The sequence below is a fragment of the Emydura macquarii genome, unplaced genomic scaffold, assembly GCF_026122565.2.
Source record: "Emydura macquarii macquarii isolate MOO-44397 ecotype Brisbane River unplaced genomic scaffold, CSIRO-AGI_Emac_v2 contig_2636, whole genome shotgun sequence".
NCBI classification, from domain to species: domain Eukaryota; kingdom Metazoa; phylum Chordata; order Testudines; family Chelidae; genus Emydura; species Emydura macquarii.
The window spans coordinates 19860977-20149334 of NW_027132773.1; the positions used below are offsets into that span (position 1 = coordinate 19860977).

The following is a 288358-nucleotide window of genomic DNA, read 5'->3' on the forward strand; positions in this document are numbered from 1 at the left end:
GTGGATGTTCTTATTCATATGACTGTCTCATGCCTTTCTGAATCTTGCTATGCTGTTGGCCTTAGTAACATCTCATGGCAGTGATTTCCACAGGCGAATTGTGTATTGAGTTTAAAAAATAGTGAGATGAGTAATTTCATCGTTGCCAAACACCGATAGCAAAGCAACAAAAATGTTACAACCTCAACATGTACATTGAATACAACATAATTTATATTAATTATTTGGCAATTTCTCTGTGCTGAAAGGGAGCTGAAACTTGTATAAAAGTAGCAGATGTCTTAGTCATACTCCCCGCACAAAGCAGAAAGGTTCAGCATTTGAGTGCCAGCCTCCCCACGTAGTCATGTTGGAGTCATCCATCCAGCACTTTTTGGTGCTTTGCATGTGTGTACATCCACCACCTCCAGGCAGTCTTGACAGTGCACAGCACAGCACCAGTGGAATTTACATTCGCATTTTGTCATCCTGCTGATCCGTGAAGTATCATAACCTCTTCCACAGCACATCACCTCGCAGCTGTCCATACCGCGGGAGGTTTGGTTACAAATCCGGCCAGCAGTCCCGAGGGAGCCTAGAATGGGAATGCATTAAAACTCAGTAGAAAAGATACAGGAGATTTTAAAGACCAGTAGAAAAGATGTGAGACTAAACAATCAAAACAACCATTAGTCTGGCATGTGATAACATTAAAGCAAGATGCGTCTCTCTTTGCAGAATGGGAAATGGAAAGACAGCCAGTTAATTTCATATTCCACCTCTGCTGTCGGAGAAGACCAGAGCCAGATGGATTCTTCACCACCAGATCACTTGGGATTCAATACAAGCAAAAGGAAGGGCAAATATAATGGAAAATTGCATTCAAATTACATACAGGGTGACTTTGGGTTTGCAAAACCACATTTTGGTGAGGGGAAGAGGAGGGAACTGAGTCAGTGGTTCTAGGTTGGGCCCATTTCAGTTAGTGTTACAGTGTCTTACTTCACCTGTCCCCTGCCTCCTTGCTGCTTTAATTCTACCACCAGTCACTCAAGCATATGTACTCACTCACAGCTGGATAGCCACCTGCAGCCAGGCACCTACGCTCAATGCTGTGAGAGTTAGGGTCCAGAAGGGCGTCACTGTCTGTAGCTGCTGGGTGAAGGGAAGAAAAGGAGCCCTACAAAAGCGTTGTGGGCCAGCAGTGAGCAGAGGACCCCCAAATGGTGGTGTCCACTACCCATCTAGGGAATAGATCAGGCTGTGAAGGCAGAAGCAGTTCTTGCCACTGGTCAGTGGGGTTGCTGCTAGGCAGAAACTCAGCATAGAAGCCCCCAGAGCCAGGGGAGCCAGCCAGCAGGACACACCTACTGATGGTGGCACCAGGGGGCCGGCCCCTCAAGGCCTGAAACATCTGTGGCTATGTCTACACTGCAATGTAAGCCAGGACTCAGGCTTGAGCCAAACCCCCCCACCTTCCATCTACACACAAATCTCTCAGACTTTGGCTCAGACCTAGGCTCCTACAGGGTTGAAAGGTTCTAGCCCGAGACAAGCCAGGACACAGGGTTTGAGCTCTATTGCTGTGCAGTGTAGACGCAGCCCCCTTCCCCGACTCAGGTCCTGGGAGTTTGCCAGAAATATCCTACAGTCCCAGGGACCAACTTCCATTGTCCTCTCTAACTCAAGAATCTCTAATGGATGCCAGGGAAAATGGAAGCAACCTTCCTTGGTGTAGTGCAGCGGCTCAGCGAGTCAGCATTAACCTGTCCGTTGTCTTCTGACTGCCGAGCTGCAACTGCACCAGCGAAGAGCCGCCTGTATTTGCAATGGAAGCTGACCAGAAGAGGCCTTCTGCAAAGCGCGTTGCTTCACGGTCACGGGAGCACAGCCTGATTTTGGTGAATCTCTGATGCAAGGCCAGAAAAGCTGTGGCCGTTAGTAAGACTACCAGGCATGAACACGCACAACAGCAAATAGCCAAGAAGCTGGCAGCTTTGCAAATTTGCCAGGCCGGTGACCGCTGCAGGGAGCAGATTCAGCGCCTCAAGAGGGAGTACCAGAAAACCAAGGACCAGAACTGCATCTCGGGCAACTGGCCGACCTCATGCCCATTTTATGAGGCATTTTACTAGGTGCTGGTATGGCACTGAGCACGGAGCCAAGAGTGGTGCATAATGACCGGGTGAATATTTGGGCTGCATACACTGTAGGTTTCCCACTGGTAGCTCGGAATCACGTTGCCCTTTGCCGGCCGGGCACCACAAGAACTGATATGTCCTCCAAAATGTGGAAGGCCTGAAATGACAGCAAAAGCTTTTGTAGCGTGGCCACTGACAGCCCCTCCCCAAACCCAAGTAGTTCTGCTATTTACAGAAGAGAAAAAACAGCTTTGACTTGTTAACTTGCCGTTTTCCCTATGATTAACCAGGCTGTGTCCAGGGAGCTTCTGTGGCGTGAAGCATCCTTCTGACGGTACACTGAAGTTCAGTTTGGAAAAGTAACATTTTATGTCCTTGAAAATCCACGAGTTATTTGGGACAATCACACTCTGTGTCTTGTCCTGTTCCAGGCCCCTCAACCTCAGTTGGCTGCAGTACCTCCATAGCTCACCCATGGTGTAGCAAAAGCCTGGGCCAGCGTACTTCCACGGACTGTTCCAAGAGGAATCATTTCTGTGATGAGCTTATGGATCTGGAGAGGGCCAATAAGCAGGTCCAGCACCAAACACAGAGGCACTTATGGCTAGAGGAAAGACGCGGCAAGAGGAAAGGCTCGAGCTGGCTGCACAGCTTGAGGGCAGGGTTTCAGCTCAAGAGCAGGCATTTTCCTTGCAGGTCCTGGAAGAGGGGCGATGGCTCAGGAAGGAGCTCAGCAGAAAGAGCTGTTCGAGTGGCTGATCTCACTAATGACTGCAAGAGTAGCGGCTCCTGCTGCATCACTTACGTCACGGTTTGAGTCGCCTGAGCGCTACCCTGTGCTGCAGTCCAGAAACAGCTTGGAAGACTCCATGTCTGAGTAGTCCATGCAATTGAGGCCCAGGAACTGTTGGGCAAGGAAGCTGTGCCCCATGGAGTCCTCCATATTGACCCCTGCTCCTGTGGATGCCTTCACTCCTTTTCCCCCTGCATCATGTGCTTGCCAAATGGGGAAAAAACGGGAAGGGAGAACGGAGGTCTATGAGACGTGCCATGGTAGGGGTCTCTGTCTTGCACATGGTGTCACTGTTTGCACTTGTTCATGCACTTTGTTTTTTTTATTTTAATTTTTTCTGTAAGTTTCTGTTGTTACTGGTGTGTTGGTGTGGTAATGGCAACCGGCAACGGGTGAATGTTGTACTTTTCTAATACATATTTATAAATAAAGTTTTTTTTATTTTATCAAGAAAATGTATCGCTATTACTGCATCACACCACACAAAATGTATTTGAAATAATAAAGGTAAACACACAATCAGGGACAATTAGGAATTAGTATGCAACCACGATTCCTCAGTATAGTTATCTACAGCAATCTGTACTTCAATCACTTCCTTATATCAATCCACACAATGAGTCAAGCCCTGCCACCACCACCACCACCCCCAATTCAATAAGTGGTTTATGTCATTGTTTGGCAATCAATCCTCTGCCCCTCCCCAAACACTGAAAGCCCACACAATCAATAAGCCCCAGCCCCCACAAGCACATTTGTACAGGTACTAGTCTTCCTTTTCCATTGGGCCATGCACATCCATACTTTGGGAGCACAAAGCATCCCTGACCTCTGTTGCCCAGGTGCATCCAGCCCCAGTAGTGGTACGCGCACTTTGTGGCTGGGTTTACTGATTCAGTGTTCTCTTGCTGTCATTGGTGCATTCAGGGGGAAATGGCTCACCTCTGGCTTCACAAAGGTTGCGAAGCGCACAGCAAGCCACAGGAATGTGGACAGCATTGCTATCACTGGAATCCAAACTGGTCTGTAGACATCTTCAATGGGATTTCAATCTGCCAAAAAAAACATTCAACAACCCTTCTACACTTGCTGAGAATGTAATTAAACTGTCTTTTGCCAGGGCCTCTGAAATCAGGGTACAGGTTCATAAGCCAAGGCGAAAGAGGGTACGCACAGGTTCCCGCAGAATAATGGTAGGGACAGTAACTCTGTTTATGACAACGTCATTTGGTGGGAACAGTGCCCCAGCCTGTCCATGAATGTAGACTCCCAAGCAGTGAAAAACCCTGGCATCATGAACTTTCCCAGTGCAACCCACGTTGACATTCATACATCACCCTCTGTGGTCCATGAGGGCCTGCACAGCAATGGAGTAGTACCCTTTGCGATTTCCGTACTCACGTGCTCCTTGAGGAGGCTAAACTATGGGCCCATTGATAGCCTGGTGCAGTTTAGAAACCCCATTCGCTCAAAGCCAGCAATTACTTCAGAAATCTATTTCATGCTCACCACCTTGGGGTAACCACACGCCTGATTGCCTTAGAAACCTCTGCCACCACTTTACCCACAGCTGACTTTCCAACACTAAAGAGGTTGGCAATGGACCTGCAGCGGTCTGGGGTGGCCAGCTTCCAGACAATTATAGCAACCCGCTTCTGGTTCAGCAAGGGTACCCTCATGAATATGTTTTTATGCTGGAGGACCGGGGCAAGCTGCTCACAAAGCTCCAGAAATGTAGTTTTCTTCATGAGAAAGTTCTGGACCCACTGCTGGTCATCCCAAGTCCACATGATGATATGACCTCCACAGTCTGTGCTTGTGGCCCTGCTCCAGAAGTGCTGGTCTACATAGGAGACATCAGCGGCTGTACCAAGTGTCATGAGCAACATCAGCCTGTTTGAGTCTGCCATGTCTGTGTCCTCCTTCTGCTCCATCAGGTGCCTTTGGTAGGCCAGAAAATGCCACTGAAATTTTCACTAGCATTGCATGGAAATTCTGCCCGTTTCCTGAAAGCCCGTTTCCTGAAAGCGCAAGCAAGAGAAGCTCTTTTGAAGGCACCTCCTGCACACTGCTGGGTCCAGTAGCTAGGAGCACAGAGACCAAAATGACAGCGTGGCAGGATGTGTTGGCAGTCTGTTCAAACTTCCTGTAACATGCAGGGTGAACAGTCAAGTTTTCCCACAGTGCACCAAGGTCAAAGGGCTAGAGTGGCTATATTTCAGGAGGGCACTAGGGAATCTGGGATATGGTTGATTTGAGTTGGGTCTGCGTGTTGCACTGTGGATGCCCGAGCCCTAGGTTCAAGCCCAGGATAGAAAATTCTTAACGTGGGGTTAACATTCAGTGTAGACTCTCAAGCCCTGCAGGATCAGCTGACTTGAGTCCCACTAACTGGGCTTACATTTCAGTGTAGACATAGTCTGCGAAGCTCAGTCTCCGTGCCAAATTGGAGGATTGGGCCAAAAGAACTCTGATGAGGTTCAGCAAGGACAAGTGCATAGTCCTGCACTTAGGACGGAAGAATCCCATGCACTGCTACAGACTGGGAACCGACAGGCTAGGCAGCTGTTCTGCAGAAACGGACCTGGGGGTTACGGTGGATAAGAAGCTGGATATGAATCAGCAGTGTGTCCTGGTTGCCAAGAAGGCTAATAGCATATTGGGCTGCATTAGCAGGAGCATTGCCAGCAGATCAAGGGAAGTGATTATTCCCCTCTGTTCAGCATTGGTGAGGCCACATTTGGAGTATTGTGTCCAGTTTTGGCCCTCCCCATCCCACTACAAAAAGGATGTGGACAAGTTGGAGAGAGTCCAGCGGAGGGCAACAAAAATGATTAGGAGGCTGGAGCACAAGACTTATGAGGAGAGGCTGAGGGAACTGGGCTTGTTTAGTCTGCAAAAGAGAAGAATGAGGGGGGATTTGATAGCAGCCTTTAATTACCTGAAAGGGGGTTCCAGGGAGGATGGAGCTAGTTCTCAATGATAGTAGATGACAGAAGAAGGAGCAATGGTCTCAAGTTGCAGTGAGGGAGGTTTAGGAGGGTGGTGAAGCACTAGAATGGGTTACCTAGGGAAGTGGTGGAATCTCCATCTTTAGATGTCTTTAAGCGGTGGCTTGACAAAGCCCTGGCTGGAATGTAGTAGCTGAGGTTAGTCCTGCTTTGAGCAGAGAGTTGGACTAGATGACCTCCTGAGGTCCCTTTCAACTCTAATCTTCTATGATTCTATGACCTGTAGAATGAGGCTAATACATGGCGGCCTGTGTAAAATGCTCTGAAATCATTGGAGAATAAATTCAATAGAAATACAAACGCTCCTTCATATCCCTCCTCAACCTGGGTTAAAGTGAACTTTTCTTTCCATGTACAGGCTTTTTAAGAAGAGTAGGAAGGCACCAAAGACATTTTACATTTCTGTGTAATATTATAATGCCTCTTGCATGACTCAAAGAGCCTCTGCCATTCCCTCCATGGTGAGAACAGGCTGGATTCACTTTTCTAGAGCTCTGGAGTTTTCCCACAGTGCACCCTGGTCGAAGGGCTAGAGTGGCTACATTTCAGCTGGATGTTGTAATACTCTCTATTCTCTTATTTTCCCAGGTTTAACCTGAAAAAAAATCATTTGTTGAACTGAATTGAAATGTTTAGTTGTGGGTCCATTTGTCATTAAACTGTATGTCTCTGAACTGCCAGCCTGCCTCCTGCTCCCATTCTCGCCTATGGGCTGGGCTCCTTGGCCAAGCTAGCTATCCCATGAAGCACCGTTGTCTTCCCCCTGGCCAAGCCACCACAGTGCATGATGGGAGTCCCAGGAGAAGGTGAGCTCAGCCATTTTTTACGTAGTTGTCAGCAGGACGTTTTCCTGTCTATGGAACAAAACTCTAAGTTAGTCTATCGTCCTAGAAAAAGTGCAGATGACCACTAATGTGTATTTTGGACATGCTCCCGTGTATGTGATGATCACATCGTCCTCAGTGGCTGAATATACACAATATTGTTTCTTGTGTAGTAGGGTTCATGCCACTTTCTTGGAGCCACAAGAGGATATAAGCTCTTACTCTACTGCCCTACCATGAATATTTCATAGGTTACCACATTAAATATGGAAGAAGGAGGACAGTATACAGACACATCAGCTGAGGACTGTCTTAACTATGTGGACTAATGATTTCTAGTGTTCTGCTCACTTTCTGTGAGAAGGGTTAGTATCAGAAAACTTGTTAACTTCATTGCTGAATAGACATGAACATAACCTGCAGACAAAGAAAACTACTGTGTAGGATTTCCTCTCTAATCTAAACTAATCTTAGGGTGTACTATAGGCCCCATCACCAAAGTGTCTATCTACTGATTAATACGCACTCCCAAGCATCTTGGATACTTGCTCTTTATGCCTTTTAACCTATTTTATTAAAACAAATTCAAACCATTGTAAAGAGTAAATTTTACGGCATTTTCTGTTATTCTTAGCCAAAAATATGGTAATGCATTCATTTGAAGCCCCAAAGGGGTTGTGATTAAACTAATAGGAAGAATCATTTGAAAACGTGCCCTGTTTTGTAATAAATTGGTTTATCATTGTTTAACATCACTGTGGGTCGTTTTTTTGTTTTTGTTTTTGTTTTTCATTTTGATGGCACTTCAAACATGAAACTATATTTTCCTTCCTAAACTTTAAGAATAACAGGAATGCTGAAGTTAACTCAGACATGCATTGTCAAGGATAGCCAATAAAATGCATAACTGATCATTAATTTTATCTTCACAAACAGTCATTAATATTCACTGTTCTATCTATCTAGGATTCTTACATGTTCCCCATAACCTTAATATCTGTGCACCTCGCAATCTTTAATGTATTTATCCTCACAACACCCCTATGAAGGATGAAAATCTTCTTATCCCCATTTTACAGATAAGCAAATGAGGCTTAGAGAGACTAAGTGACATGACCAAGGTCACACAGGACATCTATGGCAGAGCAGGGATTTGAACCCAAGTCTCAGGCTCCCACTCTAACTACTGGCCCATCTTCTTTTCACCACTCCTCTGAGTGAATGACACTTTACAACTTGCAAAACTGAAGCATTGGAAAGTAAAATATTTGGGCCTGTGTCAGTCTACATGAAAATACATCACAGTTCACAACACACAAAATCCATCCAAATGTGCAGCCACTGATATAGAGGCCAGTCCCTGCACTCTCTGCTCAAGCAAAAGAACTGTATGGCCAAGCCTGTGGCTAATATGATTAATGCCTGGTATTAAGAATTTGCTTTGAATTCCTCCTTGCCACTCCACATTCTCTTCACCTCGTTCCTGTTATACCCCCTCCTCTCTGTTCTCTTCCTTGCTTTGTGTACTGTTTTAACTTGCAGATAGGGGGTAAGTTTTGCCCATAGAATGCAGCATGGCTAGAACACTAATCTGTAACAACCATGATTTGGATTAAGTTTCCAGTTGTTTTGTGCTCTGTTTGCTGTATGTGATTTGTGTGAAACAAGCCGGATACTTGATAGCTTGCCCCAGGTCACAATAATGCAGCTGTCAGCCAGGTATCATTCTTTCAATGGACAACAATCAAAGCAACTGTTCGTCTTGATTTGTCTCTTGAACTTGACTGAAAAAAGGTTTTTGTTAGTTGTTTCCTTGATATGGAAGGAAGTCCCCGCTCAACTCTTACATAAGATTAAGGCCTATTCATTATGAATTGCTGTGATCAGATGCAGGCACTTTCTTGGAAGTGGACAACTATATTCCTCATCTTAGATATGCACTCATTTCCAACTTGACAGGTTTTGTCTGAGTTCCAGTTGCTTGGAGCGATGATACAGATAGCTAACGGAAGCTCTAACAGAATACCAGGGGTGAAATCCTGGCCCCACTGAAGTCAGTGAGAGTTTTGATATTGACTGCAGTGGGGTCAGGATTTTACCCCGTGACAGATAGTCTGAAACCAAAGTTATACTACAGTATGCACACTTTAGAGGGTCATTTGCTGTGCAGCTTGTTCAGAAGACCAGATTAGTCATGGAACAGGACTGAAGTAAAAGTGGGTTCAAAGTAATTCTTAAATCTGGCTAAATTCTGGGTTAAAGAAAAAATGTATTGGAAAATGTAAGCAAGATTCTTTTCAGGCCTGGCTGAGTTCTGAGGGTGAGCCAAGTTACCTTGGTCTCATTTACAAACATTCTTACCATCCCCCTTTTTTATACACAGTAGGTAACTCAAAAACTGTTGACCCTTGAAACATGCTGTGTAAACTGCCCTCCCTGAGGGCCATGGTCACCTTTGAAAAACAAAAAAACTATCAGACAGGAATAGAGTAATAAGTGACTCGAAACTGGCTGTTGTGCATCTGAATAAAAAACTTTATTGGGTCCAAATGTTCACATGCACAGTGCCTTTCTCTAAGGGCAACAGCCACTCCACCCACACAAAGGCTTAGTAATCCACACAGGTGAGTTGTAGGGGGGATGGGAGGTGAAATCCACTCTCCTGACCTAGGGTCACTGAGTAGGGCTCCTGTGCTGCCGGTCCACAACTCCTATTCCAGATTATTTCTAAGGTGTGGAATAGCAGGCACAGTGCATGATAGGCTAGGGTCAATGGATACGTGTAAATGAAGATCCCGTTGCCTCTCCCCTTCCCTAACATAAACCAGTGTGGAGATACCTCCCATAGTGCACAAGGGGTGTACAGACAAGCCTGCGAAGCTACTCTCCTGTGTTCCTTCTCTGCAACCCCTATGTGTTGCTTAAATGGTGCAGAGTGCTTTTGGTTTGCCCTCCACAACATGCGTGAATTTCAACCTCAGTGTGTGCTCCTTTCTACATATGCACCTACTTTATATAACAAGCATTGTCACCAAAATGCTCATGCTACTTTACAGATTTAGGGCCATTCATATTTAAGGATTCCTATGACTTAAGAGCACGTACCATTTAAAGCAGCCTTAAGATGCCCTAAGTCTGTAAAACAGCTTAGGAGTGAGTGGCTTCTAGCCTCTTTCTTAAAAACCAACCAAACACACACACACACACACACACACACACAGAACAAGCAAACAAAAAAGAACCAGGGAAATTAAATAGAAAAAAACCGAAAAAAACCTTTTGATGCAACTTCAATCATTTAAAACAGTCATAAAAACTAAGCTAATGCTCATAGTAGAACTGGACAGGAATAATTCCAGTGGAATGAGTTTCTGATGGAAATGCTGTTTCTGCAAAATAAAACTTTTCCATGGGTGTAGCCCATAGGGCTTGCCTGCTTGTTTGCTTATATATCTTTTCTTACAATAAGATAATAAGGTTCTTATCCAAGAACCAGGCTACATGGGAAAAGTTCAAATTTGCCCCCAAAAATTGATTTTTCATTGAGAAAATGTAAATGATGGTTCTCCAGCTTCCTGGAAGGCTCTTGTCGATTTCAATTGCTGCCTGAAGTTGATAAGAGACTTCCAAGCAGGCAGCGGAGGAGCTGCTGTTCGGGTAGGAGGAGGTGGCGAGGCTGACATCAGGGTGGCGGAGAAGTGGGGCGCTCAGCTTCCAGAAGCCCATCTGGAAGGCTATTGCAATTTCACTTGCTACTTGCCAGCAGGAAGATAAATAGATATGAGGCTTCCAGGAGCGCTGCCAGTGAGCCAAAAAATTCCTTTACAGTTCTTGCAAAATGGATTTTTTTCCAAATTTTTGAAATTTTGCCAAACTTCCATTTTGAGAGAACTGTAAAGGAATTTTTCTGGAATCCCTTTTCACAAAAAGAAGTGTGTATTTTTGACATTTTGTCCTGATTCAGCATGAAAATTTTTCAAAAACCTGACATTTGTCATGGGAAGAGATTTACAGTTTTTGGCCAGCTCTAGTCCTTACTGTACAGCAAGGTTAACTGGGCCACATTACAAATACATAGTCCTTCCTTTCCAAGTCTGTGCAACAAACTTCCCTACAAACTAAGAACCATCATGAATTTCACCAACTTCCACTCTAAGTGCCCAGGCCATTTTCTGACCTGCTTTCTCTAATATAAACACAAAAACAATTTGCACATTTTCAAAAATACAAAAACTAAACCCTACTAAAACAAAACACTGTAGTGCAGACACAATTCTCTTCCTCAGGAGAGGATGAGAAAGAGAATAAACCATACATGACAAATATTAGTTATATCACTTAATGCACTATTGACAGGTGCACAAATACTACAGTGATGAGGTCAATATAAAAACCTATATAGACTAGACTAGACTAGAATGAATATTTTCTACTTCTCGTTTCATGTTAAATGTATTCCACAAAATGCTACATATATAGAATATGCCTGAGCTCCAGTAAGACAGGAATATATGGTAACTTGTCAAAAGCTTCCCCAGAGCTCCCTGGTTTGCTGTTCAAGAGTTGCAGCTTTCATGCCTATACATAACACACAACTGTATCTTCAAAATATCCACAGCTTTTAATACTGCTACTTTACGATGCATGTATCTAGCCCTTTTGCCTTGTCTGCCCAGGTTATTTCTGGGGACAATGTAGAGAGAGGTCTGTTATTATTATTCTCCTATTCCCAAAACCTTTAAACTAAATTTAAACACTCATGTATAGTATGGGATTTTTAAAAAACCTCTCTTAATTAAGAAAGTTTGTTCCCGGTGATGTGATTTAGTAGTTTGCACTATTTTATTTTTAATCCCAATTTCATGTATGCAATTCGGCATATGACAAGAGTTTACAATAAAGGAATTTAACAACACCAATGAAAGGAGCCTCTGAATCTGTCTTTGATGCTAACATATTTGTATTTCTTATGTTCCCATCATCTTATCATCTAGACATTCATCTTGTAGATCAGGAGCACCTGGTAGATGTTTATTTATAACTCATAAGGGCTACAGAATTTGGCACAGAATAGTCTGTGCTCAGGAGAAACTCAGGACTGCAATAACAATTATAATGAGTGTTAACAGAGTGGTGAGAATGAAGAAGCTTACACAGATTTCATTTGCAATAAACATGCATCTGTACACAGTGTCTCCATCCCCCAATTTAATAATCACTAAAATCTGTCACATATTTTAAGAAGTGAGCACGGAAATCTCTTTGTAACAGTATACAATAGGTAGACTTGGCAGGATTAGGTTTTTAATTGGTAAATATTGATTTTACTATACACACAAAAAACAACAACAAATATTTCCATTGATAATTATTGAAACTTACAGCTAGGAAAAGTAAGAAAAGTGCTGCTTGAGAACTTATTAGTGTTTGATTTAAGGATATTTACTTTGTATATTTTGACATGTGATGTTGACAATTTGTGTTTTAACATTTATAAAGCAGATCAAGGGAAGTAACTATTCCCCTCTATTCAGCACTGGTGAGGCCACATTTGGAGCATTGTGTCCAGTTTTGGGACCCCCACTACAGAAAGGATGTGGACAAACTGGAGAGAGTCCAGAGTAGGGCAACAAAAATGATTAGGGAGCTGGAGCACATGACTTATAAGGAGAGGCTGAGGGAACTAGGCTTGTCTAGCCTGCAGAAGAGAAGAATGAGGGGGGATTTGATAACAGATTTTAACTACCTGACATCCAGGGAGGATGGAGCTAGGCTGTTCTCAGTGGTAATAGATGACAGAACTAGGAGCAATGGTCTCAAGTTGCAGTGGAGGAGGTCTAGGTTGGATATTAGAAAAAACTTTTTCACTAGGAGGGTGGTGAAGCACCGGAATGGGTTACCTAGAGAGGTGGTGGAATCTCCATCCTTAAAGGTTTTTAAGGCCTGGCTTGACAAAGCCCTGGCTGAGATGACTTAGTTGGGGTTGGCCCTGCTTTGAGCTGCAGGTTGGACTAGGTGACCTCCTGAGGTCCCTTCCAACCCTATCTTCTGTCCCTATCTTCTATGAATATCAACATCTACTGTCATTAAATAATTATTGTCCGACTTCCTTATCGTCTGACCCCCCCAACTGCGAAAATGTTAATCAATAAAAATGGTGAAAAATGCTTACAAATAAACATCAATATTATTCATCAAAATTATAAAAAAATAAAAATAAAAATCTAATTCTGCCAACCCTAACAATAGGAAGGTGAGCTTTTGCTGGCACACTGGTGCAGCATTACCAGAGAGAAAGCTGGAAGGATAGCTAGCATTTTATTAGCACTTTATGACCTAGTCTATGCTTGCAGCAGCGTGTAGAGAATGTGTAGCTACATGTTGCAGGGAAAGTCTCTGGCAGGGAGGAAGGAGTGGGGAAGGACTCCAGCAGCAGGAGTGCCGAAGACTTTCCCCGCTATCTCCCCACTGCCTGAACCTTTCCCCACTGCCGACGTCTCTCACTGCACTAGGGAACAGTTCCCATAGTGGGGAGACAGCAGGACACTACACTGCTTAGAATAGCAGTGTAGATGTAAGAGATGCTGTTTGGGCCAATAGAGAGCCACGTAGGGTATATATTGTAGGTTCAGGCACTCTGCCCTACTCTACTCGCCTAAGCATCGCCTCACTGTCTATACTGCAATTTATACCTGTGCGAGGTGGGCGTGCAGTGTCTGTACTCTACATGCCACTGCATGTGTAGACATAGGCTATCAGTGAACTCCTGCCCCCTATTGAAGTCAGTGGAAGTTTTGTCATAGACTTCAGTGAGCCCAGGATTTAACCATCGGTATTTTAAATGCTTGGATTGGGAGATCGATGTCAAATAGGCACTCAGTGACTGACAGCATGCTGGTAACCGGGGATACCTGCTTTTCACACACACCAGAATCAGTTACCCGCCACAGGTTATGTACTTAAAGTAATAATATATCAAGCCCAACACCAATAATTTATACCCTGCGGCTTTAACATCACATTCTTCTTTCAATCCAATCTTGGTCACAGAAGTCTCTAAAATGTGGTAAAATGCTAATTTGGGCTGGCAAAATAATTGTGTGAAGTATCCAAAGCAACCAGATAGGAGTATATGAACATAGAATCACAGAAGCACCAATGAGGATCAAAAGCATCTAATGCTCTTAGTCCAGCAGATTAAATATCCCTGCAATTCCATCAGGTGGACGAGAAGCAATTCCAGGTAGCATAGGCATCAACTTGTCATTCTGGACAGGTCACAAAATGTCTAAGGTCCAGTTTTCTGACCTAAATGAGGAGCGCTTACCACACATTCAAAAAGAGTGAGGTGTGGAGTAAAGATGGATTTAGCACCATTGACCCACCCAGTCCTAGAACCATTAGGGTGCTGGGCCATTCCCCCCATAAATATGAACAGCCTGAACACTGGTCTAATGTATAATGACTTTCAAAGGACCCCAGGGACAGATGTGGCAGCCTGAGATCCTCTGGCAATAGGAAGAACCTCCCCATGGTGTGACACTGGCAGACCAGGTGCTAGCTCATGCCAAAGTCCCTATACCTCAGTGGAACGAATGCTGACACATACATAGCTGGAATCAGTCCGACTCACTGGTGTGTTAGCACTGTTGAAATAGGTATTAGAACTATAAATATGTGTTTAGCCTTTATTGAATGCTTGTGAGTTGCTCCACTCATTAATCTCACTTATAACCTCTTGTATCTCATATTGCAAAGTAATATTTGAGCGGTTGTATTGTGAGCCTCTGTGGCTGTGTAAATCATCAGGGCAAATTGATTGTGTGTTCTGTACTTAGATTTTATCACCCCATCATCAAGCATAAATCCACAAGCCCTATAATAGCCCAACCATGGAGTCACAGACAGTTCCCTGGGGTATGCCAGTCTATCTCACCACATTGAGTGAGCATACCTTTGTGATAGATGGTTCCTTACATCAAGTATCACAGCAATATTCAGGTTACTCACAGTCCCAAAGGGCCAGTCACTTACGTCAGATCAATTGCACCTTAGATCTCACACCAAAGACAATGCTTGTAGCCAATCCTATAATACACTATACACAGATTTATTAATAGGAAAAGGAAATGAGAGTTACTTACAAGGTTAAAGCAGGTAAACATATATGCAAAAATGAGTTACATACTTAAGTTTCAAAAGGTAATAGAAACTTCTGTAATAAGCAAACTCTATATGATCATTAGGGGACTGCCCAGAGTCCAAACTGCACAGAGATACTGTTTGCTCTTGTAGGACGTTTAAAGCCCCCTCCTCCCTTGTGTTCTGAGCTGCAAGCTCAGCTGATGGGAGGAATCCACTTGCATGACTCATTTTGGAGGGGGAGGTGGGGGAGCATACAACAAATGTTTTTTATCCTCTTTATCATCTCATGGTAATGCATCTGCTATCATGGACCTTTCTTGTTGGTCAGTATATAACACCTTTTGTTGGAACTTAGCACTTCATGCTAATTAATGCCTCTCTCCTGTCAACTGATTGACACATCCACAGAGGCTCACCATAAAACCGCTCAAATGTGACCTTACAGTGTGGGATACACAGGTTATAGGTCATGCAGCAACTCCCAAGCATTCAATAAAGGCTAATCACTAAACACAAATTCTTATAGCTCAAATACCCATTTTAAAAGCACTAACACACGGGGTGAGCTGAACTGATTCCAGCCATGTCTGTGTCAGCATCCCACTGAGGCCTGGGGACCTTGGCATCAGCTGGCACTTGGTCTGCCAGCATCACACATGCCTCTCCCCTTGCCCAGTAACACCCTCTTCCATCAGCATCTCTACACCACCAGAATATTGTCCTCCACTGGGAGGATCCTCCAGTGGCCGGTTTAGGACTGCTTTTGTGCCAACAAACCAACTTAAAGCAGTCCTCTGTACCAGTGATCTGCATTCTACCACCACCCAAAGGAAAACAACCGACCTATCCTTCTTCAAAGTGTCAGTCACACCACTGGCAATTCACTTCAACTTTGAGGCGCTGGACATGATTTTATGATGTTTCCTGTAAGAACAGGTTTCACTCATGTTATCCGATTGCCCTTAAGACAGTTTTTCAAAGTTTAACCTAAAGGGTGTTTTCTCCAGGAAAATGTTTTCTCCAGTCCGCTACCGAAGACAGCGACTGCAGGTGAATGTCTTATACTAAAGAAGCTGTCAGTAAGTCGATGACTTCTACACAACTAGCTTTCATACGTTTAGACATGAAACGTGCTCCAATTTTCCACTGGCATGTTCACAACGCAATATACTTACAACAGCAATCAGTATACCACGCCTACCATGTATGGCAGAACAAAGTACGTTTGTAAAATGAAACTGGTGCTAACAGCTGCCTATTTGAAGCTAAGGGAGGTGGCTTGTTCACAGCATTTTTGGAGGGAAAGATGTATGTCCAGGGAGGGGCAGTGTGCAGTGATAACAAATGAAGTGTCATTTATGTAAACCTCCCTCCACTTCCCTTTACGTATTGAAATGGCTCCTGAGGTCTCATATTGCCAGGCCGCTCTTCCTGAGTCTTCACTCATTCTGGCCACTGGCAATTTATAAGAAGATGAAGAAAGGGTATGTGAAATAGGCAGTGGTGTACTGATGGGGGAGGGTGAGTGGGGGCCATGCTCCCGGGCGCCAGCCAGGCCCTTGAAGGAGAAGCCGCGCCCCCTGTCACAGATGACCAGGGCCCTGGCCGCGCCGAGTGTAGTATCAATAACTAGGACCTATCAGAATTTGAGACCGTTCCAGACCTAGGTCCCAAAGTCTGATAGGTCCTGGTTATTGGCACTACACCAGAGCCCAGGGCTCCTTCTGCAGCAGCAAGTGGACTCCCGACCCGGCCCTCTGCCCCCACGCTGGGCGCAATGAGGGAACCACGGGGACCAGAGCCCATCACGTCCCCCTCCCTGCTGGGCTCCCAGCCTCACCCGCCGCCTCCACAGTGGGGGGAGGAGAGGACAGTGGGAAATGGGCCTGCAGACCCACCTGCAGGGCACTGCTGCCACTGCCGCTGATGGGAGGAGAGTGGGGGAGAGCAGGAAATGGGCCCGCAAACAGTGAGGTACCGAGGAGGGCCTCCTGTGCCCCCCACCCCCTGTGCTTCATGAAGGGCCGGGGAGTGAGGCTGCCCTGTCTGAGCTGGCACCGGGCTGCGGGGCTGGAGCAGGAGAGGTGAGCGCCGCGCGGCAGGTAAGTGAGGGGATGGGGGGGTGACGATGGAGCCAAGCCTGCATTTGTGCCCCCCCCCCAAAGGCCTTACTCCCCCTCCGCAGGTACTGACCCCCCCTCTCTCTGGGGCAGCTGAGGGGCAGCGCCAGGACCCCTCCTGCCCTGTGTGTGTGGGGGCGGGCGCGTGACACTTGGGGGGGCACATGTAGGCTTGGCCCTTGGGCACTGGAGACCCACCATATGCCACTGGAAATAGGTCAGGAATTGTAAGAGATTGAGGGCGGGATTTTCAAAAAGCACTCAGTGTTGGCATAACTAGGCTACCATTGAAGTCAACGGTAAAAGTTCTTCTGGTTTTGACAGGAGCAGAGTTAAACAAATGCCAAGGACTTTGAAAATCCACCTTCCATCCTTTTAAAAAGTCCTCCGTTGTGGCATGAAGCATTAACATTAGCTGAAAAGAGGTCATTGTATTCCCCAATTACCAACCACTTGGCTGTTAGTGCTTTCCCCAAGCGATACTATCTCTGACAACACTGCCTCCTGTGTTCCTTCTAGGAAGGCTGGTACAGTACCAGTGAATTATGTTTTTTAATGTACCGAGTACTGTACACATGCACTAATGCCTTCCACTAGGTGGATTGTCAGATCTGCTCACGTGAGCTCAACCATAGCACCCACTATAGCATGCTTTAATGACTGACTCTTTACTTAGGGTAAAAGCCAGCTCAGAGAGGAAAAGCCTTCACAACAGTGACACATGAAGAGGCTGGTATATTTATGCAGAAGGTCCTTTAGTTCACTCCTTTAACCAAAAGTTAATGCAACAATTGAGAATCTGTAACCCACTGCACGCTGTGTGTTACATGTTCTTCTGTGTGCCCAACCACTGAAGATATTGGTCTGTTACAGATCTCAAGTGGTGAGCATGGCCCTTGAGCTCAACTCGTAATTTTAGCTCTGGAAGTCTCAAGTTCCATCCCCAAAGTTAGTCAAGAAGGCGGTCATCACACAACATTACAATTACAATGTCTAGATGTATCACTTTCAGGAAGGATAACAGAGAAATGATAGACTCCTTAGAGGTATTCTTCCAAGCACCAAACTGGCTGAATTCCCTGGAGGATGACAAGCTAGCTACGTTCCAGCCAGGACATCATGAAACTTTATGACAGTACATTTAGTTGGCACTGAGATGCTAGATAACAAAAGTTTCCCAACTCAAACTCCTATAATCCTCCCCAAATACAAAATTTCACAGGGCTGCTCCTGTAGAGGCTGCAACTACGTGAAGTGAATTTAAGCATGAAAAAAAAAAAGTCTGCTCAACTGCTTGTATCATCTTTGTCAAAGTCTGATCCACGTTTGTTTTGTTTGTCAGATTTTTTTTTTTGGTAGCATTAAGAAGCAGACAGAATCTCATAGAGTTGAACTACACCTATTCCCTTATTATATTGAAGATTTACTATTGGTTGCCAAAAAATGTACCATTTGTAACAAGTAACTTCTCAAACTCCTAGAACAGCAAGAAATTCTTCATTTAAAGTGTTATCTTGAGATGAATAAAAGCACTTGGCAGATTCTACATCCCCTGAGCGGACCTGACAAAGTCAGACAAGTGAAGATAATACACTGCGGAGAAAAATGCCCAATCTCCTGTGAGATAACAAGCCTGACATATCGCATTGCACTTCCTACAAGAGCCTGTAAAACAGCGTTTTCATTTACAAATGTTTGGGTAGAGGCCTCTTCTTTTAGGGCAAAACGTGTTACAGAATTTACAATAAAAGAAGCAGCATCCAAAGATAAAATTGTAACTGTAACTCTAGGCTATAAAGTCAGTCTCTGTACAATGCTACAACATACCCGTAACATGCATGCATCTGGATAAAGATATTAGACTTGATGCCATTATTTATTATGAGGGAGCATGATGGACATGTAGAGCACTTGCAAAGACCACTAAGTAATATCTGAAAGGCCCAGACCCAGTCCTCTGATCAGAAAGGCTACACATTTTACACATATTAGGTGAAATCCTGGCCCCATTGAACTTAATAGCAAAACTTCCGTTGACTTGATGTGCAATGTGCAGCTGTTTATACAGAATAAAACTTGGATTGTAAACATGCAGGGGTATCCAGAAGATGTGACCTGCACTTCACTGCTAAAATAATAGCTGCTTGTCACTGCTACCTATGGATAGCTCGCACAACCTGATTCCGACAACCTACTAATTACCTCAACTGGACATCATGATAAGGCAAATCTTTTGTGAATTACTCAACCTACCTTCCGTATCCAGGATTCTCCTTTTTTTATTGCCACATGTGTAACTACTAACATTGTTAACATGGTTACGGGTGCTTTACATCCTCCCAGAACAGTGAGTGCACCTAGACTGAAACCTTGGAAAACTAGGAAATACAGTGTTAAAATACACAGCAGCTTCATCCTGCAACCTTAACTCTGCCCCCTGCAGCTGGCAAGAGCCCTGGGGATAGACTGTATGTTTCAGCCAGGGCTGTCCTATTATAAGCAAAGATGAGGAATGTCTCATTTTAGGTAGTGTGTTTGTGCCCCATGGAATTGTATTCTCCCATTCATCTGCAGTTACTCCAAGTGCCCTTCACTGCGTCAAGGACAGCTGTATTGACTGCCCCGGGGATTACTTGCAGCAGGTTGCCATGGCTCACCCTGCGACATGAGGAGAGGTACATCTGTGTCTAAAGGGATCAGGGATCCCTTGTTTCTGAGCTGAGTTACGTGGGTTGTGCAAGCAGAGGCACACGATAGTCTATTCTTGCCGTGGGGATTTGTAGCGGTCTAGTACCATGCATGACAGCGCACGGCAGGGCAGAGGTAAGGGCAGGTGATGTTCTAGAGAGAGTCTGGAGGATGAAGGTCCAGGGATGGTAACATGTTGCAACCGCTGGAGTGGTTTGTGCAGTGGTTGAGTACAGGCCAGGTGTAGCCAGCTGATGTTTGCTAACACTGCCCCAAATGCAACTCTTGCCTTTGTGAGGATGTGGTCTGACAGCTTCTAGTGTTTTCCTGTGCTGTGTTTCCTCCCCACAGTGCGCCATCCCATCGGGAAGGCAGAATGGCACAATGGCTGTAAGGAAAGGCACACTCACAGAGGGCTGGGAGAATTAAGGTTGCAGGGTGGTGCTGGGGCATACATTAACTCTTTAGTCCCTGGCTTTAAGAAGTTTCCGTATGCGTGCCGTTGATATTCTGAAATGGTACAAGGCACTACCAGTCAAACTTAACTGTGTCAAAGAAGTTTTTGGGCAGTGAAATTCCCTTGGTGGTGGAGGGGGTGGTTGGTTTGTTTTTTGTGAAATGGTGGTAATGAGGAAGTCATGACTGTGGTCACGGGAGGCTTCCTGGGAACAATTCACTGCCACTCAGCTACCAGCTGTGCCCACCTCCCGGATCCTCCATGCCTCTCACCCTGGTTGTGACCCACCAGTTTTCAAGGCAATCTCCATATGCACGTGGATATTAGAACATTTTGATTATTAAAATCTGCTCTTTGCTGGGGGAGGGCAGCTGTGTCTGAAGAACCCTTTGACTGAACCGCCCCAGCTTGCAGAACTCCTGGCCCTCATGTATCCCCACCACTGTTAAGATTACTCCAGGAGTTTCATTTTAAATAGGGAAAAAAGGTCTACAAAACATTTCCTTTTGGGTAAGAGTATCATGTTAAACTCTTTACTGCAGTTTGTGCACTGCTGGATTTTTCTACAGCAGTTTGTTGGGAAAAACCATCATCTGAAGCTTGCTATGAGTGTGCTATGAGACTAAAATTTTTCTATCTTCCATTTCCTTTGGACCTCTTTTTCCAAGGAACTACAGCACTTGGAGAATTGAAATAGATAGGTGTGAACTCTTTATTGGTGTTGACTGGATGAATTGTTATAGGAAATTGAAATGTATTTCTTGTGTTTATTTTTCATGATAAATGTAAGTGACTGTTTTGACTGATGACAATATTTTGGCATCGCATTGGTCAATGATAATCTTAATCCAGTCCCTATAATAGGGCTGTCAATTGTGAATGTATTTCTTGATACTCAGCAACCTCTTTAAATATGCTGACAGTGGTGAGTCGCAGCTACTTGTTTTTGTTTGATCACATTTGGTCCCACTATTCAGGGAAAGGGTGAGGAGCATGCAGCACAAGTGATTACATAACCCTAATGCTGCTACTTACTAAAGTCTTTCACCTTCTCTCTATTACGTTAATGCTGTTTTCCTTGACAATACTGCTGAAGTAAAATCTGAGTCTGCAGTTTGGATTTTAGAGCACTTTGAAATATTGTCTCTTAAACCAGAAGCTTTGCTCTTCGGGCAAAACTTCCAGAAGGAGCCACTTACACATGCAGGCAGAGAGCAACTAATGAACACAAGACACATCCTGAAATACTAGCTAATAGCACCACAGAGATTGATCAGGCCACTGCAAGCACCAACTCCAGCAATAACAGGCAACATTGAGCTTCCTGCTACCGCCCTGTGGTCAGCTCAATAACACAACAATCTAACACTAAGATAAGGATATTGCACCTCTGACTGGTGGACGTAGTGTCTACACTAACCATTACAGTATTGAGAAAGCTGACAAGGGCAGGAGTCAAAACTCACAGCATTTGAGGCTGCCCAGGTTCACTGGCCATTGCATATCACCTTGAAAAAAACCACACACTCTGTCATCAGGCTGCAAATACTCCAGCCTGCAACAGAGCCAAATTCCTGTTGCACATTCGTATGTGGCTTTTTTTGGCTCATCAGTTTGGCTTCAGCCATGTTGTAGAGCCAACTTTTACCCTGCATGACTTTTTAAATGTTGCTTCTCCAAAGAGGCAGTGGGTGCCAGACATTAGTTGAGCTCAATCCCGTGAGGGTGATATCTGTTTTGGGAGGATCTGAGCCCTCCTTTAAGCCCCTGAGCTGCCCAAACTTTGCAATAACTGTAAAATTTTGATGTCATTTGAATTTTTTAGCATATGTGTGGATTGTATCTCAAGAATGCCTTGCTCAAGTGATCTCAGATATAGAACAATCCCTGCTCTCCATGATGCACAGCATTTTTGGAACAAACCACCTAAGCATGTGACTGTTAGAGCACTTAGGAAAATGGGCTGTTAAACAGTAAAGTTAGCCTCACCACTAACTACAGCAGTGCTACTGCCCGTCTACAATACCCAATATATTCAAAAGTTGGTCCTAGTGGGACAAGACATCAATCACTCATTGTGGCTCTGATTCTGCTGCCATTCAAACAAGTAGGCAAACAAGAGTTAAAGATGCAGCAGATATTTTTCTTGGGAAAATACTATTTTTGCCCTGAAGAAACAGCTATGTCTATTAGATCTGTAGCTCTCAGCTTTTTAACACCCACACAGCTACAATATAAATTGTTTCAAGTTCATTTTTCTGTACATCTTTTCTTCTAGTCTGGTCTTCCTACCCCTTCAAAGTCCCATTTCCTAGTGTGCTATCCAGAGTGGGCCAAACCATTAAAAAAGAAATATAGAAACCAACGGTGAGGTGTACCGGCACTTCAGACTTGCATTGGTATATTCTACACTTCCCCTTCCTGCCGCAGTGAGGAGCTTCCTTGTTGCGCCTTGGCTCACAACCAATGCCTGTCTCTTGTTCAGTGTGCAGTCTCTAACACACAGTGGAACTGGGACTTCTCCAAGTCCCCCTAAGCCTGGTGCTTGTCACAGTGGGTTTGGTAACCCAAGCCCTCCTGCAGATTAGAATGCACGGTTGACTAGGAGAAGGTGTGTAGTACCCGGAGACAGCACAGTTACCCAAATTGCTTAGGAACCACTGATATACACTGTGCTTCGGCGGGAAAAGATAATACATACAACCATAGACCCTGTTCCATTCTTGAGAAGATAATAGCATTAGTGACTCATGTTGCGTCATCCTATTGATTGAATCCTATTTAAGTCCATTTTAGAGGGAATGATTTGATTGTCTCATTGAAAGCCTAATTGGAAACTACTGTTCCCTTCGCCACAAACCCACTAAAATATGTACATTATAGGTTCTCCTAAGTCTGGTAAAGGCCAGGATTTTGCCAGTGGAGAAGCAATATTATCTCTCATTCTTGTACTGAGTTGTCCTTCTGACTTTAGGCAATAAAGAGCAATGGAAAGAGTGAGGGAAATATACGTAAATCCAATAATGATGGTAATTTTTTGCCTTCAAAGAATAAATATCAGAAATCAAACCATGTATGTGTGGTGATTCAAGCTTACCTACATCCCTGTCTCTGACGCAGTAGTCTGGGGAGCTTTCAAAGTATACCAGGTCATTCTTGGTCGGCTTCTTAAATCTCTTATTAGCCACGGTGAAACCAGTGCCATCTTGATTCATGACCACCTGAATAGCGCCATTGTATTTCTTCCACAGATAATCTCCTGTTTTCCTAAAGTCTGCCATGGCCAGCCAGCAGGTTCTCAGAGTACATGATCCACTCACGCCATGGCATTTACACTCCTGTTTCAAAAACCGCTTCACAGCCTGCCAGAAAAGCCAGTGAAATACAAACATGTAAAACAGGCTACATTTTAATGTATGGTTTTTTTACTCTCCTTCCATTGACCCTGCAGCCTCAGCTTTGTAATGGCTCCTGTAATCACGGTCTGTAGTGACACCCACTGGCAGCCGTGAGTCACCCTCACATGGTTAGGCCAGTCTGCTTAGTTTACTCAGCTATATCGACAACCTTCAGGATTGCTGTTTTCTCCTCTCCCTCTGCTTTCAGACTTCCTGAAGATCCAGGCGACACTACTGAGAAATCACTTCCCTTCTTACCAGACCTGATATCTGGGACAGAAATTAAGTTGTAGCAACAGAACACAAATATCTTGAAGCCAGTGGAAATGCCTATGCGTAACTGAAGGCAGAATCTGGCCCCTGGGAAATGCTACAGGGTTTACTGTGCTGTCATTCAGCTTGAGGTAACACCATACCAGACCTGTCCATCTCACTTTTTATGAGGTCACCCACTTGGAAGAGCTCCTTCGCTGCAGTTAAAATTGGTCAAAACATTGTGAAATCCACAATTTCAACTAACCTTTTCATCAAAATTTCAATGAAAAGACAGGTCAAAATCCGATATAAATACGTTTATAGTAATTTTGCCCTGTCTCTCATCCAGATCTAACCATGGTATCTGAGTGCCTACCCAGAGCTACGGAGAATTTCTTAAATGTGGCTTAGAAATTAACCTTGTTTCCTAATAATTTTATTTTACACAGACACTAAAAAGTGTGTCATGTCATTAGACTAGGGCATCAGCTGTGAGCTAGTCATTTTTAGCTATCCGGCATGTTAAAGAAAAATATGTGTATAATTCCCATTTTTACAAATGTTTTTAGAGAGGCTTATAAGAATGTTATTGCCTTGTACTTGAGACCTTCATTGTCACCATTCACTTAACGACTGGATAGCATTAAAGCAGTCTCAGCTTCGTGTCAGGCATTTAACATATTTTTATGGACATTACCGAACAAATAATGCATTAATTAATTAATTAAGTGATTCATTAATGAAGTGATAAGTCATAGCACATAGAACCTTTGATCTATGACAATTACATCTTTGAAGGTCTACTCTCAGGTTTCATTAAATGCATGTCCTTTAGAGGTTGTGTTGCTGGTGGGGGTGAGGGTGGGGAGGGAAAGGCCATATTAATGGAGTTGGAGTAGAGTGGAGTGGCCTTTTCCAACCAAGAGCTTTGTAAAGAAGCTACAATGTATTACATACCCAGAGTAATAGACCAGCATGTTTGGTTTTCTTCTGTGACTGGTAAACGATTTATTAGATTACTCTGGTTCAAAGTTTGGTTTGAACTTCAAACCAGTCACTGACATTCTCACAGCCCTTCCTTGACTAATGAACTTATTATTACAAAATAAGGCCCTGATTCATCAAGGAATTTAAGCACATGTCTAACTTCAAGCATTGAGTAGAAATTAATGAGACTGCTCGGTGCTTAAAGTTAGGCACGTGTTTAAGTACTTTACTAAACAGGGACCTCATATGTCAGAAGCCATCTATTAAGATATAGGAGAGTTTTTTTCTTAAGTGATGCTCAGATAATGATTTACAATATAGTCCTTCATTTGATGCATATGGGATGTTTTGATTTACTAAAATGTAAGGGGCTAGTTTTTAAAGGGACCACAACCTGGCCTCCTATTTCGCTGATAAAAAATAATTGTGGACACAATTCACACCATCTAGACCTGTAACTGCCAGATTTGTTGATACACTCTGGTATCTGAAGGACACCTAGTTCTAAATCTAAACTACTAACCTGTGGATACAAAATGGGAACCCCCTTTTAAAAATCAAGTTCTAAAGAGTAAAGGGATTTGCTTTATAACTCTGTGGTTTCGTGGCTAGTTTAAATTTAAAACATTTGCTGAAGTCTCTGCATTGATTTTATGTCCCAAACCTATTACTAGATGTGGTAGTACTTTTCCAGATTAATGTTATTGTTTGTTTAATTTTTTAACAGTTACAGAGATCCTGAAATGATGCTCCCAGCCAAGGAGCTGTTACCCATATAAAATCATGAGCTGTTTTATAAACAACAATCCTTTACAGTCAATCCCTTATGCCATGAGTAATTTCACTGGTTTCAATGGGACAACTACTAACTGTACATAAAGGTATGTATATGTGTGTAAACCTTCGCAAGATTGAAGCCTTAGCTGGGCATGTAAGTGGTGCTGTAGATCCTCTGCACAGAGTGAATTTTATCCCACATGCATTGTGGAGATGTGTTAACGAGTCTCAAAGGTTAACATCCCCAGAATGATATGTTTCCATTTTTTGCAGGTCAAGGACTTTTAGGTCATTTGGAGAAAAGAAGTTGCAATAAGTAGGACGTGTCACACCCACCTTCCTTCCAGCTCTGTTGTTGTGAAGGTTCATTAGTGCTCTGGCATCTTTTCCCTTCCTTTCTTTGGCGTCCACAAATGCTCTGGCAAATTTGACACCATAGTCAATGTTATCGCTGCAACCGCCCCAGTCAAAGTGGCCCTTGTTGTCCTTGGCAGATCCTTTCTTCTTAGGATCACAGGAGCATGATTTTAGTTCTCCTTGACTACATGCCCTTGTGATAGCAAAAACAACTCCAGCAGAGGAGATGGCATACACAAAGGCAGACTCCCGGCTACCTGAAACAAGAAGGCTAGCCTTAAAATCATTGAAATATTCAATTTGACTTGCTACTTCTCTTCCAGATGGTTTTAATGGCTAAGATCTATTTACACTGGAATTTACAGTGTACAAAAGAGAAACTGGGTTGAATTCACACCTGGTGTAATTTCTCTAGAGAATTACATCTGGCTTAAATTTGGCCCCCCTCTCTAGTAAAAGCTCATTAGCAGAAGTATTGGATTGGGATGTATTACAAGTTTGTTACTAGTATTTATTAATACACTTTCATAGATCAGTTATGTTGTACACATACTCTTCTAGGATAACTGGTTTTAGTGGATTTTGAAAATCTTTGGCTGTACTGCAAGAAAACAAGCTTGCTACCTAGATGCCAAACCTGTTCACCTTATTCATGCAAAGAAGAACCACTGAAGCCAATAGGATTAGTTGTGTGATTATAAGGAGTAGGGTTTGGCCCTATAATTGCACTTCCACATGCCAAGTACTCGTACAGTTCTGTCTATTTTCTGATAAGATACCTTATTACACTACAGACTATGCCCTCTCATAAGCTGAAAGGTACATATTTTAGCGCAATAGCTACATAAAATTCTTTTAATAATAAGTAGTAACTCATAATACACAGCTGTACTGTATTGACAGATATCAAATTATTTAGGGTCTTAATACACTTTTGCTTTCAAACAGTGCTGTATTTCATCATTAGTATGTGTACTTATTAATGGTTGCCACAATAACCACGTTAACAACTTGAAGAAAAACTGAGCTCTCCAGTTTGAAAACACAAAACAGTTAGGTGATATCAAGAAGCCTGAGATTTTTTAAAGTACACTGTATGTCAATAATAACTGGAAAACCAAAATACAGTTTAGTATTGAATTGCTTGCTCATTTCAGAATTCAAGTTTGCTCATTTCAGTTACAATTTTATAACAGTGGGCAGAAAATGACTACATTGCATTTGTTCTGCCAGTCTTATTATTAAAAATCAGGGAACCATATCTACATCATGTTAAATTACACTTACCTCAGCCGTTAAAAAAAGGACCATTCAGTCTACTTGAAATAAACTATATGATTATTTGCATTAAGTAGTAATCTGTGTTCTCCAGATTAAACCACAAATACCAAATGACTGTTTTGAAAAGTAACTGAAACAGCCAATGGACAACAAAGGATTACAAGTTGCACAAGTGAGACCATTTGCAAAAGAGACATTCAGAAAAGTAAGTTTGTGCTGAAAAGAGCAGTCTGCAGAGACTATGTTAAAGCTAGAATGGGAAGGTGAGAAATGCACCTTCATGTAGGCTAAGCCCACTAGGAATAAACAGGAATCTATCCTTTGAGGGCTTGTCTTCACTACAAACTTTTATCATGTTAAAGCATGTAAATTTGACTTCAAAGAGTCAACTTAGCTATCACAATGCTGACCATGACTTTGTAATAGGTGTAGACAAGAAAAATACTGCACTGTGTCATCTCCTCATGAATAAACCCTAGTGGGAACAAGATAACAGTCATGAGTCACTGACTTGACTTACTAATATTTAACATTTATCTTCCAGTAGCATCTTGAAGCCTCAACCAGATGTGGGCTGCACTGTGCGACAGTGCTGAACAAGACTTGGTCTTTTCTGCCGTGACCACAAAGTAATGAGAAAGATAATGTTTGCTAACTTGGCTTCTCACACTCGTGTGAAAAATAGCCTTTGTGAAAAATTTTGATTTGGAACTGTTGAAATGTTTCATTTCAACATTTTCAGTGCAAATGAAACATTTTAACATTCCCAAAATAGAAATATTTGTTTCGGGTTTTTTGCACTGACCAAAACCACTTGCTTTTGAGTTATTTCAACATTAAATTGCATTTTCCCATTGTGACACATTGCCCCCTGGGAGCTGTTGTTATTGTTCAGGAACCTGATGCATCCTGGCTAGGTTCAACAGAGTTTTTGACTCCTATGAAGCACCATGAAGCTTGGTCAGATGGGAATCTATGTTGCCAACATGAATTGAAATATTTCATTTTGATTTTCCTGATGGAAAAAAATTCAAAAAATTACAATTTTCCCATGAAAAATAAACCCTAGGACAACCTTTTTGGTGAGAAGGCCACAGATATCGTTTTTACAACCCTGAACGGTCACCAGTCTGCCAGCAGGAGCCCCCCCACCCACTGCTGCCAGACAGAAGGCGTTTAGGGAGGAGGATCTCCCACCTCCCTGGCTGCAGCAGGGAAACCGCACATGTCCTTTGGCCCTGTGCACTCCACCTGGGCCCCTAGGCAGTGGCTCCCTTCTGAAGCCAGTGGGAGGGGAGCAGTGAGCCACTTTGAAAGACCCCATGCGTTTGGCTATGGGTTGGGGAATCCCTGCCCCAGTGGGACCAAGGTTCAGCCATGATTCCCATGGAAAATTTCAATTTTGTAGAAACGTCATTTTCTGTTGGAAAACTTTTGCAATGGAAAATTCCTGACCCAGTCTAATATACTCAGACATCTCTTGTAACAAATAAAAGGCTCTGTATGCCACATTGACCCTATCTATACAACTTATATTAATTGTGTGACATGGCTGACCAGTTAGTGACATGGCTGACACTAAACATAATGTACAAGTGCGGCTTCTGAGGTATAAAAAACAAGGCTATCTGCCTGCTCCCCATACTGCACCACATACAGCCCTGAGACTGCCTGCCTCCCCAGCCCGGGCTCTATCTCCTCATCCCGCCCTGGGGGAGGGTGTGACGCTGTCTGGAATACAAGTGACCATTTATGATATTATTGATATCAGTGTTGCAAAATTACAATGAATCTTACAAAATATGTGACGTCAGGTACCATTGGAAAGGTCATTATTTGCTAAGTAGAATAATGTTGTCTATATGTATGTGTCGGTTTTGTGTTATGAGTTCTAAATATGTCTGGTATATTTGTATTTCAGACTTGTGCTGTATTTCTGGGTGACACCCCGGACAGGATGGCAGCAGCACTAGGCCTGCTTAATGGCCCAACAAGGGAACTCAAATATACAATGACTCCAGTGAAAGAACACAGGGGCTGAACCTTATGTCACCAGGACATGTAAGACCACGCCTATGGACAGGGGACTCTGAGGCTTTTCCATGCCATGTGCTGTGAGCTAGCCTTTGAAACAAGCCACATGGCAGATGCAGCTTCACCACCTTCATCTTGTCTTCATTCCCGCTACCTATCTCTGGATCAATTCATCTACAACTGACACAAAGGACTGAGTTCCTGGATGTACACCAGGGGAACTGTACACAAAACTCCACAATTTTGCTGGGAATCTGATATATATGGACTTTAAAGTTATTTGTATGTATCTGAGTGCTTTGGCCATTCAACATATCTTCTTCTTATTTGTTTCTTTCCTTTGATAATAAACCTTTAGTTTTAGTTACTACAGGATTGGCTGGCAGCGTGGTATTTTGGGTAAGATCCAAACTTATATTGATAACCCTTTGGGGGATCAGGAGAACATTTTTGGTAAAGGGAATAGAGTTTTAATAACTTCTCTCTTTACTGGACCTAGTGCTAATTGGGGTCAGAGACTGAAATGCAATAAAGGGAACTGTGTATATCTTTTGGGGGGCTTCTTGTTAACCAGTGTGGGGAATCAGAAGCACTGTTTGTGACTGGCTGGGGAATCTAACTGCAACGTTAGCTGGCAGTTTGGGAGAATCTGCTCTCTTTGCAGCCTTCCCTAACCTTGGCATTTTCAGGTCGGCTACCGTAGGCACCAATTGGTCACAGAGGGCGCCAACCCCTATGGGTTCCTGCTCTCAGGGCTGCCCCAGGCACCAACCTTGCCAAACTGGATGCAGCACTGGCTGGATCCACCTCATTCCTGCCCAGCAATGACCCCCACAGCTGGTACCTAAGCAGCAGTGACTGGGTGCTGCCAGTCTCAAGCTCCTCCTGTCCTGCTCATTGCTCCCATGCTGCCCTGTCCCCATGGCTGTCAGATGCTCCAGAGAGCTAGTGGTCCCTCTGATTAGGCACCTCCGCTGATGGCTCCTCCCATTACACCCACTAGGGAGGTGGGGAGCCTGTAAGGGAATGACTGACAAAAAATCAGGACTTTTAACATCCCAGAAGACTTGCAGATTTCCCAGGACAGCTACCTAAAATAAGGGACAATCCCAGGGAAACCAGGACAGGTGGTAATCATAAACATTACCTGTGTCCACAAGTAACATGGTTAATGCTGTATTGGCAACCATCGGGCCAACCATGTAGCTCCGTAACTGGAGACATGGTCTGGCACACAGTTGTCTTCCTGTTTGGATGGGACCTCCTGCCATAGTGTGCATCATAGAGTTTAAGGTCAGAAGGAACCCCCCAGAACATTTAGGTTGACCTCCTGTATATCTCAGGCCACCAACACCACTCAACACCTGCACACTAAACCCAACAACCAAAATTAAATCATAATATTACAGCCCACAGGCACTGGTGTACTGTACCGTGGATCTCCAGCACCCAGGGGCCAATACTTACATTTGTTTCCGCCCCCGCATCAGTGGCAGTGCCCCACAGGGGAGGAGGTCTGTGGGTCCGTTTCCTGCTCTCCCCCACTCCTTCTTCCCCACTGTGGGGTGGTGGGCACAGCGGGGAGAGAGAGCGGGAAATGAGCCTGCAGACTTCCCTTCCCACCCCCATGGGGCACTGCTGCCGATGGGGGGGGGGGACCACAAATATAAATATGAGGGGGCCACTTGGCAGCGGGGGGGGGGGGCATGATGGGCTCTGCAGTGGAGCCCCGCCTTTGGCTGCCTGGCCCCTGCACAGCTGGGGTCCTCGTGGGTCCATCCTTGTGCCCAACATGGGGGTGGAGGGGCTAGGAGGACAGGAGGTGGAGGGACTGGGTTGACGAGGCCACTAGGGATGTCAGTGGGGGGGGGGGCGGTGCCTCCTCCGAGGGCCTGGCTGGTGCCCCCCCCAGACCAGCACCCTGGAGCATGGGCCCCCCACCCCTCTCCTCAGTACGCTCTGCCCACAGCAGATTAGCCTGTTATATGCCACAGGCAGAGATCATGAGAGGGTGAGGTGCACCAGTGCCTGTGATGGCAGGGAACTGATTACGTGAGATGTACCTAGATAGTCTTGGCAAGTGATCTGCACTCACACATTGCAGAGGAAAACGATCCCACCTCAAAGTCTCTGCCAATCTGACCTAGGCAAAAATTCCTTCTCGACCCTACACGTGGCGATCAGTTAGATCCTGAGCATGAACCAGCCAGCCAAGCAGCTCAGAGAAAGAATGCTCATTGCCACCCCAGTGCTGCCACTGCCTGTGTCACTGGTTTGACCAGGCCTCCTTCCGAACGCTCTGCGTGGCAGCAGAACTCCCAGGGTGCATTGCTCCACTTGCTGCTGGTGACACTCAGTTGGCATCCTATCTCCTGCTGAGGCAGTTTTGGGTGGCTGCTTAGATTTTCCCAGAATGCACAGCTCCAAATGCATTTAGGCAACATGGGAGATCCTGACACAACAAACTCAGTTGACACCTGTCTGGCCAATGAAAAAAGGCTGGGGTTGGGAAGTTTGCCATGACTGGGTCAGCTGAGCGTGTCACAAACCCCCACTTGTACGTGTAGCTAAGATGGGTCGTTATGCACCATGATGGGTGGTGCAGTGGGGGCAGGGAGGGGGAGCACAGCTAAAGCAGCCATGTCTGTATTCTGAAGGTGTCTCCTTGTCAGCTCTAAACAAGCTGACCCATAGAGGTGGAGGCTAGTGGGGTAGTTGTTGGCGACACTATGTGCAGTGCTTCTGCAAATTTACTAGCAGGGATGGGTGGCAGAGGAACACTGGCTGCTTTTCTTGCTCATAGCAATACAGGGCCCAAATCACGCGGCCCAGTATTTTGAGCCCGGTATGAATTTCTTACTCAAGCAAAACTTCCTCTGAAGTCAATGGAATTTTGCCCAAAGGCTACAGGGTCAGACTCCAATGGCTGTGAAGAAATGATTGTGTTCCTGCTTGTCTCAGGGAATTTTTAAACAAATAAGACAGTGAGAAAACATTTTTTTAAAAGAAATATTAACTCAGTTGGAAAGCGATTCACTCCAATTTCCATTTACTCCCACAGCTCATCAACAGATGATATTCAGCACTTTCATATACACCTGCACGCGCATCCTAAGCATCTTAGCCATAAGGCAGTGAGTAGAACAGCAGAATTTGGCTCTAGCTGGCTTCTTTCGAGCTGTCAGGCTTGTGTTTTGAAGTTAAGCATTTTTACAAAGGAAATTCACAGCTAAATTGGAGTTACAAAAGGGAAGAAGCAAATTTCAGGCATTTGTTTTGCCAAAGTGTAGTGTTCTAGGATAGTGAATTAGACACACAAGAGACTGGTTTACAAGCAATCTACTCTTCCGGTGTTGGTGTATTTGTCTTGGAAGAAATATTTGTTGACTAACAACATTTTATAATAACAGGGTTACATAAATGTAATCTTACTTGTAAACCAACTGTCTGAACATACAGGGCAGGGTTCCTTAAATACAAGCACCTAGTGGTTGGTTTGGATTCTTTACCTGACACAGAACAATGCAGTAATTCCCCTCCCCCCGCCCCCCCCAATATTATATAACCATAACAAAGCTTAAAACAGAGCTAAGAATGAATTTAAAAGGGCAGACACCCCGTTGATGTACATGGTCCCAGCTGCATTAAAGTCAATGGAGTTGTGACCGTGTAGCAGCTGAGGAGCTGTGCTACAAGCAGTAAATGAATCCCCATGTCAGTTCCATTATTCGTGGGTTAGCTGTAAATTGACTTGATTATTCCCCCCCCCCCGCCCTCCCCCCAATTTATGATCGGAAGGTTTTTAAAGAGATTGTTTCAAAGAAATACATGGAGAAACATTTCACGGGGGTTATTCTCATGGTTCAAATACCCTCGGTTTTCGCCTCCCTTTGTAAGGCCCTTAACGGTTTGCGGGCTGTGGGAAATGTAGCTAACAGCGCCGAGCACCCGTCACCAAGGTTACTGGTAAAGCTTTTCTGATTCGCTGGTGGTGACACCAATGTCTCAAGGCCAGCTGAGCTCTAGATGGAGGCCAGGCGCGCTCAGCGCTTCCCAGCGCCTTCAGAAGGGACTCGCGGGCCAAAGCCGCGTTTACAATCACAGGAAATGAACTCCGGGCGCGGGTCATGGGGAGACGGTCGCTCGGTGGGGAAGCCCGGAGACGCCGCGCTGCGCTTTTGGCCGCCTCCCATCCCAGGGGCCGGATGCTGACCCGATAGCAACACACCAGCCTCTGCTCCGCCTCGGCCGGGGACCGGCAGAGCGCGCCTCGCCAGCGCTAAGGGTCGGGGGGCGCAGCCCCGCTGTAAGGCTGTGCCCCGCCACAGCTGGGCCGCCGGGTCTCCGCAGGGCGCTGCGTGTCAGGCTGCCGCCGGGCTCTCCTCCAAGGACCGCCCGCCCCGTGCAGACTCCCTGGCCCCGGGCTGGGCAGTCCGTCTCCCGGTCCGGGCGGAGCCGCCTAGCGCAGACACAGACCGGGCGTCTCCCCCTTTCTCTGCCCGCGCTGCTAGCCCAGCGGGCTGTAGCTAGACGGTGCGAGCCCGGCCCCCGACCCGCGAACGACTGTCGGCCAGGGGCCCTCCTCCTCCTCCTCCTCCTCCCGCCGGGCCCGGGGCCTGGCTCCCGCCTGCTCTGCCCCCTCCCGCGGCAGGGGTCCCGCCGGCGGCCGGGTACTCACTGCGCAGCAGGACCCTGCCGAAGAGGCTCCGGTCCCGGTGCAGGGTGTCGCAGCTCCAGCGGTGCTGGCGGAACTGGTGCTGGCACTCCGCCGTCCACTCCGCCACGCCCCGCCCGATGGAGCGCATCGCCTCCGGGTGCCGCTGGCACAGCTGCCGCTGGCGGCTCACCAAGCCCGGCACGTTGTCACACATCACCCGCGACGAGCCCAGCGCCCCCATGTACCTGCGGGGAGCAAAGGCGCACAGACAGCTGGGGAGCCGCGCCACGGGGGCCAGGCAGGCCGGGCGGGGACAGGCTCCCCTGGCGGGGGAGGGCAGGGACCGGGGGAGAATGTGCTGGGGGGGGGGGGCACTCACCGGAGATGGGGAGCTACTGGGGAGAGCAGGGACTGGGGAACTACTGGAGACGGCAGTGGCTGGGAACCGGGAGCTACTGGGCCAGGCACGGCCAGGGAATGGGGACCTACTGCGAAGCGCACTGGATGGGAAACTTGGATAAAGCACTGCCTGGGAACGGGGAGCTACTGGGCAAGGCAGGGGCTGAGGAGCGGGGCTGAGCTGTCAGGGAGAGCGCAGAGTAGGACGCCCCTAGGGACCCGTGTGCCCTGCCCTGCCCTGCTGCCTGGCGGCTTGGCCCGAGCCAGCCCCGCGCTCTGATTACAGCTGGTGCCGGCTCTGTGAGGATCCCGCTGCCTTCCTCTCTTCCTTGTTCTCATCGGACGAGCCAAGGCCGCGGAGCGACCGGCTCTGGCTGGCACTCGGTTCTCCTCATCCCCTCTGCAAGAGCCGGTTTAATTCAGACGCTGATTGCCAGCTGCCTTTGCTGTTTGGGTAGAGACCCTCTAAAAGCCTCGCTGCCGGCCGGGTACTCTCGTTCTTGAGCCTTTGGAAGAACCAGTCTCCGCTCTGGCTCCTTCAAGGAGTTCGAGTTTTGCCAGTTATTTTTAAATGACATCATCCCCCGTGTCCAGCTGTTCTCGATTAGTCCTGCCCTGCTTAGAAAGGTATCTGCTGTAAAACCCGAGCGGCCCGAGGTGTCTTGTGAAGCGATCAAACGGGGGCGAATGTCTTGTTCCTGCATGTTCGTTGTTTTGTATGATCAGCACATGGTTAAAGCTGGTATTTGGAATCGAGCTAGTTCTATAGCTTAAGTAACAGGTAAAAGCCCACGGTACAAAACGCCCTTGCAATAAATACTGTTTTATACACCTCTGGAAACAGAAATAGCCATTTAATTGAAAGATGGGCGGTCTGATAAATCAACCTTTGATCCAGTGTCAGCCCTTGTCAAGGTTAAATGCATCCCCGGGTCTCTCTGTGTGCAAGGGGGAAGTGTAACGCCGCGTCCTCGGGGAGCTTTTTCTGTTTTATTTAAGACCCCAGTTGCTGGGAAATCTCTGCTTATCTAGGCTCCCCCTTAATTAGCCCTGTGTTTTGCAGCTCGCTTAGAAGTAGCCCAGCCAGCTCAAATATCTTTTGAACTAGGGGGCTGGGGCCGTACAGGCTCGCCTCCCCCCTCATTTGGAGTTTTTAGTTCAGCAAGCAGAAACACTTTAGAAAAAAACTCCTGGAGGAGGGGGTGGAGGGAGTCAAGGGACTGAACGAAATTCTGCTCTAGAAGACTGTTCTGACAGTTCGGGTAACCGAATGAGCAAACAAAAGTGACACACACACACACACACACACACACCTAAAACAAGGGTATGCAACTTTGCCTTAGTACACACTACACCATGCCTCTGACTTTCATCGATTCATTTGGCCAGCGTGGGACCTGAGAGATTTTCTGACAGGTTCATTTTCAGCTGTCATCTGACATGCAAAATAAACAAATAAAAGAGCAAGGATATTTATAATCCAGGAGAATGAATCAAATATATCCTTGGAGCTGAAATGATGCAAAAACATCCCTGCATCCCATAAGAAATCTTCGTACATTTCCTTCGGCCGATTCTGATGTGGATTCTATACAGAGCTGATAACAGGAGCTCTGCAGGGCAGATTTTTAATCAACCTCCAACTGACTCTTTGCTGTTAATGTCCATACAAGTAGATCTGCTAAAGGCTTTGATCAGTGCTCAGATCAAAGAGTTTCCTCAGACATGTAGTAAAACAGACGTTTAATTGTTAAGGATGGGGACGGAGGAGTGGGAGGGAAAAGAGAAGTTGAGAGAAGACTGTAATTCGGATTGGGTTAGAATTGGAGTTTTTGTATTTGTATTTGAACAGCATTCTTCCTCTAGTTTACCATTAATTATCCCACCTTCCCCCAGAGCAAATAAAATCCTTGTAATTGCAGAACTTACCACCACGAAGAAGTGACTTCTGGGGTTACCCAGACCAAGATCAGTGGAACCGAAAACCAGATCCCAAGGCGATAGTTCATATTAGAAACACTTCACTCCACATCAGTTCTAATGCGAAGGGCGGAAGAAATCCCATGGAACAAAAACTACTGACACAACCAAATGCACCTTGAGAGCTTCCCTCTTCACTGTATCAAGCTTCACGGTTGCCAGTGATCAGATTTACTGCTACTCTCACACGAAGAGCTGTAATATATCTGTGCAGAACTTCGGAGCCTGCTCAATTTGTCCAGAATCACAGCCTCAAGGAGGGCAACAAGATCAATTCCACTCTCATCCCTCTCCCTTTGCCCTGGTGCAGCGCTTCTGCGGTCAGAGCAAAGCTGAGGGGCTGGTGTGGGTTGCTTACAGACTGGGTGGGTTCTGCCTTTCTTTTCTTTTTTTTTTTTAACTCTGATGGATGAAATGATGTCAAGAGACATTGGAGGAGGAGGTAACACCTCTGATTAGGGAAGGAAGCCCGATGAGCCAGTTGCCTTACAATAACCTTAAATCCAAACAGAGTTAGTTCAAACCCTCCATCACGGTTACCAAAGACTGCATGGGAGACATTACTATTGAGAATGCAGCGGTGAAATCTCCAAACAATGGAAAATACTTAGCATTTCGCAAGATTTGGTACTTTCCTATTTCGTTCGTGTGTGTGTGTGTGTGTGTATGGTATTATAGAGACAGACACAAGACATGAACTTTGCAGTTCAATTATAACGTTATATACAAGAAACAGAGAGAAAATATTTCCATATTTTTGTTTATTTTACTCATCTCAGCCCTAAGAAATTAGGAAGGGGAATGATCTAAATTCTTCACGTCCGAGGACACAAACCGGCCAAGGAGATTCTGTAAAGAATAGAGACCAGGTGAATTAAGCACACAATGCAAGCAAGCCCCTTTAGAAGTGTGAAAACTGAACACCGCTTTAGGTAAGACGCTGAGATTTTATCCTGGTAAATGTCACCCCGACTCCAAGCACAAGAGCTTCCTCCTCTCACCTGGCTTTTTCCCTTTCAGGAATGTTTGGAAAGCTGCACTCTTCAGAGAGCCACCGCTAGAAACACTCAGCTTGAGACTAGTCAGTGGATCAGGACAACCCCCACGACAAGGGGGTAAATTTCACAATTGTAACGAACATTGCACACCTTTAGTGTAGAAATTACTTTGCTTAGCGCCTTCCAGTGCCACGTGGAAATCAGACAACCGTCCTGCTGGGTTGTTTATTTCAAACGACGTTTCAAACTTTGCTCAGACTAACAGATCATCTCTCACTAAACTGTTGCCGCAGAGCAATTTCGGGGTGTTCAAATACCATAGATTGAAGATTAAATTAAGCCTCCCTTAGGGAGTGCGGGGGAGAGAGAGGAATAAACGCCCCGAAAGGTGACTGGATCGCAGATCTAGGACCTGATCCAATTGCTGTTGGTGTCAATGGGACTATTTCCATTGATTTCTGTGGAGGTTGGACCGGGTCCTTAGGCACTCGGCTTGGAGCAGGCTGTTATCGAGAAGCGAGTGAGACTGCAAAAAACCCAGCAAGCCCACTTCCCTCCAGGTTTGAAGGGGCTGCAGCACCTCGTCCAGGCTAGAAATTTCCTCCCTTAAAGCACCTTTCCCGGTGAGAACAGGCTGCGCTCGTTTAGATGCCGCCGATCTGAAATCAGAGTGAGTCGCTGACAGCCCGAGCTCACGCTCCTCCAAGAGCAACACAGGCAGCAGCCGTCTGCTTTCAGATTGGAAGGAAACCCAGGCGTGGGTGACCTCGGGACGGGCACCTCAGGCCTTGGTGCTAGCAGGGTTTTATAATCTGGCTCAGACAAAGGGGCAGGGAGCTACCAACGATCATTCCTAGCTAGCCAAACAAGTCTGTGTCTCCAGCGCGCTGGAGACGTGCGGAGCTCGAGCTCGACCAAGGCACTAGAGCTGGAGCCTACAGAGATCGGCTGTGATTTGCATGGACCAGATCATGGAGATGCTGCCCGCTATCTTCCAGGCACTCGGGAGGGATTTGAAGGCTTCCACGTGGCAGTTAATAAGCAGAAACCGCGTTTTCCATTCCCGGGTAGTACATAGAGGAAACGTCCAGCTACCAGCCCAGCCAGGGCAGAATCAATGAATCCGGCCCCTCGGTCCTCCGCAATTACAGAATGGTCAAGGGAGATGCAGCTCGCTGCATGGTGAGAGAGAAGAAATGACCTCGCCTGAAACACGTGGGCTGTGACATCTCTGAACCCCCTTCGGGAGGGACCAGGGACATGTTCTAAATTTACGAGTATAAAACCTGATGGAGAAAGGCAGGAGGTTGAACACATTAGACACAGGAGCCAGATTCAAGTTTCAGGGCTATCAATCAACACTTTTCCTGAATGCTACATTCATTTATTAAAAAATCAAATCAGTGAGGCTCTAGACATCTAATGGACAATATAATTTAAACTCAGCAAACATAGTGCTTTGGAATGCTGAATATAGGGGATGACGAATTTGCCACAGTGAATAAGACCTGGCTTGACAAAGCCCTGGCTGGGATGATTTATTTGGGGTTGGTCCTGCTTTGAGCAGTGGGATGAACTAGATGATCTTCTGAGGTCCTGCCGGCCCTAATCTTCTGTGATTCTATGCATATTTTTGATTATGTAGGAGCTATACGAGCACCTTTAAAAACATGGCCAGTAAAGAACTCTAGCACTGCAGGGTGATTTATGGAAAGGCCATCGCAAATTAACAAACAAACAACATCCTACTCAGAAGGCTGAATTCTTCAGATCCCAAATAAATTAGTGGGTCAGGTATAAGATTTAACATTTCAGAAGGAATTGTTCATTTTACATCTAATTTCCCTCCAACTTAAAGGAACATCCAGAAACCTGATCTAGTACAGCTTGGATTTCAAAATGACTGACACAAAGTAACATTAGGGAGAGCTGGGGAAGTCATTTTAGGACTGGGAGAGGGTGAAGGATGGGGTAAAGATGGGAGTGAGGGAAGGAGAAAAGGAGATGAGTGCGGTAATCCCTGACACAGTGAAGGAATAAGGAGGCACTAAGAAAAAATATCCAGGATGTAGAGAAGGCAAAGCTGGGCAAGAGCTTCAAGTGGAAGTGAGCGGATTGATCTTTGATGGGCAAGGCAGTGACCGTTCAGGGATCCGAAGACAGTAGCAACATGGTCAGATCTAATGAGCAAGGGTAAAAATATCAGCAGTATTTTGTCTGGAGAGAAGCAATATTAATCAAGCCAGAGATGAGGTGGTAACAGTAACAGTGGCAGGAGAAAAATCAGGCAACTGGTAGGACATTCCCCTCTTTCAAATCCCTCCTCCCCAGAAGGCCTATGCTGCAGCCCCAGTGAACAGCTAGGGAAGAGTGTGGCAGGGTCATCCTTTCTCTCCTCTGTGGAAGCTAGAATGGTCTAAAATAGCAATAATCTATAGTTTAAAGATGCTGCATAAGTATTTTGACAATCTACAAGAGTTTGTTAATTTAACTGACAAAAATAAATGGATAAGAAAGGAAGCACCGAGGACACGGATATTAAATGAAATGGAGGGTGGTACTGTCAAAAACTACTGCTGAAAATAGTGTTAAAATTAGCTATGTAAGTATCTTCAGCCTTTTCGAGTAAGTAGAGTCTTGTAAAATTTTAAATTTTTTAGGCTTAGGATCTTGAATTCCTATTTTTTGCTTAATTCTGGAAGCAGGATTCCTCTTATTGATGTTTCTTCTGCACACTCTAATGTACCTAGTATTTGATTGACAAAATCACTCTGTCAATTTAATTATTTCTGTATTACAATCCTTGCCTCTTTTTTTTTTGGTTTGTGGCAGATTGGATTTATGATATCGTAATTGTTCCTTCTATGGTGTGCACACAAAAATTTCACATCAGTTGAAAGGGTTTATTCCGCTCACATTGTACACTATACAGTTGAGGATTTCCTTTGTAGGATGGGACATTGAGACAAATCATTAGTCTTCAGTGTAATGCTCGATAACATTAGGACCAGATTTTGAAATACAAGTACCAGAAGTCAAGCACCTAAATTTATATTTAAACACTTAAATAAAAGTGGCTTGGTTTTCAGAAATGCTGAGTGCCACAGAACTAGACACAGCATCCTACTGTCTTTGCAATGCATAGTGCCCACCCAAGCACAGAAGGCTTTTGTGGGAATGGATCACAAGGGAAAGCTGCTTAACACCACACCTAACCCAAAGAGGGATGGTCTACCTAATTCAATCTCATTTTTTTTATTTAGATGTACAGAATTGCTAAAAAGGGTGCCTATCTGCATGCTCAAGGCACCCTTTCATAACTTAAAAATACATCCTACCTGTAGTAGAACAATTCAAGGTAACCTTCCCCAGCAATTGAAATATACTACGTTTGATTTTACTTAAAGTGGAAAAAAAAGCAAACTTGCTGTCTTGATCCCAATGCTCACTCATTTGATGTCTCCTCCTGCCAGCCCCTGATCTCATTTCAAAGTGGCCAAGGTGGTCAAGGACCCTTGTTTCTTTCTCTGAGCAGGAAAAGACAAACTTGATCTTTAAAAGTTTGTGAGAATAAGATTAAAACTTTCTAGATGTACAACCAAAGCAGTGGTTAAAAATGTCTTTAAAAAAAAAAAAAAGACGCGCCTTCTCTAGTGATGCTGGTGATTGATATCTAGGACTAGAAGGAATTCATGAGCTTAAAAAGATACCCTTCCTCTAGTCTAGCAAAGGTACATCAAAACAGACAGTAGGAGGAGACAAAGAAAGAATCCAAAGCACGTTTTCCTTCAGAGAAGTGGTGGGGTGAGCTGGTTTTGAACAGAAGAGATTCCCTTCTGCTATTAAATGTCAAAGCACCCACGAGCAAGGCAGGTGGCCAGAGGGGGAAGAATCATTACTACACCCCATTCAGTACAATCAGGGCCATGAGATGGCTTTAATCCAAATTGACTTTTGCAAAATAATGAGAAAACCCTGAGGCTGGAGATCTAAGGCCTTCACTTCACAGCTTCCCACTCGCTGGAAAAGCAATACCAATAAGGCCCGAGGCCACGTCTGGAACACTTTACCAGTGATACAGGAGGGGAAGAACCTCTACGTGGGAGAAAAAAACACCTATAGTTTCTCCGTACCCCTTTGCAGATGAAAGGAGTAAGGCGGCAGGAGCAGATATATGCTCCCTAAAAGTAGCTATCAGCAAAAAATGCAAGCGGGTGGAGTTTGGGAACTATAAAAGCAGGAGGAAAAGGAAAGCAAAACAGGCCACATCTTGTATCTGATCAAGACAGAAGAATCAATTACAAGAGCACGATGATCTGTATTTCTTATTTTTCCCTCTTATTCTTCTGCTTATTTGTTGGAAAAATAGTGGCAGAAATGGGAAAAACGGAGGATCTAATATAAATTTGATGCTTGTCACCTTGCAGCTGAGACTGTGTTTCCTTATGTAGCCTTGGTTAGAGACAGCTACTTTCCCCTCTCCCTTCTTAGCAGGTTGAACCATAAGTCAGGACAAAGAATTATTCCATAGGTTGGGGGGCAGAGTCCCAGCATACCACAAAACAAATTTGTTTTTCTAAAGGTTAACGTTTTTATACACTGTTGAACAGTAAAGTACCCCTGAGACAAAGCTGTCAGGAAGAGCACTACTCAATGACCCTGTTGTGGTAATATAGCTTTTTGTTTCCCCTTTGCTTACACATAGACATTGAACAAAAAAAGGGTAGCTTTAAAAACGCAGTGTCCTCTGGGTTAGGACAGAACTGGAGGTCAGGACTCCTGGTTCCTTTTCCAGACCTCCCAGAGTTGCCAGGGACTGGATTTTTAAAGGTATTTAAGTTGCCTAAAAATGCCAACAGGCATTTAAGAGGATTTTCCAAAACACTTAGGTGCATAAATCAACTTGGGTTAGGTGCCTAAGTGTTATTGAAAAATCACACTAGGCACCTAAATCTTCTTTTAAATCTGGCCAGAGTTGACCATGGTCAATTCACTCAGCCTACCTGTGCCTCAATTTACACTTCTGTATTATCTCCATTTTACCTTACAGGGGTAATCTGTGGCTTAACTAATTAATGTATGCAAAGCTTATTAGCACCCTATCTCCAGCAACCCCTTAGAAGCTCTTGTTAATAAACTTTTTACATTTTTACTACTGTTGCAAGATAGTGACTTTGGTTTAATACCTTAAAGAATAAGATCTCTCAGCAGGATTGTTTCTATCTGAAATCACCCACAGTGAAACTAAATGGTTCTGAATTTAAAGACAGCATGATTTAGAAGCTAGATTTCCAAATGGCCTCTTCACTCTGTTTTTTGCCCCACCTCCCTTCTTGCTTGTAGGTATGCTTGAAAAGATGTTTTAAAAACAATTACTAAAGCAGACATTAGATAAATTAGCAAAACTCTGCCTGAGAAGAGAGAATAAAGGACCTGAATTGCAGTTTAAGAAACAGGAACTTGAGAAGAGGAAATTAAATGCAACTTTATATGATGATATGGTGGAAGATAATAACCAACGATCAGTTTTAGTCTTGCCCTCAAAATTAAGCACATTCTCCACCCCCACACTACAACCCTTGTGACCCTGATAACTGAAGTTTCAGACAATTCATCCTGGTTGTCCCAGGATTCCTGTTTCCTGTAGTATATGTTGCTCTGCACAGCAATCTAGAGCAGTATAAGCAGCTGGATTGGGGGAGGAGAGGGGGGGGAGGAGAAGAAGGAGAGGAAGAAAAAAAATCGGTACTTTTACCTAAGCGGTGTTTCTATTAAAATGATCAACATTTCCATTATGAAATAATTTGAAAACCAAATGGAAACCCTGCCTGAGGATTTCACAGGGAGTAACTGCTCACAGATGTAATTTGCAGGATTGCATAACAATCACAAAACAATTTAATATTCCTTATGAATTAGTTAAGAAAGAGATTTTTATATGGAGAATAGTGGTCATTTTGGGGAAGCAGAAAGTGACTCATACCCTTTTTAAGTTTTGCTGGGTTGTTTATTGAGGCAAGATCAGGTGTATTAGTCAGAAACTGAAAACACAGTTAGCATCGTGCAAGCTAGTAAAAAGACAGTCTCCCCGTTAATTCATGAAAATAAAACTCAGGCTAATTCCAATAACAGCACTCTCATCAAAGCTAATTTATACAGAGGAAAATAAGAGGTAACTTTTGCAGAGTACAATTATTTATCTTGTAACTGATTATTTATCTGTGAAGTCTGCAATAGATTAAAATGCACCTAAAGTTTCAACCAGTACAGATTCAGTCTTTATGGTTGTCAACCCAATTTTCTAAGGTGTATCTATATCAGGTATCAGGGCAATATTATGTTTTCTAATTTGAATGAAAATGGAGCAGTTAAATGAAGACATCTGGAATTTATTTAAAGAATTACCTTTTTGTTGACTTAATCTATACAAAATCAGCTTAGTATAGCACTTATAACCCATAATTGGTTTCTGAAAAGAATTTTATAGTAACTTTTTATTACAAAACCCTATGATTTTTGCTTTAACTAAATATTGCTTCTTTTCATAATGTATTTTACATCATTCATGTTATTATATTCAAAGGGTTACAACAAAAATACTGAAAACTATTTTCAAGAAGAATTTTCTTTTTAAAATTCTTGTCCTGAATTTTAGCATATTATTGGTCTCAGATGGCAATGGAATATAAATGAGAGGAAATGGTATAAGTGGCTGCAACACTAAAATGTGGGTGAGGAGCTCTGAACTTTGTACCTGGGTCTACCATTGGCAGTTTGGGTTGTGTCACTTAACTTCTCTACGCCTCAGCTGTCCTTATGTAAAGTAAAAATTTAATTGCTGTTTGAAAAGTATTCTGACATCCTAAGGAACTGTGCTATGAACCTTGTAATATTTGCAGTGCGCTTGACTATAACAATTCACATGCACTTATTACTATTATCTTGAATGTTAGCAGCCGCTGCCACTATATGATGGAGAATAATAAAGAAATTCAGTTTCCATAAGTAGATTTTTATTCCCCACCCAGGCAAACATAACTATGTAGTGCTAAGGTAAACTTCATAAATGCAGATCAAAGTATTTTTTAAACAGGATGGAACAGAGAATTCACAAGCACATACACCAAAGAGGCTCTCACAACTGGGTGTATATGTGGCTGTCCTGTGTACTCTCTTGCAGGGTAGAATGTCTTGGCTACTGCTGTGGCCCCCCGAAGAGACATGGAAGGGGGGAGGGAGAGTGTAAGAAGGTCCTTGTGATTCCCTCCCTCCTCCTCCCTGGTGATTTCTCCCCACAGACCCAGTGTCCTCCCCCACCCCCACTCTCCAGGCCCACTGCCTCCTCTTCTCTCTCTCTCCAAGCAGGAACACGTCTGCAGCCCCAGAAGATACATGGAATGGGGGGCGGGAGGGGAGTGTAACGAGATCCTTATGATTTTCTCCCCTGCCACCCTACAAGTGATTTCTCCCAGACCCAGGAGATCCACTACCTTTCCTTGTACTCCAGCCAGTAGTTATGTTAACTCTCCACGCCAAGCAAACAGGAAGAAATTACTCACCATGCACAGTAATGATGGTTCTTCGAGATGTGTCCTCCGATGGGTGCTTCACTGTAGGTGTTTCTGCATCTCTGTGCTGCTGATCAGAGAATTTTGGTAGCAGTCCGTCCTGCCTGTGCATATGCTGCTCTCTGCCTGCCATGAGGCAAGCCAGCATGCGCGGGCAATCCCTCCTCTATCGCAGGGTCAGCTACTAGAACTCTGACGTAGTGGGGAGGAGGGTGGGACATGGAGCACCCCTAGGGAGACATCTCAAAGAACCATCGGTACTACAATAATTTCCTCTTTGAGTAGTGTCCCTATGGGTGCTCCACTGTAGATGACTCCCAAGCAGTGCCCACCACTGGAGGCTGGGACTTTGGAATTGAGTCTGATATAGTTGACAGTACAGTGGCACCGAATCTGTCTCCAGCTGAATTCCCCAGGACAGCACAGTGTTCTACAAAGGTGTGTGCAGATGCCCAGGTAGCCACTCTGCAGATTTCTGATATAGGGATACCCTTGGAGAAGGAGATGGACAAGGAGACTGACCTCACAGAATGTGTGCGTAATGAAGATGGGGGTGTTATGTTACGCAATTGGTAACGGAGTTTAATACAGCCTGAAACCCACTTGGAAAGTCTTTAAGCTGAAATCGCTGTACCTTTTGACAGATCTGCAAAGGAGAGGAAGAGTCTGGGAAGATTTCCTGAGGGCTCTCATCCTGTCCAAATAGAAGGCCAAGGCTTTCATGTCAAGCATATGGAGGATGGCTTCCCTATTACCTTGATGGGGTTTGGGATAAAAGGCTAGCAGCTGAATAAGCTTATTTATGTGAAATGCAGAAGTCACCTTGGGAGTGAACTTTGGATGTGGTCTAAGTGTGACCTTGTCAGGGAAGAACACCGTGATAGGGGAATGCGCCATCAGAGCCACTATTTTCCCAATCCTTCTTGCAGAGGTGATAGCGATGAGGAACGCTGTTTTCATGGAAAGGTGAGTTAATGAACAAGTGGCCATAGGTTCAAAGGGTGGCCTAGTCAGACTTTTTAATATTAGGGTCAGGTCCCTCTGAGTAGTAGGAAATCTGGGTTGTGGGAAGAGGTTCGCTATACCTTTGAGAAATCTCTTCATAGTCAGATGTGAAAAGATCTGAGTATCCTTCCACCTGCTCCTGGAAGGTTTCAAATGCTGCTAGATGTACTTTCAACCAACTGACAGAGTCCTGATTTCTCAAGAGTCAACAGATAATTTAGGATCACTGGTTGGCTGCATGTATTAGGGATGACACTTCTGGGCTGGCATCAGATCTGAAATCTCTTCCATTTCTGTAGATAAGTACATCAAATAGCTCCTTTTCTTCTGTGCAATGACACTTCTTGCACTTCTTCAGAGCAAGATGTCTCTATGTGCTGGAACCATGAAAGAACCTGGTTTTGAGTTGTAGAATCTGTAAATTGGAATGGCGAGTGCATCTCTTATTCTGCGATAGAAGGTAAGGATTGGAAGAGTTATCGGTGGACATACTGCCAGCTGTCATAGGTAAGCATATCATGTCTGTCTGGGCCAGGTGGGAGCAATCAGTAGGATGCTTGCTCTTTTTTCCCCCACTTTCAAAGGGTTTTCAGTATTAGAGGGAACATGGTGGAAGGCATAAAGAAGGCCCTTGTCCCATGAAAGAAGGAGAGCATCTCCCGTGGAATATCGTCAGATCCCCGCTCTGGAGCAGTACCATGGACATTTCTTGTTCTGATAAATAGCAAATAGGTCTATTATTGGCAACCCCCATTGTTGGAATAGGTTGCAGAGTACCACCAAATCTCTCTCTCATTCATGGTCATATGGGAATTTGTGGCTGAGACTGTCCACAGACGTATTATGTATTCCCAGTAAGTAGGCTGCTAATATTAGGATATTGTGAGGTCCATCAGTTCCATTGTTTTAGTGCTTCTACGCACAGAGCGCGAGACCTCAACCTTCCCTGATGGTTTATGTAATACATGCAGGCCACATAGTCTGTCATGACCCTTGTGTGCGTGTCTTTGACCAGTGGAAGGAGGTGAGTGCATGCGTTTCTGACTACTCTGAGTTCGAGCAAATGGATGTGAAGGCATGTCTCTGCTGGAGACCATTTTGCCCTGTATTGTGTGATCATTGAAATGTGCACCCCATCTTATAAGGGATGCACTGGTGATCAGGAATAGGGATGGGGGACAGTGAACAACCGGGATTCCATACAGACTTCTACTGGGTTCTTCCACTAATCCAAGGATTGCTTGATCCTGGTGGGCATCAATAGTATTTGCTTATGTTGTCTCCGTTTGGCCTGTAAACTGAACTGAACCATGCCTAGAGGCATATCATGCATATTCTGGCGTAAGCAATAACTGATGTGCCCATGGTCATGTGCCCCAGAAACTGGAGGCAATGTCTGGCTGAAATTTGGAGGCTGGATTGTACTCTTATCAAGGAGGTGACTGAGAAATCTGTGATGTGGGAAGAATGCCTTTGGCTGAAGGTCAGCTCCTATGAATTCTAGCCTCTGTACTGGTGTTGAAGTCAGATTTTCGTTGATCTGTAGACCCAGATTCTGAAACAGGTCCACTGTGGTCTGAGTGACTCGTTGGGCCTTTGTGAAGGGTCATTCCCTGAGAAGGCAGTCATCCAGTTAAGGATAAATCATGATGCCTTGAGAACATAAAATGGGCCACCACTACTGAGAGGACCTTGGAGAATACTCTGGGGGCCGATGAGAGGCCAAAAGGGAGTACTCTGAATTGGTAGTGGTCTTGGCCCAGCGTGAACCTGAGGTAACGTCTGAGTCTTGGTATGACTGAGATGTGAAAATATGCATCTTGAAGGTCAAGGGCCAAGAACCAGTCTGCTTTTTTTCATGATGGAATGATTGTTGATAATGTGACCATTTTGAACTTCTGAGCCTTGACTTATTGAGCACTCTGAGGTGCAGTATGGGTATCCAACCCCCTTTTTTATTCAGTATCAGGAAGTAATGAGAGTAGAAGCCTCTGTCTCTGAGATGTGTGGGCTATGGCTCCTACACTGAAGAGAGGGTTTATCTTCTGACATACCAGCCTCTCTCAGAATGGTCACTGAAGAGGGACGGGGAAGGGTGTTTGGGAGGGGGAAGGGAGGAGAAATGGATGGAGTAACCATCTTGGATGATCTCCAGCACCCATTTGTCAGAGATTATCTGTTCCCAGGTGCTGCAGAACAGGGCGAAACAGTCTCCAAAGGAATGGTTGGCATTTTCCAGCATTAAGTGAGAAGAGTGTCCTACAGGTGTCTCGACCAACCCGTCAAAACAGCCTCTTCGAAGAGGAGGGATAAGAGGAAATTTGCTGAGATCCCAACGTCTTCCACCTGGGAAATCTGGGTTTCTTTCTCTAGGATTCATATGATCTCTGTGCATATGAGATAGATATTGGGAGGAGTATTGGGATGAATATTGTGAGCAAGGCTTAAATGGTGGCTGCAGGCTGCACCTTCTTTTATACCCAGGTGTATAGATTCCAAGAGATCAAAGAGCAGCCCTCAAATCTTTTAACGTGTGGAGGGTGGCATCAGTCCTTTCAGCAAATAATTTCATCCCCTCAAAGAGGAGGTCCTCCACTTTCATTTGGACCTTCTTGGGGAAGCTGGAGAGATGAAGCCACAAAGCCCATCTCAACACAATGGGAGTTGTAACAGAATGGTTTGCTGTGTCAGCTGCATCCAGTGCAGACTGGAGAGATGTTTTTACCACCAGCTGGATGTTAACCTTTAAATTGACCTTGTGAGAATCAAGGAGCTGTTCAACAGAAGAACTAAGCTTCACATAGTTTTGATAGTCATACTTAGCCCACAAGCCTTCATAGTTCACTACTCTGCATTGGAAGGTGGCCGAGGAGTAGACCTTCCTGCTGAACAGGTCCAGGCGCTTCCAGTCCTGGTCATAAGGAGTGGACTTAGAGTATGTTGGCAGCCTTTATAGTTAATTGCATCCACAATGATTGAAATGGGAGGTGGGTATGAGAATAGGACTTCCGTATCCTTTTCTGGCACAATATTTCTTGTTCACCTTCTTACAAGTTGGTGGGATGGACATGGGAGTCTTCCATATCACTTTGGTGGGGTCCAGTAGGACCTCATTAATAGGGAGGACCACTCTGGAGGAGGAGGAATGTAAAATGTCCACCAGCTTGCAATGTGACTCAGACATCTCTTGTAAAGATATTAGGAGTGCCTCTACCACCCTCTGTGACCAAATCCTAGAACAGTTTAGTCAACTGCCAGAGATGGCGGAGGGGGCATCTCCGTCTCTTTTAGTAATGATGATGATGATGATAAGTGGGCTGGAGAAATGACTTCCTCTTCAACTTTGACTTCCAGTTCCTCCCTTGCCTGCTTGGGGAGTTCAGAAGCCTTTGAGGCAGCGGTTGAAGGCGGATACTTCCTTGGCTGTTGATAGACCCCACTAGGGGTGATGAAGGCTTGTTGCTTTTGGGCCTGCTGGAATTCCAGTATGGCCATTGTGGTGGTAAAGGCCCAGTGGTTGGTACTACAGTTGCCCAAAACAGGAGGCTATGGGGTAGAGCATCCATAGTGAAGCTGGGCTCTGTATGGTGGGTGACAAGAGCTATGGGAAGCTAGGTCCTTTTGCTCACTTTCTGATTTTGATGACAAAAAGGGTGGTGTGTGGCAGGAAATCATCAGTGAACCAAGGGCTCTGGGTGAACTTGCTACCGGAGCCCTGGTACTGAGCAGAGTGTGGTGCATTGGACACCAAAAGATTGGTTGAGCACTGGAAATCTGTCAATACGGAGGCTGTCTGTACCGGTGAGGCTGTCAGTGCTGAGAGGCTTGTACTGACAGCGCTAGAGATGTGGATCTGATAGCAGGATTCGTTGGTGTCTGGCATATCATTGGTGATACCGATATTGATGACCATACCAACAGAGCATTTCCTGGGGCAGATCTTCTATGTTTCTCACACTCCCACGGTACTGATGCTTTTTTGCCTGTGCCCAAAAGGTCTGTAGGCATGCCAACTTGCCCTGTTGGTTCGGTACCAGATTTACATGGCTTTGGTGCGGTCAGTACCGATGATACCAAGCCGAGTTTTTTGGCTTGATTGGGGCTCACTATGGGGACTCACCAACCTTTTCTTAGAGGCCTAACGTAAGTGGCTTGCAGGCATCTCTCTGAGCTCACCTCCTTCGGAAGTGGAGGGTTGTGATGAGGGCTCCCACCAGGATTCCAGAGGTTGAAAGGCTGACTCCATGAGTAGGAGTTTGAGCCTCAGTTCTCTGTCCTTCCTGGATCTGGGCTTCAGTTGCTGACACAAGCCACACTTCTGTGGAATGTGCAGACAGCAAACACACTGCGAATGTCTGTCAGTCACTGGGATAGATTCCTTGCAACTGAGGCTCTTTTGAAGCCGGAGGAACTGGGAATACACTTGTCCAGGGGGGTCCCTTCCCACAGGCAGTCGATGGAAGACAAAGTCCTTTTTTTCCTCCTTCTTAGGAGACAGCTGTAATAAAATGTAAAAGAAGCTAAGAAAGAAAAAAAAGGGCTTCAAAAGAAGCTCAAATGAGCAATTCTAAGAGAGTTAACAATCCACGAAGTGACAGCTCTAGCTCCGCCTCTAGCCAGGGGTGGGGTGGGGGAGGTTTGAGAAGAAACTGAGGGATTGCCCATGCACACTGGCTAGCCTCATGGCAGGCAGGGAGCAGCACATGCACAGGCAGGATGGATTGCTACCATAGTTCTCCAATCAGCAGCACAGGGATGCAGACACACCTACAGTGGAGTACCCATAGGAACACTATTTGAAGAAGAGCCATTTCAAAACTTCCTGGGGCTTTAAAAGGGGAGAGGGACAGACCTGTGTATCTGGCTGCAGGGTAGTGGAGTTCAAGATGGCGACCTGGGCAGCCACAGTGGGCATTGTGGGATACTTCATGGAGGCCACTTAGGGAGACCTAAGAAATAATTACTGCAAGAATCAACTGTGTAAATTAATACTCATTACACCAACCACTTATGAGGAAATAAAGGTTTTAGTACCACCATGGAGTATAGGTAGAGACACCGACTGGAGACACAAAAATGCACTTTGAGGAAAATACTACACAGAGCAGTTCTCTAACATACATACATACAGCGCTGTTGTACTAAAGGGCTAGGTCACGTAGAAACATGGAGCAAACTTCTGAACCCCTAGCATTTAAATCATTTTGAACACCAGTTCATCTGTATCTGCTGCTAACAAATAGTGTTGACTATGCTAGTATTGATGCATCTACTTGGGGAAAGGGGTCAGTTTGTGTCCTGGCTTGAATAGCACAGTTCAAGGGAAAAAAAATCCTTACTTACGATATTCTGGATGCTAGAACATTGTAACCATCATATTTATATTACATAGTTCTTGATAGCATGTTTTGATCTGTGTAAACATGGTAGCTTGATCTGGTATTAGTTATCTCAACCTTGCTCAACAGATTGTTGTGTTTATGACCTATACAACCTTTACAATATTGACCTACAAAAAGTTTTACTAAATCTAAAGTGAACCATTCACGTTAAATATTTAAATGATATTTAGTGTTTTGTAGCATTGGATATGAAAGTACTCACTGAGGTGGGATAGCAAAACCAAACTAATGCTTCATGATTAAATGTTTAAAAGATCCCTACAATATCGTGGTTAGTGGTAAGCAAATAAGAAATAAAAGGCATAGTAACCACAGGAAAGTATTTTTTGACGTGGAACTATATTGCATTATAAAATATAGACTGTCTTCAGGGAAGTCTACTGAAGTTGTCTTAAATATTTTCATAAAAAGTCCTGGGAAAAATAAATTTCACTACTGTTGCAAATACATACACAAATATATAGTATAGCAGATAAACTATTTGAAGATGTTACACATTCATAAATGGCAACTAAATGGGCAAAGAAACTATCAATAAGTACTAAGTAATAGGAATTATGGTTTTATTTCTTACAAATATGAAATATGAAAACAAAACTTGGAAAAAAAATTATACTTACAAGCCATACCCATTTTGTAAAGAACATTTTTAAATACAAATACATTTAATTGGCTGGACTGAATATGTAACATCTGTTTCTAAATTAAAGTATTTATAACATTACAAATTTAAACTCTTCAGAAATGAAGCTATGAAGAATTTGAATGTGGGTCTTCAAATATCTTTTCTTACTACAAATTAGTTTGTAGCTCCATATGTTGAACAGAATCATATTTGAGAACAAACGTTTTTTAGAAGTATGCATAAAATCAGGCTTTCCTTAAGGTTAATTTAGTGATAAGGAAGAGAAATCCAAAACCAAACAGGGTTACTGTGGCCCTTTTTATTAATTTGTTTTTCCAGGTAGGTGTTTTTTCCAGGGGTTTCACACGACTGGGGTCATTCTTCTGTCCATTTTGAAACTAAAGTTCATGTAAAAATATAATAAAAAAATTAGTGTATGAGAGCTTCTAAAGTATATTAAGACATTTCAGAAAGTACATAAATATAGGTATTTGCGTCATTTTACTTTTGTTAAAAGTTTGGGACTGATCTTGCTTCTGTTTAAGTCAATGGCAAAACTCAGACTGATTTCAATGGGAGAAGAAGTGGGTCTTTATCTTATCTGTTTCACAGAGAGTTACTTTAAAAATAGTAGAAGCATGAATACCAGCAGCTTTTTGTAAATAAACAAAATTCCTTAAAGGCGATTCAAAACTAACAATTGTTAGAAAACATCTTGAACCACTATAACAGCAAAACAACCCTATTATAAACACTAATGATGTCAAATATATGATCAGGACTTTTGCTGTTTAATCACAGGAGACAGGACTTGTAAAAATGTATTTAGTAAAAAAGAGGCTTTCAATGACTTCCCTATAATAGCAGAGTTATAGTGAGCATCTAGGTGAGATCCTATGATTGTAGGGTGCTATGCACCTTACACAATTGCGACCACAAATAATTACTAAAGACAGAAGACTCTCCTAAAGACAGAAGGTGAAATTTTGGCTCCACTTAAGTCAATGGGAGCTTTGCCCCCAGGATAATTAATTATTATAAAACTGGTTAATAGCCACTTATATACTTTCACAAAGTAATTATACATTGTAGTTGTTAACTGGGTATTTAATGAAATCTGGTAAAAAGTATTAGAGTTCAAATGGAATTTTTATATACTAATTATGTTTATTAGATTTAAAAACCAAATTTTAACTTAAATGTTTTAGAAATAACTGCTTTTCACACAAAATGTTATTTCATTTGAGCTATCTATGCCAATTCAACAATGGACTATAAAAATGCAAAGCACAAAAGTATGTTTCAATGTTAAAAGTTGTTAAAATGTTATTCACAATGATACTAAGTGGGCAGATTATATGCTGTAATGATTATATTTGTAATGAAACAGGAATAACTGTTTCTAAAATTAAAAGGGCCAAATGTTTTAAAAACATGGCCAAAGGTTCTAGTGCAAGAATGACTGAGCTTGATGCATGTGCAATGCCGTTTTTTACTTGTAAATGCAATTTACCCTTTAGGGTAAATCTACACTGTGATAAAAGACCCACAGCATGGCCATGGCTGGCCTGGATCAGATGACTTGGGCTTGTGGGTCTCAGGCTGCGGGGCTATAACATTGCAGTGTAGATGTTTGGTGTCTCAAAGTCTGGGCTTCAACTTCAATTTTATAGCCCTGCAGCCCAAGCCCAGTGAGTCCAAGTCAGCTGACCTGACCCAGGCTCTTAAGACTTGGTGTCATGGTTTTTTATTGCAGTGCAGACATACCCTTAGACACCAACTACAACTGGCCAGTTGGGTGTGCAATCACCCATTTGCACACACAATCAATTACTGCATACACAAAGGTAGGCATACAATTGCCAAACAGTTCTTTGTGGCAGCCTCACACCTCCTCTCATATATTTGGTTCTAAATGTTTTATAAAATGAACATTTCATTTAAATTTACCTAAAAACAAGAGACAGCATTAAGAGTATTATATTCATGGCCTGACTTCCACATGACTTCATTCAGCAAACAGATTCCTTTCTGACACTGACGCTCCATTTACTGAATCTCAACACTCATTCCTTTTACTAGCCTATTACTTAAAATGACCTTGTCTGACAAGAGCGTGTCATTATGTTGGTTTGAGAGTGAGTGATGTAGTGCTAACATCTAGCCTTGACCTCTCCCACCCTTTTCTTGTGTCACCTCTACAGACATATCTGGGTTGCCTCCTATTCCATCACATAAAACACTAACATCTTCCTCATGAGTCAGTATTTCCATACAATACCTTAATTAGGTGTTCACAAATGGCGTTTATACTGCAGTAGTTCTTAAGGAGCCTAAGTATATTCCCCCATTTTTAGTGTCCTTTCCTCTCCTTAAGATTTCACTCATCTCTGCTGTTCAGGACAAAGTGATAGCCTACAGAGCCTGTCAACTCTCTTTTGGAATTGTACAGATTCACTGCTGTATGATGTAAAGCAACAGCTCCTCCACCTCCCAAATGCCTCCTCATCTCTTGCAACTTTTTCCCTGGATGCAGGTGTTCAAACTACAGTTTTAAAGATCCTCTCTGTGACAATCTGATGTGCTGCCACTTAGCTGATGGGGCAGTATGTACAGAAATTGTTTAAAGTCATCTGCCTATGGCATTTTCTTTAACATATTCATTAAGACACACACCCACCTTTTGCATGAGGTCCTTTAGTTTGCTAACTTCTTCACTCAAATCTTCAGCACTGCAAACCAAGTCCTCACAAACTTTAGTGAAGCTCTGGGGTGGACCCCACTCCAGTACTATCTATTAGAAGTTTTACAGTATTATTTGAAATCCAGAAAAAACTTCTGATCTTTATATAAAATTCTATAACATGAACAATTTCTGTAAAATGCTTATTCTCTGTACAGTATGAAATCAATTGAGACTGGCATAGTACATAGTTCAACTTAGATCACTTACATAGTTTAATAGCTCATACCAGTTATTCAAAATGTCATCTTACTGCTGTGATACTGTATGATTGAATATGACCATTTGTATAATTGATAATGCACTGTTATACAATTGCAACAAATCTTGTACAAAGTATGTCATGTAACGTATCAATGGAAGAGTTATGATTTGGTAAGTATGATTATCCTGTTTATATGCATGTATCGTATTTGTATCTGAAGTTAGGAATAGTGGCTGTGCACTGGTATGTTACACATGTGTTGTATTCCTGGGTAAAACCCATCAGATAGCATTTACATTAGGGCCAGACAATTATGTGTTAATGGCCCATTAAGAACACTTTACTCTAACAATGGGCCACAGAAGAAACTCATCCCACCCACCTCATCCCTGCAGATGCCTCAGGACATGTTTACATGGACAGTGCTGCGGCAGCACAGCTGCATCAAAACAGCTGCACTGCTGCAGTGCATCCGGTGAAGACGCTCTATGCCAATGGGAGAGAACTCTCCCATCAGCATTTAAATAAAAAATCTCAAAAATAAGTTACCGCCATGAATGACGTAAGATATGTCAGTGGGAGAAGCTCTATGGCTGACCTCTGAGATATCTCCATGGCCTGATTCTCTAGACTGTGGATTTACAACTAAAAGGAGCATTTTGAACTATGGGCTGAGGACCATCTGATCTTTTGGAAGTTACCAGAGAGATTTTACAAACCAGTTTATTCCATCACTGCTACAAATCTGATATAAGGACTTTACAATTATTTGTATGTATATGATCTATTAACCATTAACTCTCTTCTTGCATTTTATTATTAATCCTTTATAGTTTAGTTTAGTTTAGTTACTAAATGATTGGCATCAATGTGATTATTGGGTAAGATCTGAGTTACATATTGACCTGGCTAAGTGGCTGATCTCTTGGGATTAGAAGAACCCTATATTGGGGTTCTCAATAACCGCTCATCATAAAATCCAGTGTCTGGGTGGTGAGTTAAGAGCTGGAAATGCTTATAATGACTGCATTTTGGACTCCTTGTTAATCAGTGTGGGAGACAGAAGTCTACCTTGGTTACTGGTTTGGTATAATCTGATGATAGAATAACCACCAGTTGGGGTGAGTCTGTCCTATTTCTCAGCAGTTTGGCCTGAATTTGGCATTCTTACCTGTCATCCACTGAGGCACAGTGACCCACATGGGTCAACTGGTAGGCAATATTGCTTGATCCCCTAAATATCCCAAAACATTATGTGAGCTCAAGATAACAAGACTACTTAGGCAAGAAGTATATATTTCTGTGCTTCTCTACTGGTGTAATCAAAGCAAGGAAAACAATGAAGGTAGTCTAACCTTACAAAATATTCTCTGATTATTTAACATTTTTATATTTTAAATACTGTTGTGATAAAATTAAACCACAGATTTTTTTTTTTTTTAAAACACAACTCACCACATTTCCAGTGATATGGTTTGAGAGTTACTGTTGCCCATACTATTGTGTTTCAGCCTTTAACTGCTCTGTGTGGAATGTCTCATTTAAATATTTAAACTATCAGCACAACAGAGAGGAACAGAATATTTTTCTTAAAAATTTGATTGACAAGATTTGTTTTTTAAATGTTGTAACCTAAAGTGGTATTTCAAGGTACTACTGGAAAGAATGCTATATAGTTTACATAAACTATGCTAACGCAGAAAGTTGTCTATGGACATCAATTAATATTCATTTTCACATTTATTAGTAGCTAAACTAATAATAATAGTTTAGTAATAAACAGTCCCAAATCCATTTTAATTTTCTTTTGTTGAATACCTTGTGAGAGTTTGTGGGTAACTGGCTAACTATATTTTGCACCACAGTTGTAAGGTGACCACACTGTCTATTCAGTTTCAGAAGAAAAGTGAGGAACTCATCACCACTATAAAAACAAAATAAGATAATTAGATATGCAATTTCTTAAAGAAACAAAATATGGTTATTATAAGTGCATAATCAACTTTCCATAGAGCTCTACATGTACTAAAGTTCAGTAAGCTTATCTATTTTCCCAATAAAAATAGTTATCTAGAACACCACAGCTATTAAAAAAAGTTTGAACGTCAGAACAGTTAAAAAAACCCTAAATCTTTTTAGCAATGCTCAGTTTAATTTCCATTAATCTTTAGTTTCCCTCTTTACTCCTGTCTTTTACACTTACCAGTAGGAAGACCCCTTATTTTCTACACAAAGAAAATATTAAGTGTTTCCGGTTATGCAAATGAATTATAACATTATGGTCTTTTGTGCAGTGATAATACCTGTAACCAACTGTCTTACAAGATCATGTACTGGAAATCTCAAGTTCATTTTATGTTGATGTATGACATATTCCTGGTCTGCAGCTTGTATGATGTGGAGAAGTTGAACTCTGATTTGTAAATGGAGCATGGGGATTCTGACTGTTCAAATACATATGAGAAGATGGTACTGAAGGGTGATTGCATTAAGGTCTCCAAGAGCACCAATTTGAATGCTCAGATCACTTTTTTCTTAGAACTCTCACTGCCTAACTGGGTCTTCATCTGAGTCTTCTTTGCTTCTTGCTTTCAGCATATAACAAAACCTCAAAAAGTCTCAGATGTGGATCAGAAAGCTTGGCTCATTTTAGGAACTATCTCCAAAGAAAGATCCGTAAGCATCCAACCCCTGAGACTGCAGAGTCTCAGCCTCCAGCAGAACGACCTCTACTCACTTCTGCCTCTTGGAGTGAATGCCACACAGGCCAAACACGAAGACATATGCTGATCCAATGCTGGCATTTCTTTATCACAGGAACCTCTGAGGATCTGAGCAAAACCTTTTTTATAAAAGATCTCTTAAATCTAATTTAACGACTAGCCTAACAAATTATATAAAGGGGCAAAACAATATAAAAGGCACATTCCAGGACCACTTCTGCTAATGAAAGGACAAGAAATTGCAAAAGGATTATAGGTTATTTATTTATTAACTAGCTTGCTAAAATTATATTAATATCCAAGGTTAGTGCACACCCATCCTCTACATGGTATATTACTTTAGAATGATTGTAGAGTAAGTCGGGATTCTGTGCTTTCCATGCTACATCTAATGAAATCAACACCATCTAAGGCAGTATATGAAACACAGTTCCTGTGTTGTTTTAGATATTAAAGGCTAAAAATGATGCTGGGATGGTATTTCAACTCTTACTATACTTGCATTTTCAATACCTTATTACCCATCTGTCCCAATCCTCCCACCGCCTGGGTTGCTGGAAGCTCAGTCCTAAGTCAAGGCACAGTACAATGTTCGTACATTTCACCATCAGATAGCATGGAAGCTATATGGAAGGCACTCTGGCCTGAGAAAAATACTGTAGTGGACCACTTCAAGCATGTGTGTTCCAAGATCCAGTGGAAACAGAAATTTAACTGAAGTCTTACTAAATGCAAAGTCTTCTGTTCATTTTGAAAATTATGTTTTTATGAATATTACATCTACAGTATATTTACATTCTGTTAGTTATCTGGTATTTCACAGAATAAATTTTTTTAGATGAATCATTTGACAATGGTTACACTACTACAATAAGTTCTCTGTACTAGTCAGAATGTGGTCAGTGGCATGTAATATTGTGTATTGTTGTAAAACTTCTGTAATGCTTAATATAAAAAGCTGGAGCTTCCAGCATCTCTGTTGTAAATATATTTAAAAAAGATGAGACTTTTATTTACTTTTTGAGGAAGGTGGAGGAAGGATGGGGGGAAATGGGGGTGGCAAAATAAAAAATATTAGCTTGTTTTATTTAGTAAATTGCTATAAAACTTTTAATCCTTCTGCAATGGCTTTTTACAGAAAAAAAACCAGTTAATTTTAAGTAAACTTTTATTTTGGATTAAAATATTTGGACTAAATAAAATGATTCTAACCAGAGGCAGCTTGAAAATTTCTTATGCATGTTGAGCACTTGTCAAGTAAATCTATTGTAGAGACTTCTTTCCACACAGAAGATAAACTTTATAGCTGGCTGGAATCAATGATGACATTCTTAGTGCTTTGCCAAAAATGAATACCAATTATTTTTGTTATTTTGTTGAGAATCTCTTTCCATAATGCCTGAAACAAAATATGCCTATGGCAAAAAATCAAGTAAAACCATTACAGTACCTGCTAAAATAATTCAAATACTGGGAATGATTATTACAGTGGATTTTAGCAACTAATAAAAAACCCCTTAAAATTTTGATTAAGTCATGGTGCATATAGAGATAGCTGTTGCACTGACACTTTCCCTTGCACCTCCAACAGGAGTTCAGATTGTCAGGAAAATACAAGTATCACATTTCTTTAGAATGCAAAAGAAAAAAGTTAAAACATGAGTCGCTAAACAGTGCAAGAGACCCTGTGGGAGTTTATAATCAATCAGTTCAACATTTTTACTATGTTAGTTTTTCTATGACTTAATGACTAATATTCCTTCTTTTAGAATGACTTTGAACAAATGGGAAGCAAAATCTTTATATAACAGCATATAAACATAGCCTGTGATTTTACCACAAGGTCAGATTCCTAGAATACATGTCTAACCTTTTTATTTAAAAAACGCAACACATCTAATAATTGAATTTTTATCATATTTTGTATACTTCACGACCTTGAGTTAATGCTTTGCTTCTTATAATTCATGAACACATGGAAAGCTACATTAAGCTTTATTATTTCTTATAACTCATGCAAACACAAAGCTACAATAAGATTGAGGAGTACAACAGTTGATCTAATAACATACATTTTGTACATTTCACATATTTAGCTTGTTATTTAATTAAAAATCTGTAGTGAGGAACTAGTTATCTATATTTTAAACTCCTTTTCTAGATAGCTACTGGACTATTCACTTTTTTATTTTCCACTAATTTCTTCATAATTTATATTTTAAGGATGATCTGGACAAATACATTTATTTAAAAAAAATATAATATCTCTTTGGCAGCACTATTTGCTTTTAGAATAAAATGCAGGAAGGGTAATTGGACTCAATTCTCTTAAAACCATGATACAAAAATTAACCTTTGAAGAAGATTGTATGCAGAATTGTAGTCTTGTCGGTCCCATGATATTAGAGAGACAAGGTGGGCCAGGTAATATCTTTTATTGAACCAACTTCTGTTGATGAGAGAGAGAAGCTTTTGAGCGCCTCTTCTTCTGTGTAGGCTGAAAAGCTTGTCCAATTGAATAAGAGTCAGTCTTCTGTGACATTTATATACAAAAATGTGACAAAAATATACATACTGTCTGTCTGTGTGGTCCATGCTGACACACATTAACAGTTCGTTAATGTGCTTTGTTAGCTGATAATGCTGCATTTGGCAGCTGAGAATCCCTCAACATTGAGCTGCAGTATTATCAGGACTAGCCTGAGGACTCCAATGTTGGGAGGCGGAATTGCATCAGGAATGTTAGCTGGCAAGTGACGGAGATTCAACCCTAGAAAGGACTTTGAATACGGTCCGCTGATTGAATCACCTATTTCCCTGTATGAATGAGGTACACACAAATGTGTGACGAGAACATATTACAATCAGATGCTCAAGAAAAAAAAAAGTGTTGTCTCCATACCATTATGCATCATCCCGGTTGATGAACCCAGTCAATTCTGAGGAACCATCTTCAAAGCTGCTTGTGCATCCACACTGCACAGCTGCCATCCAGTCTACATGCTGTGCCTCGATGCTGAATGTGCTAAACTGCTCCATCAGTATGGATCCTCTGATGATCCAGATATTGCTAACCACATAATTCAGTCACTGGATCCTTCTAGACAGGCATGATAGTCAAGATAATACTTCGTTCTGCCTAAGTGCAGAGGACTGGACTAGGTGACCTTTCAAGGTCCCTTCCAGTCCTACGATTCTATGATGGGAAGTGATGACTCAAATCTAGACGTCTCGCTCAAACCGGAAATGCTGGAATTTGGTTCCTTATCTCAGCGCAGCTCAGTGACCGCCACCCATCTGTCATGCCAAACCAAGCTGCCAGCCATCTGCTGAATGTGTCAAAGGTCCCAAAAGAGAAGCAGGTCAGACAAATCCATGATGAATGGTGGAAGTTCCATCGAAGAGATGCCACTCGGCAATATAGAGATCCGTTTACAGCTACCAAGCTAGACAAAATTCTGAGTGATATTATGAGTGGCACCGCTGATGGTTATGACAACAGATCACCAGAGTTCTTGAAGCACTTCAGGACTTGTGCTCACCAGAGACTGATGGCAGTTCTTCACGCAAGTGGTCAGTGAAGAGTAACTTCCAAAGACATGGCTATTTAGACATTAGCCCTGCACAGATTTCTCTGTGATGTTAATGCAGCATGAAGAATGGTCTGCAGCTAATGTCAGACACCAGTCTCTTATAAATGATCTAACCACACATGTACCTGGCTTTTATTTGTCACGCTGCTCATGGGCCATTCTGAACCAATTTGTATGGGCCACAGTCAATGCGCAGCCAACATTCACACCTGCAGCCAACGAGAAGATCCCATATGTAGCTGTCAAAGACAGACAATGTCACCCATCACTGATGACTGCCCTCTGACCAGATCTGATGGTGGTCTGAGGCTCTACACTAAGTTGAGGAGGCTGCTGTAAATTGGCTTTGAAAGATTCACATCCAATAAGAAAAATGCACTTTGATTAGTCCTGTTTCAAAAAGGACTAGATCAAAGCACATTAATGAACTGTTAATGAACATCAGCAGGGTTCACAGGGAAAAGATAGTCCTTGGCAGCCCAGTGCAGGGTAAATTCATACCCCAGCTTGCCTCCATCTTAAGGGCTCTCTCAGGGGAAAAATGACTTTTTCTCCATCTTGTTTTATTACTGCTCTGAGATGACATAGAATCTGAGAGATAATCAGAGAGCTGTTTTATTGATCTGACGCCAGCCAAGGTCACTGAACATTATCAGAGTCTTTGTCTCCCCTGAGACTTTGTGAAATAGTTTGGTCCCCAAGCTAGTCTGTCATTCAGGTAGGGAATTATGCAGACCACTTCCCTCCCTGAGAGCCATTACAATTACAACTATTGTTTTTGTGAGGGACCAGAAGTGCAAGTGTTCTTGACCTCTGGGGACGGATTTAGGAGGTGTTGTCCTTGTCCTTGACCAACTGCTGAATTAGAGCGAGGTTCTTCAGAGATGCTTCTGACCTGGCTCTCATCTCTGGCTGTGATACTTGTATTTTCCTGACAATCTGAACTCCTGTTGGAGGTGCAAGGGAAAGTGTCAGTGCAACAGCTATCTCTATAGACACCAGGACTTAATCAAAATTTTAAGGGTTTTTTTTATTAGTTGCTAAAATTCAACTGCTGATACAGTTGCAGGAAGTGTAGCATAGATATGCTGATGAAGGCTGTGAGGGTGGAATGTAGGACAACAATACTATATAGTAGGGTTATTTTCAGCTACTATTCTATCTATACATAGGTATTGATTAAATAAATATAGAAGAAAAATATATACAGAAGAATAAAATGGAACAGAGGACACAACATTTTTTTCTTCAGTCGTAGGTAGATTTTATTTCCCATTTTCCATTTTATTCCGGAGCTCACTAAGGCTGGAAGAAAACTGACATCTTAACAAAGATGCCAGCTACAGCAATTTCCAGTGAAGCAGGAGAACAACTGGGAAAGCCTGCCTGCACACAAGAGGAGGAAGAGAGAGTGCAAAAATACTGCACCCAGGTAAGTGAGGAGGATCTCACGCATTCAATCAAAGTGGTGGCAACATCATCACAGAAAGTAACAGCTACTTAGCCCCTCAAGTAACAGATCCCTATGACAGGCAACTACATGATTTTAATTATTGTAACACTGGTCCTACTCTGGACTCCTTCCTCAGTGTTTGCCACCATCTTTCATAACTTAAGGCTCCATACGGCTACTAGTACGTATAATGTGATACACTGTTTCAAATAATTACATCTTTATGCTGCAGTAGACACTAAACCATATTCAACAATATATTTATGTAACTGAAAGATGACATTTTACCTGAATTCTAATTTCATCACTTCAGGCAACTCTTCAAATTTTATTTCTTCCACTTGCAGCTCTTTAACAGCATCTAGGATTTTCTGTTGGTCTCTGGTATTTGTAATCCCAATCTAAATTTAAAAGTCATTTTAAATACATAATTGTATAATGGTTTAGAACATACAGTAGAATTAAAAAAGCTTAAAAGCTATTTTTTTAAATTTTGGAAGTAAACCAAATATAATTATTTATACATACAGCAGCATAGCATCTTTCATCCTGGAGAGTCCCAAACATTTTAAGACTTTAAAATGTACCAAAAAAGTATACTTAGGGTCACTTCAACTAACTCTACAATGTAGCCACAATTCTTAAGGTGAAATATGGCAACTGTTTAATAGTGCACAGCACTGCAATATAATTAGACCGGAAGTGAAGAATGCCTAATTGAAACTGTACAGAAAACGTAAATAGGCAGAATGTAATTACTTCAGATTGGCACTTGGCCAAAATGGGATATTTGTAAAACCTGCCACAGGATTTTCAATAATCACAAATAACTAGGGCCTCTGTTTTAGGTGTCATCTGAGGCACCTCTGGCAGTAAAACGCTTCACATTATTATACCGGTTCAGCATTAATTCAACAGGAAAAATGCCACCTAATGAATCATCAGCACCATTTCCTGTAGAACCTGGGTGTTCCTGAGAGGTCTAATCCAACTACTGACCTAGCCCAAATCAGCTTATCTCGTTAATTAAAAGTACATTAAAAATGACAAGAACCACAAGACCATTTAGAGTACAATCACAAACAGCGACTTACATGTTTACCATAGTCTTGCCCACCAAAGGAAAAAAAGTAAAATAATGAGAAACAAGCATAACCAAATTTGTAAGTGTCTACTATTCCTTTACAGACCACATGCTAGTCATTTGGAATTTTCAACTGCTCCATGTCGTACCTAAATTTATTATTTTCCAAATATTCAGAGGTAAAGAATTTTATAAAAGAATTCCAGGTGGCATAAAGTATCTATGTGCAGCTGGTAATAACTACCAATTTGTGAGAGACTATAAATTGAATATTAGAGAAATGTCTTTCTTTGAAGCCACCGCAATAAAATTCTCACTTTGGGCTTTCAAAGAGAAAGAATTTACCAGACAAATTTTCCCACAAATGATCAGAAACACAGAACAATATCAATAAAGCAAAAAATCGTAAATGAATTCCTGTTGCACTAAAGATGTTATAAAGTTGCATTTGGTAAAGAGTCTAACATTAAAGATCTGTCAATGGACAAGTCTGATCATCTTCCTCGGCACACAACAAAAAACCTGATGGAATTTGGCCAGAATTACTACCTGAACTTGCTTCCACAAGTGCATCTTAGATTTTTTCCCTTGCCTCTTACTTTAGAGACATGTCATCCTAATAATGAGACACAGCACTGATATGACGGACTATAGGTTCACAGCTAGTTTATTTAACCTAGTTTAACACAACCGTTTTTAAATGCATAAGGGGCAGTGCAGACATTTGCCTCTCCAGCTACATTACTGTGAATAGACGTAGATGCCAAACTTGCTCTGAAAATTCTAGAAACATTAATAAAAAAAATTAGGGAGATTGCTCGGACCAGTGGTAAGTGGCAAAATTGCACAGCCAATTAGAGAGAGGGGTCGGGGTAGTGCCTTGAATACTTGCAATGCATTTTAGAAGCACTTCTGTGAACGTTAGAGTATTAATGGAGGTACAACATGAAACAACATTTAGTAACATCAACAGCCATCATCAGGTCCGACCATGACACTGACTGTATCATCACTGCTTTGCAAGCACGGGGTGCAAGTTACTTGCTTGGCCTTGTGCAGGAATACCTTGCTCAGATTTCTCAAGTAGCAGGACTGACCATCAATCCTGCCACTTGAGAAATCAATGCTCAACCATCAATCCTTAAACATCCCATCAAAAGGCTTGTTTTGACCCCACTGAGTGCCGGGAGGGGGCAGGCACTGATGCAGACAAGGACTGGGGTCGAGGCCTTCTCCTGTAATCCCTGCTCCTCCTCTTGCTACAGTCCTGTCAAGCAGGTGGCGCATGGAAGCGAGCTGCTGGTTGTGGCATATAGTGCTTCCTCCAGGAAGACCTAAGGACTTGAGTGTGGCCCTTGAGTCCTTTAAGCTGTGCAGTTTGGAGTCCTTCCATCTACTTGGAAAAGTGTAACGTATCCTCACAAAAAGAAGGTCCTGCAGAGTCTGTTGAACTTCATGTGTTAAGCCTGAGGATTGACGCCAAAAGCTTCTATGTATTGTCACAGATGAGGCCATGGATCCGGCTGCAGAGTCTGCTGCATCTAAGGTTGCCTGTAGGGACCCCTTTGCTACTGATCTGCCCTCCTTCATGAAAGATGCAAAATTCTCACCTAGATTCCTGCAGTAGAACTCCTTAAATTTCAGCACTGAGTCCCAGGAATTGAAATCATACCTGCTCAGAAAAGCCTGCTGATCTGTGATCCTGAACTGGAGACCACCTTCGAAAAAGGTCTAATTTTTTGGAGTCCTTGGCCTTGGGTGTTGGCCCTGCCTTTCTGCTCGTTGGCTGCTGACACCACCAAAGAGCCCAGTAGTGGGTGTGTGTAGAGAAACTCATAACCCTTAGCTGGGACAAAGTATTTCTTTTCCATTTTTTTTGCCATTGGCTGAAGGGATGCTGGGGTCTGCCACAACAGCTTGATAGGGTCCATAATGGCATCATTCAGGGGCAACGCCACTCTTGCAGGGCCTGCTGCTGCCAGGATGTCCACAAGGACGTGGGAGGACTCTCTGATCTCTTCCACCTGGATCACCATGTTCTGAGCTACTCTTCTTAGGAGATCCTAACGTGCTTGTAATCCTCAGGGGGCGGGGGAGGAGTGTGTGCAGGCCAATATCTGTTCCCTTGACTGTGTCATCCAGGAAAGAGGAAGATGACACATTGACTGGTACAAGGCACTGTTCTTCCGTCTCAGCACCAGACAGGTCTTGCAGTGCCGGATCTTGATATATGGCTCCGGCTTCAGTACCAGAGCCTGGATCCTGCTCCATGGGTGGTGGGCTCCAAAACCACTGAATATGACCTCCTGGAGTGCAAACCTGGCTGCAATGGGAAAGCCCAAGGGTTCCAGAAAGGCGAATGGACTGGGAACTGCCACTGTCCCAGTGGCCACGCCGCAGGTGAAATGCCCTGGTCATAGCTCAGGACTTCATAGATCAGGTCCATAGCTGTATATTGCCAGTTCCTATGAGAGACGTACGAGTTCACCTCCGAGTCAGTCTCCAGGGGACCAGGGTGGAGCAGTGCCAATCGGTGCCGGCGAATGGTGCCAGGAGGGAGCGGTCTGAGGCTGAGCCATCATGGCCAGTTTTCCCTTTGAAACCTCATCATCGTAGAGGTCCTTCCCATCAGAGCTGCCGACTACTGCTCTCTTATGGCTGGGGACGGTACATCCTGCTAGTGTCCTTCTGTCCCATAAATTTTAGGTTGGGGATCTGGTGTCTGGCTGGTGAGTCTTGTCCACATGTTCAGGGTTTAGCTGATCACCATATTTGGGGTCAGGAAGGAATTTTCCCCCAAGGCAGATTGGCAGAGACCTTGGAGGTTTTTTGCCTTCCTCTGCAGCGTGGAGCATGGGTCACTTGCTGGTAGATTCTCTGTACCTGAAGTCTTTAAATCGTTATTTGAAGACTTCAGTAATTCAGTCATAGATTAGGGGGTCCATTACAGGAGTGGGTGGATGAAGTTCTGTGGCCTGCGTTGTGCAGGAGGTCACATTAGATGATCATAATGGTCCCTTCTGATCTTAAAGTCTATGACCTCTGTTGGTCTTTTTCTGCTTCTTCTTCAGCACTGGAGATGGAGATGAGTGCCGAGGTTCCCTTGTCGGAGACCCTTTCTGCAGAACTGGGGATGATGGATGGTGCACCAAGGCTCCCTAGATGCGGATGGAGTGTCTTTTCTCAGTGCTGGAGATGGAGAATGATGGCGAGTGTCCCAAAGAGTAGCTGGGGTGCTCCTTACTGAAGTACTTGGTGCTGAGTCAGGGTGACCCGGCTCTGAGGAAGGCTGGAGTGCTACTTTCATGAGGATAGATCTGTGTCTATTGTCTTTATCCTTTTTGGTGCGGGACTGAAGTCCCTACAGATCTTACATTACTCCTGCATGTGAACTTCCCCCAGGCACTTGAGGCAGCTGGAATGGGGACACTCACAAGCATAGGGTTGTGACTAGAAGGACAAGATAGTTCCAGTGCCCATCACAGGCAGGAAGGAGGAACTGAAGGGGTGGTGGGGACCTTTATACCTGTGCTATGACTGCACTACTCCAGGGGGCACAGGAGCCAACCTGAATGATATCACTGAGGAAAAAGCTTTCTGGTGGCAGTGCTCGGGGTCAGCACACATCTATATTGGAATGTACATGAGCAAATACTCAAAGAAGAACTCCAGTTACAATAAAAGGAAGCAACTTCCTTTTCTTCTTCAATTGCTGGTTCCTGTGTGTATTCCACTGTGGGTGACTGAAAAGCAGTACTCAAGAGAAGAGGAAGATATAAGGATGCAGGTGGTAAAGCTGCTTATAGAACCACTGTCATAAAGGATGCATCATTAGTGGAGTCCTAGACCAAGCCATAATGTCTCGTGAATGTGTGGACAGAGCCCTGTATATATCTAGCAAGAGTACCACTTGAAGAGATACTACCAATGCTACTTGTGCTCTCTTAGAGTGAGCCCCTCCCCATGCAGGGAACGAGGCTGTGTCAACTGAATGAGTAGCATATAGCTAGAGATCAACTTAAAAATTCTCTGAGAAGATAGTTTGTTCTCATACTCGTGCTATGGCTACAAACTATCTAGATGATTTCCTGATCTGTTTCATTCTCCGAAGATAGAGTGTCAATGCTCTTTGTACTTCCAGGGAATGAAGTCTGTGTTCCCTGGCAGAGGCATGAGGCTTCGTGAAGAAGACAAGTGAACTGATTGGTATATATAGTATTCTCAAACTCTTTTAGGAATGTATTTCAGGTGCAGTTGTGGTGGGACCCTTATCCTCATGCAATATTGTGTATGGCTGCTCAGCCATTAATGCTCCAAGTTCACCTACCTTTCTGGATGAGGTGATGGCAATGAGGAAGGAAACCTTCACTGATAGGTGAGACATGGAACACAGCTAGTGGTTCAAAGGACGGCTTAGTGAATGCCAGAAACTCTAAATTGGTTTCTTTATTGGCAAAAAGGTTCTGATCAGACCCTTCAAGAACCTGGCTGTTACTGGGTAGATAAAGATTGAGTAACAGGCCATTGGTGAGTGATTCATATTAACTGCTAGTAGATGAACCTGTAGCAAGTTAAAGGAAAGGTTTATTGTCTCGAGGGGTAAGATGACAGTCCAACATAGTGAGAATATCCACTGTCTCTGAAAATTTGTGATTTTGTTGGGCCCAGATAGAGAAATACCCCTATTTGGCTAGGTGCCTTTTTGTAGTGGAGTCTTTCCTGCAATTGTTAAAGATAACTTGTACAGCTTCAGAACAAGAACATTCTAGGCTCAAAATCCATCCACATACCAAGCACTGAGATGGAGAGCTTCGGGATTGGGATGCCTGACCCTGCTGTTTTTCTGGGTCAGTTGATCTGAAAAGGTTTGATGCTGAGTGATGGACAGGATGACATTTGTAAGTGATCTAGAAACCAGAATTATCTGGACCATTTGGGGGGCAATGAGAATCACCTGCACCTGGCTAATCAGACCTTTCGTAGAACCTGAGGGAGGAGCAGGATGGGAGGTAAGGCATTACTGAAATGATCTGTTCAAGGCAGGAGACCATCACTCTTGAGTACTGACCCTGAGCGCCCCAGGAGCCGTAAGTGTTGTACTTCATGTTTGCCTGAGAGGCGAGGAGGTCCCAGGTGGGTGCGCCCCACTCATGGAAAATGTTTCTATTTAATCAAGTAACACCCACTCATGATTGGTGACAAAATGCCTGCTGAGGCTGTCCACCAGTGAGTACTAGGTGTCCAGGAGGTAAACTACTCATAGGATGACATGGTTCTGTATACATCAATTCCATAAATTGGCCATTTCTATACAGAGGATGACAGAGCGTGCCCCTCCCTGCTTTTTTATATAGAAAACAATAGTTATATTGTCCAGCATTATCAGAATGTGCTGGGAGTGTATGAATGGTAGCAGTGCTTTGCAAGCTTGTCCTACTCTCAGTTCCAGAAGATGTGTGCGCATTCTGGCTTCCCAAGGTGTTCAAGTGCCTTGCGCTGTCTGATTGTCCATGTAGGCTCCACAGACTATCAGTGAGGAGTTTGTAAATTATTGTCTTGTCAGGTGTGGAGAATAGAAAGGGAACTCGTGTACACACGTCCAGGGTTCCTCCATGCTGTGTTTACTCAGAATACCTACTGACTGGAACCGACCTTATAAACAACAGTGGAGTCTTGCATGACCCAGGAGAGTAAGGCACATCTGGACTGATGTTTGAGGGTTGTGTGCATTCAGGTACATGAGCACCAATGGTGCAAAATTTGTTTGTAGGGAAGTAGGCCCTCACCCTGATTGAATCCAATGTCATTCCTTTAAATTCTAGGGTCTGTGTTGAGTCAAGGTAGACTTTTCCATGTTTACATAGATTCTCAGGAATGCTAGAAGGTGGAGCAGTGACAAAAGTTGATGTTAAAACTTCCAGGTGAGACCTGCTGATTAGAAGCCAGTCAGCCAAGAATGAGAAGATGGTGGAGCTGAGCTGAGCTGCTACTATTGAGAACGCTTTTGTGAAGACACTAAGATCTGTAGTGAATCCGAATGGAAGCACCCTGTATTGATAGTGGTGGAGACCCACCAAAGACCTGAGGAACTGACTGTGAGAGACGTGAATATCCACATGAAGCATGCACTTTTCATGCTGGGTTTGTATGAATGGTAGCAATGCTTTGCAAGCTTGTACTGCTCTCAGTTCCAGAAGATTTGTGTGATTTCTTTTTAGGGATGGTATAGTTGATGCTAATGTAATTATGCAGAATTTTAAATTTTCAAATAAAATCATTCAGTTGACGCAGTCGAGAATAGGCTACGAACCTCTTTTCTTCTTGAGGATTATAAAATACTTTGAATAGAACCCTTTTCCACGATGTTGAGGAGGTACCTGATGTATTGTTCCTTGTTGGAGAAGAGACTGTGCCTCCTGAAGGAGAATTACCTCATGAGAGCATTCCCTGAAAAGAGATGCAGAAGTAAAATTTGGGGGAGAAACTCAACCATATAGCTAGAATGGATGCTATATAGCACCCACTTGTCTATTATTGCTGCCCAGTTTGGGGAAAATTTTGCTAGGTGCCCCAAAAATGGGTCTCAGAATCAGGTGGAGATGGTACCTCTCTGACATCATGTCAAAAATCTCTCTTGGTAAGAGGATGAGGTTGGGTAGCTGTGGATGAAGTGGTAGACACTGGGTAAATTTACACTAGGTAAATTGGAGTCTGCATTGTCATTTGCGAGATGGCTGCTAATAAAATGGCTGAAGTAAGGGCCTTGGTTTGAAGTGCTGCTTATGCTATTTTCTGTTCAGAGCAGGTGTCTATATACCCAGGGAGCAGAGGGCTATCCTAGACTCTTTCAACAAGTGCAAAGACTCATTTGTGTTTTTGTTGGAAAGATTAGTTTCATCAAAAGAGAAGTTCTCAATAGTGTTTTGCACATCCCTAGGAAACCCAAAGAGTAACCACAATTCCCACTGCGTCACAATGGCTGTCACCACGGATCTCAATGCCATATCAACTGTATCAACTGTGGCTTGTAAAGAAGTTCTGAACGCTAGTTTGCCCCCTCAATAAGGGCTTGAATTGAATCCTGTCTTCTGAAGCAACTTGTCCTTAAAGTCAAGGAACTTGGAATAATTCAGTAGATTGTATTTGGCGAGAAGAGCTTGATAATTTGAGATCCTAAACTGAAGGCTGGTAAATGTTACGACCTTCTTCCCCATAAGGTCGAGACACTTGAACTCATCTTTAGGGGAAGCCCCTGGGTGGTGTTGTCTGGATCTTTTGGTGGCTGTATGGACCACCAAGCAGTTCAGGGCAGGGTGGGTGAACAAGAATTCTGCTCCCTTACGCAGGACAAAGAATCATTTCTTTGCCCTCATTGGGGTAGGGACACAGTTGGCCTGGCATGTGCCACACAGCCCTTGCCAATTCTAGTATGGCTTTGTTTATAAGGAGAGCAAGTCAACTGCATCCCATGTGCTGAGGGTCCTGGACCTCTTCTAAGGAAATATGGAGCTCTTCCCCTACTCTCCATAGACAGTTTCAGGAGTTATGATCATCCAGGAGAAACAGGATGATATCCCTGTTGGAACCTGCAAATGAATCTCATCTTACCCTTCTTGGGCTCAGGGGTTTCACAATGACCCCTTGGAGGAGAGGGGTGATAAGATTCCCTGATGAAATGGATGGATTCTAGGTAACATGTGGAAGGGTCTGTAAAAAGGGGGTATTCACATCTTGAGCGCCCTTTGCTACTGTGTGTGCTACTGCAGGCCTTTTCCATGCTCCTTGCACCCCCTGTAGGTTGTCAACCTCGCTTGGCAGGTCTTCAGTGGCTCGGCGCTCTGGCCTGGTCAGTCAAAATCAACCCCTTTTAGGGAAGCAAAGAATCCAACAAAATGGTCTGTCTGTCCTCACTAGGGTCTTCAGCTCTGATTCTAGGCCCTTTAAATTCAGCCTTTTGCTTGGGCTTCCAAATGAGCACTGTCCCCTTCTCAGGGCTTAGGTTAGGCTGGTCTCCCAAACACTGGGGTTTACACCACTTCACTGGTGGGGGAACCCGGGCCCACCTACTACTCCAGGTTCCAACCCAAGGAACATATAAACAGCATACACAATCACTCATTTCAATTCATTGCTGCTACTTCCCAGGGCCTCTTCCCACCTGGCCCCTTTACTTCACCCCTTACCTCAGGGTTAAAGTTCTCAGGTTTTCTCTCTCCCAGCTTAAGCAAATGCAGCCTAAACCAAACTCTGGTTGCCCCTCACGCTCTTTTGATCAGGGAAGCGCATCTTTCTTACCCTTCTGGTCACACCCAGGAACTGACCTGCTAAGGCCCTGCAGCTCCTTTTATTTGATCCTGCTGGGCTCTGATTGGCTGCTTCTGTGCCGCTTTTCTAGGCCTAGAGGACCAACCTTTGCTGCTCCGAGGTGTAACAGGATCGCAGGACTCCCAGCAGGGAGCCACAAAGGGCCTGGTACACCATATTACAAGGACCCAAGAGTCCGAATGAGGTCAGAATGAGGGGGTCAAAGACAGGTTATAGTAGCCCCCAAGGCACTGCATAGGTCCAAAGAAGTCCAAAGGAGGAAATTCCTGTCTGTGTGGCACAGGCTAGTTACTGGAATTTCTTAATCCTACCATTTGGGTTAAATTGTCTGGGTTGAGAGAGAGCTGTTACACTGATACATCCAACTCTCCTGAAGAGGAAAAGATTGGAGTTGGCTGTGGCTCTAAGAACCCCTCAATGTCAACTGGCAGAGGCTTCAACTGTTGTGAAACTAACTCTTTGCAGGCCTGACAAACTCACTACCTAGCACACTGTTTTCATGGTATTTATCCATAAATTATGTCATGTGAGGGCTCTAATAAAAGCTTATGTCATGAGCCTCAATCACTGTGTGATATATGTTCGGATGATATCTAATAAGTTGTTTATATGTACTGAAAATATGCTTTAAAGTCTGCCATCAATCACAGACAAAAAAAAGTTTCTTCCAGACAAGAGGTAAGATGTGCATCTCTTCGTCAAATGCAAATTAAGCACAATAAATCGACACAATGGAAGCTCTGTTTACAGATTGAATCAACAGTCAACGCAGGAATAAGCAAGTAAGGGGGTTCTATTGTTTCTGAGGACAGATAGTGAACTTTGAGGTACAAGCAGAAGGCAAGGAGACACCCCTTTGTCCTGCACCTGAGGAAGTAAATGGACAGCATGTTTACATTCACCCAAGCTCAACTGAAATGCCGCAAAAGACATTTGGGGTGAGATAAACTTCTTTAGACAGATGGTTAGCCTGCTAAAGTTAAGTTCAGTCTCCAGGAATTGTGTTACAATTTTGTTTTATACGTAACCTTTCTGTTTCCATTAGCCTTACTAATTATCTCTTAGTCTTTGATAATAAATTTATGATTGTTTTCACTATAAATCTTTCTCAGTGCTGTGATGTTACATCGGAGCTGATCCTGAATTGAATCACACAAGAGGTGTGTATGCTGTTTCTTTGGGGACAGCTAACTGTAATTTTGTGAGTGGGAAGTGGATAAGGGGCTGATGCTACAGGGGAACGCTTCAAAGGAGCTTGGGGATTGACGTATACATACTGTTAAACTGAAAGGAAAAGTAAAGTAAAGGCCGGCATAGCCCAGAGAAGGAGATTGTTGGGCGGCTAACTGACTGGTGATGCAATGGAGCTGACACCCAGTTAAACACAAGCAATCCTCCTTCTTACTGGAGGTAAGAGGGTAACAAGTTGACTCTCAGTCTTGGGCACCCCGTGTACAGTCACACTGGCTCCATTGGCAGTGGCAATGGAACTGTTAAGAGGACATTGCAGCTAGTGGATGCGATGGGGGACAGACTTTTTCTGTGGAGTTCTGAATTCCCACAGACATTTGAATCTCCTTGGTGAGGACTGATCCTGATAACAAAGGAGACTGTGGGTCCGGGAGGACAAAGATCTCCTCAGAAGTGGTATAATTCACTAGTACCTTCAGAGATTGCGATCTGTAACTTTGTGCCACTTACAGGACTGTGACGGTAACTACAGTGAATGAATCTCTGACCTCACATCTGTTGACGGTACCAGCAGTTCCAATCTTTCAGATCTCCATGTTTTGTTTTAGGTGACACCGCAGTCAGTGCTGATGCAGAGGCTGGTATCAAAGGAGTCTGTTGCACATGCCCTGGTGGCTTTAGGAGGATCTAAGTCCTTATGGCTTGGGTATGAATGCTCACCCAATTTGGATAAGGTTGGGGAAAGTCTAGGAGGGGATCTGCTTTTGTATTTATGAGAGTTCCCCTTTACTTTTATGAGGGAGCCCAGCAAAAGGGTCCTTTCCTTTACCCCCCTCCATCCTGGAGTCAGACATAGAATAGGGGCCATGCTCCTGGACAACTTCGGCCAATGCAATGGCCTGGGTCTGACTAGCACTTCACTGTCTGCTCCATAAGGTGTTTCCGAAGTCTAAGCTCTCACGCCTGCCAGGTTCAGCTGGGGAAGAAGTAGCAGGAGGAGGATACACATCTCCCCAAAGCAGTACAGGCAGCGCTGATGACCGTCACTGACCAAAAAAAAGTGGGGTCAAGAAATGCAGGTTTTGAAATCCAGAATCCTGGGCATAATCTAAGACCTGTGCTGAGGGACTGGGATTCTAATGCTAACTAACTAGAACTATCATAACACCAACTAACAACAAAATAAGAATAATCTAAAACGTTGAATATTTACAGGAAGAAGAGAAATGATAAGTTCTGGACACTGGAGGATTCCGACTCAGGCCATGCAGTGGTAAGAAGGAACTGGAGAGGTGGTCAGTCTGCCCTGTTCCTTATGCCCTCAATGTGGAGAACAAGGAGAGCAAGGGCCCAGGTGTAGATCAGTAGACACTACTTGCAAGAATTCTCTGGTCTCAAGCGCATGCATACCCACAGTAGACCAGCAAAGAACTAGACTAATATCGACTTTAAAATTTCAATTTCAAAAGGTGTAATTAACAATTCAAGATGGCTGACATTTGCAGAACCATGATTAAAGGGCACTGGACTATATTGATCTAGTTACTACATGGCTGTCCTCTAGCACAAATAAACACAATTCTATTTTATAATGTAGACTTCATCTTAACTGCCTTCACTTATCATTCATATTGGAATGTGAGCACTGCAAGTGCTTTGTTGAAGAACCACCTAAAACTACAAACTGGCACTGTGTTTTATGTTGTAACTGGGTCAGGAAACAACCATGTAGACACTGAGTACCCCAACTCAGTTGTAACTGAAAAGTAATGAGCCCTGGGAGTCAGGAGACCTTGGTTCCACTCGTGACTTTTCCACAGACTCTGACTTTGGACAAGTCACTTATTTTTCAAAACCTTAGTTTCCCCATTTTTATAATGGGATTTTAAGTTAGACTTCTTGCACCCCTCCTGAAGATGGCATGATCCCACAAGAATAACTGAGGGCACAATTTGGCTACACAATTTTCATAACTGGTGATAGTGCACAAATAGAAAAAAAATCTAGACTCCAACTTAGATCCCATGCTGCGTTTATAAATCTGGAGTAGCAGTTAACAACCACACTTTATAAACACAAATAAACTTATGTATTAAGATAATTGGCTTAAAAAATAAAGCATTAACACCATACATACACACTATTTTACTGTTGAAAAACAGCACTGACTTTCGGCTAGCCAAATAATCAAAGGAATAATCAATAAGATATCAAACTACTTAGATAAACATTCAGTCCTCATATGGCATCTCTAATTAATAAAATGTAACCTAAAATGAAGCAATGATAACAGCTCAATAACTGCATTAGAGTGGACTCAAATTCTAGGATTTGACTAGTAATATACACCACAGATTGATCTTTGAATATTATACAAAGGCAGTCTACATTCAGATGCCAAGATCTTAAAAGCAAATAAGAATTCAAGATTTCTGAGAGTTATTAATCCTCTTATTCTTCCCTCTAAAATTTGCATAAAGATATACAAACAAAATAAGGAATATATAAGAGAAGTGAAAATAAAACAGAAAGTTTTAAAATAGTAAACTAACCTGCATGAAGTCATCTTTTCTCATGGTCAAAAGCTGTCTTAAAGCTATATCTCTTTCCTGTATGAAACAAAAGTTTCACTTAGCAAATATGGAACTTTAGAAGAAAGAATGAAGGAAAATGTTAGAAATGTAGCTATACAGGTCAATTACCAAAGCAGCATTGTAAAGTTTCTCAAATGTATTCACAAAACACAAAATATCTAATGCACATAATTTAGCCCCAATTCCTAGGAAGTTTTAATCTCTAGTCTGCCAAAAAAATATAGTAATAGTCAGAGAAACACCCCTCATCTCAGCACTCTGACTGGCCAATAGGACCACAGGGGGCCCCCTCACCCTGCTTTGACTTGTCAATGGGGCCACGAGCTCCCTTCCCCCCAACCCCAACCCAGCTGTGCTTTCCTCCAGCTGCTGTGGCAGAAAGTCAGTGGCTGTGGGGAGGGATCTGCCTGGACAGCTCTTGCAGGACCAGTGCTTGAGTCATCTGGAAAAGGGGGTGCTGTCTGTCATAACCAGCGAGCAGCCTTTTGGCTTATTAAGTCTCACAAAGGAAGGCTGAGCAGGGCTATGGTTGCTCTCTATAAATACATTGGGGGTAAACACTAGGGAGGGTGAAGGGCTGTATAAACTAAAGGACAGTGTTGGCACAAGAACAAATGGGTGTAAACTGGCCATGAACAAATTCAGGCTAGACAGAGAGATATTTAACTATCAGAGGGGTTAGTTTCTGGAACAGCCTCCCAAGGGGAGTAGTGGAAGGCAAACAACAATTAGATTTAAGTGTGAGCTGGACAGTAAGAAGTCGGATTATATGATGGGGTTGCTTGTGATGCATGGAGGCAGGGCTCACTTCCAGTTTATGTTTTATATTCCTAAAGCTCATGCTTCAGTGTTTCAGCCAGCCACTAGCAAGTGTCAGGAAGCGATTTTCCCTGCCTCCCCCAATAGACAGGGTGATACACATGTGTATTTAATCTTCTTCCTCTGAAGCATCAGGGAGGTCACAGCTGCAGATGGGACATTGGATTGGGAGGATCATAGCTCTGAGGTGGCACTGAGCACTCTCTCTCTCTCTCTCAGGTGCTTGCTGGCTGGTTCTTATTGACATGCTTAGGATCTAACTGATTGCCCCATGTGGGGTTGGGAAGGAATTTTCCCCCAGGCCAGACTGGCAGTGACCTTGCAGTTTTTTACCTTACTCTGCAGCATGTGGTGCTACGCACTTGCCAGGATTATCTGGGTATCTCTCAATCAGTTCCCTGTCACTGCAGGGCCCTCTGGCACTAGTGCACTTCAGTCCCTCCTAGTCTCTGCCTGTGGCATGTAATAGTCTAGTCCAATGGTTCCCAATCTGGGGGATGGGATCCCCTGGGGGGGACGGGTGCACCAAAGATTACAAGGGATCCATGAGGCTTCAGTAATATTGAGATCATTTAGCCCCAAGCTCCATGCTGAGTGCAGCAGCCTCGAGCTCTGCGCCGGCCGGAGCAGAGGAGCAGCCGCCCTCAGCCCCTCACTGTCCAGGCACCTGGCTGGACAAAAGCAGCCCCGTGCCAGTGGGGGGCCTGGAGCAGCTCTGGCCAAGCCGCCAGAACCCGCCTCCATTACCCTCAGTCCATGAGGGATGGGAAGAGGTGGGGGAACATGGGACATGCAATGACAGCAGTGGCAGGGTAGGCTTAGCTTCCTACTCAGGAAAGAGAAATTTATTATTATGTAATTTAGTGTTATCATTATCATTGTGTGTGTTTATAGGGATTATATGTGTTTATGGCAGGGGGTGGGCACGTGTTTTACCTAGTGTTGAACAGTGGGGCTTTCACTCAAAAAGGTTGGGAACCATTGGTCTAGTCTACTCTGGGCTGTAAAGCTTTGGTCTAATTTTGGTGGTTGTGTTTAGTGTGCGGGTACTGGGTGGTGTTGGTGGCCTGTGATATATTGGAGAACAGACTTGATGATGTGGTGGTCCCTTTTGGTCTTAAACTCTATGACGGACAAATTTTACATGTAGCATTTCAGGTACAATTCTCTCATTTATTAGATTTATTTACATATAATAAACGTATTAAAATGTGACTTGACGAAGGCATACAATCTAACATTGAGAAATCTAGAGGTCATAATAGTATGAAGTACATGTAATAATTTACAAACTATTTTTCAAATATGCAAATTCACTACAGCAATCTTACCTTTAGTAACTCTGTTATGTGTTCTAGACCAAGACCATGTAAAAACACTTCCAGATCACCAAAGGCTGTATAGGAACTATATATGTATATATTATTGCATGAGTTACAAAAGGAAAAAAAATAGTGGCAAATTTATTTTTCATAAATCATTAAAGCGGATCTTTAAACTCTAATAGCCAAACATGTGTATGCATGTGTATGTGTCAGTAAAGTGATATATTTTTCCAGCCAAAGCACTTCATTGAACTTGTAATTAAAGCTGTAAATCTGTACTAATACTTTAAAGGAAAAAAATCTTTAGTGGATCATTGTAATTTTAAAAATCAAATGGCTGCAAGGCAGGAAATTCAAAGTTAAGGTTACTATTTCAAAAATACCCCAAATATTGGAAAATATGGAAATGCAGTTACAGTACACCAAACTACTTTAACTCTGCCCTCTAATCACCAGCCACCCTTTATGTAATATCAATATGTCCATGACAAGCATCACAGCTTGTTTATTTTCAGATTTATGATACGAAAGGTAACCATGCCTATCCTGGGCTCCTTTGACATAATTTTAAAAAACAAGAAGAAGAAGAAGAAAAAAAAATAAAAATAAAACAGCAGACCTCAAAGGCTGAAAAATTAACAGCAAATCAGAAATGAATACACCAAACACTACCTTCCAACAGGCAAAAAAGATAAGCCATTACTGCATTGCTCCTTCACCAAAATCCTAGGTTAAGGGAGGAGCCTTGCAGCATGCCCTGAAAATCAACAGATTCAAGCTTATTCCAGACCACATATGGAGTGAACTAAAAAATCTGAAAGCCCTTTCTGGAGAACACCCTTATGAAAACCTCACTCTTATATCCAGAGGACTCTAGCTCAGTTGCATCCTCTGACACAATAAATCCAAAATACTTTGCTAGTTCTGTTCAGGAATCCAGCTAGCCAGGATCATATTAAACCTTGTATACATTGGCATTTCTCCTATGGTTGTAGACATTTTAAACCACATCTACAGTGGTTCATGCAGCAGAGTAGAAGTAGCCTAATCCCAAGGATTTATATAGTGCATGATCTCTGCAAGGAGACCACTATGGAAAGTAAAGTTTAAAATGGCTGCAAAATTTCCAACACCCACCTAAGGAAAAATACTAAAAAATGGGATGGGAGTTAGATAGGTCTCAGATTGCTGTATGAGGTATAATGCCAACTTGTGCTTCTATAACTTCCACCCATTTTATCAATCCACTTTACTAATATCAATTATTTCTACTTCATAACCTCAATGATATAGGCACTTTCTTATTCCTATTTAACAGACATTAGAGGCTTGATTTTACGAGGTTCTGAGCAGCTGAAGTCAATCAGAACTTTAGGAGCTCAGTACCTCTAAAAATTAGGCTATAATTGACTTGCTTAAAAATCACACAGAAAGTCTGTAAAAGGGATAGGAAAAGAACCCAGGCCTTCAGGAATAGATTCAGGCCCTATCTACACAAGGTTTTTGCACCAGTGTAACTACACTGATACAAACCCTCAGTGTCAATGTGCTGCAATGGAGTGAGATGGACCTTTCATTAATGCAATTTAATAAATTACTGGGATAAATTGCACAGATGAAAGCCCTGCTTTGCACTAGTACAGCATAGCTACATTAAAGTTTTGCACTACTATAACCACACTGGTATAGTTACACAAGTGAAAATTTCCCTAGACAAGGTCTGATATGTTAACCACAAGATTTCTTGTGCTGCCTGTGCTTTGCCCAAAGATGTCTCTAAAAGGGATGAATTCTCCCAAGCAGCATAACTGCATCTCAACAGCATGGCTTTGTAATTTGGTATATGCAAGACCAAGGAGGCAGATTACTTTGCCTTTCTTCCTAAATTGCTGATCTTTCTATGATCTCCTCATGAGGAGTTGATTGAGAGGATTTTCCACTGAGTTATATTTTATTCATATATATTTGATTAAGAATAGTATATACATGTAATAGGACTAAGTGAAAAATCTTCTCAATCAACTCCTCAAATAGCGACTGCTATTACCGGGAAGTTGTGAAAAGAATACTCAGATCCCTGGAGGGAGACTTCATAAAAGCTCCCACCTTGACCATGGGAAGAACAGATGCATATAAGAGCCAGAAGTCCCTGGCATGTTCTCTAAAAGACCATCTTTTCTAAATATCTTATAGTGTATGTGGGTACTTCTGGTCAGAAGAAACCTCAATTTTAAAGTGTTATTTAAAATATAACTGAGTGGAAAATCCATTCTCAACAAAAGTCCTTAACCTTGTCAGAAATGATCTGACGGGGAAGGCAACAAAAGGGTCACATTCTCCACTGATGATACAGTTAAACTTTATGGTGTATATAGCGTGCCTGTGGCCCCTGTTAAAGACTTGGAAGCATGTGAACTACGTAATGCAACACTGAGTTTACAAACAGTCAGGCAGTTAGATATCAAGAAATACAAAAGTTAAGATGAGTTTCAGTGTTTCATAACGGGGTTTCAGTTTCTCATTTTAACAAATTATTATAGTAGGTGTGATTGTCAAAAAAGTTCCAAAGGTAGACACTATAAATTAATCTACATTACGTAATGCTAATCATGTGCACAGCCCGAAAGCATTCCTAAAACTAAAACAAACTAAAATAGCATTAGTTTTTTTTTTTCTTTTTTACCTAACTCTATGGTCTCTATCTGCATCTGGGACCGCTTTCAAGAGTTTGTGGATTGCCTCTTCTTTAAGCAGGTTCTGGAATCTCCCTTGCAAGGGATTTCCAGTCAAAGAAAGAAAACTAAAAAGCTGAAAAAGGCATGAAAACCATTTAGTTAATATTCAGTTTAGGAAAAGTTAAGTATAGTAATGCCCTATTGAATTAAATAAGCACAAGAATAAATAAATGCACAATTTAAATTTAAATTGTAAAAGAGGTGGGAAAATTATTTCACGGCCTACTACTACCTGCAGAGAATAATTCAGGTAAGTCATCGCATTCTTCCAAAAGGCAAACATCTATGATAGAGATAAGCCTGTAAAGCATAAACTCCAAGAATATAAATGTTGCTAAGCTAACCACATTCCAGTGGAACACTGAACAAGAACTACCAGGTATAGAGTAAAGCAACAATGTGTGAAGATAAATAAAAACATTCTGATGTGAAATGTAAAAGGCTGACAAAGGTCATATGTGAACTAAAATTAACTGAATATTTATTTTTGGTTTGAAGACTTAAAGTTCTTCACTCCCAAGTAAAATCTCTCAAAAACATAATATATGCACTTGTAACTTATTCCTATATCCTAGACATATGTAGACATATTAGAACACACACACAGATACAGGTATGATTGACATTCCAAACTAAAACAATGGATTCTGATCTTGGGTGTTCTTTATATCTAACTAATCAAAGAAAAATATATATTTTTTGGTCTGCTCATTCATTCTCTCATGGAAAAATCATCCAAACAATCTCCACTAGATAGCTGAGTCTATTCCTCTGGCCCCAGTGACAGCAGTGAAGTTGACATTTAGAGGACATATCACTCTCAGGTTTGTCCTCAGGAACAATGATCTATGTACTCTTCCTGAATTACCAACAAAACTATGATTTCAGAAAGAAAGGGCAAAGCTAATGTTAAACCAAAAAGCCTGACAAAGTCATCAGGGAAAAGCTTTCAAACACATAATTAGTAGTGCATTCCTTCAAAGGTGAGTTGCAGTGGAGAAAAAAATATTCAGGGTATGCCCATTTTATGTTTTTTGTATGTACAAAGAAGGCCTGAGATCCTAATAAGAAGTGATTCCCCCATTTTAAAAGAACTGCATTTCTGCTTTTTTATGGACACAAGAGAAGGAAACGAGCTCTTTGTTATTCATCAAGTTCACTGGCATGAATTGCCTTGGTGACTATAGTCCTAATGAAGGATGAGGAAGAGACTGAAGCCTGAAGAGCCACAGCAAAAATTTCATAATTTTCTCCGAGAGCCCACTGTGTGTGTAAGTCTACACATCCTTAATTATCTTTGGTGAGGCATGTTACTATTGTGCCAATCTTGTTAAGCTGCAGAAAGATCCCATATGTCCTTTGTAAAATGGTAAAGTTTAGAGATTTCCTTTCCAAGGTATTTCTCCTTTGCTGGCTCCTCACACTCAGACTGGATAATCCTTTTTAAGGATGGTTAGAAAAAGGGCTGCCTCCTTTGACTTGACCAATACATTCTTTCAACAGTTCCTGCTGAAGACCTGCTCCTCCACCTCTTTTTTCTTTTCCTTTCATGGGGGGTTGAAGCCAAAGAGCAATAGAGATTTATGTCAATCTCATCTCAAACTCTGGTAGGAAAAGGCAATCATGTGCACCTTCCTCCCATTTCTTTGGGTCAGACTGACAAGCCCATGCACTCCATCTCACAATTAGACCAAATTCCACTACAAGAATCTTTAAAGTCCACAGCAATGTTCATTTATTGTATCTTTATTGCATACTCTTTGTTCTCATTCCCCTTACCTTCGCACAAACACAAGCTCCTTCTGGAAATAAAATTTGTCAGCAATTATTCTCAACAGATTTTTTGCCATACTCTCCAGGGAGCCTGGCACAGAGCCTCCTTGCCAGTATGTGCCATGAAATGTAGCTTGTAGCTGGTTTCCAGTGGCTCATGTCTCCAGATCCCTAGGCGTTGGCTGCTGCACAGTTCTCCAAGCAGCCCAGACTGCTGCTGTGCACTACTGGCTCTCTTCTGCATTTCCTAGCTGTCATTAGACTGCAGCTCTGGCTCCCTGCCCCTCTGCTGCCTGGCTCCCGGGAACAGGGCAGGGAAGATCCTCTCTAATCCAATGAACTCCCTCTAGTGGGGAAAGCTAGAGAGAAAGAGGCTGAAAACAAATAGATGCCTAGGTTCAGAAAAACGGTGAACTTCACTGCAACAATGCTGATTTCTATAGTGTCTTGGAAAAATGGTAAATATCACATGATGAATGGTGTAGTTCACAACTCTCGAGAAAGATTGTTCCTGGATCTCTGCAGACCCAGATGAACATCACTGCACCATTTTGCATTCTGTTCTTGTTTTTAGGGTTATGTCCACCCTGAAGTGCTAGAAACATAATTTTATAAAAACTGAAAGCTGAGTTTCTAGTGCACAATTCCCCAGGTGCAGAATACACAGTGCCGTGCTGATAGCTCTATTTCTCCAAAGAGGAGGATAAGGGAGTTTTTTGTTACTAGCCTTTATTTTCTTTCTGCTTTTGTATTAACAAGCACCTTTTTTTCCACCATAAGAGGAATTGAATTCATATGTCTCTTGTGTGTCTCTCTGGTTTTCGTTCTCCTCTTATCAGATCTATTTCCTTACAGTTATAGATGATGCTTGGGATAGAAGAGTGGAGGGAGAAATCTGAGAAAAGTGCATGATGAGGTAAAAAACCTGTGAGGTGCTTTTGGTGGTCATCACCACAATGGGAGGTGATACTCTCTGTGCTTTCCCCCACAATCATAAATATCCATAAACTACTTCAGTGGATGTTGTGATGGGCCCTTAGAAACCTGCCTATTGTCAGGGTTTTAGAAGGGGAAATGTAATTAGCAATTATTTCTTGAAGGTTTTTGAGAGTGAATCGTGGGCTGCCCTTTTAGGAGAAGGAAGCAGCCAATATGTAATCTGGTCTTGCCATGCTAAATGCCCTGAAAACCATCTTCTTGCCTCCAGCATTTTAGGTGAAGCAAGGAAGACAAGCTCCACAGTAAGACTCAAGGAGAAACCTTTCATTCCAACTGCACCTCTTCAACAGTGGTTGCTATATACTTCCGCTGTAGCTACTTACTGTTAGGGTATGTCTTCACTGACGGTGGCAAATTTGCTACTGTCAGATCAATTTATCCAGATTGACTGAGCAGAAAGTGAAGAGTTGCTCAATTGATCTGGAAGTCGATTCAATAAAACCACCTCTGAAAAAAAAGAGTAACGCTGTGTCAACTGGTATGCATTTCCCATCGGGGCAGCATAGTGGAGACGGTGCACAGAGCGGACTTTAGGAAGTCAACGTAAGTTACGCAAGTATTTTATGTAGCTTGCATAACTCCCGTCGACTGCTGCCGAATTTGCTGGTAAGCATAGAACAGGCCTTGGTCTTTATTTAAAGAAATTACTAGGAAAAGGCTGACTGAAGCAGCAGTATCTCTGGAAGGGAGAGATCACAAGTGAAGAGATTAGTGTAAGCCCAGAAGAAAGGAAGGAAAATGGGGAAGGGAAGGAAATGGTTTAAAGAAAAAAGAAAAATTATATCTCACTGATGAGGGAAGTAGGACCAAAGCACCTGGAGGCAGTACTTTCTGGAGCTTTCGAAGAGTGAAACTAAGGACTCTTGACTGTTAACTTGGTGTATGTCTACACAGCCCGCAGCAGTGAGCCTCCCAGCCTGAGTCAACTGTGTAGGTAAGGGGGTGGACTTCAGAGCTCAACCTCCAGCCATAGTTGCAACTTGAAACTTGTACTACTCGGAGTCTACAGAGGCTTGCTGCTACAAGCTGTGTAGACACCCTCTGTTGCTGCTCGTAGGGCCACAGGAAAAGATTCAACCTCTTAAGACAGACTTCTTCCTTGAGTTCTAATGGTTGAAGCTGCTGCGATTTACTGTATTACCTAAAGCCTGCAGCTACTGCTTCATATTTAAGCAATTTAAAATGTTTTTCTACTTGAATTTCTGTAGATGTACCTAAAAGCTACACAAATGTACCTAAAAGCTACACAATGAAATCTATTCCAGTGTTACCTTGGTTGAATTTAACAAACTATTTCTCAAAAAGTGGAGCAGAAAAATTGTCAGTGAATACATTTTTATACAATATGTACTAAAATAACTAAGTAAGGAACTATGCTAAATTTATTTTGGAAATTTAAACACATAAGCAGAGAAATCCTTAAATTAAGTTCCCTTAGCAACATTAACTTTGCTACATAATGCGTGTATAGTAGCTTTCAAAGCATCATGTACACCTACAGTGTAACACTGAATAATATTAAGTATTGGTTAAATATATGCTCTAGTACATGTTTAAATGCCTACATTAACATTGGTCTGGGAAACTGTGCAACCAGTGAGAACATGACTGTTTAAGGAAAAAAAGAATTAGACCTTAGTGTAGAACAATACCTCTGAATGTTTACTGCTTTTTGCAATGTCTGCTGGTGTCTTTCCATCTTTGGTTTGCAGAGTTTTATCAGCTCCAAGTTCAAGCAACTTAAAGACTACATATTTATGTCCTTGGTGGGATGCCCATGTCAGCGCCTACATAAAACATTTTGTTTCACTTGGTAGAATAAGTTTAAAAAACAAGACAGAAACAGAGCTTATTCTCTTCAGTAAAAGAAAATAGGATAACCTGTGTGAAACGTAAACATGGAAGAAGAGTAACAACATCAGTTAATTATGATCATACTGCACTCATCTTATTTTGTTACATCAAGCTAATTATTGTTGTAAGATGATCAGACAGAATACAGTTCACTAAAAATGGACATGTAAAATAATTTGCCAAATGCTTTAAAAATTAATTCAAAGTTAAAAGTGCAGATCTAAATATGAATGACAAAAGTTATAAACACATATTCAAAATTAGGGCAGAATTAGTTCTCTCTCACTCTCTCATCTTTCATACATGGGAAAAAGATCCTTCCACTTTGCCACACCATTTGACTATAAGTATATTTAACAAACTGTCTTAGTTTGATCTAAATTCTACAATTTTGCTTTATTTAAACATTAATGGCAAATTACCGCCCACATGCCACACTTTGCAGATTGTTTTAAATACAAGAACGTAATTATGAACAAGGGCGCAATAGTTGCCTGTGTAATTCTGAAATTCCATTCTGAGCAATTCTCAAAGGACTGGGGCTGCCACAACTCCACATATAAAAGGGACTCAGACAGGGACTATGGCAGCAGATGACAGATAGATGAGCGATAAGGTTAAAAGAGGAAAGAAAAAAATAAAAGTCAAAGCCACTAGTGCAGGTGCCAAGCTGATGAACAATCTCTTCTGATTCAGAAGAACCTGTGAGTGGAGCCAGTTGGAATTAGTTCCAGAAAGATTTGGCAAGGTGGGGCACTAGAGAGAAGGGTATTTCTGAGGAACAAGTAATAAAACAAACTAATGTGAAAAGTAGACCCCTAATTCGGTATTACATACAGTACATACAAGTGGATTGCTTACTGTATAACCATTTTCATCCTGGGCATTTATTTGTGATCCACAAGCAACAAGGAGAGCAACAACCTGTCGGCGTCCTTCTCGAGCTGCATACATAAGTGGAGTCATTTGTTTCCTGGGGGAAAAGAGGATTTTGTGTTAAAATACTAAAAATGTTAACTACGCTATTGGCTATATGGCCTTGATTCAGCAAAGATTCAGCAGAACACTGAAGCATGTGCTTAAACTTTAAATGCAAGTTTAAATCCTATTAGAGTCAAAGGGCCTTAAGCAGATGCTTAACTTTAAGCACATATTAAAATGATTTACTGAATTGGGCCTATATATTCAATTAGCAGATTTAACACCTAACCTGTCAAGTATTTACTGTCCCGTAATTTGAAGTACAAATATCAGTAAGTAGAAAATCAGAGTTATATTCCTAGACAAAAAGATACTCAAGACACACTGTATGTACCAGCAATTTAGGATATAATACATTACAGAGATGTGATAGCAATCCCAAAAGTAACCATTATAAATCAAGGAAATTCAGAATTAAGGCTAAATTTATAGGAAATACAAACGTGCAAAGGAATGGAATGCTGTTAGAGCACCCAAAAAAATCTTAACTCTTTCCTTTTGTAACACCATGCAATAACCTTGTGATTAAAGCATTATTAGTGTTTGTGACAGATTAGATTAAAATCTGTTACAATTTTTTTTCCCTTTCATGGTGACACAACAAGGCAGATGGTAGCTACCCCAATGTGGTCTGGAGTCAAAGAGCAACAATGAGAAGCAGGTAAATGGTTGCAGTTTCAAACTGTAGCCTCAATTCCATAAAAAACAATAGGAAATGGCAGCCATTTTGAAAATACAAGTCTTCAAGATATTCGCTGAAAGAAATATTTTAAATTATGAAGAAAAACTGCAAAAAAAAAATGACAATTTAATTCACAAAGTAATTCTTCAAAGTAGCCTATGCAAAATATTTCAGTGAGATTTAACTATATGGGAAGTTTGAAAAGTCAGCATTATTCCAGTTTAGGTCAAAAATAAAATAATAAAAAATAAAAAATAATTTTAACTCAGACTAAATTAATGGATTTACTTTAAATTCTCAGAAAACTAGTTCTCTACTCAAAGAATAAGTGCTGTAATTTGGTGGAGAATACACTATTTTTTCATGTATAATAATCAAGAGCATAATCCCTGCTTTAAGTGCAAAACTAAACTCAATATTAACTCTGGAGCTGCAACTGATGCCTCCATAATTTGAATACAGAAATAAACCTGCAAAGCGATAGTGAAGTTTAAATTTCATAGAGGGACCACAGAAACACTGAGAATAGGAGATTTCTCTCCTATTGATAAACTCCTTTCTGGTAGCACTATCTCCCACAATTCTGAGACATCAGGGCTGCTCCCATCCACACCGTAGCTCAAAGAAGCAGTCTGAAGTTGTGGCGCTGCACATGCTGGCCACGCACCCATTTGCCACCAGATTTCAAATCTGTGTAGAACTTGTAGAAAGTTATTAGTAACTTCAATAGGAACACAATAGCTATGATAACTGGCATATGGCCTGTCTCATAACAATCCAATTAAAAGAAAATATCTAACCTTTTGACAAAATGCCATCCAGGGTGGGTAGAATTGTGGGAAATGCTTCTGACAGAAAGAAGATCATCAGTAAGAAATCCTCCATTCTGCAGCCCAGCACTGGCCACAATTCTGAGACATCTGGGAAGTTAGCAGTGGACAGCAGTTGGTAGAGTAAGGTAATGAATTCAGAAATAAGACAAAAGGAAAAAGAAAAAAAGAGGAACCCCCCTTTTTTGTTAGAATTCCTCAAAGGGCAACATCATTTTTGGGCCATTGCCCACAGCTGGCTGACAATCAAGTGGCTGCTCTCCAGATCTCTGATGTGTAAGCTCTTGTTTGTTCTGTCTACAAGACAGCTAGAGATCTCAGGGAGCATACTGTAATACCCACCAGGCCGGGGGTTTCTCACAACTTGCAGGCTTCAACAATACAGAACCTAATCAATCTAGCGATGGATGACTTGGGAACTCTGAGATCTTGACATTTAGGCTGGAAGGAAAGGCATCTGACCTCCTTATGGAGTGTTCTCTTGACATCTAAGGTGTTCCACTTCTATTCTGTTGGATGTTGCGGCTTCGGTCAAAGTGAAGGAAGAGCGACTTTTTGGGAAGTATGGAAGGGAAAATTTACTTTAGGAAGAAAAGACTCTGGAGTTCTCAGCACCACTGTGTCATCACGGAATATACGTTAAGGTTCTTTCATAGATACCATCACCGGCTATGATACCCATGTGTCCCGTATGTGCCTGGGGTAGACCACCTGAAAATGCAAGGTTAGGGCAGGCTGCAAAAGGAAAGCAGATTCACCCAGCACTGGTGGGTGACACTGAAGTCAGACATCCTAACCAGCCACAAACAATGCTTCTGATTCCCCACACCGGTTATCAAGAAGCTAAAACAAAAATATACACAGCCCCCTTTACTGCATTTCAGTCTCTGGCTCCCAATCAGCCACTAGGTCCAGTAAAGAGATAAGTTATTTAAAAGGTTCTCCTGACCCCAAAGGGTCAGCTACATTACCAAATCGTTATACGTTTGGATCTCACCCAAAATATCACACTGCCAGCCAACCCTTTAGTAACTAAAACTAAAGGTTTATTATAAAAGGAAAGAAACACACTATAAGAGAAATGTTAAATGATTAAAGCAATCACATACATACAAATGATTTGAAAGTCCATATATATATCAGGTTTCCAGTAGAATTGTGGAGTTTGCAAGTTTGTATAGTTCCTTTGGTGCACATCCAGTACCTGGATGGGAAGTTTCACAGCTTCAGGTGCAGATGAGTTGATCCAGAGATAGCTGAAGACTAAAGACAAAATGGATGTGGTGCTGCAGCTGAATTTTATGTCCCTTGGCCTTTGCCATGCTATTTGTGGAAATTTACAGAAATAAGATGGAGTCCAGGGTCACGTGAGGAAGTCCTGGCACAGCAAGGTGTAGTGTAAGTCAAAGGTGTAGCCCCTGGTTTATTTCCATGGGCTTAGTGTACCTTTGAGTTCCCTTAACGGGCCATTAAGCAGCTAGTCTAGGGTGTCGCCCAGAAACACAGCACAAGTTGAAATACAGATACATCAAACATATCCATATCTTCCTATACAAATATGACGCATACACATATACAACATCATCATGCTTAGCCAATTATAACCTTTCTAATGGTACCTGATATGGCATCTCATATGAATGATTGTAATTTTGAAATATTGATATTAAATCACATTATAAATGGTCCCAAGCCAGCCAGAATCACAACTCATTTAGCAGATGCGATAGAGACCAGAAAATAGGTTTTTATGGACCAGTAGAAGCCATCACTGAAGTCATGGGCTCAAAGGAATGATCTGTTGGAGTCTTCAAAACTAGTGGTAGATCCCATTTTGGGAAAATTAGCCTTATCAATAGATTGGCCAGCGTGATAGTTCTGAGGAATCTGGAGATCAAAGATCCTGCAGACCCCATGAAAAGGATGCTGTAGAGATCAGAAACTTAGCACTATGGTGCTGCATTGAAGGTCTACGACTTCCTGGAGAAAGTCCAAAATGGCTTGGATTCCTGGGGTCCACACCATGCTCTTGACACAAGACACTGAACCAGACAGAAAAGTATGCTTTTAGAGTTGAGGTGTTCCTGGATGCTAGCAAAGTCTGATAACTTTAGAAGATCATCTGGTTACTGAAACAGAGGCCTTAGCAATACTGGGTTTATCAACTGAAGCTGGTCTGAGACTTGGATGGAGGAACAGGCCTTCGGAGATGATTTTCAGTATCCACGGTCACTGTAGCAGGGGTTCCACAGTCAAGTCTATCAGGTTGGAAAACCAGGGTCTCCTTGGCCAGTATGGAGTTATCAATATGACTTTTGCCTGCTCCCTTTTTATTTTCTGAATAACTTTCACCAGGAGGGAAAAACGGTGGCCATATGTGAGAGGGCATCTGTTCCCAAGAATTTGGATCTGTCTCCCTGGTGAAGTATCTTGGCCTCTTCATATTCTTGCAGCTCACAAACAAATTGGGTGGAGGAAGACAGATTGCCCTTGAAATCAGACCAAAGACCTCCTGATTCAGGCACTATTCTAGATTGTTGAGCTAATGCCAGCTGAGCCAGTCTGCCTTCTGCTTCAATTCCCCTTTTATGTGGATCACACTGAAGGACAGGAGAGACTGCTCTGCCCGTTTCATTATTTCCATCGTTTCGGCATGTAGCCTTGGGCTCTTTGTATTTCGTTGGTTGTTTATATACACAACTGTATATAAACTGTACAGAATATGATTTCTCTCTAGGAAGATCTAACATTCACAGAGATAGCTATGACTATGACTAGAAGGTTTATGCCATGTGTCTTTTTTTCCAGGCTTCAGGTTCCCTGGATGGTTTGAAAACCCAAATGACTACCTCAGCCCTCCAGGCTGGCGTTGGTGGTAAGGATGAGAGGATCTGGAAGGCATATGGGCACGCCTTTGTGGACGTTCCAACAGACGGCCCCCACCACTCTAGGGAGCTGAATATCTGGATCGGGATTCACATTTGGTCTTTCATGTGTTCCGGGGAGCATTTCCACACTCTCAGGAGGAAGATTTGAAGGCGCCTGATTGTAGGTAAGAACCCATGGGAAGCAAGACTACAGGAAAAAAAGAGTTTACCAGAGTTGACAATTGTTTAAAGGAACACTGTTAAAAGCACAAGAGCAAACTATCCCAACGTGTAGGCAAGGTACGAAGTATGGTAAGGGACCATCCTGGCTTAACCGCAAGATCTTCAATGACCTGAAACTCAAAATATAGTCATACAAAAAGTAGAAACTACGTCAATTTATGAAGGATGAATATAAAAACAATATCACAAGGATACAGGGACAAAATTAGAAAGGCCAAGGCAAAAAACAAAATTAAACTAGCATAAAGAGTAACAAGAAATCATTTTACAAATACACAAGAAGCATGAAGAAGACCAAGGACAGGATAGACACATTACTCAATAAGGAGAGAAAGACAAGAACAGAAACTGCAACAATGGCCGAAGTGTTAAATGCCTTTTTTGGTTTCAGTTTTCACCAATGAAGTTAATAGTGACTGGACAACTCACAGTGAACCCTCATTGTAAATGGGGGTAGGATCCATGCTAAAATAGGAAAATAACAAGTTATGAATTACTTAGACAAGTCAGATGTCTTCAAGTTGGCAGGACTTGATGAAATACATTCTAGAAGACTTAAGGAACAGGCTGAGCATTAACAATTATCTTTGGGAACTTGTGGAGGACAGGAGATATACCTGAATACTGGAAAAGGGCAAATATAGTACTTATCTATACAAAGGGGAATAAGAACCACCTAGGAAATTATAGATTAATCATCTTAACTTCCATACCAAGAAAGATAATAGAGCAAATAATCAAACAAACATTGTGGATGGGGGACAGAAGGAAAGCTGATGGGATATAACTTGACTTTAAGAAGGCTTTTGATACTGTCTCACATGACCTTCTTATAAACAAAACTACAGATATATAGCTTAGATGAACTTACCGTAAAGGTGGGTGGACAATTGGTTTGAAAACCATACTCAGATAATAGTTATCAATGGTTCACAACTGAGCTGGAAGAGCATATTGAGTGGGATCCCACAGGGATCTGTCCTGGGTCAATTCTATTTGATATCCTCATAAATGATTTGGATAATAGCACAGAGTACATGTATATAGTTTGCGGATGATACCAAGCTGTAAAGTGTTTGCATGCACTTTGGAGGACAGCAATAGAATTCAAAATGATCTTGACAAACTGGAGAACGATTTGAAAAAAACTGAATGAAATTCCATAAGGATTAAGTACTACACGTGGGAGGCAATAATGAACTGCACAAATGGGAAAAAACTACCTGGGAAGGAGTACTGCATAAAAGGATCTTGGAATTATAGCGGATCACAAACTAAATACAAGTCGACAATGTACTACTGTTGCAAAAAAGCAAACATCATTCTGGAATGTATTAGCAAGAGCATTGTAAACAGGACATGAAAAGTAATTTTTCCACTCTACTCAGCATAAACTGGCCATCAGGAAGTTTAGACTTGAAATTAGATGCCATCAGAGGAATAAAGTTACGGAATAACCTTCCAAGGGGAGCAGTGGGGGCAAAAAACCTACCTGGCTTCAAAACTGAGCTTGACAAATTTATGGAGGGGATGATGTGATGGGGCAGCCTAGTTTGGCAATTGACTGATCTTTGACTAGTGGTGGTAGACATGTCAATGGCCTGTGAGGGGACATTTGATGTTGTGGGTTCTGAGTTATTACAGCAAATTCTTTTTCAGAGTCTGGCTGGTGAGTCTTGCTCAGATGCTCAGGGTTTAACTGATCACTATATTTGAGGTCGTGAAGGAATTTCCCCCCCAGGGCAGATTGGCAAAGACTCTGGGGTTTTTTCACCTTCCTCTGTAGCATGGCTCACTTGCTGGTAGATTCTCTGTACCTTAAAGTCTTCAAAGCATGATTTGAGTACTTTAATAAATTCAGTCACAGGCTAGAGGTTTATTACAGGAGTGGGTGGATGAAGTTCTGTGGCCTGCATTGTGCAGGAGATCAGACTAGATGATTATAATGGTCCCGTCTTACCTTAGAGTCTGAGTCTAACTGCAAGGATAGTTAAGCACTAGAACAAATTATCTAGAAAGGTTATGGAATCTCAGTCATTGGAGGTTTTTAAGAATAGGCTAGACAAACCCAGTCAAGGATGGTCTCTAAGATGATATTTATTCCTCCCTTAGTGGAGGGGAATAGACTAGATGACATACTGAGGTCCCTTCAAATTCTATATTTCTATGTGCGATCCTGTCCATGTAGTAACTATACAGAATACCAGAAGGCCAAGAGGCTGAGGGATTGGGGGTAAGACCAGATGACCTCCTGAGGTCTAATCTTCTATGATTCTATGATATTGCACTATGGTAGCAGTCCTGCAGATTTGGAGTAATGTGATAAGATCCTGGATCTTCTGGAACCTTTTGAGTGATGGATAGATTTTGTTATCAGGATGTCTGTCTCAACTCCCATATGGCTGAAGAAATCAGGGAGCTCTTTTTAATGTTGATGATGCCATGCACTTTCAGGAAGTCCAGAGCAAGAGCTGTGGCTTTGTGCACCTTGGCTTGGGAGAGATCTCTGATCAGAATGTCACTGAGGCAGAGGTATAGTTGGATACCCTGTGCATGGCTATCAAATTACCAGCCCTTTGCAAAGACCTTGGGGCCAAGGACAGTCCGAAGGGGAGAATTCAGTACAGATAATGCTTTTGGCTAGATGCGAAAATCTCAGAACTTTGTAGTGACATAGCCTTATGGGTACATGAAGATAGGCATTTGCCAGATCCACTGATATCAGGAAGTTTCCTTGAGACAAGAACAATGATGTCAAGATTAAGGTCTTCATCCGGAACTTCGTCTTTCTCAACCATTTGTTGAGCTTCTTGAGGTCCAAGATGGCTCTGACCCCTACCCCCAGTGCACTTCAAGACTACACAGAAGATGGAGTAACAGCTTAAGAATCGCTCTTCTGAGGGATTTCTAATACTCTTATTTCCAAAAAGAAGAGATCTCATTTTGGATCAGTTTGCATTTTGTGCTGTTGTTGGAAATAAGGATCAGATGTGGAGCCCTAAGCGTGAAGGAGAATCCTTGGCTCACTATCTCTCTCCCCACTTTTCCATTGCATATGACTACTCCATGAAGTATTACATGGTGCCTGGCCAATGAGCGTGATGCCATGGCTCTGGCTGAAAACCTCAATACATTCATTGTCAGCTACAAACATTGCTACCAGGGAGATTTTTTATTTTTTTTTTTAAATGAGTATGGGTGAAATCAGAGTGATCTCTGTCCCGTAGGGCCCTGAGATCCTCCAGCCAGGAGAGAGATGCTCTATCTAGCAAAGCATGTTACTGTGAGAGATGTCCTTAAGGTAGCTGAAGAGGCCACAAAGTCTTTCTAAGAGTGGCCTCCATTTTTCAATCTATCTGGTTCTGAGAGTAGAATTCCTTTCTCTGAGGCAATAACCATGTCCCTTGGTAGGGATGCAACAGCAGCATCAACCTTTGGGACCTCTGTGTGATGATTCTCAGGGCACCAAGGATTGAGAGAGTTACCTTGTTACCCCCTCCCACCAGCATGAGAGTTTCTTGCCTGTGCTAGATTAGGTGTCAGCTCCTTAACACCACTGGCCTTTCAGCCACTCAAGCATTCTCTTCTGGGCTATGCAAGCCCTACCTTCACTTTGCAGGTTAACAATCGGTTCATCCAAGTCCCTGAGACGCTCTGAAGCATTCCCCTGTGATATCTTGCCTGATACTGGTTATTCGGAGAAATTCCAGATCCTCCACTCCCGCACAAAGGAGCAGTGTACCCCAGTTTACTGGTTTTATCATAAATCATTGTTCCTCTATAACACAACACTTGTGAGCATGTATTAATAAAACACAGTAGACCGCCTTCACAAGTGGCGTAGCGCTGCATCGACGGGAACTGTGCAGTGCAGTGAAGACGGTGTGCAGAAGAGGAGCAGAGAAGTCGACAGGAGTTACGCAAGTTTTTTGCATAGCTTGCATAATTCCCGTCGACTGCCGCTGAATCCCAGAGGTCAATAACAACAGACAATTCCATGAGCAGCCGTTGCAGAGGCACTGCACAAGTTACCATGTCACAACTGCCTAAAATGGGACTAAGTGACCCCTGAGGCCTATCTCATCACCTTCAAATATGATCACTGCTGCCTAGTGAGAAAGAATCCTGAGTTGCCAGCTTAACTCCATTTCTAACAAAAGTGGCACATACCACGTATTAAGCCCTGTAGGAGGATGTGCCCACCACTTTCAAGGTCACCAAAGCTGCCAAGCTGGATTCCCTGAGCACATTACAGTAACAGTACCACCAGCAACTTAGGGGTGAGCTCTTTTCCTCTAGTGGGTGGCCACACATCTTTATCCAGCAATTTACCGACTGAGAGTCACGAACCACAGAACTGACAGACCTAAATAGACCTTTTTAAGATAGTCTGCCCAGGAAGGTGAAAACTTGGGTGCAATGGATCCAGCTCTCTTCTGTCAGGAGGAATACAGATGATTTAATGGAGGTTGAAGTGCTGGAGAGATCACCATGCTTGTAGATCAGGACAGCTGTAAAAAAGGAAATGTAGGGACGATAACTGAAGGGCCCTATGGAATTCATGGGGTGGGGAGAGCCAAAATGGACATTTGCCTTGACCAAGGGAGAGTCATCAGTTTCTTCTATTGTGTATTTTGCCTATGGGCAAGTGGAGCATATATAAATAATTCTAACCCATGGTGGAATGTGACTTTAAAGAGATATGGGCTTACTGAGGCCACATCTAAAAGGGACTGTCACTCAGCCTTTAGGGAGGAGCAGCCAATCTCTCCTGTTGGAACAAGGACATATACAAAGATTTTGTTCTTCCAGGGGTATCTCTGTGAATTGAGTAAAAAGGGAGGGAGCAGGGAAGACAGGACTCTGAATCATGATGGTCAGCTTACTACCTGATCAGTTGTTCTTGATGGACAGCAGACATAATTTTAGTCTCTCTCATCTGTTCCAGGAGTGCTCAGGAGGTCATGAGACGTGCTCAGAGCTATGGAAAATGAGATGCCACAGGCAGCAGTTCTCTAGCAACCACAAAGATTTTGCATTTGTTTTGATTTGAGGTGTACAAAGAGGCACCTATCCCAAACTCTAGATTCCCATACAATATATTCAAGATATAATCCATTAAAATGGATACAATTAATAGAAAACTTACATAAAAAGTAGATCCTCTCCACAGTCCCAGCCCTTCGGCACAGAACATAGTAAGAATCACCTGCTCCTCACACACCACAGCCCTCTCTAAATCCCATCTAAAAATGTGGTTTTGCAGTGCATTCTCTAAGCCAACAGATTCGGCTATTCTGGACAACGGTAGATAGTAAATTCCAAGCTGCAGTAGCCCTCACAGGAAATGCCATGACAGCAAAACTATAGTTCAAGAGCCTCCAGTGGTTGCAACTGTGCAGAACAGAGAAGTGGCTTCTTGAAATGCCAATAAGTAGAAAATCAAGAGGAAAAGTTCAGTATTGTTAAACCCCCTCTGAGCATTTAATTGTTTTACCTAGAGAAAAAATTCACAGCTAACCAAGCTAGCAACTACTCCCAAAAGCCAATACTCCAGAAGCCAAGTGACCGGAGAGTGAAGACCTGTTAAAAATAACTACTACAAATAGTTCATTCTCACAGAAAGAAGATTTAATACAATTTCAAATTTTGGCCGCAAGCTGTTTGGGGCAGGGACCATCTTTTTTGTTCTGTTTGTACAGTACCTAGCATAATGGGGTTCTGATTGGGGTCCTATGCACTACAGTAATGAAAAACAAACAAATCAATAAATAAGAAAGTCTGCTTAGTTCACATCTACATCCACTAGAGGGTGACTAATGCATCTGTGTACAGAAAACCAGATCTATTATCAAGAGATCATGCAGAAGACTCAATACAGACTTTTGTGAAAACAAAAGCCTGTAATTGTAAGATTCCAAAACCAAGATGCTTGTAGTTTCCCTTTCAGGCTGAACTATGATCTATTAATAGTTCAAAAATCTTAATTTTGTATTTTTAGAACTTATATATGAAGCACAATTACAGTCATTCAGATTATTTGTACGATTAGGATTTACTCTGAAGAATCCCATAGCTGTTCCATAGTTCTAAGTATTTGGCATAACCAACTCTGACTTAAAGGCGATACGGTTTCCCAAATACACTGAAAAAGAAAACCTGCTCTGTATAGTACAAACATGGTCTGCCCTGTCATATAAGCAATTTTTACTAAGAATGAAGCTAAATTGTGCCTAGTGCAACTACTGAAAATATTTAAAACATTGGAACTTGTATTTAAAAAAAAACAGTAAACCTTTACCACATTAATGAACTGTCTGCATCATCCTAACTTTAAAACAGTCAGCTTCAGAGCTCTTATGTCAGAACTATTATGCAGTATCTGAACTGGATGAAAAGTTGTTTTCTGTATGCTCTGAAAGCTAGAATTGTGGAAAGCTTCTTCCACTTTCAATTTCTATCCCGCTGTTTGAGAAAATAAAGAATCAATTTATACTTAAGTTTTATACTAAACAGACATTTTTTATTTTAACGACAAAACTCCTTTAACATATTTAACTATCACCAGATCATTCAGTTTAATCAGGACACACTACCAGAAACCATCTAAATATTTAAAACAGTTACCCAACTAAGAGGGATAAAATTTATTTTCAGATGTGGAGATTTGCCATTCTTGGCAAATGGACATTCCTGTCTTTGGCATGTTCAGTTTCGTATGTTCAGCTAGCATGAAATTTCTTTTAGTTCAAGAAAAAAAAAATCTGTAGAAAAGAACAGTGAGAGGGAAAAAAAGGTTACTTACTTTACAGTAACTGGAATTCTTCAAGATATGGGGTCTCAATGGGTACCCACTGTAGGGTGCACATGTGCTCCATGCGCCAGAGACCAGAAGATTCTCTATTAGCCGTTAGACTATGTCTGTGCCCTGCACCCTCTTGTGCTCTGAACTGAGCGCCTAAAGGGCATCACAGGACACAATCACTTATTCCTACTCTACCACAATTCATCTAGGAAGTATGTGAAACAGAGAGGAAGGAGAGAGGTTAATGGAATGCTCATAGGGAATCAATGGATTTTTAAGTTACCATATTGTAAATAACCCTTCTTTCTTTGAGTAGCAGTCCTTATGAATATTCACTATGGGTAACTCACAAGCAGGGGAGGAGCTATGCTGTATCATAGCCCACAAGACTGCTTTACCAAAGGATGCATTTGCAGCAGAAGCTTACACCAAGGAGTAATGTCTAGCAAAGATGTGTACCGAGCCCCTTGTTGCTGCTCTACAGGTTTCTATGAGTGGTACACCCTGCCATGAAGCCACATAGATGGCCCATTCAACCAGAACACAAGCTATCAGACGTTCAGGGGGAGGAGTTTCTATTTGTTCATAACGCAGAATGCAACCCAAAATTCACCTTAAAAGTCTTTGAGATGAGATTATTCCCCTTTCATCCATTCAGTAGTAGAAACAAATAATCTCAGAGATTTCCCCTAAAGGACTTTGTTCTTTGTTGGTAGAAAGCCAGTAAATGGAGCTTCTTGCCTGCTCTGGTGATGAGAGTTTTGGATGGAAAACAAGTAGATGTAATGGTTTGATTCAGATGGAATTCAGAGAGAACCTTTGGGATGAACTTGTCTCTTCCTGGGCTGTACAACACTAGGTGCTTGTACTTAGTTTAATTTGGCAGGGGAGGCAGCCTCTCCCTGCTTACTTGCACCACAAATCAGGAGCACAGTTTTCTATATACATGAATCCATAAATTCATAACCAATTTGTATACATATCAATTACCATTACATTACAAGTTTTCATAAAAGACCTTAACATATTTTTATAGCACAATAACATTGGATACAGCTGATTCAACTGCTCATTCTTTGGCATCCAAACATCTTCAGGGTGTCTGGACTCTGATTGTCACAGTGGATTCAGAAGTGCTGACAGTACCAGATTAAGGTCTCAATTAGGAGTTGCTGTCAATACTGAAGTAAAGGTTCTGACGCGATCCTTAAAAAAATCTCATGCTCATAAAGTGGGTGATGATACACAAACGCAAAAAGCCTGAGAAACAAGAAGGAAGAATTGGATGTCCTGGCACAGTCAATGAACTATGATGTGATTGGAACAACAGAGACTTGGTGGGGTAACTCACATGACTAGAGTACTGTCCTGGATGGGTGTAAACTGTTCAGGAAGGACAGGCAGGGGAAAAAAGGTGGAGGAGTTACACTGTATGTAAGAGAGCAATATGAATACTCAGAGCTCTAAAATGAAATTGAGAAAAGCCTGCTGAGAGTCTTTGGGTTAAGTTTGGAGGCAAGAGCAACAAGAGTGATGTCATGGTGGGCATCAGCTATAGACCACCAGACCAGGAGGATGAGGTAGATAAGGCTTTCTTCAGACAACTAACGGAAGTTTCCAGATCACAGGCACTGGTTCTCATGGAGGACTTCAATCACCATGACGTCTCTTGAAAGAACTATACACAGATAATCCATGAAGTTTTTGAAGAGTGTTGAGGACAACTTCCTGGTGCAAGTGCTGGAGGAACCAACTAGGGGCCATGGTCTTGACTTACTTCTCACAAACAGGGAAGAACTGGTAGGGGGAATAAAAGTAGATGGCAACTTGGGCAGCAGTGACCGATCCTGACGAAAGAAAGAAGAGCAGCAGAATATGGACCCTGGACTTCAGAAACCAGATTTTGACTCCCATAGGGATCCCCTGGGAGGCTAATATGAGGGGGAAAGGAGAGCGGGCTGTATTTTAAATAAACTTTATTGAGGGTACAGGAACAAATCATCCTGATGTGTAGAAAGAATAGCAAATATGGTAGGCGACCAGCTTGGCTTAAAAGAGAAATCTTCGGTAAGCTTAAACATAAAAAGGAAACTTAGAAGAAGTGGAAGCTTGGACAGATGACTAGGGAGGAGTATAAAAATATTGCTATATTGCTTGAGCATGCAGGAGTGAAATCAGGAAGGCAAAACACAGTTGGAGTTGCAGCTAGCAAGGGACGTGAAGGATAACATGAGGGTTTCTACAGTTATGTTAGCAATAAGAAGGTCAAAGAAAGTGTGGGCCCCTTACTGAATGGGAGAAGCAACTTAGTGACAAATGATGTGGAAAAAGCTGAAGTACCCAATGCTTTTTTTGCCTCTGTCTTCACAGACAAGGTCAACTCCCAGATTACTGCACTGGGCAGTACAGTATGGGGAGGAGGTGAGAAGTCCTCAGTGGTGAAAAAACAGGTTCAGGACTATTTAGAAAAGCTGGACATGCTCAAATCCATGGGGCCAGATGCAATGCATCCGAGGTGCTGAAGGAGTTAGCTAATGTGATTACAAAGCCATTGGCCATTATCTTTGAAAACTCATAGTGATATGGGGAGGTCCTGGACAATTGGAAAAAGGCAAATAAATATAGTGCCCATTTTTTAAAAAGGAAAAAAGGAAGATCCAGGGAGCTACAGAAAAGTCAGCCTCACGTCAGTCCCTAGAAAAATCATGGAGCAGGTCCTCAAGGAATCCATTTTGAAGCATTTGGAGGAGAGGAGGAAGGTGATCATGTTCAGTCAGTATGGATTCACCAAGAGCAAGTCATGCCTGACTGACTTGATTGCCTTCTATGATGAGATGACTAAACTCTGTGGATATGGGGAAGTGGCACATGTGATATACCTTGACTTCAGCAAAGCTGTTGATACGGTCTCTGACAGTATTCTTGCCAGCAAGTTGCAGAAGTATGGGTTGGATGAATGGACTATAAGGTGGATAGAAAGCTGGCTAGAGCATTGGCTCAACAGGTAGCGATCAATGGCTCAGTGTCTAGTTGGAAGCTGGTATCAAGCGAAGTTCTCCAGGGGTCGGTCCTGGGGCCAGTTTTATTCAACCTCTTCATTAGTGATCTGGATGATGGGGTGGACTGCACCCTCAGCAAGTTTGTGGATGACACTAAGATGGGGGGAGTGGTAGATACGCTGGAGGGTAGGGATAGGATACAGAGTGACCTAGACAAATTGGAAGATTGAGCCAAAAGAAATCTCATAAGGTTCAACAAGGGTAAGTGAAGAGTCCTGCTCTTCGGACGAGAGAATCCCATGCACTGCTACAGACGAGGGACCGACTGGATAGACAGCAGTTCTGCAGAAAAGGACCTGGGGGTTACTGTAGACAAGAAGCTGGATGACAGTCAACAGTGTGCCCTTGCTGCCAAGAAGGCTAACGTAATATTGGGCTGCAGTAATAGAAGCATTGCCAGCAGATTGAGGGAAGTGATTATTCCCTCTATTTGGCACTAGTAAGGTCAGATCTGGAGTAGTGTGTCCAGTTTTGGACCCCCTCACTACAGAAAGGATGTGGATAAATTGGAGAGAGTCCAGTGGAGGGCAATTAAAATGATTAGGGAGCTGGGCCACATGATTTATGATGAGAGGTTGAGGGAACTGGGCTTGTTTTGTCTGAAGAAGAGAGTGAGGGGGATTTGATAGTGGTCTTCAACTACCTGAAGGGGGGGGGGGGTTCCAGGGAGGACGGTGGAGCTAGGCTGTTCTCAGTGGAGGCAGATGTCAGAACAAGGAGGAATGGTCTCAAATTGCAGGGAGGGGAGGTTTAGGTTGGATATTAAGAAAACCTTTTTCACTAGGAGAGGGTGCAGGTTCTGTGGCCTGCATTGTGCAGATGGTCAGACTCGATAATCATGTTGGTCCCTTCTGACCTTTAAGTTTATGAGTCTATAAGGAGGGTGGCGAAGCACTGGAATGGGTTCCCAAGGAGGTAGTGGAATCTCCATCCGTAGAGGTTTTTAAGGCTCAGCTTGACAAAGCCCTGGCCAGGATGATTTAGTTGAGGTTGGTCCAGCGTTGAGCAGGGGGTTGGACTAGATGACCTCCTGAGGTCCCTTCTATCTCTAATCTTCTGTGATTCTATGATAGTGCAGTTTTCTATTGGAGGAGGAACACGCAGATGAGCTAATGGATACACTAGATGTCTTCAGGCACAGGAGATTCTCCAAGCTGCAGGGATCCCAGAGTCCTTTTGAGATAAGTGACAATGCTGCACCAAATGGAGAAATGCGTCCATTTGGCATTGTAACATTTTCTTGTAGAAACCTTTCTGCTGTTTTCATTCACAGTTTCCAAGACTAGAGAGACCATTGTGAACCTCTAGTCTGATCTCACGTATAACACAGGCCATAAAACTTCCTCCCTCCGCCCAAATTCTTAGAGCTTATCTTTTAGAAAACACTATCTAGATTTAAAAACTTCCAACAATGGAGCTTTTTAAATCAAGATTGGATGTTCCAGGCCCACTGTAATGCACAGGAACCTCCAGTGGAGTGAATGTCTACAGGAAATTAGGTATCCTTCAAGTCAACAGCTGCTAACCAATCACCTTTGTTTAGGGAGGGGATTATAGAGGCCAGGATAGTCATTCTCAATCTCCAATGGCATATGAAGTCATTCAATTATCTGTGATTCAGGACAGGTCTCTTGCCTCCCCTTCTTTGTGGGAACAAGGAAGTATCTTGAATAAAATCCTTCTTTGGTATTGAGGTGGTATGGGCTCTATAGCTCATAGCAGGAGAAGGAAGTCTACCTCCTGAGAGTCCTCTCATCAGTCATCCCTGAAGGATGGGAAAGGGGGTTTTGATGTAGAGATGGAAGGAATTCAACAGTGTAGCTGGTGGAGATGATCTCTTAGACCAACCTGTCTGCCAGGATACGTTGCCACACCAGGAAAAAATGGGCCTTGAGGCCACAGAAAGAGATGAGGGTGTCTGGCAACATGGAGACTGGTTGGTGGCTCTCAAAAGTCCCATCAAAATGATTTTTGGAGGAGGCTGAGAATGAGGGGGAAATTACAGCAGGGCATTCTGTTTGCCGGAGTGTACCCTCTGCGTTTCCTGGGAGGTTCATAGACTCTTTGATGGTAAAAGGGCTGATGAGCAGGACCTTGTCTATATGAAGGTGGTTGGAAGTACTTTCTCTGAGGTGCTGGGGTATATATCCCCAAGCAGTGGAGGACTGTCTGGTAATCTCTGAAGTTGTGCAACGACTCATCCATTTTTTCCACTCAGACTGTTGCCCTTGAAGGGAGGTCCTCCACAGTAGTTTGAATGTCCTTGGAAAACCCAGAGTAGTGAAGTCATGAAGCCCGCCTCATAAAAACTGAAGTCACCATGGAACGGAACACAGTGTCTGCTGCATCTAACAATGCCTGGCTATCAGTTTTCTTTTGTTGAGGATAGCCTGAAATTAAGGCCTGAGTTCCTGTGGAAGTTTGTTAGTGAACTCAGACAAGCCTCCCCCCAGCCCTACGGATACTGCTAAGGGGAAAAAAATTCCGGTAACCGTGCACGGAGGCACGCACACACATAGAATGGAATCGACATGAGCAAGCATTCGAAGAAGAACCATTCTTTCTTCAATTGATTTTGTGTGTCCATTCAACTGTAGATGACTCACAAGCAAATTAATCGGGAGGCAGGCTTGGAGTCTACAGGAACAGGGTTTGTAAAACAACACGTCCAAAGCTGGCACTATTCCTGGATCGATGGGAAATGGCATGATGAGCAGCAAATGTGTGAACTGATGACGAGGTTGCTACTTTGCGGAGTTCTCCAGGGGTCGGTCCTGGGGCCAGTTTTGTTCAACCTCTTCATTAGTGATCTGGATGATGGGGTGGACTGCACCCTCAGCAAGTTTGTGGATGACACTAAGATGGGGGGAGTGGTAGATACCCTGGAAGGTAGGGACAGGATACAGAAGGACCTAAACAAACTGGAGGATTGGGCCAAAAGAAATCTGATGAGGTTCAACAAGGACAAGTGCAGAGTCCTGCACTTAGGACGGAAGAATCCCATGCACAGCTACAGACTGGGGACCGACGAGCTAGGCAGCAGTTCTGCAGAAAAGGACCTGGGGGTAACAGGGATTAGTTTTGATTAAAAATAAAACAAATGTATTTAAGACATAGATTTTGAGTGTGTACAAGTATAAGGTATTAAAGTAAAAAATGGTTACAAAAAAAGATACATTTTTGCTACTAGAAAGCATTTTAACAAGCTAGACTAGTTCAAGATAAAATCTTTACTACAGGTTCCCAGCAACATTGCTGACCAAATTCTCAGATTATGATCTCCCCTAAAGTCAAAGGGCTGGTTCTTTTGTCTTCTGAGGAGAAAGAAATAGGGAAATACACCCTTGGGGCATTTTTGTCCCCTCACTTTTATAATCCAGTCACCTTATGAAGTGGATTCTTCTGAGGATTATTCTCAAAGCAAAGTTTATTCAAACAGTAAAGAAGGCAACATGGAGTCTCGTGCTGAAGATGGTTCCATGCTCTTTCTTCTACCCTGCGTATGCTGAAATGCAGATTTGTCTTGTCTCCTGCCATTTCCCCCTCTTGCTGTCTCAAGGACAATGTTTACTACTTATATATAAATTGAGGAAAAGGAATTCTTTTGTTTATTATAGCAGATGTTCAAACTCATACAGCCTTGACTAGGGAAAAATTGTTAAGCAAGTCTATCCTAAAGAGGGAATTCATGACTTTACATATAATGTTACCACATATATTTCACCATGTTATTACTGACCAGCAAATTATTAGTTTTCAAATGACACCAGACAAAGAATATTTTGTAAACAGATTATTATAGTACTGTGTAGTGAAGCATGTGAATACAAGGGTGCTCTCAGTCACTCATGAATTGTTGGCCAAGTAGAACAAGCAATATTTTATAAAAGTGTTAGAATGCTGTTTAAATCATGTGTCTGAGAAGGTTTTGGTGCAACTATTTATTTTTGTACACTGACCTGATCACAGCTCAGTGGGTTATGCTCCAAGGCATCTCCATCTCAACACATTATGTTAAATAACAGTATTCTTGGCCTTTCTGGCCAGAAGGGGACGAGACCATGTACACAGAGTCACAAACATAGAGCTGGAAGGGACCTTAAGAGGTCATCTAGTCCAGCCCATTGCATTGAGGCAAGAACATGTATGCCTAGACCATCTAGGTGTTTGCCTAACCCATTCTTTTGGGTTTCAATACAAGGTGCAGTTTAACTTAAAAATTAATCTACTTTGAGACGTTTTTCATCTGATATCACCAGGAATCCCCCATTTCCATAGCTTGACTACAATGGGAGATGCAGATGACTACCACCTGTGAAAAAAATCAGACCATCTACCCTTATCACTCTGTCCAGAATTATGATCAATGGGAGGCCTGTTGGTCGCCTGGTTCACTCAGTATGAGGCAAGAGACAGGTCCCATGAATATTCATTTTCAAAGTGTAAAATTGTTTCCCAGAGGAAGCCAGCAAAGCTTGTCTCACTAGTTACATTTAAAGACCTCCTCCTAGTCTCATTTGTTTGACTGATTTCTTAGGCTACCTCTTTTTGTTGATGCATTTCCACACTGCCTTTTTTTTTTTTTTTTGCCCTCCCTAGTTCAACATTATTTTGGGTTTGGGGAAACTGGTTATATATGGTATTTGAGTAGATGGATTTTCTCTCAGATTTTCAGTATTTAATCTTTATTGAATTGCACTGATATGCTCCACAATCAGTGCTTCAGAAATGGTATAAATAAAATGTCTGTCACTTTGTCCTGAGTTCATGTCTCTAGAATAAGAAGCCCTAAAAGGGTCATTAATTAAATATAATGTAAAAATCAGCTGACTTCAGTAGATCAAAGATCTTTACTGCAATACAATATTAAACTTTAATTGCCCTACGTCTCTGCTACAGTGATCGTTATGGTTAAATTTATGATCTGACGCAAAAAGTAACACTTTTCCCAGGCTATTTACCTTTACGGAAATGTGTGCTGTTTGCCAGTTGATTAAGTTAACGATCACACAATGATAATGTCAAGGCCTCTGAAATTATTATATGGTAGTGCAGACTTGCTGCTATCTTATCAGAAGCAATAAATATTTTCTGACAAAAATTGAAGTGTTACACAATGTCTTCTAAAACTTGCACATTAGCCAAGCAACCGGAAAACACCTTGTGAACCGAGCAACTTTCTAATGAAAGCGTCCACTACCACCACCACCCCACCACTGTTCTCCCCCAAAGAAACATCATATATTAGAACAAATTTTCAAACCAGAACACAAAGGAAAACATTTTTAGTCCTCCTCAAAATTGCTTCTAAAAATGCATATTTGTGTGCTTGCACACTAGCTAGTTTGATATCAAACTCAATTTGTGGATGCATAAGGGTACACACAAATTTATGTACACAACTATAGGCTGCAGTCATTTATTAGCACCTCAACCTTCAAGAGGATGGAATACATAATGTCTTAAGTTTACACCATTGGCTATTTTACTTTAGCACTTATTCTAGAGTTTTATATTTTCAAATGTCAAAATGAACTTTATTGTAATTAATAATTATTTGTACTGTAGTAGCAAGTAGGAACCCCAGTCACATATCAAGACCCCAATGTGCTAGGCATGACACAACATGGATCAAAGAGGGTCCCCTACCCAAAAAAAGTTTACTTTAAAATTGAAGGAGACTTTGGGTGTTAAACCACACGAATCAGTTGGTGTTTTATTCCTCTCTCAAATAGATACAGATGGACATCATCCAGGTAAAATTGTTCATTTTGGAGGTCATGTGGCTCATAACATTAACTCAATTCTGTATAGCCATTGGGTTCTTTATGCTTAAGTTAATGACACCCTCAAGTGAGAGTTAACAAAAACAAGTCTATTGAAGGAGCTAGTGAGTGAAGTAATGGTAGCAATTTTGCAAACTAGCTATCAGAAAACTAACTTTCAAGCTCAGCACACTGACTCATGGTTCTACATTATATTAATGAATTCAGTATATGATTAAGAAAACAATACATTGCTCAGGACAAAGTTAGCAAAAAGCAAAATATTTTGCAGTCTCACAAAAAGGACTACAAAGGATGAGTTTTAACATGCACACCAGAAACTTAAAATCTCCTGAGATTTAAAAACTTAAGATACAAGAAAATGCTAGATGAATTTTTCTAGATAATATTTTCCATATACATAAAATTTTTAGAGCCCTATTTTGACAAGAATTGCTATATAAAGCTACAGTAGTTTGTTCTTAATCTTTTCCTTAACATTTTTTTTCATCTCCTATTTGGTTCTCTCTTTTCAGATCTCTTAGATTAATTCTTCTATTTTAAATACTGGGTTTTTACTGGATTACTTTGTTTCTTTACAACATTCCTCCTTTCATCTTCCATCAAGGTTTTTATTCTCCATTTTAGACTTTTCAATAGTCTTTCCTCTTAAGAGAAAGAAGAAAGCCTACAAGGAGTGGAAGATGGCGGAGATCAGCAAGGAAAGCTACCTCTTGGAGGTCAGAACATGTAGAGATAAAGTGAGAAAGGCCAAAAGCCAAGTAGAGTTAAACCTTGCAAAGGAAATTAAAACCAATAGTAAAAGGTTCCATAGCCATATAAATAGGAAGAAAACAAAGAAAGAAGAAGTGGGACCGCTAAACACTGAGAATGAGGTTGAGGTTAAGGATAATCTAGGCATGGCCGAATATCTAAACAAATACTTTGCCTCCGTTTTTAATGAGGCTAATGATGAGCTTGGGGATAGTGGTAGAGTGGCAAATAGGAATGATGATATGGAGGTAGAAATTACCAAGGTAGAAGCCAAACTCGAACAGTTTAATGGGACTAAGTTGGGGGGCTGGATAATCTCCATCCAACAATATTAAAGGAACTAGCACATGAAATTGCAAGCCCATTAGCAAGGATTTTTAATGAATCTCTAAACTCCAGGGCTGTACCATATGACTGGCGAACTGCTAACATAGTTCCTATTTTTAAGAAAGGGGAAAAAAAAGTGATTTGGGTAACTACAGGCCTGTTAATTTGACCTCAGTAGTATGCAAGATCTTGGAAAAAAAACTGAAAGAGAAAGTAGTTAAGGACATCAAGGTTAACGGTAATTGGGATAAAATACAGCATGGCTTTACAAAAGGTAGATCATGCCAGACCAATCTGATCTCCTTTTTGGAGAAAAGATAACAGATTTTTTAGACAAAGGGAACGCAGTGCATCTAATTTACCTAGATTTCGGTAAGGCCTTTGATATGATTCCAGATGGGGAATTATTAGTTAAATTGAAAAAGATGGGGATTAATATGAAAACTGAAAGGTGTATAAGGAACTGGTTAAAGGAGATACTGAAAGGTGAACTGTCAGACTGGAGGGAGTTTACTAGTGGAGTTCCTCAGGGATTGGGCTTGGGACCAATCTTATTTAACCTTTTTATTACTGACCTTGGCACAAAAAGTGGGAGTATGCTAATAAAGTTTGAGGATGATACAAAGTTGGGAAGTATTGCCAATACAGAGAAGGATTGGGATATCATACAAGAAAATCTGGATGACCTTGTAAACTGAAGTAATAGAAATAGGATGAAATTTAATGGTGGAAAGTGCACGGCCATGCACTTAGGGACTAATAACAAGAATTTCTGCTATATGCTGCGGACGCATCAGTTGGAAGTGACAGAGGAGGAGAAGGACCTGGACATGTTGGTTGATCACAGGATGACTATGAGCCACAAAGGTGATGCAGCCATGAAAAAAGCTAATGCAGTCCTTGGATGCATCAGATGAGATATTTCCAGTTGAGATAGGGAGGTGTTAGTACCATTATAAAAGGCACTGGGGAGACCTCATCTGGAATACTGTGTGCAGTTCTGGTCTCCCATGTTTAAGAAAGATGAATTCAAACTTAAACAGGTGCAAAGAAGGTCTACTAGGATGATCCACGGAATGGAAAACCTGTTATATGAGAGAAGACTCAAAGAGCTTGGCTTGTTCAGCCTAACCAAAAGAAGGTTGAGGGGAGATATGATTGCCCTCTATAAATACATCAGAGGGATAAATACCAGGGAGGGAGTGAAATTATGTAAGTTCAGCGCCACTGTGAACACAAGAACTAATGATATCAACTGGCCATCAGGAAGTTTAGACTTGAAATTAGACAAAGGTTTCTAATCATCAGAGGAGTGAAGTTCTGGAATAGCCTTCCAAGGGGTGCAGTGGGGGCAAAAAAATCTAGCTGGCTTCAAAACTGAGCTTGATACATTTGTGGAGCAGTTGGTATGATGGGACAGCCTAATTTGGCAACTGACTGATCTTTGACTATTGGTGGTAGCTATGCCAATGGCCTGTGAAAGTATGTTAGATGGGGTGGGTTCTGAGTTATTACAGAGAATTCTTTCTTGGGTGTCTGGCTGGTGAGTCTTGCCCACATGCTCAGGGTTTAACTGATCACCATATATGGGGTCGGGAAGGAACTTTCCCCCAGGGCAGATTGGCAAAGGCTCTGGGGCTTTTTCGCCTTCCTTTTTAGCATGGGGCACGACTCACTTGCTGGTGGAGTCTCTGTACCTTAAAGTCTTTAAACCATTTTTTGAGGACTTTAATAACTCAGTCATAGGTCATAACTCACTATTACAGGAGTGGGTGGATGGGTGAAATTCTGTGGCCTGCATTGTACAGGAGGTCAGCCTAGATGATCATATTGGTCCCTTCTGACCTTAGTTTATGAGTCTCTTGCCTTCAGTATTTCTTCCCTCCTTCATTTGATATTAACTGGTATTTCATCACTCTAGTTCTCTCCTGCAACTAGGTTTCTGATCTCTTCATTACACCTCACTTCACTCCACTTCTATCATGTAATAACCAATCCATTTAACTCAAAGACACCCTACATACTTAAAGACACTCTCCCTCTCCAACCTTCAACAAATATGGAGCACCAAAACACTGTGATTCAAAGATTCTCTCACTTCACTCCCATTATCATGTGCCAAGGTCAGGTTAAAGAGCATGCCTCTGAAGTGGAGTTGGGAGATAGTTAAAGTGTGGTTCTATTCAGAATGTGACTTGAAAGTGATCAGAAAGGGATGTATAGAGTTCAGTATTTGTCACCTTTGATTCAGATGTAAACTGTTCAATTTAAAAGCAAGTTTTTAAACAGACTAGCAAACTCAAGATGGACGTGAAGATAAAAACTGGGTTCTTTCTGGCTCACACATCAACAATGAAGATTCTGCAAGCAGAGCTATCTTAACAAATTCGGTTGACCATGCACAAGCAAGAATAGACTTTTGTTTGCTCTTCTAGAATTGTACTGATTCTCTAATCCTAACGAACCAAACATTAGTAAAACTTATTTTAGTCAGTAAAATTAAAAGTTGTGATTCTGAATATACATGGAAATCAAATTAGTTAATTAGGCAGCATTTTTTTTTATTAAAAGCAGATTCAGGTACAAAAATGGAACCAAACAATACTTGGACAATTTAAGTATTATACCAATAAACTTCTGCTTGACTGAGGAAACTAAAAAAAGTTCCATTTTTACAGTCTCTTTTCCCAGTAAAAAGATCTTCTACACATGCCACAAGAACTGAAGACTTCAGTAAAAGCTTTCTGGTACCCATCTTTTGAAACAGCCAATTCTAAGACTTGAGATAGGTATAGTTAAATTTAAGTCTCTGAACCAATAATATTTCCTGACCAAAAGTAACTGATTTAGCATGATCTAACAAGCATGCCCTGACAAGCAAATAAACTATTATCTTTTTGCCCAGTGGGTATCTTAAGGCTTCTCCAACTGGAAAGGTTCTTGTGGCAAATCCTGAGGTGATAGTATCTACTTACTCACAGGATCTCCATTAAAATTTCTGCATCTGACTCCATTACTAGAAATATGGCATTTCTGATTCTGCTAAAGGCAAAGTTTCTGTAAGGGAAGAGTCACTTGTCAGATACATTTGCTATCCATATGTTTGTCCATGTCTCTCAACTTTTTCCTTACTACCCCATTTCTGCAGAGTGCACTCCCCAAACTTAGCTTGCCATATTACTACACATTCTACTTTGTACTCTTGTTCAAATCCTTTCACATAACACTCACAAACAACAAGCCAACCAAAACATTTTTATTTTAAGAAAGCTATCTTTACAATAAAAGCAAAAGGCAAATTAAAGCTGTATTCAACCATGATGTATCTTGGCTGAACCAAGAAGTAATTTTGTGACTGTGATTCGCCTTTCCTATGCCATTCGCATAAAGTAGTGACTCTTTCCTCCTAGGAGGCCAAGGATCTCAATGTGCTGACTGTGGAGGGCATTTTGGTGTCAGGATCCAAGAATCTGGAGTGGTACTGGAGACTAAAGAAAAGGTGACAAACTTTTCTATTTCTACACAAGAAGTGACTGTGTTCCGGGTAATTCTTGAAAGCAAATGGAATTTCAAATGTAACAATTATATTGTACTCAAAGATATAGAAAAGACATTGCGATCACGACTGGGACTATGACTAGAGCAGCTAATCTATGAGTCATGGGGAAGCATGACAGGATATCAAACACATGTACACAATTAAAGCTATGTTCCTTGACTCCACAGGCAAACCATGAAAAGAAAGTGGATTTAGTAAACTTAAAATGTCATCTATATAAATATATATAGCAAATATAAGCTTAACTTTGAATTTTCAAGTTTTCAACTTTGTTTTTTTGAGAAAAAAAATCTACCACCATGTCAAAGCCTTTTTTCCTTTTTGAAAAAGTTACAGACACAAGCTTAACTTTAGGTTAGTCAAGGGTTCGGTATAGTTTGGGGTTTTGGAGGGTGGAGCGCCTACAGATTTTTTTTTAAATGAATACCAACTATGCACAATACCAAACTAGGTAATATAGATGACATTTTTTTCCATGCAGCACTATTTCCAACCTCTAGTTGGGGTAAAGAATTTAACCATCAGCTTAAGAAAGAAGATGGGGGACAGTCCAGACAGCGATTGGTTGACAAACAGTGAGCTAGGAGAGGTAAGGGAACCATGTGAATCTTGGCCACATCAGAACTACTAGAATAACCCTGGCCTCGTCTTTCTTTATCTTGATCAATACCTTGGATATCAAGGGAGCTGGGAGGAATTCATACTGCAGGCCTGCATGCCAACAAAGGAGAAAGGCATCTTCCAGGGATGGCAACCCAATTCGCCTCTCAAAGAGAGCTGGGAGTCCTTCTTGTTCTTGACTTTAGCGAACAAGTCTATCTGTGGGATGCCCCAACATTGAAATACTTGGTGGAGCGTAATGTGATTTATCTCCCATTCGTTACCTAGTGAGAAGTACTGGACGCTGATGGCATCTGTTGTGATGTTTTGCAAGCGCAAAAGGTAAGCTGCTGAGATGTCGATCTGATTTTGAATACACCAATTCTGGAGCCTCACTACTTCAGTGCAGAGAGAAGGTGATCTTCCTCCCCTTGGTTCAACCTCCCATGGTTGAAACAAAACATGTGCAACATGTCTGTCATGATCTTCATGTATCTGCCCCCAACCAATGGAAGAAAACAGACAGGCATTTCTGACTGCTCTGAGTTCCAACATGTTGATGTGCAGAGTGGAACTGAGAGATGGCCACCTGCCTTGAGCAGCGTGAGTGTCTTTTCAGGCTCCCCATCCCAATAGGGATGTGTCTGTTGTTATTACTGATGATGGAGATGGTTGAGCAAAGGGGTCTCCTGAACAAACATGGTAAGGGTCCTTCCTCTTGTTGAAGGATTTTTTCCACGACCAAGAGTTTTGAGAGAAGTTTGTTCAAACTGTGTTTGACCGGCAAAGTACATCCCCACGAGGGTTTTGCAAAGCTTACATGCCCTACTGGTCGGAGAAATCAGAAACCCTCCTAACGGACTATGAAAAAAACTGGGCAGTCAGAGAAAGCGACCAAACTCTTGGAATCCCTAAATGCAGATTGTCTGCAGCGATGGATAGAGACTGTGGAAAATCTTGACTTCAATCACTCAAGTCAAAAGGCATAGGCCATATTGCGCCATCTCGGAGCAGCTCAACCAACCAAAGAGACCATTAAAAGTCACAGCAAACGTTGCTGCTTCGCAGTTCCTTAAAAATAGCAAGATGCCTACAGATAAAATCCATCACAGATATAAAAACAAAACTCCAGAAATTATTTTCTCAGTGCAGTGAGGAGTCTGAGTTTTCTGCCACATATACTTTTGAAGAAGTTAACCAAGCCTTGGCAGTGACAAAAAATCATAAGGCTGCGGGGGCATAGGGAATCCCTCCATAATTCCTTAAAAACAAGGGAGAGCAAGGAAAATTATGGCTTGCAGCACTTTTTACAAAAGTGCGCAATACTGGGGAAGTGCCAAAAGAACAGTGCAAAGTAGTAGTTAACGCACTTCTCAAGCCAGGTTAAACTTGCTGAAGATCCCGTCAATTATCGACCAATCTCCTTACTCTCCACCTCAATGAAAAATGATGGAAAAAATACTGCCCCATGGCACCTACCCTGACGAGGGCAACTGGACATCAGATACCCGAGGGACAGGGGGAAGGAAGTAGCCCAGGGAAGGGGCCCCCCCACAGTCCGGGGACTGGGGAGCTGGACTGAGTCAGCATGTTGCGGTTGGGACCCTGCTGACTCTGTGACGTACCCCGCTGACTCTGTGGTGTACCCCTCTGTCATGGCTAGGGACCTGGGCTGGCATGCAGTGGAGTCAGGTGGTCCTGTGTCCCCCTTCCCCTGCCCTGCCTGGGGCCTTTGGACTGTTTGCTGCCCCACCTGGGGTGCTAGACTGTTTGCTTCCCCGAGCGGGGGCTACCTCTGCCAAGTGAGTGGGTGTGGCCTCCTTCCAAGACTGTTCTTATGAGGTTCAGTAAGCACTCTTGACCCAGAGTGAAGAACAGAAAGCTTCTGTGCGAGGTCTGAATTACCATAAGAAAGTGTCTTGTAGGTGAAGGGTCGAGAACCAATCCCCGTGATCCAATGATGGAATTACTGCTACAAGAGTTATCATCTTAACCTTCTGAGTCTTTACAAATCTGTAGAATAATCTTAGATCTAGAATGGGTCTCCATCCACCACTTTTTTTTGGAACCAGGAAATACCTGGAAAAAACCCCTTCCTATGTGTTGTGTCGTAACTGGTTCAATAGTACCCAAGGCTCAGCAGGAAATCTATTTCCTGTCACAGCATGTGTTCATGAAAGGGGTCCCTGAAGAGAGACAGAGAAAGGGGACAGGATGGCATGAGGGAAGTAAAGTGGATGGAGTATCCTGTTGAAATGATCTTCAAAACCTACTTTCTGTAATATGTTCCCAAGCCCAGCAGAAGTGAGAAATGTGGTCTCCAAAGTGAGGGAGACATGCGGATTGTAACTCAGCACCTTGACCACACCGTCAAAATTGGTGTTTCAAAGTTGTGGGCTGAGAGACTGATTCCTAAGAAGTAGATAGCGATTCCAGAAGAGACTCTCTCTTACGCTAGGGTTTGTAAGGCCTCCAGGAGGCAGGAAACTGAGCAGAATGAGATATCTACATTGTCTGGCACTTAAAACTTTCTTTTTTGAGGAGGGGTATAACATTTACCAGAGAATGTAAGGTGGCCCTGGTGTCTTAAGGTATGCAGAGACTCGTCAGTCTTTTCCACAAACAGCTTTGTTCCATCAAAAGGAAAGTCCTCAATGATATTTTGGATTTCTCTTGGAAACCCCAAGAGCTGAAGACAGACCCTCCTCATGACTACTGTCATGGAGATAGAACAAGTGGATCCCACTGATACAGCCAGAGAGACTTGCTGTGATGTTCGGGCCAGCAGTTGACCCTCTGCAATGATCACCTGAAACTGTTCTCTGCTCTGGTGGAAGATGCTCAATAAAGAAATTAAACTTTGAATAGTAAATATGGATGTATTTTGCCATGAGGCCTTGGTAGCTGGCAATCCTAAATTGTAGAGTAGCTGATAAATATGACTTATGACCAAGAAGTCAAGCCACTTTAGGTCTGTGTCATACAGTGTCAATTTAGCGTGGTGCTGTCTTCACATTCATTTACAGCAAAGGTTCTCAAACTGGAGGGTGGGGGGGGCAGAATGTATTCTTGGGAAGCTTTAGAAGCGGAAAAAAAAATCTTACTGTGTATATTTTATCCATAACTATGAATAACCCTATGAATGAAGGGGGACAGGGCATCCACCTTAGATGCTGGCAGCTGTTCAATATGCCACCCTTATTTCTGCACTGCTGCTGGTGGTGGCGGCACTGCCTTCGAAGCTGGGCATCCAGTCAGCAACCGCTGCTCTCTGACTACCCAGCTCTGAAGGCAGAGCAGAGAGCGGAGGCTGCTGGCTAGGAGTCCAGCTCTGAAGGCAGCGCCACCACCAGAGCAGAAGTAAGGGTGGCATGGTAGGATAACCATACACTTAAATGGCTCTGGTTGACTCACTAAATATTGAAAACAATACGGCATTGAGAGCTGCATTTTCTTTTTGTATTGGTTATTTACTTGTGTGGCAGGAGAGGGCATAAACTACTACAGATACAAAGAATGGGGAGGGGGTGCAATCAAATAAGTTTGAGAATCACTGGCTTATAGCATTGATCAAAGGGCATTAGGGGAGGGATGCAAATATAAAAATTCCAAGTCCTTACAGGGAACAATTTTTTGTCCATCCTCTTACAGGTAGGTGGTATTGTTGCCAGGGTATGTCAAATTATTTTTGCAGTGTCTAGCAGAGACTCATTAATAGGTAGTGCGATATGGGCTGATGATGCTGTATGCAGGATGTCAAGCAGTTTATGTTATGGTTCCTTAACCTCTTCAAGCAGAAAATGTGCATGGAGTTCTCTATCCTCTTAATAAGGTCTTGGAACTGTTTTAAATTATCAGTCAGAGATGCTATAGGAGGCATAATAGCTTCATTTGGAGATGAGGAAGATATTAGTTGTTGGAGAGACCTCTTTGTCTACCTTGCTTCTTGTTCCTGAAAGATATCTTCCTATGGATCAGAGAAAGGCTTGTGGGGATTGCCTGTCCCCCTGGTGAGAAACACTAGGGGGCCCTGGAAAATTGCTGTCAGTAAGACTTCCAAGAGCCCCAGTATAGCCAATGAGGTGCATATGGCATAGGTGGAGGCATGCAACGGTGTCCATATCAGTGGGATGGAGCATGAGGAAGTCTCTCACAGGGTTGCTCTGACTCACTGGCGGTCTTAGGAAAGATGATCTCCTGATAATGGAAAGAAAAGCCTGGATGGAAATCTGAGAGACTGATGAGAAATCCTCATTGACTTCCTCAACATCATCATCACTTGGTATGGGTTGGGTACCTGCAGAGATAGGCAGAGAACCTACAGAGGCCTTAGAATCAAGCGAATGTCTGGAGATCATGAAGTGCTCAGCAATGAGAATGAGATGGTACTGAACAAAGGAGATTCAGTTGTGTCTGCTACTGCCAGATCCCGAGAAAATCGAAAGTCTTGCAGTACTGAAACAGCAGTCGATACCAAGCAGGCATCCTGGACAGAAGTAACTGAGGGAGAGGCAGTTGACGACACCGAAGGTTTTATGTACACCAATTAGTGACCAGCAGGTGTTGGTCTGGTCTTTTGCAATGCTGTTCCGACAGGTTAGCGATCCCCCAGAGTCAATAATAAGTCAGTTAGGGAATAAATTAATTTTATTATGAAAACAGGAGTAGTGTAGATTTTTAATTAGTTATACCCATCTAAACAAACAATTAACTATAAAGTATAGACTAATATAATAGGATATAAAAAACAATTAACCACAAAACATAAATTGATATAAGAAAGTATTAAAAAGACAACTAACTATAAAAACCCAAACTAATTTTAAAACAGACAGTGGCTCCCTGTCCGGGAATCAAACTCTGGTCTCCCACGTGGCAAGCAGGGACACTCACCACTATACTACACAGATGGTTAACTGCAAGACAGAAAGATTTTGTACAGACACACAGAGATTTCACACAGACAGTTAACTGCAAGACACAAACGGGCAGTTAACTGCTAGACACAGACTGATACGAAGGAATGTTAAACAGATAACGTAGCTGTAGAATACAGACTGATAGTTAACTCCTCACCATACAGGCTAGAACCCACAGCATGACTCGAATTCGGCCGGCAAAAAGACGATTCGCGCGGGGGGGGGGGGGAGGGGGAAGGAGACGACACGGGAGCGGGAGAGTCGGGACCAGTTGATCAGGCTGGTTGGTATCGATGAGGCTCTCAGTGGGGGCTTGGGAAAGACCCCCTTTTATGGGCTAAATGGGACATGAAGGGTTAACTGATTGGTCAAGGGATGGGCTATGGGCTTTGTGCCAGCACCGGATTGGCCGGGGGACACTTGCAATAAGTTTAGTTTCCTGGTTGCTGGTAAGTTTCGTTTCCCATGGTCAGTTAAGTTTAGTTTCCCATGGTCAGTTTCATTTCCCATATGATATGGGAGCCAAAGGCACAGCCGATTACCTAGTTATACCCTAATAAGATCAGGTCGTGGGTTGACTGTTAGCACCGAATGGGTGGGGGGTGGTCATGTGCAGGAATTGTGCTGCAACAAATGCCAAAGTGCTGGGTACATGGGCTGTTAAGAGTGTTTGTACTGATTTAGAAGAGCTGGTCTTCTCCCTGCCGCTCTGATCTCCAGATGGTACCGATCTTCCAGAGCTGGAACCCTTAGAGTCCTTGGGCTTTCTGGTGCTCAGAGTACCTAAGGAACCTACAGCCTCGTGGGTTCCGAGTCGGAGACCAGAAAGTGCCAAAGCAGTTGCCTGAACCAGAGACTGTCTCTTTGAGGTAGATTCTCTACACAGAGGGCTCGAAGCCTGCTTCCTAGAATCCTTTAGAGAGGATTCCAGAGATTTCCTCTTCGATGCTCTAAGGGAGTGCTGCACCAAGAAGGTCAAGGCAATTGACTTGCTCAGAGACTGTTGTACAGGGGGCTCGTCTGGTCAGGGTCATAAGCTGATCCAAGCGAACTCTCTATCATGAGACAAAGCTTAAGCACCCAGTTCTTTCTGGATCTTGATTTTAATGCCAGGCAGAAATTACACTTTTGGGAAACATGTGACTCTCCAAGGCAACGGATGGGCGCTCCTGTCACTCACCGGGATTGCCTCCTGACATGAAAGGCAGCACTCAAAACTGGGCATGCCCTCCCAGCGTTTAAGTTTCCCTGAGAGAAGGGAAAAATGCAGTACAATGGTCCTTATACTAAAAACTCTGCGTGTGCATGCATGCGTGCAAATATAAACTTTTAATTGTATAGAATTACTAGAACAACTAATACAAAGTTAACACTAAGTACGAACACTAAATAGTAGATAAGAGAAAAATACAGTTGAGGTAATCTCAACTTGGACACTGCTAAGGCAGACGAGAAGGAACTGAGGGCAGTTTGTCTGCGCATTTCTATAGAGTTATAGTGCAGAACATGAGGCTGCATGGGGTGCATGTGGGGCACTGCTACCTAAAATCTCTAATCTGAGGCACATGGGATGCACATGTACCTACAATGGAGCACCCATAGGGACACTATTTGAAGAACACACAATTGCACACCTGTGGAAAGTTTGGTTTAAGTGACTTGCCTAGCATCATATAGGAATTCTGTGGCAGACGCAGGGATAGAATTCTCCAAGGAAGCCTTCATATAACCTTAATATTGAAACTGTCCTGTTTCTGCATTCTCCTGCCTCATTCACCACATACCTTCCAACTTCTTCAACAAAATGAAGCAAGAGCCCTATAGACTACAAAATCCTGATTCGTGCACACAGCAGATCCATCTTGTGCACTGAATGAGGGTGGGATCCAGTGGAAAAAATACAATATGATCATGAAATTGAAGACAGTATCATTGTGCATACATACCAGGGACCCAAATTGCTATTTTAATTCTGGCATTTCCTAACATGAGTGCTTGACATTGCTAAAACTTTTAATGTTGTTCATATTATTTTATATAAAATTGTAGCTTTTATTTAGCTAATGTTACTGCATATGACAAAAAGTAATATAAAGAATTAGAAAAAATCCCCAACAAAGGAAAGAGAAGGCCAGGAAATAAGTTACTCTTTCAGTTAATTTTATTATTAAATGTGATACAAATGCAAAACCCATAGTATAACAAATTTGTAATTTTCTTTATCCTCAGTTTATATTACCTTGTAAAAAATTTAAAATAGCTGCATACATTCAAATAATCGATGAGATTTTTTTCATGAATCCCACTGGTCAATATTGTTACATGATAAAGCCAGCATGCCAGCTGCTCACGACAACCCAAATGGACAACAACACAGAAACAGAGTAATCGTGTATGTCAGACAGAGTAATAGTAACAGCACGAGTCAGACAACGAAGAAATGGCACATTATCAGCAATGCTTCTGTAGAAGCGTTTGTCCCAGGATATCAGAGAGGCAAGGTGGATGAGTTAGTATTTTTTATTGGACCAACTTCTGTTGGTGAAAGAGACACCAGACCTCTTCTTCAGGTCAGTTCTGTGTAGCTCAAAAGCTTATCTCCTTCACCAGCAGAAGTTGCTCTAATAAAAGATATTACCTTACCCGCTTTGTCTCTCTATTTTCATGAGAATCACACATCAATGAGGCACCAATAAAGAAAAATTATGTTGTCTCAAGGTGTTGGTGATGGCTCACACCTCTCACTTCTTTTATTGCTTCCCCAAGTCTAGAAAAAATCATGCAGGTAGAATGGAGAAAGAGCCTACTAGTTTCCTCACTTCAAGCCTGCTCCTATTAGGGCAAGGAGATTTCCAGAACCTGCACCCTCCCCATGACTGCTCCTTGAGTTTTATACAACATGTGATCTTTAATGAAATCTCCATTAACATTTTAAGATTACCAAATGAAATATTTTCTTACCTGCAAGCAACATTGGGATTGGCATTCCTTGACAGAAGTAGTTCCACACACTTCAAAATCTGCTCCTCTGAAGCACGTGCAGTACATGCAGCCATCAATACAGTATATTGATCTGTATTGAAAATTACAATTGGAGAATTGTGATGTCAACAAATAACGTACTCCATGTAACAATGCGAAGCAGTGGATTTTAATATTAACTACCTCTTTACAATAGTTCAGACTGGTTCTCAAGTTTGATAAAGTATCTGATCTTTGGGAACGACTAAAAGATTTGGGAATTTTCAGCTCAGTGAGGGTAAATGAAGCCACTAAGACAGATGAAATCACCCAAGAAGAGGAAGGAGAAGCCACTGAGGAAGACAATGAGGTAATAATTGAGAGTAGGAAACACCAAAGACCAAGTTTAAAAAAAAAAAAAAAAATTAGGCATATTAATTAAAACAAAGGGGAGAATGAGTATGGAGAAGCAGCTCTTAACCTGGGTCCATTCAATAATAACAGAGAGACCAATTTGAGTACAGGAGGGGGAGTTAAGTAAAGAATGAGGCAGTATGCGTGCATAGCGCACCTAAGGAGCTTGGAAGCAAAGGTGAAGGGGCAGATTGGATGGCAGTAGTGGGAGTAATAAACAGATTTTTTTTTTTTTTTTTTAAGTGTTACTGAAACGTTTTTAGTATATTGAACAATTTAAAAATAAGGGTTAATGCATCAAAATATGTTTTGTTCATTTATTTTAATAAATATTCTGCAGAATATTTTATAAAAGGATTGGTAAACACAAGACACCAACACAGCTGTTCTTAAATCTTTACTTAGAAACGGGAGAACATCATTTTAGTAAAATTTTACTATACTTTTAACTTTTCTTAAAAAATCCTATATGCACATTATCAATTCATCCAACTCTGGTTTATTAATTTACTTAGTGCCTCTTTCCTCAGTCCTTTTGATTTCTAAGAACCAAACACAAATGACATTTAGGTGAATTTAAGTATAAGGAAAGGAACAATTGTCTTCTATAAAAAGGTATTTGAAAAGATTTAATTTTGAAACAAAGTAACTACACAAAATGAAGTTTCCCACAAGTCATTTTTCAACTTCCATGAGCAGAAAGATAATGTAGTTGATTAATATATTTATTTTAGTAATGCATTTGATATGCCAGCTGACAAAAATCTTATTCAAAGTGTATATAAATTGGATACCAACACTGACACATGGAGTGAAAGCTGGCAAAAGGACTTTAAACAAAGGACAATGATAAACAAATCAATGTGGGGGGGTCGCAGCTATAGGTGTACTGTAGAGATTAGTGTTGGGTAGTTATTTAACAACATTAAAAAAATGTTTCTAGCTTATTAAACATGCTGATCTGATATACAAATATTCAAAAGGGAAGAGAAACCTGGACAGCAATTATGCTGAAAGAGACCTTGGATTGATGGTTGGTACAAAATTAGATAAGTTTCAGTGCAATGTGGCTACAAAAAAGGCCAAGACACTTTTGTGTATCAAACACAGCTATCATGGCAGATCAAAGAACAGATCAGTTTCAGGTGCCACCATACATGGAATACTACTTTTAGTTCTAGATACCTCATTACCAGAAAGTTAGACAAACAAAGATTTCAGAAGATTGCAAAAAGATTGAGGTAGGAGCAAGGGACTGACTTGTGAATATATGAAAGCATCTCAACTTACTAAAGACAAATTGACAGGAAAGATAATTATTCATGCAAAAAGCTTAAAATGTGGGATTCACACCTTTAGCACGTCAGAAATCATTTTCATAGCTCTGAATTTTTAATGTAAATAACTTATAAAGCAAAAGTGACATAAAGGGGAAATATTAGGGTTGTCAATTGTAGATAACACTTGAGATTAACTGAAAACGAATTTAACACCTTAATTTTTTAACACGTTAATCACATACCTTTCGGAGGGGAGAGAGACTTTGGAAGTGGTGGGACTGAAGCCCTGAGTCCCACACCCACAGGCTGAAGCTCCAAGCCCCATACCCTGAGAGGGGCTAAGGCTCTCTGCCCTGAGCAGGGCTGAAGGTAGGGGGCTCACAATTTTTTTTTAAAGCCCAAAAGGGTCATCAGCACAAGAAGTTAGAGAACAGGGATCTGGCAAGCTCAGCCTTCTGACACCAACCTCTCCTCCCCTGCCACATGCCGAGTCCCTGAGGGAAAATCCACTTTCCCTTGTAAACAAGGGTTTGCTCAGATGAAGTGAGTCAGGTAATAATAATTCTACATTTGTATATTCAACTTTCATGATAAAGAGATTGCATTACAGTACTTGTATGAGGTGAATTGAAATACTATCTTTTGTTTACAAATATTTGCATTGTAAAAAGATAATATAAAGTGAGTGCTTTATACTTTGTATTGTGTTGTAAAATAAATCACTATATTTGAAAATATAGAAAACATCCAAAAATATTTAAATAAATAGTATCCTATTATTGTTTAATAGTGCAATTAAAACTGATTAATTGCCATTAATTTTTTTAATCTCATGATTAAGTTTTTTAATCACTTGACAGCCCTAGAAATATGATTTCATACTAGGAATAGCCTACACATAGTCTATAGATGTAACGCAGGATACCCTGAATTTACACACCACCCCCCACAGACATAAATGACAGGTTTGCACTAAGATCAAGGGTAAAATAAGGTCTTTACGTAGTAATTAAACTTAGTTATAATAAGTGTATCCAGTACCTTTCTGTCATATTCAGCATTACTCAGTGGGAAAATGATCATTTGTATTACCATAGCATCTATGAGCCTTAGTCACAGAAAATATGGTTAACTTTAGGATCTTTGTCATTTGATTTTTTTCCTTTCCCATCCTCTTTTGTCTGACATCTAACTCCCTTCTTCCCCATGCATATCCATATTAACACATACATACCCCTTGGGCACCACTGTAATACCACTAAGATCGGCAATGAGAGCGCAAATTTTTGTATTTAGTACCGTCATTAGCCTTTATACTCAAATGAATAGAAGTTGTGGAAGCTAATTTTTTAGCTTTCTGCAAGCTCAGGAAGACAACACTGCATCAATTTATACTCAGTTCACCACTGGATGGTTACCTTTGCAATCGCTAGGGCTACAATCTATATGATGAGACTCCACGAAAGTCTCTCACTTAAAGTATCTGTTGAGTCAACATGAAGCAATGGAAGCAGCTACAACCATGGTTGAGAGCTATTTTTGTTCAAAATATCACCAGGTTCTATCATCACTGGGTGTCAGTCTATTACCATCCTATTTTTAAGTTCTCAACCATTTTGACCTCATAAGTTACATCTGTGTAGTGTACAGCTATGTATCTATGCCACGCCAGATATCTTAGGCCATTGTAATATCAGAGATAACTCAACTCATCACCACCCTTACTCTAAAAGCTAATTTTCATGCAGCAATTTCTTGATTGTATGAGGGAGACTACACAGATGTTGGTTTACCTGGTCCAGCTGCCACTTGTATAAATCTCCCACTACTACCCTCCGCCTCCAGCCCCCAAATCAACACAACCCGACATAGAAACACAACCAAAACACACAATAACCCCAAACATCGCTCTGATGCCTAAAATGTCTGTTGAATCAGTATGAAGCAATAGAAACAGCTACAAGCATGGCTAAGAGATCTTTTTGTTTAGAATATCACCAGGTTCAATCATCACTGGGATTCAGTCTGTTACCATTCAATTTTTAAATTCTCAGCCATTTTTGGCAGTTGTATACACAAGACTTTATGAATTTCAGCAATTAGTATTAAGTAAAATTTTAGGTGCTGAAGAACCTGAATGGGCCAGACAGCAAGTACAGCTGGTTGAAATTTTTTTTCATCAAAAAATATTTAGTCCCCCACCTGGCATTTTGACTAAAATTAAAATTTTTATTTCAAGGAAAAAGGTTCTCTTTTTTTATTAAGAATTTCAAAATTGTGTATTTTTTTGGGTAAGGAAAAGACTTTTAGTGTGAGAGCAAAAAAAAAAAAAAAAAGTGAAAGTGTTTTTTCCTCACAGATGAGATTTCATGAAAAAAAATTCATGACAATTTCAAAGAAAATTGAAGTTTTTTCCAATTTTTTGCAAAATATACCTACTTTTTGACCAACTCTATAGGCCACAAACATATCATGTAGATATCGTTTTGACAAAATTGATCTAAAACATGTAATTTGGCTAGGCAACAACTCAAGTGTTAAGGGGAAAAGAAATGTTATTGCATCTTCCATAGCTGTAGAGTTAATACCAAAGAAAGAGAAACTATTTAGAGCAATACAAGATGGCATAACCAGAAATACAGGAACTACTATACTGGATCAGACCAGTAATCCTTCTAAACCCAGTATTCTGTCCCTAAAGGTGACTACTAGCAGATATTTCAGAAGTATAAAAACTCTAAAGTGGAGAATTATAGACTAATCTGGCAAGAGAAGACATTTCTTCCTAAACCCCATCATTAAGCTGCTGGAAGATGCCCTAAGGTATGAGTAAGTTCCAGTCATTCCCAACACATCCCTTACACCGAGAGGGATGCAGGAGTTCGTGATATAGGGATACTTATACACTTGGTGTCACTTGGAAATTCCCCTATGTAACTTTAAGTCCTCTTTGTACTACCAGAGTGGCACAGAGGACTTGACGCAGAGCAGGATCTGGCCTCCAAACACAATCAAAATATATACCAAGCTAAGCAGCATTTTTGGCAAAGATCATTAGGTTATTGTATTCTTCAGCGTAAAAATGAGTATTTTAAAAAAAATTCTTGTGGTCAGGATAACACTAGTCTATTTACTGAAATGATGTAACTACATGATTGCTAGAGCAGCTTTTCAAATTGCACTTTATAATTATTTCCTTTTAAAGACCAAAGCATAGATTATCCTCTTTACAAAAAACCTCTTACAACCATCTGTTAGTGCACACGATTGCTATTATCTGCCCACTAATTCCAATTCAAGTGACATTTTACTGCAGTTCATTGAAATTCATCTGAGTTCAATTACTTAAAAGAGGAAGTTAGGTTTAAAACAAGATAAAATGCACATCTCAGAGGATATTTTTGAAAACTTTCTTCATCCCTGTAATAGCTGAAATACATTACTGCCAAAAAAAGTTAGTCTAAGTGTGCAACAGGTTGCTAATCTTCTACAATGTAGAAAGATCTTAATTCTGACACCCATCAAGGTAAGAAAACATGCTGTCCCCTAAGATTTCAAATTAACTAGTAAACAAAGCTACTGAAAAACAGATTAGAGCCGGTTTCTTAGAAAAAGCCAACACTGAGTACACAGTAGTTATCAATTTTTCTATATACTTGGGAAAATGTGTTAACATATATCCAGATAAATTTATCTTGAGTAATATGAAATTTGGATGATCAAGGTTTAAGTTATCTCCAAAATTAATTTAGAAAACAAATTTATATTCTGCACCACTAATTATTCAATTTTTTAGATGTTCCCTACAAGATATTTACCAGTACTGTACAATTTTTCTACAATATTTCTATTTACTCTGGTAATGGTAATACAGATCGAGACTTTAGCATTTTTTTAATTGTTGTTCTCCACTTATCTATCTTTCCTGCTCCATTTCGCTATTCCCCCAGTCTTTCTGGTGCTACTTCTTTCTAAAAGGCACTGAGGCACTAACCTACTTGATAAAGCTTTTGGAAACCTGACCTACCCAATAGTGCAGGTCTGCATTTAAGGCCTTTTGTAGTATGTGGCAAAGGCTCAAATTTACATAGCAGAGCTATATTGAAAAAACACTGCAGTGTTGAAGGGAAACTGTCATCTTAAATATTATACTTTTATCAAATTATCTGCTTTCATTGCAAGCAATAGCTATAATTACTATAACAAAGATATTATACCCTCTCTATTTTTTAATAAAGTACTTTGTGCATTTGACAGCACTGTATGTATAGTCAACTTTCCCTGCATAATCAAGTCAGTATCCCTTTTCACTTAGGTGGGTCTTTCAACGAGCAAGAAAGAAAGGGGAAAAAGACAGTAAAAATAGACAAATGAAATTACAAAACCACAAAAGTTGGCAGAGGAGCTTGAGCTCTCTCTTTGAAACTGACAAGATTTAAAAGAGGACTGTTCCCCTTTCATGGATTTAAAATTTGACAACTTTCAGTTTACTGGAATACTGTGCTGCATTTTTAGAAAAGTGAAAACATAATTAATGCAATATTTATTTACATTGTAGCTGATGATCACCACTCCTGTGGGACTTGGAAACAACAGAGAATAGACATTTTGGCCTATTTAGCCAGCTGGAAAGTGAGAGAAATTAAGTGATGTAAATAGTAGGATCATTATCTTTGGAAGGAAGAAGAGAGCATTTCTATCAAAAGTGAAGTTATAGAGCTCTCTGGGGAGGAGACCCTGCCTTCCAACATTTGTAAAGCATTTAACCCAACAGAGGCTGTATTGCCATAATATACATATTTAATAAAGGAATTCAATTATTTGATTACATAACAGTGTCCTGTAATTTAGGCAAAATATTTTCCCTTCACTCCATTTCTTATGGAGCGTAAGAAAAAGGCAGCAATTGAGGTCAGCACAATTTTAGCAAAACAATTAAACTTGTGTTTACAACAGAACTAATTGAGGGGAGCACAATACATTAAGACTTGTGTAAACAAAGACCTAAAAAAACCCAAATTTTCGTGAGTGATAACATGGTAGACTATTTTGAAATTTTTCTACAATCTTGATTACAGTCTCCACATCATGAAACCAAGTTTAGGGCCTAGTCTACTTGTGACCCTTTCTTTTTTTTCCTGAGTACTTAAGAGATGACAAATAGGATAAATCTAGGCAGAATCCAACTGTAACTGCTAATTTGATTCACAAGTATCTTACCCTTATCAAAACTTGCATTGGCACCTCTGTCCAGTAGGATATGCACTAAGTCCACATTAGCAACACTAGCAGCATACATCAGTGGGGTCCATCCAAACTGAAAACTAGATTCTACGTTCACACCTGTCAAGATGTTAAAAAAATTTACAAAGGTAAATATGTATTTTATAACTACAATACATACAGTAAGCATAAATATTTAACTGTTTTCTCTAACATACTTCTATCTATTCCTAGGGAGAGAAAATTCTTTGCTCCATATTTTATCTCCTTTGATCGATTAAAAGACTCCATCTCTCATTGGAACTCTGGAAACAAATTCAACAACTGAATAGCATGCAGCCTGATTCTTAACCCAACAAACAAAACCACCAAAACATTTCAAACATGATCCCAGAGATGCAGAAACAGGTTTTAGAAAGGCTAGCAACACACAGTTATTCATTATAGCAGCTGTTCCCAGATCTATCTTCTCCACTCAAACACTTCAGAGATGCCCACACACAGAAAAAAGTTTTTTGGTCTTGTTTCATAAATTAGACTGTGTGTGGGAGATCACCACCCAGGAAATAGGTAGTATCTAGCAGCAGTGAAAGGAGCAAGTAATTCCACCCTAGCTAGTTGCTAGGGTTTTCATACTTTAGCACTTTCCTATGCCAGCCCCTTCTGACTGCTTTTGATTTAGCATAAACTACCTTAGTGTTTAGTACTACCAAATTACCTTAATGTTGAACACTACCAAACTAAATGTCTCTAGAGGGAAAAGCAAGACTTAAGAAGAATTACAGTTGGATAACGTTTGTCCACTGTGCATGGGAAATCTTTAATCTAGAACCACATCTTGGTATTGTGGTTCTAAATTAATGATTTCCCATGCACAAGGGAAAATGGTACCCAACTTTAATTCTGCTTCTCTAAAACCATCATTTGTGCATGTTTCTTACTGGTCAGTCTTCGTGTCTTAGCAAGAGACTTGTGATACTTCTCTATTTAAGATTTTTGACCCTGGAGAGGAGCTAGCCAGAGCACAAACCAGGCTCTGTGTCTGGCTACTACATATCACTGACAAATAGAAACGCTACACCTTCTGAACTTTCCAGTCAGGTCTTGAGGCTGTCCAGGAGAAGCTCGAGATAAACACAAGATGATCAACATAAAATTTTAAAAGTGCCTCAGAAAAATATTTTAAAAATAAGGTGCAAGAGAAGAATTCCTCAAAAAGTAATTTTCATTCCCCAAGAAGAATTAGGAAGGAAGTGGGAATGCTCAAACCCCAGTGTTGCTGAAACTTTTGTGAATGGGGTGGTATAAGGACGAAAGGATGCAGCTGGTCATCCTTCCACCACGGCCGCCTCAAAAGTGGAAATAAATTAACTAATTAGGGAGGTGTTAAGATCAGTAATACTAGGGACTATCAAAACCATCGCATCTGTACCCTCACTCAACAATAGTGCCTGTTTTTTTAAGCAAGGGAGATGTTATCAGTTCAGTGTCTAGCCAAGGAAGGCCACATCCTCTTGTGTGGGAGTCCTTCCCTTTCTGGGAATAGTGAAGTGTTCAGGTGGCACACAAACAAGGGACTGCCTCTGGGGCACAAGACAGACCTGTAGCGGGGTACAGAAACGTATACCACTTTGAATAAGCCACCTCATCCTTACTGTACTGCCACTGCAAGGAAGCTTTGATTTGCCATTAAGATAGTCAGACTGGAGAGAGAAGAGCAAAACTCCTAGCAGTTATTTTGGGACAAAGCTACCTGTATCTAACAGCTGCATGAGGAAAAGACCATTTCCAGATTGGAGTGGAGGCTCCCAGAAAAAGAAAAAATATTGGGCAACTGCTGTAAGGAATTCCAAAACAGCCAAAGAAAGTGGAGCCAGTTCGGAAGGCTACAACAGACTCCACAGGAGCCCATTAGGAAAAGTAGAGAAATATGAGTGGGATGGGGATCTAATGTGAATGCTGAATTAGATCTGGATTATGATGAACGAAGATGCTCAAAGTGCACTACTAGAAGGATAAGAACAATGAATCTTGTAATCTTGAAGTCAAATTGTTTCATGCTCCAAGACAAGACAGAAAGGAAAGAGGATGAGGTACACGGGCAGCAGGAATGAAAAATGAGGATGGTTTCAAGATACTGTACACTAACAAAAACATATGTTTAGATCTTGGCAGCACTCAACGCAGAAGTGTAGATTGGCGAATCTGCCCAGCGAGGCGTCGCAGCCCTTCCTTGGGCCCAGGCTCTGAGGAAGGCCACAGCGTCTTGCTCCAAGGGGAAAGTTTGCTGGTTGCAAGAGTCTTTAGGGTAGGACGGGGCTGACAAGGAGTCCGTAGCCCCTGGCCCCCTAGATCCAGCAGGGCCAAGTGGGACTAACCCTCTGGACGGGGGCGGCTGGATTCTCAGTGGCCAAAAAGTCCTCTATAAGCCTCACCGCCCTGTTCAAAGTGGTGGGGTGGTGTATCATCACCCATGTCCTCACCCGGGTGGGTAGGATGTGCAAGAACTGCTCCAAGGTGACTTGTTCTGCCAGGTCGGCTGTGGAGTGTTGTTCTGGCTGGAACCAGTGCCAACACGCATCTTTGAGCTCCTGGGCCAAGGCCCGAGGATGGGCCCCAAGGGGGTATGCCTTCCACCGGAACCAGCGCCAGAAGGTTTCGGGGCTAATGTCCAAAGCATCCAGGATGGTGGCCTTCACGGCCTGATAGTCCTGCGTTTCGTCGTCCGCGAGGGCCCAACTGGAATCCCCCAGGCTGCCTGTTAGGTACAGGGCTAAGAGGGTGGCCCATTGGTCTGGGGCCCAACCCACGGGAGAAGCCACGCACTCAAAAGTTGTCAGGAAGGCCTCGGGATCATCCTCAGGCTCCAGCTTCATGAGATGAAGCGGTAGCAGGGCTGGGACCATGGGTCAGCCACGAGTCTCGTCCGGGCTGGCTGGGCCCGGCAGCAAGGTACCCAGTTACTGCCCCCCATTCGCAGATTAGCTGTTGCTATAACTGGGCCACCTGCTGCTGCTGTTGGTGGTCAGTCCACCACTTCATAAACTTGTCAAAATCCATTTTCTCCTTCAAACATGGACTCGAGTTCCTGGTGCATTGTCCTAGGGGGCAGCCCCACTTTCGTCAAGGGGTGAAGGTCGCCTGCATTCTCCACCACGTGTAGACTGGTGAATCCGCCCAGCAGTGGTGTCGTGGCCCTTCCTTGGGCCCAGGCTCCTAAGAAGGCCACAGCACCTTGCTCCAAGGGGAAAGTTAGCGGGTTGCAAGGGTCTGCAGCCCCCCGGTCCCCAGGCGGGGCGGGGCTGACGAGGAGTCTGTGAACACAACACTTGGTATCCTTTGCGGCTGCAGGCCCAGAGGAGACAAGCACTCCCAGGGTGGCTAGAGAAGGGAGGAAGGGGACGCAGGCCCACCAGACTTCACTGTGTCCCAAGCCCAGGGCCCTATCAGTGTCAAGGGGTTCTGCCACTGTGTCAGAGGGGCTCCAGTCGCAACACGCTAACACTGGTATAAGTGCAAGCTTAGCCAGACTGTAGTCAGCTGCCCCTGGGCTACTTCCTCCCATCGTGAACTTGGGTACCTGGATCCAGGGGTCTTCCTCAGATGCTCTGGGGTAGATGGCCAGAGGGAGTCCCACTAGTCCCTCATTGTTGGCCAGCAGCAGGTCCAGGAACTCCTCAGGGCCGTCAACAGATGGCAGTTCCTCCAGGTCACAGGATCCCACTGGGTCCTCCAGCACACTGGGCTCAGGCAGCTCCAGTGGGTCCCAGGTGATGGGCAGCTCTTCTAGGTCACAGCTGGCCTCGGGGGTTCCCTCCAGTAGCCCTTCCCAGAGGTCTCCGGTAGCCCTTCCCAGTCGCCAGGGCCCGGTAGCCTTGGCAGGCCCTTGAGGCTCTGGTCAGTGGAGAGCTTGCGCTGCACAGCTGCGGGGCCTGGGTCAGGCTCAGACCGCAACCTCTGGGAAGGAGCATCCTTCTCTGGCAGCAGCTTTCCCCTCATTGAGCTGCTAGGCTGGCCTTTTGTACTTTCCCTTCCTGTCTTGGCCCTCTGCTCCTGTGGTCTGTGGCCTGCGGTGTTCTGATCTGTCCAGCAGAGGCATCGCGGCCCTTCCTCAGGCCCAGGCTCCAAGGAAGGCCACAGCCCCTTGCTACAAGAAGGTATGTCTACATGGCAACTGGGAGATGTAATTCCCAGTACAAGTACACATACACGTTAGTTCTGCTTGAGTTAGTGCCTAAAAACAACAAGTGTGGCTGTGACATCATCAACGGCAGCTTGGGCATGTCATCTGAGTATGTACCTAGGATAGCCAGCTATATTTGTTCCAATTCTTTTGAGTTCTTTTAATAATAATCAAGCCGTGCACATTGCTTGGTTACATAGGCCAGCTCTCTTATCACTTTCCCGTTCCTTTCCATATCATTGTTCCACTCGTATCTTGTTTCAAATCGGAATAAGATCTTTAGAGCATGGACTGCATCTTCACATTTTTGTTCTGCTAGTATAATGGTATCCTGATAGGGCCTGTAAATGCAACAACTGTACACCCCACCTCTAACAACATTATATTCTGAGGCTCCATGAGCTAAATATTTTAGTTTACCTACCATTTTGGAAAGTTTCACTGTGAAACCTGCATATACAGTGGACTGTAAAATGGCCAGCAAGAAGGGTTCACTGTCTGAGGCCAGACTCACAATTCTTACAAGGCAAGTAGGACAAGTATTGTGGAGATTAGTACCAGCCTTTACTTATACATTTTAAATCCTTCTAATTTTCTACCTCTATCCCTCTTGCCTCACTCCCAGTATGAATCAGTGGCTAGAGCTACACAATTAAACTTACCCAAGAGATGCTCAACTTCCATTCTGTGTAAGACAGAAAGGTAGCAAGGCAAAAGTGTGATAAGGAAATGGACAATCGGGGATACAAGGAAGAGAAACATCCAGACAGGATGGGATGGCACTACTGAGAAAAAGGAAATGCAGGAAAAACAGCAATACCACACTGCTCTAACCACTAGACGAAATTTCCAAACGTGTTGCAGAGATGTGACTAGCAGTGAATTACAACTACAAATGAGTAAGGTAGAGTCTTTTAATTTTTTTAATTATACCTGGTGGAAAATGACATGAAGTCCCTCTCCCATCTCCAGTGATTTAAGTCCCTTTAGACGCCGATCTTAGTTTTAATGGGAACTACAGTATGCCACAATCTCCAGACAAATGCTGTCTCTGCTGAGTGGTGCAGGTCTGACCATGTTGCTGCTTTATATAGTCATATAACTGGGTCGTGTGGTTTATCTGTCCTATATCTTGCTATCACTATGATAAAAAGGATGTTTTAACAGCCAATGATGATGATTGTAATTTTTACAGCATTCAAAAGTGCACAAGGTAGCTTACAAAGAATCAAAATAATCCCTTCTCTAAAGGTCTTACAAGCTGAACAAACAAAACATGGGGTAAAAAAAGAATGGAGACAGGGTGCAAGAAGCAGAGTGAAGGGATGATTAGCACACAGCATATTGAGCCTATGAATTTTCTGCAATGTTTTCTCCTTTTAATACTTCTTTTTAGACCCATATCCTTCTCTTCTCCTCTAGTCCTCTCACATACCCCAACCCTGATTTAATATAGCTATTAAATCTTTATGTACTTAACTCCTGCTTATTAGCAAACTTTTACCATGTTATTCTCCACAAAGCGACCCACAAGTCGATCTTCTAACCACACAAGTTAGAGCTGAGTGTCTAGAATTACTGACTCCTAAAGCAGGAAAGGTGGGCCCTCCATAGCACCTCACAGCTGCTGCTGCTGCAGCATTTCCTGAAGAAAACCATGGACAACTTTAAGGGTCACTCCCTAGAAAATGCTGTAGGCGCTAACCCACATGGCCTCAGCAGCCCCTCACCCTAGACTGCTGTGTACTCTAGGGAACCTTCTTATGGAAAACAAAGAAATCCCACTTTTTATGTTATATGTACACAATTTCTCATCCATCTTGTTTGGATCTGTACTTAAGTTGTAAAAGTTGTCGACATCTTTAAAGTCTTTCCTTTGTCCTTTTAATGCAATTATTTTAGTGATTGTTTTGTCCAGATTGTGCCAGAGTTTATCTTTAACTAGCTGGATTATAGCAATATAAAGATAAAGATCTGTGATTCACCTTCAGAGGCAACACTAGACATAAAATACCTTATCTTCATGAACAATAAAGTACACTGCTTCTCTAGTAGCATATTGTTCAAATATTTCACAACAGCCAAGCTATATTTGTAGACAAAAAATGAAATCTCAAATTCAAAAGGTGAATGAGGTAATGCTTGCAGAACTAAAGGTCAAGTTCCACATAGAGACTCTTATCCCCAACAGATTCAAGATACTTGACACCTATGAAAATCAAGAGGATGTGAAGACAGATTTGTTTGGCCCGTTCCTAAAATAAACTTTAGCCCACAATCTGTTCACACACAGACTCAATTTGTCCTGTAAGAATTCAAGGATGCATGTCACGGGGGGATTTATGACCTATTTATCTGGGAGAGCAACACTGCTCAAAACAATCGTATCCCTGCATACTCTGTCAATGTGCAATGTCTCTTGAATATGACCAGATGTTAATTACTATTTCTGAAGTAATTTCTCTCTCAACAGCAAAGAAGAAACACCAAGATCTACCCCAAGTCTAACAAGAATTTCTGGATTCAGCAAGTACTGTTGAAGTACAGAAGAGTGTGTATTATCAGTTGAATTAACTGTTGGCCTTGTTGGCCACTGTGGAGTTGGCAGAGCACTCAATTTTTTCCATCTTTGTGGACATGACAGAAAATGGGGGCAAGAAGGCAAATAGAAAATAAAAGGACCACTCAAGTCTGTGGTCGATGGTCTCATGGAAAGAAACTGATTTGAAGTAAATTGCAATAAATGCCTAATTTTGAAGAAGTTCTCAAAAGATGTTATCTTTTTTTTTTTTTGTGGCAGTACCCAAGAAATCAGGTGGAGCTCTGAGAACTGTTGTGAGGGACCAAAGAAACAGGAAAGAATTCTATCTTTCAGTACCCTAACTTGTGTTTTCACTGTATTTATACATTTAATTCACCCTATCTACATGCATTTCTAAGGCAACTTTCTCTGTAGCATCTATGCAGCTTGGCTTGTTTAGCCTAACCAAAAGAAGGCTGAGCAGAGATGATTCCTCTCTATAAATACATCAGAGGGATAAATACCAAGAGGGAGAAGAATTATTTAAGTTCAGCACCAGTGTAGATACAAGAACAAATGGATATAAATTTGACATCAGAAAGTTTAGACTTGAAATTAGATGAAAGTTTCTAACCATCAGAGAAGTGAAGTTCTGGAACAGCCTTCCGAGTGGAGCAGTGGGGACAAAAAAATGTAACTGGCTTCAAGACTGAGCTTGGTAAATTTATGGAAGGGATGGTATGATGGGACAGCCTAATTTGATAATTAACTCATCTTTGATTGATGAGTCTTGCTCACATGCTCAAGGTTTAGCTGACCACCATATTTGGGGTCAGGAATGAATTTTTCCCCAGGGCAGACTGGCAGCAGCCCTGGGGTTTTGTGTCTTCCTCTGCAGCATGGGGGATGGGTCACTGCTGGTGGATCCTTTGTACCTTGAAGTCTTTAAACCATGATTTGAGGATTTCAATAACTCAGTCATAGGTTAGGGATCTATTACAGGGGTCGGTGAGGTACTGTGACCTACGTTGTGCAGGTCAGACTAGATATTCATAATGGTCCCTTCTAACCTTAAAGTCTATGAGTCTAACTGCATCAAAAAGAAAAGATGAAATTTACATAAAAGATAAAGACCTATTAGATGCTTGTTCCCTTATATACTCACTTCCCCTGCCAATGCAAAATTTTACTCTTACACTATGACAATGTCATAGCCACAGAGTTCCCTTCATCTCTATGATACAGCTCCACATCCAAAAATATTTGGGTGGATTATTTCCTTCTACTGAATACATGCTAATTCTCCATCACTTTACCAGATGGCTTCTGCAAAATTAACATTTGGATTATATGTAATTTCTCAGAGGACGCTTTAATTTATGAGAGGGACAGCAATGGCCACCAGAGCAACCCAGAATTTGGCTCAAAGCCGTCACTGCCTGACTTCTTTCCTCAGGCTACACCTTGGTAGTATACCACTAACAAGTTCTACTGAGCAAATCTGGGTGGATTTTCAAAGGGACAACAAAGTTATCTCTATGACACCAGAATCAACTCCTCACCAAATTGAGTTCCTGCTCCTACACTACAGCTCTTCAAAGAAACTGATGAACAAATGTAATATTGTCCAGACTACTTCCTCACTCCCCATTGGAACCCATTCTCGGAAACAACCAACCTATTTTTGCTAAAAAATTTTTAAAAAATAATACAGCCCGTGGCAGACAGCAACATTGAAAATTTCAGAATGAATGGTTAAAGTTTGGCTAAATTATAAACCACCAAAAACAGGATCTCATAATGTAAAGCCTGAGGCAACACCACTCACAATCAGCTCCACCTATGAACAAAGAAAGCCTTTAGGTCACAAACATTTCATTCAAAGTGATGGACATTTGCTTCACCCTTTTAAAACAACCAATTGTGCCGTAACAGTGCTTTACTTAAAAGAACTGCACTCCATACAACGCTCAAGAAATCGGTAGTTTTTATTTTCAGAAGAACAAGATACCCCACTCGTTTTAATATCTTAAAAAACCCTGAGTTTGCCAACAAACTACAATTTTCCAGAAATTAAACAAATTTTCTCAGAAGAGAAGCTCCTTGCTACTATACTCTAGTTTTTTGTGGAAGTACAACTTTCTGAAGATTAATCACTAGACAGTTCAATTTATCTGTGTAGCTCATGACTGACCATTCTAACTGCCCTAGATACTGCAGTAAAGGATCCAATCCCCCAATACCGGATTATTGGAAATGTCTTCCAAGGGTAGAAGCCATTTTAAAGTCAAATTAGTCTTTTTAAGCAACAACATTTGTAAGAGCGGAAAAACACCACACAAGTTAATTAAAGATTTAGACCTCTTAGAATCAGACAACCTAGTAATCTCAAACTACTGTTGTGAGGACAGCAGTATAGCCAAAGAGGCAGGCCCCAGGCACAATCATGCTGCTAAGTGAGTGTGTGCAATTTCCAACCATGATAGGTATAAAAAAACTGAAAAGCAAGAACCACTGAATTCTCACCCTCAATTTAACTCCCTCTCCCCACAAATTTACAATATTTTGTTTGCAAACCTAATATGCTCCTTTTAAAAAATATGAAGAGAACAAAATGTAAGGAGGTAGAGGATACTATACCGTATGCTTAGTGTATTCCACCTGAAAGAATCTTACCAATCAATCGAGAACCCTGAACACTGGAGCTATGGTATACAATGTTATTCCCAGCAAACGAATGACTTAGTGGCACTACTGGATGATGACCCACTGATAAGACGACAGTGATTCTATAACTACATTTTGAATAAATATTGAGTCTACACTGTATTACTAATGTTTGATGACATTTAAAAGGCTTAGCAATACAGTCCATTGAAATGAGAAATTAAAAGGCCTTCTAATTAAATTTCCTGAATCTGGCAAAATGTAAGTTAAGTTTACAATCCTCTTTTCTCACCTGAATTTAAAAGTTCTTCAATTTTGGATATATCTCCAGAAGTCAAAGCTTTCTTCAACGTTTCATCTTTGTCTTCTAACTGTAACATTTTACTAAATTGCTTAACAGACAAAAAACAAAATCAGAGCTAGGTTATTTCATAAATAACATTATGATCCATTTTTTCTACTCAACTTTCAACATGCTTTTGAAGGCACAGTAGGGTGGGGAAGTAGAAGACAAATCATTTTCTTTCCTCTATCTTGAGATGCTTAGGTTCTGCTATAACTTACTGATAAGAACAATGTAAGAGAAAGTTACAGCAGAGAAAGGAAAATCATTAAAGTACAGTTCTACATTGAAACACGTGCTTGTAAAAATGGCACTTTTTACTCAATAGATCTGCTCCTCTAGCACATTCCATCATACTGGCTTACATAATTTAAGAATGAGATTTTTTATTAACCAAAACAGCTCTTGGAGAAATAGATTATTTATTTTTGCTTACACAACAGAACTGGTAATTAAATTCCTATAACAAGGCTACCCATTGTTAAAGGGGGGTTTGAGTCCAAGTCCAACAGTACTGCTTAGTGGCAATATTCTACACTGTGTTGCCCGATGGCAAGAGTCAGTGGCCACCTTGCCTATCAGTGGGATTCAGTGGCTTTGGCGCCTAATAGCGAGAGGTAGTGTTGGCCTTGCCTAACAGCGGGATTCAGCAGCTGTGTCGCCCAGTGGCAAGAGTCAATGACCAATTTAGTCTAGCGGTGGGATTCAGCTGCTCTGGCACTCCAAAGCGAGTGTCAGTGGCCATCTAATCCTATCGGCGGGATTCAGCAGCTGAGTCACTCAGTGGTGAGTCAATGGCTGGGGGTAACCAAACCCTAGCCCTCCCGGCTCCACCTGGATCCAGTCCAGGAGCCAAAGAAACAATAATTCACACAGCACAGCCTACGCGACAGGCGTCCCTAAGCCTGCTCCATGGGCCACTTCCTACCTCGGCTTCAGACATTCTGCTGATGTCTCTGGTCCATTTTGCGGTCCCCCTTGGAGTTCACATCTGTGGCAGTTCAGCATCCACAGCCCTTGTGGCTGAAGGACCTGCAGTGGCTTGACCATAAGGCCTGATCCAGCCTTTAGGAGCCTCAAAGGCTTCTCTGCAGGAAACTGTAGCATCCAACTGCTTCCCGCTCAGCCCTGACTGAGCTGAGCTGCTCCTTTTTGAGCCCTCCCTCCACTGCATACCCAGCAGGGGCGAGGAGCGTCCAGAGCAACTCCTTAACCTTTGCCTCACCAGTATGGGTTTGGTCACACCCATTCAAGCCTAGTCTTCACATTATGCTCTCAGTTACACCCACATACACAACAGAATCCAGAAGCCAATGTTGTTGCATAGATATAACAAGCGTTTTGACCACAAATTATTACTGGAAGAGCTGGCAGAATGCCGGGATGGGCGAGAATCATGATTATTTCATGACTGATTGTTTGTTTCCATTCACAGCATGTGGGATGCTTCACCTAAACTCTGCATTTCCCAGTTTTTTAACATTCGTTATTCCTTATAAGAAAATTAGAAACGTTGTCCGACCTGATAATTAGTCTTGGAAGGATTAGATATTTATTGGTATATGTTGATTTCACTGTGCACACAAACCAGTGAAAAATATTTCCATCAATAATAATCAAAATGTACATATATGTAAAGAAAGAAAAACACTGCTTGAAAACTTAGGAGTTTGATTTTGACATGTCATGTTGATAAAACTACCCTTTTGAATCTCAAATGTACTGTCATTGAATAATTATTGTCCTGACCTGCCCATAATTCCCTACAACTGTGAAAATTTAAATAGATAAAAATAGAAAAATACTTAAAAAATTAACACTGATCTTATCCATCAAATTGTTAAAAAAATAAAATCAAATGCTGCCAAGCCTATGCATAATTCAGGCAGAAATACCTGCAATAAGCTCAATAAACTTTGGTAAACTAGAGCATATCTTCAGAAGGACATCCAATCTCAATTTAAAGATTTCAGAGGATGAAGAAGCTAGCACATCCTTATTAAACTTTTCAATGAATAGCTACCCTACTAGTCAAAAGATTGATCTAATTTCCAGATTCAAATTCTAGCCAAGTCTGTCTGGTAGCCTAAAGAACCTTCTTCTATTAGTGCTCTTCTTCCTTGTCAGTATTTATACATTGACAAGCACCCTATTAACTTTCACTTCAATCAAATAAATGGATCGCGTTTCTTAAGTCCCTCATGTTTCCAGGTATAAAATCTTTAAACACTTTTCTGAAACCACTCCAATATTCGATATCCTTACTAGAATGCAGTCCCAATATTCCAGTAGTGGTCCCACCATATACAGAGGCATAATCAGCTCCCTATTCCTACACTATATTCTCAATCCCAACATTTGAGTTTAGAAACATACACTCTTACATTATTATAGCACAGAAGTTGATTCAATACAAAAATTACATCACCCACCTTACCTCATTAAGAGCATAAGGCATTTGTTCAGCCACATCCTTAATTCTACCATATAAAGATTTTTTCTATGTAAATGAGGGTGACCTGATGATTTAAATCATGAAGTGGAAAGCCTCGATTTAAATCAGCGATTTTAATCAAGTTTTCCATTAGTACTGAAGTTATTTTCTAAAGAAAAAGTGCCTTCTTACTATAACTATTAAAATATGTTGATTTACAACTAAATAGAACTTAATATTTTCAGATTCTTATTATACACTTTAGTAGGTTAGAAAATATTGCTTATTTACTAGATAATTAACTTTTTCTGATTTCTGTCAAGCTGCATTAGGATGGTAACTACAATTTAACTAAACAAAATGTCATAAAAATGTATTATTAAAAAAAAGCCCTTAATTCAGTACATAACCTACCACACCATACTTATCAAGCTTGACCTCAAGAGTTAGATTTTTTCCCAATTCTTTCTTTACACTGCAAAGCAGCCTTTAACTCAAAGTTTTTGATAAGAGGCCCACAGATTTAGTATATTTATTTTTCATTCAAATGTTTTAAGAAATAAGGTTAGTCTTTATATTTTGTATTAAAATCAGACTTCAATTTAAACAGGTTCCTTTTTAAACAATAAAAAACCTTATAATTTAAACAACAAACTTTTAAAAATCTGTTAATTTTTTTTCAAAAAACATAGATTTTTATCCACCCTGATGTGAATTAAATATCAGCAATATTTTCCATTGTTCCTCAATCTTGCTATTATTAGTCATCAAATTTTCAGTTGGTATCACAAAGATCCTCAGAGACTCTTCAGAAAGGACTTCATTGCTGAGAAAGTAGTGGCTCTGCGAGTTTGTTCAGAAAAGGTGTTCCGTGCATAAGGAATGGTACAGAAGAAAGCACACAGGCACTTGTGGAATAAGGTGGCAAAGGGTGTGTTAAACCTGATACTGTTAATAGAGCAGGAGGGATGGAGTGGAGGGGTCCAACAAAAAAAGCTTCAGAGTTGGTCTGTATGATGGCATGTTCAACCCCCTAGTGTTGAAGCTTGTTACTTACATAACAGCATGAGAAGTGTTCAAGGAGCCAGTGACCATGAGAAAGCTTACTGCATGACATGCATTCACAATGTTTAATCAATGGCTCACTCCACCTCTCTCAGCTATAGGAGTAAGGGAACAAAAAAGCAACCCATTAAACTGGTCACTCATACTGAAAAGTCTAATCAACAAAAACTCTTATCAGATACTTCAAATATCCCACAGAGATTAGCAATTTTGTTTGTTCAAAATATTGACTGAATACTGAAAATGGTCCCAATTCAGGGTATCATTTACTCAGGTGCTTACCTCCACGCCCATTAAAAGTACTTAATCAGATGCCCCACCAAAGTTAATGGCACAAGGCCAAAGTTCAAATCTACTCTGAAAAGTAAGTCTGAATCTTGCAAAGCACAGGAGTCTTAAAAATATCCTTATATCAATTAGCTAGGAGCAGCCACCACCCCAAAACTATTAACATTCAGTCCCAAGCAGAGCTGATGGAATCGAGGACAGCCGGCTGGAATTTTTCTTGCCCACCATCCAGGGACACAAGCTTGTCAGTTCAGTGCTTTGTCACGGCTGCTCCTAAAATTGTTTTGCTACATGAACTAGTTACACTTTATTTAAATAAAAAGCAAAATTAGAGCTAAGAAACTAGAAGTTTTTTTTTCTCAACACCGAATCGTCTAAAACGGAAACCTGACTTTTTTTGGGGGGGTGAGGGGGATTATCTTAAAAACTTCCCATGCTCAAAAATTCAGCAGCAACCCGTCGCGTGGATTCAGTATTAGACCGAGACGGTGTTTAAGGCCCGGTCATACAGCGCGCGGCACTTCCGAAGCTACTAAACCAGCCAGACAAATAATCCTCAACGCAGAACCGCTCCCGGGGAGCCCAACCGCGCGAGCACGCGGGGCGGGCCGGGAAGCGTTCCCGCCCCGCCACCTGGGCCCGAGGGCCGGCCCCCGTCAGCACAGCCACGATATCCCGGCCCCAGCCCCTAGGCAGAGCGACAGGAGCCCGCGAGGCGGGGCTCGGCCCCCGCGGCCACCCCCACCTGCGGCGCATCCTGCGCGGAGCCGATGACCCAGCGGTCGTCTTCGCTGTCGCTGCTCTCGCCTCCCCCGGCCACCGCCAGCGAGCGGGAACCCCCCAGCATGATAGCAGCGGCGGCGGCGGCCGGCCGCTCCCGCACACCCGCCTCACGAGACGCGCACGCGGAGCCCCCAGCCTCCCACCGGCCGGCACAGTGACCGCAGCCCAGCCTCGTTTCCGCTCCCAGGCGCCCGCCGGCGCCGCGAAAGCGGGAAACCCTGGCACGTGGGAGGACACCGTTACGGGTCACGTGTCTGTGTTCCGCGCGAGGCCGGGCCTCGTCCCCGCTGGTCTGGGGTGGGACGTTGTCCACCTCGTCCCCGCAGCGGGGCAGGGGTTCGGAGGACGGAGGGACACCCCCGCAGGCAGAGCAGTGGGGCGAGGCGAAGGGCCTAGCCAGCAGGCGGGCCAGTGGGAGCGGGCAGCCCGCAGGCGGGGCTGGAAGTTTGCGGTTTGTGAGTCAGTCACTTCACAGCCGGGCCTTTGAGTTTGTTTTAAGGCAGGATAAATCCGCGTCTGCAGCTGCCAGCAGCAGGCCCCAACGAGAGGGCGAGCAGCCCCAGCTGGGCCCTTGAACAACATTCAGCATGAGCTGGTGTTTTCTGCTCGTGCCTCTGCCCCAGACGTGACACACACCGGACCCGTCCCTGATGGCAGCTGCTTACAGGACATGGGACCACACGGAGGAAAGAGGCAGCAACTCCGTGGTCTGGCGATTTCACCTGCTCTTAGAACAAGGGTCAAGCTTCAGCCTGGATGGAAAACTTCGAACTAACAGTGCAGTGGCATAGAAAGTGTCACTATTATGCTGATGATTTCCTTTAACCATCACTTAATTCACAAATAAATCTATTTTCAAAACAAATTAGGAATCCAATCCCACAGTCCTTACACAGGGAAAGCCACTATTTGATGTCAATGTGAGATTTAGCTGGGTAAGGAGTGAAGCATTTGACCCTAAATCTAGTGAATCTTTGCGCTATCTGTAGCCCAAAGACCAAATGCAACTGGTGAATCATAAAATGTGGTCCCGCCTGCAATCTAGTCGCTTGCTTTATCTACAGCGTGAAGATTAAATCAAATGTAATTTTTTATTGCTGGTGAATTCCAAAAGCCATCAATTTATTAATCTGTCAAGAAAAGTACATGTAATACATATAGTTGTTTGCATTACTTTGTTAATGTTAGGAACCTTTAGGAAATGGACAAATAATAAGGCAGTAAATATCATAATGCCATTATAGAAATCCTTGGAAGGCCCCTACCTTGAATATTGCATGCAATTCTGGTCATCTCATCTCAAAACAATATACTAGAATATACAGAGAAGGGTAACAAAATGATAAGGAATATGGAACAGCTTCCATATGAGGAGAGATTTAAATGACTGGGATGGTCCAACTTAGAAAAAAAGATGACTGTGGAGAGATATGATAGAAGTCTATAAAATCACAACTGGTGTGAAGGAAGTGTTACTTACCCCTTCACATAACACAAGTTCCAGGGGTCAACTGGTGAAATTAATAGGCAGCAGGTTTAAAACAAAAGGAAGTACTTTTTCACACAGCACATGGTCAAGCTGTGGAACTCATTGCCAGGGAATGTTATGAAGGTCAAAAGTATAACTGGGTTCAGTGAAGAATTAGATAAGTTCATGGAGGAGGTCCATCAGTGGCTATTAGTCAAGATGCTCAGGGATGCAATGCCATACTTATGTTCTTCTGTATGTTACAGGTAATACAGGTGGAGATGTCTTTAGTTATGATTGCCCAACCCTTGCCATTCTAAGAACCTTTTTAAAATTATTTATAACTTTGCCAAAATTTAACTGGGTTGAAATTTTCCTTGCCAGGTGTCTGATAATTTTTTTTTAGGGGAATGTTCAATGGAGTAGAAATGGTTCAGTCATTTCCAGTAATTAGTTTAGGAAAACTACCTTATTTTGTCCAAGTTAAAGAATTGTGTATAAGAACTTCTTAAAATGCTCTAAAGCTTCCATGCTTTGGAGCATGAACTTGAAATTTGACAGGGAGGGCACCCTGGTGTCAGAGATATGTGGTTCCCATGAGAAATCAGTCAAATTTGGCTGAGTTATGAGCCTTTGAAACATCCCAGGTAGCACATGCTCAATACGGACTTGTTAGAGTTTGACTGTCAAATTCTATCTGTAACAGTATGCTGGGCTGTCCCTAACATCTCTTGTATGCTAACCAGACTGCCCTATATCATCTCTACAGATGATGCTTCATCCTGGAGCTGTAGGAGATGAGCAGGATTTTCCTGCAATTGCTGTTCACGGAAAAGTATTACAGAGAGACTGAAAAGCAGACCATCATTATACCACACTCTTATCACTTCCAAATATGGGAAAGTAGATCTTTTTATTGGCTTTAAAGAGAATGCTTAATGCTTGCAAAGCTGAAGATGTAGGAGGCAACTATCCTATAGCAGGAGGATAGGAGATGATGAAGACTTCTGTACGATGCAGGAGAATGCGCTGCTCTTGAAAGAGGACATCACTTACTTTTTATTTCCACTCTCTTATTAATAATAATAATAAGAAGAAGAAGCCAAACTCTTTTTTCTGCTCTTTCACATCAGTGACAGACACTCATAGAGAAACAGACAAACAGTTGCACTCATACAAAAAAGATACATACAAACACACATTTCCTGTTTAATTTATTTGTGTCTCCTTTTCTGTCCTCTTCATTGAATACATTCCTTTGACTCATGATGAGGTCTCTGGAGAGAACATAGCTGTGATGCTTTGTTTTAGTAACAAGAAGGGGGAGTTGTGTTTATATCTTTTTTTCTACAAGATAAACAATGTAAAAGAAAGAAACATCAAATGTATCCAGAAGGTTCACTTAGTGTTTTGGTTAAAATCAGATCAAATTAATGCACATTTTAAAGTGTGAGAGACACTAACTTATGATTACATGGAAAGGACTGGAAAGGACTTTACATATTGGTTCTTTTTAAAAATTCAGAGCCAAAGAGGAGTAAAAATGGTCAGTAGTAATCCATTTTAGGAAGATTTTAATTGGATTGTGATAGATAACTAAAAATAATATTGCAGTCCAGAGTGGCAGAGAAAAAAGATTACAATCTCTTGGGATAATTGTAAATTATCTTCTTTATATATATATATATATATATATATATATATATAAATTTACAATTATCCCAAGAGATTGTAATATTTTTTTCTCTGCCATTGTAAATGAATTGTAAATTGTAATTGTAAATTATCTTCTTTATATATATTCTTGTATATATATATATATATAAATTTACAATTATCCCAAATTTACAATTATCCCAAGAGATCATAATCTTTATATATATATATATATATATATATATATATATATATAAATTATAACATTTATATGTAAATTTTATATACACATATACACACACTGTATATTGTATATCTATATCTAGATAGATATGTATGTGTGTGTGTGTATGTGAAGATAATTTAGTCATCCCAAGAGATCGTAATCTTTTTTCCTCTCCCACTCTATACTGCAATACTGTTTCTGCCATTTTAATGGGTTACAAATATTTGCACAAAACCAACCAGACAATACTTAAACCAAGAGAAAAAAATATTATATTCTTACCCCAAAAACATAGCCACATTTTTACAATTGGCCATTGATTATGTGTGCCCCAGGTTTTCCATGCCCAGTTTGAAACACCTAAGGATCTGATTTTCAGAAGTTCTGAGGATTCTCTGCTTTTACTGATTTCAGTTGGAGCTGTGGGCCCATGGCATCTCTGAAAATCAGATGCTTAGGGGACCACTGGTGCCCTGCATCTTATGTAGTTACATCAGAGCGAAGTGGATGTAAATTGCTAGCATTCTGATAGGATAGCAATTTACACCCACTTTGCACTAGTCAAAATGACCACATAAGATACAAGTCAATAGTAATTTGAGTCCTTTGAAGTCAATGGGAGTTATATGTGTATACTGGAGAGCGGCATTTGGCCCTTAGGAGTCTTAAAACTGGATGACGATATGATTGTGTTTCTACATAAATTTCTTTTTCAATACTCAGTCATGTAGAACCCTGTACAAACTATTAAAAGTTGATGAAAATTCTATTGATGGTGTGGTAAGGTAGGCATGTTTGCATACGTTATTCAATTAAACTTTAGTTTTAAATTAGCCTTCAAAAATATCAGTAAGATAGCCATCTTCCAATACATCATGACCTACCTCAAATACATGTTAAAGATGTATTTTCTCTACAAACAGAAATTAATATATTATATTTAGTGCTCTTAAGCACTGTTATACAGCTGATGTTGTCCATTCCAGAGATGGCTGTGTTTCAATGTGGTGTGCAAAGTGATTCCTATATAGCTCTTACGTATCACACAAAAGCGTTATAAGGCCTCATTTGTTAACATTTGTAAAGCACTTTGAGATCTTCAAATGAAAACTTATTGAGGTTTTAAGAATTTAAGGATTATTTAAGTTCAGTGCCAATGTGGACACAAGAACAAATGGATATAAACTGGCCATCAGGAACTTTAGATTTGAAATTAAACGAAAGTTTCTAATCATCAGAAGAGTGAAGTTCTGGAACAGCCTTCCAAGGAGAGCAGGGGGGCAAAAAACCTATCTGGCTTCAAGACTGAGCTTGATAAATTTATGGAGGGGATGGTATGATGGGACAGCCTAATTTGGCTATTAACTGATCATTAGCTATTAGCAGTAAATATGCCCAATGGCCTGTGGTAGGATGTTAGATGGGGTGGGTTTTGAGTTACTATAAAGAATTCTTTCCAGGGTGTCTGGCTGGTGAGTTTTGCCCATATGCTCAGGGTTTAGCTTATTGCCATATTTAGTCTGGAAGGAATTTTCCGCCAGGGCAGATTGGCAGAGGCCCTGGGGTATTTTTGTCTTACTCTGCAGCATGGAGCACAGGTCCCTTGCTAATGGATTCTCTGTACCTTGAAGTCTTTAAACCATGATTTGAGGACTTCAATAACTCAGTCATAGGTTAGGGGTCTGTTACAGGAATTGGCGGGTGAGGTTCTGTGGCCTGCATTCTGCAGGAGGTCAGACTTGATAATCATCCCTTCTGACCTTAAAGTCTATGACTAAAGTCTCTGTGAGAAAACCATTATTGAATTGTAATGAGCTACTAAAATGATTATTTCGTTGGAAACATGCATTAAAATGTTCACTAGATCTAATTAATCTCAACAGCCCTTCTGCATTTTTAATCAAAAAAAGGTTTATCCTGTGCATCACTCTATTTTTCCATATTCAACATTAAATATGGTTTCCTGTTATTGTATATATTATATAATTTCCATATGGTTCTGTTGTTTTAATTCTTCTGGGTCATTCTTTTTTATAATTATTGTACATTATATATGTATTATATTATTTAATATTTATTTTACTGCAGCATCCAGAGTGCCAGTCAGGATCAGGGTCCCATTGTGGTAAACATGATACAAAGACATATGATGATAATACAATCCACTGCCCAAGGAGTGGCACACCTTTACCCAAAAAGCCAAATGAATGAATTGTATCATCCCCCAAAGAGCTCACTCCTATACCAACAATTAATTTACCGCAACTCTAGAGTTGGAAATGTTTACTGTAAATTAAATTGTTGGTATAGTCACTGATATGAAAATGCATTCAAATTAATTGACATTTTTATCATGCAGTTATTCTTAAGCTGATGCCCATGGCTTACCATTGGTCCTTAGTGCACTTCCTGATGGAATATAGAATGAAACATTTTGTGACTTAAATAGTAGTGGATTAGAGTTTCAGGTGAGGAAGTGATCATGAGAGTTCTCTCTCATGCAAAATAAGCCACAGACTAAAAAACATTGGAAACCTATCATGTAAGTTGCAGTACTGCTTCCAGAAACTTGTTGGGAGTAAATAAAATAAAAAAAAGTGAAAATAGCTTTGACTGAGTATGTGCAGGCACTAAAACAATCCATTTTACAATATTTGTTCATCTTGTAATGTATCATTCAGATTAAAAACACAACAAAAAGGCACAAAACCATATAACAAGGAATACTGAAAATACTATATACTAAAAATCTTGAAAACTATGAAAATTAATATCAGCTTTTAGGGTTTTTTTTAAGAATTTACAATGCATTAAATTTGCAAGTTCTTTCCATATGCTTCAAAGGCATATTGAGGTTTCCAGGATTTTATAAATAGTAAATGGAATTTTTAAAGATTTCCTGATTCCTGAGCCCACTCACCCTTTCTTTGGAAGACACTATAAAGTGTATCTTTTTCTTCTATGTGATTGCATTAGTCTTTGTAAAAAAAAATTAAATAAATACAGGAAAGGCTAGAGGGCTAACCACATAACTAAGCATGCTACGCTCAGGAAGAAAACAGATACATTTCAACATATTTACTTCTGGAAAATATTTTGTTTTGTTTGATATTTTTTTTTAAATGATATTTACTAGCACGTTTATAAAGCACATGATGAACATTTCAGGTTTAACTCTGGAGTACTGAGTTATATTTTATTTCAGCCCCTTCTGTAGTATTGGGCCCACTCCTGTAGTCCTTTCTGACACAAAACTCCCATTTGCTGTAATATGAATTTTACCTCTGTAAAGATGGCAAGATTAATTCTGTTATTTACTTCTCCCTGTTATCAAAGTTAGGGCCCGGTCCTGATTTTATTAATGTATATGCTGCTGTTGACTGGTCAGAACAGTATCAGGTTTTGAGGTTGTGTGCCACACTTTTATGTGCTGGTTATACAGGATCAAATACTGAAGTCCTTAAGTCAAGGAAGACTCCCACAGAAGTCAATGGGTATTTGGTCAGGTAGGATTGTAGAATTTGACCTTCAGCTTAGGAGGTGATCAATAATTTCACACAATTGCACTGAGAACCTTTATCTCAAGAGATAATAAAATAAATTTCATTTCTGTACTTTCAATTAGATGTTCACCATTATCTTTCTTTAGTCAGAATGAACTATTACAATTTATCATACTCGTTATTCATAAAGAACCACTTGTGGTATTTTTTTTCACCCTGCCAACCATTTTTAAGAGACACTGAGAGGGGAATGGGAATGGATATTAAAGGATATTTGCCTGGCCCAATATTTGTATATTGGTACGCACATCTTGATAATATTCTCACTGCTGTTGTATGATTACAACCATATAACAGAAAGATCAGCCACTGGGAGAGATGCTTTTCAATAAATTGCAAAGTTTTTCACATGCAGGGAGACCTCTGTAAGTGGACTTCATTGAACATGTAACTCCCCGGAGGACAAACAGAACTGTCTTCTGGGATTAGAATAATAGTCTGTTGTTTATGTCTCTTAAGTAAATGTTCATCTACAGAAAACAACAACCTTCATTAGCCTAGACTAACCATCTCAATTGTTTCGCTTGTACAGATGTTGGGGAAGGGAATACCAAGAGAAAGAAAACCAAAAATCATTATATTTTACTGGGGTTAATTGTTTCTTTGTAACAAGAGCTGGCTAGTGGAGATCAGGACTAGCTATGGATGTAGAGGCATCTATAAAATACTGTACTTTACATATACCAGTGATCTTTTAAAAATGTTTAAACTAAAAACAGGGCTTCATTTTCTTACTATTGCTAAATTCAAGGAAATGAATAGTTTAAATATATTTGAAAGCTCTTTTACACTCTAAGCCTTTTAGGGCAGGGATTATCAATTTCTGCATGGTTGCTCAGTGCCTAGCATAACAAAACCCTGTCTGAGTTGTGGTTTCTACGTGGTAATAAAAAGTAATATCAGTAATTATAACAACTGTAAAAATCTTAGAATCTTCATTTCAATAGCCTTCCATAAGAAAATCTGTTATGAGAATGAGACAAGGAATGACCTGCAAACTCTTACTCATCTTCTATGATCTGGCTCATAGTTTGTATAAAAAACAAGGTGATTATTTATATTAAAATATCCCTTGGTTTGAGATAAATAAAAAATGGCTGGCATAATTTCCTAGTCATCAAACATAATCCATTATATTGTGAGTAATATGGCTTCTGGGTGTATTACATTTCCTTTCTGAGCTTCATTGGACACAGAGGGAATGATGCATATGTTCTTTTCTCTCCTTCCGACACAATCCATCCTTCCCCAGCCTGCCCACCCTTTCTTCTCTGGTAGATAACCAGTCCTACTGAGAGTCCTCTATGGCATCAAGAGGAAGTGGAAATGCTGTTGCAGAAGCATCTGAGTGCTATTTTCCATGGGGGAAGGTGTCTTTAGAGGAAAAATCGAGCCTTTAGGGTAACAGTGCTGTCTGACTGATATGAAAGTCAAGCTGACTTGAAAGTCAAATAATTTCTTGGAAACTACTGTACAGAGTATTGAGAAGGTGCAAAGATACTGCAAACATTTGAACAGCTAAGAAATGCATTGTTTTCTTTTTGGAGTACATTGTATCCCTATACCAAAGAAACTGAGAACTGGAAAAATAGAATGCATTTTCAGAAAATGAAAGATGCTCAAATGCCGTAACAACACTGCCTAAACAGCACTTTGTGTGTACTTGGGAAGAGTAAACAGACTGCAACATTCTCCAAACAGACCTAATTTTGTAAAGAATCAACATGACCTTTCTAGCAGGCTTTACGATTGCAAGAGAACTAGTTTGGTGAAGTCAGCCACTCAGCCCTAAATATTTATAGTACAAAAATACAGCCATTTTTAGAACCTGCATTAATTCCTGATAATCTTTGGGATCAGACATTGTTACAGACGTTTGTATTTTCATGTAATTCATGTTCATTTTGAGTCAATGTGTTGGCAGAGTTGGCAATGGGGTTTGTTGCAGGGATAGGTTCCTGGGTTAGTGTCCTTGTTGTATGGTGTATGGTTGCTGGTGAGTATTTGCTTCAGGTTAGGGTGCTGTCTGTAAGCAAGGATAGGTCTGCCTTCCACAACTTGAGCGAGTGAGGGATCATCTGCTAGGATAGGTAGTAGATCCTTAACAATGTGTTGGAGAGATTTTAGCTGGGGGCTGTAGGTGATGGCCAGTGGTGTTCTGTTGTTTTCTTTGTTGGGTCTGTCCTGTAGTAGGTGACTTCTGAGTACCCATCTGGCTCTGTCACTTTGTTTCTTCACCTCTCCAGGTGGGTATTGTAGTTTTAAGAATGTTTTATGGAGATCCTGTAGATGTTTGTCTATGCCCACACATCGACTCTAGTGACACAATCACAGGTCCTAACCACATCAGCCACACCATAAGGAGCTCATTCACCTGCACATCTACTAATGTAATATATGCCATCATGTGCCAGCAATGCTCCTCTGCCATGTACATTGGCCAAACCGGACTGTCACTACACAAAAGAATAAATGGACACAGATCAGACATAAAAAATGATAACATCCATAAACCAGTAGAAGAGCACTTCAATCTCCCAGGACACTCTGTAGCTGACTTGAAAGTTGCCATACTTCTACAAAAAAACTTCAAAAAGAGACTTCAGCAAGAAACTGATGAGCTGGAACTCATATGCAAACTTGACACAATCAAACTGGGTCTGAATAGGGACTTGGAATGTTTATCTCATTACAAGAAGCAATTGCCACTGTTCACACATTCTCACCTTCTAATCATTGGTTGTGAATAGGCCTCATCTACTCTAACTGAATGGACTTTGTTTACACCTACCCTCCCCATTGCTGGTTCTTACCCTTGGATGTATATATATACCTCCTATCTGTGATTTCCATTTCATGCATCTGATGAAGTGGGTTGCAGCCCACGAAAGCTTATGCCTGCAGAAATTTGTTAGTCTTTAAAGTGCTACAGGACTCTTGTTTTTGCATGTTAATTCTGCATGTTTTCCTGTATGTATTGTTTCTAGTTTTATTATGTAAATATCATTTCTGGGTTTTTTTAAGTGTTTCCTTGTTATTCAGACCCTGTTATTAGTGCATACAAATACATTAATCCTTTGTTTCACCTGCCTTGGTGACCTGCAAATAACCGTGCCTTGGCCCACTTAGCAAAGCACATTGTTGTAACATAGCTTTGAGGTTACAAAAGTTTGAGTTTCTGTGGTGCAAACAGGCTCCTGATCAACAACAGATAGAAAAAGGCATTTCATGCCAGAGCTGTCACCAGAAAGCTGAGGAATTGCAACAAAGCCAAAATGACCCCAAGACAAACAAACCAGTTTGTTGGATATACATGCCCAACTGAAGGTGTACTCACAACACCTCCTATTCTTACATTATTTTCCCAGGGCCATCAGAATTACTTTGATCTTATTTGAACTTAGATTATTTGCTCGCATTCATTCCCCCACATATTTTAGGCAGTGTGTGGCTCAGAGAACACAATATCCAGCTCTGATACCTAAAACCAAACAGGTAAATATTGAGGATGCCTATAACTGAGAACTGTTATGAGCATCTGAGACCTAAATGGCAAAATCTTTCTGTAACATGGTAGTTCCTAAGAGGGTCATTATAATTATACTTGCTTCCACCATCCACTCTTTGTAGTTTAGTAGCTTTTCATTGCTGAATGAAAACTTCTCAATCTCCCTTATATATCCATTATCATGGATTGCAGGTGGTCCAAATTCAGGCTGTTTTTGTAGTTTATTTCCTTATTTAAATGCAGACAACAGAATGTCTGCTGAGACTGCTACCAAACTTTTTGTTATTCAACATGTCTGGGGGGAGCACTTAATTCTGATTTTCAATATTAATTATATTAGGCTGCTGTGTGGCTAGCTCATTCAGTTCTAGGCATTTCAATAGAAGACAGATGTAGACAAATAGAATGGAATTCTGAGAAAAGCTACAAAACATTTCAAGGGCTAAAGGGAGTAATTTGTGAGGAATGATTAAAGAAACTAACTACGCATAACTTGGCTAAACAATGACTAAAGGGGGTGGTAGGTGTGTCAGATGTGTAAGTGATTGTTTAAAGATCCACATTTGGTATTCCATGACGTTCATGGATTTATAATTATAATCCATTAATATCTACATTCCAATTGGGTGATAGGTGCTTTGTAAATGTAGATGAAGAGATTATGTAGCATTTTAACCCATTCAGTAATTTTGGCACCATCCTTTCCAGAGTTATTAATTACTTCACAACTCAAGAAAATGCATTATTCTCCACCTCATTACACCAGTTTTATGTTGCTGTAACTCCAGTGAAGCCAATGGAAATACACCTGCATAAAACTGGTTTAATGAGTAGAGAATTAGACCTTAAATATAGCTACACCAAAAAAATCCAAACCTCTGTGAAGTAGCATAACATTCTATCAATCTATGAATATAAACATCTCTCACTAAATACAGAGTAATTTTATGTCTTCAGAACTCATTGGAAAAGAACAAGCAGCAATACACTTAAGAGCCTAATGTGAAGCACCTAAATCCATATTTCAGCATCTAAATAAGCAGCCTGATTCACAGAGGTGCTGAGTGTAGCAGCTTCCATTAACTTAAATGAGGCTATACGCTTGAGTCAGAGATGTAGAATCAAACCCTTAGTCTGAGCTTGTTCTCAAAACAGCTGAGAGACTTTGTCTTGTTATGTTATTAAAGTGGAGGAGCCTTGGCTGCTTCCCATTAGACTAGTTCTCATGCTTTGATCAAGTGGCGTAAGCCTCTGATTACTGGAATCAAACAATTTATCAAAAAGCTGTAGTAATTATTGTACTTTTGGGAAGTGCCAAGTGTTAAATCCTGTGAACATTTGGTTACAGCGTTTCCAGAAATATACAACAGGTGGTGCTAAAAGATTAAATTACTAATCTGCATTTCCAGAAAACCTGGAAAGAGACAGTTTAATTTTTTGCACAGATATATTACATAAATACTTCCAGAAGGAATAAGAGGCTATTGTGAACCCAAGCTCTAGTCTTAGAATTAATGAGACTAGTGCTGGTATAATGAAAACAGAATATTATGCATACTTATGTAACCCTTCTGCCAGGCAGAGCCAGCAGCAGCAAAGGGCCAGGTTCTATATCTAGGGGATCCTGTCAATGATACAACACCAGACCGGCTCAAGCCCCCGTCACCTGGGAAATCACACACTATCCCCTGGGCATCCCCCAAAGGCAATACTTCCCCTCTTGCAAGCACAGAGTCTGAGTGTAGAATGTAAACCTTTTAATAAAAGAAGGAAGTAACACAGCACTAGTTTTGGAACCAGTGCAAAAATGTAAAAAATGTCAGTCTTCCACAGGAACTCTCTATCACTATATCTTTTTTAAAATCCCACCTCAATATCTGAAAGTCATGGATCTGACACAGAAAGCTTTCCACCTCCAATGCTTTTTACAACTCCATTAATCTCTGGTTCTTTAAACTATTCTGCCATGCAGCATGTTCTTGGAGCTGCATGTCAAACAGGAGTAACTCCAATTCTGTGCTGGAAGTAACTCTCTTGATGTGGCCATGCACAAGACCTCAGTGGTACATCCTCAGTAAGTCAGTTGCTGAGCTGCCTCCCTGCCAATCTGAAATCAATAGTTTTTGGGAAGATTCATTTAAAAAAAAAAAAAAAAAGAGTCTTTAGGCCTGTTTGACTCATCTTTCTGTCCCTGATTAACATGTTTGCTAGGGTCTGTCATTGAGAGCCATCCATGGAGACAGATAGAATGTATCTATTTTAGTTTTTTACTCTTCATGGTGTGAAATTTTTTATTCTTCATGTGGTTCTTTTGATATTTCTGCCTACTCAAACATAAAGGGTGGTACTTATCACAAGTGAAACACAAGTTCACTGGATGCAGATAATATATTATCCTGGGTGTGTAGACATGGGCCAAGTCTACACTACAAACTTTGGTCAATGCAAGTTACATTGGCATAAAGCTGCTGCAGTTAGTATATCGCTTGTGCGTGTGCATACTTGGCTCCATCAGCACTGTGCATACTCACCAGGAGTGCTTATGTCGATACAGAGTGCAGCGCACCATGAACAGGTATCCCAGGGTGCAATCCACCACCAATTGCTTGTATTTGGAGAGAGACAAACCAGCACAGGAACATAGAGATGCAACACAAGGAGTGTCTTTATTGAACTAATACTAAAACCAGCCAAACCAGCCAGGACTGGCTGAGCTATCCTCTAATGGTCTAACTCTATTGCAATGGCAACAAACTAAGCTCTGTTGCTACAGCAACTTAGGCAAGACACAAAATACACAACATATTCCTTCCCCATTAATGAAAACGCCCATTTAACAGAACAATAATTAAACTAGGGAATGAGGGTAGACTTCCTCAGTTCCCAGCTAAACCCCAGGGATTATTCTGTCCCATAACATGTGTTTGCCCTAGCTAAAGATCCCGCCTTAGAGAAGGCCTTCTCTCTTTAGGTAAATTACGGCAGTCTTCTGGTATTCTTGCACTGGAAGATGTTATTGGTGCGGGTGTAACAATGGGCTCAGGACTCGTAGCTCAAACAGGTGAGGATGTTGTATCTGCTCAAACAGGGGAGGGGGCTGTATTTGCTCCAGAGGTGGATGAAGAAGGGGAGTCAGGAATGGGTGACTCTTGACTCGATATCTCACCTGTAATGGTGAGGTCAGGCAGTTCAACTGGAGATGTGTCCTTGGGACATGTATGACTTGGCAACAACTGATCGACATGCCACCGCCAGGTGAGATCATCTGCAGTCTGGACAGTGTAGGAAACAGGTCCTGTTTGGGCGATGACTGTAGCAGGGACCCACTTAGCTCCAGAAGCATAGTTCCAAGCTAGGACAGGTTGACCAGGACTAAAGGATGGGACTTTTGCTCTGTGTGCACTTCTGATGACTTGGTTTTCCTGTTGACTTTGACCAACTTGTCGTGCTTTGGCGGGTTTCAACAGATCAAAGTAAGTGTGCAGCTGTCATCTCATCATTAGAAAGGCCGAGGATGCTTTGGTTGTAGCATTAGGGTGTGTTTCTGTGGGATAGTGTAGACGATTCAGGTTCCGTGGGAGGCCACGGTGGCTTCCTACAAGGGGAATAGCTCACTCTTGGCGAGGGATTAGTCTTGTTAATTCGCCCTCAGGCCGGGCGAGTGAGCAAGAGTCTATTGCTCCAACCCCTAGCAGGGTGAGCAGGCAGATCGCTCAGGCCTCAGGCAAGGCGAGCGAGCAGGAGTCTATTGCTCCAACCCCTAGCAGGGTGAGCAGGCAGATCGCTCAGGCCTCAGGCAAGGCGAGCGAGCAGGAGTCTATTGCTCCAACCCCTAGGCAGGGTGAGCAGGCAGATCGCTCAGGCCTCAGGCAAGGCGAGCGAGCAGGAGTCTATTGCTCCAACCCCTAGGCAGGGTGAGCAGGCAGATCGCTCAGGCCTCAGGCAAGGTGAGCGAACCAGGAGTCTAGTGCCCCAACCCCTAGGCAGGGTGAGCAGAGGCAGATCGCTCAGCGGGGGTCAGGAGAGCAATTCTCCTGGGGGTGGCTAGGGACAAGGGGAAGGGGAGGGGGACGCAGGCCCGCCCGTCTCCACTGCGTCCCAGCCCAGGGCCCTAGCAGTGGCAGAAGCGGCTGCCACTGTGCCGGCGGGGCTCCCGCCGCAACACACCGGCTATACGGCGGTTTCAGCCACAGGCCGTGGCTGTCCCTGGGCCACTTCCTCCCCACTGACCCTAGTACCTGTTTCCTCCGTGTCCCTAGGATAGTCCACCTGGTCTAGCGCCGTCAGTCCTTCCTCATCAATGGGGGGTAAGTCCGGGAGCTCCTCTTCAGGGGGCAGCTCCTCCAAGTCGTTGGAGGTGGGGAATGGCTCGGCCTCGGGCAGCTCCTCCAAGTCCTGGCCCGCTGCAGGGGGGGGCTCGGCGGCCGGCAGCTCCTCCAAATCTGGCCCGGCCTCCGGGGGTGTTCGCCACTCGGGCTGCTCTGGGGTCTCGGTCCAGTCAGGTGGTCCCAGAGCACGGCCCCGGGCTCGGGGTCGGGGCAACTCGGCCCAGTCGTCCTGGCCGGGTTGCCTTGTCCAGCTCCTCGAGGGCCCTATCCAGTCCCCAGTCCCAGGTGGGGCCGGGGTTCGGCGGCGGCGGCGGCTAGGCTCTGGCCTAGGCCTCTGCTGGCGGGGCAGCACGTCTGCCTCCGGCAGCAGTCTGGGTCCTACTGAGCTCAGGGGCCAGGCTTTTATCCTTCCCCTTCCTGTTGGGGCCCCGCCCCGCAGCTGCCAATTGGCCTGGCCGCGTGGCCCTATCACGGCCCGGGTCTCCTGTTGCCGGGCAGACTCTGGGGCCGGGTGTGCGTTAGGCCAATCAGAGCTCTCGGGGCCTTCCCCAGGCTCTGGCTCCGTGGGAGGCCACGGTGGCTTCCTACAGATAGTAATAAGGTGTCCAGATGCTTTTGAATGGATGAATGTCCCCTTGCAGTTTTTAAAGCTTGTTTCAAGGTCTGCAAAAACCTTTCAGCTAATCCATTGGTGGATGGATGATATGGTGCTGAAGTGATGTGATGTATCCCATTTGCTTTCATAAAATTTTCAAACTCCTGAGAGATGAACTGCGGTCTGTTGTCACTCACAAGTTGTTCTGGCAGACCAAAATGACTAAAGAGGTCACGCAGTTTCTGGATAGTACTTTCAGCAGTAGTAGACAGTATTTCAGAGACTTCTGGCCATTTACAGTGAGTATGTACAACAACCAGGAACATGCTTCCTTCAAATGGGCCAGCATAATCAACATGAATACGCTGCCATGGGCTTTCAGGCCAGTCCCATGGGTGTAGGGGCGCCAACTGAGGCGTGTTTCTGACACTCTGACATGATGTACAAGCTCTTGCCTTCTCTTCAATGGCACTGTCCACTCCAGGCCACCAAAAATAGCTTTGTGCAATTTCTTTCATGCACACTATTCCACAGTGACCTGAATGTAGCTGATCTAACAACTGTGATCTGAGTAGTGGTGGAATAATGATGCACATCCCCCACAACAAGCAACCAGAATGGATTGATAACTCTATCCTCCTGGAAATGTAGGGAAGAAGGTTGGGTGAGACCTGAGAGTCCTGTAGAGACATTCCATGCATCACTTGGTCCATAACTTGGGACAGTACTGGGTCAACGCAAGTTGCCTTCTTTACTTGAGTAGCAGTGATGGGTGTGTTCTCTACCTGTTCAAAGTAGAAGATTTCTTTCTGGCCAATATCTTGATGTTTAACTGGTAAAGACAGCCTTGAGAGACCATCTGCATTGCAGTGCAGAGTGGGTTTCTGATATTTGATCTCATATGTGTGTGCGGAAAGCAACAATGCCCAGAGTTGCATACAGCTAACAGCCAATGGTGGCATGTCTATGCATGGTCCAAAAATTGATGTTAGAGGTTGATGAGAAGTGTGAACTTCCATCCAAACAGGTACTGGTGAACTTTCTGAATTCTGAAAATTCCCAATGCTTCATGTTCGATTTGGACATAGTTAGTTTCTGCTTTGCTTAAGGTGCATGAGGCAAAAGCAATGGGTCTCTCCTCTCCTGAGGCATAATGTGTTACACGACTGCTCCCATTCCATAAGGGGAGGCATCACAGGCCAACTGAAGAGGTAAGGATGGATCAAAATGCATCAGAACCTCTGAATTTAGCAATGCACATTTAGCCTTGTTAATTGCAACATCACAGGCTTCTGTCCAATTCCAGACCTTGTTCTGGCCAAGGAGTTCATGTAGTGGTTCTAGTAGTGTTGCTAACTGTGGAATAAACTTTCCATAACAGTTCAATAGCCTTAAAAAAGAGCGAAGTTGGCTTACGTTTTGGGGAGGTGGAGCTTCCACAATAGCCTTGACTTTTTGCAGAAGCCTTACAAAGGTCAGTAGCATCTATGATATGTCCCAAATATTCAACAGAAGGCTGGAAGAATTCACATTTGTCTTTGTGGAGTCGTAGGCCATACTCTTCCAGTCTTTGTAGGGTAACCTCTAAGTTCTTAAGGTGATCTTCCTTATTCCTGCCAGTGACCAGGATGTCATCAAGATAGCACTGGACTCCTGGCAAGCCACTCAAGATCTGATCCATAGCCCTCTGGAACAAAGCTGGAGCAGATGTTATTCCAAAGGGCAAGCGATAGTATCGGTACAGCCTTTTGTGTGTCACGATAGTCAACAGCTCTTGGGACTTCTCATCAATGTGCATCTGTAAATACGCCTGATTCAGATCAATCTTGCCGAACTTTTGGCCACCAGCCAAGCCAGCGAAGAGTTCTTCGATGCGAAGAAGAGGGTATTGCTCTGCACACAACACTGGGTTAACGGTGACTTTAAAATCCCCACAAATCCGAATGGAGCCATCTTTCTTCAATACTGGAATGATTGGGGTTGCCCATTGGCTGTGGGTAACTGGTACTAGGACTCCATTTTTGACCAGGCACTCCATGTCCGCTTCAACTTTTGGCCTGATGGCATATGACACAGTTCTAGCTTTCAGACATTTTGGTTGGCTGCCAGGCTTAATATTCAATTTCACAGTGATTCCCTTCATACTTCTCAGGTCCTCTCCAAAAACAGCAACATGTTTCTTTAATCCAGCTGTCAGACCGGTTTCTTCTTTAGCCATCCTGTGCACTTCTGCCCACTTCAGCTGGATCTTCCTAAGCCATGACCTTCCCATTAAGGCTGGGTAATTGCATTCCATCACAAACAGTGGCAATTTAGCAGTCTGTCCATTGAGCTCCACCTTAACATCAGTAGTGCCCAACCTGGGTAGTTTACCCAGTGTACAGCTTCAGAACAATTTTTGTCAGCTTAAGCAGGAGATGCTTTAGCTTCTCCTTATACACAGCGTCTGAGACCAGTGAAACTGCTGCGCCCTTGTCCAATTCCATGTGTATAGGTTTACCTTCCAACGGCAGGGTTACCCAGTATTCATGTGAGCCAACTGCCATGGACAAGACATTGAGGGGCACTTCTCCTTCTGACTGGGTGTCACTTCAATCATCCTGAGTTTGCTCTACCATGTGCAGATTTTCCTTTTTGGTCCACCAGACAGCAGGCTTCTTTTTCTCCAGTTTGCCTGTTCTGTTTGACTCTTCTTTCTTTTGTTTGCAGGCACACTCAATGTGTCCCTTTTTGCCACATTGTTGACACACTAGGTCTTTATACCCACATTCCGATGCATGGTGACCCAGCTTTCCACAGCGGTAACATTCCCGGCTTCCTACTGTCTTGTGGATAGGTTGTGACACCTTATGCACTCTGGTTGATGCATTGAACTGTTGGGCTTCCTTTGTGGCCAGCTCCATAGAGATTGCAATTTCAATGGCCTTCTGCCAGGTGAGTTGGGCCTCTGTCAATAGGAGCTTCTGTATTGCTTCATTGTGCAGACCACACACTAACCTATCACGTAAGGTGTCATTTTACACATCATTAAATTCACAGTGCTCAGCAATCTTCTTCAGAGCTGCTATAAATTGCACAATTGTTTCACCTTCTTCTTGATTCTTTTTGTGGAACCTAAATCTCTCTGCAATTACCAGTGGTTTTGGAGAAAAATGTGCCGCCAGGATTTTCACAATGTCACTGTAAGATTTTGTCTTTGGCTTCTCAGGGTGCACTAAGCTGCACAATAAAGCTCCTACAACATTTAAGAAAATGGGCACCTTCTTTGCGTCTGTAATTTCATTTGCAATAACAAAAAGCTGAAAATGCTCAGTATATGAGTTCCATTTCTCTAGAGTCTCATCAAAAGATCCCAGAGACCCCATAAGTGTAATCATTGCTGCCCCTCCCCCTTTTCTTGTCTTTTAGTGTCTTTTATTCATGTGTGTTGGGGTCATTCACACACAGTTCTGGTGATTTCCATTCAGTAGCACTGCTTTTGTTTCTTCCTTGTTGCCAGTCTGTCTGCTTCACTTTGGTCAGAACAAAGCAGAGCCTGTTTTAGTTTTAGTTTGAACCATCAGTGTAAACAGCCCAGCTCTCAAAAGCAGCAAAAAGGTTTTTTTTCTTACATTGACTTTTACGTTTTTACCAGTATAGCACAGGTCGATCCCATCCTCCATCGCCACTTTTGTTATGTTGAATCCTTTTAATTGTTTGTATTCAGAGAGAGCGAAACCAGCACAGGAACACAGAGAAATGCAACATAGAGTGTGTCTTTATTGAACTAACACTAAAACCAGCCAAACCAGCCAGGATTGGCTGAGCTATCCCCTAATAGTCTAACTCTATTGCTATGGAAACAAGCTAAGTTCTGTTGGTGTGGCAAGCTAGACAATTAGGCAAGACACAAAATACACAACAATTGCTTGTGTGTGTGCATACTTGGCTCCTTGCATCAGCACTGTGCATACTCACCAGGAGTGCTTATGTCGATGCAGAGTGCAGCGCACCATGAATAGGTATCCCAGTGTGCTATCCACCACTACCAGTGCATTGTCTCTTGGGAAGTTTTGGAACTGCATGGCTGGGCACAAATGAGTCATGCAGGGGTGACTGGGAGCCAACTTTCCAGCATACAACTGTCTCCATTCCATAATGTCATTTTTAATACCATAATTTTTGCACCTATTTTAAAAATCCCATGAACTTGCATGGCCCTCCTTGCTATCTGTGATCTCTGACAGAAGCAAAGGGCCTGCACAGTGCTGCACTATTGTCATAAGCACTGCAAGCACAGAACATATGATTCTCCAGTATTTGCAGAGCCATAAGAAGAACCGAATCAGATGGAAACATGACAATTCCTTGGAGGACAGATCTCTGTGGGACATGAATTGGTTCTCACTAAGGATGTTGGTGGCATTTGTGGAGCAGTTGTGGAGCACTGCTTCTGGGCCCAAGAAACAAGCCCTAACTGGTGGGATTGCATCGTAATGCAGGCTTGGGATGATGAGCACTAATGTCAGTGAAGTCTCCCCACTGATCCACCAATGCTTGCATAACAATAGAAAAGTAGTCCTTTCCGTTGATGTACTCTGTGGCTGGTCATGGAAGGTGCATGACACTTGCACAGAACATAGGACTGTTCAGAAATCAGCAAGTAGGGCCTTTCTTTCCCAGTCAGTGTATTATCGTTGGTGATGTTGAAATGCCAGTAGTGATCCTGGGGACCTAGCCTTCCCCTTGCTCCGAGGCTGTACATCGTCCACCTCGACTGCACCTAGGAAAGATTCAACTGCCTGCTCAGCAGGTACAGAACAACAGTGGAATGTGCTTTTCGTAGCCTGAAAGGATGCTGGCATTGTTTACTCATAAGATGGCATCTCAGTGAAAAAAAACCATCCCAATGGTTATAGCTGCCTTCTGTGTCCTGCATAATATCTGTGACACAATGGGGAGAAAGTTGCTATGAGGGTGGAGGTAGAGCCGCTGTCTGCTGAGTTTCAAAAACCAGACACAAGAACTATTAGAAGAGTTCAGCATGGAGCTATATGGTTCATGGAGGCTTTGAAAGAGCATTTTAAAGGTGAGCCACAGTAAAGCATTATGATGAACTGTGCTCTGCCTGGCCCTGCAGTTTTGGGGCCTGTTAGGAATTGGGTGGTGATTAGTGTACAGCTATGAATATAACACTGTCAATGCACCTATTAATTTTGCAGTGCTTGCTGTACGTTTATGGTTATTACACTGGGTCACTGATTCCTTGGTTTGTGTCATGGTGTATAGAACAAGTGGATGCTTTTAAAACTGCTAGGGAGGTGAAAGGCTGTTGAATGTGTAGATCCACAAGAATATGCAGCATCTGTTTGCTGTCAGAGATGCCCCAGTATATCTTGGTGTAACTCCCTCTCCTTTTCCTGCTGGGACTCCTGGACCTTTCTCCTATTTGTTCTTTCCTTCTCCTGGCTGTCTGCAATGTTCATCTTCCAGGCCCTTTGATCATGGTGTGATGCAGTTCTGGCTTGCAGGATCTCACTGAACCTGTCACTCACATTTCCTTCTTTCTCCTTATCTGGCTCAGATATTCTGTGGGTGTGGAGGGGGAACCCCTTAAGGATGTAATGGCTGCAGCTGCAGATAAAACAGAGGTACCATTGTCAATATAGTCAGAACACAAAGCAAAAATTAATGCCCTTCCCTTGCTCCCCTAAAATTTTAAATGAGACATGATTCTTGACACTTCTGCTTTGGAATTCTTGTGCATAGCACCACTCAGTGCCAGCCACGGTAAGTATGGGCCCTCCAGAGGTAGGGAAATGAGGAAGGAATTGCTTGGTTTCATGAAACTATGAGTGTTAGACAGTGGCATTGAATACTGGCACCGATTTCCACTGGCAGTGGCGATTTTAGCTGATATCTCACTCCTGAGGGTAACAAAGGCAGAGAAAGCACAGCTGCTGCTGGCATCCTAAAGCCACCTGTGTCCAGTTGCTGATATCTTCAGCCAGCACCATTGCAGTAAACAATGTCGTTGATTGGCGGGGGAAAGCATCCTACCAGGGAGGAAGAAATAAGGCTGCCATCCTTAGAAATCTTCAGGAGAGGATTGCTGAGTACCTTCTCCTCTCAGGAGGATTCAAGGGGCATTCCTGTGTTCATAAACAAACTGCTCAGAATGGCTCCACAATGCCTAACTCTATAGAGGAATGAAAAGCAGCTAACAACGCTACCTCTCTTTGTTGTGTTGCTATCTCTTCCATTACATTAATGAAAAGTCAATAGCTGTGTCCTGTTAAGTTGGGGTACCATCAGTACCTCATTGTAATGGGAAACACATTTACACACTTACCGGAGGTTCCTTCCTTTGCATCAAGCTCACTTGTGCTTGACTGCTAGGTCGTAATGGACAGCAGTGGAGTCTCAAACAAGTCCGGACTCATGGCAGAGCTGGACCCCTGGTTACATGCCCCCGGATCCTCCTCATTTTCCACTACCTCCTCTTCATCGTCACTGTTCATGCCAGGGGCCTGTGTCTCAGGCTTCTCAGTGGTATCCATGGTGGTCTGCACATTTGTCACCAAGTATGGCATGCAGCACTGTGTAAAAGCAGTAGGTGTATGGCTCAGCACACAATCAATTGCTGGCCTCCCTGGCCTTCTGTTACGCCAGTCACAGTTCTTTCACTTTCACACAGCACTGCTACTAGTCACTGTCGTATCACTTCTCCTGCCTCCCTCATGCAATCTGCTCACAGACGTCCATGTTTTTGCAGCTGGTCCATAAGTGTGCTTGCACATCCTCTTCTCTTCATGGGCCCAGGACATCCCGGTGTCTCCTGTCCACTACAAGCCAGAATGTATCTGCAGCATGTAGCTGGCATGATCAGCTGGACAGTTGCAAAAAACAGTGTAGTGCTGCTAGGTGTGCTCACAAAGCTGGACAAGCAGGAAAAGGCATTTCAAAAATTCACAAGGCTTTAAAGGGGAGGGAGTGGGTTTCTGGTCTGCGTTTCCCTTGAGCAATAGAATTCAAACTTGTGACCAGGATGGTCAGTATTGGGCATTATGGGACAGCTGCTGGAAGATTGTTAGGGTCAACATAAGTAATGCAGCATCTGTATTCATGCTGTGTCATTGACCATAGCTCAATGCTGCTTGGGGAGGTAGTATTACTGCATTGCTGTAACATGGCACTTACATCAGTGGGAGACAAATTTAAGTGTAGACTCATACAGAATTAGATCAATGCAAGACGGCTTATGTAAACCTAACTTGGTCGTGTAGACTAGGCTTTAGTATTCTTCTTAGTATTTAACTTGTGTTTTTCATAAGCAGATATAATGGAAGATATAAATGTTTCTTTCTGCTCTAGCTAAGCTGGATAAAATATTAGAACATGTAACATGAGGCACTAGCAAAGGCTAAGCACATGACAAGATGTGAATCTTGAACCTGATTGACTAGGAATTACAGACAATTCTATTACTTTGATTACCCTGTCTCCCCTGTTCCACATACTCATGTCTCATCTACTTGTTATAGCTTGTCTTTTAGACCGTAAGCTCTTTGAGGGCTGGGACTGTCATTTTCTCTAACAGAACCCTAGCATAACAGAACCCTGACATGATTGGTCTCTTGGTGCCATCACAATATAAATGTTAATAATAAACTGGCGGATTAGATGAGCTAAGAAGTCTTTTCCATCTCTGATTTCTCGAATATAGTATATGGATGGCTGCACATACTTATAGTTCCACCATTTTCTTAGACCACACCTTTGTGGTAGTTATGATGTACCAATTGTGGATCCTCAGAGATTGTCCCTTACTTTTCAATTAGAGTTGAAGGATTCAGAGTAGAGTTATATCACTGTCAGAATAAACCCCTTTTCCTGACTATTTTGGGCCCATGCAATTAGAAATTTAGGTATTACCATCAGATGAAATCATTGGCCTATCTAGTCTGGCAATCTATCTGCAACAGTACATGCTACAGTGAAAGGCATGAAGCCACACAAATAGGCAATTTCACAATAATCTGACAATGCAATAAATTTCTTCCTAACCTCAGGCATTTGGCTATTGCCTTGAGTCTTGAAACAAGGGCATGGAATAACCCTGATGAATTGTTAATGTAATATAAATGCATTTAATATTTTATTCTTTATGTAAATGTCTACTTCTATTTAGAATCCTGCTAAGCTCAATGTTGTCTTGGGGCAATGAGTTACACAGTTTATCTATGTGTAGTATAACAAAAGTGTTTCCTTTGATAAATTCAAAATGTTTTGGCTTTTTGTGTCAGTGACTGCTTTCTTATTCTTTGATTATGTGGAAGGGTAAATAGAAGCCCCTGATTTACTTTGTCTATCCCATAAATTATTTCACATATGTCTGTCATATCTCCTCTTCTATGACTCCTTCCTACACACAGTCCTAATCTGTACATTCATCATCCAAGAAGTTTAATGATCAGCGAGTTATTAGTTTCAGTGATATATTACATGCCATCTTTGGGTATATATCATGACAACAGCATGTTAAGTGTAGTGAGTATGTCACACCTGACAAGAGTTGCTGACACAGATTAGTGAATCACAAATTGGCCTCTGCGTCACACTTTCCTCACAGTGATGTCTTTCCAGCATCTAATAATTTTTGCTGCCGTTCTCTGGATTCTCCATTGCTACTGTATTGTTTCTAGGAAAGAGTGACCAAAACTGAACACTGTACACAAGGTAAAGGCATCCCAATTTTTAAGTGGCATTAAATGTTTCATTATTATAGCCTCTCAATAAGGCTAACATCTTGTTTGTTTCTGTGACCTCTGCTATACATTGAGCAGAGGTTTCATTGTGCTGTCCCACAGTAGGTCTTTTCCTTGAATGGTTCCAGTTAATGTAGAACCTTTCAAGGTGTATGAGTAGTTTGAATTGTTCCTTTAGAGCTGGCACAAGGAGAGGTAAATTAAACCTCCCTGTGCTAATTTTCCTTAGGTAGAATAGGTGTTTTTAACCACTGCCACAAGGTTTCTGTCAAGGCAGCATTGGTCTACACCATCAGAGACTATGTAAAGGATGCCCTGAATCAGTGGACTTCCTGGCCACGCCATCTTGCTGGCCGGACCATCCATTTGTTGGTTAAAACAAACCCCTGTAAACCCCCCTGGTTAAAATGAGGTTATGGTCACCTTGTTCCACCACATTCTTTTCCTGGAAGGTTTTCCACCATTGGGTTGCTGCTCCATGACGCATTCACCAACACAGACTCTGTGCTGAGTCTTGCTTAGTCTTTTCAAGTTTGCTTAGTCTTTAGAACTTAAAGACTAAGCTTAGTCCTGCTTAGTGGACCATGGCATATTCAAATATTCTGCATTTCTCAAAACACAGTTACTCAGATCCAAGTATAGGATATTGGACTTTTCTAAAAACTCTTTTTTTTTTTTAATTATATCTTTTTTTTTTTTTTTTTACGAAGATTGCTGAAGTACTCAGAAAAGCCAATGTGCATATTTGGACTCTTGTGTCATTTAAGGTAATACTCAACAATTCATATTCTATGGCCATTTCTTATAGCCACTTAGTTAACTAAACACTGAATATACGAATAAAAAAACCTCACAAAGGTAGCTTTTAGATCTCAGGATCTAATTTGAAAAAGTCTCTGTATATAAACTTTCAAAACTGCTTGACTCTTTCATTTTTTAATGCTCAGTAAGTTTAACAGTTACTCTTTATTCCTACTCTCCATTGTTTATTAAAACCTTCTTAGAAGCGTGAAATCTTTCCCCCACTGATATAATCCTGTTGTAGTTTGGAAACATTGGTTTCCACCTCCCCATGTATTTTGAATGGAAAAGAAATTGACTGGTTGTCAGGGCTGAGACTTAGGCTAGGACTAGTGGTTGGAGTTGAGAGTCAAGCCAAGGGTCAGGAACAAGGCAGGGAAGCTGAGTTCAGGAGTCAGGCAAGAAGGCAGGATCCAATATAGCAGCAAGGTAGAGCCCAGTTAGGCAGACAAGTTCCTGTACCTCTCTTCAGGTCTAAATAGGAACCCCTGACCAATCAGAGTTCACAGTTTCCCCCAGTCAGGCCCAGAGAAACCCTCCCTGATGTAGCTTCAGGTTTCTTGGCTTCTTCTACTCAGTTAGTAGAAAGCCATTGGATCGGAGCAGGAGTTGACTGAGGACCCACGGTTCAAAACCTATGTGGTCATGACAGTGGGCTTGCTGGCTGTTTTGGTTTAAGTAGAGTTTTTATAAGGCCTTCTCATGTGAAAACACTTTTATCAGTGCACCAATATCATGAGGGCACCAGCCCCTTTAGCTCTGGGAGTGGTGATATAGTTCTTTATTTCTACTGAGAGGTCACATAATATTTTTGTGGGCACTACAGAAAAAGCGATTATTGGTTTTCATTCAAAGTGATTGAATGGTAGATATTACTAATAAAAATAGGATATTTACTATTGCCTGACTCACATTTACACAATAACAAGTTTGAAGTAGGTACAACTCTTGATTTTAAAAATATTAACTATTTAAAATACAGCCACACCTATTTGGCTTAGCACAGTGTTCTGCAAGTTTACACGGTGACACGCATATTTCACCAGGTATAAGTTTTCCATTGTGTCTGAAGTGAAAGGTTTTTAATTAAGCTCAGCAATTCATAGTATTTTGCTGGCAGCTGCCATACTATTTAAAAAAAAAAAAAAGACACTGCTTCTCACATTGGCCGTGACAGAATCCACCACGAAAGTCACTAAATCCATTTGCTGCTCTTCTATAGCACTCAAAGAGAACATCACAGCTTTCTCAAGTGTGGCTAACACTAGGTCCTCAACCTGCTACTGTGAACCACAGTCTGTTCTCTGAAAAGGTGAACATGGGCTGAGTATGTTAGTAGAGCTGCATGCAGCACAGTGAACCCACATTCCCTCCACCCTGCCTCCCTTCTTCACTGGGAGCAGTCCGCCCGCAGCAATCCTAGGACCTGACAGCATGGCTACACTTCATTGTAAGCCCAGGCTCAGTCCCAGGCTCGAGCTCAGACCCCCTTCCATCTACACACGACTCTGCCTGACTCAGGCCCCAGGTCTTGGGGGAGGGCCGGCTCAGACCCAAATGCTATCATTTTGCAGTGTGGAAGCAGCATAGACCTGAGCTTCCCAAACTCAGGGAATAGCCAATGCCATCTCACAATCTCATCGGACAGTTTCCATTGTCCTTTCTATCCCAAGAATGACCAATCAGCTCCCAGGAAATGGAAGCAAAGCTCCTGGTTCAAATACAGCTACTCAGGGTCTAATACCTCTACTTTATTCCAACTGCTGATCTGCAAGCAGTTCTTCTGCATTTGTAATGGCCACAAACATGAAGGAGTCCTTGCTGCAGCTAGCTGGTCACAGAAGAACAGCCAGATTTTGGTTAATCTGTGGTGTGAGGCAAGCAAACAGACTTTAGGAAGAGTTCCAAGAATGATTATGCATACCAGGAAACAGCAAAGAAGCTGGCAGCATTGTGAATCCACTGGACCAGTGCAGGGAGCAGATTAAGCAGTTCAAGAATGACCACTGCAAAGCCAGGGATGGGAACTTGCCATCATTGTGCCCTTTTATGAGGCGTTTGACCGGCTGCTGAGTACTGCGCCGAGCACTGAGCCCCCAGCAATTCATGATATCCTGGCCAGCTGGATGCAACTGTATTCACACCCTACACATTGTCAGAATATCTTCGTACAAACTATGCCTTGTGAGGTATCACCTGAAAACTAATAACTCACTGGTCAATAATACCATGAAAAAATGCGTGTAGCAACATTATATGTAAAGTTATAAACAAACTGAAATAAATGCATTTCAGACCTTGCCAGACAAATCCGGGTAAACCAGTTTCTCAAGAACAAAGGACAAGCTGATGCCTCTAGCCAGGCATCCAAGTTGATGGGCAATCACCTGCAAGTGGCCATTCTTTGGCATGGAAAGAGAGCAGGAAAAAACAGATCTCCATTTTAGCAGACAACAGCATGGAACCTCTTTTATCAGAAGACTCCTCGTCTCCCTCCTCACAGTGGGAATGAACTTTATATAGGGGTAACTCTCAGGAAAATGCATTTCAAAGGAGGACTGGACTATAAAAGTCAGGAGCAAAAACTCTGCAAGGTTGGTCTCTCTCTCTCTCTCTCTCTCTCTGTCTTTCTCTCTCTTTCACCTAAGACGCCAAAAAAAAAAAAAAACCAAACAAACAAAAAACACAGCTTATGGCCTTTGGGAGCAGCTCCTGGCCTGAGAATTTGGTCAGCAGTATTACTGGAAACATGTGGTAAGGGATTTCACCTTCAATCAAGTCTAGTTTAAGTTTTAGAACTAGGAAGCCTTTTCTCTTTATTTCTCTTGTAACTATTTGACTGTAATGCCTTATACTTGGTACTCACTCAAAATCTCTCTCTGTAGTTAAATGAACTTGTTAAATAATCAATCAATCCAGTGTTGTGTTTAAACTGAATTCTGTGGGTAACTCCATTTGAAGTGCCAGACTGTTGGATATTGATCCCCTTAGAGGGACAACAGACCTAATAATCTGAACTGTCCAGGACAGGGACCGTGCAGAACACATTTTGGGGGAAAATTTGGGCCTGGGAATGTGTTGGAGGCATCCTGCAAGTGATAATTAAGGATGGTGGAAGCCTGAGTGTGTCTGGAGTGTTGCTGGCAGGCTGCAGCTATACACAGACACTCAAGGTGTGACCTGAATGCTGTTTGGCTGTTTTGAGGGGCCCAGACTTGAGAGCTACAGCAGCAAAGCATTGTGAGGTACCCAGGGTGCAGGGCAGGTGGTGACAACTCCTCACTGGTCTCGATTGCACCCTGAAACAGTGACCGTCTGCCTGCGGAATCTAGTGTCAGAATGGATGGAAGCCAGCAGGCACCAACTCAGACTACTGAAGTGACTGATGTTCAAACCAGTTCCTGAGGAGGCTTTGTCATCAGAGCAGCTGCAACATATCCTAGCTCCGTACTCAGAGGAGCTTTCTGATGCCACCTCAGTGAAGCAGCCGGTGGAGCAGAGACAAAAGAAGCAGATGTAGCCCTGGAGCCTGAGTGTTTGCTCCATGGTTGTTTTTGTTAATATAGGAATGGGAGGGATTTCTGATTTATAACCCAATGCAAAAATTATTACAGTGGGCAGCAGTGTGTATCCACTAATGGCATCACACACCCCACCACAGCCAGGTGGAATTAAAAATGGAGACTAGGAAGTGCACACAACAGTGAAACAAGCATTTGTCATTAAAATTACAATTAAAGATCTACTAGAAACTCAGACATTCTTGCAAAGATGTGCCAAGGTGTTTAAAATAAAAACCCTATATTGCCTTCTCTTTTAATATGCCATGCTGAACAAATCGGCTATGCCACAATGTGACAAGCTGCCTATAAACAGAAAACTGTCAGGCAGGGGATGTGGGTGAGGGAAGTAAGGTTAAATGTAATCCATAAGTGATGGAATCAATGTCCAAAGAATGGCCGGAGTTTTGTATGTAGTCCAGAAGCATGCTGGGAGGGGAGAAGGGGGGCGAGAATGGCTGCCTATTTCTTTGAGAATCCTCTGTAGGTTACCAGGGGAGGTGAGAGAAAAGTGCTGCTCTGTCACCATACATTTGAAAACACTGTCACACACAGCTGGCTTAGCACCAGTAAGTTGGAATAATATCTCCCTTTGTCATTCAAGAACCTATGGCATGATTACATACTCAAGAATGTGGAATGCCTGAAAGTATGGGAAAGATGCATGTAGTAAACCAGAGCACATCCCCACCCACAAGGGCAAGTGGGTCCATGATTTTAAAACAAAAAATTGAAAATTGTAACTCACCCTTGTTAATACGTTCTTTTACTGTGAGTAATTCAATTGTACACACAGAGCTTCTGGGAGCTGAAGTGTTCCTGTCAAGATATATGCTCAGTTTTCCAAAATACTGTTATTTGAGATTCCACAAGGTACTTTTGCCTGCAGATCCATTGAACCTGTGGAGAAGCATTGAAACAATAAAGCATGGTTTGATGTCTGCATTTAGGTCCTTCAGTCTCTCCTGGTCTTTCTGTGCAGTCCCACGGCAGCAGGTCCCTGGAATGCGGAGCTGTCCTGGATCAGTACAAGTGGAAGCATTTCCATGATGAATTTGTGGTGGACATTCAGGACAGTGTCAAAAGTAGGTGCAGTAGCAGAGGGAGGAGGATTCATAGCTAATGGAAAGGCATAGCTAGGCTGCGCAGTGAGGGGACAGAACTTCAACAGGCAAGGAGAGGCTTTCATAAACTCAGAGTTTGGTGTAGTTATTGTGGTCATATTTCACCAGCAATGCTTCGTAGTTGGCAATTCTGAAGTATAAAGTTGATGAGGAATAGGCTTCGCATCCAAACAGGTCACGCCTCTTCCAGTCCTTGTCATATGGCGTATTTTTGGGATGTTGTTGTCTGCTCCATTCGTGGACTGCATCCACCATCAAGGAATTTGGTGCAGGATGCGAGAATAGGAATTCTGTTCCCTTCACCAACACATAGTATTTTTTCACAGACCTCTTGCAAGTTGGTGGAATCATTGCTGGGTCTGCCAAATTGTTTTGAGAGATTCCATAATGGTGCTATTCATAGGCAAGGCGATCTTGGATAAAGTGGCCATCTGTAAGATGTTCAATAGTTCATGCTGTGTTTCCCGGCCTCCTCCAGGGATACATTCAGAGAACTGGTGACTCTCTGATTTAAGTCCTGAAATTTTTTAAAATTGTCACTTGTATTGAGACGGGATGGCATAATGGTGTCATCCAGGGAAGATGAGGAAAAATGCACTGTTTTATCCATCTCCTGGTCAGAGGTCCGTTCTTCCTCTTCAGCCAAGTCCTCAGTGGGTTCCAATGGTTCCGGTACTGAATGTGAAGGAGAGTGTAGTCTGCTTGTCCTGGGTGGGCGGCGGGGGGGGGTGGGGTGTTTGTGATGTTGCGGTGGGTATTGTGTCCATGGATTCCAATAAGCCCACTGTGGTGGAAAGGGCATCGGTGGCCACCATGGCTGCCTGTACCAGTGTCCTTGTGTGGGTCCAGTATGATAAGTCCAGGCCCACCGACAACAATTCTGGGCCCTGGGGCACAACAGTCAATGTTCCCCCTAGAAAGGGATGGCTGAGTCTAAGTGGGCTTCTGCCAGAAGATTTTGCTGATTTATTACATGCCATGCCAGTTCCTGGGTGGCTGAGGAGGCGGTATCTGCTATTCAGCTTCCCCGGTCCCTTGGACTCCCCACTGATGAACTCGGGAAGCTGAGTAGCAGATACCACTGCCTCAGTTGGCTTGGCTCACGGGAGGGGCAGAGAGCACAAGTGGCGGGGGCCTCAGGGGAAGGGGGGGTGGAGGAGAGGTGGATATATCTATCTATCCTATCCATATCTATCCTACCATCCACCCAGTCCCTTCTAAATTGCCAAATCCCTGGGTAATTGTCCCACTTCCCCCACCTGTCAGTGGGCCTGGATAAGTCCTGTATGATGATGGATCAGGTCAGGCGGGTACGTGAATTGGAGAAGACCGGTGAGAGGAATATATTTCCTCCTGAGGTTCATCCTCATCATCACTCGAAAATGGTGGAGCTGATTGAGGTGGACTGGTGATGGCACTCAATACCGTCTGTACGGGGACAACCTCGGTACCAAGGATGGGAGATTCAGGTGTCGAGGTGATGGTTAGATCCTTATGGTGCAGGAATTCCTCAGGCGCTGCTAATGTGAGCATTGAGGAATGGCTGGAGGTCGATATAGAGGATTGTGCAGTGGTTGCAGTACACATGCCATGGTAGAAGGTGGCAGCATGGTCTGCGGTGCTGCAGAGCTGTTGGGTGCCGAGCGCCTGGTCGGCTCAGTCAGTACTGAGGTATGGGGTTTTTGTTTCTCTTTAGTGCTGGTACCTGAGTTAGCCTTTTGGGGTTTCTTGGTGTCAAGGTACCCCTGGTACCAGAGGGTCCCACAATTTTGACTGTGGAAGGAGCCAGTGTGGTTGGTACCACCATGGTTTGCCAGTTTGGGCAACACTATTTCTTGGCTGAGTCCCATACCGGTGTAATTGTAGCCTGCTTTTTTGAAGTTTTCTTGGCAGACTGCTCCTTAGTCTGAGCCATGGAAGATGGGCTTCTGTTAGAGGCTATGGGTGGAGATCTCAGTCCAGGAGGAGTTCTTCCCCCTGGCTCAAATGCCAGTCAGAAAGATTTCTCCATAAAGGAGGAGTTTCAGTTGCAGGTCTTTTGCTTTTCTAGCCCATGTTTTTAGGTTGTGGTAATGTGAGCACTTTTGAGGTATGTGTGTCTCGCCTAGGCAGTGGACACACTGAATGCCTGTCTGAGACTGGTATTAAGAGTCTGCAGGTCAGGCAGCATTTAAAACCCAGGGAGGTGAGTGTTTTTTCCCACTGAAGGGGAAATAAAACTCTACTCTAAGAGCTCCAATGTAAACCTAAACTTCTATTATTGAGGGAAAAACTTTTTTTTTAAACAAAAGTTAATGGGGATGAACAGAATTAATTATACCTACTACTCACTAAGTCTAACTAATGAAAACTACACTAATTAAATTAGGCAAAGAGGTGCTGCTGGAGCTCTGACTCATGCCAAAGGTGGTAGAGAAGGAACTGAGGGGCGGTTGGTTGCACAGCGCCAGATAACCACTTAAAGCGGCACGAGATGGGGACTGCGCATGTGTGACCCAAGCAGGGCACTGCTACTACAAATCTTCAATTATGAGTGCAGGGGTGCATGAACACCTAAAGTGGAGCACCCCCCTGGGACATCACTCAAAGAAGAACTTTATCTTGCCGTTTGATGTTAAGTATATGGCATAAGTGGAAACTGTTTAACCTTTTCTCCTGATGAGCGTAAAGTCCATATTTCCCCACCATACATGAGTGTGCTGAGGATGCAGGCTTGGTATACGAGCATTTTGGTCTTGATAGTAAGCTTTGAATTGTTCCATGCTCTTTTAGTCAGTCTACTAACGGTGGTGGCAGCCTTTCCAATGCGAACATTTTTTAGTTCTTCATCCAGTGAGAGGTTGGTAGTCACTGTAGAACCTAAATAGCTGAACTTTTGGACTACTTCTGGCTGGTTTGCATTTAAGGTGATTAAAGGATCTTGGAGAACCCCCGTCCTAATACAACCGTTTTCTGAATGCTGATGGTGAGAGCAAGTGCCTGACAAGCACTTGAAAGATGGTCCATGATTTCTTTTGGTAGATCTTCATTGTGGGATATAAAGGCAGCATCATCAGCAAATAGAAGTTCCCTGATTAGCACCTTTTTTACTTTAATCTTTTGCCTTAAGTCGTGACCGATTGAAGAGTTTCAATTCTGATTTTGTGTGGCGATACGCTCCATCTTTCACATCCTTAAACGCACAGTTTAGAAGTACCAAGAAGATTCCAGAGAGTGCAGGGGCAAGAACACAGCCTTGCTTCACTCCGCTTTTCATCACAAAGCTCTCTGAAGTAGATCCATCAAACTGGACATTTGCTCTCATGTTTTCACAAAATGAATGTATATGACTTTACAAGGTTGATGGACATCCTATCTTTTCTAATATTGCAAATAGACCTGCTCTGCTGACTGTATCAAATACTTTGGTTAGGTCCACAAATGCAATGCATGATGGTCGGTTTTGCTCTCTGCACTTTTCTTGACGTTGACTCAGAAAAAATATGTCTACAGTTGATCTTCCAGCCCTAAATCCACACTGTGATTCAGGGTAGACATGATTTGCCAGCTGTTGTAGGCACACTAATTACTTTTGTGAAAGCTTTTCCTGCTACCCTTAGTAGCAAGACACCCCTGTAGCTGTTAGTTGCCCTTTTCACCTGTGTTTTTATACAGAGTGATGTTTGTATCACGCATCTCTTGTGGCACCTCACCCTCTTTCCAGCATTTAATTAGCAACTGATAGATATGGGAGTAGGCTTTCTTTCCCACCCTTAAGAATTTGTTGGGATGCCATCTTTTCCAGGACCCTTGCCATTTAAGCAATGCCATTGATTTTCTATTAGCTCTTCTATAGTGGGCTCCACATCTAGTCCTGAAATGACCTGTAGAGTTGGTAACTGATCCAGTGATTCACTGGTGATATTCCTTTCTTGCACATATAGCTCTGAATAATGTTCAGCCCAGCAAGATAACTGCTTACTTTCATCTATAATAATTTCACCATTTTGCGATTTAAGAGGAACAACCTTATTGACAGTGGGACTTAGGGCATTCTTCAGGCTATCATACATGACTCTGAGATTTCCTTTATCTGAAGCTGTCTGTATTTCTTCACAGAGCTTGGTCCAGTAATGATTTGCAAAGCGTCTACTTGCTCGCTGTACCTGTTTTTGCATGTCAAAGTCTCACTTTGGTGCTCTCTGTTGGCTTCTTACTGTGTTCCAGATAGGCTGTGTTCTTAAGTAGTGACTTCCCATGCATGCAGGAAGACTTCACAAACTCCTGACATTTCCTCTTGTTTTCGATGTTAGTAGCATTGATTTTGGGCTTGCTCCTAAGTTTTGCTGTGTATAGTTTCTTAGTTGTAATCTTCACTTTGCTAATGATCAAAGAGAGGTCGGGATTACAATCAGCACTGTGAAACGTGTAAGTATTTTGCACTGAGAGTAGGTCTTTCCTCCTGACAATAACAAGGTCTAATTGATGACAGTGGCCTGATCGTGGATGTCCCCCATGACACTTTGTGGTGATCTTTTCCTGCAAAATATTAATTTGATTTTGGGCACAGAATTCAAGAAGTTGTTAGCTGTTCTCATTCATCTTGCCAATGCCAAAATGTCCTATGCAATCTGGCCATGAGTTATCTGCACGGACTCTTGCACTGAAGTCACAGAGGAGGAAAAGTTGCTCAGTTGATGGTATTCTTTTGATGACTTGATACAAAGAGTAAAATGTATCCTTCTCCTTGGGGCTAGATTTGAGTGTTGGTGCATAACCACTAATGATGTTCACAAAGCTAATAAGTGTCTGAATTTTAAGTGAGATAATGTTCTCTGACTTCCCAGCAGGTGTTTCTAGGTGCTTTATCCACTTATTTCTCACAGTGAAACCGACACCATACAGACAATTTTCTTTGCTGCTTTTTTCCTTCCAAAAGAAGGTATAATTGGCCTCTTGGATAGAACCAGCAACTGCAAGTCTTTGTTTCCTGAAGTCCTGCAATGTCAACGGTGAGTTTGTACAGCTCGCGGTCTATCAGAGCAGATTTTCATATGCTGCTTATGTATTGTAGTTCATCGTCATCTGTCTATCCCGGGCACATAGTTCTAACATTCCAGTTCCAAGCCAGAAAGTTTTTAGTTTCTTATTTTATCCAGGTTCAAGATTTCTGCCATCTTCCATGTTGTGTCCATGCTGCCTGCATGGATGGAGTGTCGTCTCCATGTAATATAGCTGCAATAGCCTGGGCAATTAAAATGGAGGCACTGCTTTGCCCATGAGCTTCACGGCTTTGGACCAAAGGACGGACAGAAGTTGATACATTTGGAACCAGCTACGCTGCAGGAGCTGTCAGTGCAGAGGAGACCCTCCATCTGCCTGCCTTCAAGGCTCCACTCCTAGATTGGTTATCAGACATGGCTGAAAGGCCCAATCTGTCCTGTGTGGAAGTCATTGACTTTGCTCATCCTCCTTTTGATGGCATTTCCTCCGCCAGGTGTTCCACTACCCTCCTCAGGCACTTATCCACACAAAGCCATTGGCACTTTCTGAAGGTTCTGGGTTAATTTACCACCGGCCAGCACTCGGCGTTGACCAATACAAGCTTATGGTCATAGCAGTAGAAGGTTCTCAATTCTAACCTTACCTGACTTGAAGGTGAAAGATGAACCTACAGGAATACACCTTTGAAGTCAGGGTCTTTGCTGACCAACTACAGGCAACTATGAGTGGGGTGCAGTGGAGGGCAAGGGGAGTGATGTGGTAAAGGGAGAGTTATTTGTCAGACTTTCATGCTCGAAGGTGGGAAACTGAGGCAAAGGACACCGCCCACCATACTGTGGAATTGAGTTGGCTTATGATTGCATTGGTTCCCTTTCTCTTTTAATGAACATTCTCGCTTGTTACATATGGACTCAGGGCTTGTGAGTGGGGAAGTATTGTTTCTTAGAGGCACCCAGGGTGGTGGTAAATTTTCCTAGATTACAGGGGGGGGCTCACCCCAGTACTGTTTTGTAGTGTTAAGAGGAACCCCTAGATATTGAAGCCAGCCCTTGTTGCTGCCAAATGCACCTGATAGAATGGTTACACTAATACATGTTCAAAAAATACAGGTTTTTATTTTATTAAGAAATTTTGTTACCATCGCTGCATCATATTATGATGTATATTTCAAATAGTAAAAAGGTGAACACAAGGGACAACTGGGACTGTTTCTCAATACATTTATCTACATCAAGTCATACTGTAAATCCACTGTTGTTGTCCCACGCCTCCTTTCCCCGTTGCCTAAGTAGTCATGTCAATCACAAGTGAAATCCTTCTGCATTGCAATCCACCTAACAATCATTCAATCACCATTCTACATCTGCTGAGAGTGTAATTAAACCTTCTTTTACCAGATACTTTAAGACCCACATACGGTTTCAGAAATCAAGACAAAAAGTGGCAAGTGGGTACCTCCAGAAGAAGAGTGGGGACAGTAACTCCATTTACCACAATGTCATTTGGTGGGAATAATGTCTTAGCCTGTCCATGCACATAGACTCCCAATCAGCAGAAAACCCTGGCATCATGAACTTTTCCAGTGCAGCCCATGTTGGCATCCATAAATTAGCCTCCATAGTTCACAATGGCCTACATAATAATGGAGTAGTAACCTTTGCCATTTACCTACTCACATGATCCTTGAGGAGAGCAAATTATGGGCAGGAGTCCCATCAATGGTCCTGGCACAGTTTGGAAACACCATTCTCTGAAAATCAGCAGTTACTTCATGTATGTTGTTTAAACACCACCACCTTTGGGTAAAACAAGCAAACAAACAAAACCTCCCACATACCTGATAGCCTCAGAAACCTCCATCACCACTTCACCAGCAGTTGACTTTCCAACACCAAACTGATTAGCAATGGACTTATAGTGGTCTGGGGTAGCTTCCAGATAGTTATGGCAACCCGTTTCTGGACTGGTATGGCTGCCCTCACATGCATATTGTGACGCTGGAGGGTCAGGGCAAGCTGATCACAAAGGTATATTTCTGGAGCTTTCTTTATGCAAGAGTTCTGGACCCAGTGCTGGTCATCCTAGATCCTCATGGTGATGTGATTCCCACTCATAGACTTTAAGGTCAGAAGGGACCATTATGATCATCTAGTCCAGGGGTGGGGAACCTTTTTTCTGTCAAAGGCCTGATGGTGGCCCTGGCGGCGGGGGAGAATTCGGCGGTGGGGGGGAATTCGGCGGCGGTGAGGTTTGAGGGCGGCGGCGGGGTTCCGTGGGGGGCGGGGGGCAGTGCCCGCCGCCGAAGTCCTCCCGCCGCTGAAAAGGGGCAAACGGCGGCAGGGTTTCAGCGGTGGGCACTGCCCCCCCCCACGGAACCCCACTGCCGCCGTGAAACTGCGCCACCGCTGAATTCCCCACCGCTGCCGAATTCCCCGCCGCTGCCAGGGCCAGACCAAATGATTTCGCGGATCTTATACGGCCCGCCGCGGGCCGGACCAAATGATTTCGGCCTGCGGGCTGGACGTTCCCCACCACTGATCTAGTCTGACCTGCACAACTCAGGCCACAGAACCTCACGCACCCACTCCTATAGTAGACCCCTAATCTATGACTGAGTTACTAATTTCCTGGGATATGGCAGTTTGATTCAGATTTGCGTACTGCAGAGTGGATATTGGAGCCCCGAGTCCAGAAATTGTAATCCTAGCATCATCAGTGAGTGTTGACACTCAAGTCATAGGCTTACAAACCCAGGTTCCACAGATCTGAATCTCATTAATCCTGGGTTTACACTGCAGTGTAGACATACCCGTAGGTGTCTTTAGAGGGATCAGTTGCTCACGTCCTCTCTTGTTGTCATGGGCTGTGGGATCCCCTCTGTTCCTGGGACTTCAGGAGTGCCTGGTAGATGCTCCTATCCAGCAGCATTTTCATTGCGCCTCTGTGTTAGTATCTTTGTCACCCGTCCACAAAGTAGTTCTGGACCAGCACAGGAAACCTGGCTATTTTCAGAATTTTTTAGTGACTTCTTAGTATGTTTATTCCATAATATTTTCTTTAAGTAAAGGAATGTCTGCTTCACACAGCATCCCTTGAGCCTACTAAATTTAAGGACTTGTGTAGAATTGTTTCAGCATGGACTCCCAGCCTGAACTACAATCGATTTGCAAAAGAAAATAAATTAGGGATTCACAAGAAGCAGCATGTGAATTCATACAGTGGCACTCATATTGCATCACTGTTTGCAGTAATGTTTACAGACAGAAGATGCCAATCTCTACATTCACGTAGCGAAACCGGGCTTAGGAGAATCTTTAAAATCATTTGTGCATAGGAAAGCATTTAATTATTAAGGAGGTGGCTCTATACTCTGTTGCTCAGCTGTTTGAGACAACATGAATCTGCCTTTCGGTGAGTCAAAGGAGATGTCATTCTTGGATTTTTGCCCTTTTAGCCTCAATCATATAATTGTTCTAGGTTTATTAAAAGACAGCATAAGGAAGAAGTTAAATAAAGCTACCTCTGGGAACAGAAAACTTACGTGCCAGTCAGAGTTGGATTCTTGGGCTTTCAACTCTTCTTACCCTTTAAGTCGGACTTCAAAGGAGTTTTAAAAATTCTACTGAAGTCATTAAAGCCCCCAACTCCTTTTCTGCAACAGCCATCAGAAAACCAGTTTTATTTACTCAGGAACCACACCTCTCAAATCAGTATGTCTCCCTGTAGTATAACCACTCCTCACCTTATTGCTGCACCTTCTTCCCAATCCGATAGCTTACAATCTTACCTGTCCCACCCCAAACTTTATTTCCTTTCTGATCCTCCTTTCCCCCAATATCCCATCTAATAAGGTGCATAAATGTCAAGAAATTGGTATACTCACTTTTTGAATTATAGGCCAGTGCTTTCATTTTAAATTTTGATTTTGTGATCAATATTCACTTTTTCTACATTTTTAAAAATTTAGTTCACACAATCTAGATCTGATTGTGACTAAGGTCCTTTTATGCTGCTCCAGTGGTAAAGAGAGGCCGTGAAAACCAAGTGATCTGGTTTCTGAGGAGTACACAAAGCTGGATCCTAGGCCATGGAGAGCTGGTGTCAGGACTCTCTGCTGGCCTCTTACAGTCCCAGTATACAGGAGTTCGCACACATTTAATTAAACTGGCTTAATTAGACAGGTACAAAGTTGTGTGTAGACAAGCCCTATCTTAGACCATGGCCCTGAGTGTAAGGAGAGGTGCTAAAATAGCAGAAAGTCCCACCCCCACCTCAATTCCTACACCAAGTGGGGTTTGGGTGAACAGATAATCATGTGCTCTAGGTTAGTATCCAAACTCACTCTTTCCCAATTAATATTTTTTTATTGGCAGCTGAAATAACACAACATAAAACTAAGGTCTACGAATGGCTTGTTTTAATTTAGTTTAAACTGATTCCTAATCAGCGTGAGCTAAACAGCAATAAACCTCATTTAAATTGAAATAAGTGGGTCTGCACAGATATTTTACACTGATTTAGGTAAACCAGTGCAAAGTCACAGATAAATTTATCAGTGCAACTTTCTTGTGTAGACACATCCTCAACCTAAGTTTTCCCTTTCCAGGCTCCAGTGCCTGCTACTACACCCTTATATCCAGGGTAGGTTAGAAACACTCCTGCCACAGTAAGTCAACAAAAAATGAATCAGCATTCTATGTATAGTTCCAACACCTGCTAGCAAGACGGATCAATAGAAAATCCTGCCATTCTGTCAGGGATTCTACTGTCCTACTGGTACATAGGGGAATTTACCCATCAGTATCAAGGAGAATGATACTCAGCCCTGCACAAACTGATCAGTGAACGAAACACTAAGCAAGGTAATATTTATTGTTCAGCAACCTGGGCGGCCATGTTTTTAAGGGGCTCAAACATAATCTCCAATTTTTAGGCACAATTCTGCAGGTGTAATTAACTGCAAGGGCAAGAGGCAGCCTCTCAGTGTCTGACTTATCTATAGGCTCATTCCAGCAATTAGACATCTGAATAATACACATTGTAATTTATGCCAATCATTAATTGTAGGTGCAAAGGTGCAGGAAATTGGAGACCTTTGGAAACATTTTACTCAAAGTCTAGAATCAGCTCTTAGCATGCATGCTGCTAAACTGTAGTCACATTGCCAAATGGTTTTATGAGAATGTGATTGTGGTATATATACCACCTATGAAAAAGTTAATTTGTAAACCTCTCAGAAGGTGTGGAGTAACAGTGTTCCTAGTGGGAAATTTGTTCTGATGTTGTAAATTGGTATCCTGCTTAAAAGCATTTGTGGTTGGAGTTCTCTTAAAAAGGGAGAAAGGAACTGGATTTTGCTCTCCAGTTTTCATGCAGATTCAATTATTTTCTTATGCTTAAAAAAAAGCTAGGACTAAATTCTTGCTCTCAGACCCCAGTGCAACCCCACTGAGGTTGTATACTTTTAAATGAAATCATTACCTAGTCACTAATTCCTGTTTCTCTAATTAACCATCTACAACCCCTTTGGGCCACCATGTCCCACTAGAAACACCCATAGAGCAGTCCCTGTTTCCCCAGGCATCTGATTTGCAATAACAGCAGTACTTTAATGGCCTGTGCAAGAGGAGGTGTCTTATTTTGAGCTCCTCCATCATACATCCCTAGAAGGGCCTGTCACAATCTGGCTCTCTGCATTTCTGTTTTGCTGCTCAGAACAGAAGTTTGGACCTTCCAGGCTGCTTCAACCTTCCTTAAGCACCAAGTTCTGCGTGCACGCTCACACAGTCAGTAGAACATTGCTAACTGCTATTGAAGTACTAGATGATTTTTCCAGAACTGATAAAAGACAAAATATTATATTGATGTATTCAGACATCAGTGGTGGGCTGTGTGGAAGTTTGTGCACAGAGCTTGTGTGGCAAGGGCAGTAGCATAAAGATCAAGGACCTTAGTCAAAGGCCAAAATTCATGGTTGGAATAAGAAATTACAGCACCATCAGAGACTATACGTTTGTCCATGAACAGTCAATCTGGCATCTTCTACAAGAACTGAATTAATTTAAAACAATAAAATAAAAAACTATTTAATCCCTCTCCATTTTCAAAGTCTTGCTGATATTGACTTTATAGATGTTTGTCCAGTAAATATTTGTGAATACTTACATTGATAAATGAATATCATTGCAGCTTTATTTTTCATTTATAATACTTTTTTAATGACGCTTGCTGGGAAAGGAATAGATATTCGGAAGTTAGCTGTATCAGCCATGATGTTAGCCAGGATTAAGGAACAAAATAAAATTGCATATTAAGAGCTAATTTATCCACAAATAGAGAACGCTTTAAGGACATCAAAAAAGATAAAAGAAAATGAGTGTTTAAGTCATTTGATGATGTCTCTCTTTCGGCTTTTGAATATTAAAAAATAGAAATATAATTTACAGAACCATAACAAAGGCCTGTTTATTGTTATTGCTTTACTATTTTCAGCATCTTTTCAAGCACAACAGCATTAAAAGAGAACATTTTCCCAAGAATGTTTCTCAAGGAACAATGAGACTACAATTTGCTTCCGCTACGTCATCCGCACAGCTTTGAAACAGGCAAACCTCTAATCTGTCAACCAAGGTGGGCTTGTGGGGAGGAGGAGGAAGGGAAGGTCAACTCTACCATTACTTTAATTACATATAAGGTATAAGGTAACATCTGGCCTTGTGCAAAGCAATGAAGAAAGTACCACAGCAAGCTAAGGAACAGGAGTGGGATGTATCCCTGGCTTGCATTGACTATTGTTAGAGGCATATGTTCAATGCCTGGACGCATTTCCTAAACCACAGATCATAACCCTTGGGATCATGAGGCCTAACCCATTGATTCCCATCGATTTTAGTGGGCTTTGGATCAGACTCATGATGTGAGGCATTATGCTTGGCTTGTCCAGCCTTCTCTCTTAGAACTCTCTCATGAGTATTTGCCCTGCTGTTTGCGTGCTGTGTGGGATGGAAAGAGGGTCCCCATGCCTTCCTCTCTACACCAGTGCAGCCAAGGGCCATTTTTAGTTTTTAGCTTTTTTAAAGGGACATCATCAACTAAATTTAGGCCCTAGATTTAGTTGTTTGAAAAGCCAGCAATGTGAGACTCACAGAATCTAATACAAACAAAAGGATTTTCTTTATTTTAAACAATGACAGATCAGTGACCACAAGTGTTTTTTTGGCAGCCCCAACAGCATTGTCAGTGCGTGAGAACCTCAAATAAATAAACAATCACCGGAAACAAACAAGAAATTGACTAGTCTAGGTTTTTAGTCACTAAGACATCAGGGGGAGGTGGTGGGGAGCAATGTGGAGGAGCACACATTTTGGCCAAATGTGACTATAAAGTGCAGAACTAGTGAGGAGTATGCATGACAATGCTCTTTTCAGGCCTGAAGTGTGAATGCCATAGTCAAAGCTCTATGCAGTTTTAGAGGTATGTCAGTCCAGAATTATCCCCTATGAAATCCATGTTATGAAGTCAGGATTTGCATAATGAGCTAACCCTTATTTGTAACTATGGCATCTTTATGGTGAACTCACACAACAGGTTGTGAAGCATGGTATTAATATTAATTCATTATTTACAATAGTAATCCCATACAAAAGATGCCATTCTTGCTAGTCAATGATTATAGGGTGAAGTTAATGCTAGTATCCCCCAGAGGTCTGGCAGAGTATTTGCTGATCAGGGATTTTTGCCACAGACTTGAGTAGGGCCAGACTTTACCTAAGGTATTTCAGAATGACTGGATGGTTCCAAGGATTGATCAGAATTTTTCATCTCAAGATCATTCATGACCAGGGCTAGAGTTGACCAAAAATCCCTACCCTCTGATGACTGTTTGTTGGCTAATATAATACAAGTTGGTATTCTCATTCCACTTTTTGTGGACATGTCAATGAGAAAAACCACCAATATAGCTGGCATTAGTCAGCATCTGGCCTGGCAGCCTCGGGAGACATACAGACTGAACTACACTCCCATAGTTAAATGTAGTCCCCTCCATAACAGGGTAGGAGCATGTTGACAGAGCAGAGAAAGGAAACTTGAACAGCTGTTTCTTTTGTCATACTGGTCTGTGGACAATATGGAATTTGGTTGCTTGGAGCTGTCAGTCCATCACCTTCTGTATACTTGGTAAATGAACATATTTTTGTTTTTTGCCTTGGAAGTTTCTTAAGCAGCATAGCAGAATCTAGAATTTATCCTAGTGGCAACATTAGCCCTGTTTTCAGTGGTGACTTAGGATTTAGTTCAACAGTAAATGTTATAATCTAGTTGCAAAAGCTATTAGTTTACTTTTATGGTTAACACACTGGGTCATACTCAGTCCTAGTTTAAGCAGCACAACTCTATTGATTTCAGGGCTACAGGAGCTGGGAGGGGGAGGAGTAGGCTGGAAATGCCAGTTCTACTCCACCCTCAGTTTGGGAGACTCCTCAGCTGTCTTCTTAGGGCAGCTTTAAGTCACTTCTGTCCTGCTGAAAGGTACTTGCAAGCCCCATATCATACGGATGTGCTATTTTGGCTCTAAGTTGCATTTGTAGCTGGTCTGTTGCATTACATTAAATTCTATAGTGGCCAAGTGTGATAGCAGAAATAAAGGATTGTTATTACTGTTCATAAAGCATGCGTTAAGCACTTTACAGATAAGATTTCAGGATGGAGATAAGTAGCAGGCATAGGCAAATTCATAAGCAACAAAGGCCCTATTTTCATACAAAAATTTGAACTGTGAACTCGCAGCGTTGTAGCAGACGTCTACTGCCAGGGTAACAGGTCTACTCACATTAGCTGGCAGCAGCACAAGGCTGTTATCTCAGAAGGCCTAGCTCTCTCTCTCTCTTCTCCCCAGTCCCAGGAGGTCAGGCACTCTTGCCCCATGTGGTGCTCCCGAGCAAGGGAATAAGCCCACTGGGGCCATGTGCTAGGTCCAGGAGACTTAGTGGGGGAGTCTAGCCTGGCTTTTTCTCTCCCTACACATCAGCAGTTGGAGAAGCTCCTGCCCTATGTGGTGTCCCCAAAGTGATTGGGTGGGAGTTAGTCTAATCTATTCTCTCCCCTCACCCCACCACTACAATTGCTCCCAGCTGTTTGAGCACAGAGTATGCTGCTACTAATGCTTTGGTGGTAGTAAGGGCCTATCTTTGTGTTTAGTTCATGTTCAGACATAAGGAACACAAGTCACAGGAGGAAAATGGTGATTTTTAATAGTTTATATCTCAGCTAAGCCTGGATTGAATTTTTGGGACAAAAAAGGCATTTTGCTAGCCTGAGGGTTTTTTCCCCCCATCCAAAATTCCAAAAGGTCTGCTGCAAACAATAGATGTGTTAGAACTTTTCAAAAGAGCCTCAAGCATTTTTTTAAAATGGAAAATAGGTAACCAGAGTTTAGGGGTCACTTCCTACTCTCTCTATAACAAGGAAGAGAAAAAAGTGATATATAAACAGATTGTTTCTCCAACATCTTAATAGCTTACATTTGTGTAGCTTTTTGGCTCATCCCTCTCTTTCTACCCTGCAAATAGGTTCTCATTACATCCTGTCATGGTTTCCTTTCTGCACCATCCCTACAATCTATTCTTTTCTCTCCATCCCTATGAGGAAACCCCTGGTTTGTGCATTAGTCATCTACTGACTTGATTTCTGCAACCTTCCCGTCTTGTGTCCCAGTATATCACATTATCTCTTACAGTTTATATTCAGAACACTGTTGAAGAGATAGTTTTCTTCTCCCTCTGCTCTGATCGTAGGGTCCCCCTCCTACCCTCATCTCATATCCTTTTATTAACTGCCTCTTGTTTCAAAACAATTCAAGCTCTTTTTCCCTCATCCTCAGGCTTCTAGACAACTTCACTCTTGGTTACCTTGACTCTTATTTTTTTTCAATACTCCACTCCCCTATTTGAAACTTTGACCTATCAAGCAGAACTAAAACTTAGTGGGATTCCTGGAATGCTTATATAGACTGACCTTTCAGTCTCTTCTATAGGTGCAGAGGACATGAAATAGTATGCTGTTTTCCAAGCTAATTCTATAATGCCAGCATGCTACAGCGTGAGACTCATCCTGCTCCCACTGAAGTCAATGGGAATTTTGCCATTGACTCAATGGAAGCAGGATACAGCCTGTTGACACTGAAAAGCATGGTGGTGCAGTCCTTTGGGTACAGTTGCAATAAATGGAAAATAAAAGTGAAATGACAATAAGCATTTGATGCAGAGGACAAGACTGGAGAACCATGAGAATCAAAGTTCTCAAACAGCTTTCAATGTAGTTGAATCTACAGGATACTATACATATGTGGGGATTTCACCCAGGCAGCTATTGGATATCAAATAGAGTGAAATATGCATAACAAATGAGGCTCCTAAATTTAAAAAAGGAATATATTTATGATTTAAAAATTAAAGACTCCAACCAGAGGATAAACCATTCTTGATCTTTTGATCAACAATAGGATTGAAATGATTGAAAGTGTAAAGGGAATATGTAAATTTGATTCTATTAATAATGAGCTACTTGAATAACACCATCATAAGGATTGGGTTCACCAAATGTAGTAATATAAGGGCATTAGAATTCAAAAAAGTAAATTTTGGAGAATTAAGAACTCTAGACCCCCATCCTGCAAACAATTATTCATATAACTGAAAGTATGTAAGTGGTCCCATTAAAGTCAATGGGGCTATTCACGGCATAAAATTAAGTTCAGAGTGCACAAAGGTAAAGCTTTGCTGGTTAGGCCCCTAAGATTATAAGAGCTTTGGTTCAGGAATTTTATCTTTTAATATATTTGAGCAAAATGTAGTAAAGCCAACTAGAAATGCATAAAATTAGTGGATAAAACTGTTGGTGGCAGACTGGGACTTATTTCTAGAAATGGAAGTAAGGAAAGCGCATGTTAGTGAAATTCACAGATGCTGAATTGGAAGGTTGTGTAACCACCAGAGAAAACAGAAATAACCCAAAGGGACCTAGGGTGGGATCCACAAAGAGACCTAAGGGCTGCAATGCTGTACGTTTAGGCACCTAGGAGGAAACCTTCCTCCCCTCACCCTCAGGAACAACACTGATCCACAAAGCCATGTTAGGCACCTAGAATCCCTATACAATGAATGGGGAGAGAGGTGTCTAAGGCTATGTCTACACTGCAGCACTAATTCGAATTATCTTAATTCGAATTACAGAAAGCAATTTATAGAAGCGCTGCAGACTGTCTACACTACAGTGTTTGTGCTGGTTTCTTGCGTCCACATTGGTCAGCCTTAATTCGAATTAGAAAGCAGTGCAATGTGGGAAGCTATCCCACAGTGCAATTAACCATAGAGGCTGTTGTGACGAGTGTCATTATCCCAGGATGCAGCGCTGCTTCCCCCACCCTCTTCCCCCACTCCCAAACAAACAGGAAAAGGATTTTCATGCTGTTTTTTCACTCCACCGATCACCATTGTTGCAGGCACATGGAGCCAGCTGAACTATGCTCTCATTTTGACCATGACAAATACATCGCAGCTTATCCTGGATTACTTTAGAACTGTATGCTGTTTGCCTTTTATGCTCCCCCCTCCACCTCCTGTATACTGCTTGCCTTTGATTTTTCCTTTCACCAAACGAACCCCCTCACCTGTATGCTGTTTGCCTTTTATGCTCCCCCCACCACCTCCTGTATATTGTTTGCCTTTGATTTTGATTCTGCAGGTGTCTGTAGAATGTAAGATAAATAACAACGGAGTCAGTTAGTATATTAATACAGTGATACAAATGTTTCCATTTCACCGATGAAAAGCATGATATAATGTATCCACATGTAGCACTGTGAATAAACTCTTAAGAAAGTATCAATTTCCATGATTGTTTCAGTGGCCAATGTAGCAAAGAATTTCGTCTCACTGCCGGTATTTAAAATGCATTCACCACCTGGGGAAGCGGGTGGGTGGTGAAATCTTTCAAAGGGACAAACTTTAAAGGGCTAAACCTTCAAAGGGACAAATTGCAAAGGGACAAATTGCAAAGGGACAAATTGCAAAGGGACAAATTGCAAAGGGACAAATTGCAAAGGGACAAATTGCAAAGGGCTTGCTGGGCAGTTAAAACGCATTCACCACGTGAGGGGTGTGTGTGAAATTTTCAAACCCTTAAAGGGACAAACTGCAAAGAGCTTGTTGTGTGTGTGGGAAGGGAGGGGGTGAGCGCAGCTTGGATTTTAAACCCATTCACCGCAGGAAATGGGGATTTAAATCTTCCCGGGGTTGCTTTGGGGGAGGGTGCTAAAATGGGGCATCATGGGATACAGTCTGGAGGCCAATTAATTCGAATTAAGTCCCATTGCATTGACACTCACACTAATGCAAATTAACTGATGCGCTTCAGGCACTAATCCACCTGCAGAGGTGGTTTTATTAATTCGATTTTAAAGGTTCCTTAATTCGAATTAACAATATGCAAGTGTAGACGCAGGAGTAATTAATTTGAATTAAGGGACTTTAATTCAAATTAAGCCACCACTGTAGACCAGGCCTAAGAATGTGATCCACAAAAGACAGCATGCTAGGCAGGAAGCCGCCTAAGCTAGCCAATTGGAAATGTTGAGATGGATGTGTGCTAAGCTACCTCCCTCCCAGAGATAGTCACCTAAGTCCAGGCTGCAGGGAGGCATCTAGCTCTGTTCAACAATCCACAAACAAGAACTCACTACCTGGCCTAAGGTGTTTCTTGCAGGAAAGAGTTAAGCACCTGAAATTCTCCACACAAAACAACTGGAGGAGGAGTTGCTGATGGTGCAGCCCATCTTTAACTTCATCCCAGTGATTGAGCACTCAGCTGGGATGTGGGAAACCAAGGTTCATTTCCCCTTCTTCTTGCCTGAGTGTGGAGAAAAGAGGTTGGAGATACCTGTTCAAATGCTGGGTGGGTGCTTTAACTAGTGAGCGATAAGATATTCAGTTGTGGAGCTCCTTCAGTGTCTGCTGTTGAAGCTGTTCCACTTTGAATAAATCACTGGGTAGAGAGAGAATAACTAACCCAGTGGTTAGGGCACCCACCTGCTTTCTGCAGGAGTTTTGGGGATCACAGTGGAGCCAAAACTGGGACTTAGGCACCAAATTACCTTTATGGATGCCTACTCCTGGATCTACTTCTGCTCACACTAATGTTACCAACAAGTTTCTCACTTACTTCAACTGGAGCAGCATCAAGCCCCTTAGAGAAGGTTCAGAATATTGACAGTTTTAAAGTAACAAAATAAGATTCACTTTGAAAGCCTTGCAAGGTAGTATATTGAGGAAAGTTGTCTGAAATACAGATATTCACTGGAAGGGAGAAATCTGGAAGGCAGCAATGCAGAAATAAAAAAGACCTTGGGGTGATATTGGACAACAAATTAAAGTTTGCAATCTGATAAGAAAAAAAGAGACCTATGCACTTTTGGGTTACGTATGCAGAGGTATCAAGTCATGAAGCAGGGAAAGGATAGTTCCTGTGGCTCTGATGACATCGCACTTGGAATATTACTTTGATTCCTGGACACCTCAGAATCCAAGAGTTATGACAAACACAGAGAAGAATAATCAAAACAATTAGGAAACTAGACAGCATGTCTTATAGGAAAGACTTTAGGGTTAAATATGATAATAGCCCAAACAATGACTTAGGGGCATATCTCCACCAGTCTTTTTAGCCTCAAGATTCCCACTATTGCTACTACCAGTTCAGCTCCAATGGTGATCCAGCACTGGGAGTACTAATATAGACAATTTCATTAATACTTGCCCTCCTCACTGTGATGTACCTCACCCATCCTTGCATGTGTATATATACCTACCTAACTGAAGTTTCTACTTCATGCATCTGACAAAGTGGATTTCTGCCCATGAAATCTTATGCCCAAATAAATTTGTTATTCTTTAAGTTGCCATAGAACTCTTGTTGTTTTAATGTAGACAATGGTTCAGCAGCAATTGATATTTTAAGCCTGGTGTCATCTAGACATAATCTGAGCAGGATGAGATGACCTAGTGCTTAAAACACTGACAGCTGTCTGGAGTCCAGGCTATACTGGCACCCCCACTATTACTATCACTGTGTAGGATCAGTGGGAAATTTGAGACAAAAAACCCTAGCTTAGACACTCCATAAGAGGCGACATTAACCAGCTACATATACTGTGAGGAAATAACACCAAGATGAAGAGGAATTATTTATGGAAGTACAGCTGGAAATAACAAGGAATAATGATATAAAATTAAAAGAAAATATCAGTGAAAGCTTCCAAGGAGTGACAGCTATTTAAATGGTAGCATAAACTACAAGAGAAGAAAAAGTCACATTGCTGAAGACACTTAAAAACTAATCTGGATATAAAGCATTAGACAATATACTGAGGGGAGCAATCATGCATGCACTTGCAGAAGGACAGATTTCCCCTGGTCCATCTAATGTTTTAAATACAAAAATCAAAATAAACAAATGTAGTATCTAAACCGTAAAACCAGAGTATTAAACAAAACAAACCAGGATCAATCACATTGAATGTATAACTAAACAAAGTAACCATGTGTTCTTCTGCTGTGATGGTGTCCTTCCTAATGTTCCTAGTATCTTTGTTGGCACTTTGGCTATGCTTAGATTTTAACCAGTTTGGAGCAGGGAACAGGTCTGATTTGTTTGTAATGCACAATGCACATTTATAGTGCTCTATAAATAATAGTGTGTTGATGCAATGTTATGAAATGTAGGACATCCCACTTTGACTGAACCAGAATGATTGTTCTGGTGGACTGTCACAGAAAGGAAACAGCTTCACTTCCTAAATTCAGGAATGTAGACAATAATGCCCTGTAAGAAAAGAGAAGTATGCAGCAGATGCATTTTTTAAGTAAGTAGGACTGTTTATTTTAGTATCTTCAGCACCACTCATAGCTAGACCCAGTAACATAGCAACTCTGCCTCATTTTCCTCCTCTTCTTTGAGGGTTGCCCCCCTTCTAGTCCCCTCATTGATTCCTTGTTACAACCTCTGCCCAGGTCACTGGTAGCCCTTTTGGGGGGTATTCAGGAGGCCAGCGAGCCTTGAAGAGGGCCACACAGCCTCTGGCCCCTTTTGGATATGGCTCACTTTTTCAAGGCCTTGATAAGGCCCCATGCTGGGCTTGGTCGGGAATCCAGGCTGATCCACTCTCCTGGGTTCCAGGCTAGGAACCTGCCCAAGATAAGTTCATGATAGTCAGCCAAGATAGTCAGGAACACAAACCCATGTTCTGATCATCCCTAAGCCTCTGACTACCAGAAACTGGGACTGGATGACAAGGGATGGATCATGCAATAATTGCCCTGTTTGGTTCATTCCCTCTGAAGCATCTGGCATCAGTCACTGCTGGAAGACAGGATACTGGGCTAGAAGTACCATTGGTCTGACCCACTATGGCCATTCTTATGGTCTTTTGACAAAGTCATCAGCACCAAGCTCTTTGTGTTCCCCTAGCCCTACCTAGCATGCCTGTCCTTCAAGCTGTTCTTAAGTTACCTCTTTGGTCCCATCCTCCAGAGGCTCAAATTTCCTGGGCAACAGCTCACCAGCCTGCTACTGAAGGAGCCTGTTCACCACAACTTCTCAACTGGTCTAGCAGCCAGTCTCCCTACCCCTCTGCTCTGCATCTTTTTATCTCTGCGGCGGTTGTGAGTCCACTAATCAGCCCCAGCTGAGCAGGCAGGCAGTTTCCCAATCCTATTAACACATTAGTGGCCAAGACAGTCTGAGGTCTGTACATCCCATGACTGTATCCTTATACTAAGTATTCAAATTTGTACTTCTTTGGATTCATATCAAGCAGAAATTAATCAGGTGATTTCATAGTAAACAAATTTGCCAAAGGCCTGGAGGAAATACAAATATCAGATTTAAAAAGTCGCTTTTCCTATGATTCTGTTCCATTCCTATGTCAATGTTTGCTAACATTTTTAACAATAGCCTTCCAGGATTTAACAAGGGGTCTACTGAGCACTTTATAAAGGCTGAGGCAAGAGTCAACTTCCTCTGTAAGGGATCCCTATCAAGGGACACCGGATTTCCTCTAGATACCGGAGTACCTTTTCTTCTCATGAAACCAGCTTTCCGGGCCAAATCTTTTACTTTCAAGTGGGAGTCTCAGTTTCTCTCCATAAACCCTTCAAGAGGATTTTGCTGACTGAGACTGAAATTGACTTGATAGCGGGAGGCCAGGTGAAGCCCTGCCAGTTCTTTTAGGCCGGCTATGTGTTGTGCTTTGACAATAAATCGGAGTTCCCAGGACAGCCAGGGGTGGGGATGGGGTGTAGAAATACCTTGGGAGCAGAGCTCCGGAGTGGGCACAGTTACACAGTACCAGGCAAAGTCTGCAGCCCAGGGGGCAGGGAATAAGACCCCGGGACGGGCACCACCCAGAAAGCACTAAGGTGACCTAAAACGTGTGTGTGTGTGGGGGGGGGGGGGGCACTTTCCCCGAAAAAGGAATAATCAGTCTGGAGCCAAGGGGGGAGGGTCTGATCCCAACTTCCCCCAGCAAACTGCTGATCTCCGGCAGGAGACCGATCCCGACGGGCTCTGGAGCCGTCCCTGCCCCGAAGCACACGCGCAGGGCGAGCGAGCCAGAGAGGCGTCGCCTCCCAGCGCCGGAGACGCAGCGAGGCAGGAGCTGGGGGTGAGGGGGCTGGGGCGCAGGCCGGGGAACTGGCTGAGCGCGCACCTGGTGGCCCCGCAGCTGCGGATTCCTGTGGTGCCGGCTCCGCGGGGACTGCCCCCGAGGGGCGAGGCCCGGCGCGCGGGGGTGGGGGGGCGGAGGGCAGGTTCCGTGGGCACAGCAGAAGGCGGGGAGAGGGGCAGGAGAAGGAGGGAGGCCATGACATCAGCGCCGGCAGGGTGCATAAGGTGGGCGAGCCGCAGGAGCCGAGCGGAGCGGAGCGGGCGAGGGGAGAGTTTAGCAATTAGCTGCCGCCGCCGCCGCTGCTCCCTGCGCCTTGCTTCGCCCCCGCGGGCACCATGCAGCGGTCCCCCCTGGAGAAGGCCAACGTCTTCTCGAAACTTTTCTTCAGGTAAGAGCCAGGGGCGTGGGAAGGACCCTGCAGCGGGCGGCGAGGGGTGCCCCGAGGGAGGCAGGGTCGCGAGGCAGTGCACGCGGGCGCCGGGCTGCTTCCCGCCTGCGAGCCCGGGACCCTCGGCGCGAGGCTCGCCTGCCTTAGGCGACCGCGAGTCCCGAAACGTTTTGCAAAGACAGCCGCGCTCGCCTTGCGGATCCCCCCGGGGTCCGTCTTCTCTGGCACCTCCTGGCAGGGCTCTGGACGCCGGGGGGTGGAGGAAATCTCCCGGGTGTCAGTGTCATAAAGGATCGCCGCGAGGAGGTAAATTAATGTATAGTAGATTATCTGCTCAACCTTTGGTAAATTGCTCAACGGCGGAGTCTGGCTGTTGTGCGTTTCCCTGCAAGCGGTGAGAACTTTGCGGGAAATTTGCTTTGTAAGCACGTTCCCCCTCTCCCCCCCGCGGGAATTCTCTTGCAGGTTTAGAAGTGTCCCGTGGGGTGAAAGTCCCTGGTCCCTTCTCTGTTCTGTGCCTAAAAAGAGACTGACTCCCCCCTTTCGCCCACCATACACAGTAGGACAACTTGGAAATCACACCTTTGATCAATCTTTTACCTGGAGTTGTTACAAGTAACACCTGATACCATACTAGAGAGAAAGAGATTAGAAAGAAAAAAATCCTTCTCTATGTTTCTGCAACTTTTTGCACCTGAGAGCATACTGGCTACTCCCAGTTTTACCCAGCTAGTTAGTCTTTCTTGTTGTTTGTGTGGGTCCTACATGCAGCAATAAGGGGTAAGAAACTCAAGTCTATAAAATAGAAAAATGTGATTATAAATGGCATGGGGACTCTGGCAGGTGTGGTACCTCAGACAACTTTTAGCTCACTTTTTAAAAAATGACTAGATTTCAGGGTGACTATGCCTCTTTTAAAATGCTTTTTGGGAGATCAGTCCAGGGTCTCTTTTAGAAATCTTAGTTATTTCTAGGGCACCTCTCAGAGGAAGTATCTCAGAATCTCTGATACTCAAGCCTCGATAAATACAATACAGGAAAAGAAAATAATTTATTTCTGATGCCTGCTTTGGGCAAAATTTCCATGCACCAACCTAGGACTTAAACACATACTTAATGTGAAGCACGTGTTTAAGACCCAAGATACTTATCCAAAGCCCATTAAAGTCAAGGGGAATCTTTCTAATGACTCCAAAGGGCTTTGGATCAGACCTGTTGTGAAATTGAAATAGAGATAATAGATCAAGGTGCAACTAAAATAACACACTTATTACTCTGTAATTTAAAGAGATGTACTAAATATATACTCAAAATGTTTCCCTCTCCTGTCATCAACATTTAAACCATTTTATGATAATTGGTTTGATAGAAGAATCAACCCCATGAAAATAAACGTCCTATGCAATAAATTAAAAAAAAAAAAAAAAAGAAAATACAATACAATATGGACATAACTTCACAATGAATGAACCTGATAAAATAATAAATTTCTGTATACTACAAAGTTTTCTGATTATTTGCTGTCTACTACATTTACTTTACAAGTGTTTCCTATGAATGTATCATCTGTCTTCAGACTCAATACTTTTGGAATGTTTTATATGATAATCAATAGATTAAAAGTAGCTAGATGTGAAAACTACTGTGTGTTAAGAGTTACATCAAAACTTTTCTTTTGGAAGGGTGCCAGAATACATAGTTCTTGTTTATTAACTATTTGTCTGATTAAAACTAAAAACGGACATTTTAAAACGATGAAAGAATATTTGTTTATTTGAAAATACATGCCTTCACTGTTTGGTTACTCAAACAGAGTTTCTGTCTCATAGGGCCAGGATCAATTTAAAAAAAAAATAATATGCTACTCTAGTTGTAAAGCAAACTGCCATATAGCAACAAGTGAAATTATCTAGTTATAAGAAGTGAACAAAATGTAAAAAATATGATATGTGATGAACTTTACAAAACCAGAACAATATTATTGTATAACAATAGGTAGACATTTGTAAACTCAGTAAACTTGTTTTCCCTTAAAGTTGTGATAAACAAGTTGGATTTGGTTGAGTTTTTCTAAAATGATAGAATTTCATTTTGGCATGTAATTGTATTTGCATAACAAGAGCAGCCCCAGTTCAGGAAAGCATCCCCATTTAGGAAGCACTTAAGAATATGCTTAACTTTAAGCATGTGCTTTAAGTGCTATCCCTTGTATCAGGTGTGGTGCTCTGAAGTACTAATAATCTAGGTAGCATGTACAGAGCAGCTGAAATAAAATCAGAGTCAATAGTTCCTTTATTTATAACATGATGTGGAAGAAAAAATTACTTTTCCTAATAAGTTATTTATTTAACATCATCCCATAATCTCTCTTCATGTAGTTTAAGTAACCTTCACTTAAAACAGTACTGGGTTCTGCTTCTTTCATAGCTTTATATTTGTAAAGTGCCAATCTGAATGTAATGTAACAGACTCAAGGTCACTATAGGACAATTTGAAATAATTGTGGCAAAATTTGCAGATAAGATATTATCAACCAGGAGATTGTCAGTGATAAACATATCATTCATCATAGGGGTTCTCAGTTATCTGATGACAGCATATGAAACGTTAAATAATATATTACTTCTTACATACCTATGGTCAGATTCTTTGCTTTGATGCATGTGTCCTGCTTAAGTCAATGGGAGTTATGTGAGCATATGTGAGTGCAGAATTTGGATCTTAGTTTGTAGCTAATTCAGTGAAAACAGATACATTTCAATACTGTATTTGTACATTTTCTTTAAAAATGTTTCCAATCCCTGTCCAAATAAAAGTTCAGACAATAACAAGTTTGTATAAAGGAGCAGTGTCACATATGGAGTCTTAACAGAGGAATATCCTCTTTTTGTGTGAATATTCAAGATGATGTTTCAGGCTGGCAAAAAGAGAGTTTTGGTCACTATAGACGATAAAAGTTAATAACTTAAAATAGCTATTTTCCTGAAACATTTATAACTTTTAATAAATAAGCAGTTTTTAGTTTAGAACAGTGGTTCTCAGTTGGGGGTACATGTACCCCAGGGGGTACGCGGAGGTCTTCCAGGGGGTACATCAACTCATCTAGATATTTGCCTAGTTTTAAAACAGGCTGCATAAAAAGCACTCACAGTCATTACAAACTAAAATTTCATACATGCACTTCAGTGTATAGAGCAATATAAACAAGTCCAAGTACAATATTTATATTCTAATTGATTTATAATTATATGGTAAAAATGAGAAAGTAAGCAATTTTCCAGTAATAATGTGCTGTGACACTTTTGTAAGCAAGTAGTTTTTAAGTGAGGTGAAACTTGGCAGTACGCAAGACAAATCAGACTCCTGAAAGGGTACAGTAGTCTGAAAAGGTTGAGAGCCATTGGTTTAGAAAATTACATTTTTTCATACTGAAAATTGAACAGAAGTGGAGACCCACTCAATCAACCTGGAAATTGACGTTGCTAGTCCACCACTGCCAAGAAGAGTAATGCTGCATTGATGGGAGGGCATTTCCCGTCAGCGCAGCGAAGTGAAGACACCGCAGTAAGTAGAAGTTAGGAAGTCCATGGGAGATACGCATGCTACTCTGTGTAGCTTGTGTATCTTCCGTCGATTGCCGTCAAATTTCACAGCAAGTGTAGACATGGTCTAGGTCAAAACTGTATGTTTTTCTAAAAGATATGCTGTAGGAATTATTTTGTGGGAAGTTCTATGGCTGGTGTTATACAAGAGGTCAGACTAGATGATCATCAATGATCCCTTTTGACCTTGGAATCTATAAATCTTGACTCAAAAAATAGACCCTGCTCCAGGAAAGACTTAGGATACGTCTACACAACAAATTAAGGTGTAATTGTAGTGCAGGTAGGCATACCCATGCTAGCTTTAATTTAGTTAGTGTGGGCAGGCCCACTGATAGCAATTCCGGGCCCCAGGGCAGAACAGTTGATGGCCTCCCTACAAAGGGATGGCTGAGGTCAGAATGGGCTTCCTTTGGAAGTTTTTACTTATTTATTATGTACCATGCAGGTTCCCCGGTGGTTGAGGAGGTGGTATCTGCTACTCAGCTTTTGCCTTGGATTCCCCAGGGAGATTACTGATGAACCTGGGAAGCTGAGCAGCAGATACCACCTCCTCAGCCACCCGGATCCTGCATGATGCATACTAAATAAGCTTGGCTCAGGGGAGGGGCAGAGAGTATGAGCAGTGGGGGCCTTGGAGGAAGGGTTGTGTGTGTGTGGAGGAGAGGAGGATACCTATCACCCCATCTGCCTAGGCCCTTTTAAATTGCTGGGCCCCTGGGTAATTGCTCTCCTCAGCCGGCCTGAGTGTGGGTAATAATAGCAGTGAAGATGTGGCAGCATGGAACCTGGTGCAGGCTAACAACCCAAGTACACACCCAGGGCTTCTGCTGATGTGGCCAGCCTGCACTGAAGTCTGTGCTGTCACATCTCCACTACTATTGTTACCCATGCCAGTTAGATCAAAGCTAGTGTGGGTGTGCATCCCCACACCACAATTATAATTTCATTTTCAGTGTAGACATAGCCTTAGGCAACATTTAACTTTATGTACTGTGAGTAGTCCCATTGTCTTCACTAGGGCTACTTAGCATGTGAAGTTAAGCAAGTGTCCCCTTTGCACAGACAGCACCTTCTGTCCAAGGATCTCAAAGTACTTTACATCCATGAATTATTTGTCACCATATCCCTGTTTAATAAGTATCATTATTTTATAGTTGGGGTAAATGATACATAGAGATTAATGCCCATATTTTCAGAAGTGGCCACTAGTTTTGACAATGTTGGCATGTAGGATCTGACTTTCAAAGATGCTGAGCACTCACAAATCTGCTGGAAATCGGTGACAGCTGTGGGTCTCTGAGTATCTCTGAAAATCAGCCCTTGTGGTTTTGAGGATGGGCATTCAAAATTTGAGTCCACTTTTGAAAATTTGTGCCTAAGAAATGTCTCCAGTGTGGAAGAGGAAATCTGATGTATAATCTGGATTAGTACTGTAATCTCCATATTCCAAATCCTCTCATTTCAACCCCAGCACAATCTTCCCTCTGCTTACATGTTTAAAGTCCATCCCTGTGTAGGTCTTAACCATCTATCTCCAATTAACAATCAAAAGTACTAACTAATTGTATCACAAAAAATAATGGAATCTCTTTCTACATGGCCATTTCATCCATCCAAAACACAACTGCCCAAATCAACATGTCTGAGTTTTCTAAAAGCTGCCCAAAGGCTGTTGGCTTTGTGATAGGACAAAAGTTATAATGGATATATACATTTAACCAAAATAAATATTTGAAGTATTTAAGAACTCACCCATACAATTTTTTCCACACTTATTCTATTTTCATAGTAAGGAGGGCAATGCAGTTGAATCTTTGAAGCTTTTTTAAATTAATAGTAATTGACAGTGAAAGCCATCTTATTATTTGTATTATAGTCACCTCTAGAAGATTTAATAAAGAACAGAGACCTATTGTGCTAATCACTGTACAAACACATAGTAAGAGACAGTCTCAACCTTGAAGATCTTAGAATGTAAATAGAAAACACAGGCAAGGGGTGGGAGAAAGAAAGTATTATTATAATTCCCATTTTACAGATGGAAAACTGAGGCACAGAGCAATTTAAGTGATTTGCCCAATGTCACACAAGAAGTCTGTGGCACAGCAGGAAATGAATCCAGACCTCCTGAATCCCAGTCTGGTACTTCAACCACCAAATCGTGCTTCATGCGTGGGAAAGTTAATTCAGAATGTACCTATTACAACCAAGTTCCATACAAAAGATACATATAGGAATTCTCACCTTCTTGAATACACAAATGTTTCTGACATATTTTTCACTTCAATGGGAATAGTAACTTCTCTTGCATGAGAGAAGAACTTGAGAAGATGTCATCTTACCCATAAATGTTTATTTCTTCATTAACTCCTTCCCCCACCCCACTTAATTCCCAGTCAACTGTTCAATAAGTCAGTGATGTTGGAATAAACTATGGGTTTGGAAAGGGTTCTCTCTGATGAAAAGCTTTTATTCCACAGCTTTTAGAATAGCATGTGAAAACTACAGTTAACCTTGGTACGTGATGTGCCCATAAAGGTGTAGATGGACAATGAGTGCGTCAAACCCAGGAAAACTCATGGTTTTAGTGGCAAAATGTTCTTGCTGGGGGATATTTGAAAGAATGGATATTTTGAGGTCTCTGCCAAGACATGTAATGACCAGGCTATAATGAACAAACTCGTGACTACCAAAGTGATTGTATTTGTAAACTGAAATCATTTGCAAATGATTTCACACAATTCATGGTTGTGCTAAATTTACAAAGTTGTTGGTTAGACCTCTTAGCTGTCCCAGTCCTCTTTCTTAAGTGTTGAAAATGGAGCAGATATTTTAGTCTACCAGTAGAAAGACCATTACTGTAGATCTGACAAAGAATTCAGATTCCAGTCCCTATAGATAGAAGATTTGGGGCCAAATCTTGCTCACCTTAGTTACACCTTAGTTAGAGGACTCTTTCTGGAGTCATTGAGACTAATTCTGTGAATAAAGCAAGAAGGATTTAGCCCTTACTGATCTACACAACATTTCTAGTAATTTTATTGCTATTGTTCATCTTCTGACTTATGTATAGCTCAACAGATTTCTTTAAAGTTAGTTTTAAAATCAAAATATATCTTACTACTGAACTATTGCAAGTAATTTTAGAAAACAACACAGTGTCTTAAACATTTAAAAATATATTTAAAATCACATTGAAACAATCAGTTACTTACTTAAAAAAATATAAATGGACAGATATCTAGGAGTATAAGCCATATTTCCTAGTGAAAGGACAGAGTGAGGTGAGGTTAGTTCATCACTTGACTCAGTGAGGGGATTAATATCTAAAAACATAGGAGCCTTCTCTGGGGCCAGCTTTTCCATTACTATGCACTTTAGCACCTAAACATTATTGCTAGCCCTGTTTACAGCTATAGCTGACATTGCGTTCTTTTATGAATCTACTCTGTAACTGTAAGTTCAATGGATGTACCACTCTTGCTTATGACAAGCTTCACATTTGCCTGTCCAGGTCAAATAATGACTGACTTTAATGCATTTAATATATTTTAATCTTATATGGCGTATCATCTGTGTATCTTTGTTCCTAGAATGTGCCCTGTTTTCATTTTCACATATAAATTGGGCTTCATAGTTATAGTACCTCAAAAACCTGCAGTAGTATTGACCTTCTTACTAGCTGTAAAACGCACTATTCAGAGGAACAAAAATTCTGCTAAAAAGGCAGGGTACCAAAAGCCACTTCCAGATCACATTACTCAGTGACAAATCCTGGACAATAGTCAAAATAAATGTCATATTTTTTAAAATGGTCATAAAAAATGTAAATCTTATCCAAGATTTTCCATTGAGTAATTCTCATTAAGATTAGCTATTGGTACCCTGGGGTTTCAACAGAACATTGATTATTCTACAAACAGTGCTATTCACAGTTAGTGGCATTCACAGATATTGCAGCTAAATATTTTCCATGTCAAATAACACTTGACAGAAAACACAAATATTCATTAAGAAAGAAATTTAATTCTTTAATTTTGGTGACCTGCAAAGAAGGCACACAGATGAATAAGATTCACATTTACCTCCAACTTTTTGAAGCAATAATATAATGTTTAGAATATTTGTTCAATTTTTTCTTGTATTTTAATCATGTCTATTCAGAGATGTGACGAAATATACCTCAGCCATACAAAATTACTGCAACATGTTACATAAGCAATTTCTATCCTAATGTCTTATTTCATATAGAATATTTTAAAATTATAGTAAGTGGAGAATAACGTTAAAGATTTGATTCAGCCAAAGAAATACATGGGACATTGGTCCCTTTGTGGTGGAAAGTTCACAGAAAGGGGGATGAAACAAAACAAGACACCTGCAACGCCATGCACCTGGAGCACCTGAGACTGCCCAATGCATTTCCAGGAAGTGATGGTGCTGGCTGATGACAAATTGTTGCACTGTGGATGTGCTGAATCCATCAGTTCTTCTCCTATGGATATCTAGCCATACTTTAAAGCTATCCTTACCTGGCCACGCACTGCCTGCCATTCCCTGAGGTTTACATTTCACACCTGAAATGGTGCTGCCATCAGAGGTATCAAGTGAGTGTGAGAAATGCACTTCCCTCTACCAATTATGTTGATTCGAGTACAGAATTTTTCATATGGTTGGTAGGGGAGCTCCCAGGGTTGGGGAAACGATCCCAGGTCTCAACCATAGGTCTCTACACAAACACCGACCCTCCTTCCTAGTGAGACCAGAGTTAACCCTGGAATAATCACCACACTTAACAATGAAACACCACTTTTATCTAACTCTAGGAGAGCCAGTAGTACCCCTAGGTCAAGGATCTCTAGCAGGAGCTACAGATTCCCTTGCCCCCAATACAGCAGACATTTCCCCTTTCACTCCAGCCCCTCACCTAGCTAAACACATACAGACTCTCTGTCCCCTGCTCATGCAATCCCCTCCCTTCTTTGGGTCAATCCAACCGGTCCATGCACTTTGGTCTGTTGCGGGCATGTGGTGTGAGCTCAGAATGATGTATTGGTTAAGTAGTCTCATCTGTCCAGTGAGCTCCTGGCTGAGAGTTTACAGGATTCCCCTTTTGCCAGCTACCTACAAGGGATGATGGTGGAGCCAGGATCTCTTCTGCGCCAGTCAATAAAGCTGACCACATGTGGGGGTAGTGTTCAGAGCACTTGTTGAAACGGTGTCGGAGTAAACCAGAATTCCTCCAAGTCTGCCCCTTCAGGGCAGCTCCTGTGCGCACCTTGCAGCACAGGCCACAGCTGAATTGCCACGATATTTGGCTAGAGCAGAGTAGTTACTTGGCTATGCCTACTTCTGTATCTACATGTCTACATGAGTACTGGGAGAGGGCCAGCTATGTTTTGTCCATGCCAGAGATTCCTCTATGCTCGGGGAAAAACCCACATTGATGGTTAAACCAACCTGAGGCTATGAGAAGCAGCTTTAAGCAGTTCCAGGATTTGACCCTATTGAGAGGACAGTATCAGCTAATAGAGACATGGTAGTACTCTCCAGCAGGGCAGAGACGTTCATCCATTAGGTTTGAATTTTCCCATGTGGGATGAGGTTGAGCAAACTAAAAGAGCAAACAGTTACAATAAGAGATGTATTGTCAAGTGTTAAAGGGAGGGAATATTAAAGAAAAAGGATACTTAGAAAACAAATAAAAGAAAAGTTAAAACAATGTGGCATGTACATGGTATCCTTGTGTCTTTTATCCTTATGGTGTGTATTTCATTACCAGGCTGTCAATAGAAGAGGTGGAACTTGTTTTCCTACTTTTTTTCTTACCTACAGTTCACCCTTGAAGCTTGTCTCCTGCAGGGTTTCATGTATATGCGACCATAATAACATCCCTAGTTAGTCGCAAGACTCTGACAGCACTACAGGTTTCTCTGTGAAAGAGCTCATTAAATGCCAACCAGTATTCCGGTGGCATTTGCTAACATAATGCTTTAAGGCCAATCTGTTTCTCTTCCTCCTGGTTTTCTTTGTTTCAAACAGTATTTCTCATTGACAACAGAAATGAGAACCAGAAATTAGGAATTAATGTTGATATCTCACAAATTAAGGCCCGATTCACCAAGAAGCCCTGGTTCCATTGTGCTGCTTTGGCATTGCAAACCATCCATAAAGCTGGCTTAACTGGCTGGCTAAATTAGTTATATAGCAATTTGGCATCATCAGAGCAGTGAAGAAAAGTTAGAGTGTATTGGTGAATCTGGCCCCCAAAATTATTATTGTGGGTTATTTATGGATGTGCATGATGCTTTATAAAACAAATACAAGCATGATTCACTTCCTGACAGCAAAACCCAAGGAGTTTTTGAGAGCCCATCATTGCAAGCTGCCTCTTAACACTCTATGTGCAGTGACCTGAAGCTAGCTTCTGCAGCACACAAATTGGACAGAGCTGGCTGGGGAGGAGGCAGGGCCAGAGCACCCAGGAGATGCACTGAGACCATGTCTACACTATGGGGACTATACCAGCATATGGCATAACCCTGTAGTGTAGAGACAGTCTGAGGATTTTCCATCCCCAAGCAATGATAGCTAGATAAACAGAAGCTGCATCTACACTAGGGGTTAGGTCGGCATAGCTACAGTGCTCAGTGGTATGCATTTTTCACACTCCTGTGTGATGTATCTATGTTGACCTAAATTTTAAATGTGGACCAGGCCTGAGCCAGCATATCCCTTTTGCTGCTTCCACCAGCAGAGTCCTGTACAATCCTGGTTGCTGTTTAGAGAAGCACCCCCAATGGAATACCTGCATAGTAGTATTGCTTGCCTGCATATAGGGTAAACCCAACTTGGGTGCAACTGCTCCGATGGGTGGAAAGTCCACCTATGCCCACTGGGTTGAATCAAACTAGTCTTTAAGGAGGGTCCTAGGTGCTTACAAGCTAATTTGGGTATTTTAAGGATGAGGGAGAATTGTAGTTGATCATCAACTCAAGTCACATTTTCATGAGTAAGTAGACCTGGGTTATATCATGCTACTTTTCTATAACAGTCTGATCACTCCAACTACTTTCAATTTTGTTTCTTCAGTCTGTGGCAAACAGCACAGTTTGATTCTAATAAAAAATACAAATAAAACAGAATGTGTGAAAAGAAACAATGCGGTGGGGACTGTTTTCCCAATAAAGGTGGTGTATGAAACTGTAAATCATTTCCCCCCCTTGTCTCAAGATAGGTAGGGTTTGCTTATTACAGTTTTCAAACCCATTGTACAAGGGCTTAGCCAAAGGGTACTCATCAAAGTCAGTCAGAAGCATGGAGCTTTAATACGGTACTTTGGCATTAAGGGGTCTTTTAGGAGCTATCTCAGCTTACTCACATTAGCTACAATAGCTATTTAATGCTCCCTCACTTACATTAATTTATGATTGCAAGATTTTCTGAATGTACACCAGTTCCTTTTATGAAACAAATTTGTAAGTGTTTTTGTTTCCAAAGGACAAGGGATTAGCAGTGTTTGCATAAGCCATATACAATCTCAACAGCTACTATTCCTTTTCACCACTCTGCTCATTATCTAACTCATCATTTGCAGTGACCATCCAGGCTCTTCAGTTAACAAAATTATGGCTTATTTTAAATACAAAAGGTATTAAAATGAATTAGAAATGTATTTCTGAAGTTGTTGGCCCCTAATTCCAGTAGCAAAAAGTTCATGAACACATGCACTTTTTCCTATGATTCTTCAAAATAGAGTCTAACAGTTGGATTTACTGTGACATATGAATAGTGTCTGCCTTTTCATGTCAACTGCAGCTAAAGACTGAGCTGAGACCAAACAAGTTATCTGGAACTGTGCATTTCTGTGGTTGCAGCAATGAAAGACAACCCTTTTATTACTTGAAAGCACATTCTCCTTATGGTGCTTAAGCAAGATATAAATATACTTGGGAAATATTTAATTTCCCCAAGTGCTTTAAGTAGTGAATAACTAGGGTTATTGATTTATGTTTCATATGATTAATTACCTTTTAAAATGATAGATTAGATTATGTGTCTACACATGTACTTTCATACAGTCAAATGCATGCATGAAATATGAGCCTGCCTCTCATTTACACTAAAGCCCCTGTACACTGCTCTGTATTACATTTACACCCACTTTAGGATACCATTATGCTGCTGCCAGTGTAAAGGGGCCTTAGTGTAGCTGAGAATCTGGCCCATTTTGTTCATATAATGTACACGTACATACAGAGTTAAACCTACACTAAGAATCACCTCCAATAAGCAACTCTAAATGAGCACTTTAAAACGTCCCTTATGTTTCTCCTCAAGTTTTGTTTGACCCTTAGTTAACCAACTGCCTTTTCTAGGCAATACATTTTGCAGGTCTTTTGCTCTTGGATGGTGCTAGTTTGAATCTGTTTGTTTGATCACAACTTTTATCTGAATCCTAAATCATATATGTTTGTCTATGCAACACAGACATTTATACACACACAAAGTGATCATTCACAATCTGTTTTTTTCCACATTAGCTATGCAATTATTTTGGAGAAAATGTATCCTAGTTAATAATGACAGTCAAGCATATTTTGCATGTAACCTTGGGTATCTCTGAAATACACCATCACTTTCAGTAAATCTTAAATTCATTTGCTAATTGTGTTTTGTTTTACTTGTGTGTCTTCAGATGACCTTTATTAACAGACGATGGCATAAAATTATGAACAGGATTTCTTGGGAATACATTTCAAGCAGCATGTTCTATTTTATAAAACATGTAGAGAGTAGCAAGCATTTCAGAAATTGAGTAGATCAGACAATAAGGGTTTATAGAGAATTTCTGCTAGAGATCAGCAATTTAAGGGCTTCCTCCTGCTCTGTTTGAAGTCAATTGAAACATTGCAACTGACATCAATGGAGCAAGATGAGCTCTCAAATCAGTCTCAAGTGGATAGTGACCAAAAATTGTTACCCAAAGCTATTCCCTGAATGTCATTGCAACTTCCACTAATAATACAGCTCCATTAAGATTAAATCTGTCCATTGCACTAAAAAATGTACTCTTTAAATTCTGCATTACTTTCAATAATTTTCAATAATTCAATAATTAAATAATAATAATTCAATAATTCAATAATTATTCAATAATTTGAAGTTAAGGACGAAAAATATGCTGTGTACACCCATTATACTGAGGTCTTCAAAAGATCTTGTGTAACACACAGTGCATGATGCACTGCACAATTAATGCTGTAATTTAGAATTTCCTTCCTTACATTAGAGCTAGAAGTTACATTCATATAACATTGTTTTGTGCTTTAATATTCACGATAATGGAGACTATAAATTATGGGAAATATAACAAATCCTCTATTCAGTTAACTCCTATTGTCTATAATGAGAGTTTGTTTATAACAGGGCCTGTGGGATCATGTCCCAAACGGTCAAATGTAAGAACCCTGAAACTGTTTCTTAATGTTATCTTTATATATATACCAGTTGTTTTCAGTAGCTACATCATTCTTGGTAAATACAACATAGTTTCATAGTTTATTATATAATGTTATGTTGTATGGTAACATGCGTATGCAATGTTGGACTGTGCTTTAATAGCTAAACCAACTCCAGAATTAACTTGGAAACTAATTCTTCTTCTTTTTCCGCTTAGATGGACAAAACCGATTTTGAAGAAGGGTTACAGACAACGTCTGGAACTGTCAGACATATATCAAATCCCTTCTGCAGATTCTGCGGATAATCTTTCTGAAAAATTGGAAAGGTATGACAAAGTATGTATTTTGTTAGCATTATATCATTATCCAGGAGGCAGCAACTTGGTCTGGAAGAGTGAGAAAGCAACAGTGGAGGTATCCGCTTAGTTCACTTAATTAATCTATTGAAACTTGATACCACAAACACTGGAACAATAGAGTTTTCAGATGCCTTTAAGCTGTTATCAGATTTCAGACAGTAAATGGAATATGGCTTGGTTTTTTGAAGCCATGGAGTAGCTTTGAAAAAATGGGGCACTTTCTGTCAGTCATCAGGCTTACAACCTCAGTGTTCAACACCCTTACCCTTTTCCTCCCCACCGTATCCAATTCATCACCAAATCTGATTGTTTTTTGTTCTACACCATCTAAAAATATGCCATCCTTTCCTTTATGTCTCCAGGACTAAAATGCTGGTTTTTTCCTTAGTTCTCTTAGGCAGCCTCCTCTGCCCTGGCCTTCCTGATTACCACTTTGCCTTCCTTTACTCGCTACCACAGCTGAAAATCCACTGACTTCCTATATCATGTTCATTCATCTCATTCTTGCAGGGCCTTTCCATTACTCCACCCCAGCCTGTATTTCTGCTCTCATTTCTTCACTCTGATGGTGCCTCTCTCCTCATTGCTCTCTTTGTGTTCTTCTCCCTTCCTCATTTTTGTGCTCCCTTTCATGCTTTATCCTACCCCTGAAAATCCCTCCTCATTTCTAGCATAACAGGCAACCACCCTCTCTTTGTTAGAAATGTACTCTTCATGCCAAGCCTACCAGTGCTGACACACCGAGGTGGCTAATGCTATAGGCCTTCAATCCATAGAATCCCTATTGAGTCAAATGGGAGTTTTGTGCAGTGAGTGAAATTCATCCACATATAGAGGCCAGCGCAAAGCCTCATTCAAAATAAGGATTAAGCGGCTCTTAAGTAGTATATCAGCCTGGTGCTGGTCCCGGAATCAGTTGCACCGATAGGGTGTTGGCAGCGATGGGTCCTAAAGGAGAAGCTAAGTTAGGGCTTTAAGGCCCAGTTCCTCTAAGGGTAGGCTCCTAACTTCCATTGATCTGGGACTAAATTTACTAGCTCTTGCACATACTATTTTTTTAAGCTCCATGGTATCTTTCCCTGTCATCCAGGACAGATTGGATCTGCATTGTTAAATCTGTCCATTTAGCTTAAAAATAACGAAGTGCTGAGCATCTGCCTGCTGAAAATCAGATCTCCTTTAAGGTGTCTTGAGTTGGGCACCCAAATCACTAGTCACTATCCTCTGCCATTTGGTACAGCACTGAGCACCCTGGTGATGCTTAATAAATATTGACACAAGGTACAATTTCTACAGAAAGTGTCCTGTTCCTTAATCTTTCCATTTGAATAAACTTTATCTTTATTTCTTTAATTTGCCAAAAATTAAAAGTATTAATTTACAAAGTTATCAAATAGGTAATTTATGTAAGTCATAAACTGTCTCTTTGCTTCTGATGGAAGATATACTGTACAGTAGGAAGTTACAGTCGAAAAGTTTCTTCAGTGGTGACAAAAACTAATGCAGTCCATTTTTTAAAAGTCACATTTTAGAATAGCTTCTCTTTGTTTTCTTCTTGCTGGGGACTGGAGGAGCTCCAAAACTTTTATTTGCCTATTATTTTTGTATTGGTTTTAAGAAGTACAGCAGGTTTCTTTAAAACATACAATGTGACCTTTTCATGAATTAACTCCCTGCCAGGTGATGTATGGCTGGGTATATAAATCTGTCAAATATGTGGGTGAACTAAATTTGAACTTTTATTGAGCTATTAAGTCAATGAGGGTCAGATCTTTGGGGTCTCTGCAAGGCTTTGTTTCATTAGGCCCTTTAGCTAAATCTCCTTGGATATACTTGAGTGAATTGAACTATGTTAGAGCTGTAGACTCACATATTTGCTCACACAACTTAATGGTTTTGTTTTTCGGTTCCTTTTCAGAGAATGGGACAGGGAGTTGGCAACTTCAAAGAAAAAACCCAAACTTATTAACGCTCTTCGACGGTGCTTTTTCTGGAAATTCATGTTCTATGGAATATTATTGTATTTAGGGGTAAGATTTGTTCTTGTTTTTAGTAAATTCTGAATGTTGGTAGCAATCCTGGTGATTGCTAAATTACTGATGAATGATACTGAGAACTATATTTTCTTCTCTGTGACATTGCGTGTAAAGATTACAAGAGCATAGATGCTACAAATACTGAGGAGGCAGAGTATACAGAGCCAGTGGAATTTCACAATTGGCTCTTGGTGCCTTGAACCCCAAAAATGTGTCATCAGGACTCTAGTTTTAGCATCTGAGAAGTTCTTATACCACAGCTTCCAACCATGGTACAATCATGCAGACTCACAAATTCCATATGTTTGAAAACCCTACCTCTGGGGTTTCCAAACTTAACCTTCTGAAAATTGTTGTCCACCAACATTCAAGTTAGATGCTTATGTTATGTCCTAATTTTCCATAACTTAATAGTTTAAGCAAGATATTCAAAGTGCTGTGTGATGTGTGTGGTATCAGGTGCATTAACAACTGATAGAATAATTGTCCAAAGTGATCTAAAGTACTCAGGCATATTTTCAAGGGCAAATCTATGGGTCAGATTCTGATTTTAGTAATTCTGACGCAAAATCGACACGACTCCATTATAATCAATGGGTTAAATCTACTGGTCCAGCTGAGCTGTACTTTGCATAAGGCCTGAAATGGGGCAAAAGTGGCTTTAAATTACCTTTATGTTTCCTGTTCCACTCTGAAGCCACTCTGATCCCAGCTTAAAATAGAGCAGCCAGCTGCTCAAAGTCCAGCTGCTCAAAGACCCAAGGGGTCATTCTGGTCATGTCTCCATTCCTATTGGGCCATGGGTTGAAAGGGAAGAGAAGCATGGGAGCCTCACTGTGCTTCTGAGCTACCCAAAGGTTCCTCTGTGCTAGGAGAATCTGCAGGTAGCTGGACCTGCTGGCAAGTAGCTAAAGCAGGGCCCAACATCTGGTCCTTTGGTGTTTATTCCAGATTTTACTGGTGTTATTGAAATCACAATCTGGCCCTGAATTTCCAGAAGTTTAGTAACTGCATAATGACGTCTTAAAATAAATGAAAAATCCTGAAAAACTAATGCTTAGGCCATGAACTTTATGTACATTTTCAAACATTGACATGATTCTAGTCATCACTTGCCCTAGTTTTACATTGGTGTAGTTCCATTTCTATGGACTTCCACAGGATTCCTCCTGTTTACACTGCTACATGTAAGAGGGGAATCAAGTCCATAAAGTAGTAAAGTTCTTTAATGTCCTTTGGAATTAAGTACAGTAAAATATTCTTTATATGTAATAATTTATTGCATGCTACTAGTGATCTGCACGAGCATCTCCCATTTACATCAAATGGAATTTAATTCATATCAGCAGCATTTTATTTTAATTTCACTTTAGACTACAGATTTTTAACAACAGATTGTTCAAAACTGATTGTTAGTTTCTATGATGTATTGTGGCTAAGTTGAAGGTAATATGATCAAACAAATGCAACAGGTTTATTGCTGAAGTTGCAATAGTCTCATTACTCTGTTGAAAGAAAAAAAGAGTAACATTCTTCTTTCTATTACACTGGTGTAAATGTGGAGTGACTCTATTGGCATCATTGGAGTTTCTTTGTAATTCTGATGGTGAATCAGAGAGCAATATTTGACCCAAAGATGGGTATAATGGTGAGATGTCATAGATAATGACTTCTGAATACAGGAATGTGGCAGTGATACAAGCCCTTTACGTGATGTGCTATTTCCTTCTTAATTCTTGGAATGACAAGTCTGAATCATAGAAGATTAGGGCTGGCAGGGACCTCAGGAGGTCATCTAGTCCAACCCCCTGCTCAAAGCAGGACCAACCCCAATTAAATCATCCCAGCCAGGGCTTTGTCAAGCCGCATCTTAAAAATCTCTAAGGATGGAGATTCCATCACCTGCTTCAGTAACCCATTCCAGTCCTTCACCACCCTCCTAGAGAAAAAGTTTATCCAACCTAGACCTCCTCCACTGTAACTTGAGACCATTGCTCCTAGTTCTGCCATCTACTACCACTGAAAACAGCCTAGTTCCATCCTCCCCCTTTCAGTTAGTTAAAGGCTGCTATCAAATCCCTCCTCATTCTTCTCTTCTGCAGGCTAAACAAGCCTAGTTCCCTCAGCCTCTCCTGATAAGTCATGTGCTCCAGCCCCCTAATCGTTTTTGTTGCCCTCCGCTGGACTCTTTCCAATTTGTCCACATCCTTTCTGTAGTAGGGGCCCCAAAACTGGACACAGTACTCCAAATGAAGCCTCACCAATGCTGAATAAAAGGGGATAATCAATTCCTTCGATCTGCTGGCAATGCTCCTACTAATGCAGCCCAGTATGCCATTAGCCTTCTTGACAATAAGGACACATTGTTGACTCATATCCAGCTTCTTGTCCATGGTAACCCTCAGGTCCTTTTCTGCCAAACTACTGCCTAGCCAGTCGGTCCCCAGTCTGTAGCGGTGCATGGGATTCTTCCGTCCTAAGTGCAGGACTCTGCACTTGTCCTTGATGAACCTCATCATATTTCTTTTGGCCAGATCCTATAATCATTATAGGTCATTCTGTATCCTATCCCTGCTCCCCAGTGTATCTACCACTGCCACCAGCTTAGTATCATCTGCAAACTTGCTGAGGGTGCAATCTACCCCATCCACCAGATTGAAGATGTTGACCAAAACCAGCCACGGCACCGACCCCTGGGGCACTCCGCTTGTTACTGACTGCCAATTAGACATCGAGCCATTGATCACTACCCATTGAGCCCAATGATCTAGTCAACTTTCTATCTACCTCATAGTCCATTCATCCAACCCATACTTCAACTTGCTGATAAGAATACTGTGGGAAACTGTATCAAAAGTTTTGCTAAAGTCAAGGTATATCATGGCCACTGCTTTCCCCACATCCACAGAGTTAGTCATCTCATCATAGAAGGCAATCAGGTTGGTCAGACATGACTTGCCCTTGGTGAATCCATGGTTACTATTCCTGATCATCTTCCTCTCTTCCAAGTGCCTCAAAATGCATTCCTTGAGGACCTGCTCCATGACTAAGGTGAAGCTGACCGGTCTGTAGTTCCCCGGATCCTCCTTCTTCCCTTTTTTGAAGATGGACCCTATATTTGCATCCGACAAAGAGGGTTTCTGCCCCTGAAAGCTAATGCCCAAATAAATTTGTTAGTCTTTAAGGGCCACAGGTCTTTCACTATTTTGCTAAAAACAGACTAACACGGCTACCCCTCTGGAACTCATACTTCAGAAAGAAAGTTGTGCTGATGAAATGGAAGTGAAAAAGAGGAGAAACAAAAATAAGGGAGCCATAGTACCATAAGTTAATCATTTTTAAAAATGTGATGTTCAATGCCACTGAACTAAAAGAAGCAGAAGTGTGCGCGTGCGTGCACATACACAGGCCTGGTGTCATTCAGCAGGACAACTCATCTATGGGCTGATGTTGCTGACATTGCTCTTGGATTCAGTCCTTATCACAGTTTATTACTACTTTATCTCTAGATTTGATTGTTTTACTCTGCTCCACTTGGGGCTATTGAGAAGATTCAGTTAGTACAGATTGTGGCTGCTTATCTACTTGGAGAGTATACTGTATCTGTGCATTGGCCTCCACTTCACTCTGGTTGCTATTCAAGGGTGTGTGTGTGTGTGTGTGGTGGGGGGAGAGATATTCCCACAGAAAATTAATCAATCATCTTTGAGACTAGGTTGTTCAAAAACATTTCCTCTGTGTATAATCACTAAAAATCAAGGAAATCACCAACCAAGGCAAGCTTAACATCCACAAACCTCATTTCACATTTCCCACCCCAAAATCATAATACGCAAATGCACTCATGACATTTTATCAGCTTCTCAAGAGATATTGCCTGGGCTACTTCTATCCCTCCACTCCCTTAGAGGAGAAGAGGGAACTGATTTGGGGCTATGCAAAAATGAGGGGAGCAAGCCAGGTTCAAAAGAACATAAGAATAGCCGGACTGGGTCAGACCAATGGTCCATCTAGTCCATTATCTTGTTTTCCAACAGTGGCCAGTGCCAAATGAACAGAGCAGGGCAATTATCCAGTGCCAGCATCTGGCAGTCAGAGGCTTAGGAGACACCCAGAACATGGGATTGCATTCCTGACCATCTTGGCTAATGCCATTGATGGACCTATCCTCCATTAACTTATCTAATTCTTTTTTGAACCCAGTTATAGTCTTGGCCTTCACAACATCCCGTCAACAAGTTCCACAGCTTGATTATGCATTGTGTGAAGTACTTTCTTTCTTTCTTTTTTTTTTTAAACCTGCTGCCTACTAATTTCATCAGGAGACCCCCTAGTTCTTGTGTTATGTGAAGGGGTAAATAACATTTCCTTATTCACTTTTTCCACACCATTCATAATTTTATAGCCATCTATCATATTCCCCTTTATCATCTTTTTTCCAAGTTGAACAGTTCTAGTCTTTTTAATCTTTCCTCAGGTGGAAGTTGTTCTATACCTCTAATCATTTTTGTTGCCCTTCTCTGCACCTTTTCCAATCCTAATATAATTTTTTGAGATGGGGCAACAAGAACTGCACAGAGAATTCAAGATGTGGGTGTACCATGCATTTATATAGTGGCATTATGATATTTATTAGTTTATTATCTATCCCCTTCCTAATGATTCCTAACATTCTGTTAGCTTTTCAGGCAGCAAGGAAGAGTTCCTTGGTGTGGGAATGAAGATGGGGTGAGGAGTAATGGGCTGCCTTTAAATCCTGAATCTTTGAGAGGTTTTGGGTGGGTATTTATGGGAGCTAGTAAACCTTAATCTATCCCTCTTTGTGACATCATAATTCATCAATAGGGAAACAATTTTTGTCTCACTAGCATTGGACTGTAATATCATTGAATGGCAGGAGGAAGAATAGCTCTGACGACTGATTAGGAAAGAAAAAAGTTTTGTTTATACAAAATATCTTGTAATCAGCAATGATGGAAAAAGGAAATACAGAAAAACTGACCTTTTGGGCCCTCTGTAACATGTATACAGTTCAAGGTTGCTAGCGTGTAAGTCTGGCTCAGACTTACAAAAGCAAGAGAATTCACACCTACAACCAAACATTCAGTCAAAGTTTCTGGTTCTAACTTGTTTGGTATAAAGAAATGAACAACAAGAAAATAGCATAAACTGACACTGTTTGCTCCAGCATACTAGAGCTATGTATTCTGCACAACACTGTGATTAAAAAGTTAACGTGGTACAAAACCAGTGTAGAACATATTAAATGGATTAGAAACTAGCTATCTGATAGAGGCAAAAAACATACTTTTAAAGTGATTGCTGAAAAATGAACACTGACAATTGGAGCATTGGGGTAGGGCCAGATTTTGAGCATCTATTCAAAGTCTCATGAACACAATTTCCACTGGATTCTGAATGAAGACTTCAGGCTTTGTTTTAAAACAAAAATAAACCTGTAAAATTGTGTTGTATAGTATTGTGAAACTCTCCCAATCCAGGCTATTATAGTTGCATTCTCACTGTAAATATACAAAATTAGACAATGTCTCATATTTAATTCTTCTTCTAAATGACAGACCAAGTATAGTGCAGTCTCCACTGACATTAAGCTTCAGGAAAACAAATCTGATTAAACTAGTTATGTGTGTATTATTAGATATTTGGTGGAGGAGTGGCAGGGGGAGTCTCAGACTTCAGAACTGGAAAGAGCAGGTGCCTGCATTTGTGTGTGGGGTGGTGGGACTGTGTTTATGTAAAAGTTAATTTCCCCATGGAAATGTCTTCAATGGAAACAAAATTTGGAAGTAGATATCGACAGGACAGCACTAGGCTTTCAGAGCTAGCTTGCAGCTTGATCATACATATTCTCCACATTCTCGTTTGCTTAAGAAATCACTGTGTGAAATATAGCACATGGGAGGCAAATTCTGTGTCTCATGACAAGTACAAAACAAAGAGAAAGCTCTTGGTTTTCATGGGAAGCACTAAGAGGAAAACCCTATGTCAAAGCTGTTCATTTTCTTTTTTCATTCAAATCGGTGGGAGCTTTGCCTGAAGGCAGTGGTGCACGTGGGTGCATGCCTTCACGTCTCAAGTCTTGTTCACCACTAGAACTCTTATTCAGTCCCATACCCTTTTGTGGCCTTTCCCTGAATGTGGGTTTTAATCCTGCTTCCCTTTTGAATTTTTGCTATTTGTATTGCTCAAGTTGCAACCAGTACCACAGCTCTGCTTTCACTAGATCTAGTAATCTCTCTCTCTCTCCCTCACTTCATGCACTGTAGGTAATGATGTTATTGAAAGGTGGACACTTGCATTATGGCCTCCTAGGGTGCTATAATTCACTTTCATAAATTGTTGTGTTAGGTGTATTCAACTGTTTCTGGTTTGTTCAGTGTATCTGCTTCCCTGCTGCGCTAAACATGAAGTTTAATGCAAATTCCCTAAACATCCATATTCCTCCATTATTAGACTTCTTTTTAAAGAAGAAAAGAAATCACATCTTTTGCAAGCAATTTTACTAGGCAGTTAACCCCATAGTTGTGAGATATTTGCAATACTTCTGTACAATACTCTCTTTCAAACACACTTGAAACTGTGTATTGGTTAGTGTCCATTCAGGCAAATTAACTGTAACACAAATGCAGAAACAGTTTTAACTTCCCCGCTTCTTGATCTCAAAGTACTAGTTTGTGTTTTTAACCTATAAAGCACTTTGGTGCAATATAAATCAACTTAGCTAAACCTGGGTAATTGTTACTGCTGTCATTTACAGTATAATGCTCTAAATTTAGATAGCAGAATGAATATCTCTGAAATTCTCCTGTTGTGTCATTTTAGAACTGGTCACTTGCGTGTGCAGAGTATGTCACTGCTGAACTACTCTATGGACACATATGAAAATGGGGTTGGGTGCTACTCAAGAAGGTTGAGGTGTTTAATGCCTATTTTGCTTCAATCTTCACTGAAAAAGTTAATGGTTACCAGATAATCAACACAATTAACATTAACAACTAGGGGAAGGAACATAAGGCAAAATATGGAAAGAAAAGTCTAAAGAATATTTAGGTAAATTGGAAGTATTCAAGTCAGCAAGGCCTCATGAAATTCATCCTGGTGTACTTAAGGAACTAGTTGAAGCAATCTTGGAATCATTAGTAGTTATCTTTGAGAACTCATGAAACACAGGTGAGATCCCTGAGGAATGGAGACCAGCAAACATTATACTGATCTTTAAAAAGATGAACAAAGATGACCTAGGAAATTATATAGCAGTCAGATTAACTTCAACACCTGGAAAGATATGGAAACAAGTAAGCACCTAAAAGATAATAGGATTTTAAGGAATAGCCAGCATGGATTTGTAAAGAACCTAATTTCCTTCTTTGACTGGGTTACTGGCCTAATGTATAGAAGGGAAGCAATAGACATGCTATATCTTGATTTTAGTAAAGCTTTTGACACGGTCCCACACAACCTTCTCATAAACAAACGGGAAATGTGGTCTAGATTAAATTACTATGAGGTGGGTGCACAACTTGTTGAAAGACTGTACTTAAAGAGTAGTTATCAAGTTTCTGTCAAACTGGGGGGGAGTAGCTAGTCAGTGTCCAAGGGTTAGTTCTGGATTCAGTGCTATTCAATATTTTCATTAATGACTTGGATAATGGAGTGGAGAGTATGCTTATAAAATTTGCAGATGACACCAAGCAGGGAGGGGTTGCAAGCAGTTTGGAGGACATGATTAGAATTCAAAATGACCATGAAAAATTGGAGAATTGGTCTGAATTCAACACAAAGTACTTCATTTAGGATGGAAAAAAGCAAATGCTCAACTTCAAAATGGGGAATAACTGGCTCAGCAATAGTACTGCTGAAAAGGATCACAAATTGAATGAGTCAACAATGTGATGCAGTTGCAAAAAAGGCTAATATTCCGGGGTGTATTAGCCAGAGTGTTGTATGTAAGTCACAGGAGGTAATTGTCCTGTTTTATTCGACACTGGTGAGGCCTCAGCCATGTCTGATTCTGGATGCTTTAGGACAGGGGTTCTCAAACTTTTTCTTTTAGGACCCCTCTCTGAAAATATTTCAGGCTGTAACAACCCCCCAAAAAAAACCTCCCCGCCCATAATAACCTCGAGACCCCTTGAGGGGTTCCAACCCCCAGTTTGAGAACCCCCTGCATCTGTGGACAAATTGGAAAGAAAGAGCAAGAAAACTTATTAAAGGTTTAGAAAACCTGATTTATGAGGAAAGGTTAAAAAAAACAAGGCATGTTTATTCTTGAAAAAAGAAGACTGAGGTGGGACCTAATAACAGTCCTCAAATATTTTAAGGGTGGTTATAAAGAGGATTGTGATAATTTATTTTTCATGTCCACTGAAGATAGGACAAGAAAGAGTTGGCTTAATCTGCAGCAAAAGAGATTTAGGTCAAATATTAGGAAAATGTTCCTAACTATAGGGGCAGTTAAGTTCTGGAATAGCCTTCCAAGGAAGGCTGTAGAATGCCCATCATTAGAGGGTTTTAGGAACAGTTTAGACAAACACCGGTCAGAGATGGTCTAGGTTTACATGGTTCTGCCTTAACTTTAAGGAGGCTGGACTTGATGAAATATCCAAGTCACCTCCAACACTACATTTCTATGATTAATGTTTGCAAAATTTGGAGTGACTCAGCAGGTGAAATATTATTTTAAATAGTCCCATTGAAAAACAGAGCTCCCACACAGGTTCACATATCTCATACCAAGGTAGGCAGGAAATGCTAGTTAGTTTAAAGTTATATTAATGTTTATGTTAGCTGTTCATGTGTCAGAATGACAGGACAGAACAATATGAAAAATACCCAGATTTATCTTTCTGTACGTGTATTAAATATCAGTCTCTTACATACATGATATCTCTTGGAAAACAATATAAATTACTACACCCACATGAGATAGCAAATAATGTGGCACGTTGCCAGTCATTGTTCTTTGTATGTTCCTGTAAATCATCTTGCTTCAATTAGCTGAAAACATATTTGATATCTCTATATACACAACAAACATGGTAGCAGAGTATGGTATTCCCACTGATGCATAAATATAATAAATTGTAAATACCAGAGTGCATGCTGCTTAAGACAGATGTATAAAACTTATTTTGGAATCTCAGAGAATGTGAAACGAAGCACTGCCCATGCCCTTGAAAGGTGATTGTTTTTCATTTTTGTGAGCTGTATGAAGTTGTGATTTGCAGCTCATAGATACAGATGGCATTAACACAGCTGCCTAAGGTTGTGTTTGTGTTTTGGTAAACACTTCTCCTTCTGCCTACTAAGAACACTATAGTCTTTGTCAAATCAGGACCTAAGTTTACAGTATTTGTGTTGACACAGAATTATATTTAATCCAACAAAGGTAGGCCATAATACAGGTGGTCTATTCAGCATATAAGCTTTCATTCCTTGTGTTCAGTCAACTAACTTTTCTATTCTGATGAGATTGTAGCACATGCTGTAGGAGCCGTTGGTAATGGTAAATTACAAAAGTAACTTAAAGCATGAAGAGAGGAAAAGAAAAATCAAAGGGGAAAGTCCTGACATATTTATCACTGAAAACCCTGAATTAAAACTGAGTTCCAGTAGCTCACGTCTTCCTGCATGATGACTCTCCCTGGCACCCACTACCTAGGGGGACACCCTGTAGGAACATTTTACAGTGCATCATACATCTGGACTAAGAGTTTTGCAACTGTCTATTATTCGTTTAGTATCTGACACTTTCACTCTCTTTGTTCGGAGAGAACCAGAAACATGATGGGAAGAGGAAAGCAGACACACTCATGTGCACAGAGTTCTTAGCACTAACAATGAAACAAACAACTGAGCTATTCATATCTTACAACCCTTCTGTGGTTTACACAGAATGTAAAGGAGAAAGTTATACCAAGGAACTCTGGTGATCTTTGCATCTGTATTTTGAGTGGGGTGAGAGAGAGAGTGTGTGGAAAGGAAGAAGTTGTAATGATCAAAAACAAGAAACTGAGATGGGGCTGGACAGAGGAAATGGGAAAACAGACCTATTTTGATGGCACAGGATTTAGTGACAGCAGCAATGGGGGATAAAGAGAGATAAGGGCAAAAGTGATTTCAGGCCCGAGATAAATACTGTGATCTATGAATGTCTACATAGGTCATACCAGAATATTTGTATTCCATGCTCTTTCATTATTTCCTATCCTTTCCCTTATGTTTCATCCTATTTCTGAATCAAGCACTGTATGGTTACTGTATCTTTTTTATTTACATTGTGAAGAGAGCAAGCATCCTTGCTTATGATATAGTAGAAGAGAATGGTTAATGCAACTTGAAATTAAAAAAGTTGTCTATTCTGGAAAAAAAAAATTAACTAAAACTATTTTCTCTTGTCTTCTCCTGCAGGAAGTCACCAAAGCTGTGCAACCTCTTTTACTTGGAAGAATAATAGCCTCCTATGATCCTACCAACTCCCATGAGCGATCTATAGCTTACTACCTAGGCATAGGCTTGTGTCTTCTCTTCATAGTGAGGACCTTGCTTCTGCACCCTTCTATATTTGGCCTTCATCATATAGGAATGCAAATGAGAATAGCCATGTTTAGTTTAATTTATAAAAAGGTAGCTTTTTCACTTTCACTTGACTGAATAAGAAGGCAAAATCAATGTATTTAGTGTATGCTACTGGCACAAGAACATTTTCAGAAGAGGATTAGTTGAGGGGAAGATTTAGGCAACAAACTATAGGAGGGATAGAGTTTGAATAATAAAATGAACATAAAGCACAAGGAAAAACTACCCTACTGCACTTTAGTCTTAGGCATTATGTTTCCAGGGTCCCCAAACATACTCTCATACTTGACCTCCTAGCCAAAGTGAACCACTAATGCAGATTAGTTTGCTGAAGAACAAAATCTTCAACACGGTAGTTTTTGCTTTGTGAAGCTGCTCAATAAATCTCCTGAACAATGGAAATCTTGCTTTTCAACAAAGTAGCTGCTATTCTGTTGAAAATCTTCTCTGATGCAATACAAAAGCTCCTGGACTAGTAAAATCCATTCCCCACGTGTCAAGTGTAAATCAATCATCAATTTTGGAATCCAGGCACAGTAAGGGGGGCATATGTCAAAAGGTTATGTTATATTCCCCCCTAAACTATTCAAAAAGCTTTCTGCATACTTGTCAAAGAGCAGAAGTAACCAAGATAAATCTTGTTCTCCATTAGCTAACTGATGCACATAAAGATGTAATTATGTATTGAACAGCAGTAATAATTGGGTTTGGTTTTTGTTGTTGTTAAAGCAATTATATAACCCCAGACCAATTCCCACATTCTTACTATATACATCTTTTTGACCTTTTACAGTTTGTTGGTTTTTTACGTTAACAGGGGCTGAAAAATCATAAGACTGAGAATATGAACTTTAAAATACTGATTGTTAACTGATTATAACTTAGAAACCCATTAATAGATTTATAGGAAAATCAGATTTAGTGCTGAAAATTTGGGACAGGTAGGGTGTTGATTTTATATAAAAACAGAGGTTGAAATCCCACTTTAAGTGCAAAACAGAACCCCGCTTTAACTATGGAGTTGCTACTCCTCCTCATTGCAAATTTCACCATGTCTGTCAGGAAATTCTTGTGAAGATGTGCACTGTGAGGGATTTGGGACCATACCCAGAAACATTCAGCTTGTATGTGTAATTCACTCTTGCCTTACATGTAGATATATGCGACAAAGTAAAAGCTAGGTGGAAAAAAGTCAATATTTGCTAAGTAATCTAATGAATACATTGAAGTTTATTGGCATAACAATATGGATTTAATAAGTCTTTTTCTTTGTAACAAAGATAACAAATGAAACATTTGAATTGCTGTTTCATTGGTGGTTAATTACTAGTATTTGTATTTCTATTTATGCTGTTTTATTTGAGTAAGTTACAAGGCATTTCACCTACTGTTGTTTTTCATTCTGCAGACCTTAAAACTGTCAAGCAGAGTCCTAGATAAAATAAGCACTGGACAACTCATTAGTCTACTTTCCAACAATCTGAACAAATTTGATGAGGTATGTCACTGCTCATTTAAGCTCCTATATTTGTTCTATCACAGAAACAAAAGTGAGCGTCTGCAAAACGTCAAACAGTTCTATAAGCATTAGCATCACCATGGTTGCAGTCAAGCAATGGCAATAAACAGCCAGCTCTGGTGAGCTGTGCTCATCTTAAGAAAATCCCAACCTGCATTTCCACCTATGTTATGTGTGGGTATGTAGTCAGAAAGAGGCTGATTCAGACTTCCATCACATCTTCCCCCATCTCCTGCACCCAAGACAGTGGGGGGTAGCAGCACAAACCTGGAACGCCAAGAGTGCCAGCAGTAGCATGTGTATTGTACAGTACTGTATGTTGCTCAGTTGATGGAAGGGATTAGAAACTCCATGAATTTCAAGTCACAGAGTGTCTGTTTGGTCATCCTGTTGGGAGGATGGGCATGCCACTTCCACCTGCAGCTGGGATAAGGCTGGGATGTAAGAAGAGTAGAACTACTCATGTGATACTCAGCAGGCAATCGGCTGTTGTGGTTATGGGTGCAAGTCTAAACCCTTCATTACATAAAAACTATCTTGCACATCCTTCTCCAAACCCTTTGGCAGCATGGCTCCCTCAGGACCTATGTTGTCATAGGAATTCTAGTGTGGTACTGACTTGTACCTCCATCTTACATCTTGTATGGCAAATAGCTATCAGTTTCTAGGGCCAGGATGCTGCAGGCAGCAGCCATCTTCCCCTCAAATGCACTCTTTCTGCTCCCACCCCATGCCCTGCTCCCAAAACCACTAAGCTGCCAGCCCACAGAGGGAAATTCTATACTGCTTTTGCATCTCCCTCACTTCTGCTCTGCATGTACCAGCCATTATTGCCTAACACTTGTATGGTTTTTGTTCTCTCAAGGGGTGCATCAGCTGTGGTGTTATTTGGCCCACAGGACTGCAGGAGTTGGCCCTAAATCCATCCCAGGAAAAACAGATGAGGGAGATGACTGTATAGGTTGTTTTGAATTAGTTGCATATACAGCTTTAATCACTCTTTCACCAAAGTAACAGTTACCTTCCATAATTTAAATAATTCTTCAGAGGTTCTTTCATACATCTCTTCTCATCTGGTAGTGATTGAAAACCTGGAGGGGAGGGGGTAAAAGGATCAATTAAATCAATGGCAAAACTTCCTCAGACCTGTATGGGGCCTAGATTTCACTTTGTGTATATATATATAGCTTTGAGGAGAATTGTGTACTGAACTTTGTCCCTGGAAAAAATAAAGCTCGTGTGGAATGTATATATGCATTGCTATGTCCTCAGTGTAATTAACACCCACATTGCTATGGGCTCAGAACCACAAAATCTCCTCTATAAACTTGTTTTTCTACTGGAAATTCTTTCCCTATTCTTTGTGCAAATTGTTCAGAGTATCACCTCAATAGTTCCTCTCTCTCTTTCATGTTGTTTGAGTATTTTTGCTGTGGATTTTTTGCAGGGGCTGGCACTGGTTCATTTTGTATGGATTGCACCTTTACAAGTGGTGTTGGTGATGGGACTGCTGTGGGAGATGTTACAGGCCTCAGCATTTTGTGGACTTGGCTTTCTGATAATCGTGGTTCTTTTCCAAGCCTGGTTAGGACGAAGGATGATGAAGTACAGGTGACAAAATTTAAAAAATGTTCTAAACGGTTTTATGTTTTCACAAGGCATATTGGCTTATGAGATTTAGGGTCCTCACTTTAAAAGGTTACTCCATTAGAGGGTCTGTTATTCTGAGGACAGGATTACAAATGAGATGTCTGAAGTAAAGAAAACACAATTGAAACACTTAGAGAAAAGTAGAAAAAATGTAATTGGGCTAATAATGATGTGTTTCTTGAATAAACAAATACATGAATAATTAATTGGCAGCCTTAGAATTAGTTTGTAAAGATTATTTGAAATATGGGGAATATTCCTGACTGAAATCAATGGGTCTCCATGGTGAGTAAATAAGCACAAAATTTGGCCCGGTGTGTTTCTAAATCTTGGTATTTATATAAGGTTTTGGGTTGTTTGCTTTGCAACCATGTTTATAGCCATTGCCTTTGCAAAGCAACTTCTCAACTTTTTTTTTGCCTCTTCATAAAATAAATAAAACTGAAAGAAAAATGGAGAAAGTTAAAGGGGAATAATGGGAGGGAAAAAGAGGAGATTAAAAAGCAAATCGGAGCTTGGGAAAGTGGGGACACGCACCAGGCAAGAACAAAGAAAACAAGATACAAAAATGACTTCAGTAAAGCTCACTGAGCCAAATTCACCCCCAAAGTCAATGGAAATTACTCTTGAAGACAGTGGAGTTCATCCAGGGCTGAATTTAGTTCCTTTTTCTTAATGAACAATGTTTAAAAATAGAATCGAATTCTAAAGGTAAACATATACTACTGTGAATATACCCACGGCCAAACCCTACTTACCTTGCATTGGCATTCCCACTGATCTGTCACAAATGAGTAAAATGAGCCCAATTTGCCCCATAAAACAGCTGATAAGGCATGACTCTGCACTCCTTGTGAACACCTCATGCCTCTTAATCAGAATTTGGAGGGTGTGAAGAATGCAGGTTCAGGGTCTTGTTCATTAATGTTGAGTGTGTAAACATTAAAAATTAAGTGTTTAAAGTGTGGAAAGTAGTGAGAAATTTTATAAGATATTAAGACTCACTGTCAGTTATTTTAGTTTTCTTCATAATACATTAATTATTAGTCTTTTAATGCCCAATATTATTATTTACTGTTATTTAATGTCTTATTTTACAGAGACAGGAGGGCAGGAAAGATCAATGAGAGACTTGTGATCACCTCAGAAATAATTGAGAATATACAATCAGTTAAAGCTTACTGTTGGGAAGATGCAATGGAAAAAATGATTGAAAGTCTTCGAAAGTAAGTGTACTGATTTGTCATTCTCATTTCTAGAAGGCTAAAAAAAGAATTAAAATTCTCAGATGCCTATGCATAGCATCTGTGGTTACATTAATTAGTAAACAAGACCCATCAGTATTCATCCTTCATAAACTGTCCATCAGCTGTGGATGGGAGGAACATTCCCTCACTGTGGTTTTGTTTTTTCCTAGTTTTATCAAGTGCACTATGGGAGTTTTGTGGTTTTGTTTTTTGCTTTCTCCAAAGCATTTGGTACAAGCAACTGTTAATGACAGCGCATGAAAGGAGATAGTCTATTGGTCTGTTATTTCCATCTTATTATATAAAACCACTAGCCCCCTCAGATGGTGTTTTATATATTCTAAAAAGGATGCAGACAAAAACTCCCTTTCCGGGCTTGGAAACACCTGTTTTTCTTCATCTCTAAAACTTTGATGGTTATGGAAAAATAATCAGAAGACCTGATTATTTAGCCCTTTGTAACACTGACCTTTCAACAATGTTACCATTACCAGGTACAGGTAAAGATATTCCTAGCATCTGTATTTGTCTCTGGCTAACATATTCCTCACCCTACAAAAAATGTTCTGAAGCAAAAGCAACCATATGAATCCTCTGCAGCCATTTTGCACAAACTTTATTAAAGACATCTTCAAATCTTGTAATATGAGGTTGTTGGGCTCATGTCATGCTTAAGTGTTAGAAGTATGCCTATTTACATGGCCATACCGAACTTGTAAATGTGATAGCATGGGGAGGTCTTTGTGTAACTGCCCATTTTAACCACTAGAGGTGAAAGCATAAATCACTGCAGCCTGAGCCACAGAGCCAGGTTCCCTACAGGAGAGCTGTAACATATTCACAGCTTCTACAGATAAGACATAGTGGGGAGGAAGGGATATGACACAAGCTGGCCAGTGGGTTACACTTGCATCAAACCTATCCAAGTAGTGTATCTATTCCCACGGAAAGAGTAGGAATTAAACTCCAGATGTGTAATTGGGAAAATAAGGTAAAAGAAAAGAAGAAATGTAAGGACCCTATTTCATGTCAATAAAAGGAATGAAATAATAATATTACTCAAACATGTCCTTATTGTTCAGCTGCTTTATGTTGTGCCTTTTAAAAGGCAACCCATAGAAAGTGCAGTGTTTGTTCCCTTCAGTGCAGGGAAGTCCTTGAAAATCACAATAATCTATTTTGATTCAATATGAGCGGAGAAGGCTGAGTTTGGATCCATATCTGAATCAGGGTTGGCTGAGGTTCAGGTTCCATGAATCAAGGCTAGGTCTTAGATCTCAGAGCCAAAAACTCACGAGTTGTTCTTGCGAAGTTTGGGCCAAACCTTATGAGTAAGTATTAAAGAAATTAATAGAGACTTATATCCCTACAACTGAATGTTGCTCAAGTTTGTAGAAAGGATATTTTGTATTATATTCCACAGGTTCATTGACCCCTATTCAATTTCTAAAGAGCCCTGTTGGTTTAATACTCCTTATTAAGTTACGTAAGACTTTTCTTTAAGGGAAAATGGCAGAAATCTCATGAGATCATTTTATCTCACATACAGTTTCTTCCCTTTTTGGCCATCCCACAGGGCAGCAGGTGGGGCCTTGATCCTTCTCATTTACACACCAACCAGCAATACTAGCTACCCTGAAAGCAATCTAAGCACAGGCACACTCCTCTGGAATGGTCTGGCTCTGCACTGCCACCAACACAGGCTTGCCTTAAAGGCACAAATGAGTGCCTATTAATGATAAATCCCCTCAACAACAGGCATCTGAACAACACCTCTACATATCTCTTCCAGAAATGCCAGAGAAGAGGCACGGCCCTCTGTAACATGTCAAGATATCCAGACAGCTTAAAAAAATATCTGTGCTCTGGCAGAGCACCAGAGGAAATGAATTCCAAACATTCAGGTGCCCTCACAAAAAAGCCCTCAGAAACCTTTAGAGCAGTCCCCTCTCATTTAAAGCCAGGCAGTTTGAGCCTATTTTAACAGGATATGAAAACAAAAGTAGTCTCCCAGGCAAGCTTGTTCCAAACCATTTAGAATTTTTAAAGGTTAGTGAGCTTCTAGAGACACAGAATTCCTCTTACTAAACTTTATGGGAGCTCCAGTGATGAGAAACATCTCTGATGATGTATATTCACTGAATGATTAAACTCAGACATCTAAGGTTGAAATACTGGGATAAAGGGTGTTGGTGCACTAAATCTCAGCCTATTACCATCATTTTATGGCACTTCTATCAGAAAGCTTCTTGCAGTTTAGCACAAGAAGATAAGAAACTTTGTTCTCCAACATGGTTCACAGTGTTTTTTTTCTACATACCTGCAAAGCAGTGATTTTTGTGCTATACACTCCCTTCCCCCATTTCACCCCCAAATTCAGGTTTGCATGTTTTTCCTAAGGATTTAGTTTCCTGCTTTTTCACTTTCATCCCTTGTGCTTCTCTCCCCACTTTTTCTTCCTTTTTCTCCTCTATTCTTTGACTCTTTGTATTGTGTTCTTTGTATTGTTACTGTACTTGACAAACTTATGTTTGCTAAAAACCTTTGTAAAGGCAGTTCTCTAAAGCAGCATGTCAACTGAGCTAAATTTTCCATTTTTTATGGATTTCATGACTAAGGAAGATGTACAAAACCTAACCTATCTAGAAGAGAGTAACCTCAGCTCTCTGTTGCTGCTAAATCCACATGAAGATAATGGGCCCAATCCCAGCCCTCAATAAGAATTTTATCTCAGTAAGAACCAAGTGCCAAATCCCACTCTCCTGGAAGACTGGGAAAGTCCCTGGTTTTCCTCCAAATCATCCTTGGCAGCATTTGCCCCCTATAGAGCAGGTAGGGAGATGATGATACTTGCTGGCAGATGTCAGAAGAGTTAGAGAGGAAATCCTACCCTTCCCATAACATTAGTTCAGAGACTGAGTCCCTCTCTATTAGGTTCTGGATTCCCAGCCCATCAATCATGGTAACATGACACCTTTTGGTTTCCCACATATGCCTGATCCAAGGCCCCCTCTGGGCAAATTTGACAATAGAGTAAGATTCCATATGGGAGAGTTCTGACAATTATCTGTGTGGAGATACCCTTCTGGCTTTGTAGGGGGATGACACCGTGGTGGGAGATGCATTTTGGCCTCGCTCCATTCTTGCCCACCCATGTTGCCCAAATCTGCAGGCCCCTAATTTGCAGAGATTAAGATATAGAGTCACAAAAGGATTTAGGTACCTAACTGCCGTTTTAGGTGTCTAAATCCCAGAATCAGGCCCCACTGGGATTCACAAACCACCTCTCATATGCTGTCAAACCCTGTAGGCACCTAAACTCACTCACTGCCTAAATTTTTGCAGTAAAATTTCCCTAGGAACCTATGTTTCTGCCCTGAGCATGCACACTGCAGCCCCAGGTCAGGCATCTGGACACCTAAGCCCCAGAGTGATACACAAACTGGGGGAAGATAGGTACACCTTTGCCTAACTCACCTGTGGGGCCTGATCCAAGAAATGTGGTCAGAGCTCACCTACCAAAGCTCCTCCGTAACGTTTAGTACAGTGATTAGGGTACTCACCTTGGATGAGGGAGACCCTCCAGTTCAAGTTCCTTCCCTCCACCTCAAGGGAAGAAGGGATTTGAATGGGGGTTTCCCACCTCTCAGGTCAGTGCTCTAACCACTGGGCTATGGACTAATCTGATGTGGGCTTCCTCAGTCTCTCCTGTTGAAGCTGTTCACTATGGATAAATAACTTTAAAAGGTCATTGGAGCAGGGAACTGGCCCTGTGTTTCCCACCTCCCATGTGAGTGACTCTGTAACCTGGCCATTAGAGCATTCTTTCCTTCTCTCTCTCACTGGCCCAATGATTCTTTTGTTATTTAGCCACAGTGCATACTTCAACAGGAGAGAGAAAGGAGCCAAGCATCAGAATATCTCACAGCCCAGTGCACTCACCTGAGAAGTGACAGATCCCTGTTCAAATCCCATCTCCCCCTCAGGTGGAGGAGGGGACTTGAACTGGGGGTCTTCCACATCCCAGATGAGAACTCTAACCACTGAGCTGAAAGTTATGAGGGAGAGCCCTTTCCTGCTCTTCTCCCCTTCCCCCCGCCCCCCAGCTGCTTCTTACAAAAACAGCATAGGTGCCTAATGCCAGGAAAGGGCTGTGAGCTGAGAATCTCAAGTAGAGGGAGATGCCTCCCTGCAGCCCAGGTTTAGGTGTCTGTCTCCAAGAGATGAGTGGCGCTTAGCACACACTTCTCAGCTTGACATCTCCATTGACTAGTTTAGGCAGGGAGCTGCCTAATACTGGCTCTTGTGAATCCCATTCTAAGGCACCTGTCTCTCCCCATTTATTGTACAGGAAGTCTAGGCACCTAACCTCAGTTTTGTGGATCCCAGTGATTTTCTAGGCACCTAATAATTTAGGCATGGGAATGCTCAGCATTCGCATGCCTAAATTGCTTTGTGAATCTAACCCTAGCCGTATATGATTCTAGGAGCTTGAGGAAACAGGGAATGCTGCTGCTTGATCTAAATTTTGTCAGAGGGAAAGGAATTGAGACTACTTTTGTGAGTTTATCTACATTCCCAAAGCAGCAAGCGTGATCTGACTGAGTAAGGACTTCAGAGCTAGGCCAAGACAAAAGAGAACAGTTTGTATTGTTGGGTTCAATATCCAACTTTTTGTCTATGTTCACTTATGACTTTGACCTGGCTTGTGTTAAAAATACCATAAGCAAATATTTTGCTAACATTTTCAGAATTGCTTTATGCTTAAATATCCAACATCAACTTCTCATAAGGTATCAATTACTCCCAAAGAATAAATTTCCAGAAAAAAAATCTCCTGTCCAGTCTGCACTGCAGATCTCTTATCTGCAACAAGGCTTTCATTTGCCTGCATTGCACTCACTTCTCTTGTGAAACGTCCATTAACTTCTTAATCAGATGCTGGTTTCCTGAAATGTTTTCTGAATCCTACCGTCATGTTTTCAATAAAAACATTTACATTTTTCCTATGATGCTTTTACATCAAACTTGGTACACTCCAGCTGATTAATATCCAGGCTTATTTTTTCTTGAAATATTTGGGAGTATGCATACTTGGGTTGAGGTAGCCTGGAAAGAAATAGAAATGGTAAAAGTGCATTTGCAAGAACAGATTTTCTGAACAAATTTCTGATGAGCAGATATGGTTATGTGCAAGGTATATCATTGCCAAAGAGAATGTGTTTCTAGAAATCGTGAGCATCACTGGGAGTGAAGGCTTGAGTCCCTATCCATCTCCAAACAAAACCTGTATACTTGTAGATTCAAGGAATCACTCACCTCTCCCATAGTCTAGTTTTATTAACGAAAAGGCAATTCCAAAATAACATACATACCCCCTAGTCTTGGCTGGTTGCTCTAGGGTTTCTTCTCTCAGGACCTGTCTATTTCAGATGCTCATTCTACCACAAGATTACATCACCTCCTTTTTTTCAGGGTATAGTCTAATGAGACACACCTACCACTCAGCAGTAATTAATCTGCAGCTTTCTGTATGGTTCCAACCGTTACTAATAGGGCAGGCCAAAAGAAGAATCCTGATTCTGAGTTACAGAAAGAATATTTGAATTGTATTTGAATATGCCCACATTTCCAGAAAAAAGTTGATATGTCCTGTCCATTTTAAAATCTCTTCCGCTAGCTATTGGAATATTTTACATTAAGACAGAGTATAGACTTAGTGGGCAAAATTATGCCCTCAGAAATGCCAATAAGAGTTCTGAGAGTGTATCCATTTCCCTTCCCTCAAGTTTTCACACTACTAATAGGAACTGGGTCACTTCATCAGTAGTCTTAGAAAGTAATGACAAACGCAGATGCAAAATGAATATGGCTGAGCCTCTGTCACTAACATTTTCACCCACCTTTCCATCACTATTTGCCAAGATTTGTAAGATTTTGAACAATGAATCTTTGCACTTTTTTTTCGTGACAGAACTGAACTGAAACTGACCCGAAAAGCTGCATATGTGAGATATTTCAATAGTTCAGCCTTCTTCTTCTCAGGCTTTTTTGTGGTGTTTTTATCAGTGCTTCCCTATGCGCTGAAGGAGGGAATTATCCTTCGAAAAATATTTACCACCATCTCATTCTGCATTGTTCTTCGAATGTCAGTCACTAGGCAGTTCCCCTGGGCTGTGCAGACATGGTATGACTCTCTTGGAGCAATCAACAAAATACAGGTACTGTACATAAACCTATATCCTTCTAAGTACATAAACTAATCTTTTATAGTACATTATCTTGTCAGTCTGTCACCAAGAGCACACAGCACTGATGCAGACTTTCACCATGTAACATGAATTGCTTTTACGACACTTCATTAAATGTCATAAGTCTTAGCATTTTGCATATAGTTCCCCAATCAATATAAAAAAACCTGTCTGATTTAAGGCCACTTCAGAACTACACTGTTTAAAAGGGAAGCACATCTATGTTATTGCCTCTTACCTGTAGAATAAAACTTTCAACAGAATTTTAACATGACAACAAGGGGCAATCTGACAATTATTGCATATTTCAGTCACCCACTGATGTCAAGAGTAATTTTGGATGTGTGCAGTGAATTCAAAATGAGGTCTTATAGGATGATCATTGTAAAATGCTGTTTCAAATCTCTTGGAATTCTTATATTGTTTTGTGTCCAAATCTCAGCAGCTTTCTCAATTTTTTTGGTTAAAGTTATTTAATAATTTTTTTTTATTTTTAATGTGATAAGAATACATGAGAGAGTACTTATAGATGGACCTGAATCATAATATGGAATTAGAGCAATCCTAAACTGGCTTTTTTTGTTTGGAGTTTTTTGAGGGGAGAGAAGGTTGCAAGGGAAGAAGAGAGGATAAAAGAGGGTTGGGACAGAGGGATTCTGATCTGGATTTCATGCTGGTCTTATCTCTAATCTGCAAAGGGTCAGATCTAAACTGGTCTGTTTGAAATCCAGATCTATGACAGGAAGGACAAACCACACCCTGGACAAAGGCAAGAAGGGTTTAATGGTCTGTCTGGCTGACAGGGATGAAGCTGTCCCTGCCTAAATCAGCATATAGCTACTACCTAAAGAGGAATTTAGGTGTCCAAGACTCTAATCCTACAAATACTCACTCATGTGAGTAATTTTATGTATATGTGTTGTCCCATTAGGTACATGCTTAAATACCATGCTGGGTCAGGGCCCAAGATGGCAAATTTGGCCCTAGGACTTTAAAGACAACGTTGGAGTAGAAGAGCCTTTAGCTCTTCCCTTTAAAAAAGGAAAATGGAACTTAAATAGAAGAATTTTATTATAGGAACTGTAGAATTTTAATCATTCATCGGGAAAGCCAGGGAATGCAAAAGTTAATTTTCCTACAGCAGCGTTAGCTTGACCAAATTACACACATGTATTATTTTCTATTCCTTTTTTGCCTGTTAAGTGTATGCCATAAAATAATAGTGCAATGCTGCTGAAAAAAACTTAATTTTTGCCTTCTCTGACCACTACCATTTTAATTATACCTCTTTAAAGCTGCAGTAGTAAAGATTTGTTATATAGCTTTGCTTGTTGGTTGATACACCTTGCAAATTTGCAGCCATGAACTGTGCAGTCATGGGGTAAGTGAGAAAGAACAGATAACTAGTTTGTTTCATTGCTTACCAAGGTATAATATTTCTAACTATTCCATAAATACAGTCTTTGTTTAAAAAGGATTATGACTGGTTGCATGACATTGTCCAACATAAGCCCTTAAAACCAAGGATATACCAAGTTTTTGTAATCACTCTTAATCAGACCCTGATGCCTGTACAGGTTTCCACTGGTGGTGACAGAGTCTCCATCTTCACAAGCAACTTCCTTCCACTTCCAACAGATAAGGAAACACTCTACACACAACATATTCGTCTGCCTTACACTAGAACACAAAAATGCAATGATAATACTGAATAAACTGGCTAACGCTGCTGAGGTTGATATAAATGCATTGGTAGACTATGCTGAGTACTATGTGTTTGTGTGTGGTGGTGTAGTCTAATACCCTTGGCTGTAATCTATTGTCATTACATTTACAGGATTTCTTGCAAAAAGAAGAATATAAAACCCTGGAGTATAATTTAACAACAACTGGTGTTGAGCTGGAAAAAGTAACAGCCTTCTGGGATGAGGTTAGAATTTAAACCAAACAAAATAGGATTACTAGATATATTTTTTTAATTTCAGATTTTTCTCATTTATTACATAGAACAAAACAAAAAATGAACAACCATTTTTTTCTGGATCATCTGAGCCAATCCCAGGGCCCCTGCCCTAGTTTAGGATTGTCTGCTGACCAATTCCTTAGTTAGGGAAAACTTGCTTTCTCCATTGGCTGCCCACACCAATTAGAGAAGACTGCTTTCTGGGCTATGTGATGGGTGAGAAAGTATCTTACCTTGGGAAAGTGACATTTAAACATGTCAAGTTACCCTGATGTGGAAATTTTGGAGGAAACACTTTGTTAGCATTTTGGCAACATCTCACTGGTTATTTCTGTCGGACATCAGCATGGGATCAGAAGCAGGCTACAAAGCTGTAATGATGCTGGAAAAACAGCAAAGTTAAAGGTGCCTGCACTTATCACCCCAACTTTAGCAGAAAGATGAGTTTACTGTAAAGATACATTTAATATATTATTTAAAAAATATAATAATGAAACCATGTAGATATACAAAAATAGAGCAAGTGCATACTTTTCTTACCCGTATTTAAAAAAACACTGCTTTTCCATGTCTTTATATGTTTTTCTTCTATTTATTGCCTATCTAATGTTTTTGCAGGGAATTGGGGAGATATTTGTAAAAGCAAAGCAGGAGAACAGAAAAATTTCCAAGAATGATAATAATCTCCTCTTTAGTAACTTTCCACTTCATGGCACTCCTGTTCTTAGAGATATCAATTTTAAAATTCAGAAGGGACAGCTGTTAACTGTTTCTGGATCTACTGGGGCTGGCAAGGTATTCCAGTTTTTACCTCACTGATAAAATATAAAATATTATTGTTTGACAAAAGCGTTTTATAGTATGGTTAAATTGTTGTGTTAACTATAATATAGTATTAATTTATTGCAACATACCTGATTACTTTCTTCTCATGCCATGCTCTCTGCCTAAGCTAAGCCAAAGCCTCTAGTTTAAATGGAATGGCCAAAGGAATTCTACTGTGTTTTTACCTCTGGGGCAATACAAGAATGTTATCCTGAATGTTTTCCATACTACAGTATGTATAGTCTATATACAAGTAAATATAATCTCAAATATTGTGTCCCTAAGCCTCTAAGTGCCAGAAGCTGGGACTGGATGACAGGAGATGGATCACTCAATAATTGCCATGTTCTGCTCATTCTCTCCGAAGCATCTGACATTGGCCACAGTCGGGAGACAGGATACTGGGCTAGCCAGACCTTTGGTCTGGTCCAGTACAGCCATTTTTAAGTTCTAACAAGGAAATGGTAATTTACAAGATGACTGATCTTAGGAAGTAAGAGGTGTCTCATAGGAATAACACAACATTAATTTCCACGGTGAAGACAGTAGACAATTAATAGTTATGCCAACAATTTATGTGCCTCCAAAACTAATATCCTGAAGAGCCTAACTTACATAACCAAATCATTCAATGGTGCATTTGATTTTCAGATAAGACAGCTGATTAAATTGTTTATTACAAATAATCAGCTGGATTGTGATACCCTGATTGATATAGAGTAGTAATTTACTCCACCAGACATCCCACTGACTTCAGTGGCACTACTTGTAGAGAAAGGTATGACAACGTGGACTACTATTGGTTATGCATTTATCAGCTTTTTATGTATTTATTTACTTATTAGCAAATTGTTTATGATCCAATCCTGATTTTCTTTTATTATATTCACTGGGTAAATTCCTTGGTCCACTAAAGTCGATGGGAAAACTCCCATCAACTTCAATAGATTAGGAACTCAAGCATTATTCTTAAGTATTGATACCAATGAGAAGTGCACTGTAGACTGGGCATAATAAGATGAAAGTATGAAAACGTTCCTGCTTCAGATACAGTCAAAAACACCAGCAGTGACACAACGTTTTCATCAGAAACTAACAGAAGAACAATTTTGACATGTTGTTCCAGTTCCCGTTAGCCTGATGTGGTTATCCCCCTTGATCCAATGCATATAACCTTAAACTAAAAATTTAAATAAAATATGGATTCATAGACTCTGAGGCCAGAAGGTACCACTGTGATTATTTAGTCTGACCTCCTGCATAACATAGGCCATAGAGCTTTCCTGAAATAATTCCTATTTGAACTAAACTATGTATCTTTTAGAAAAAACATCCACTCTGGATTTAAAAATTGCCAGTGATGAAGAATCCTCCACAACCCTTCATAAATTGTTACAGTGGTTAATTACCCTCAATTATAGTCTTTATCTGGAGAATCCATTTCCTTGAATTAGTTATGATTATAATCTAATCTACAAGAATTTAGGAAAATGAAAGATTTTCCCCAAAATATTTAACTCTTATTGTCTTTCTTTTGGTTAAAGTTATTAATGGATCATCCAGGAATAACCAAAACCCACGAACCACAGAAACAGAATACAGCATGTTATTTTTGTCTGCAACTGGTATCTGCAAATAGCATTTTTCTGGACTTGGAAAACCACAGAAACATGACCTCAACTTTTTAGAATCATTGTCCCAGCAGACACTTTAGTTTGAGCAAATTAAAAGTTATATTAGAGACATAGGATTAAAGCAAAAAGATAGATGCTAGAAGTGTGAAACATACACTAAAAGGTTAATCCTATGAAACACTGGCATTTTGGAGAATTGAGCCTCTGGGACAGGAGAATGAAATACCACATAAGATCCTCTATGAATATTTTACTATCTGTCAAACTTCCTCAGAACTTCAGACTATAAAATTGTGACTAAGGAAGATTTATGGAGTTTTTGGCCACTGAGTCCCAGCTGTCCTGATTATTTATTAGTGATAAGAATACCTTTAATATGCCTCTGGTAACATATATTCCCTTGTATTTCTCAATTCTGTTCTTTGATCAGGTAGCCAACACTATGTGGCAAGGTTACTCCTAGCTACTGATTAACTTTGAAATTATAACATGTCGGTATTGAAATTGCAATCAATTATTTTATGAAGGGAAATACGAAATACTAGCCATACTTACGTCATGAATTCATGTGGCTGAGTTAACAGTTATAGAGGAATAATCAACTGAGTTGTTTCTGTGAATAATTAAACATGCACCAAGAAGTTACACTTTTCAAGGCTACACAGATAGAAAGGTTTCTGAGCCTGCATGGGACAACCACCACCAACAAAAAGCAACACATTTTGCATTGTGTCATGGGATAGAGGAAAAATATTAAACAAAATAACTGGTGATGTCAAAATTGAATAATAACCTCATCCTACTCTCTCTCTGTCTCTCACATACACACACATTCATTAAATCACTCCAGGCCTGAGTCTAAAATGTGCTTGTGCAACCATCACATGGCTCAAGTCAGACGAGGGACCCAAAAAACACAGGATATGAAGCTTAACTAAGCAAGAGATTATGCAGCTACCATAATTGTTCATGCAAACCATTATGTGTATGCACAAATGAAACTGTCTCACTGGTAAACAAAATATGAAAAAAATAGCTATTTCAAGTACACTGTTAGTTTTACTGCACTAGTCTAAATTGTTTTGATCTTTGCTTTTTAACCAGAATATCAAGTCTGCTATGCTCAGTTCTGTTTGTCAGCTGATCAGACTGCAGAATTCAAACTGCTGTACTAGAAGAGCTACAAGACATTATACACTACTGTCCTCATTTAGTGAGAATGAAATTCATCCCAGTTTAGAAGCCTTTACAGGGCCCTATACACCACTGAAGCCTCCACTAAATAAAGCTTTGGTGTTGGATAGGTGCTTATACAGACCCTCTGCACAAGAGGAATGAGTTATAATAGAGCACAAGCTATTTATGAAGATGACTCACGTATGAGGAGCATCTGTTATAGTTGTGTAGATCTGTTCTGATACATTAACTGTTAATTATTTTCAGACTTCTCTCTTGATGTTGATAATGGGAGAGTTGGAGCCTTCAGATGGTAAAATCAAGCACAGTGGAAGGATTTCCTTTTCCCCTCAAGTCTCGTGGATCATGCCTGGAACGATCAAAGAAAACATCATCTTTGGTGTGTCCTATGATGAATACAGATATAAGAGTGTCATCAAGGCCTGTCAGCTAGAAGAGGTCAGTCTTAAAATAAAAGTTCTCTTATGATCTGTGATAGGTCACATGACTCAAGCCAAGTGTGGAGCCCAACAATTCAGGGTATTAAGTTTAACTAAGCAAGATATCCTGCAGCCATGGTCAATTCAGAAAACTCAGCAAGGGCTTCTCATAGTCAGAGAGTGTCCTGTTGTTCAAGAAGAGGATGTACCTCGTAGGTTAGTGCATTGTTGATTCTTCTTTTTTACAGCTCTGGATAGGACAGCCAACTGTTCTACTTTCATGGCTTCACTCAAGGCAGTCTCTACACAGAGGTGAAAAGCTGTAGTAGCTGCACTATTTGGGAAACGAGCATTAATCCTCCTCCAGCCAATCAGTGGATGGGAGGTTCACATCATGTCACACAAGCGCACTTTCTCTCACTGCTGTCACAAGCACCATTGCCATGTCACAAGAATCACAATTAAGTTACTGTTTCTATTATGCCAAAGGCAGAGAGGGATCACTGGAGCAGAAACTCCTTCCAGGCATATAGAAAGGGGAAGACACCTTCATATAACCTCAGTCCACCCCACTCAAATGACTGCAGCTGAATGTGATCAATTTAGTCAATTATTGTGATCAATTTAGCCAATTAATCTCACAAATTGCTTGCAAACAGACTTTGAGCTTTTCAGGATTGTAAGTTATTTGTAATTGGTTCAGATAATTCATCAGGCAGACAAATTTAACCATGTGTGTTTGTTACTATCACTGTGTGATTGGGTTCTCTAGTCAAATGGTATTATTTTTATTCCACCTGAATTTGTGAAATTACAATGGCAAAAGAGAGATTATGATTAAAGTCACTGAGCTTTGGGTTCTGTAGGAGAGGGTGAAACCATCTTGGGAGTTAGGAGGAGCTAAACCATCAGGGTTGGAGAATTTTAACATATTTTAAATCTCACCCTTTTTGCCATTTGAGTCTGGCCTTACTTGAGACATCACTGCTAGAAAAGTTAGGCTACTATATAGTTTGATAGAGTGGGTTTAGACTTCAGTTTAGTTTTCTCTTGTTACATTCACACAAAGGGTTTGTGTGTAGGGCTGGTTGAAAGCTTTCTATCAAAAAAAAATTGACAAAATTGTGTTTTAGGCTATATTACTCTTTTTTCCTTCGGTTTTTTGTTTTTGCAAGAAGTGTCTGCTTTCCATGAAAAATTATTGTTTGTCTAAATGTTTCCCTAAAAACAAAAGATTGTGGCAAAAAGGGAATTGTAGTTTTCTTTTTTTTTTTCCTATTCTCCCCTTTGGGCCAGGATCCCCGGCTGGACTACATCTCCCATAGAGTTCTACGGTCAGAAACTCCAAATTGCATAGTTTCCCCTCACCAAAAAGGGAGACTCTGATACATTATGGGAGATGTACTTCAGCTGGGGGTATCAGCCCATAGAGGAGAACGAAGACACAAGGATCAAACTACAATTCCCATGAGGCACTAAAACTCTCATTTTCAGCAGAAAACTCAAAATTTCTTGTGCAAGATTTCAATGAAAACTAGAAGTTTTTTTTTCCCCAGGTGGAAGAAATTTCAGCTCTAGTTGTGTAAGTATTAATGAACTCAGTGCCAGTGCACAGTTTTCTGCTACCAGTTGACATTTATCACAGTTATTGCACAGACAAAACTAGTAATTGGGGTAGTTACGTGTGCACAAGCCCATGACAGCCTCTGTGCCAGGGTTATTGTGTTAGCATACACAATGACCAAGGGACCTAATGACCTGAAAAGAGAATTACAAATGGATTAATAACTATTAGAGCAAAGAAAGGAGAAAGAAGTCATCCTGAGCACCTGATTAGACTCCACGCAGATGTCAGGAGACAGCCCTAACATGGGCACCAATGGTATATCTTTGTCATCACAACCCAGTCCTTTGCTAATGGTAGATTTTGGTGATCTGCTCAGAAAATGGAGCCTCTTTGCACACTGTGACTCGGGAGAGCAGACGGTCATGGATTAGGGAGACCCTTTTGCGAACCAGGGATGTGGCACAGACTGTTGTTCGGTGACAGGATGATATAGGGAAGGGCAGCATATCTAGAGAAGAGTGTTCTTCATGGTTTTTCTTCCTCTCAAAAATGATGATGGTGGTAGTAATGTGACACTAACTCCTGATAACGAGGAGGAGGAAAATTGGGCTGTTCACAAAATATTTATTTCAACTATATCTTAGTTTATTTGCTATTCTATTCATGATTAGAGCTACAAATATTTCCATTCCTTGACTGGATGACAAACTTTATAAGCAGTCACAAGCACTTTTGGCAAGGAAAGCAAATCACATTACTCGGCCTGATCCCTTCAATTTTTTTTACTTCCTATTTACTTTATTGGGCACTGGATCAAGCTCTTAATGCATGAAACCTTCCATTCAGACTGAGAATTCTGTAACATTTATGTGAATGTGTTTTACATTAATGTTTGTAGAGAAGCAAACAGAAAGGAGAAAACATAACCCATTTGAATTTGAAAAAGATATTTGTGAATAGTTTCCCCAGCTAACATATGAAACTGTCTAAGCCAGTAGTGTAAGGCTATTATAAAACATTCACAGTAAGGTATGATGCTTCTTACCAAAGTTTCTATCTACTTTGTTTATTGAAAGCCAAACAATCATTTTCTAAAACTGTCTATTTCTTATGAATAGGTCTAATTACCAAAATATCCTTATAGAAAATGGAATTAACAACTTTTAAGTATGATTAGGGATAGTCAGAATTTCCAGAACAGCAGTTTATTGAATGAGAAAAAATGCTTCAGCATGATGAGAAATTGAGTATGGTAATGGGGGAGCCTCTAGAACTGTATGAAAGATCCCAGGAACTGTGTGAAAGGTCTAAAATCTCAGAGTTACTCAAAATTAGGAAGAGTGATGCAGCTACTTATGGGGTAATTTTGGACTGCGTAATCTGTTAGAAGCGAGTTTCCAGGGAGAGACACCACATGAGTTTCGTAAAACACCAAACAAACCCAGTGGAGCCCCTGTGACCAGACTTTGCAGATTCTCATATACATAACCTGCACAAAACAAGACCCAGCAAGGCTGGCTCAGATGAGTTCTCCCAGTGCTGTTTTTTAGAGATGGTCAAAAGTTTTCATTCAAAAATCTTTTTTCAGTGAAAAATTTTCATAGAAACAAAAATCTCCATGGTAAATGAATATTTTCCTCAAAAGTATTTGAGATTTAATTGAAAAAAAAATCCCAAACCATAAGAGCTATTTTTTCCTCAGTTAAAAATAGAAAATATTTAAGCCAAAAACCTGACAAATTTAGAGATTTTTTTGGCCAAAAATAAAAATGGTATGTTCATCAACATTTTAAAACATTTTAAAAAACAACTTTACTATTTTTTAACTCTTGTAAAGCTATTTTCTGGAAAAAGCGTCTCTGATGAAGTGCCTAGTTTTGCTATTTTTCCACACCAAAACTGATGTCACTTTCAATGGGAGTTATGGGCCAGATTTTAAAGCACTCAGCACCCAATGTTCCTCTTGACATTCATTGCCAGATTTTCAAAATAGCTCAGTAGCCAGTGGGATGAGTTTTTTTAAAAATCTTACTCTATTCACGCAAATTACTACGGGATCAAACTCCTATTTAACATGCAGTCCATAACTGACACAATGAAGTGGGCTCCCTGTGTGTTGCTGTCAGATTGTGATGTTTTTATGACACAGTGAAACACAGAAGTATATTTTGTAAAGATCTATTGCACTGAAGCTTGTCTGTGTTTATTCCACCCAGCTTCTAAGGTACATCCAGCCTTGTCATAAAACAGGGCTCTTGTCTTTAATCTATAACAACAGATATTTAAACTAGTTTAGCACAATCTTTCTTTAGGTCATACAGTGAAAGTTATTTTCTTTTAGTTCCATTCAAGCAAGAAAACAATAGTCTGATTTAAGATAAGAGGAGGTTACTGTACTTTATCTCTGTGCAAAGTACACTTAAAGATAAAGTAATTTGTTTATATGTTTAAGGCCTTAGTGTGGATGCCACTGATATTCAAAAAACAGCCTGAGTTTTGATTAGCAGTTTGACAGGAAGTTTATTAAGGCCTTCTGAAGAAGAGGTCATAGTTTCATTTCGTGCTAGGCCTTCTGCCATAGACTGCTGCATGAGTCCAGCCTTATAAGCTATAGTCAACCACACAGATCCAAGAATCAACCTGCTGCAGCAATTCCAAATTCTGTTTTCTAAGGGCAAGGCTTTCCATGCCCTGCAATAAGATAGGAAATTCCTAGAATGCTGGGAAAGTTAACAGTGCTGGTCCGCCTCACAGCTGGGTGCCAACGGCTGAATCTGATCCATATCATTTAGATCTTTAAGCCTCTGAAGCCAGTGATGTGAGCAGCATGCTAGCATAAGAAAAAGCATTATTAAATAGTTCCTGTCAGTAGTTCAAGGCACTGCCTTGAGGGTCAAAAAGAATGAACAGGTATCTTCATAATGATAGGAAGAAGCTTTGGTACTATATGGACTCTGAACAAACTAGCACTACACTGTGACCAGGAAGAAATCCAGCAAGAACCCTTCCCTCACACAATGTCCTATTATCATCATCATTCACCTCTTCAGTCTCTCTAGCTTCCACAGATAAAGTTTTTGAGGAAATGCAGTAAAGAAGATTAAACGTGATGAAAAACCAAATGTTAATTCCCTACCCACACCCTCAGTTAAAATCTTTTAGGGCTCAATTGTGTACTTACGGCAGAGCCCTGTGTTTGGTGGGAATGGTGTGGATTCTCACACTAAGCGGGGAGGAGCAACAGGAAGTTTCTGCCTCAAAGAAGCACAAAGCATCAGAGAGTTCCATGTGCTCTGTCATATCCTTTTAAGAATTATAACATACTCTACATGTCTGAGTGAAGGGGCTGTAATTGTGTCTGGCTTTTACATAGGCTACGCAAAAGGCGTTGGAGGTGGTGTAAAACACATCTCCTTACTGCACATCTGCAGAAGGGCCAGTCTGAAGGCTTGTCTACATGGCTAACTTGCCATGTAGACAAGTCCCAAATCTAGACCTCAGTTAGGATTAAATGAGATTTTACCCCAAATTTCATGTGCTCATTGACACAGTGCTCTTGGGGAGGAAAAAAGCTATTTCCTGTGTTTGATCCAGAGGACTGAAACAATACAAATTGTTCCAGCTCCAACAAGCAATGTAGATGTGGAATGACTCTTTTTTCCCCATCACATCCAGACCTCTAAAGGAAGCAGCGTGATGGAATGCACATTTAAGATCCACATCAGGTTGTTCCAGAAGGAAAGTGAAGTGACTGCAAAATACAGCCCCTTTTCTTCTTTTTTACCCCTCACCTAAACATGCACTAATTTATGTGTCAGATTATCCCATTTAAGTAAGTGGTTTTGTAATTGTAGAATTTGGCCCTTGAAACCTACTAATGCGTGGTGCTTAATGATGTCAGTGGGAACACAAGATGCTCAAGAACCTTGCTGGATTCAGCACTTTGTTTTAAAAACATGGGTTTGATTTTTCATATGATAACAGAAATTGCTTTTGTATTATTTTGTCTTATTTTAAAAACAGATTTAAAAAATACTGACCTTACTTATTAGGACAGATCAAAATTAAAGTAAAAAATCTCTGTGCATGAACATTTTAAGAAAAAGCCAGTACTACATTTACTTTTCATATCTCTTTTGACTGGGGTGTAATCTGTTTTAGAAGAATTTATCATTTACAACCATTTGAGGAATTACTGAAAATGTGTGAGGTAACTTTATCTCAAAAGTAATTAAGCATAGATGGAAAATGCAACCAAATAGTTCACATAGCTTTCCAATATTTTAGCCTGTCCAAGAATAAAATGTTCACTGTATAGGATAGCATGAAGTACTTGGTAGTACCTGTTGCACAAAAGTGTTTCATGATAGAACAAAACAGTATTCATGGTGTTTCTTAAAAATAATTTTTAAAAAGCATTTCTGCGGCTTTATTATTATTTGCTGTTTACATTCTGGAAGGCCCTAGATGCAGAGTATAGACCTATAATAAAAGGCAATCCCTACCCAAAAAAAACTTGGAATGCTTTCCATTAAAGTTATAGAAAAGCAAGTAAAGCAATGAGGTTTTGGGTTGGTTTTTTTTTTCATTTTTTTCCCCCCAATGAGCTCTCATAAGGCCATAAGAATTGAGAATCCTAGGAAAGGACGCTATCTATTCTAAAGAACTCTGACTGAATATACTGGCCTACTAATTTGGGAATGTATGTTTGTATAGCATCTAGCATAACAGGGTCCTGGTCCAAAAATGAGGGGCCGTGGGGCTGCAGGGGCAGGGTGAGAGAGCAGGCTCCTGCTGGGGCTGGAGAGGGGAGGCAGAGAACGTGCCCCTCCAAAAGGAGTCAAAGTTAAATTCCTGCACATGCCCCTGCATCCATTAGTGTGGTGCTCCCATGGCTAGAGGAGCTTAAGAAAACTCTGCACAGGAGCATTGCCTATCAGTATGCCTAAGATATTTGCCTTATTTTTGTATGCTTATGTCTTAAAGATTATTTGTAGTAGTTTTGGGTTTGTTTGATAAGATTAAGGTAGTTCAAAGTACCATCATTAACGGAATTAGAATGAAAGTATGTGGTTTTTATATTTAACAGTGGGATGTGTCAGGTGAGCTACACTTGTTCATGGGACCAGTTGCCAGGGTCTTGATTTCCACCTTACTGGTGCACTTGGGCTTTTTGAAGCCTATTAAAATATAAAAAAACAGACCTCAGTTCGGTTTTTAAATTGAGTGTTCCAAATGCTTTCTATGGCCTGATTTCCAAATGACCTTAAATAAAAAGTAGTGGCTTGGGGCAGTGGAAGTTTGAGTCAATCAAGAAAAAAGCTTTTCCAACTAGCATTGTCCCTCCTCAACAAGGGTCTGGTTTCTAGTGCAGGCTGGCCCTGGTGACTCCTCAGAGCACATCCCTCAGAGTGTGCTGAGGAATTTATGGACTTGATCACAGCTGACACAGCCTTACTACCATGACATGTCCTACACATTTACTGGTGCAAGGACTGGTGACACCTACGGCAGCACGATGCTCCAGAACTCCATGGTCAGTGCTAATTCAGAGGAGAAAATGCCACTTACTCAGGCGTGGCACAATTCAACTTTTATTCTTTTTTTAATCATTTCAATGGCTAATGTAGATTTTTAAGCTGTTTGTATTTTTATCTATTTAAATTTTCACAGCTGCAGGAAATTAAACATTGATTCAAAAAGCTAAAGCTTTGTAAGCATTAAAACACAAACTCTCAACATCACATCAAAATATACAAAGTTGATATCCTTAAATCAAACTCTAATAAGTTCTCAAGCAGCAATTTTCTTACTTTCCCTATCTGTACATTTTGATGATCCTCAATGGAAATATTTTTTCATTAGTTTGTGTGTGTACTGTGAAATTGACATTTACCCACATTTAGTGATAAAAATCTAATCCTTCCAAGCCTACATTTATCGACTCAGCAACATCATTAAAATAGGGCTAGATCCAGGGTGAGCAGATGGCAGGTGTGAAAAATCAGGATAAGGAGTGGGGGGTAAATAGGCACCAATATAAGACAAAGCTCCAAATATTGGGACTCTCCTTCTAAAATTGGGACACCTGGTCACTCTAGCTAGATCATGGCTTTAAGTTTCTGGACAAAGTATGGGGTAAATCCCAGCAGGAACTCCCAGAAAGAGGCAGGAGTGCTGAGGGAAAACAAGCAAGTATACTCTCTCCTGCACCAGCACATCTCAGATGAGGGAGGACATGCCGATTACTTCAGTATTGTTCCTTCCCCTTTGGGAGAATAGAATCAGGGGTAATGCTAGTGCAGAATAGTTCTTCTGTGAAACGAGTTTAATTGTAACTTGTAGCTTCCTACAGGGGCTCAAAAGGATGTTTTCCTTTAACTCATAAAATAATGATAAATGATTACCAGTTACTTTGAAATTTTAAATTATTTGTGATCGTTTCAGTGCTCAGAAGCTAACCAGCCATGAAGCTGGTGGCCAGACAAAGGTCACTAGTTCTAGTGAAGGCTCATTAGGGAACAGTTGGGCCTTATCTAGATTAGGATTTGGTGTAGACAAGGTGGTGTGCTTTTAACACGTGTTAAACTGGTAGAGTTAAAGCCTTAGGACCCTTGAGCTGAGGGTCTCAACCTTTGATCATTAGTTTTTACTTTGGTAAGAAAAATAAAATTAACCCGAGAAAGAGATGGAGTTCTCAGAGTCAAGACTGCAGGAATGGAACCTGTCATTTTCCTTGTTTAAAAAGCCAGCAATCAATATATCACTCTTTAAGAGTATAATAATTCCCCAATTCTGGAACCCATACTGTTCTTTCCACAGCTCTTTAATTTTATTTTTAAACTATCTGAAACAGAATAAAGGTATTCTTTTTTGCCATGATGTCAATCCATTCCGTCTCCACACAGGTGGAGAACATGTCACTCAAAGCCATAATTGAAAACGGTTACCTTCCTAGCACCTAAGAGGCTAACACCCTTAAAGTAAATATACTGCCAGGTTTGAGAGCTCTTAGCTGCCCACAAAGCTAATGTTTAACAATGCATACAAACAAAGGCTGTGTTTCATGTGAAATCAAATAATAAAAGGAAAGCCAAGCTCAAGGCCAGATACTACCTTGACTTGGGTTCATTCACAGGGGATGGAGGCTGAAAGGGTATCAGAGTCAGATTCCAAGACCAGAAGGGACCGTTATGATCATCTAGTCAGAACTCCTGGGTAAGGAGAATCTTCTCCATTCCTCGTGTGCAACCAGCATGTTTTGATCCTTGGAGCTTACGGGAATGCTAGGAGAGAGGGCTAGCAACTATGCCAAGTTGTGCACCATGTTCTTAAGTGTATGGGATCCACTGGCTAGGGTTAAGATTAGCCCACCAGCTGGCTACTAGTTCATATGCTGCAGTGAGTAGCGTGTACTATATAGGAGTGGAAGTTCAAATTTTAGAGAAGCAGCAAAATGCATCCCACCATATATTCTCCTAAATCTTAATGAAGTTTGCTATTGGGCAGAATTCTTGCAGCAGAGGACACATCTACCAGTGTCTCTGCTTTGCCTTCCAGAATTTGACTTTAATGCAAATAAATTACAAGTGGGTCATGTGCTGCATACTCTGAACAGTTAAATATATTTGTGGCAACATACCAGTGCACAAAACATTAAAATACATAAATAAATCAAATGGGTACCTGGAGTATTAGCTGAAGATTATTAAGTAGGAGTTGGGAGGTTAATATTACCTCTGTACTCTGCACAAGTGTGTCCAGTTCTGTTGTGCACACTTCAAAAAGGATGTTTGCAAACTGGAAAAGGTTCAGAAGAAGAATTATTCAATTTTTGGAAGCCATGCTTTACAATAGGGTGATCATATTTCCTGAAGGGAAAACGGGACACTACACAGAGCCCGAGCTGCTCACCTGAGTCTTGTCTCCCCCGCCCCCACTGTGAGAGGCTGGCACTGCCTGAGCCTTGCCCCCTCCCGCGCAGGGATGGCATTGCCACTTACCCCCTGCACATTCTTCCACTAATCAGCTGGCAAAAGCAAATGGGACAAATGCCAAGTTTTCCAAAAAATGTCAAGATGGCTGGGACAGGGCTTAAAAAAGAGACTGGCCCAGCCAAAACAGGAGGTATGGCCAACCTACCTTACAATGAGAGAGTTAGGAAGCTCTATCTATTTAGATTGTCCAAGAAAAGGTGAAGAAGTGACTTGATCATGGTCTACAAATATCTACCCAGGGAAGAGATTTCTGATAGTAGATAGCTCTTTTAATCTAGCAAACAAAAAAAGTCATAAGAAGATCCAGTAGCTGGAAACTCAAGCTAGACAAAATTGAGGCTAGAAATAAGGCACACATTTTTAACAGTGAGGATAATTAACAATTGGAATAATCCACCTATAGGTGTGGTGGATTCTCCTTCACTAGCAGAAATCAAGACTGGATATCTTTCTAAAAATAAATGTTCTAGCTCAAACAAGTTATAGGCTTGATATAGAATTTACTGGGTGAGATTTTATGACTCTTCTGACCTTAAAACCTATTAACTTTAGCTTCTTCCACTCTCTTCCCCCATTTTATTTTATTTCGGCCTTGTTATATACATTTGCAATTACAGCTTGTTGATTTTGCAGAAAGCACAAAACTGCACTTTTTCCTGGTCACCAACATATAAGCAGTCTTAAAATTAGATGGATCTTAATAAACCCCAACATTTGAGAGTGTTCAACTCCAGAATGAAATTCTGTTGTTCAGGCTCATGTCTACTTCTCAGCATTTATGCTATAAACCTAGTAACTAGTAATTTTGGTTGCTTCAAATTTTTGGGTGTCCAATGTGGAACATGTTAAAGGGGCCTGATTTTTAGAAAGTCCTGAGCATTTCCCCACTGACAATCAGGTCTTTTTAAGGTGTCTCATGCTGGGCAACCAAAATCAACAGTCACAAAGAAAAATTGGCCTCCTGTTCAGATTAAACAGCCTCTTGTGCTCCCTAACTCCTGATGCGATGGTTCATTAGATTTATGTAAAATCATTCACAGAAAGTTCACAATCCAAACCCAAGGGTTTTATTTCACATGAGTTCAAGACATTGAGCTGGAGTTTCAGGTCCACCAAAAACTCAAGCAAATGCTGGCAAAACTCACCTCATTCCTAATGAGCTTTTCCTTTGGCAGAGGATTTTTAAAGCAAAAAAATCCTGGGTATGTTCAATTTTACAGACAGTAAAGTCAGGCTAAGGGAATTAAGTTTGATTCAAGAAGTGACAGAGAAGATAGGACAGCATCCAAGATAGTCTGTTCAGAAACTCATACCTTATACAAAGAAGATGGGTGGGGAAGACTGTCTAGAATTTAAAAAGCACTTAACCAAATTATATCAGCAAGGAATACTACAAAGTGAAGCTCTCAGGTTTATTTTATTGCTAATCAAGTGTTTTACGATCAAACTTTCACAGGGTATCATAAACCTTGAGATAAACTTTATGAACTGGGTATATTCCTGTCTTTTGAGGTGTTCCTCCTCACCCACACTTCTTCCCTGTGTAGGAGAAGCTTTCTACTGCTTTGGTGCAAAGCTATCCTCAGCCCAGCGGATTTAACCCAGAGAGTTTGCCTGCAAAAGAGGATCCTGCACTGACTTTCTGGGACCTTTGGGTCATTAGCAGGAAGCTCAAATTAGAGTAGCCAATTTGTGCCAGGGGACCAGACTGGTGCAGAATGACCCAAGAGTGAAAGAGTGCAAAGGTGGCTTAAAAACACTGGAATAGATTGGGCCTATTTTATAGAACCCTCCTCCTTTTGGACCACTCTTTATTCTACCAACTCTGCTCACTCCCTGGACTAACCCTTATCTGTGCTTCTCAAGGAATCCAGGGAAACAGCTGGGGTAGTTTCTTTAATTGAGCCTTCTTAACAAAATCCAATAGTTCCAATAGATGTCATGGTTCTCTGGCTGGTCTCTACTGGAAGAACAGTAGCAGTACCCCTAGCAACAGTCACATGATTTCCAAATGGAATCAGTAGAAACTGGGGAAAATTTCAATTAAAATGTCTAGATATATAAATACACAAATACCTAATGGCATAGTGGTGTGATATAAAGGTTTCATCTGTAAGAGATAGGGATGAATGCATTGTTCATGCCTGGACACTGAAGCCCAAATTGAGCTATGCAGGTCATCCCAAATGAGTGCATATAAAACCTTTATACCATAGCACACTATCATTGATCCTCATACATTATAAATATGCTATTTTTGACAAGTTTAGAAAAGTTTTTTTTAAATGTTATTGGTGCTATTTTTCACATCTCTCTGCCTGTAAACGCAAGGGTCCGTATTATTCACAGGAGTTAGAGAGGGAAATAATACCTCTCTCTTTTATAGTGTGTTTCATCAGTAGATCTCAAAGCGCTTCACAGGAGGTGATCAGAATCATTATCCCCATTTTACAGATGTGGGGAGGAGGCATGGGGAGGTGAAGTGACTTGCCCAAAGGACCACCCAGCAGGACAATAGTAGAGCCAGGAAGAGTGCTCAGTCCAGTGCTCTATCCCCTAGGATGCACTGTCTCAAGTTCAGAACATTTTATAACCCAAAATAGTTTTTTCCCCATATATGTGTCTTGATTTTAAAGTCAGGTATTTCCAAATCTTCCATGTTAGGAAGGGAAAGCTATTAGTGAATTGAAAAACTGAGAGACCAGGCACCCAAATTGTAGGCCATGAGATGTGGGGCATTTAATCTGCCCTGACTCAGGACTGAACAGTATTGTTCATTCTACCCCTGAAGCCAGTGTTAATTTTCAAGGGAGGAAGAAGGAAATACTTTCCTGGCATGTTATTTTATTTATTTATTTCCATGCCCGTTGGAGATATCTCAGCAGTTTGGAATGTTAGAAATTGTCCAGAGGAAAATGATTAATGGTCACAAATGACAGGTAAGGTGATCAAAGGCACATTGTGAAGAGAGAGCTGATACTCCTGGCATGAAATTAATATCTAGAGGTGGGCTCAAGCCAGAACACTGGATCTAAACTGCCCTGGAATCTGGGGTGTTTGAAATCCAGGTCTGAATCTTGAGGAATGACCCAGGCTGTGGTGGTTTGGCTTGCAAATGTACGAACCGGAGATTGATTTTCCCAGGCTGATCCCATTGCTGAAGTAAAAAATCACATGCTGGCTGATTTAATCAGTCAGTATAATAGTTATCCAGACGAGTATGACAATGAAACAATCTTTCACCTTTTTTCCCCCTACCCCACATTTTCATCATGAGAAAAAAAGTCAAGCCAACTTTCTGAGTGGAGAAAAACTTTAAAACAACCAGCACCACCCCTCCCCCCAATCTGACTCATTCAGAATGCAGTAGGTATCAGCTTTCATATTTTAGAAATAATAATGGCATAAAACAGAAAGAAAATGCCACACAAGGGTTTCAGTCTTGTACTAAAGAAAAAGTATAGTCTTCTTGGTCCAGATTCTCTAGTGTGCTCCACTCACGATTCTGGCCATAAGTGGCCAGTGCAGAATTCCGCTTGCAGAGGACAACTTTCTAGGAGAATAAAGCTAATGGAGGTGGCATCAGCTACTGATGGGTGCAGGGTTCTCCTCAGTGTTAGGCTTCTCACTTGCTCTAACTCTTGAGATAGACTATATAGGATCAGGGAGACACAAACAGATCTCTAGTCCTTCTTTCACCCCTGCCCAGCATGGGAGGGCATTAAGCTCCTGTTTTATATTTGTTGATTTTGTGTTTTTACCACTGACTATTCATCAAGTCACTTAAATAAGAGCTGTAAAGTTGGATCCCAAACCCATTGCAAAGCCCTTGTCTTTGGGGATCTAGGGTATTGGAGCCTCTCTTAGTATGGGCTTTCATGAATTTTGGGGTGTTCAGACCCAAAGTTTGGTTCATGATCTTCTGAAATTATAACTGCAAACACACATTTGTCACTCTTCTCTAAACTAGGAAATGTACATTAGTGGTCAGAGGCTTAGAATTAGATTATATAAAAGGCCCATTCTTGACTTTTAGGGAACTAATGTTTAAGACTAATATTTGCTCTTGAGACTTGATAGGCTTTTGGTTGAGCTCTGAGGTAAACAAATGTATAAACTTTAATTCCTCAATTCTGAATATGGAAACAATGAAACAAGCAGACAAATCTGTGTGATCTTACAGTTATTTCCATCCAAACCCTGTATGTGCATTTCCTTTTGCTTAATCTGCAACTTGTGTCATTTGAATATGAAAAATACATATCTGATTTTTAAAATCTTTTCACAGGAGATTTCAAAGTTTCCTGAGAAAGACTATACAGTATTGGGGGAAGGTGGAATCACCCTGAGTGGAGGTCAACGGGCAAGAATCTCACTAGCAAGGTGAATATTTTATCATCTGAATGGCTGATGCTTCGCATTTGGGAAGCATAGTATGAAGAGTTTAATGAATTGTGGACCTAATTCTGCCACATAGATATATGTGCAGTGGGAGCTGCATTTTAACATCAGAGATCAGAGTTTTTCCCTAGGAAAATACAAGCATTCAAGATACAACTATACGTTCATTAATTTAGTTCTAATGGTCTGATGTCAGAAATATCCAGAGGTACAGCAAAAGATGAAACTGTCAGTTTAAAGTTCACAATATGAAATGTAGATTGGCTGAGCATCAGAAAAATGCTTGTCATGTGCAAATAGAAATACAAAATATTTTAATACCTTCCCCTGCTATAGCATCTGTCACCAGAAGGTCTCAAAGAGCTTTACATATCAAATAATTGAGAATCATAATGCCCTCAGAAGTGGTCAAATATTGTCTCCATTTTCCAGACAGAGAAACTGAGGCAGAGAATAGTTAAAGCCCAAATTTTCAAAAAAATGCTGACTAATTTTAGCTGCCTGGGTTGAGTGAATTTCATGATATGTCCAGGGCCTGTTGTTCAGAGCTGCTGAGCACCCAAAAGTCAATGAGAGCTGTGGGTGGCCAGAACTTCTGAATAATCAGGCCCTAAGTTTCTCAGTTTGGCCATTCAGAATTAGTGGATGCTTTTGAAAATTCTATAGCAGAAGATCAATGGATACAGGCAAGCTGATCACACAGCAGTAGACTCATAAATTCAGACATATGATTTAAGACATAAATTTACTTTCATAATTCTTTAAATCAATTAAGTTATTTCATCAGGAGGGCAACAAGTCAATCAAACAGTTTAAGGCCAGCTACTAAAAATACATGAGCGTTACAAAATAAATACCCAGCGAGTTGGACTGTTCTAGTGTCATGATATCACCATATGGCTATATCATTTGGGATTGATGATAAAATATCCTACTCCCAAGGAGGCCATGAGTGTGTCAGAAGTGGTGCACTTGCTTTCTAGGGGAGGAGGTACATGGTCTATTCAGTAAACTATGGTGGCTGGTTTAGGAAGTAAAATTTGCCTTTTTCTCCAAAGCAATTCTTCATTTATCTTCCATCTTCAGGCTAGGTATTGTACTGTGAACGGCTTTCAGCTGGGAGAGGGAGACAGGTTAAAAACTGTAAGACTTACAAAGTTATTTAGAATCAATGTTATAAAAACTATGTCACTGAAACCTAGTAGAGCAAAAACGGTACAATATAATACACAAAAGGTAGCAAACAGTTAAAGAAAAGCCTGAGCCAGAGAGGTTCAGCTCCAGATCCGGATCTAGACCCACCTTTCTCCAAAATGGTTGGATCTGAGGTTTTGGTCTGAGACCATTTGGCACATAAGAGTTCAGTAATATTTTAGGAACACCTGCTGAACAGTTTACCACCAAGCTGTGATTTTGTACAAAATTGTGGCTGGCTTTTGCAGGCATGCATAAGAGAGAGAGATGCCAGAAGCTTTCCTCTCCTTCACCCAGAGTACAACCACAATTGCATTCTCTGAATTCAGAGCAAAAGGACTGATCCCTGCAAGTGGCTCTGTGATGCAAACCACTTCAAAGGAGACAAAGCAAAGGCCTTACCTCCTCTCCACACAATCCAGCCGAGCGATTCTTCATAAGGAATTGCACAGTGGCTGAGCTTCCTAGGAGTTCAACATCTTTCATGCTGTCTCTAGGGCAGTGAAACTATGAATCACCCCCTACACAGGGCTGTCCTTTAAACATATACACTCAATTCAGAGACAATGCTCCCAATAAAATTGTTGGGGAAGAATTTTTTTTCTTTTTTAAGATACACGTGCTTTGTTTTTTTCTCCCTTTATTTAAGACTGAAATATATTAAACAACAATTAAGGATTAAGCTCAAAGAAATAAAAGATATTAAAGATAAAAAATGTATAAAAGAAACTAAATCACCAAAAGTAGGGACTGCGTCCTTGGGGGAAGGTGCAAAGGAATAACCAGGAGAAGGAGGCACAAGGTGGATGAGATAATATCTTTTATTGGCCAACTAATTATCTCACCCACCTTGTCTCGCTAATATCCTGGGACCAACATTGCATACAGGGGAGGGGAAAGGAAAGCAGACTTAATTCTTAATTGTTCTCCAGAATCTGAGCTTTTCTTAAAAAAAGTCTCTAGCAGGTGTAATTGTGAAGAAAAACACCTTCAAAATATGAAGCAATGTAATCAATGCAGTGATGTCTGCCTGGGTTTGCAGAGCCTGAAACAATAGCTCTGACATGTGAACTGCCCTATTCATTTCAATGGGTGCTAACTCAGATGCCAATGACGATTGTTAAGAATGTTGAAATTTAAAGTATATCAATGCTCAAAACACACGAGGCAGAAGTAGAATCATATTATGAAGACAGAGACCAGCATTTCCCAAATGTTGGGCATGCTACAGTGTGGGTGAAGTGAAAGATGTGTATATTCAGATGGGGAGGCAGTTAGAACTCTTGGCAGAGTTGCAAGGAGGGAGGAGATGTGGGTAATTCTATTCTTTGAAGAGTGCATGCCTCGTCTTTCAAAAGTTTGGGGAATGCTGAACTAAAGTATAAACCATTCAGATTTCCATAAAAACTATCAGACTGATTAAACACTTTCCCAGCCTCTGTGTAGAGCCAAGTTTATAAACTTCCAAAGGAACTCAAGTCAATGCCTGGAATGTCATATGAGTGAGTGAGTGAGTTTATCAATCTACTATTGTGGGATCAGCTTGCCAGTTGACATTGGTCTTCAGCTGTATAATTATATTTTTAAAATAAAAAAGTCACAAAGACAATATGGGCAACATTCAATACATGGCATGGAACTGAACACTACCATTACCCTAGGAAGTAAGTTACAAACTCACTCACCATTGAAAATGTCAAAACCAGTATGATTACTGCGCAGTCACTACAGCAAAATGGTGCAATGAGTGAATTCAATCATAATAGAACTGATACTAGAACATAATACATTGAACTGGTAGATATTAGTGAAAGCTAATTTCATTTCCATTTCTTCAATTTAGAGCAGTCTACAAAGATGCTGATCTGTATCTCCTGGATTCTCCTTTTGGCTATTTAGATATTTTAACAGAAAAAGAAATATTTGAAAGGTACTGTATGTTTTCAGTGGTTTGTTTCTGAGCGTTCTGTCAAGTAGCACAATCAAAGCACAAATCCAAGAAAGAAAACACTTCTCCTCTATTTGTCACAGAATTGTTAGTAATGTGCCCTAAATACAGAAGTATTCAAAATAATAAATAATTTTTAGGGATGGTTTTGGGTGCTGTATATACTCATTCAAATTGCCCATACAGTAATTAGAATGTACTGTAATGCCTATAGCTTATTCATCCCTGGTACACTGTTATATGTATGTATAATTACACATACCGTAATTTATAGTGAGTGTGTGCACGCAATAACAAGTGCTTGTGGTACCATTAGCTTTAAATAGTTATCAACTGCTTCATTGGTGTTGATGTTCATAGAAAACAGTATTTTGTTCTGTTTTTTTGTAAACATCAACAGGCTAGTCGCCCAAAAGGACCTACTGACCAGCTGAACAGGTGAGATTGAGAGCAGACTGGGCAAGCACATATGTAACTAAAGGACCAGCCATAGGTCTATTATACAATAACACCCTACCCTTCATGAAACTTCCCAGTCAGATCTGTGTGGAGTATGAAAGTTTGGCACTGCTATGTGTGGTGAACCTACAAGCAGTTTGGCTGCACCACCACTACATTAAGCCTTACTAGATGCCAGCATCTATTCTTCTGTTTGCCCCCCTTGCCACAGATGAACACTAATTATGTGTTCCACGCACTTCTCTGCCATAAGGAAGAAAATGGAGTAAGAGTGAAAGTGATATGTAAGCATGGAGAGATAATATTGAATGATTGCGCTGGGTTTAAAATGCACATAATTCTTTTGTATTTTGCAGCTGTGTTTGCAAGTTGATGGCAAATAAAACTAGAATCCTGGTGACTTCAAAGCTGGAGCATTTAAAGACAGCAGACAAAATATTAATTTTACATGAAGGGAGCTGCTATTTCTATGGAACATTTTCTGAACTTCAGAGTCAGCGCCCTGACTTCAGCTCAGAGCTGATGGGATTTAATGCTTTTGATCAGTTCAGTCCAGAGAGAAGAAACTCAATTCTGAATGAAGCTCTCCGACGGTTTTCCATTGATGGAGACGGAGTGGGTTCACGAAATGAATCCAAGAAGCAGTCTTTTAAACAAACTACCGATTTCAATGAAAAAAGAAAGAACTCCATCATTATTAATCCACTTAATGCTAACAGAAAGTTCTCGGTAGTACAGAAAACCCCAGCACAGGCCAATGGGATAGAAGGTCATAGTGAGCCAACAGAAAGGAGGTTGTCTCTGGTGCCCGATTCTGAACAGGGTGAGGTCATTCTGCCTCGCAGCAATATACTGACCACTGGGCCCATGTTCCAGAGACAGAGGAGACAGTCTGTGCTGAACTTAATGACACACACCTCAGTTAACCAGGGACAAAGCTTTTACAGGAGGAGTACAGCTGTACGTAAAATGTCTGTGGTCCCCCAGACTAGCCTGTCTCCGGAGATAGATATCTATGCCAGGCGTTTGTCTCATGACAGTGTCTTGGAAATAAGTGACGAGATTAATGAAGAAGATTTGAAGGTACGTGCTGATTTGTATTGCCCTAGTTTTTAGATAATATTGGACACTATATTTTTTCTATGCTCTCCACCTTCTCTGTAATGCATTATGTGGTATTGCTGTCTAGCGTGTCCTTTATTTTTCTATCTCAAATACCAGTTTGAAACAATTTAGTTAAAGAATTTTTATATAATCTGAAACAATGACTCTAGGAGGCCTCTTTTATTACAATGTCAGTGCATCAGAACAGCTCTTGGCTACTTTTCAGATTTTATAATAAATCATGTGCCATTTTTGAAAACCATCTATGCCCTTACAGTTACTGCCTTGTAAAACTAATTATGTAGTAATTAAATTTGAAACCAAATTTGAAGCTAAAGTTTGTAGGGATTTTAAACTAACCTGAGAATACACATTTGAAATATTAACTCATGGAATAAATTAAACCAGTTGGAATACTTACACACAGCGAATGTAGCTATTCAGTTTTGCAGCTAATCAGACTACAAGTTTACAATATGTGATTTATAAGAAAAGGACTGAATGAATTCCACATGGTGATGCAGACATTGATGAGAAGGTTAAACTGGATTAGTTATAATATATTGGAGTCTCTGGTAAGAACTACGTAGTTAAAACACATGAGATTTGCACTTAAAACAGGACTTTTTAATATATGAATTTCATTTCCAACTTTGGCACAGTTGCTCTTTAGACGACAACTGAAATTTTCTAGGTCGCTTTCTAAATACAATCATGTTGTACTTTTATTATTATTTTTTGTGTTACTGTAGTGCCTAGGCGCTCTAATCATGACCCAGGATCCTATCATGCAGTATGCTGGATAAAAGGAAGAAACACTTAGCACATTATTTTTTAAAAATTAGCATTTCTCACCTTCTCTTTTGCCTGGGTGATCTTAGCAGCACAGAGATTCATCAAAGTTTCTGTATAGTTGAATTTCTTTGAAAGCTCATGTGTAGGTTACATTTGAAGAAATTAAGTCATAATTAAGTTTGTTTTTAGCAATGGTGTGTTGATCTGAGGACTGTTATTGTCAGACCATGTCAACTGCTCAAGTCATTTTAAGTGGTGTCTTTATGCTATAGGAAACTCAACAATTATTCTGACTTGTGTGACTGACTGATTTTTGGTCTGATGACCAAATTAAAATTTTTTAATTGTTTTAGGCCAAATTAAATGTTTTGTTTCTTTTGATTTTTTTTACCTTTCTAAAAATGTCAGAATGGTATAAAATTATAAACGACAAGTCATTTCAAATGAAAATGTCAACATGTTTCATTCTGAAAATGTCAAAATGAAAAGTTTAGACTTTCTGGATTTTTTTCTTCTTTTTCAGCTGAAACAGTTCAGGTTGACCAAAACATTTCACAGATTCATGTAGCATTTGCTGAAAATGCCTTTTTCAGCAAGAAGTTTCACCTGAAAAATTTCACTCCACACTACAATCACCCCTCCTCGCCAGCAATTCTATTGCTTGAAATGAATCAGTGCAGGAGGGATTGTATTCATGTATCAATAGTTCTCATTGGTAGAGGTGATCATTCTAACCATGTTTTTATCAATCATCTTGGCAGGAATGTTTTACTGATGATGCAGAAAGCATGAGTGCAGTTACTACATGGAATACATATTACAGATACATTACCGTCCACAAAAGCTTGATTTTTGTGCTAACTTTGTGTTTAGTTATCTTTTTAATTGAGGTAAGACTATTCTGCTCTTAATATCACGTTACATTTGTTCAAATTGAGGGGTTTTTTTGGTTTCAAATGTAAAAGTATTTAGTGTAAACACTTTTGTGTATGCATTTTTGTTGGCTGCTGACTTAATAGCTGATGAGTGATGTTGGGATATTAATTATTTTGGTTTACTATTGTTTATCAAAGACAATGGTTTAGTGCAAGACTGTACAAGGATCCATAACCCCAAGAGCTACAGTCACACAAGGAATTTGGAACCTAAATCCGACATTTAGGCACCACCGAGGTCCTCCAAACCCCTGCTCAGCTGCTGCTACCTCTGTAGATTTCAAAATTTCCACCATTAAATTACTGTAGGCACCGAAGTTTCTACTAGTGAACATGCACACAGGTGCCTTAGTCTAGGCACCAGGTACCTAGCTCATGCCTAAGCCCCAGATGAATCCTCGTACTAGGCTTTCACCTGTCTATTAATGCCATGGTCCTGATTTGGTAGCCATGCTCAGAGCATTCCTAAAATCACACAAAATAGTTAGAGGAGGTAGTGTGTGAGTGTCTCCCTTATATCTTTTAGCTCAATGGTTAGAGTACTCATCTGCAATGTGGGAGACCCAAGTTCATCTGCCTGATGTGGAGCTAGGATTTGAACTCGGCTCAATGTCCAGTTGGCAGCCAGTAACAAGCGATCTTGGGGCTGATTTTGTTCACCATCTTCATTAATGATCTAGAGGATGGGGTAGATTGCACTCTCAGCAAGTTTGTAGATGACATAAACTGGGGGGAGTGGTAGATACGCTAGAGGGTAGGGATAGGATACAGAGTGACCTAGACAAATTGGAGGAGTTGAACAAAAGAAATCTGATGAGGTTAACAAGGACAAGTGCAGAGTTCTGCACTTAGGATGGAGGAATCCCATGCATTGATACGGACCAAGAACTGGCTGGCTAGGCAGCAGTTCTGCAGAAAAGAACCTGGGGGTTATACTGGACAAGAAGCTGGATATGAGTCAGCAGTATGCCCTTATTGCTAAGAAGGCTAACGGCATATTGGGCTGCATTAGTAGGAGCATTGCCAGTAGATCGAAGGAAGTGAGTCTTTCCCTCTATTCAGCATTGGTGAGGACACATCCGGAGTATTGTGTCCAGTTTTGCCCCCCACTACAGAAAGGATATGGACAAATTGTAGAGTCCAGCGGAGGGCAATGAAAATGATTAGGGGGCTGGAGCACATGACTTATGAGGAGAAGCTGAGTGAACTAGGCTTATTTAGTCTGCAGAAGAGAAGAGTGAGGGGGGGAGTTGATAGCAGCCTTCAACTACCTGGAGGGAGGTTCCAGGGAGGATGGAGCTAGGTTGTTCTCAGTGGTGGTACATGACAGAACTAGAAGCAATGGTCTCAAGTTGCAGTGGGGGAGATCTAGGTTGGATATTAGGAAAACCTTTTTCACTAGGAGGGTGGTGAAGCACTGGAATGGGTTACCTAGGGAGGTGGTGCAATCTCCATCTTTAGAGGTTTTTACGGTGCAGCTTCACAAATCCCGGGCTGAGATGATTTAGTTGGGGTTGGTTCTGCTTTACATCACCTTCTAACCCCTCACTCTCTTTCTGGACCATTCAAAATCTGGGCCCAGATTAGTTTTGCTTTCACTTTTACTACACTTGCTAATTTATTGAGGCCCAGATCCTCCAAGGTGTTCAGGCATGTAACTCCCATTGATTTCATTGGGAATTTAGCACCCAAATACTTCTGAGGATCTGGGCTAAAGCCAATTTGCATTGATGCAGGGGGTAGCAGCCTCAAAGCTGAGAGAAAGGCCCCAGACAGAGTGAGCATAGGAGCTTTGAATTGACTGGTAGTCTGGCAGTGAGGGGAGTATGCTGCTCAGTTAGTTGTTAGAAACCTAAAGAAAAAACCTATTCAATAACTTAAAAGCATTAAAAATCCTTATCTAACTGAAAGACCAAACCTAGGACATACTAGTATCCACTCAGTAAAATCCCTGTATAACTACGGAGCTCAAAGACCAGCAAGAGGTTAGCAGGGTGGGAGGTATTTATTCAATTATCACATAGAATGTGTTTAGACCCTGGTGGATGTGTGCAGCATGAGGACAAAATTTCCAACCAAAGTGGGAGTTACACCCTCAGCAACAGAGTGTGGATCTTTTGTCCCTGAATAATGGCTCTAGCATGAACAGTGGTTTATGATGGGTATGATCCTTTAGCAGTAGAGACTTTATGCGCCTGACCTGAGAGAGTAGCATCAAGAAAAAGCTGAGAATTGAGCTCCATGTGGAAGCCTTTAGCGCTAGAAGAGACACTGCTAGAGCATGTTATGGATGCTGCCTTTAATCTAGTAGAATGAGCTATTTTACATCTAGAGGTCCCAGGTTCAGTCCCTCTTAATAACCAAACCAGGGCATTATTACAAGGAAAATGTATAAGTACTTATCTTGTGGCCAAGTGTTGTGTGTGTGCACATTTGCGAGAAGCACATGGACCTTAATGCCTGAATACGGTATCTAGATGCCAGAGTTGCTGAACTGGTAGACTAGAAGAAGAGATGGATTTTCTCACACAAACAGCATATAAGGATTTTTTGTAAAGCACAATTGGCTCTCTGCATCCCTCAGATGAGAATTCTGGTCATGTACTAGGAGGAGCTAAGGTGGAGATGGGATTATTGCTGTGAGACATAGGAGGAAGGGGGAGATATTGATTAATAGATTATTGTAACAGCTCTTCAGTGACTTATCTAGCTGGTGCAGAGAAGGTGGCAGATCTCATGAGATGTGTAAAACAAATTTCTAACAACTATTGGGGTGCAGTCCGTGGTAAGGCATATCTTGATACCAGTGATGTGGGGAGAGAGGACCGAGAATCTACATTTAAATTACTAGGAATAAAGTTTAATTATAAGATCTATCCAGTAGTTTTCTCTGAAAAGCTTCAAGTATCATGTACCAGATAAACTTGACAGGGGGCTCTCCAGCATCTCAGTGGATAGATAAGAATTCAGTGTAAAGAGGAGGATCTATATTTATTAGACACTGAGGGCTGTCATGGGGGTGAGAGAGGGAAAGAGAGCCTATACAGAAGGGATGAGTTAACCACAGTGGAACTTGATTGCTGGCACAGAAAATTAACAGTGAGTTGAATAATTATTTAAAACTAGCAGCCAAATGATAGGAGACTTGTGCTGGAATACTCAGATCAGACAAAGATATTGGGTAGAGAGAATTACAAGACTAAAGTAACTCTGGTAACAAAGGATTGGACAGAAATTACAGCTGAATTGAACTGGAGAAGGGACAGATTGAGCTGAACAGTAACAGTGTCAGACAAAGGAGTTAAATAAAATTATTATAGTAGAATTCTATACTCTCATTTTAAGTCTTGACACACATTTCAAATCTACTAGGGAGCAGTCTCACTGTTTGAGTTGTTAACAAAATGTAATAATATTTAAAACATAAGAAACATCCAAACATACAATATGTGTCCCTTGTCACCAAGAATGATAAATCCCTATTAATCAGACAGAACCAACAAATATAAAAGATGTTTTGCTACTTGAATGCTGATAAAGTATCTGTATAAATATAATTCTTATGCGGAGGTGCACTGAAGGATTCCCTGTGGAAGGAGGAACAGAGGTGGCAAGGTGTTTGCTTCAAGGAAGTTTGAATGCCATCCATTTATAATGTTCTCTGTACAAATAATGGTGTAATAAACAATTACCATAGTCATGGAAAGAAGAAAAGGGAGTAAAAGAACATAATGTAACAGAAAAAAATAATTGTATGTTCACTGATTGCAGGTGGCTGCTTCTCTGGTGGTGTTGTGGTTTCTCAAAAAGTAAGTATTGACTATTTCATTATCGGTTTGGGGCATCTCTTTCTGCTCTTGCTTTTTTTGCAAAAAAAACCAAAAAAGTAACCCTCTTAATATCTGTTCATGAAGATCCTTAGGGCTAGTCAACAACATACCTTTAATAAAGTTACTCTTATAGTAATTAATTGAAGTACTTTTGGCCTCACCCATGGTGCTTATGACACAGATGAAGCATTTTGCTTGTTTAGTAATTCAATTTTGCTGAACTCTCAATTAAAAGATTTTCTTTTTTAGAAAAGGATGGATTTTCCACTAATTGAATAGGTTAGTTTTCTTAAATAATTCCTAGTAAGGTACCAGAAGGTTCAGAAGATATTGCCAATATAATATATTTTTCATAATAATATTGGGGGGGGGGGGGAGAATCAAAGGAGAGGGCTTCTAAACTCTTAGTGCCTTAGTTCTTGTCTATTTCCTTATCAACTCATCTACAGTGCATGTGTGTGAAATGGATTTTAGAAGATATTGTTGCTGTTCATAAGCACTCACGTATTTGAGAAGTGATAAAGAAGACATTTAGCACCAGCGTGTCTGAACGAAGAGATGAGAATTTAGGCTTAATAGCATGCGTAGTGACAAATTAGTTGTTTTATACATGTAGGTTGATGTTCAAGAAAGAAAAATCACCCGTATGGATTTAGGACAAATGGAGTTTGTGTACATACTACTTGTGTAATAATGTTAGTAAAAGGAAGTAAGATCATTTTTTTTTAAATTTTGCATTTCACAGGAATGTGCTTGTTGCACCAGCAGCAAATGAAACACAGCCAAGAAATGCCAGCTCTGATGTGTCCAACAGTGCACCAGTGATCATCACCGACGGTAGCATCTACTATGTCTTTTACATTTACGTGGGAGTGGCAGATACCCTGCTTGCCTTGGGAATCTTCAGAGGTTTACCCTTAGTGCATACTCTTATAACAGTTTCAAAAACACTTCATCAGAAGATGCTGCACGCAGTTCTTCAGGCACCTATGTCAACCTTCATCTCTTTGAAAGCAGGTAGTCAAGTTAGAAACTGACTGACAATTATTTGTGCATTTGATTTTAATTAAAGAATGCTTCTTTCTGTTTAAAGGGCACCATTGTTTTCTCTACTACCTCAGTTCAATTTTAAATGTTTGCTACCCCAAAAGTAAAGCGTGGATCTTTTAGAAAATTTTGACTGCATTTTAAGTACAACACATTTTAGACGTCTGCTTTGGTTTTGAAATATTTCCTTCAGGTTTTATAACAGTGTAAAAGAGACATAAAAACAGACAAGAGCTGAGTTTACTTTGGATAAAACTGTTGTATAAGATACAAAGACAACTCTACAGTAAGTCATTGAGGGTCAGATTGAGATACCCTTACTCACACTAAGGGTATGTCTGTGCCACCGGCAATGCAGGATCAATTTTGCAGATTCAATTGAGCAGCAGTGAAGACTCGCTCAATCAAACCCAGCAATCCATCCTAGCAAGAAGTGTAGCTCAGCGCTGCGTCAACGGGAGAGCATTTCTCGTCGGCGCAGCAGAGTGGAGACACCGCAGTAAGTAGATGTTAGCAAGTCAATGGGAGATACGCAAGTTACTGTACATAGCTTGCGTATCTCCCGTCGACTGCTGCTGAAATCCACGTCCAGTGTAGACCAAGCCTCTGTAATGCCTTACTCCATGCAGTTCCATTGAAGTGGAATAAGGTGGTACTCAGCATGATTAAAGGGATCAAAGTCTGTCCCTAAATTTGCTGGAGATTTCTTTACATAACTAATGCACTAAGTGCCACTGTCATCTGTATATTAAATTCCTGTCCCATACTCATTTACTAGACTATACCTCAGAGCAGATAGCAGGAGACACTAGTGAATAGAAATGCACCAAAATGAGTCTCCATTTCATATGTCTCCTTCTTATTACTACTTATCTTCTTATTTTCTGATATCATGTACAATAATTCTGCTTGGAAGTCAAGAAGTTGATATTTTGAAATCAAATACCTTGTTAATTCACAAATTATACAGAATCTAGCAAGATCTATTGCATCAGTGATGCAATCCTGATCCTTTCTCCATCTCCATCTAAGCATGCTTCTCCTATTGCACTAACCTGCTTTACATTTTCCTGGGACTTCACTAACTAAAATAAAAGCTGCAGGGCTAAATTCAGCCCTGGAGTAAGTGGATGTAACTCCATTAACAATAATGGAATTACATTTGCATTTGAACCAAGGCTGAGTTTAATGCAAAACTTTAAAAATGTCAGCTCAGTTAACATATTTCATATGCAGAAAAGCTATAGCTCTAGTTAAAGATGACTTCTGTAGAACGTATTCGTGTAACAATGAGCCGTTTGCTCAGTTGCTTTATTTCTGTTTTTTCCATCTGTAGGTGGAATACTTAACAGATTCTCTAAAGATACAGCCATATTGGATGACCTACTGCCACTTACAATATTTGACTTCATTCAGGTTTGTAAAATCAGAGTTCTAGATTTATTTGTTTATTTAGTCTTTCCCTGCAGTCACACAGCATGGATAAAATATCATATTAAATAAAAATAATTAAGGGAAAAAATAGAATTCAACAAACATTTAGCTTGTTGGTCAGATTTTTTCCCCTTTCTATTTAGCTGTTGGCTGTGAGCTGAGCAGGATTCAGAAAACAATTGGACATTTAGATGGATAAATATATCCAATGTTACGGTAGTAAATACTTTTTAAAAAAGGTTTGGAAAGGATGTAAATTCCTTATGCTTCAGGGCAAAAGCCATCCTCTAATTACTGTTGGTTAGGTGGAAACATTGCCTGTAGTGTGGTTGTTCCATAGCTGCATACTACAAGGTTACTTCCTCTGAAGCAACTGATACTATAAGGACTGTCAGAGACTGGATACTGGACTGAATAGACCATTGGGCAAGTCTTATGTTCAGTAAGAATATATGAAACTTCTTGATTTACACTATTTTGGCTAGTCAGAGGCAACACTGTATTAAAAACTGTATTCAAATAAGAGAAATATGTGACCAGACTTTGATGTAGCCCAGGAGTTGTGCATTATGGCTTAGGAGACTTGGTCAGGCCATTGAAACTCTGATGTATAATGTCAAGGCTTCGATTCTGATAAGGAGATATATTTACTGTCCGAAAGGTTCTGGTTAGTTTAATTCATGTACCTACTAGAGCTGGTTGGAAAATTTCCATCAGAATGATTTTCCAATGGAAAATGTCCTTTTCATAAAAATCAACAATTTTCCATGGGAAAATTTCAATTTTGGGAAAAAAATCAAAATTCTGTGGGCAGAAAGTGAAACTGACAAGAGATTTGCAGGCAGGCAGACAGACAGCCAGCAAGCAGAAAAAATCCATTTCTCCTGAAATAAACTTTTTCAGAATTTCTGTCCCATAAAAATGTGGTTTTTACTTTTCATCCCATAGTCAGATAAAAAATGTCTTGAAATCTTGAAGTTTTCCGTGGAATAAAATTATGTTTTCTGAGGTTGAACTATAGGTTAAAGAGAGGTTAAAATATAGTTTGTGAAGGAGAAACCCTGTTTATATTCTGGACAAGAAATACTTATTTAGAAGGGAAAAGAAGCACCTACACAGAGCACACAAAGGAGGTTCTCATAACTAAAGTGTCAGTTATGAAATGTAACTTATATCTCCTGCTGAAGCAGTCAGTCCAAGATCCCATTTCAAACCAGACCACAGTATTTAGAATTTCAAATAGCCAACTTGTGTATAACATAGCAGTGATTTGGCTTTAATATAATGTTATTCATTATAACGACTTTGTAAAAAGTCTTCAAAGCATGTACCTTTTTCAAATTATAGTTCTAGATCTGCACTATTAAGAATTGAACTTGTTATGAAAACACAAGTGCACTGATTGAGCCATATGTGATATGGCTTACTATCAATGTTCCACTTTGATATACAATTCAATTTTATGTTTTTTCCTTTATGCATCCATAGTTAGGATGTTTGAAAAGGAAGAAAGGATCCAGGTTCAGACTAAAAGAATGCTCCTCTCTCACAGGCAGCAAACGAGATATCCTGAGCAGAGTCATGAGTTCACACTATTTGTCCTTGGGCATTATTTTTCTCATTCTATGCTTACAAGTCCCTTTTAATTTTCTTCTTTGTTTTCCATTAACATTTTGCTCCAGTGACTATGATCCATGAAACTTTTTCCTCTAGGGACTCTGAGCCAGTTCCTCAAAGTAACTTCCAGTGGGAGTAAAGCACCTAAATACCTTTGAGGATCTGGGTTTGTCTCTCTTTCCTGTTTTAATTCTGCTCATGCAGGCAAGATCAGTTACAACAATGGCACAGCAACAATAAGGACAGAGTAACACAGACTGGTGACCTCTGCAGAATTCGAGAGAACAATAGGAACCTATATTAAATCAGAGGTATCATGATACTGTATGATTCCATGTGGAATCTTTGATTTGGGAGCTACATAATTTGACTGAATTTCAGAAGAATGGTTCATTCTTCTCTTAAGAATTGCCGTTACATTCTGCATTATGAAATAATGAGCAAAACAAATCTGCTCTTGCATTACCACAAACCAGTGCAATGCAGCCTGCAAAGTTATAATCCATACTGCATCAGCCCAAAGATTCATCTCTTAAAACAAATATAAAAACAGTGAAGAATCTCATTGTTTACCATTGCACTGTCACAATAGGGACTTTTCAATAAACCTTAATGCTACTATTAATTTGTTTAGATTCCAAGTGAGGATTTTTTAAATTCATAGACTATAAAGTCAGAAGGGACCATTATGATAATCTAGTCTGACCTCCTGCACAACGTAGGCCACAGAACTTCACCCACTCTCTCCTGTAATAGACCCCAACCTAAGACTGAGTTATTGAGGTCTTCAGATAATGATTTAAAGACTTCAGGGTACAGAGAATCCTCCAGCAAGTGACCCGTGGCCCATGCTACAGAGGAAAGTGGAAAACCCCCAGGACGTCTGCCAATCTGTCTGGGGGAATTTCCTTCCTGACCCCAAATATGGCAATCAGTTAAACCCTGAGCATGTGGGCAAGACTCACCAGCCAGATACCCTAATACTAATACTCAAAAAAAAAAAAAAAAAAAAAAAAAAAAAGTTCAGGATAGGAAATTTTTCCTTAAACAAAACTATGTTAAAAATGTAATGTTAATGTGAAAGACAACAACCTGAGATCATTGGAAACTGAAGTCCTCTCTTACAGTCACAGACAGCAAGAGCAGCAACTGTGCAAGTTTCTTTTTAGCCTGAAAGTTAATTCAGTTTCAATGGCCATTCAGTCTTCGCCTTCTGCTGAGCTTGAGGTTTCATGGCAGTATGAATACTTGTCTACTAGCAAATGCTTTGAGACTAATATTTCCAAACAGAACAGTTTTCAGTCACTTACTGACTGGGGCTGGATTCAGCCAGTGATTTAGAGGTGAAAGGTCTCTCTTTTGCAAAGCAACTCTTGCAGTACCTAGAGGCTACTAATTTACTTGATTCTCATCAGATCCAGCCTAAGTAGCAATGGTACATCACCTAGGATAAGTCCATGCTGATTTTGTTAGAGCTAACAGCAACCACTGATGATGAAGGACTGTGAAAATGGTAGAAGTCTCTGACAGGAAATGCTAGGTTAGCCATTGTCTGGCTTTGCTCTGAGAAGACGACTTTGGGGAGTTATTCTTCTGCCATGAGGCCTGTCAGACATGGCAAGTGCTTAACTCTTGTCCCACCTTCTGTTCAATGAATTTATGAGGCTGCTAGCAGTGATAGTGATGGGTTGCAGTGTCTCCAAAATGCTGATGATTCTCAGATCTTTATGCTTCTATCTTTTGTGTACAACTGCCACTTTTGATACAGGCTCAGAATTTAGAAGTCTCTGATATAGGTTGTAACAGAGTGCTCAGTTTTCTATATAAAATTAGAAGGAGAGTGCAACCATTTCTTCAGGATACATACCTGGCCTTACTTATCCATGCTCCTCTCACCTTGAAATTAGACAATTATAATGTACACCCCATAGGGTTACACCCTGAGACTTCCTGGAAGAGCTAGTGCAGAATGCAGCTGCATTAAGCAGAGTTGCATGATAAGGGCACATAACACCAACACTCCATGATCGGCACTGACTGCCATGTGGAGTTCAAGGTGTTGATTGTGCCTTATTAAACTAACTGGTTTGGGGCCTGAGAGGCTCTCTCTCTCTCTCTCTCTCTCTCTCTCTCCCCCCCCCCCCGCCATATTGCCACAATGTATACTGGCTAAGACATCCAATGTGGAACTCCTTTGGTATAAAAGGGAGAGAAGCTGCCAGCAGGGCACTTTCCATTAAGTCCTTCAACTATGGAACTTGCCTCCCAAGTCTACGTGTGTCTGGATTTGCCAGCTTCTGGATATGCCGCATAGCCCATCTGTTTCACATAGGGAGGGGTTGGAGGGATCGTTTTGAAGGTTAGGTGTTAGATTTTTGTGGAAAGACAGGGAGTTATGCTGAAGATGATGAAGTACTGGTGAGGGCAGTGTATTTAATCTTATATTAAATTAATGCAAGAGTGTCCAGAGAATTTTGAATGGCTGCTTGTTTTTATGGATTAATTATAAATCAAAATAAATAAATAAACAAATAAACAAATTGTCTGAGCATCCACCTAGTGCCTTGACTATTATGAGGTTTGTTCTCAGCTGCGGATCCCAGCTTGGGAAGCACTGTGTTTGGTTAAGAATGAAGTTGAATAGTATCTAGTCCTCAAGGGGTGATTCCATCACCAATCTCTAGCCTGTAATATGAAAAATTTACTGTATCAATACTATTTCTCTTTCATCCTACAGTTAATACTGATTGTGACGGGCGCTATAATAGTAGTCTCAATTTCACAGCCCTACATTTTCCTGGCATCAGTGCCTGTGATAGGAGCATTTATTATGTTAAGGGCATACTTTCTCCACACTTCCCAGCAGCTGAAACAACTGGAATCTGAAGGTATGTATAATGGTTCTTGGGGTACCAAGGGTTGTGAGTCACCTTGTTGCCGAGAGAGAGAGAGAGAGAAACTTTCTTGAGACAGCTAAGCGATAGCTCCCCATCACAACTAGCCTGACATCCACTCAAGTATACTCATCGGGGTTACACCAGCCCTGCATTTGTTCTGCAGGTAGATAACAGATGAACCCCAGCCTGAGATCCTCTATCACTGGCTATTCACAGAAATACCAGGTCTGCTGCCCTCAAAGGAACCAAACACACCAACTTGTTACATTCAACTCAGGACCAGCACTTTGATTTACACCATAGCTCTTCTATATGTTTATAGTGAAAACAAGAGTAAGTTTATTATTAAATAAGAGAGATTCAAAGTGTTAGCAAGAGAAGGTACTGGAAACAATTGGTTACATATGAAATAAAATCATAACACACATCCTAAAGTTTAGATTAAACTAAAATTACTTCCTTGTCTTGAGAATTCTAGCTTACCCCAAAGTTTTCCTCATTTTTCAGAGATGATTATTGAGATTTTTTTTCCCCAAGACACAAGCCATTCTCACAGCTTGTCCCCTCAGTAAAACAGCACAGAAACATCTGCCTTGCCTTCTAGAAATAGCCACAAAGTTCATTGTCCTTAGTCAAGATAATCCCCTGTGGCTTGGTTTATTTTTTGTTTCCTGTGTGCCTCTCCCCTGTTGATATCACATCTCTTCATTAATATTTGACTGTGTGTATAAATGGAGCATCTATTGTATTAGCTTACATCAGAAACAGGGAGAGATAAGCATTTCTCATCTGAGAGGAAATCTGTTTCTTCACCTCTGGTGGTGACACAGACTTTAAGAATACAGATTTCTGGTACAGACACATAACTCCTTAAATATCATCCACCCATACATCTCACAACAGTTATGAGGATCAGTATGATATAAGCTTTTATTACAGATCTTCCATGACAATCTTTGGTGAACTAGAATGTACATGCCAGACTCAGGAGATACCTGTAACCTCCTTGCACCCCCTCTGTGTCCCTTTGCTAGCTGGCATTAAGAGGTTCTTGAGTCACAGTACAAGCAGCAAAATTAGTAGACACCTAAACCCACAAAAAGTAAATGGAGAAGCAATTTACCCTTTCACCTTTTCTTTGTCTTCTCTGGTGCAAGATTTCATTGTCTGCAGAAACAAACATTCATCTCTGATCGCCAATGCTATTACTGAGCCAGCTAATAGGGAGTGCCCTGCTGCCTAAGAGCAATGAAGAAAACAGATTTAAAGTTGGGCATCGCCAGTGGAGCTGAAAACAAATAATGACTCGAAATACAATTTTAATAAGAATACATGTACTTGAAAATTTGAGACCAGGTTTTGTCGGTGCTCAGCAGTCCTCAGGGATATATGCTTTTTATGCGGAAACGCATTTAGAACACGTAATGACAAAGCTATTTTAGAAGCAAGCGTTTGCTGGATCATTTGTTCAGACAGTGTTGTGGCTTCAGAACAGACCTGCAGCACCTTAGCATCTCAGTCATGAATGCCAGACAGTGATGATTACTTTTGCTTTTGATTAGAGACAGGTCTGAATTGTGAAGTTCAGTGGGATCATTACTACTTTTGAGGTGTTGCAAAACCCACATTGAAAATACAGTGTCAGTACACTGCAATTTAGAGTGATGAAGCACTCTTATTTGCTAAAAGTCTTGCTTTGCATAGTTCTCAGATCATTAAGGAATTCATTTTTGTTGGTTTTCCTCCATGTGATATCGCACTATAGCAGGGGTTTCTACAAGTACTTATACTAACTGTGAATATCCTGTCCTATGAATATCTTGATGGTATTTGTGAAAGAAAAATAAGAACACACATATAATTTAAACAAGTGAAGATAGTTGTATTAATGAGTGGGGGTGGGCTTTTTGCTCATTTCTATTCTGAAAGGTATTTAAGAATGAGTACTTACAGTGTTTTTAATTTAAATATTTTACAGCCCGGAGTCCAATTTTTGCACATCTTGTTACAAGCTTAAAGGGACTATGGACACTAAGAGCTTTTGGGCGACAGCCATATTTTGAAACCTTATTTCACAAAACACTGAACATACACACGGCAAACTGGTTCCTCTACCTGTCCACACTGCGCTGGTTCCAGATGAGAATAGAAATTATTTTTGTCATCTTCTTCATTGCTGTGACATTCATCTCTATTGCGACTACAGGTACAATAACTTCACTGAGATTAAAATGAAAGCTTTGCTTCTGTTTAAGGGGCCAGATTTAGAAAATATTGCAGGATTGCAGTATAGAGTGAAGACAAAGCATTAAAATAGCCAATGTGTTGTTATTCCATCAAAATATTATCAGTTAAAGATAGAAATGAGATAATTAATATTATCTAAAATCTCAGGTGATACAGAATTGACTCAAAGAGTTCATTTGAAAGCAATAGTGAGGAAAAATGTGTTAAAGGGAACCAAAAATTTCCTACTGTGCACTGTAACTATTTAAAAAATTCTCTTATGTTAATGCAACTATGCACTGCCATACCAGGTTACAGTACAATAAAGCAATACATGTACACTTACATGGTGCTCTTTCTCCGTAGAGCTCAAAGCTCTTAGTATAGATAAGTTAACGTTTCTGTCCCATATGAGAAACAGAAAAATTCAGTGAACTGCATGAGGACACACAACAAGTCAGAAATAGATCCCAGGTCTTTTGTCTCTTTGTTGGTCTGGTGCTCTATCTACTGAGAGTACAGTTTAGCACCTGCCACCCAAACTCCCTGAAGTACTCACCAGACTTGACAAACTAATTATAAAATTATGCATGTTACATGCTCTCACCTTCTCACTCCTTGCTGAAATGCTGCCACTGTTGGGTAGACATTGGCTGCCTTTGTCCAGGATAGCATCTTTAGAGTTCAAGACGGAAAGTGAGCATCTAAATGAAGTCATAGAAAATTTTTTAGTTAAATATAATGTTCTGTAACAGAAAATCCCAAAGCCTGCCTGCTTCAGTTTCTCTTTGCATGTTAAAATTACTGAGCCCAGTGCAAAACTCAGCAGTTTTAATATATGTAATATGTTGTTAGTGTTACATGTATATTTCAGTTCTTGTTAATGTGCATTTGTCCCCCTCTCCCAAATTTTACAATGAACTTTGTGTTCAAGTCTGAAAAGTCAAAGCAAAGTGTACCGGAAAGCATGAGTTTTACCTGATTTTCAGGGAGAAAACCATAAAAGAAAACTCCACACTATTGCATTGCACAGCTCTAATTTTACTGAATGAGTATCAGCGTTTTCAAACAAGAGATATTCTTAGAAAGCTTTGCCACAATAGATTTTAGGGCTTTATCATGGGAGCCAAATGTGTGCATGGATTGGAGACAAGGGATAGACCCTCCTCCAGGTTGAAATTATTTTTTTAAAAACAGTTAATATGAAAAAAAAAAAAAAAAAGAGAGAGAGAAGGGTGTGTGTGTGTAAAAAAACTAATATATGCCTTTTACAGTAGGTATTTGCAGAGCCCTTCCTCAGAACCATAGCCTTATATTCTCTCTAGGAATTCTACTCAGTTCTCTCTTCTGCATTTGAAAGAGATAATTTAAAAATAAACCAGAAGTGAACTGAATAGTCTTAAATACTGAGTGTAGAAATGATTGAGTATTTAGCTGGATTTCTTATTTAGTTAATAACATCCATATTGCGCTAATTAACACATTTGTAAAACCCCAATAATTTCGAAGGCAAATGTTGCTTGATTTTTACTTGTTCAAATGCTTTCAAAATAGCATGAATAAATATTAGGAGAGGGAAAACCATCACCATCAGTAAGTCATTTTCAGTTATTTGAATATCATCATTTACAGAGAGGTTACTATTAAAGAGTCAAGATTTACCAGCAGTTGCCACACAGTAGTAACAGTATTAGAGATTCCACAGTTAGGGTCTTGTCTTATGGGAATGCGTCCTGTGAGATGCAAAGTTAGAAGGCATTACCTATTCCGAAAATAAGGGAATCTGATATTGCAGATACAGTAGAATATCAGAGTTATGAACACCAGAGTTACGAACTGACCGGTCAACTACACACCTTCTTTCAACAGGAAGTATGCAATCATGGAACCAGTAGAGACAAAAAAAAATTGTTTTTAAAAAGCAAATACCATACAGTATTGTATTAAATGTAAACTACTAGATAAATATAGGTAAAGCAGCATTTTTCTTCTGAATAGTAAAGTTGCAAAGCTGTATTAAATCAATATTGTAAACTTTTGAAAGTTGTAAACTTTTGAAACCATAACATTTTGTTCATGAACTATGAACATTTCAGAGTTATGAACAACCTCCATTCCTGATGTGTCCATAACTCTGAGGGTCTAATGTACCATTGCACAGTCATTCTTAGATGTTAATTTTAAAGGTCACCATAGTATGTGGACAATTTCACTGTGATGCTACCCTGGAAAAAGTGTTACATTCTTACTTAAATTAGCAGAATGTTATTCATGGTGTGGCTACATTTTTTCTCTAGGACAACACAAAATATGAAATGTTTGATGCTTAATCCCATTCCTATTGTGGTCAGTGGCAATACTTCCACTGACTTCACGTGAGACTAAGATAGGGCCTTCGTTATCTGTAGAATTATATTTCAGTATTTGTCAGATTTTAAAATTGAGAAAAATGAAACCAAGATTAGGAACATTAATTAAATATTCTTGCAGATACAGTATTTTAAATTTATCCATACTCTATCCAGAATGCCAAGTGCCAGAGTTATGAGCTGAGTTAGAATGAAGTCTCTCTATTGTGTATTTACTTGAAATTCTACTGCCAAATATTATATATTACATGTACAGTTTTCTAGCATTACAATTACCAATAGCTTGACAAACTCAGGAGACCCTTTTTTTTGCACTAGCCCAGCAGTATTCTGCAAAAAAGTCTACAGTAGACTGTTTTCAGATAGTTTGGCACAAACAATACTTTTCACCTATGGAGCTCAAAGCATTTTATGATCATCAACTCCAAGACAACAAATTTCATTAAAATGGCGTGAACCCCGTGCCACCAATTTGCACTGTCCATAACCACTAGAGTGCAGCTGGATTTCAGACAACACATTTGGATTTGGATGAAGTTTTCCAATTTTGTTTTTGAATAATTTTATTCACAAATTCAATAATTTTGTGCTCAACCAGCTGCATTAATGCATTCAGTAAAGACACAGTTCAGCTATCCAAATTTCATATGCCAAGATTTTTTTTTCCATTTTATCTGTTTTTCTCTTAGAAATTACACAAAATTGTATTCTCCTTCCTTTCACACCTTTAAAGGGACATTATCAACTAAAAAAAAGAGTCGTGGTCTGAAAATGTTTATCAACTTTACTTAAAACTAATATTTCAGAGGATTAACTGAAAAGTTACAGTGAAAAATCATGGGGAAGCAATTTTCTCTTTTTCCCCTCATTTGTCTGTTTTGTGTAAGCACTTTGTGTACAGTCAAGTTCACTATTACTCAGGTAAACAAACTCAATTTTAAAAAATATGGAAGTTTGATTGTGTGTCTAGATATAAATATGGGAAGGCAGACAAAATGGTAGTATGTGAAACTGCACTGAATTCATTTTCTGAAAATGACCAGATTTCAAAAGGACCATGTTCCTTTTTATTCTTCAGGTTTATAATTACTTTACTAAAGAGAAGGAGTCTATAAAAAAAATGAACAGGAGGTTGTTTGTTGAGGCAATGGACAAACCAGAGGAAGGTAGCTGTAGTATAATCATAAACTTATATCCAATTTGACATTTTAAGCCCTGTATTCAATAGCATGTCAGATTCAAAACAGAACCATGTAGGGATTATAATATTCATGACAGCCTGTGTGAATTTGCTAAGAGTCAGAAAAACTCTACTTATACTCAAGGCAGTCAAACAAACAACCCACAAAAAGTCACACCACCAACTTTCAGTAAATAGTAAGAAAAATTCATTCCTAATTTGGCCAACAGATAAAAACTCAACCTTCATTTTATGGACTACACAGTTTGAATTATTTTGGCAGTGGTAATGTTAAAATGGAACTCTAGTCATAAGCCTCTCCGTAATTAAGTCTTTTGACATCTAGGTTTGACAGACGAGGCATTTTATAGATTCATGGAGACTAGAAATTTGAGGGCATGTAATCAAGGTCACTTAGGGCATAAACCTTTTCCCAATTTAAGTCAGTGCTAAAATTCCCCATTAACGTCCATCAAAACAAGAGCAGATCCAGAGCAAGTCTAGTATCAATGCCAGGAGTGGCACCCAGAATCCTTTGCTTTAATCACTAAAATGTGCTTCCTATCTGAACAGCAGCAATAAAAGCGAAACACTTTTACTCGACATTCACATTTTTAAGCTATACATACCCATTTTCTCTGACAGTTATTGGCTTTTTATTTGCATGTAATCATGTTTATAGTTGGTGGTTTTTTTCCACCTATAGGTGACGGTGAAGGCACTGCTGGCATTGTTCTAACTTTAGCCATGAATATCATGGGCACCTTACAATGGGCGGTAAACTCAAGCATAGATGTGGACAGTCTGGTAAGTATAGAAAACACCTTACTATTATTATTATTACTACTTTTCAGAAGAATTGTCTTGTCTTATTGTTTACTGGTTTGTTTTTGAATGATTTTGCTGCAAGGCAGATACATCAAAAACCTCCATTCACAGTTCTGCCAGTAACAGTCACACTTTTTCACTACAGAGACTGATTTGTGTGGTGATTCTGTGATTAAATCCACTGGGATTACATTTGGGGACAGCAAATAATTTCATGCGAAACTTTAAAAAACAAAGCCCCGCAGATTTGAAGTAGTGATGAGAGAAGGCCAAAAAGGTTTGGATTTGTTTTTCAAAGACCGGGGGTTTATCCAGTGCTTAGTACTCAGTCTATTTTAGGGATTTATAATGCCACCCATCCGTGGAGCATTCGCGCTCCTTCCACATAAAATTAATAGCAATTGTGATGGCCCCAGTGAACTTCATGGAGTGTCTGGCACTTCTTCCTTTTGCCTGTAAAAACTTTGGATAGGGGTTTTATTTTTTATTTTGATTAGTTTACTTCTTTTTAAGGTCGATTTGTTTCAGAGTAATTTTTGTTTTTAATTTAATTATTTAGGCTTGGTTTTGGGGCTTTTTTGTGAGGAGTATAATGTCTGACATCATGTTGACTCACAACTATCTACACTTTTTGAGAGACAAGGTGCGTGAGGGAATATCTTTTATTGGACAAACTTCTGTTGGTGAAAGAGACAAGCTTTTGAGCTTATATAGAGCTCTTCTTCAGATCTGGGAATAGTATTCAGTGTCACAGCTCAATACAAGGTAGAGCAGACAGTTTGGCATAAAGGAATGAATACAAAAGTTGTAAGATACCGTTCAAGGTGAAGTGGGCAGTTAATATTTGGAGTAAACTTTTGAAGCTGAAAAAGTAGGCTGAAAACTCATGAAAGAATAAACTGACTATAAACTTAGAAGAGTGAAAAGGAAGTAGGAAAGTTATCCGACTGTTGGATTGATTCATTTAAATCTGTATTAATTGTATCTGCTTTGAACTATGTGCACTACATTATTTACTTTAAAACAACCCGTAAAGTAAAGTAAATTACTTTAACACTGCCACAAAGAGGCACGTAAACAACAATCACACAAATAGTATCTTATTAAAGAAAGCCCTCCAACAACATTACGTAGACCCACATTCTCCAACCCTTTGATCAGTTCATCCATTTCAGCAAGAGTCTGGGAAACAGGTGGGTCTTGAGTAGGTCTTCTAGTAGGTCACCAAATCTTGGCTCATTTGTCTTCAGTTGTTTTTAAAAAAGTATGGGAGTGGTTGGTGTTGGGGATAAAGATTTGCCAGTTTGTTATTTTTAACAAGTCATTTCAGCTACCCCCATTCTGAAGCTAGTTTTAACAACCAAAAAGCTAGGAATTAACCATATCCAACATCTAGTTCCTCTGCAACATTGATAATTTGTGGTCATCTAGAAAGATGTACCTGTACAAGTGTATATTTTTCCACATCCACCAATGACTATGATAATTCTGCTCTTCTGCTATGTCAGAACAGCACATCTCCTTGAAAGATATGTATTCTTTCTGCACAAGGACCTTGTGAAACCAGTTAAAGTAAGAATATTGTTGCCTTCAGAACTCTTAATAATATTGATACAACCTCTGTGGCAACAGCTTGTTTACCATAACAGTAAGGTGTGTAAAAAGGCAACACTTTGGGCTGGTGCTAAGCAAAAACATCCCCTTGTTTTATGTTAAGGCATGAATGTGACAGTGGCAATTGCTCAAAAAGATTTCTATTGTATCCATACCCTGTCCTATCTGTAAACATCTTTTTAACTCCAAGAGACACAGTGAAGCTCTTCTATACGGAAACAAAATCTGTACAAAAGGCGTCTTCACACACTACACCCTAATCAGTGTTGTTATTACAAACAGAAGATAGAGCTGATATTTCACAAAGGGAGCATTAGTGTCTATGCTGGCCTACAAAAAACGTTTGACATAGTAGCATGTTAGTAATAAAGAGAGAATGCTTCCTTACTATTTTTAACCACATATTGCTGTAAAAACATTGGCTGGTAATAGCAGCCAGGCAATAGCAAAAACAAATCCTCATGTTCTTTGCAGAAGTCTATGACCACTTCCCCATGCACATAAATAGTTCTTTTTTTCTTCTGAAACATTTGCTATCTCTGTGATATTCGTTCTTCTGTGGTGCATCTATTATCAAATCAGAGATGGAAAAGGGCCTGCTAGGCCATCTACGCCATGCCTCTTCTAGTGAAGGATTGCTCCCAACCCTATGATTTCTCATGCCTTTGTCCATAGCTTTAGATGTGCCAACTGAAAGGACTTCTACAGCTTCTCTGAAGGGATTATCCCTCAGGCTAATAGATCTCACTTTCAGGATTCTTCTCTGTCAAGCACTCTTTCTTTCTCTCTCTCCTAGCAGGCAAGGAAAAATAAGATTCAAGGGAATTTTACATTGTACTGCATATAATGATGTGTATTTATTGTTCTTAATTTTGTGTAGTATTTAGAGCTTCCAACCAGGTATCATGTCCCTGCTATTTTAGGGGTTATACAAATAGTTAGTAAAAAGTCTTGGCCCCAGAGAGCTCATAGTCTTGTTCCCAGAGCCTGCAAAGATGCACACATGCTTAACTTTGTGTTAACTTCATCCCACTGAAATCGGTGCACAAAGATTCTTTTCAGGATCAGGGTCTTGATTAATGGAAAGATGGAAAAAGTGGATGAAACAAACAGACGGATGGTGGAAGGGAGGTGGCAGAACGGGGGAAAAAGTCAGATGAGCATGTTTTAACATGAGTCAACAGTGCACACAACTGTGAAGAAGAATTAAGGAGGAACCACTGGAAAAATACATTCCCTACACTTAGACTTGGGGCAATTTTTAAAAGCAAAAGCAGTGTCAGTGTTAGAGTTGGGTCTGATTTTTCATTTTCTTTTTAAAAAATTGTTCTTAACTTCAGATTTTTTGAATTTTTCCTGTGGGAATGCATCAGTCAACACATGAACTAGATAGAGCAGGTCAAAATTTTAAGTTGTCCCATCCCCCCTTCCACTGAAAAACTGAATTTTCAGTAACCTGTAGAACTCGTTGCCAGGGGATGTTGTGAAGGCCAAAAGTAGAATTGAGTTAAAAAAATTAGATAAGTTCATGGAGGATAGGTCCATCAATGGCTATTAGCCAGGATCATCAGGAACACAACCCCATGCCCCAGGTGTCCCTACACCTCCAATTGCCAGAAGTTAGGACTGGACAAATAGGGGATGAATCATTCGAAATTGTCCTGTTCTGTTCACTCCTTCTGAATTATCTGGCATTGGCCACTGTCAGAAGACAGGATACTGGGCTAGATGGATCTATGGTCCAATATGGCCATTCTTATGAAACATTTTGTTGAAAATTTTGACCAGTTCTAAACTGGACCACTTACACTGAGATTTTGAGAGCTACGAAGGTAAAACTGATGCTGCACTGGAGGCAAAGAGAGAACAGTAACAAGGCAAAGAAGTTTGTTCTGTGAATCCCAAACCCTCCTTTCTATAACACTGGTGCAACCTAGGTTGGTCTCAACTATCAATCTTTTTTTCCAAATTGCCAGGCATAAGTGAAGAATCTGTGATACATCAGCCCCAACTTCAGTTTTCTTAACAAGATTCTTGAAGTAGTTCATAACATTAACAATCCCAGTGATGTTGCTAGTTTCTATATAGGAAACTATGGGAATTCCTCATAATTATTCAGATTATTTAGCACCCTTATTATGACAATATTAGTCTTAGCACAGAAGAAGCAGCATACCAATCTCTCTCTTTTCTAGAGCACAGATGTCTCAGACCAGGGTCCTCTCTATTGATAAAAATTTCTTTTCTTTTTCTTACCGGTGGCTCTTTTCAGTGCTTGCTGCTTGATCAGTTCTGTTGTGCTCCTTTGGCTAATTGTCAGTCCTCTCCTGTCCTTCTCTTCTTCAAGAGCAGAATATCTATTCTTGGGGAATAGATAATCTCTCCCATGATGTTTCGCTTCCATTCTTAATACATTTTCTCACTGCACATTTGCCCCACCCCCCTTTCTCCCATGTAATTCTCTCATCCACAGTCTTATGAGGCGACTACTGTTCAGATCCCTGTACCTTCTCTTCCAGAAAGGAATGGTTTGCTTTAGATAGAAATGTAGCTCTTACATAGGGCTGAACACATTGCATAGCTTTCATATTTGAAGAAATCCAAGATAATCTTTCTCTTTCCTCAATACACTGCTCCTTTAAATTCCTCTATTTATGGTGATTGCTCAGAGTCTAGACACTTTTGCCACTCATCCGAACTTTTTTTGGAATGCTCATGGAGCTTACCTGTTTGTTCTTCGCTGCTCAACAGCTTATTAAATATTAGACTGTCCACAGATAAGGTACAGCTGACAACACCACTATGGGTCTTTCCTCTTTAGTCAATTCATATTCTGAATAATAAGAACAAGAAGGTGTAATCAGTCAATAAAGCTCTATAATAAGGACATGGGTACTATTCATTAATACCCTAGTTTGTAGATAGCCACTGGAATCTATGGCATTACCATTGGCTAGAATTTTAACTGGTGTTCTCATCTGCTTCTCCACAATCTCATTTAATCTTTCAGCAACACTAACATCTAGGTTGGGCCAACCTGATGGTTTCCAAGTAGGTTTTTAATATTTCTCCTGGGGGTGTTTTCCCAGCTATTCCAATAAAAGATCGTAAGTTCCAGCTGACTGTGCTTGGCTTCAGCTGCTTATGCAATTCTTTTTACAGTATCTCAAGGCTTTATCTGCTTTACCATTTTTTATAACAGTTGGTCAACCTAATATCCTTCTATTGTTTCATTTATTAATATCAGTTAATTAGGTTTCTCTCCTGACTTTGGTCATTTCTGCCAATATCTTTTTACCGGGTTTTGGCTCTTTTTCTTATCCCACCAGCCATTCCCGTGATATTTTTAATTGAGCTGATTTTTGTTTTTTCCTCCACAAGGAATCAGAAAATGAGTGCTTCAGATAAGGCCTGGGCTAGTCCCGGAGGAATGATGTAATGCTTTACAACCTCCTCCTTCACTTGTTCGTATCTTGAAGTAGCAGTGCTTGAATTGGAAAGTGGCAATTTCTTCTATTAGGAAACTATAAATTGTCATTCAGTTACCGTTGCATGCTAAGATCACTTCCATAAGGAAATATTAAAACACTCCCAAGTGAGATATTTATAACCCACTTGCAAAGTGTCACATTGTGCCAGCCTGTATGTTAATGAAGGATTAAAGTAGAAAATTATGAATCATCTTCCTCACAGATTCCAAGGCCAGAAGGGACCACTGTGATCATCTGGTCTGACTTCCTGTAAAACACAGGCCACAAAACTTCCCCAAAATAACTCCTTTTAAACCATAGTTTCTCAACCTGTGGTATGCGTACCCCTGGGGGTACGTGAGACACAGGCAGGGGGTACCCAGGGAAAAACAGAGTGAAGGGAAGGTGGATGGCAGCTGCCGACTTCTGGGGAAGGCAGGCATCAGCCCCCCGCTTCCTGCTGGGTCCCAGTGCTCCAGCTTGAAGACGGGCAGCAGCCGCCTGCCCACATCCCTGGGCCCCAGCTGGCGCGGAAGCCTCCTTTGCCCCAGCTTGGATTGGGGCTGGCAGCCAGGCAGCAGCCGCCTGCAACTTGCCCAGGTGGCAGGCCCCTCCCTGGCTCAAGGCCCACTGCCCAGAAAACTTGTCAATTTCACTGCTCTAGCTGAGCAGTGAAATTGACAATTATGACAGCCCCAGATTTTACCAGTTACCCTCTTTTCCTCTCTCTCTCTCTCTCGCCCCCCTTCCCTGTCTCTCTCTCACCCCTTCTTCCTTTGAAATCTGTGGCAAAAAATTTGGCGCAGCCCTTTATAATCCCCAGCATTGGCATGATGTTCAAAGCCTCCTAGCTTTGACCAACATCATCTCTAGCCCAGGTACTTACTTGAGTTGTGCACCCCTGGTATAACGGTGGTAAACCTACCCATACGATCTGACAGTCATATCACGGCCTTATGTACTCAGCCCTTCTTCCAACACATGACTCACATTAGTCTGTAAGTATAAAATCCTGTGGAAAGTTGAGTGTTGGGATATTTATTAAAATTTTACTTAAAAAGTTGAGAAACACTTTTTTTAACTAGAGCATATCTTTTTTAAAAAAATATCCAATTTTGATTTTAAAATGGTCAGTGATGGCAAATCCACCACAAGCCTTGGGAAATTGTTCCATGGTTAATCAGCCTCACTTTTAAAAATGTATGCCTTATTTTCAGTCTGAGTTCCTTGAGTCTATTTAGCTTAACAAAGAGAAGGCTAAAGTCTGACATGATTACAGTCTATAAATATCTATATGGGGAACAAATATTTGATAATGGGCTCTTCATTCTAGCACAGAGAGGTATAACATGATTCAATGACTGGAAATGGAAGGTAGTGAAATTCAATCTATCATTATAAGGCATGTTTTCCTGTCCTTTAATCATTCTCATGGGTCTTCTCTGAACCTGCTCCAATTTATCAACATCATTCTTGATCTGCGAAAGGAAGAAATTATTAAGATTCTAGTGAAAGATAATGCTATAGAACCCAATGGATAATTACTATTGGCCTCTCTTTAGTTTTCCCTGAAGGAACTCCTTCAATCTGTAAATTGGCTTTCATCATAGGATGTGATCTTAATAAAGAATTCCCCATAGCATTGTGGGCAGAAGAATTAGGAACACTTGATTTTCAAGTATTGTCCAGAGACAATAAGAGAGAAAAATCACCAGAAAAGTGCAAAACAGTTTGTTTATTGATATCATCACACCCCTGCATCGGTATCACTCATGCTCTTCAGCTAACATGTAGTTCCCTGGAGCATGGCAAAGTCATCATTTATCTTTTCTGAGTTGGTGCAGAGCTCACTTTCACTTCACTAAATCTATGCTGTAAATATTAAACATAACCATTCGATTGAATGTTCATTTCTTGGTTGTATGTGGTTTTTTTGTGTTACAAACTCTGCTCTCAAAGTCTCAAAAGGGTTATTCGGCGTCTTAGGTTAATAGGAAACTCAGATACTCTTAATTGTTTCACTAGCCAAGAAGACCATGCACTGAGTTATCAGATCTCAAGGTCAGCAGTGTTGTCATAATTCACCTTAATCTTAAAAAAAAAAAAAAAAAAAAAAAAAAAAAAAATTTTTTTTCCCCATGAAAAGTCGGAGGAAATAGGTGAAGACACTGCTAAAATGATACTTTTCAAAAGAGTAATCTAGGCATTTAGGCATGGTTAAAGAAAAAATTGGTCCATCACCTTATTTTCTATATTATGAGGAGCTATCTGTTGAACCAAATTCTACTTAAAAGTCTAGATAAAACCTGCCAAGTGTCATGTATCTCATAGAACCATAGAAGATTAGGTTTAGAAGGGACCTCAGGAGGTCTTCTTGTCCAACCCCCTGCTCAAAGCAGGACTAACTTCAGCTAATCTCACATCAATCCTATTTGGCAGGCTGCATCATGACTTCCCACCTCTCAAGGAAAGGGAGAGAACTACTCCATCTCTCCCCTCCTCCCAATCTCCCAAAGCACCCTACAGACTAGGGAAATGTGCAGTATGGTACAAGGCACTAATCCCAGTTTTTCCATTGAATATTTCTGTGCATATCACAGCCTTTATTATCCAAGCCCTCATATGCCTTAGCAGGGGAAGGCAACTATAACTCACCTATTTCATAGATTAGGTAACAGAGAGGTTGCACAATGCAAAACTAGACATAGTACATAAGACTGGAGCAGGATGAATAATGGATTTTTTCAGTTTGTTGGAAAATTTTGAAAAATAAAAAAAATCCATTTCAGGTTTGACTGTAAATAAAGGTTTTTCAAAATTTTTGGTGAATCATAAAGTTAAAAAAAATTGTTTTGGGTCTAATGAAGTGTTTGATCTCAAAAAAATTAAAATATTTTATTTCAATTTTGGCCATTTTAAACATTTTTGGATTTGTTTGAAATAAAATTCAAGGAAATTTTGAAACTAAAATAAATCAAAATGTTCTGTTTCAAAAATGTCAAAACTAAATATTTTGATTTCTTCTGAGTCCTGCCCTCCCTCAATGTACAGTCTGGTGAAATCAACACAAATTTGCAGAATGTTTTGGTGTGGCCAAATCTGTATGTTTTGCCTAAAAGAGTTTTGGCTGGAAAATTCCACCCTGCACTACGAAAGACAGAGCCAAGTTTAATTCATTTTGCTTTTCAAGAGGGATGTCCCAAATTAAGGGCTTGTTTCTGCTGTCGCTGACCACTGCATCACACTCTACTCCCTGAACCAGGATTCCTGAAACACTGAAATCATTGTGTGATACAGTGGAAAACGTGTCATATCTCCCTTTCTGGGCTAGTCCACATAGAGGATAATACATGCTTTCCACCACCAATTAACTCCTATAACTGAAGTGGAAGAGGACTGTGCTGTGTATGTGAGAGTTGTGAATAGGTGTCCTCAGGAAAATCCATGTGAGTAATATATATATATATATGAACCCTTCCTAAGTTAGTATGAGGATTCTGTTAATTATTTTTCCTATGGCAAAATATTGGATTTAAATTTGAATGTTTTATTGTTGTATTTTTGTTAATGGGAGAGATATTTTTGATTGTTGCTAATCCAATACCTATTTGACATCCTAGTCTCCTAACTTTATTGGTCTTTGAATCATTCCACTTTACAACTGCCACCTTTCAAAGAACACTCATCTCTAATGCCTCCAGGCTTCTGATGTCTGTTGCATTTAATGCAGCTGCTTCCAGAACATAGAGAGCAATATTATTAGTACACTAGTTTGATACATTTTCATTTTGGTACTGAATATTACGTTTTTATCAGTACATAATTTCATTAATTTCTGCGCAGCACTCGTGGCTAAGGCACATCTCCTTTTAACCTCATCCTTGCTGGAACCATTGGCACTGATCAAACTTCCTAACAGCACATAAGATTCTGACTTCACCACTGCTGCATTTTGACACTTTATTCTACTTTTTCCAAGATGCAACCACTTGGTTGTCTTGGCATTTACTGTAAATCCAAGTCAAGTACATCAGTTGTCTAAGGCAGTGAAGAATATCAATATTAATTCAAATGTGTCTGCCAGCTGTATCACGTCATCTGCATAAACAAAGGAGTTTAACCATAGATCATCCAATGTCACAGCCTCCAACCCATCTAACTTCTTAATGTCCAGTTTAAGAACATGATGAAAAGCAACAGTGATTCTATGCCCTCTTGTCTAACACCAAACTTCGATTTGAACCAGTTGCTCAATTTTCTACCAATTTTGACTACACTGCAGGTTTCTTCACACCTTTCTTTTATAATTGCAGTTATCTTTTCGAGAACTCCATATGATTCTGCTACTTTTCAAATACTTCTCTCCAAATCAAATCAAATACCTTCAAGAAGTCACTGAAAACAGCAAACATTTTTAATCCCCCTCTTGCTTCTCCCCTCATCCGCTCAATCAACTGTCAGAGCATGGATATCTGATTAGTGCAGCTCTGGCCTGGTCTAAAGGTGCGCTGCTCCTCGCCTACAACTTCCTCTAAAACTGGCTTTAATCTATCTTTTGTCATGTTTTTTCCCCAGGACTTACAATAAATGTACGTCTCTGTAATTAGTCACTTTGGCAAGATCTCCTTTCTTCAGGATTGGTACAACTGTTGCCTTAAACCAGTCATCCGGTACCTCTTCTTGCTCCCATATCTTCTTGTGTCTATTTTCCTAATGCTTTGATAGCACTTGTCCCAGCATCTTTTAGCAGCTCAGCTGCTTACAATGTAGATTACAATGGCGGGGCATCACAGAAGACAAACGGAAGCTAAAGAAAATAATGCAAACACAACTAAAGTCAGTCTGACTTAGGGACTGACCCCTGGCTAGATGGCAGGACATCATATGCAGGGACATGTCCAGGCTGGGCTTAATGGAGGAACAAGCCATGGACAGGAATGAATGATGACACTGAACTGCACTCCGCATCTGTAATGATGCTCTTGGACGAAAAGAAGGGGGAGGTCTAAGAATTGCATGGGACATTTAATTGTACATTATGCTTGAAGAGACAGAGCAGCATGAGGGAGATTTTGCTGAGTATTCTAAAATTAGAAGACTCTTCCTTTTAGACACCACAAGGCTGGAACTTAATTTAATAAATGTGTCTTTCTAGAAAGGGAGCCTCATTCTTGATGTTATTACATTACCAATTATCAGGGACTGAAAGTTTCATTTAATTGTTTATGACCCTTTACCCTGTAGGTTGCCAGGTTAATCTTTACTGAGTTGATCTGGATTCAAAAGCTGCTCCCATTTAATGGATGTTTGGTGTATCTGAATTCCAGTTCACACCTCACACGTTCACCATCATGCTTTGCACTAACTGGCAGACTCAGAGCTGTCCAGAGATTCATGGGACACAGAGAAAGAAACAGACCTGTTATCTCTACAGCAAGTTTCTCCTTACCCTCCCATATCAGGATTGATGCTTGCCCTACTGTTGCCTGTAAACAGGCAACTTCATTTAACAGGATTATCAAGTCAACACCTTTCATCAGCACAATAGCACATCATATTTCTTTAAGATGAATTTTAGAGTTATGCACAAGATTATTTGCAATAAATTCATTAAATTATTTGCATAATATGTCCCAAGTGATGCTGCACAAACTTTGCAATGTAGAGTGTTGATCTCTTCTGAAATGATAACGAAGATATTTGCTAAAATCCATGAAAGACATTTGTGCACTGAAATAAGCAAAAGATCATTACAGGAAGTTTTGTGTTGGTCAAGCAGAAATGCAGATCTAAGGAAGGGCTGAAAAAACACATGCTGTACACTTCCCCATGTTACATGGCATAGAGTGAAACACAAGAATGGACATTAGGGCAAAGTACCCGAGGAGGACCCCAGACAGAAACAGACTTCTAAGAACTTATGTACTAAGATGCATCCCTTCGTACCACAGTGAAAATATCATCGGGACCCTTTGCGCCACATTTGCATCAGGGTGCCAATGCACGTAATAAGTGGGAGCCCTCTGAAACGGGATAGAATCAGGGAATATCTGTCAAACTTGACATTTTCCCTTTACAAAACTATATGAGAAGGAGCACATATTCAAGTCCAAGTTCAGCATGAACTAGTATGAAACATTCAATTCCTGCAATTTACAATACTACCAGTGGCTCCAGATGCACACTGGAAATCTAAGCAGCTATCCCTTGGGTGCCCTCAAGATTTTAGGACAGCAGAGGGTTTGAAGCCTGAGAAAAGTTGGTTTGCCTAGCCACCCACACCCTGACTGAAGATCAATGGATTTTTCTGCACAGCATTAAGCTGCTGAACCAACATTCCATTATGTTTCCTGGTCACACTCCATGTGACCTCAGACGGCATGTTTTTCAGGGCTTGATACATTGCAACATCACAACTGAATACCATACATTTCTGCTTTGGGCTGGGTATCTTTCCCCCTTCACAGTAGAAAAGCATATGGGCATTTTGAGATTAATTAATAAAATAATTAGTCTTTCCATTTTCTGGGAGTTGACAGGACACACATGTATTACTAATTCTCATATTGAGAAGAGTTTCAGAGAGACAAGCTAAATTAGAGAGAGAAATAAAGAGGAAATGCTATTAAAATCTCAATAAAAAAACCTATCAGGCAAGACTAAAAATAGCATATTATGCGTGAACTTTTTTTTTTTTTTTTTTTTGCATTAAGAGTTACATTTACTATGTTTTTCTAAATTTGGGAATTCAAAAACAGCAGGTAAATTGCTGACTGGGATAACAGATTTTGGAATGTTACCTATTGGGTCTCTTGGGTTTTCTCTTTTAGTAATAGAGCTAGCTGCAACTCTGTACCCTCTTCTGATTCGCAGAGTGCATATCCCCTTTTCTGGTTCTCTGAGCCCTCAGCCATGCCTTCACCTTTCTCAGGGTGGAACCCCAGGATTCTCCCACTCTTAGACCAGGCCTGGGCTTCCACTGTGCTTACCCAGCAGGTCTGACTGGATTCAGCACCTACAGTACTTCCCTTTGGGAGGCGTGATCAATGATAAATTCAGTGACGCAAAACAGCCTTCTCAAACCAAAAAGTATTGTTTAATATTAACAGTAGGAGCAGAGAATAACAGAAGACAAAAAGGACTTTGTAAAAAGCAATAAAGATCCATATGTATATCTATCTTATTGAATGCTTCCCATCCCCTGGAAGATTAGGACAGCCTAACTGCTTCTGACCTCCGAAGCAAGTGTCCGAGTGGGTGTTAGTGTGTTCCCCATCTGGCTTCCAGTCAGAGAGAGAGTCTTTTTAACTCTTTATTGTCCCTTTGATCTGTCCATTTCCAGCATTGGCAAAACAAGCTTTGTAACTTGGCTGGCCTCAAGGGAACTTGGCTGGCCTCAAGGAAATAGGTTCTTCACAGTTATTAGCTCAGGCTGTGTCTCTTAGCATCCTTGAAAGTGTTTACCACAAAGTGTTTTATCTGGAGCCATTGTTCTATCTTCCTGCTTGTTCTATTCTATATAGGTTTTTATACCACACTCATCACTGTAGTATCTGAGCACCTTCCAGTGTTGCTTAGTGCACTATGATTACACGTCACGTTTTTCTGTCATCCTCTCCCCAGAGGGAGAAGTATGTGGGGTGCAATGGAGTGTCGTGTGTTTTTTTTGTTTTTTGTTTTTAGTGTGCCTGTTATGAATTTATATTAGAGAAGGCAAGGTCAAAGAAATGTGCCTTGCACATGGAGAGGAAAGTGAGAGGTTTGCAATAGTCCTTAGTTCCTGTGGGATTTCCCAACAACCTGCTGTTAAACTAAACTAACATATGCACACAGTAATTATCTCAATAAAGTCATAGACTAATTATCCCAATAAACAAGTCACATACAGTAATCATAAAGTACTACAGAGCAGTTTCCTAAATAATTATAGGGCAGCTCCATGCAAGAATAAAATGCCAACTTTAAATGTACATAACACATTCAAGCTACTGAACAGATTTCCTTTCAAGTTGGACTGTATTTTGAACCTCAGTGAGATATAAATAAGATAGCCAAGACAGACTTTTCTCTCTCATTTACTCAAAGCACAGAACTTCAGATCCCTGTCTATAGGGAAAGTATTATTGTCAGGCATACACACTGTACCTCAGATATGACTCAACATATTTGACTCAAACCTTACAAAGAGCGACACACCTTTTGATCTGAAGCCAGCTGGATTACTTCAGTCTCAAAATGAATGTGAGAAAATCACAAGCAAGTGGGGGGCGGGGGGAGATTACAATAGAAGCTGGAATTCTTACCTAAATACAACAGGCACTAGCAGCATCTGCTATAACATAATATATTATATTTCAGTAAATATTTGGGTAACAACTGAAGTATTAGAACTGTTCATGAGCATTTAAAGGAAAACTGCAGGGGAGTAAGAATATAAGATTCTCCAGACCAGTGTAATGAATCCAGTTCCAACATCCTTCCTCAGGCTGGTGCATTTCTACTTCCATACACCAAATCAAACAGTAGTGTCAAGTACATAGGATGGGGTCTTCTTGAAGACAAGGTCAGGTTGGAGGAAGTTAATGATGGTTCTCTCCCAAATTTTGCCCACTTGTGTCACCAAAATGAGATGCCACTCATAGTTTGTGCTGATCTTTTAAATAAGATCTTTCCTCTCCTTGCATGCTTTGCCCAGCAGTGAAATAGATAACAAGATTGACATGTAAATTGTAGTTAGTAGCTTCCAGCATTCACACCCTCTTAAAAACATTTCTGTCAGAGTTAGTTTCAAGCTGCTTGCACATTTAGGTAAATACCCCTCCATTAGTTAACATTTTGAAGATTATCTTTGCAACCATAAGGACTGCAGATGTATTTATTTTTAAATTTAAGGTTGGATTGTGAAGCAGGAAGTAGTGCTAGCTCACCAAGCCACTGACAGCCAGCATAATTCAGACTTGTCTAAGCTCCCTGAACCATGAGACTTGATTACCCTCATCTTAGTATGTACAGCTACAGACATAAAATTAAACGACATAAAACTTTTCACCCAATTTGTACAATGTATATTTGTTTCTCAAGTAAATATAAATGCTCAAAGATTTTAATGAAGACCTGTGAATGTCTAATGAACTTTCTGTCATATCTGCTGTTAGAGTCCTGGAGCTTTAAAATTCCCCACATTGTGTAGGAAAACTTGTCTCATCAGGTGATCCAGTATTAGTCAAAAGAAGTCACTCTGCAGATCAGGAGCCCCTTGCAGGAGAGGCAGGACTTTAAGACTTCGAGACTGTATCAGTAATTATACTCTGTTTTTATATATAGACTCCCATCCAGGATTCTCAAAATGCTTTAGAAGAGGTACTAAGTATTATAGTTAGTATTATAGTAGTATTATCAAATTACAGTTGAGGAAACTGAGCCACAGACATGTCATGAGATTTGCCCAGTGCTACTAGCACAATCAGAAGCAGAATCCAGGGTTTTCCCACAAAAAGTCCCCTTGCTTTAAACATTAGTTCATGTTATATCCTACCACAAAAAAAGCTTTACTAAGGGAATTACTATTTGGCTGAAGTTTTCAGAACAACTTCAGTGCTGGTTTTTTTTTTTTGTTGCTGTTGTTGTTCTCAGATGCGGTCTGTAAGTCGAATATTTAAATTCATTGACATGCCAACAGAAGAAACAAAATACATTAAACCACCAAAGGATGACCAGCTTACAGGGGTCCTCATAATTGAAAACAAGCATGCAAAGGAAGAGACGCGCTGGCCATCAGGAGGCCAAATGACTGTCAAGGACCTCACTGCCAAGTATACTGATGGAGGAGTTGCTGTATTAGAAAACATTTCCTTTTCAATAAGTCCTGGACAGAGGGTGAGATATTGTTTTGTCTTGTTTGAACTGACTTCAGTTAAATTTGTCCCCAGAAGTCCCATTATGAGACAATTGAATTACTAAAGTGTTGGCTGACTCTGGTAGATTTCTAATCAACAAAAACATGAAATAACTGAATCACACAGGGTAATTATCAAAATCACCTAAGAACGGAGCAAGGTTTTCCCTTTGTTTCTGATAACTCAGCTGTGATGTTATTAGCTATGAGTAGAAAAACAAGGGGACAAAATCGCTAAAGAGCTGC

General features: G+C 41.1%; 3 protein-coding genes across 3 annotated transcripts in view; 1 reads left to right on the plus strand and 2 right to left on the minus strand.

Annotated features, from left to right (window-relative positions):
• Positions 1–242: 242 nt before the first annotated feature.
• WNT2 (Wnt family member 2) lies at positions 243–36312 on the minus strand. Its single transcript, XM_067563967.1, has 5 exons — positions 36233–36312; positions 33926–34149; positions 25912–26189; positions 23256–23520; positions 243–574 (listed from the first exon to the last, which is right to left on the minus strand). The coding sequence occupies exons 1-5, from the start codon at positions 36310–36312 to the stop codon at positions 345–347; spliced, it is 1077 nt and encodes a 358-aa protein (XP_067420068.1). The 3' UTR covers positions 243–344.
• Positions 36313–51822: 15510 nt separating this feature from the next.
• Positions 51823–141522, minus strand: ASZ1 (ankyrin repeat, SAM and basic leucine zipper domain containing 1). Its single transcript, XM_067563968.1, has 13 exons — positions 140833–141522; positions 136250–136349; positions 126584–126706; positions 119670–119781; positions 86159–86270; positions 85096–85230; positions 80620–80744; positions 77943–78018; positions 75751–75807; positions 62887–62999; positions 56648–56753; positions 54562–54675; positions 51823–52279 (listed from the first exon to the last, which is right to left on the minus strand). The coding sequence occupies exons 1-13, from the start codon at positions 140932–140934 to the stop codon at positions 52127–52129; spliced, it is 1428 nt and encodes a 475-aa protein (XP_067420069.1). The 5' UTR covers positions 140935–141522; the 3' UTR covers positions 51823–52126.
• Positions 141523–191808: 50286 nt separating this feature from the next.
• Positions 191809–288358, plus strand: part of CFTR (CF transmembrane conductance regulator) — a 126993-nt gene continuing 30443 nt past the window's right edge. The window contains exons 1-22 of the mRNA XM_067564253.1: positions 191809–192537; positions 205822–205932; positions 207884–207995; positions 218433–218648; positions 220009–220098; positions 221567–221730; positions 222870–222995; positions 228991–229237; positions 231105–231197; positions 231849–232025; positions 235133–235324; positions 249158–249252; positions 252308–252394; positions 253228–253954; positions 255532–255660; positions 259477–259514; positions 260281–260552; positions 261919–261998; positions 266371–266521; positions 268509–268736; positions 273012–273112; positions 287851–288093. Of these exons, the coding sequence (XP_067420354.1) occupies positions 192485–192537; positions 205822–205932; positions 207884–207995; positions 218433–218648; positions 220009–220098; positions 221567–221730; positions 222870–222995; positions 228991–229237; positions 231105–231197; positions 231849–232025; positions 235133–235324; positions 249158–249252; positions 252308–252394; positions 253228–253954; positions 255532–255660; positions 259477–259514; positions 260281–260552; positions 261919–261998; positions 266371–266521; positions 268509–268736; positions 273012–273112; positions 287851–288093 (3732 nt within the window). The 5' untranslated portion in view covers positions 191809–192484. The remainder of the gene's footprint in view (positions 192538–205821; positions 205933–207883; positions 207996–218432; positions 218649–220008; positions 220099–221566; positions 221731–222869; positions 222996–228990; positions 229238–231104; positions 231198–231848; positions 232026–235132; positions 235325–249157; positions 249253–252307; positions 252395–253227; positions 253955–255531; positions 255661–259476; positions 259515–260280; positions 260553–261918; positions 261999–266370; positions 266522–268508; positions 268737–273011; positions 273113–287850; positions 288094–288358) is intronic.

What these genes read in the sequence shown, in the direction of transcription:
- ASZ1 (XM_067563968.1), bottom strand. Translation starts at nt 140,934, where the DNA reads ATGCTGGGGGGTTCCCGCTCGCTGGCGGTGGCCGGGGGAGGCGAGAGC. An exon ending in AATCCCAATGTTGCTTGCAG is followed by an intron (nt 86,271 to 119,669) that starts GTAAGAAAATAT and finishes CTTTTCCCCCAG; the next exon opens with GAAACAAATGACTCCACTTA. An exon ending in GATAGAGACCATAGAGTTAG is followed by an intron (nt 78,019 to 80,619) that starts GTAAAAAAGAAA and finishes ATACATATATAG; the next exon opens with TTCCTATACAGCCTTTGGTG.
- WNT2 (XM_067563967.1), bottom strand. Translation starts at nt 36,312, where the DNA reads ATGAACTATCGCCTTGGGATCTGGTTTTCGGTTCCACTGATCTTGGTC. An exon ending in CGGCAGGGTCCTGCTGCGCA is followed by an intron (nt 26,190 to 33,925) that starts GTGAGTACCCGG and finishes TTCTTGTTTCAG; the next exon opens with GTAGCCGGGAGTCTGCCTTT. An exon ending in ACAACAGAGCTGGAAGGAAG is followed by an intron (nt 23,521 to 25,911) that starts GTGGGTGTGACA and finishes CTTTTCTGGCAG; the next exon opens with GCTGTGAAGCGGTTTTTGAA.